This window comes from Rattus rattus, chromosome 14 (assembly GCF_011064425.1).
Source record: "Rattus rattus isolate New Zealand chromosome 14, Rrattus_CSIRO_v1, whole genome shotgun sequence".
NCBI lineage: Eukaryota > Metazoa > Chordata > Mammalia > Rodentia > Muridae > Rattus > Rattus rattus.
In genome coordinates, this window is record NC_046167.1 from 49,827,200 (window position 1) to 50,115,557 (window position 288,358).

The 288,358-nt window shown below is 41.8% G+C and overlaps 2 protein-coding genes and 2 pseudogenes across 4 annotated transcripts; 2 read left to right on the top strand and 2 right to left on the bottom strand.

Moving 5' to 3' along the window:
* Nucleotides 1-19,336: 19,336 nt before the first annotated feature.
* On the bottom strand, nucleotides 19,337-152,974 carry Exoc2 (exocyst complex component 2). Of its 3 annotated transcripts, XM_032885095.1 has the most exons (28): nucleotides 152,482-152,966; nucleotides 149,992-150,168; nucleotides 147,305-147,431; nucleotides 138,354-138,425; nucleotides 136,127-136,240; nucleotides 134,602-134,726; nucleotides 119,170-119,250; nucleotides 114,309-114,454; nucleotides 114,099-114,180; nucleotides 113,251-113,353; nucleotides 108,422-108,540; nucleotides 93,608-93,733; nucleotides 89,112-89,236; nucleotides 80,138-80,203; nucleotides 79,828-79,985; nucleotides 79,308-79,429; nucleotides 77,834-77,895; nucleotides 73,960-74,040; nucleotides 73,070-73,129; nucleotides 72,386-72,447; nucleotides 69,960-70,026; nucleotides 66,818-66,934; nucleotides 58,951-59,092; nucleotides 30,306-30,361; nucleotides 27,835-27,957; nucleotides 24,557-24,618; nucleotides 22,254-22,313; nucleotides 19,337-19,851 (listed from the first exon to the last, which is right to left on the bottom strand). In XM_032885095.1, exons 1-28 carry the CDS (start codon nucleotides 152,597-152,599, stop codon nucleotides 19,758-19,760), a joined length of 2,847 nt encoding a protein of 948 aa, XP_032740986.1. In that variant the 5' UTR covers nucleotides 152,600-152,966; the 3' UTR covers nucleotides 19,337-19,757. The 3 variants fall into 3 exon arrangements, with proteins under 3 accessions (XP_032740986.1, XP_032740988.1, XP_032740987.1); XM_032885097.1 differs by lacking the exon at nucleotides 93,608-93,733 and having other exon boundaries at nucleotides 152,482-152,974; XM_032885096.1 differs by lacking the exon at nucleotides 138,354-138,425 and having other exon boundaries at nucleotides 152,482-152,955.
* On the top strand, nucleotides 144,603-145,127 carry LOC116883902 (annotated as a pseudogene).
* Nucleotides 152,975-158,075: 5,101 nt separating the features above from the next.
* Hus1b (HUS1 checkpoint clamp component B) lies at nucleotides 158,076-161,671 on the bottom strand. Its single transcript, XM_032885098.1, has one exon. It carries the CDS (start codon nucleotides 159,160-159,162, stop codon nucleotides 158,332-158,334), a length of 831 nt encoding a protein of 276 aa, XP_032740989.1. The 5' UTR covers nucleotides 159,163-161,671; the 3' UTR covers nucleotides 158,076-158,331.
* A 56,953-nt stretch (nucleotides 161,672-218,624) lies between these two features.
* Nucleotides 218,625-219,186, top strand: LOC116883950 (annotated as a pseudogene).
* The last annotated feature ends 69,172 nt before the right edge of the window (nucleotides 219,187-288,358 follow it).

A 288,358-nucleotide genomic window follows, 5' to 3' on the forward strand; every position in this document is an offset into this window, starting at 1 on the left:
TTAATGGATTTGGTAACATACTCATTGAGATTTTGCTGAATGGAAGTTGAATGAGTTTGAAATCAAAGAGTAAACCACAACTCGTGAGGAGGAAACAAAAGATGGTTCTAGAGAAGGCGAGGGTTGCAGAGTGGCAGACAATGGAAACGCAGCCACCCGTCCACAGGCTCTGAAACCCAACTTGTTTTTCCTTCTCAGATGACTATGATGATTGTGTTTTGATTTGGTTTCTTTTCTTCTTCCTCTGGTTTTTCAGAGTTTGAAGTAGCAAGGTTCATTAGAATCCCTCTAAATGAGCTCACCACAACTGAGCCGGCCTGCTCACTGGCCACTCCGTTCAGTTCTGCTGGTTCAGTACTGGAAGATCAGGGAAAACAAAAGCCCACAGGTGAAGGTTAGAAGAGCTACGCCTCATTTCTAGAGTTGGACCATGCCAAGATACGGCACCTGGAATAAAATATGGCACTGTAAGGTCAGACATGACAAGTGTTAGCATTCTGTCTAAGCTCCACCCCCACAGTACCTGGCAACAGCCAGGTGTGCTCCACCCCACAGTACCTGACAGTAGCCAGGTAGGCCTCACACTATAAAAGGGGCTGCTTGCCCCCTCCTCACTTTCTTGCTCCCTCTTGCTCTCTCTTGCCATCTCCTACTCTCTCACCCACCTTTGTCCCTTTTCTTTCCATTCCCCTCCCCCTTCTCTCCATGTGCTCATGGCTGGCCTCTACTCTTCTATTTCTTTACCTCTACTTCTCTCCCTCTCTCTCTCTCTCTCTCTCTCTCTCTCTCTCTCTCTCTCTCTCTCTCTCTCTCCTTATATTTTACTATTCTATTCTATACTATACTGTGTGGCTGGTCCTCCAGGGAAAGGGATGTCTCAGCAGGGCCCACTGAGGCACCCCCTTCCCCACACCTCACCACATCGCCATAGAACATAGCCCCCCTCTCTTTATCTTTTTATCAACAAACAGCAAGGCAGTGGGGTTTCAGGGATCAGAAACCCAAACATGGGGTCCTGGTGATGAGCCTTAGGGAGATATGAACCAATCAGAAATAGGACAGCTGTCTTAAAGTGCCAGGCCCCTCGCCCCAGGTCCACAGACCTTTAGGAAACGAAGGAAGCTGTGTGCTGGGCTTTGGTGGGGTCAGAGAGACCACCAGATTCAATGCTGCTGTATTTTCTTTGGAAATGTTTTGAGCCTGTCTCTTAGCCTCCTGCCCCAGGGTCTAATTCCTACAACTTCCTTAGTTTCTGGGTTAGGGCTTCCAATACCCTTTAACACAACCCTCAGGACTTGTCTTGCTTGCTTGACTCCCTACAGAAGACAGATGAAGAGTGAGAAAGCATGTCTTGGAGGGGAGACCCGGCTCAAGGCAGATGCACTTCTGAAGAGGAAGCCTAAGTAGATGCTACCCTCTATGTGCAGTGAGGGAGATGGGCAGCGGCACCGAGCAGGAGCTGGCATGGGAGCCCATTCTCCCGGAAGCAGCTGGACAGCTCACGTGTAGACAACATTCAGTATATAAAAGATGGTGGTCAAGAGGAACATGGTTGACAAGGTGCTGTGTGTATCCTGCAAGTGGTTTTCCTGTTCCTTGGCTCTATCTGCCTGTCTTGTCCAGACAGGGGTATCCATCCATCATTTCAGCTTCCCATCTTTGGTTGGAGTAGATGGTCCCAATGGTCTCCTCCTAGGTGTGTATGAGGAGCCCTCCTGGGCTGCCTTAGGCTGGGGAGAGCAGTCAGCACATCCTCCTCACCTCTTTAACCTATTTAGTGAATGACTTATGCAATTGAAAAAAAAAAACTCATACCAAACAACAACAGAAACGTAAGCCACAGCCGCAGTGATGAGTTCCACTGGGAAAGTCAACTTTTTTGGTGGAAACAGTGATACAGAGCTTAATCCTGTTTAGCTGGCACAGGCAGCTGCCACGGCCTTCGAAAAAGAGGCGCGGCTTCGCCTGACTCAGTGGAAGGAAGTGGTGTGTTTCCATCGCTGAGCTAAAAAACAAGGTGGTTTGAGGAACGGCCTGCGTGGCGTTGGCATTTCCCTGTCTTGTTTATGAAACGAGGTGGGAATGAAGTCAGGGTTATTCTAATCTCGTCTTTTACAAGAAACCAAGAAGCCCTCAGTGGAAGGCAGGCTGAAGTGGGCTGGAAGCACTGGGGAAACCCAAGGGCAGTGGGGCAAGCAGGGGCTGATGTGCTGCCTAAGTCTTCAACATTGAATTTTAAATGGCTGGAGACCTTAGCCTAATCATTGAGTCTTAGGTTGAGAAGTGATCTTATTTAAAATTGCACACACACACACACACACACACACACACACACACACACCCCTCTCAGGACACAAAAGAACATAGGCATACACTGAGGGAACTCAATCAGGTCTGCATGTGAGAGGATAAAAGGAAACATTATCTGCAAGCCAGAGAATCCTCGGAAGCAACCAGCTCTGTCTATGACATGGTCTTATATGTCAGCCTTTCAGGACTATGTGCAAATGGACTGCAGTTGTCAGAGCCAGGCAGTCTGGTGTTTTCCTCCAGCAATTCAGCATTTTTCTAGAGTCTGCCTTGTGTAAAGAAGCCTAGAACGTATTGAAGGGAATCCTCATTTACAGCTGAGGAAAATGAGCTTCCCTAAATCAAGTCCTCATACCCAACAGGAACCTGTCGTATTTCCCAAGTGTCCCATACGTGCCTGATGGGAGGAACAATCCAGAAGTTCAGGAAGGTATGTGGTCAGTGGTTCCAATGAGGGCCAGGAAAGCATGGAGCCACTTTCACTAGAGCCCAGGAAAGGGGCAGAGGCAAAGGGGGAGATCGGATGGGCTGACAGGACAGCAGCTTTGCTTGGGTGCCAAGCGTGGCTGTGGGTTGGGTCTCTGGGTGGAGAGCCAACTTCTACTCTAGAGGGTACCACATAAGGTCTACATGCAGGAGGCCATGGTAGGAGAGGGGGCAGTGACAGGCTACCACAGTGCCAGTGAGGACAGGATGAGGACTGTGGGAAAGTTCTGAGATTATCATAGCTGTGATAAGGTTAGATGTGGGTACAAGACAGAGGGGAGCATCAAGAAAGGTCCTGGGCATGTGTAACTGCTCATCAGATGATCAGAGGCTCGCTGAGAGCTGTCCCTGTGCTGAGGCATGGCTACAGAGCCCAAGGTCATGGCATTGAGACCTGAGAGCTGCCAAGAACAGGATCAGAGAGACAAGGAGAAGCTAGTGCCAGGGTAAGGAGGAGAATCACAGGTTGACCAGGAAGCTAGGGAGGGCCATATTTCATGACTCCCGAGACAGTGATCTTGGCAGCTGCAGTTTGGAGGTAACTGATGAAAGTCAGTGAGACAAGATGAATTGTCAGAATGCTGAGTCAGGTTCATCCAAGGAGTGACTAGACAGAGGAGAACTGAGGGACTCAGCAGGTGTATGGGTGCCCTGAAAGAAGAGAATGTTTCCAGAGGGAACTAGTGAGGCATGTGTGCCTATGAGAGTGATGCTGTACAGAGAGTATCTGCTAATGTGAGGGAGCAAGCAGAGCCACCGGTTACAACAGCCAGGAGGGCATGTGTTGGGCCAAGTGCCACCTCCCGCTTCTTCGCCACTAGGAAGACCCAATTCTGTTCTCCTTCCAAGAAGCCATGACACGTACGGGAGGCCCCTAAAGTGACCGAGTTCTCACCAAGCAGAGATGTGACACTTCCTGGCAGGTGGAGTGGTTTTTCCACCTTCTTGTGAACAGAGACTGCAGGAGGAATTTGTCTGTCTTTCTCCTGGGTCCGGACTTAGACACCACTTGCAGCAAGTACCTTGGGATCTTAAGGAGACAACTGTAAAACCAAAGCAAATGAGCAGACCAAGACTGTGGGTTGGTGGCTTGGTGTCACTGGCCACTGGTAACCAGACTCTAGCCTCTCGTTAGATGAGACAGTGAATGGTGCATAGGTAAGCTTACTTCTCTTTCTTGTAATGTCATTGATCTTAGAACTGGAGCATAGAGTGTCGTCTCCTATGTTCTGAGAGAGATATGACAGCCTTGCATCACATCGATAAACACCTGAGGAAACCCAGTTACCTTATAAAGAAGAACGGTTTCCCATGGATCACTTGGGAGGGCTTTATCTGCGGTGCATTGATTTCCATTGGGGTGGGCGCTATAAAAGCTTGTCACGTGGTGGAGAGACATCACTTCTTTCATGGCTGGGAATGGACACAGGGTCAAAGTCAGGCTCGAGGTGCTATAATCTATTTCAAGGACACACTCCCAATGACCTAAATTTTAACATAAGTCCTGTTTCCATTTCAGAGGTCACTCCCTGCCTGGGGACCAATTCTCTAGCACATGCATCTTTGGGATTTATATTTCAAAATAATTTAATTTTTTTTAAATACTTAAAACATGTGAAGGAAGATCTCTAGGCCTAGGGGTTTCTTTGTGAGAGGAACACTAACTATAATTACAGTTGTAACCTTTTGGGTTATCTAATTCTTCTCCTTCTTTGAGATAGGGTCTTATATGCTAGGCCATACTAGTCTCTAATGTACTATGTATCCTGGGCTGGCAGGAGAGGCTGAGGAGGGGAAGGAGATGGTGCAAGCATTCAAGGGCACTGGGAAGCATGACGGCCCTTTGTCTAACAAAGACTTTGGAGGAAAAGGAAAAGGAAAGAGAAAAGGAGAGAAATGGGACCTAGCTTGAAGGTTTTGGCTTTGACCTTCTGAAACATGATATTCTCTTTGTTAGTGGAAACAAATCACTTGTCACTAGAAGGGAGGATGCTAATTTCATGTTGCATGCATTCACTGCTTCCAGAGCAGTGGTTCTCAACCTTCCTAATGCTGCAACCCTTTAATACAGCCCTTCATGTTGTATTTCGTTGCTACTTCATAACTGTAGTTTTGCTACTGTTATGAATCATAATGTAAATATCTGATATGTAGGATATCTGATATGCCACCCCCAAAAGGGGTAGTGACCACAGGTTGAGAACCACTGCCCTAGAGGATGCTGTATCAATGAGGGGCAAAGGGCTCCCTGAGTCCCAAGGCTCTTCAAGCTCATTGGAAACCATGTGGGCACCTGTTCACCTCAGGCTCTCCCTTTCCCCGCCCCTTCTTGCTTTCAGGACTGGTCCTGGCAAGGCACCTCGTTGAAAAGCTCTGTAGGAATAGAGATGCTCAAGCATCACTTTCACTTTTAACATGCTTGAATGCCCCGAACTCTTCCTAGCAATTTACTGTGAAGCAACTCAGACAGACAGACAGAACTGGGAAGATCACAGCGGGTGGCCGCACATGTTTGATTTCCTCTAATGTTAACATTGTTTTCACAAGCGTTGTAGACTCGTGCAAACTGGACTTAGTGCTACTAAGATCTAGAATTTGTCCTCAGATCTGTATGACACGTAAGGAAGGCAATTGTGCTATTTGCAGGGGGCCAAGTTCCAGGGCAGCCATTAGCAGGAGACCTGAGGTTTTACTGTCCCCAAATTTCAATGCATTTGCTACATCTTGGATCTGTAGGTGCAGCTGAGTGGGACAGAGGGAGAAAACACGCTAGCGCTGTCACCTCTGCTCCTGATGATGGCCCTCTGAGGGTGAAAGTGCTAGTTGTGGGGAGAGACCAGCTACCTGATAGAGAGGGAGATAACGGTTGTGGGATACTTTACAGAGTTTGTCACAAAATGACTAAAGGGTGTCCAGAATCTGAGCGTGACTCACTGTAGGTGAGTCCTAGAGAGATGAAGTGCTTTTGGCAATGACCTGGTCCATCTCCCCTAGGCACAGAGACAGAACTTGGGGGTCGGTGCTGGGAGTTAATTCTCCAGCATCACAGCTGAGGAGGTAAAGCCTGCTTACATTTAACCTTCCAAAACTGTCCTGCTAAACATTTTCAGTCATATCTCCAGAGTACTGGCTTCTGTGATAAAATTCACAGCTAAGACAGAAATAAGACAGCCACCCTCCAATGTCCTTCCAATAAAGAATTAAGGCGAGAACACGTGGGGATCTCAGACATCATTCCCAGAATGATGGTAGAATAAGTTGGTACTAGCTTTGGGTAACAAACAGCACATCTCTCAACCTGACCCTCACTGTGTCCTTAAGGTGGTAGCGCTTACAGATTGGAAGCGGGTGTGTGTATGGGGTAGCAGAGACTAGGCTTGTCACAACATTGACTGTATGTTAACCAGCATAATGGCTGATGGTCAGAGTGACTTCTCTATTGCAGGGGAATACTGAAGAGAAAGACAAGTCAGATGGCTTGTACTGGGGTATAATCCCTGAGAAGAGATACTTCCCCCAACTAGAAAGTGTGCAAGTCGGTTTACAAGCTGCTGGGGCTCCCTACATGTTGTAAAGCTGCTCCCCCTGCCACAGGGGGTAACCTGATGTGCTCTTGAAAGAAGTATTTTTTTAGATTTTTACTTTTCTCTGAGCTGTATTTTCCTGAAAAGCAAAAGCAGGGAAAGCAGTGTGTCTTAGTAGCGAACGTCTCACTTTTCTTTAAAAGTGTCAGGGGAGAGGTGAGAGAAACAACAGGTAGCTTAATGCCTGTTAGCAGCCCCCACTGGGTGTCCCAGTGAAGGCCCGAGGCAGCAGAGACTGTGGCGGTCGGACATCTCTTCTTCCTCTTTGTAGGCAGCCCCTTGATATTTTACTCATTCTGATCTCTGGAAACAAGACGAGCCCTCATTTCTGATGATAGGTTGTCCTTGACACCCCACCCCCACCACTCCATTCTCTGTATCATTCTGTCACTAGGGTACCCATCATGGCCCCACACAGGAAACTCTGAGAGTGAGGTGGCTGCAGGAAAGGGGCAAAAGGAGAGGACGGAGCATCTGGCTTTTGCCTTGACCATGGGATTTAGAAAAGCAGGTTAAAGAAACTTAAAATAGTGACTCCAGCCGCCAGGACTGTGGGTCTGTCAGACACTTAAGAAGCTCTTCGCACCCAGTCTAAGGGAACGGTTTACAGGCAAAGCATGACGGTAACATGACTGTTTCTTTGTCGTTCAAATCAGTTTTCATGGAATTTCTGAAAATCAAAATAAACAAAACACAACATTCTGACATTCAGGAAGCAAAGTTGCCCTCTTCCAAGGACGTGTGATTCATCTCCACAGGTTTCATACTGCTGCACTGTCGCTGACCCAAAGTCCGGACGCCTGTCATGTCATTCAGGACGCACAGATAAGTCCACGTTCTCACACGAGGCAATAACATTATTATGACTTTCACTTCAGCTGACTTCTACATATGGTCAACACCCAGACCATGTTTAAGGCTCCTCTGATTACATCCAAAATCTCATGGTATGCTTTCGCTGGAGAGTTACTAGAATATAGAAGTAAACTACAGAAAGGCACAATACGTTCAGATTGTGAGTTCTGATATGGGTACAGTCTGTCCCCCCAGAGGCTGGATAAATGACCCAGTGGGCAAAGTGCTTGCTGCACAAGAGGACCTAAGTTCAGATCCCCAAGCCACATAAAAACTGGATGAAGCAGTGTGCATCTGTCATCTCAGTGCTCGTATGAGGACAAGATGGGAGACAGGAACAGAATTCATGGAAGCGGTGGGCAAGCTAGGCTGGTATCCACAGCAGAAAACAACAGAAAGCCTGTGTCACAAACAAGGTGGAACGCAAGGATTCACACCTAAGGCTGTCCTCTAAGCTCTGTCTTACACCCTGGCACGCTCATGCACACATACACGCGGGCACATATACATGCACAGGTACACACACAGGTACAAGCACATGTACACACACACTCCCATGCATGCACTTGCATGCACACACACCAGTCTCCCAAGGAACACTCTTCCCTCTAGATTTCAGCTTTGGGCAAGAGCTTGAAAGCAACCAGCTACTGTGCAGGAGAAAGTGAGGGGGATCTCTGTCTCTGTCTCTGTCTCTGTCTCTGTCTCTGTCTCTGTCTCTCTCTCTCTCTCTCTCTCTCTCTCTCTCTCTCTCTCTCTCTCTCTCTCTCTCATCATTTTCAGCCAAGATTTAGCCTCATAGCAAGAAAGGGGCCACAAAGAAGGGGCCATACCAGTAGGATGCCCCACAGGTCTTGGTTTTCCTCTCATCAAATGAGTTGGTGATTGTAGGTGAGTCATTAAACGCTCCCGGCCTGTTTCCTCTGTTCAAAAATGCAGATGTTAAAAATATTCTGGTGAAATCTGGTACCTGGAGGATGTTGAAGAAGTGCCACGTGCTACACGTGTGAGACACTGTCCTGGCCAGGAGCTATGGTAAATATAGGGACGCCTGTGCCGACCTGTGGCGCAGGCGTGGCTCTGGGCTGTCAGTGGTGATGGTATCTGCACTGGGACTTGCACGACTGAGTAACTAACTTCTTGCATTAGACGCGTCACTGGCGTCTTTAATTGCACACAGACTGTGATGGAGAGTGTCCCCTCTGCCGCTGCTCTGGAGCCTAGGCACCGGCTTTGTCTCGTGCTGTCTTTGTTAGGGTTTCTATTGCTGTGACGAAATAACATGACTGAAGCAAACTGGAGAGGAAAGGGCTTAAGTGTTCCTCATCAAAGAAGTCAGAACGGGAACTCAAGCAGGGCTGGCTTTCTTACACAGCTTAGGACTGCCAGTCCAGGGATTGTAGACACCTCCTGCCATAGGCTGGGCCTTCCCCCATCAGTCACTAATTAGGAGAATACGTAAGGGTTTGCCTACAGCCTGATCCTATGCAGGTTCACTCCTCTTAGATGGCTTTTGCTTCTGTCAAGTCGACCCGAGCCTCTCCAGCACAGCTGCCTCTGTGATCTGTCTCTTCAGCCTGGGCTGACTGGAGTCCTTTCCAGTCTATTTGTCTGTCTAGTCATCACGCACAAGTACAATTGGTTCCCCCAACACCTCTGAGCAATCTCTACAATTTCTTCCAACCCCAACAGTAAGTTCAGAGAGCTGGGAGCATAACTTCCGAGTTTCCATCAGCCTCATTTCCTGGTTAAATCTCTTCCTCCCATTGGAATAATAGACTTGCCAATGGCAACCGATCCAAGGACCAAGGACAGATCCCCTTGTTTCTGAGGAGGACGCGTTGGTGTGGAACACGGCAGCCTCAGTCTGTCTTTTCCTTATGGGTAGAGCAAATGTGATTGATTTGCAAACCTCTGGAGTCATGGATTCACCCACTGGCACAGGGCTGCCTCTCACTCTGACCAGGACTCCATTGAGCTGAGGAAACATGCTTTGTGCTAACCTTTTGCCATCCTGACAGACAGCTCCCTATTCAGCAAAGCTTTGCTGCCTAAGGTCACTTCAAGTCAGGGCAGGTGGCTGCAGAGCCTCAGAGGTTCCTTACTGTTCTTGTGCCTCAGGCAAGTTATTTGACCTCAGTTTACTTCAGTCTCCGTGTACAACATGAGGATGGCACTGTAGACCTGGGAAGACCTGAGTGTAAATGCTCTTACATGTCAACTTAGAACAGTGCTTGACAGATAGTAAGGGACACCCTGAAGTGACATGTCACAGGAGCTGGAAAGTATAGGTGCTGAAGTTCTCTGCTGTACGCCTATCAGAAGCCCTGGGGAATTAAAAAAAAGAGCATGAACTCACCAGACTTGATTGTGTCCGTTGGGTGATTCCAATGCTTGGTGTCCAGTTCTCAAACCATACTTCTGGAACACCCTTTTCCCCTTGAAAAATAAAGCAGGAGAAATAACCAGGTTCTCCTCTCCTCCCCTCTTTTCTTCCTCATCAGCCTATGTCTATGGAGAAGCTGCACCACAAGGAGTTTGACTGAGGGTGTGAGTTCAGCTCCATGCATCTGGGCAAGCCACCATCTGCATGCCAGGAGCAAGAACAAGTAGGGTTCTTATACAGGGCCCAATTTTTCTAAAGCTGTGGCTAGGAACCTACATTTTTCAAGAACCATTTGTCATTCAAAATGTCACCTGGATAATATCTTACCCGACAGCTCACACACAATAGAATTTTATGTTGTGACTTGGTACTGTCAAACACGGGATAATAAACTTAAAAAAAAAATTCCCACATGGCAGCTTCTCATTTTCTAAAGAATGTCTCTTTCAGTGAGGACCTGCTAAGCTCTGGGTGGCTGCTTGCACTGGGGTGGGGGCGGGGCCCACTGGTGGAACAGCTGAGTTTCCTACCCCATTAGGACGGTGAGACTACTAGGATGTGGAAGCTGGGGAGAGAGGTGGCCAACTGGTATCTACTTCCTGCCCTGGTCCAGGTCTATAGCCTGCTCTAATAAAGGTCCGTTTCCCTTGGACAGGGCCAGGGTGGGCTTGGCTGCTGGTCTACACCCACAGCAGGGACGAAACAGCTGCCGCTGCAGTAAAAGGCGTGACAGTTCCACAGCAGATCAGGAATGGCTGTGTCGGAATTACCCCTGCAGGGGCTCCACTGCAGGTAGCTTAGCTTCTGTTGCAGGGCTCAGCACCCACAGCGGAGGAGCCCCTCCCAAACTCAGCACTGGGTTTGTCATGCCAAGTTTTGTGATGAACTTTTCCTAGGAAGATGAACCTCAGATAGGTCACTAACCACAGGCCAAAGCAAGAATTTTACTCAAGTCTAGCGTTGTGAAACACTGAGTTTGATTAGGGTTATTTACGGGAACACAGGAACAAGGCTTACAGATAGCTATCCCACTGAGCCCAAAACCTTCCCAGCGACAGTGAACTGTCGGCGAGGGGTGTGCCCTCGAGTCCCCTCCCCTGGCCATAAGGGAAAGTTCACAGGCACAGTTTTATGCACGTCTTCTTTGAGTAACCACAGTTACTGACAGTTCAAAGAGAAACGACAGCCACATTATGCCCAGAGGACAGGGGTTTCACAGCCACTTAACTCCACACACACTCTTTTACATCATACTGGTTTTCGGCTTCAGACTTTTCCCGATCTTTCTACTTTCTGCAGACATTTCCTCACCGATTGGTAGAACATTTTGCTTCACTGTGGACACTTAAAACATGTGCACTAAAATCATCAGCTAAACACCAATTAGCTACCCATAAGGCTGGCCCCAAACACATCAACACGAGTGACATTAGAGAGGGTAAGTAAGCAGGTTTTATTTATAGTATTTAAGAATATGTACGCACGGGGTTGGGGATTTAGCTCAGTGATAGAGCGCTTGCCTAGCATGCGCAAGGCCCTGGGTTCAGTCCCCAGCTCTGAAAAAAAAAAAAAAAAAAAAAAGAACGCACACACATGTATGAATGTTAAGAACAACTGATGAAGAAAGAGATCACAGGCTTGAAAGAGAGAAAGAGACAAGGAGGGATACATGGAAGGTTCTGGACAGAAAGGAGAAGAAAAATGATGTAAATATAATATAATCTCAAAAAAAAATTCTTCCCATCCTCTGGGCTTGATGCTGGTACTTAGAGCCAACCACTGGCCTGGGGCCTGGGACCCCTATGGAAGAGTCAGGGGAAGGACTGAAGGAGCTGAAGGGGATGGCAACCCCATAGGAAGAATAGCAGCCTCAACTAACTCAGACCCCTCAGAGCTCCCAGAGACCAACCAAAGAGCATACATGGTCTGGTCTGTGGCTTCCAGCACATATGCAGCAGAGGACTGCTTTGTCTGGCCTCAGTGGGAGAGGATGCACCTAATCCTATAGAGACTTGATGTCCCAGGGAAGGGGGATACTGGGGAGAGTGAGATGGGAATGGGTGAAAAAATTTTAAAAATTTTAGTGTCAGTATCATTTGACTTCTGATTCTTCTGAAAATGTGTTCCAGCTTTTCTTTTGTCCTGTAAATGTCAGGTGACTTTGTAGCTTGTCCCTGACACTGTGAATGGCAGCTGATGGTTGATCTGGTTCCTGCTTCATTTGGATTTCATCTGGGATGCTTGTCATCTCAATTACAGCCCTTGTTTTCAACTAACCTTGTTCTATGTCTGCCACGTGCAGACCTTCTTTCAGGTGTCTTGTGAACCTTGGGAATCTTTTCTCTTTTCTGAAAACCATTTCCCCACTTTACTCCAGTAGCTGCTATTTTCTGGATTCAGTTTTCTGGGCCCAGAGGCCAGAAGGAGCTCCTGGCACCTTTAGCACTGGGTGAATTCCTGTGGTTGCAGGTCAAAACCATGCAAATGGAGACCTCTCTGCATATCTGGGCTATGAGCTCCCAGTGTGGCTGCTCTCTTCGTTTCTGTGCCTTTGGCTACCCATTTGCATGTGCTAAAGTTAGAGTTTATGGCTGTTGCCTCAAGAGCGCCACTCTGAGGGTATGGTGTTTGACCAGTAAAGAGAATTACAATGCAGTTCTTTCTGAACTGCTATTAAGTTGTACTCTGACTCTAATAATATTCATTAAAATGCTAATCCTGGCTTGGTGACAGAACTCACTTGACTAACACTTGACTAACATATGAGACCCTTGCACTGACTTCAGGATCACTGAATGAACGAACGAACGAACGAACGAATGAATGAATGAATACACTAATTATAGCAGTCCCTTATCTCTATACAAAACTATATCTTGTAAGGAGATCAATCTTTTCTGAAACTTTATTGTATAGGTCAGTGACAATAATATAGAAGGGAACAAATGTTTCATCTGCTAACCCGAGACCACAGAGCTGGGTAAATGATCAATGAGCATTCACTCTTAAAAACACCTTGCACTGTCACTTTTCTTGTCACTGTGGCCAAATGCCTAGTAAGAAGTGACTTCAGGGAAGAAAGGTTTACTCTGGCTCCAGTTCAAGAAGGCACACAGTTCCTCATGTCACTAGGTGAATGCAGTGGCCTGTCACCTCTGTCTACAGGTATGAGACAGAGAGACCAATGCTTGTGTTTCTTCTCCTTTTCTCTTTTTGTGCACTCCGGGTTCTCAGCCCATAGGATGGGAACATCCACATTCAAGGTGGGTCTTTTCTCCTTGACTAAGCATTTCTAGAATCACCCTCATAGATTATGTCCACAGGTGTCTCTAAGGAGATGCTAAATCCTGCTGATGTGACAACAAAGACCAACCACCATAAGCTGTTGGCCCACATCTGCTTGGCGCCTAAACAGAGTTCCGCACCCCTTTGCTTCTTGCTGGTGGCCAATACCCAGCGGCTCTCCAGTTATCTTTGCCAACTAAGAAAGGATTTGAGACTCACTACCTGCCCTTGTTTAACTGTTTAGAATAATCTAAAAGTGTAAATGGAGGTACTCAGAGTGAAGTATTGTAAGTGGTGACTTAAGGCTCCACAGTGACTGGCTTTGGGACACTCTTACCCTTCCCTATTCTGCCCACCCCTCCCTCATCTATAATCTATACTGTCTTCACATGCATATGCACAGCTGTCCCCACTTGTGGTGTTTGTTCTGGAGCCTCTGTGGATAGCCAAACGTACAGGTGTTCAAGTCTCTTATATAAAATGGCTCAGTATTTGCACACAACCTACACATATTCTGTGTTCTCGAATTGTCTACAGAGTACATGAAGTACCTAATCCTGTATAATGTCATGTAAGTAGTTGTCACCTGTATTATTTAGGGAATGAGAACAAGAAGAGTCTGTACGCACCTTGCACAGAAGTGACTATCATGGCCTAGTACGAGGAAGACCAGGTTTGGATGAAGCCCACAGAAGAGCTGTGGGGAGATAGGCTGCAGAAGCAGGGACAGGACATCAGGGAACTGATAATTCCTCTTTTGTACACTTAGCATAGGGCGTGGTGCACATCTAAGTCAAGTTTTGCTTTTGAAACCTCTTGGAGGTTTCTTTGTGAATACTTTCCATCTGCAGTTGGTTGACTCTGAGTGTGAAGCCAGGAGATGCAGAGAGCTTCCTATGTATCTTCCAGTGTTTTAGTTTTCAGAGATGTTTTAGGTTCGCATAAAAACTGAGTGTGAAATATAGAGTTCACATAGACACTGGTCTCTCAGGCCCTTTGTCGTATAACACATTTGCTATAATGATTCTCTACTGACACCTGAGTGTCCACTCAGTAGCATAGGGTTCAGACTAGGTATGCACTTCCTACAAGATTTGAGAAAAGTCCAAGGATGGTATGTGTCACTGTATGAGCACAAGAGATAGTTCCATTGCCTTAAAATCTCTGCTCCCTCCCTCCCCTCTAATGCTGGGAAATACCAGTTTGCTTGAGAATTTCACCCTGCTTCCTCTCTAGAACGGCATTGGTTATAATCGCAGCACAGAGCCTTCTCATGCTGCCTTGTCAATATATGCACTTTAGGTTATACCCTGTCTTTTCAAAGCTTGATACATGCATCTTACTGGCGAGTGTTCTTGCACTGTCTGGATGGACTGTTTGTATATCTAGCTACCCACAAGAGGTCATACAGGTTGCTTGCAAATTTGGGCAATTTTAAGTACACAGTGTCCCTAAAAAGTTATGATCCCGATGTCATCCCAAGTTTCCGTTATTTCCCAGGAGTTTTCTAGTTTTCATGTTCAATTTAGATATACAATCCACTCTGAACCCACTTTTGTGAGGGCTGAGAAAGCCGTCTGTATTCACGTTTGTGAGGGCTGAGAAAGCCGTCTTTATTCACTTTTTTTGCAGCTGGATGTTCAGTTGCTTCAGCATCATTTTTTTTTTTTGCTCACTATTTTTTTTAAACAGCTTTATTGTAATATCCTTTTTACAAGAAAAATACAAACATAGTGTTATATAAAAATTAATCAAGTTTTAGGATGCAAGGAGGTAAGATAAAAATCACTCATATTTAAATTTCAAAATGTGTTAGCAACTTTTGTCATCACCAGTAACCAACACATGCAATAGTAAAACCTGGCCCTCAAGCATACCTGAGACAGATCACGTATGCCTTGTGCTTAAATGCTAGGCAAGAGGCAAATCTGTTCTCTATTCCAAATAACTTGGTAACCTTGGTTATCTCAGTGTTCTAAAGTTTTATTAAATTGGATATTTTATTTATTTACATTTCAAATGTTATCCCCTTTCCTGGTTTCCCCTCTGCAAACCCCTATCCCTTTCCCCCTCCCCTGCTACTATGAGGATGCTCCCCCCACTCCTTAGCGATCTAGCATCCCCCCACACTGGGGTATCAAGCGTTCACAGGACCAAGAGCATCCCCTGCCACTGATACCAGATAAAGCCTCTTCAGCTCCTTCAGTCCTTCCCCTAACTCCTCCATTGGGGTCACGGTGATGAGTCTGATGTTAGCTGCAAGCATCCTTATCTGTATCAGTGAGGTTCGGGCACAGCCTCTCAAGAGACAGCTATACCAGGCTCCTGTCAGCAGGCACTTCTTGGCATCAGCAATAGTGACTGGGTTTGGTGTCTGTGTATGGAATGGATCCACAGGTGGGGCAGTCTCTGGATAGCCTTTCCTTCAGTCTCTGCTCCACACTTTGTTCTGTGTCTCCTGTATTTCTTTAAGGGAGTTATTTATGTCCTTTTTTTTTCCCCCTCCCTATTTATGTCCTTCTTAAAGTCTTCTATCATCATCGAGATGTGATTTTTAAATCAGAATCTTGCTTTTCCTGTGTTGCAATCCAGGGCTTGCTGTGGTAGGAGAACTGGGTTCTGATGATGCCATGTGGCCTTGGTTTCTGTCGATTATGTTCTTGCACTTGCTTCTTGCCATCTGGTTATCTCTGGGGTTAGCTGGTCTTGCTGTCTCTGACTGTGGCCTGTCTGCACTCCTTGGAGACCAGCTTTCTCCAGGCAGGAACTGGGTACAGAGAGCAATGCCACAGGGTCAGCTCCAGAGTCCAGATGGAAACCAGAAGGATCCTGTCCCAGACTGCTTCTCAGTTCTTGTCTCCTGAGGCTCTGGGAGGGTCCCTCAGAGCAGAAATGGCGGTCTTACCTGTGCTCTCAGGTGTGTCAGCACTCCAGGGAGACCAGTTCTTTTCCCATGGGATTTTGGTATGAAGAGCTGTGGCACAGGGTCAGCTCTGGGTGCAGATGGAAACAGGAAACAGCACCATTTGTTTTAAAGACTTCTTCACTGTGTCACTTTTGCTCCATTGTCTCAGGTCATGTGACAGAATTCATGTAGGCCTATCTCTGGGTGCAAGTCTTCTTTAATTAATTTACTTATTTTTAGCAATGACTGAAAACTCATAATCACACATCATCACACACCTAAAATATTAGCAATTCTGTACTATCAACACTGCTTAGAGATTTTATTTTTATTTTATGTGTATATGGGTGAAGAATTTCTTGGTTTTAAATAGTTAAGATCCAAACTTCCCTCACCTAGTGGTGGCTAGGTGATGGGTCTTGGAGGTATCTACTATTGTGTAGTATCTCTCTGGCCGCACGCTCTTTCACTCTTTTTTTAAAATTTGATTTAAATTAATAATTTTCTTGATTAAGGTTTGACGTGGGACTGCCCAGTTCATGACGCAAGGTGTCACTCCTGAGCAGGGGGTACTGGGTGGCTAGCAGGCTGGCAAACCAAGGGGAGTAAGCCTTAGTAAATACAACCCCTGCCTTGACTTACTACCCCGACTTTCCCTAGTGAAGGACTGTGACCTGCAAAATGAGACAAACCTTTTCCTCTCCAAGTTGCTTTTGGTCATGATATTTATCACAGCAACAGAAAGCATATTAGGACACACACAAAACACAAGTGCAAGCAATTTCATAAAAGAATACTATTAGATCTTAAATTACAAAATAACCCCCACACAGTGATAGTGGGGCTGAGGTCATCTGGACAAAAACTAAACAGGAAACCATTGCAGTTAAATGACGTTATTAAATCAAATAGATCTAAAAGCATCTATAGAATCTTCTATGCAAACACTGAGGAATATGTATTCTCCTTGGCAGTCCATGTGACTTTCTCTGAAATTGACCACATATTAGGATAAAAAGTAATTCTCAATAAATATAGGAAAATTGAAATCATATTCTGCATTTTATTTGACTATAATGGAAAAGCCAGATCTCAAAAGCAACAGAAACTACAGGAAGTACAAGAACTCATGGAAACGGAGCAACACACTACTGGATGATAATTGGGGCAAAAAGAAATCAAGGAGGACATTTAAGAATTCCTAGAATTGAATGAAAATAAAAATACAATATTCCAAAATTTATGAGCCACAATAATGGCCAGAAGAATGTTTAGAGTACTAAATGCCTACATTAAAAAAATTGGAGCTCTCAAATAGTCTAATGATGAATTTGAAGACCCTGGGAAACCTAGAACAAAGACTACACACAAAATAATATTAGGAAGAGGTATCAAAGATTTAGGGCTCAAATTATGAAGTAAAAAAGAAAATATCCACACAAATAATTAATGAAATAAAGACTTGGTTCTTTGAAAAGATTAACAAGATTGATAAAATTCTAGGCAAATGAACAAAATCAGACATGAAGAGGGAGACAGGGAGAACAGACATGGAGGAAAGAGAATCCAAAGGGCAGAGCTAAAAACCCCATATTCCATTAATCTTTATTTTAAAGCAGTTTAATTGAAAAAATTATAGCACTCTTAATTTAAAAATTAAAATACTCTACAGCACACATTCAAAATAGAAGCCCACACCACTACTAGCACTCACACCAGAATTGCAGTCACAGGGTCCTTGCATTTTCTTTAAGAACTGCAAGGCCTACAGAGATCAGAGTCAGTGAGCTACACCCCTGTCTGTGCCAGTAGGGCTTGTTTTGCAATCTGCAATGACCAAATCATTTCTAGAACATGCCAGTTTCGTGGTACACTGATATAGAAAGTCTTAGAAAAGCCAAATTATTTCTAGTAGTCCTTTAGTCCTAAAGGTGAGACCAACGTGTTAGCTTTCATGAAGCCATGCTGAGCCACACAGACAAGGCCTTGCTAAAGCAAGAAGTTCCCCAAGGAAGAGAGCCTTTGAGCACCGCCACTCTCCCTCACACCCTCTTTGTCACCTGTTCCAAGCCTGCTCTGTCTCGCAACTTCCTTCTAAATCATCGTGTTGCTGGCTCTTCTCCACCACCAGTCATACCTTTCACCTTCTTTAACTCAAGCTTTTGAAATCCCCTTCTTCCAAGAAGTCCCCCATGACTTGTTGGAAGTTGTCTCTGAACCTCCTCATTTTGGTATGGGATTTTATGCCACCACCCTCCATCTCTACGCCCTAAGTGTTTCCATGCTCTATGCTGCTGGGAGTTCATCAACCCTTGTGCATGCTTATGTGCTCTCTATGGCCCCAGAGGCAGGATGACAAAAACTGTGTTGAACTGGGAGGAAGAAGTGGGTTGTGGTGAAGTTCAGGGTCAGGAAACCAGCGATGTGAGTGCAAGAGTGTGTGTCCAGCCTTAAGGTCTCAGAAGCAACTCATCTCTCTGTTAGCCTGCCTATAAGCTGCCCAAACCACTGCATGCAGTGAAGTAATTTAGTGTTTGTGGCACACTCCTAATGAAAATAACAAGACACTTGACAAATGTCGTCTAACAATGAAGACACAAACACAAGATAAAAGAGAGAATATCACTATTTATTTTGGATTTTAAAACCAGGAATATAAACAATTACAGAGCTAATAAAAATGGTGAAATAAAGACACTTAGAGGTTTTTCAGAGAAGGAAGACTACTGGCTTTGTGTAGTGTATTTATTAGGTGTTTAAACAACCAATGGTTGTGTACTTCTGCCTTGGAATTCAGTTTGGCTATGCCAGATGTAATACCAGTGCACTGAGGAGACAATGCTGTACATACATACTTTGCAAACAAAGGATTAAATTTGTACTTCCAGTTACTGTGATAAATAAACATACTGTTATTAACCTCAAATAATCCATAGTGTGCATATGCTGTGCTCTGGAATTACCTGAACTAAAAGTGACAGGAATTTTGTCAACTGAAAGAAAGGCGCCACAGATCTGTCTGGAGTGAACCAGAGCTGAAGCTAGGGTCAGATGCAGTGAGGTAAAAGCTGCTTCAGGTCGCAGTGACCGGATTCTACCGTGCCGGCCAGCGAGCAGTGAGTCACTGCTCCATGCCTGGTCACCGAGGCACCGCTAATCTTTACAAACACAGCCTGTGCCAGGGCACCATCTTCCCAGCTATGGAGCAAGACATTTCGCAGTGTGGAAAGTAGCAGGGGGAGGAGCCTGCAGGAGGGAGGAGCCTGCCTTAATCTTTAGGTTGCATTGAAGACCACAAGCCTGCCACAGGGCTTGCGGGTGTGACAGGGCCTCCACATTCAGGTCCTTGTAAACCCTCCCCACAACACTGCACAGTGATGCATCAACTTAAGGGTGAGAACCAGAAGCTTCAGTGTTGAACGCTGGGAAAAATGAAAGCCAGACTATGAAATTCAGAGTTCATCCAGGAACTTCTGCATCACAGATTTTAACATTTTTATATGTAGACTGTATATTTTTCTTTACAGAGAGAGAGAGAGAGCGCGCCTAGAACCACTTGTTTGAAATGGTGGGTTTAAAGTTTATGACAGCTCCAAAAGCTGTGACTTCATATCCTCCCCTGGGCTGGAAACTGCCAACACTGAGGCCAGGTGGAGCGCCACTGCGAAGCACATTCACACACACCATGGGCCGCTTTGGGCCATGCTGGAGAAGCCCCCAAAACTCACACCAAGAAACATAGAGCTAAGAAAAAACATTTTGAAGAGTATGCTACACAGCCTTACAGGACCAAAGCTAGTAATAACAAAATTGTATGGTAGTCTAAATCGGCTGAAATGAAATACTCATCAACATCTTTCTGCACCACCATGCTGAGGAAAAGAGAGAAGGTAAATGCAGTGCTTGGACTGGGATGTCTGTCTGGCACAGGATCTTCTTCCACAGTCTATGTCTTCATCACTGTTGGAGACGCAGCTTGGAAGCAGGTGAGCTGCAAGTGCATACTGCTCTTGAACTTGTTGAGCAGCTCTTCCAGGAGCCTGGAGGGAGGAGAGAGCTTTACACACTGACAGCAAAGGTCTGTGCTAGCAAGCCGTATGCCAACATGATATAAACTGTCGTCAGCGGAGAGGGAACCTCAGAATCGAGCATTGTCTGATTAATGATTCATGGGGCAGGGCCCAGCCTATTGTAGATGGTGCCATCCTGGGGCTGGTGGTCCTAGGTTGAGTAAGAAAGCAGATGGAGCAAACCATGCTGAACAAACCAGTAAGCAGCACTCCTGCATGGTCTCTGCGTCGGCTCCTGCCTCCAGGTTCCTGCCCTGACTTCAATGATCAATGATGTAAAAGCAGAAGACAGACAAACCCTTTCCTGCAATCTGCTCAGGACACGGTGTTTGTCAGTGATGGAGACTCTAAGATCGGGCGGTTGTCCTCGCTTGCTTTCCTGCTGCTCTGATATACCACCATGACCAAGAGCAACGTGGACAGACTTACTTGGACTACAGGTTATAGTCCATCCGTCATCTGCGGAACCCAAGGCAGACACTTAGGGCAGGAGCCTGGAGCAGAAATCAGAGTGGTGTTGCTTACTGGCTGCCACCAGGCTCTCAGCAGGCCACCTTCTTACACAGGCCACCCTCCTCCTGTGGTACCGGGCACAGTGGACTGCTCTTTCACATCAATCAGCAATCAAGAAAATGCCCCGCAGACAGACACCCAACAGCCACAGTGATGGACCGGCACAGTGATGGGGCCATTCTTCGGCAGAGGTTCCCTTTCCCCAGGACGCCAATCTGACAGACCTAGGATTAGCTATCACAATAGCTTAGCAACTCAGCAAATATTCAGGAATCTGGTCACCCAGGTCTGACCGCCATACTGCGTTTAGAAGAAAGCCAAAAAAAAGCCAGGGCCTGTGAAATCTTAATCAGCAATAGAAACATCTCAACTGGAAGTGAAGAGACGGGGCAGAGAACACATTAATCAACAAGTCTGCATTTATCTACATTTTCTTTACACTCCTTCTCTAGAGTCCTCCCTAGAATAGAATAACACTTAGATCTAATCTTTAACATCATTCAAAAAATCAAGAAAAACTAAAATTCTTTTTGTTTTCCAGTTCTATGACTGCTGGCAAGCACACACAGTAGAAATGGTCCCAGAAGACAGGATTATCTCTCATTCATTAAATTGTTCATTTTATTTTTATTACTGTTATTAGGGTGTGTGTGTGTGTGTATGGAGGGGTGCTGGCCTGCATGCTATAATATACGTGGAGGTCTCAGTTTGTAGCCAGGCTGCTCTAGACCTGTAAATAAACTGTACTTATTACTGTTTTGAGAGGAAGAGACTGTGTGCATGACACAGAGGAGAGACAGGAGGCTGGTTCTTTACTGTCTTATACGGGTTCTGGGCACAGTGCAGGGCATCAGACTTCCACGGCTCCTGAGTATTGGCACCACAGGCAATGACAGCTCAAACAGTCCATTATTAGTTGTTTTGATGCTCAGATGCCTTTTGAAACATGTTCCATCTATTAAGAATAGTGGTGACTATTTTTACCTTTTATCTTTTATTTCAAGAAAACGGAACAGGCTCAGAATGACTTCTAAGGCACAAACAAAGCAGGGAAGGAAGGAGTGCACTCTGTGTCTCAGGACACCCTTCTGCTGCTTGCCTGACTGGGAGACACACCCAAGGGTCTGCGCTGGGGTCACACAGCAGGAAAGCTGGTCTGCTCCCCTCTCTCCCGAGCCTAGTCTCTCTTTATACCCACAGTTGGTCCAGGCACCTTCTCCATACAGCATTTTGATGGGCCTGGCCACAGTCTAGTACTGTGAGTCTTCCCCCAAGCAAAGGCAGGTAGCCTTTACCTAGGAATGGCAACAGAGAGAAGAGACACAGGGTCTCTGTGGCCTAAGCTGAAGCTAGACTGTCATTTACAAACACACCTGGCCTAGTCTCCCCTCATGCCACAATCTCCTGTTATCTGAAGAGTCAGGTTTAAATGCAGGCTGAGCTTATGAGTATGGTAATGGCGTAGCTATTCTGTGTCTTGTATGCAACAAGTCTTACTCTCCATGCTTTATAGAAGCCAGTGCACAAAAGTGGGGGTGGGGCAATGGGGATGGCTGCATCCTGCTCTCTTGTCACACAGAAGTCAGGGCTGCAGCTGAGGAAGGAAGCCCAATGCCATTCTTATGTCCTCTGCACTTGTCACTTAAAACTATAAAATGCAGCAGTTTTAAGTCAGACCTACAAGACAGAATTCCTTCTGTCACGTGACAGTAAGTGAGGCACAGGGACCCAGCACACCGCTTCCCAGGGAGCCTGTGCTCTCCTTATTTAGATGAGCCTTTCTCAGCACTTTCAGTGGGTCTCTGGCTGTTAGGCTTGTTCAGCAAGGCCAGAGGGCTGAGGAGAACAGCAGAACTTACTTTTTGTCTGCACCACTTGCAAGCTGAGGCAGGGCCTCCAGGGCCTGTTTAAAACTAGACCTGAAACACAAAAGCACATGAGCTCACAGTCTGCATTCTGAGAATTTGTAGGGGTCATTGTAGACATCCCTAAGCACATTTTAAATGTAAAGAAACCGACAAAGGCCAGTGAAGTAAGTGAAGATGCAGGAGAAAAAGTAAAAGTGAAAAACAAGAGGAAGAGGACAGGAAGAAGCAAGGCTAAGTGAGCAGAGCAGCAGGCTTTCTGAGGGCACGCCAGAGATGCGGACACGGTGACACTGCCCCTCAGGAGACGGGAGGCTGTGGTGACTGCACACGGGTGTGTGTGTGTGTGTTGGGGGCGTGGGGAGAGGAAAGGGAACTTTCTTTTGAAAAAAAAAAAAGCTATAGGTAAAGCCACCGTGCAAATGGGAGGAGGGTAAGTAGAGATGGACGGTGTGCAGAACAGTGCTCAGGACAGTCACAGCACCGACAAGGACAAGAGTGCTTTACAGCCATAGCTCCTCAGTGCACACAGGGAACAGGACCTAGTCCTGCTCAGAAGTAATGTGGACGGAGAGGAAGATATTTCCATATAATTCTGAACAATATCTTTATATGAGAAAGTTAAAATGAATGAATTGAAAAACTCCCTATTTAGTATGCTCAGTTTTTTCCAAGTAGAAAAGTGTCATGAGAGTTACTGAGAGGAATGAAGGTCACAATGGAGAACTTACTTGATAATAACGACTATTCCTAAGAGCAGTTTTGAACATTTCATGTCCTCTATTGTTCTCGTGGATTGGAAGAGACAGACGTAATCACTACTGACCACGGGGTGCTCGCCTACCTCGTATTAAAATGATACTCTCCATTGACCAGGACATGAATGTCTGAACAACGTTTCTTAAACTAAGGGCATGTTAAAAGAACGGAAAGTCCCCAGAGAGTCACAGAAACACCCCTGGGGTCCTCCCTCTCCCCGGCCGTGGCGGAGTGTGCGTGGGGACAGTGCGTGTTGGCATCTGGAGCTGCCTTCTGTTCAGTAGGCTTTCCTCTTTCCTGAGGGAGACACAAGTCCCTTCCTACTGTGTCTCACATCTCATTCCCCACAGGCCTGGGTTAACTGGATAAACATGTTGCGCCATTGTTCTTTCTTGCGCGAAGGCCATTCTACTCTGGGTGGGACACAAAGGTGACCAGACACATGCTATTGACCTTACAGTTCTGTCCTGGAGTTCACAGTTGAGCATCTCTAATCTGAAATTCAATGTGTTCCAAGATTTGAAATGTTTAGAGTGCCAATAAAATGGAAAGTTACATACCAAGTACTAATATTTTCCATGTTCATTTTATACCCATGGGTCTTTTGACTGCACGCATGTCTGTGTGCCACATGCATGACTGATGGGTGTAGAGGGCAGGAGAGAGCATTTAGTCCCCTGGGACTGAGTTGCAGATTGTGAGGCACCAAGTAAGTACTGGGCCTCAAGCCCAGGGCCTCTGGCAGATCTGCCAGTGATCTTAACTACTAAGCCATCGCTCCAGGCCTCAAGCATTAAATGATTAAGAAACTATTAAATTACCTTTAGTCATGTGTATAGGTGCAAACATAAATACATTCCTTATTTAGAAAAGTTCCATCTTCAAGATAACTATTTCACACACACACACACACACACACACACACACACACACACACACACACACAGAGAACATACTTTTGTCCAGCCTTGTTATCAAACACTAGAGATGAAATGAGAGGTCCTTGTGCTCATAGCACAGCTCACACTTCCTGGGCAATGCTGTGAGTGTGGTAGGCAGCTCTGTGCATTTGACCTACTGATGTCTCAATAGTAGGAAATCCCGACTTTCATTCAAAACAGCTAAAAGTTACCATCAACTTTCCACTACAAAACTTTGCAAAGAAACCACAGGCTTCCTCTTACTCTGATATTTACAACACTTAAACTGTCTTTCAAATCTGATAAAGATTTAATTTCCTTAGCCTTTTTAAAAAAAATAAAAAAGTATGTCATACGTGGCCATATTATTTATGAGACAAAGGTTTGTAATTATGAATGAAAAAAATTAAATTTGTAATGTGCTATAAAGAAGTGGCCTTCAGAATCACTCTTCCTGTAGGCTTGAGCTTTTTAGCAAAAAATTCTGATGAAATATCAACTATTTCAACACAAATTTATGAGCGTTTTTCTTGGTAAGTTTTCTGACAGAGGACACAATACACAAGGAAGGCAATTCTGATCACAAGAAGAAGTGCACAGGAACACTCGGCATCTTACCTGCTCTCCGGGGTCAGGTAAATGGCTACAGTGTCCCTCAGAGCACAGATTTCAAGTCTGGCCTAAAGATGAGAAAAAGGCAAGAGTGACAAGTATCAGGCAGAAATGATAGCAAGAGTGGATCCAGGTGACTGGATCTGGGCTGACAGACCGGGCTGGCTGTAACAACAAAGAATGGTTCTAAAATACCAGTGTCTCCCTTAACCCTGCTGTCAAATATGACGGCGTGACAGGGGTTGGCCATGGAGCCATGGGAATTACCACCTTTTAGTTTGGTAGTGAGAAGGACGGACGGACCTGAAACATTAGCCTGAGTGGCTGGACTTGCTTCCTAAGATTTACTGCACCATTTTATATATACTGTCTCCTCTCCAAGCTCTATGAAATCAATCCAATCTCTGTTATATTTGTGAATAAGCTTTAAAAATCAACAAAAATTGACAAGCTAATCCTAAAATTCATATGGAAATGCAAAGTTCCCAGAGAAGTTAAAATGATGTTGGAAAACAACGCACTGGGAAGCCTCACATTTTCTAATCGCAAACACTCTCACATCAGGGTGGCACCAGACATGGACAGGCACGGAGCTCAATGATGCAGAATAAGAAGCAATTGATTTCAACAAGGGCTACACACGGTTCAGGGGATAAGTACCCACTCAATGAACAGAAACAGCACAACTGGATCCACATATGCAAAGATGAAGCCCAAACTCCCCTTAATATAACTAAAAATAAATGTAAAACAGACAGACAGCATCCTAGTTTGATGGCTGGTTTGGTAGCTGAAGCTGTTTGATTCCCAGGACACATAAAAATCAAATCCAGGCAGCATGGCCACCATGACTGCCCTGCCGTCCACAGACCTGCCCTCCCCAAAGCAGGGCAGGAAGGTTGTAAACACCAGCCTGCAGGAGGACATCACCCAGGGGCTTGCCGGCTGCATGGCCCCTACAGCCTGTAGCAGGCGGCACACAATGTGTGAGTATGTGGTAGTCAGGTGGGAGAGAAAGAGGAGTGGAGCAGCTTGAATGTTATGAAGCGAGGTGGAACTGGAGACTCAGGGTGGAGAGGAGTAGCCTGCTGTGAGTGGCCAGCCCTGCTACCTGGGGCCATGGTGAGATGCCAGTCTGAGCTGTTGCTGAGAGCCATGTCTATCTAGGTCCATGGCTACACAGCCACTGGGGTCAGTGTCAGTGTATTTGGCTCTTCTTACCCCTAGAGAACCTGGTCTGGCTGGGGCAGCCACTAGGAGCATGCAGAACTGGCCTTGCTCCTCACTGGCTGCAGTGCTCTGGAGACCTGTCTGTTACCCTTGGCACCCTCTAGCAGCCACAGCGCTGGGGGAATAGGCCCTGCATCTTGAGCAGCTCAGACAGTACAGTAGAGTTAGCCATGGTCCCGCAGGCTCCATAAGCAGCACCAAAGGCGAAAGAGAAGGATAGCTGGCCCCACCAGTAGGTATGGGTGTGGGGTGACACCCTCCCACCTCATCACCTGTGGCAATCAGAAGAACTGGCCCTTGCTTGGGTCATGAGAGCAGGAGACCTAGCCCTGCCTACTCACTGGCTGTAGCCCTCTGGAGAGCAGGCCCTGTACCTTGTCTGGGCAGCAGAGTGGAGCTGACCCTGATGGCGATGGCAAGGGTGAGGCTGAGAGAGCAGGAGTTGGTCCAGCCCCTCACAGGCTGCAACACTCGGGAGTGGGCCCCACACCTTGACTGGGCAGCACAGTGGAGCTGGCTCTGGAGGCATGGGTGCAGGTGGGCTGGCTGAGAGGGCATGAGAGCAGGAGCGCAGACCCTGGCTTCTGCCAATGTCAGCATTGGGTGGCCTAGCAGGAGCAGCACTGGGGAGCTTGCCTGGTGGTACAGATAAGGGAGAGCCACTGTGACATACTACAACTTCCTGACAAGATGCAGTAACACACCATCAGGAAAGAGAGACAACAGCTGAGAGAACGAGACGCAGCCACACAGCAGGGATGGTGGCCACGGTCCACAGGCAGTTTGTAACAAGAGGCTTTGCTAGTGACTGCCAGGTGGACAGCAGTGTCCCTGCTCTGGAAGGCAGTCTGGCACTCCTCTGAGGAGATATGCACCACCACTCTCACTGGAGCCACACCAACCTTTATTCTTTTTATCTTGAGACAGTCTTGATGAATTGCCAAGCTGGCCTTAAACTCACTATATAGGCTACGGAAATTCTGAATTTTTCACTTTCCTGTCTCTCCTCTTTGAGCTGGGATTACAGCTCCATTCTTATTTCAAGTTTCCTTGTCTCAGACGGGTTGGTCAGACCCGCACACATGTTCAAGGGATGAGATGAGAATCTGGGCCTTGCATATAGGCTGTAATGCTGTGCTCTGGGATACCTGCCTGTGTTTGGGGCAGTTCTGAAATCTAACCACAAAGATGATAAGACTTGTACTGAAGTGGGATAACCTTCAGGCTAAAAACCCAGGAAAAGTGGGAAATTTACTAAAGTATCATTTTTTCTACGCCTACTACCTCAATGCCAGTTTGTATTTGGTATCATTTGGTATTTTCTTAGATATAGATGTTAAGTTTGCAAGTGTTAACTGCAGGAAGCAGGCCTGAAAGAGCTTCCTCAGCTATCAGCTGAAGAGCTGTCATGGTGTTTTGTTGTTGTGTGTGTCTGCAAACATATGTGTATCATTGAGGAGTGAACCTTCAGGGTTCCACACCAGCCCAGCACACCCTATACCACTAAGCTAGAGCCCCATCCCACCACTGCTGAATATCTCAATACACAGATAGCTTACAAGTAGGAGTCACTGTCCCCTCTACATGTGCACCTGTCATAATAGTTACCTCACCAAGGAGGAGGACACAACTATTTATACCTTTGAACTACACATCACTGAATGCTTTGGAAACACATGGAAGAGATATATGTGTCTGTGTTAAATAGTTTTATAAAACTCTTAAAGGTCTTATTCTGTTTTAATGCCTGAAACAGAACTTCGGGAAACTGCAGAGAATATACAGTATGGGTGTGTGTGTGTGTGTGTGTGTGTGTGTTTATGTGCATATGTGTGAGTGCTGTACAGTGGGTATGGCTTGTATGTATGTATGCAAGTGTTGTATGTGCTGCAGTGTGTATGCCCGTCCCCCCACTCTGTGTGTGTGTGTGTGTGTGTGTGTGTGTGTGTGTGTGTGTACCTGTGCAATTAGCATGTGCATAGAAAACATCTGCTATGCCTAACACAGTTTCCCATTTCAAAACAATTCTTCGTGAAGCTGGATGATTTTGGTACCTGCAGCGCTCCATTTCTGCTGAAGGATGAGACACACTGCATCAGCCGGCTCAGCTCTTCAGAGACTGCTTCTATCACTCTGGCCAGGACCCGGGGCACCAGTTCTTTGGAGATAGTGAACACCTGATGGGAGGTTTAGAAGAAAAAGAGACGGTGTATTAGATACTTTTCCTGGCTGTGTCTACCAATAACAAAGTAATAAGCAAAACAAGATACACTGTTATATGTAAACTTTTGTTTTTAAGATTTATTTTATTGTGTATGTGTAAGTGTTTTGCCTACACATTATGTATGCCTGGTGCCTGTGGAAATCACAAGACAGCATCAGATCCCTTGGAATTGGTGTGGTGATGAGCCAGCAGGTGATACCAGGGACCAGACCCATGTCTTCTGCTAGACAGCAAGTGCTCTTACCCACCGAGCCATCTCTGCAATCAGACATACGCTTTCCTTATATTCACCGATTAATGACAAAAACAACTTCCTTTTTAAAAGGCATTGCAGATGTTGACTAAAAATTGTTCTGAAAATTTCTAAAAGTATGTGGTTATGTATTTGCCACAGTTAAAGAAAGATGAAGTGAACGAAGGTATTGGTGTGGTGGTGTGCACCTGCTACCTTGACCACTCAAACAGATGAGCAGAAGAGTGCGTCAACCCAGGAGCTGGAGTCCAGCTTGGGTAATATAGTGAGAAGCGCTGTCATATAAATACAGAAGACGTTCACTATTCTGTATTGGATAAGCATTCCAGTTTTACTGTGCACTATGAATGCATTATTTCTTTTTATTTGACAAACAACAGTATTGCTAAATTTTATTTCTTTATTTGTGTATTTCTCTCTCTCTCTCTCTCTCTCTCTCTCTCTCTCTCTCTGTGTTTGTGTGTGTGTGTGTGTGTGTGTGTGTGTGTGTGTGTGTGTATGCTCACATGCACATATATCTTTGCATGTATGTGGAGGTCAGGGGACAACTTCTGGGAATTGGTTCTCTCTTCCACTACATGGGTTTCTGGGATCAAATTCAGTTTATCAACCTTGGCACCATGTGTTTTATCTGCTGAGCCACCCTGGTATCCTATTTCAAATTTTATCACATGACAAAGTTGTACCTGGAGGTTTAGTAAAGTATTTTACCTTGCTAATTCACAAATTAAACAATGTTTTCTTTTTAGCTTTGCCAGTTCCCACTTTGAAGTGCTAGTGTTAATTAAACATTTGTGTCAACCCAAACAAACAATTTGAATATTCAACAAATATTTTGACAGTTTAAGATTTTATCACAAAAGGTAGCCCTGGTGAAATTCTACTTTGAGTTACTGGGCTAAACTGAAAGGGGACTTGAGAGGTTGATACTTAAATAATATCACAGCTATTGATAATGGCGAACAGCCAACGTTCTGGACAGGACCAGAGCGACCCTTACAATCCTGGTATCTGCAGTTCCTCTACTCTCTGCATACAGGATGTTCCTACCCACCAATGATTTCGCTTATGCTTTAATCTCAAAAGAAACTAACACAAGAATTTTTAAATAAAATCCTTCTAGAGAGGAGCTCACACACTCCTCTGCTAAAACGTGGAAATGTAAGGAGATGACATCACCTCTGTTTTGTCCTCTGTTACACTGTTCTGATTTTATTGTCCTTATCCATATTTTCCCAGATACCACGATGCTCTCCAAACCTTCTAGACAGGAAGGCCATAGTAGCAACTGCCTGAATGCTAGAGCTAAGCAGAGGAGGCGCCTGGACAACAGTGGTAACCTTTATGGCTTTGCTTTACTTTATGGTTTCCCATTCTTCTCTGAGCCACCTTGGGAGTGCTGGCAATGGACCCATAACAGACAGTGAGATCACTGCATGACAGTGCAGGCAGCAATGGTCACTGTGGCACCAAAGGGGACAGCTTGTTTTCCAGTGTGCCTCGAACAGACTGCCACACTTAGGATGTTCAGGAGGGAAGGCAGCGTAAAACCTCAAATAATAACTGTGGGGGACAGGTGTGCAACCATGGCAGTAACATCTACACACACCAAAGCAACACAATTAACTTACTGACTTCAGTGGTAAGGATCACATAAGACATGCGTAATTTCAGAAAAAGTCTCAGTTTTACACCGCCCCTCCCCCCAACACACATACTCGGGAGTGGGTGCTCACACCCATGCACACAGACACAAACTCAAGCAGATGCACACAGAGATACACATGCACATCAACACATATAGGCATACACTTACATACATACATATAGACTCATGTAAAAAAGACACAAACGAAGACATACGCATAAACACACACACACACACACACACACACACACACAAGCTGAGCTCTATTTTACTTATATGACTAACATACATTTGAAGGGGAAAAAGAGACCCCCCCCTTGTGTGAATAATAATCCAATTTGCTTCTTTCCTTCTTCCCCTCAGTTACCTACGTCCGTAGGAACAGTGGATGACAGCTTACCTCTGCATGCACAGCAATTATATTCACCAGTGCTTCTTTTAAATAGTTTCTGACACCTGAAATCAAGATGTGAGAAGTGAAAGGCACTCAATGAAATCCTCAGCCAGCCCTCTCCCTGCAGCATCAGAATGCAACTGTCAAAGTGGTCTGAAGTGAAACTGAGAATAGCACCATTACTGCCCATTTCCTTTAGAGATCAAGAAGGTGAATGGTGAAAGGACTATCTGTCACTGTTTGTTCTGAGTTTACTATCAGTTGGTCTCAAAATCAAAACTGTTACATATCTTCATATTTCACATGTGTATCAAAGTACAGGGGATCAAAGGAGGGTGCTAAAATCTGTAAGACTCAGGTTAGACATCATAGCATTATGCAGAATGACATTTTGATTCTAAGGAATCACTTTATTTTCTCTGTGTGTGCATGCACATGTGCATGTGTGTGTTTACATGTAGCATGCATATGCAGTTGCCTGCTGAAGCAAGAGGGCATCAGATCCACTGGAACTGGAGTTATAAGCAGTTGTAATCCAAACAGCATGGATGCTGGGGACCAACACAGGGTCTACTGCAAGAACTGCCAAGCCATGTCTCCAGCCCATGAATGACTTTCAAAGTTGAAAATCTTAAGGTCTTGGAGATCACCCAGTGGATTAGAGTGCTTGCTATGCAAGCACGAAGACAATGCATGAAAAGCAAATACCTATGTACGTGCTAGGCTGGTTAAGGCTGTGGGAAGCGGCGGGTCAGGGGATGGAGAGGGAACAGGAGGGTCACTGGGCTTCCTGGCTGTCAGTCTAACTTCAGGTTCAGTGACAGACTCTGCCTCAAGGGGGTAAGGTAAACAGTGATAGAGCAGGATACATAGATGTGCACGCCACATGTGTCCAACCATATGCCCTTTACACACAAGAAAAGCTTTCCACATGATTAATTAGACTTGATTCTATAAATCAAGTTAAAGTCTGGACATAATAAAGACATCAGACTGTGGGTCTGGAATTAATGAGCATAGTTGAGTTAACAGCAGCACCCAGATTACGGGTACAGAGCACCGTCACAGCTTTTTGAACCAACTACCTCCCAGCGGGGACTTCTTGGGGGAAGGCTTTCCCACATGCCCAGTGAGTATAGATTCTGCACCTCTTTTGCCAGACTGCAGTGAGGACTGATGGTGACCACATGTGCATATCCTACAGTTCACCATTGCTGCAGTATAAGAAAAACGCAAAAGCACAGTATTGTTCTCCTATACCCAGAATGACTGCTTTCCTTTGGAGTGGAATGTTCTAGACTGTCTTCTAGAATTAACTACAAAGGCTGAAGGGCAGTATCCTCGCAGAATGTTACACATAGCTTGGACAGGCAGAGACCATTAACTACAATCCTTTTTCCCCTGGCTGTTTTGAAGCAGAATCTTTTGCAGTCTAAGCTGGTCCTGTACTCACTATGCAGCCAAGGATGACTCTGAATTAGTGATCCCTCTGAGTCCCCTTCTGAGTGCTAGTTCTGAGTGCTAGGACTACAGGTGTAACTCCCAGGGTAGCAAGCAGGGCTGAAAAGGGACCAAAGACAGTGAAATATACAAACTTGTGGAACACAGCAGCTTTTCCAGTCAAAGTAAAGCCATGGTACTGGCGTTCCCTGGACCATTACTCTGGGTGTTAGAGCAGAGCACATGAATGTGTACCACTCAGAAGTCTGGTCACCGAGGGAGCGCAGCTTGTGCATGTTCATCTCTATACACCTAACATGCACAATTACTACCTCAAGCCCAGCCGGAGAGCAGTGATGCTCTAAGGAGTCAGGGGTTAAAACTCAACAGCCTCCGTTGTGTGAAACCCGCTCCTTTAGTTCCACTGCAGTACAGCTGCTAGCAACGACTGGACACGTAAGGGTGGTTTTACAACTTAAAAACTCTAATGCAAAGTGAGACTGGGGAGTCAGTGCTGACCACTAGGCCAAAAATGGAGCTTCCACTCAAGCAAGGCAGGTACATGCCCGGTGACCACACACTATGCTTAACTCCCCCTCTGACCCCGATAGGAAAAACATTGGAGCATCTCCAACAAAGTAGCCCACAGTAGAGACAGCCCTGGATTAGTCAACACAATTCTAGAGACACAGCTGCGATAGCAGGTAGTAAGAATGCCAGGAAGAAATACTTCATCCAAAAAACATTTCCGAGAGAAACTGAAAAAAAAGAAAAAAAACAACCAAAAAACAAAAAAAGGTTTCCCTGTTAACCTAACTTCAGGATTTGCATGAATAGCAGAAACCTTAACCTTGGGAAAGGGAGCCTTGTAGTTCTTGGAGTTTTATCTTTATGAATAGGAAAAAAAAAAAAAACCCACACACAAATAAGTGTTTGTTCACAAAATAACCAATGAGTGCTTCAGGGCTATGGGGCACGCTGGGAGGGCCAGCAAGTGTGGAGGCGAAGGGGCAGGCCGAGGCTGAGCAGCTCTGCGATGGCTGAGCAGCCTGAGCTGGATGTTGCTAAGGCCAAGTGCTGCTCTCCCACAGCACTGCACACACTACAGTGCGACCCATCACAAAGCTAAGCTGCTTAGGATGGGCGTGGCAGCAATCTTAGGACCCAGGCACAGCGACTGTGAGCTCTGGCCACACAGTGACTCTGTGTCTGCTCCTGTGTCTCCTCTTGCTGAGTTTACTGCCAAGTGAACCACCACATTTCACTTAAAGGAAGTGGATGCACACTCATTCATTTGTTAACACAGAGCTCCTGAAACTCCCTATGTGTAGACTACTAGGTACGTATCTAACATTGGGCCCCTTTAAGTGGAACATGTTGATGATCCCAGAAAAAAGACCACACAGTTACTACAAGTTTGGTCACAATTTGCTGCAGTTGGTTTGTGTTTATAGTCACATATAGCAAATTCACACAAGACAGTTACATGAAAAGGTTTTAAGTGGCAAAGAAAAGCAGTATAAAATAATCTGTCAGTGTGTTAGTTGCTCTCCTCATTTGGTGAAGCTCTCAGTTGGTTAAACCCTAGTGCTGAAGCAAAGGCAGAGAAAACTTAAGGCAGAGTGATGGCCTGGGCATCATTTATGTTTGGAGATGGCTACTCTGCCCGACTCTTGGTGGCGAGCAGCTGGCAAAGGGGCTTTTTGCTGACTAGGGGAAGGAAACGTATGGTTGGGCTTCTGTATGCAGGGATGCCATGCCCACAGATTCAACCATTAGCCAGCGTAGAATGCTGAAAGCATTAACATAAACACATTTTTTCTCTGTGTCATTCTTCTCTAAAGAAAGGTTTGTGACAGTTACCCGTGTTCAGCATCACAAGGAATGAAGGAGGTGCAGAAGTCTGTGCAGCTCTGTGCCCTTTCACAGACTGGACCAAGCGTCTGGGACACTGGCACCTGTACTGAGGACTGTGGTAAGAATGGATCTAATTCCTAAGGCTGTAGGCAGATGGAGTTTGAATGGGAGGGTGGGCCTCATATTCAGCTTCAAGGACAATGACTGGCCTGTCATCTCCTCCATCAAGGAGAAGTGAGAGAGGAAGGGAAGTCAGAAGCAGCTGGGGAGACGGTCCCAGGGAAGCTGTACAGATGGGAAATATCTACAATAAAGGCTGCGCTCCAGAGCTAGAAGGGAGGAAGGATTGTAGGATTTCAAAAGTCCCTCTGGCTGGTGCCTGGGGGCGGTACCAGAATTGGATTTTTGCTGAGGAGGCTATTTCTACAGGGTAGGTGACTATGAAGGAGGAGCCACACTGTAGTCCACTCTGGTGGCTCTTGCCACATTTTATTCTATTTTAATATGATTAACATTGACAGTTGTTAATTGCTTTCTAAGTTCTGTGAGGTGACAAAGGGTACACCTAAGATACAAATTCTGGCTTGCCAATCACTAACCACAGGACCTCAGACAACTCAGTTTGCCTCTCAAGTCACTGCCAACCCTGAAAGGCAGGGATTGTAGTATGTCCTTTGTTAACAATGCCATTACAAGTGTGCTGTTTATTCTCTCATTCTTCAACAGCACCCACCTGCCCTGTGTGAACACCACCAATGTGCCGTAAGAAGTATACAAAGCAGGCACAGCCTGCAGCCCCGAGAGAGAAGAGCCCTGAGAGAGAAGAGGCTTCGGTGGAAGAAGGGAACTATTAAGTTTCAAGAAGGCCATGCATGCCAAGGGAAAAACCATCAGTTGGCTAACAGGCACTAACTATAGCTGCATTTGCTGAAAGTCCAGGCATAAACATGCGAACTAATGCACTGTGACTGCCCTCCGACTGCAGGTGAGGTTCTTTTGAGCGAACAGATCAGGAATCGATTGACTGCTGAGAATTTGTTTGGAACATACAGTAGCAACAGGCAGCTTGACATGACATCCAGTGTGGCTATGCTGGGGTCATACAGGGGCTTTGCCTGACAAAACTGCTGCTGTACAGGTTTACAGCAAGTGTGAAGGTAGTGCTCTAGTGGAATTCATTTGGCTAAAAAGAATAGCAGAGTATCACATATTAGCATGGCCTTGGGAGATGGCCATGCCTGGTTTGACCACTAGATTCTTTAGAACTGAACCATCTACATGAACTAACTGCTAAATGAACGGTGAATGAATAAGTAGTCAGAGGAAAACTGAACCATGTGTCCAATTTATAAGATCACCTTTCAGCAGGCTAGAATCATGCACGCCTATTATGAGATGTTCTCTGGCAGGGCACCTCTTACTTTTCTTAAGACACAGGAAAGCAAGGACAGTGTTTTTGATATTAAGCAGCATGATCTATTTAAAAATACAGTTAAAGAAAGTAGGACAGGATAATGTCGCTGAGGCTTTCCACACAAACTTTGTTCTTCTGGTGACAGCTTGTCCCAGTCAGCACTGTTTTGCTCAGTGCCCACAGTGTGCTAGATACTGTGTAGAGAACACAGTGGGGACAGCCTGTGTGCTAGAAAACCTGGGCTTTAGTTTGTCTCCAATGGCATAGCCATTAAGTGCTAACTGTGCAGTGCAGACCTGTGTGGGGTGGAGGGGGAGGGTAATTCAGAGGAAAACTCACTTGCTTCTTGGAGCTGCAGGGAAGTGTCAGGTTAGTATGATATGGTCGTGAGTGTTGTTTTTAAGAGCCCTACTTAGATAAACCCCCACAACTTTCCACGTTACTTAGGTGAGGGAATGAGAAGCAGTTTCTGAGCATTCAGAGTGCCAGCCTTCTCTGCTCTGAAAATGAAATTAGAATGTGTCATGATACTTGACCAGCAAAGTGTCCCCACCCACACAGTGTGATATGAACCTAGACAATCACACAGCAATTAATCTAGAAGCCTAGTCTGGAAATTCCCCCAGGAGAACACAGAGCTCGCCTCCTCTGACCGAGGTCCTGTAGGCTGCTGCTAGTACGGTGGGCTTCCGGTTACTGAGCCTGTGTGACCTGACTCCCCACAAGGAAAACAGTGTTTGTACACATCCAGTTAAAGAAAGAGGGTTCTTGGGCATCTTGTCAGGTTCTTCTCTTTTGAGCAGGAAAGTCATACAAGTTTGGGGATGGGCATACTATTAATAAAATACCCAGGAAGAGCCTAGGTGTCATTTCAGGGCCTGAAGAAAACAGAGACCTTCTCCACAGAGTTTAGAGCTGATACAAGCAACACCCAGGTTTAATGGCCTGACTATCTACATACGAGAAAAAAATGGCAAAGTCAACCATTCTTAAACAAGCAAATAGCTGTATGGTATAAAATTAATCAGGCAAACAGTAAAGCCTGGATTGGCAAAGGCAAGGCTGCAGTGTATGAGAACGGTGCCATTGTGACAATGACCCCATCCCTTGTTGGATGAACATTGGTGTTAATGTGTCCGTTTCATGAGAATGCTTCCTGGTAACAATGTGATAATGTGTCGTCGTCCCCTCCACCCCATACTAAACCCATTAGGCCTCTCTTCTTTTTTTTAATTTTGAAAATTTGAAAATTAAAAGTCTGCTGAAAAGAAATAAAAAAGAAAACAAATACGGGTTCATTTAGTCACAGCTAAACATTCAATGAATGTTGTCTTCACTCCTTTCCTGAAATGATACCTGACAATCTGGTAGATTCTTTCAGACTTTCTTCTAGAAATATATTTTTTAAAAAGAGATTACACTATAATTCTCTTCTTAAAACTTAATTATGTGACATTCTTTAAGAAACAAAGCAAACCAAACAAACCGGGCTGCTTTTCAGAGCAGAGCTGGGTCTTTAGCAATGTCAAGTAGAAAATACAGGCTCCCATGCAATCGTGCTCCTACTTGGGACAGATTCGTTCCCAGGCGGGTACAGCTTTCCCACTGCCTGCTCTCCACCCACACTAGAGGGGTACAGTTGATACGCTGATGGCCCAAGACACAGAGGCCATGGTCTCCAATAGGGCCACTGCTGGAGACGCACATTCTGTTGGTTTAGTGGAATATGCTCACCACTTCCCAGTGATGTGGACAGTCTTCCTGCCTGAAACATCACTGCTGCCTCTCATTCATGTCTCCTTCTCCATTAACCTTGAAGCAGATAGCTCCCCACCCTCATTCTGCCCTTCCCAGAATGTCATAGATTTGAGCTCACAGTACATATACAGATCAGGGGCCCTGAGCTTGCAGCAATCATCCGCCTTAGCATCCTGAGGGCTGGGACTACAGCTAATGAACTTTAAGAGGATAATCCAGAGGTGGAACTGCTGAGTTCAAAGGTTTTCAGTCTTGGTAGATTCTGCCAAGCTGCCATCAAAAAGGCCACAGGAAACAGAGGTCTTGCTTCTCCATGCTTTTAAACATGGGCTGTCTGGTTCTACAACATGACATGGTTCATTGAAAACATCAACCCAACTCAATGGTTCATTGAAAACTCTTAAACAGTAATTTGACAAAACTTTTCATTGAAAAAAAAAAATCAAGTAGAACTTTGAGCAAAATGTAAAGGTGAAAGAAGACAAGCCAAAGGCAAGCAAACCTTTCGCTTCTCTGCCTTATGAAGTCTCAAAAGGAGTTACAGAAAGCATGCTGTACCATGTGAACCTATACCAAGAATGCAGATTCCCCTTTCCCTGAAACACGTCCTGGCATAACGGACATTTCTCTGCAGACAACTCACTCAAGGTTCTCTGCTAGTGTTGTTTTCAAACGTGGTACTCCCCGGTAATACTTCAAGAAATCGAATTGGAAAGTCTGGAGACAACCTACTTTATACACCACATTTCCTGTTTTTAACCCCTGTGCCTTAAATCACTTAGTACTCCTAGTCTAGTGACAAAAATAGATCGAAAATACTATAAATATCCCACAATGTACTTTTTAAAATTGTCAAAGTGAAACATTACATGAAAGAAACCTGCGGTGTTTTTTTCAAGTAAATTATCTATTCGACTACACTCTAAAGACACATAAAGATACTGCCGGTTGTTTTTTTAAAAAAAAAAAGGTGGTCAGAAACTTCATCAATATTGGCATAACAGACACGGGAACCTAAACATCACATAACAGAATTAGCTTTTGCTGGGATGGAGAAAGCAAGTTTCTGTTGGAAGTACAGGTCTTCCCGTTTTTAGTGCACATTCCCATACTGCCTTATTTGAAGGTGTTTTAAATGTGTACTCAAGGGCAAGGTGGCCCTACTGTGAGTGTATGAATAACTTCTACCTCTGTAGTGTTGTTTTGTATACCAGGATTTTTCCTTGCATCAAAATGTGGTCCTACTGATCACTATGATAGATTTCATAAGAAAAGTCTACCCTTTAGAAAACAAATTATTACCCACAATGAAAATGCTAACGAGTCCATGATTTACTTCTATATACTTATAAATAAAATTCAGTGGAGCTTAACCTCAATAAACTGCCTTATTATTAAAAGCTGTTTAGACAGTTTTCAAGATTTAGAAACAGACAAGGGGAGCAGAAGCCCTCACCCTCTTGTCAGAAGTTTACTTGATGTGTTAAAGGGACCATGAATCACATTAACAGAGCATGTTACAAAATTCTCTGTAGAATTAGCACACAAGTCATCCAATCCTTCATAAACCTAATATCTTGAATTTCAGACTTTAAAGGAGACAGAATTAACATGAACTGAACAAATTAAAACTCCCTTGTTTCAACTAACTACACACACTACACACACTCCTCACCCCCTCACCAAGTCTTTCATTAGAAAGCAGTCTCAATTGGAAAAGTGAAAGTAACAACAAAATAAGATTCATTCTCTACATGCAAATGAGTGTTTTTATTCACACTGTGAACTATCACTCTGGACATAATAATACATAAATAGGTACTGTTCAATTTTTAAAATCTCAAGAAGACCAGTTTAAAGAAAAGATTATTTCAATAAAATTGGAAAAATGTCAGCCGTGAGGAGCAAGTCCATGGCCCGGCACCTGAACACAGAAGGTACAGAGCTGCTCTTGGGCCTAGGACGGCAGTGAGTAGTGGCGAGGCTGCTCTAGCACTGGAATAAACTGTGAGGCAGAGAAAGAACTAGTGACTCTCATCCTCAACACCTAGCCCCATACACTAACCTTTGATAAGAAGGGGTAGCCCACTCTCGTGATTTCAGTCATTAAATCAAAGGAGCGATATGGAAATTACAAAGTTGTAGTCATGTAAAAAGTCAATAGCTATGAATTATTCAAGTCCCATTTCCATGGTAAGAAATCCAGGTAGAAGAGCCTGTCTCTAAAGTCCTCTGTTTTTGCATGGGCCATTCATCTGATGAGAGAATTGAAACCACAAAGTGCTGGTCGTGCACTCTGCTGAATCCAATGGCAGAAGAAAGAGGCCGAGGAGAAGGGCAGGATGGTGGATTTGAGTGTGTGCCTCCAGCTTCCCAGGAGCTGTCTACCTGCCTGAATCTCTATTTGCAGAGCTGTGATAACACCTCAGAGATGGTTCTGAAGACAAGGCACACAGCCCAAGGGGAGCAAGAGATTTTCAAGATAGAGAAGAGATTAGCTCCTCATTTCATACATGGGGTTTTGTTTCTAACTCTTCATAATGTAATTTTCCTTCACCAGGTGAATTCAAATGGCTATTCCACTCCAGCTCCTGAGCTGCTTTTTGTCCTCACAAGAAGCTTGTTTTTCCAGTACTCTGCTAAATATATCACGAGTGTTCTGCAATAGTTCAATGCAGACTTTTAATGCCAAGGAAATGCAGTGCCTTCATTCTCCCTGAGAGTTTTACCAAAGAAAGGACTTGCTCATGGCTCCCCATGGTGATTAAACATGTTTTCTGTCAGGAGGTATAATCTAAAAAATCTATAGGATTGTTCAAATCAAAGGTAGACAAATTTTAACCCTCTCAATACAAGTATATTTACACCAAAAGCTATAACATGATCTAAATATAAAATGCTTATTTTATAAAAACGTGTCACATGATATGTCTAGCACTGCTAACGGGGTCTCATCATTGCGTTGGTCATGGTCTAGATTCAGAAAGCTCCGCTGTACATAAACTTCCATGGTCAGAGATGTAAGACGACACAGCAGAGCTCTCTTCAGGAAGGAACGGGAGTTTAGGCAACAGCAACACAATAGATGGTTTCCTACTTACACAGTATGAGAAATATGCTGGAGTTAATGTTTAAATAATATGAGCTCTAGTTCTAAGTCCACTTTATTTTGCTGACTAGATTAAGTGGCTTTCATAACTGAGAAACTGTCACACTTAGAAATAAATGGAGGTGTATTTGAAAGAGGTACCTTTACCTCTCACTAAAAACTTATCCCTGTCGAGATCTTTCAAAGGAGTTTTTCTTCTATCTCAAGATGAAATATAACTACTACATAATGAACCATATAATCCCTTTGTATACCATTTGATTTTGTAGTTGTTCACATGCACACAAACAAACAGTTCCATATGCACTGGCAGGATAAGGATGGGAAACAGGGTTTCCAGTAGACTGTAGCAGCCCTTGCCTATCTACAAGGGTGAAAGTTTCTTGATACCTGCCTCTGTGAACACACACATTCAAACATATGAATATATATGCACGTGATAATCTATAGTGGGTGATCACTGCACACCCACATGCTCATCTGTGGGACACACACACACACACACACACACACACACACACACACTGACCTGGTAGTGTGTGGTCATTATGCACATGCATGCATGTATGGTCACTGCACATACTATTCTGAAGTATGTGTGGCCAGTTGTCCAGTGAGCAGCTGGACAGCGGGGCTACAGGCTCACCCGAAGCACACCCTTGTTCAACCGTTTACGTTCAGGGCTGGTCCATGTGGGCTCTCATACATACAAGCAGCACTACCTCTAATGAAAACAAAATGGGAATTGCCAGACCTTCTTCTTTTGGTAGACCCATTTCCCAGCAAATACAAAACACAAGCCATAGCACCAAACAACAAAGAAGAGAAATAAAAGTCTAAGAATGCAAATCACTTTTCTTTACACTACCCAACAACAGAGTACCAGATATTACATTTTTCATCTCCATCATATTTTAAGTCCAAGAAGACAGTTTCTGTAATTTTATAAAACCTATTATTAAAGTTCTTTAACACATAAACTTGCTAACGTGATATGCATTTTACAGAAAATTCCTAAAAGTCCTTGTCATCATAATCACAGGCTGTCATAGCATTTGTAACCAAAAGTGACAGCAATTTCAAAACCAAGAATGGGTTTTCAAGTATATCATATTTATGAATTTACTGTGGTTGTCACTCAAACATTCTGACTATTAGTGCTCGGTATTGTCAGAAAATTGAAGTCAATTGATTAAAAAAAAGGCATATCCTGAGTACCCTGTACAATACAGGCTTTACTAACATTATTTAACTTCTCTGATAGACACAAAATGCTTCATTTTTTCCAAATACTTAAAACATAGCTACTTGCTGAGGTTTTTATTTCAAGTGTATTTTTCTCCCCCCCCCTTCACTGCTTATACAATGTAGTATTCAGACAAACTGTAAAAAGCATTTTATTCATTTATTTACTTTGGTGTGTGGTCATGAGAATGTGGAGATCAAAGGACAACTTGTAGAAATGGCTTTCTCCCTCTGCCACTTGGGCCTGGGGGACTGAACTCAGGTTGTCAGGCTAAACCACTTCCTGTCCTACTGGCACACTAATTAATTAGCTTGCTGATAATGGTATTTTTTGAGAAGCCAAGAAAGGGAAATTCCAGGTTTGTCAAGCACGTTTCACCTACAAAAGGAGGGGTGTCCAGGGCCTTCCTGTCCACCCAAGACCTTTCACTTTCTCCTTTATGGATTCTTAGGAAATGCTCAAGATCTTTTTTTCAAAGGTACAGAAGTCAACACCCTAGTATTTGGAATGAATGTGAATCACGATGGCCAACTACTGTGCTGGAGGGGGGGGGTGGCTTTTGCTGCTTAGTTGGAGAGAGCAGAAGAACACCAGCAGTGGTTACTTCATTAAGGACTTACTAAGCACCTTTATCTGTGGTGCTGGAGGACACAAACAGCGAGAGCCATTTTAACTTGAGGAGAAACAACTCCATGGAACACACAGATAGCAAGAACAATTCTAAGCTGAGTAGGGACAGCTCCATGATGGGGATCCAGTCAGTGAGGGCAATTCTAACTTGACTAGGGACTGCTTCATGGTTTAACACTCTTAAAACCTCCTGTTAGCTGCTCACTTTCACTAAGAGGACCAAGTCTCTGGGTCTCTTTATCCAAGTGCACGCCATACACTGATATGCAGCTGACAGTTTACTAGCGCTCCCTGCTCCCAGTGAAGATTTATATAGACCTCAGGTCTCTCAGGAAGCAGACGCTGAGAAAAGCTTCAGAATCCTGTGAGACCCACAGGGTCCCAGATACCAGGTGGGCTGTACAGAAAGGGCAGAGAAGACAGAAAGGATAAAAAAGTCCTTCAAAGTATTTTGAAAGGGAAGTGACAGGAACCAATAATCATATCTTATATTTAAAAAAAAAAAAGAAAATGTGCAATGAAAGCTCCATTCTTAATTAATTATCCTCAAAAGAGACCATAGGGAAAGAGAGTTCTAAAGAGGATAACTGTTACTACAAAGAAGGAAATGGGAGAAATGGGGGGCTTTAACTGGGGAGATGGGAGAGGCAATACAGGGAGAGAGAGGACAGATCAACAGTGGGTGTTTGAAAAAATAATAGGGAATCATTGTTTTATTTAGAAGTAGATACATAATGTATATGTGTAAACACACATCTATGTATTTATGTACTCGTGTGTGTGTGTGTGTGTCTGTCTGTCTGTCTGTCTGTATCTGTTTCTCTCTCTCTCTCTCTCTCTGAATCTATGCCACTTGGGATGATAATGATCCCCACAAGCCATAGACAATCCAACAAAACCCCCAGTGACAGGCATGGGGATCCTCCCTCGAGAATTGTTCGTCAGAGGAATCAAAGAGACTACTCAAACAATATAGGTTGTTGCTATAACCCTTGGTTATTCTAAAACATGAAGGTAAAATTCTGTTTATTGGCAAGATACTCACATTTCACTGACCTGGAATCCTGCTCCCTGAAGACTAACTCTCATAGTATCAGATGGTGCTGTGCAAACTGCAAAGGGAGAAAAGTAATCTAGAGTCCTACTCTGTGGTAAAGCCTCCAAACTATAATGACTAGCACAGCAAGATATTCCTAATCTTGAACTAGAAGTGTTTTCGTTTTCTAGACAGCTGTCTAATTACACATAAGGCACACTCAAAAGGAGGGACATCATGCTCAGTACTGTAAACATAGCCAACTACCAGTGGATGGAGGGGACATAGACTTTAGGAGCGAACATGCCGTTTTCTTAAACCAATACAATTTCCAATTGTTTCCTAAATACTTATACCCCAGTTGTGAGTAGTCTGTGATCACTGTATGTGTGTACACATGAACTGACAAATTAAAACCCCTTGTTTCAACAACCACACACACACACACACACACACACACACACACACACACACACACACACACACACACACACATACACACACACACACACACACACACACACGCACACACACACACACACACACACACACACACACACGCACACACACACACACACACACACACACACACACACACACACACACACATACACACATACACACACACACACACACACACACACACACACACACACACACACACACACACACACACACACACACACACACACACACACACACACACACACACACACCCCCTTTCGTTTTGCACTAGATGGATACTATTACAGAGAGCCACAACCAGTCAAAGTGTAGAGAGTGATACATCTATAATGCAACCCTACACTTAAGGTTCAGGACACAGAAATGGGGTTGGAAAACCTTTCCAAAGGCAGAGGCAGAGGGTTAAGATGCTTGTGGCTAGATGGTGTCATTTAGACATGGGAAGGAAGATGTACCATGAAATCTCAACAGTGTGGCTGCCTAAACACACCTTCACAATGGTAATACCGGCTGACATACCGGCATGGATGGGGGAAATCTCACAAGACCCCGATGAAGAGCCTCAGGAGAGTAGCAGCTGCTGGCAGAGGAGAATCAGTCTTCTCCATGGATGAGCCTCCTGATCAGTTACTCAGCCCCAAGCAGTCAGCCCTAAACACATCTGCACATGAACAACACTAGATGGAATGTATACTAAATAATAATTAAAGAGGGAGAGGTCATGAACTTGAGAGGGGGTAATCTGGACACAGGAGGAGTTGGAGGGGTAGAGGGAGGTGTAGAAATGATGTGAATACGATACACATGTAGGAAAGTCTCAAAAAAATGAAATAAAACCAAACAAAACTGTCTTTTAGTTCTAGCCATACAAAGAGCATTTGAACAATGCTGCTTTTGATCAAACCAAAAACAAATTTATAATGGTTATATATAAAAGAGAATATTTGAAATATAATTTTTTTCAACTCAGTACTCAGAATTATTTGAATTGCTCAAAATTAGTAGCTATGAACTATAATCTATTTTACCCAACATGTAAGGAACACAAAGAAAAAGAAATTTAAAAGCAACCAGAACCCACAGCGGCAGGCTAAGGCACGTGGGTGGTGAAGTGAACAAAGCAAGGCTGTATCCTCACGTTTCTTGTCTCTTCAGTATCTGTCCCCGTTGGTTGCCATCTTTTCATGCTCAGTAAACGACCTACTGCATAGGCAGAGGACCCGGGTAAAAAAGAAGCTGAAGGGGCAGCACACCTCTAAGCCCGTACTAGGGGGCACAAAACAGGTGGATCCTGAAGCTCCCTGGCCAGCCAGCATAGTGAAAACATGGCTTTCAGGTTCTGTGAGAGACCGGCGGCAGAAAGATAAAGGTTGAAAGGAATTAAGATATCTGACAGCAACTTCTGGCTACCACACTTGTGTGCGCCCATGTCCATGTGCACCTGCATACACAGTTGCACAGATCCACACTAACAAGTGTAACTTACCACCACTCCTTATGTGTGTATAGCACTGTGGTTGTAAAATTTCTGTGTTACACAATATGTCTAAAGGCCAGCAGCAGCTTTAAAGCTGACCGTAGCCCCTCAAAACCCAGCAGTGTGTCAGCTGTAAAGAGACACCTTGGTCCAATCTCTGGGTTTCTTTTCAGACCACTTGTCTGTCCTGTCCTGAGCCTCACTACTGTGACTCTGATCTCTTAGATTCTGGAAACAGGGGCTACATTATCAAGGCACCTTCGATGGTGACTTAAACCCTGTAAGTGGTCCAAATTTAACATTTGGAACTCATCTGGACTTTGGCTTTCTGCTGTGATACGTTATAAATCACAGCACTGATCCTTTTCCCAATTCAAAACTTAGCAATGTGGATCTGCTTATGTCACAGAGTGCAGGGCACCCACCCATCCAAATCTCATGGCAATCCTCAAGTGTCATCAGCCTCACTTTCAACCCCTAGTGAAGATAATGAACCTAGTAGTTTTTCCACCCAGGAAAGTGTAGTAAAACCATGCGATTTACTAAACTGGGATTCCGACTACTAAGCAAGGCTTTTGTTTTGAAGAGGTGTCAGGGCGACAGCATGGCAGCACGGAAGTTCCTAGACTGAAACCTATAATCTAAGTTTTAACATTTGCTGCAAAGCTTCAATGTTCTCAAGCATGGAGCTTGTGTCCCTATGCAGATGGCCATCAGAGCAATGGGTCTGCTTTGCCAGACAATGGTGTGTCAGACTGTGTGAGAACTGCCACAGGGTAGGTTCTCAAATGCCCTATGAATTCTTGAAGACAGAACTATCGAAGAGAAACAGTAAGCTCAGGGCTAGCATCAACCCACTGTGACAGACAAGTACTAAGTAAGACACGCGGAGAAAAGCAGTACCTTTTCTTTTACCATACTGTTTGCTGCTGTGCAAAAGGCTATAAAGCGTGGAAATTAAGTTTGGAAATTAAGTCTTAGATTTGTAGCTAGACAAACAAAATGAGGTAAAGTGTGGGGGGAAAATCCCTAACACTTTCCACAGTACTTCAGAAGCTTAAGTTCCACAGGTTCATTAGATACAAAATTACTACAAAATACACATGTATACTCTTTCACTACCTGGAAGGGACTATGCAGAGTGCAGGGACACACCCTCCATCACTGGTCAGACAGGAGCATGTATTTATAAACCTGGAACATAAGAGCATAGGAACTAACAGATTTCTGGATGAGATTCCCTGAGAGATCAGAAAGCCTGGGACTAATGAAGTGAACAGAGACACTGTGTAGGGAGAGAAAGAACTGAGAGGAAGAATTGCTTATCTCACATCCCTCCTGACTTCCACTGGTTGGTCCCTCTGGGACCACTGAATGTGGTATCCAATGCTACGCCACAACACAAGATGTCAGCAACAACAGTCTTCAAGATCAGAAGTCCATTCCAGGGGCTGATTAGTAAACACGCTCAGAGCTAGCATCAGTAAACAGTAAGAACAACTACTATAATGAAATGAAATTCATCAGGTATGTTCAAACCGAGTTCATACAACTTTACAGCTAAGACTATCTTGTTGATGACCCTTGACAAATGCTAGGAAGCCAACCTGCTTGGAAATGGCTAAAAAAAAAAAAAAAAAAGACACACTGTCCTGCCCTTTCCTATGAAGGAACCAAACAGCTGGTGAGGAAAATACTTTGTATCCCTTAATAAGAAATGGCTTAATTGGGTGAGATGGAGAGAAAGGAAGATGTTCTTATCTCAGGTGGCTATGACTAGGGAGTTAGGGTGACACTCCCTGTTACCCACAACTTCAACCAAACACATGGTTCTGCTTCTGGGCATTGTCTCACTGACTTTAAGACTGAAGTCTACGACAACCAGAAAGGTGTATGCAGAGAAGGCTTAACACTCTAGAGCAGAAAGTAAAGGTCTAGAAAGCAAGAGAAACTCTGGGAGAGAGGGTCTTCAGAAAAGGGAGATTAGCACATGGAAGGGGCCCATGAAAGGTAAAAACCCATTGGGCAGTTTTTCTAGGAGCTTCCTTTAGGACTTGGGAGAGAAACTAGACAAAGACCGAGGTGACTTCTAGTGAGATTGGCTTGTTTCTGGGTTAACTATAAGCCTAGCCAATTAGGGCAGCTCTGCCATGTATATTTCTCTGGGTCAACCACTTTCTGAACTGCTAACTCAGTCAGGGGAAGCCCTCCCAGTCTTAGCCCCACTATGGGTCTCTGACTTGCTTTACTAGCTGCTGTCCTTGATTGCCTGCTAGTCATTCATCCTGGCTGGTACTGCAGTGCTCAACCCTCCCTGTAGGTGTTGCTAGTCTTAGAGGATGTCTGGGTTTCCAGCCATTAATTACACTGTTTCCCTTTTATTCTCACATTTACATCATCAGCTTGTAGTTCATCACATTTCTTTTTCCTTAATTAACTGTTAATGGAGAGTTAACTCTTCTCATAGCTACAAGATGTAGCTGTAGTTGTTCTTGGCTGTCTCATGTTTAACTCCTTGTCTATGGGGTAGTAGTCTTCCTTGACTACGTGGGAGATAAATGTTGTAAGCCATTCTTACTTGCTGTTTACTCTACAGTAAACCATATTATTAGATGCATTAGAAGCAGGAACACATGAAGGGATACAGGACGTTGCTTATGTTGCCTGCAGGTTGGGAGTTGGGGTAGGGGTGGGGGAGCTCTGTGAGAGCTAGCCAGCACTAACTTGTCCTTTCTCTTTCACAGTCAGCTTGGCTAGCTCATACCTGGCCGCAAGGCCTCCTCATTTACCTTCCTCAGTGTTCCTGGCCTGGCTGGCTGTTTTAATCTTCACATCTCCTTTAATCTAATGTTTGTTCTCACTATAACGGTGGAGTGGAGGGGTAGCTGTATGGTGGAAAACCTACATGTGGGGCAAGTTTTCCCAGCATACATCCAGTAGAAGGGATGGAAGGGAAAGGAGGGAGAGAGACATCTTTATAGTTGAGTTATATCTTCTCAAGTATTACTAATTAAAAAACCAGGAAACAAAATGAGCAGTGGGTGAGGCAACTCAGTGGGTAAAAGGACTTGCTGATGCATTCAAGCCACAGAAGCCAAGAGAAGTTGCATGTGCTGCTACTCATCTGTAATCCTAGCACTTGTAGTGAGACGGAAGGTGAAGATGGCAGAAACTTCTGGAAGCTTTTGGGACAGAGAGCCTGGAGTATGTAGTGTGGCAGAAACAAGGAAGACCCTACTTCAGAAACCCAAAACCCTGTTGGAAGAAAGGAGTGTTGTTCTAAAAAATCTGCTGACTTCTGCATGTGTATCAGGGTACACACGCTCTCCACTCATGCAAACAGACTAAAATAGAAAATAACAGATCATGGCACAAATCAGTGGTTATAAATCATCAGATGAAACTTCACAATGAACCTTTAAAAGGATGGTCCAAAGGACACTTCAATTCAACTTTCAATCTTAATATCACAAACAGAGAGGCTAGCAATACCCTTGAATACTATGGAGCTTCCTTTGTAAATGAACTTATAAGGAAACAGAAATTAACCTGACACTCTGCTTTTTTCATTTATGGGAAACACAAAAGACATATAAAAGCATGGGGGAACCAATCCTAAAACCCAGAAGAACTTCAGAAAATCCGAACAACGAAGAACCTAACTTATCCAATAATAAACTGGAAAGGGTGACCCTAGAGAGTTAAACCAAACCAATCAACTAACCAACCATGAAACAAGAAAAGGGGATACATCAACCAAAGCAATGCAGAGATCTGGGGAACCCTGAGCAAACTTTCTGTGCAATAAGCATCCAGAATTTGAACACTGACAGGATATTTGGTGAAATTAAATTTGGTGAATTAAATTACTATTAACTTTCTTCTAAGTTTTATAATGGTATTATGATTGATCATGCTTCTTTAGGAAAAATTAGTCCTTGTGTGATTTGCATATAGATGACATGATCTGGGATTTACTTCAAAATAAGAGGTCCTAGAAGCAGTGGGAGTTCCAGGAGTGCAGACAAAATACACAGGGCCAGAACTGAAGACTGCTAGAGTTGGCCAACAGGTCAATCACGACTTGTTATTCTGTTCTACTCTGGTTAGTGTCTGAAATTTCCTATATTAAAAATGAGTTAGGTTTGCACAATAGGACATTCGTTACCCTGATGCCAAGCTGCATAGTTTACAGCTATCAATTTAAAACATAACAAATACTTCAGCAGATAAGACATGCAAAAGAGAAATATGCAAGCTACAGTCCACCTCAAGGTTAATCAATTTCACATTGAAGATGAGTAAGGCCAAAATTAAGCTTTATTGAAAAATGCTTGGCAAACAAAGAAATTATAACCAAATGTCTAAAGCCTTGTACAAGTGGTTTTATGGCATTGACTATAATATATTAAACTGTTTGTAAAAAGGAGACAAGGCCCTTTTTACAAAAGTGAAAAACAAAGCGAGCTTACATAATGAACCTGTGACTTAGAAAGATGAACAACCAGGCTTATCCTCCTTCAGAAAACTGAAAATTGCTTTTTTTCTTCTTTTTTTGCTTATGAGCAGATCAAATATAGGACCATTAAAATGTCTTTACAAAGCTGCTCAAGTGAAATCAAGAATAGTCCTAGGACTTAGGACAGCTTTTCCTCCAGAGTCCAGGACAGAAAAGGATGAGACCCACCCAGCCGGCACATCTCCATCTGAAGCAGTATTCGCACTGAGCTGAGCTGCTGACAGGAGGGGTCCAGGAGCCTAGGGGGACTGCACCTGAACCAGCACGTTCCATGTCCAGAGAAGAAACAAGTTACGAAAAGCACCCGAGCATATAACATATGATCTATATAGGCTCAAAGAATTATGAGAAGGGGTCTGGGCAGGTAATGCTGCCTTTAGGAATCCTTAGTGCTAAGTGAATTATAAACGTTCTGATCCTTCGTAACATGGAGGCTATGTTTGTCACAGCTATGTCATTAATCAACAACATTCCGTTCTTTGACATTCACTGAATCAGAGTGGTTGGTTCTATCTCATATTCTGTTCAAAGTATCTACTCATCTAAAAACTCAAGTGTAAACTGGCATTTGGTTGCTGTTTATCTTCCCATTGTACCTCGTTGGAGGAACCTTTGTCAGAGTGTTTCTCATCAACCAACCCACGAATTGCTGAAAGAGTCTGTTGGAGAATGCATACTGTGAATCAGGTTCTGGGTAGGGTAAACACAGCACAGGGTAAAACAAGTCCAGGTAGGGCAAAGAGGCAGGGAACAGCAGGAGAGAAGTCCTGAGCTAGGTTCAAGCAGCTGAAAGGGCATTCTGGACCTGTGGAGAGGCCTCAGCTGATGCTGGCAGGGCAGTGGGAAGTCCAGTGGAGAGAACACTGTTTGAGGACCTCTGGGAAAGAATGCCGTGCACAGGGACTGGTAATAACTGCACAACTGGGTGATGATTACAACAATAGCTTATATTAAGCAATGAGGCTGAAGAGCGGCACAGTCAGCTCATGATCAGTGTTGAAACTGTGTATGTCCTTGAGACAAGGGGACCCCTCTGGAAACTTCCAAATATCTCAGGCTATTACCAAAGCTATTGGTTGCTCTCCATAAACTGATAGTAAAACCCTATTGCTGGTGATATCACTTTTATATCTCACTGAACATGGAGAAGTCAAGCTGGTGTCTAACTAGAGCCATGACTCCTATAGACCAGTGTTCATGAGATGAGAAGATACTTTGCACACTACCAGAGGAAAAGGGTAAATACCAACCCATGTACAAAAACCCCTTTAATCTACAATGGTGACTGCCTGTGTGACACGCTGATAGAACAGTGGCACAAATGTGATCAGACTGATCAGATTTAAAGCCCACTCCATGAGATGGAATCCACTGCTCAGGCAGTCACAAACCTGACACTGGATGGACCATGGACACAGGGAAAAACCAAATACCACTGTTCCGTTAAAGGAACAAAGCAATAAGATGACATTCCGCTATATCCACAGATCAGTGCCTTGCTCAGCCATCATCAGAAAAGCTTCCCTTCGCAGCAGAAGGGAATAAGTACAGAGACTCACAACTGGACAATGTGCAGAGAGTAAGTCGTTTTGGAACACTCAGTCCTAAATGGGATGTTGTAATCAAACCTCTCCCCTCAGGGCTCAGGGAGCTATGTGGAAGAGGAGATGGAAAGATTGTTGGAGCCAGAGGGGATGGGTGATTCCAAGGAAACGGTGTCTTCCAGACACAACAGGACTGATGCACATGAACTCAGAGACTATGTTCTGGTGCTAAGAAGGGAAAACGGATAGGGACCCTTTTCTAAGAAATGGTCTCCAATTAACATCTGCCTGCAAAGAAAACCTCTTTTTCTCCAAAGGAGCCTCACAGGGAGAGAGGGCTGGGGCCTGGGAATGGGTATAATGAGTCTCCCCAGGTAGAAGCAGAGGGGGCTGACTGCTGGGTTCAATTGTCTAGAAAACCAGGAGGTAATAAGGGAGAAAAACTTTCAAAGTTAATTTATAGTTTAAAAGCCATCTTTACAACTGATCCATTTGTAGTATTAACAGAAGTATTTCACTTGTTTAGGAATTAACACTGAAACATTTTTCTGAAATAAATGCTTTGTTAGCACAGTTTTATTTGCTGGCATCAATCAGACCTTTTTTGTACACCCTGTAAGGATGTTAGTCACACATTCCTTATGCATGTTGACTGCAATTAATACAGCACTACAGTGTTTCAGTAATTACGAATAATATTAACTCACATGACGATCATTTGGAAAGGTAGGTTAATGAATGCCTTATAAAGGACCTTGAGTAAGTTAGCCTTTTCTCCCACTTCCTTCACTGGTGCAAGGATGCAGGCTTTGTCCTCTCTGAAGGACGCAGGTACACAGTGTGCTGCAGTCACCACACTTGATCTGAGGCTCCCAACCTTACTCTTTATAAACTACCTGATTGGAGGCATTTTCTTACAGCAGCACAGAGGAATGAGAGCACAGAGGAAAATGCAGAGCCACAAATGTTTATTTTAATGATTAATAGTTAGGGAACAATAGCAAGGTTATCTTTAGTGTTCAAGTTTTTCAAAACAAATACAAAATCCAATTTTTCCTTATTTTCATTCTTCTAGCATATTTTCTTCTCTAGACATTCAAATTGGAACCTGAGCTCCAAGAGATTCATATTACAAGATACAATAGATATCTGAATGGTGCTATGTCTCACACAGCTCAGTGAAAATATGTCAGACAGATCCCAATGGTAGAGAGCTGAAGGAACAGCTCAAGTTGCTCTTGGGAAAGCAAACACAGACATGGAAGAGCTGTGGACTTCCTATGTCACATCAATGATGCACACATGCTCTGCCTGAGACTTATGAATCACTCTCCTGCACCATCCCAGCCACAGACATCCAAGAACAGCTCGGTCACGAGTCAGGGCACTATGGGCTACGTCTGACCAGCCTGAGGAGTGCTCCAGACCACAATCATTGGCTACTTGAGACTTTCACTGACGCGTGATCTCAGAGTGGCAATAGACGTTTCACGCCATCATATCTGTGAATGCTCATCGGGAATCTACATATCATTACAAATATAAAGCACTTGAATTAAAAGTCAATTATGTGCTTAACTTGGATAAAAATGGTTGAGTTTAAATTCATTTATTAAATACTTTAAAGAAGGTTAATAACTTTAAGTTTATATACATTATAGATAAATAGCTTTAAAGAAGTACTTAAAAGAAAATTAAAGGAAGTCTTTTCTTGAGATTCGCTTCAAAGACCTGAATTTGCAGATGTTGCAAGGAGAGACATTTTCAATTTTTCTAAAATTCATAAAATGTAAATACGCAAGAAGCTTCACATAATCACAAATAACAGAACACCTAAAATCTTAAAACAGTCAGGGGTGTGATGTAGAACTAGCAAAAATAACCTTAGTAACACATGTACCAATAAAAAGGTAGATACTATCTGACAGCTTGAAAAACATAGCTCGATTTTAACAAATTTCTTCTTAAATCATAATACTAGTCAACTGTATTCCCCCCCCCCCGGGGCTGGGAACTGAACCCAGGACCTTGCGCTTCCTAGGTAAGCGCTCTACCACTGAGCCAAATCCCCAACCCCGTCAACTGTATTTTTAAAGTTACTGAACATAGTATTGGAAACAAAATTTACTGCTAACTTCTGTATGAGCCATTAGTTACCTATGTGGTTTGTACAATTCAGTTTCTAGAGATTAAAAACTCTAAAAATACTATTAAGTTGCTGACTGAAATATTTTAGAATAGTTATGTCAATTCTGCTGGATCACTTAACACGAGATCCCAGCTTATAAGAAACTAACACTCACTAAATGACTAGGCAAGATGGAGGTTCAGCTGTAATCAAGTCAAAACTGCACAAGCAACAGAATTAAATAAGGTAACAAGTAAAAAAATGCTGGGCTTCTCAGAACATTTGCAATGTGAGAAATGCAGTGTTGACAGTGCCAGTTATTTACAAAAGGAGGTTTACCTTACAGTTAAGCTCAAACTAGGTAAAGAGGTCGGATGCCACCCAGTCAGCACAGTCTTAATGTGAAAAGTCCAAGGCTACTATTATCAAGATAAATCTTACGATTTACACTCTAATCCTAACCTTGTGGGTTAGGTTTAGACTTGGGTGTCATGGTTGAAAGAATCTGAAGGTAACAGAGAACTCAGACTTTCATTGCCTGAGCTAAAGGGAGAGGGTATGGACCTGTGAAGTCCTGCTGTCTGAATGAACTGAAGAGACTCTCACCTGGCACCACCATTCCCACACCTCTTCCACTCTGGCTAAGTACACTTCAGTGTTGTCAGAGGATCCCTGCCACATGGAAGTGGCCAGCTGACACTGCACCCAAGACACTAGGACCTCACAGTTCTTTCTGGGGAGGTAGACTTTACAGGTGCTTGTGCCAGTCTCAAAGATGGCCCTAGAGAGGGAAGTGCAGCAAGAAGCTCTACTGTTTGCCCTGAGAAGCAACCGTGGTCAGAAAGCCCAGGAAAAGTAAGCCCTCCTCTGCAGCACTGAAAATTGCTACTGTTCTATAGGGACAATGGCTCTCTCCATGAAAACAGACATGAACCCAACAACAGAGACTCAGTTGCACCATGAGCCATACAAACAAAGAGTCCACAAAAGCAGACACATGAAGCAAAACCACAGGACAAAGGCTAAGATATAAATTTCCAAAACTAAAATAGCTTGACTTTTAACACAGGTCTAAAAAATACTCACTGGCTAAAAAGGCAAGCCTTTCCACAAAATGATGCTGGACGGTTATATTCAGAAGAGTAAGACTAGATTCCTATTGTTATTCATTGTACATGAATCAATTCGTAATAGATTAAAAGAAAAAAACCTTCCATGTGAAACTTTGAAAACTTAGAGCATATTAGAGAGAATCACAGGAAAAACATTTCAAAATATTGACAGCAATATTTTGATGACAGGACTTTATAAGAGGAAAAAATACCAGGAGGGACTCCATCAAGTGCAAATGCTTCTGAATAGCAAAGGAGAACAATCAGGACAGTGAAGAGACAGCCCACAGAACGGGAGACATAGCTCTTTACCTAATATAGAATACACACACACACACACACACACACACACACACACACACACACCATGGCCAGCAAATATATGAAAACATATTCAAGATGCTAAGCTATTAAAGAAATGTAAATAAACACTCTATTGAGATTTCACTTAACCCCAGCCACAATGATCATCCAGAAAAGGACATCAACAAATGTTAGAGAGGATTGGGGTGTTAATTAGCTCAGTAATACAGAAATCAGGGTGGAGGTGCTGTTGTGTGATGCAGCTACTCTATTCCTGAGTGGACATCTGAGGAAATCTAATTCTACTCCCACACGTACTTGCAGAGCCACATTTACTATGGAGTTATTTTTGTACAACTCAAGCTATGGAATCAGCGTGGGTAACTGTACGTAAGACATAAAGAAAGTATTTTTTGTTGAAGATGCTTTCTTTATTCCAGTGTGTATTTCTGGCTTCTTTATCAAAAAAAAAAAAAAATCAGGTGTCCACAGTTGAATTTATATCTGGGTCTTCAATTTGACTCTATTGATCAATGAGTCTGTTTCTGTGCTACTAACATGTGGTTTTTGCTACTATAGTTCTGCTGTATTACTTGAGATCAAGGATGGTTATACCTCTAGCAGTTATTTTATTCTACAGGATTGTTTTAGCTATCCTAGGGTTTTGTTTTTCAATATGAAACTGGGTATTGTCCTTTCAAGGTCGTAAAGAATTGTGTTGGGATTTTGATGGGGATTGCATCCGTAGCTTGCTTTTGGTAAGATGACACTTTTTACTCTGCTAATCACACTGATCCATGTGCATGGGAGGTCTTTCCATCTTCTGACATAAATTTCTTTCTTCAGAGACTTTAAGTTTTTGTTATACAAGTCTTTCACTTGCTTGGTTAGAGTTAGCCAAAGATATTGTATATTATCTGTGGCTATTGTGAAAGATATTGTTTCCCTGACTTCTTCCTCAGCCCATTTGTCATTTATACACAGAAGTAGAAGTGACTCTTTTTTTTTCTTTTTTAAATTTTTGGTTAATCTTGTTACTTTGCTGAAAGAGTTTATCAGTTGTAGGAACTCCCTAGTGGAATTTTTAGGGTCATTTATGCATATTATCATATCATCTGGAAATAATGATACCTTGACTTTCCTTTCTAGTCTGTATCCTCTTGAGATCCTTCAGTTGTCTTATTGCTCTAATTAAAACTTCAAGTATACTACTGAATAGATACGGAGAAAGTGGACATTCTTGTCTTGTTCCTGATTTTCATGGAGTTGGTTTGAGTTATTCTTCATTTAGTTTGATGTTGGCTCTTGGCTTGCTATAGACTGCCTTTATTATGTTTATTCTTCATCTCTCCAGGGCTTTTTATCATGAAGGGGTAGCTTTTTCTGCATCTAATGAGATCATCATGGTATTTTTTTCTTTCAGTTTGTTTATATGGTGGATTATATTTAATGATTTTTGTAAGTTGCATCGCTGCATCTCTGGAATAAAGCCTACTTGACCATGGTGGATGATCTTTTTCGTGTCTTTTAGTTAGTTTTAATAAGAATTTGACTATCTTGATTTCCTCAGAGAATCTCATTAATTCTTTGTATTGTTCTATTTGTTCATAGCTTATTGGTTTTAGTCTCAGTTGACTATTTCTTGCCATCTACTCCTCTTGAGTATGGCTATTTCTTTTTGTTCTAGAGCATTCAGTTGCTATCCAGTTGTTTTATGCAGGCACGTAGTGCTATGGCACCACTTTCCTTTCATTGTGTTCCATATGTCTAGGGATGCTGTGCATTCATTTCCATTGGATTCTAGAAAGTTTTTAATTCTTTATTTCTGTCTTGATCCATTTTTCATTCAGCAGAAAGCTGCTCAGTTTCCACGAGTTTGTAAGTTCTGTGCTGTTTCTGTTATTGCTATCAAGCGTTAGTCTACAGTGCTCTGACAAAATACAGGGGTTATTTCATCATCTGTTGAGACTTTCTTTGTACCTGAGTATGTGGTCAGTTTTGGAGAAAGTTCTATGAGGTACCGAGAAGTATATTCTTTTGTGTTTGAGTGACATGTTAAATAAATATCTACTGAGTCCATTTTTAGCACTTCCCATAAACTCAAGTCCAAGTAGATCAGTGGCCTCACATAAAACCGACACAGTGAACCTGACACAATAAAAAGTTGAGGAACAGCCTTGAATGAACTGGCACAAGGAAACATGTTGGGGTACACTATGTGAAGGTGTGTCTTTGTACTGTCAGTTGTTGACTGCCGTATCGGCAGAGAGCAGAAGTCCAAGGTAGAGAGAGGGTCACTGGGAGAAGACGGCAGGTGCAGAAGATTTGCCAGTGGAATATGGTGGGGTACTGTCGTGGAATATGGTGGAATATGGTGGGGAACTGTCGTGGAATATGGTGGAATATGGTGGGGTACTGTCGTGGAATATGGTGGAATATGGTGGGGTACTGTCGTGAACGGGTACAGAGACGAAAACTCTGGCCATGTGGAGGGTAGTAGGCTAGTTAGTTAGGTTAAGTTTAGATAGCTGGCTAGGACATTGCCCTAGGTAAAAGCCTACACATTAATATATTAAAAAGAGTTGGTGTCATTATTTATATAGCTGGTGGTCCACGAAAATCCTACCATAGAGCAACTTTTTGAAACAGGACTAATAGCACTAAGATTAGCAATTAATAAATGGGACTTCCTGAAACTAGAAAGCCTCTGTAAGGCAAAGGACACCACCCATCAGACAAAGTGGCAGCCTACAAAATGAAAAAAAAAAAAAGTCTACCAACTCCACATCTGATAGAAATCTAACATCTGAAATATATTAAAAAACTCAAGAGACTAAATATCCAAAATTCAAATAATCCAATTAAAATATGGGGTACAGATCTACACAGAGAATTCTCAACAAAAGAATCTCAAATGGCTGAGAAACACTTAAATGTTCAACATCCTTAGCTACAAGGGAAAAGCAAATCAAAACGACTCTGAGATTCCATCTTGCTCCCCTCAAAATGGCTAAAATCAAAAGCTCAAGTGATAGCTCCTGCTGGCAAGGACGCGGAGCAATGAGAAGACCCCTCTACTGCTTGTGGAAGTGCAAGCTTGACAGACATTATGGAAATCAATATAGTGGTTCCTCAGAAAATTGGGAATCCACTTACTTCAAGACCCAGCAATAGCAGTCCTGGGGTATCTGAAGGACACTCCATCCTACTATAATGACACTTGCTCAGCTATGTTCATAGAAGCTTTATTTGTAATAGCCAGAAACTAGAAACAACCTAGATGTCCCTCGACAAAAGAATGGATAAAGAAAATGTGGTACATTTACATAAGGTAGTATCACTCAGCTGTTAAAAAAATGACATCATGAAATTTGCAGACAAATGAATGAACTAGAAAAAAAATGTCCTTAGTGAGGTAACCCAGACCCAGAAAGACAAACATGGTATGTCTCACTTGTAAGTGGACAGTAACTGTAAATAAAAGGATAATCAGACTACAATCCACAGAGGCAGAGGCTAAGCAACAAGGAGGAAGTAAGCGGTGCTGCACGGATCTCCCTGGGAAGAGGTACTAGAACAGATTTTGTGGGTGGAGTGGGTATGGGTACAGATGGGAACAAGAGGATCAGGTAGATGGGTGTGGAGGAGAGATGACTGCAACAGGAGGATATTTCTGGGGTGAGGTAGAAATCTAGTGCAATGGAAACGCCATGAAATCTATGAGGGTGACCCTAGCAAATACTCCTAGTAAAAGGGGACAAGGTACCTTGAACTGACCATCTTCTTTAACAAGCTTAGGCCTCAAGTCGAGGGGCTGGGACATGAACCCAGCCACAAATCCTTCGACATACAGTTGGTCCTGCCTACAGCATGTGCTGGGACTAGAGTCTAGCATATTTGTCATTAGAAAGACCAGAGGAATTTCATCTGGTAACTGATAGGAGCAGATGCAGAGTCCCACAGCCAAACATTAGATAGAGCTGAGGAGGAGAGGGAGGAAGGATTCTAGGAGCCAGAGGGGTGAAGGATACCACAAGAACATGGTCCACAGAATCAACTGACCAGAATGGGGGGCGGATGTCAAGGAAATCAGGGATCCTGTATGGGACTGACCCAGGCCCTCTGCATAAATGTTATGTTGTGTAGCTGGGTAATCTTGTGGGACTCCTAACAGTGGGGATAGGAACTGTCTCTGGCTCTTTAGCCTGCTTTTGGGACCCTTTTCTTCTTACAGGGTTACCATGTCCAGCCTTGATGAGAGGTCATGTGCCTGGTCTTACTGTAGCTTGTTATGCTGAGTTTGGTTGATGTTCCTGGGAGTCCTGCTTCTTTCTGAGAAGAGGTAGAGAAAGGATGGATATGAGGGAAAGGTGAGGGATGTGTGTGTGTGTGTGTTGGGGGGAAGACTAGAAGTAGGGGGAGGGGAAACTGTAATTGGGATGTAATATATGAGAAAAGAATAAATTTTTACAAAGGAAAAAATAGTTTAAAAATGATTTAAGCCAATAAGTAAAAATAACAAAGGTCCTGTCTTTGATAAGAACAGAAAAGAATGAATATAAAGAAAAATAGCTTATATACATTTTGATTTACAGAAACCTATCTAGACTTACCTGCTGGAGGCAGACAGTCTTTCCAATCAAAGTAGCCTGCATATATCCCAGTTTCCAAGGATCCAACAATAGGATCTGCTTTTAGCTCAATGTAATTTTCAAAGAGTCGTTGATCCAGTTCTTTCAGTGATGCCATACTAACCTACAACACAAGACATGGGGTTAAAATGCCAATTTAAGAGTAGAGAAAAAATAAAATAATGCAAGTATCTATTACATTTTAAAAAGAATTTTTCTACATAGTTCAGTTTTCTATATTATCTACGTCAGTAATAGAACTGTCAGTATTGCTATTTTACACAATAAGGAATAAGTCCCATCTGTGGACTATAGGTTGTCTTTCAAAAATCCTTCAAACTTCCTTTTCTGTAGAAAGATCTAACTTTCAGTATAAATATTCAATAGCCAATGAGCAACAATACAAAGGACACCAACTGCAGTTTCCACATCAGTGATGTCATTCAAAGGCATCCTGTTCTAACAGCCTGCCTCTAGCTACTCTGGCTTCTTCCAACCACATGTCTGCATGACTGAGATGTATCTTAGTGCTAAGCAGTCTAAGTTTGTCCTACAGTCACTCCGTGAAGAAAACAGCTTTTGCTCTTTCATGGTTCAAATAATACATCAAAGATGCTACTAGAGAGTCCTGGTGTGAGTACTACAGGCCCAGATCTAGGCACAGTGCAGCACAGGTCAACTGTGGCTCCTACTGGCAGTATTGACAAAACAGACAACAGAGGTTGGTATCAGCCTTATAGGAGGGGCTTTGGTCTCGGTGACACTCAAGTGGCTGCCATTTGACAACATCAGTGTGCTGCCTCAGGGTATGTGTAGTGAAACATGGTCACTCTTCTTTCACATCATTTACCTCAGGGACACAGGCTTCTTGAACACCAGAGCTGAACTTCAAGAAGCTGACAGGAAAGCGAAATGCTCGTCTAACGAGTACGCCTGCTGGGAACCAGAGCACCCACCAAGCAGTGGTGGGAGCAACAACAGAAACAGAACACAGCAAAAGGTCTTCAGAAGGGAGACAGAGTAGAGCACAGAACATGATTTTATGACGACAGGATACATAATCTCCAAAGATATTGAATTGAAAGGCAGGCTGTCTTTTAAAGCACAAAGAGACATGATAGAAATCTAAAGCTGAAGTTAGAAGTGGGAAGACAGACTAGCTCTAGGAGGCCTTATAATACAAACCGATAGAAATTTAAGTGGTATGTCCACTTAAGTTTTTCAGTCATGCAGACATGTGATTGGAAGAAGCCAGAGTAGCCATAGGATGCCTTTGGATGGCATCACTGATGTGGACACTACAGTGGTGTCCTTTGGCTGAACAATGAGAGATTATAGACACAAGTCTAGACATAACAAATGAGAAAGCTAGAGAAGTATCCCTAACAAGCATTAATGAGGATTAATGACGAAGCTCAGTGAACAAAGACTTATAAGCTGGAGTGCTGTGGGACTAAGGTGAGGAGGTTTCAAGGCTGATGAGCTAACCATGATGTACAGCCAGGCACTGTCCCGGGGTGGGAAGGAAACATCCTATGATGGAAAGGCCATGATCTGTCCTACTTGGGGAACAAGGAGAAGTCATCATGTGCAGCTAGATACAGGGTGAGATATCTACGTTTGCAATGGCTCAGAGGGCAACAAGACTAGCAAGCTGGTTGACAAGAAGGTGTTCTATAGACAGGCAAGCCACAGCAAATGTTCTTTCAACAGAGCACAGGAGGCTGGTGCTGAGTGAGTGGTTAGCAGAACAAATGAGTGGAAAAGACGGATGAATCAAATGAGTTAATAGGCAGCACTCTAAAGTCAGGGAGATGGATGACGGTCCTCCGCAAACACCAGCAAGGGGCATTTACATTTAGTTCTTCAAGCAAGGAGAGGTGCAGGAATATGGGAAGGAGGACGAACCATAGAGTCAGATTTGTTCTGGACACTCACTAGATATTCTATGAAGGATGATTTGGATATTGAAAATAATAATAATAATGATGATGATGATTGATGATAGATGAAATTATGCATCTACAAAGCAGGTTCTTGAAACACCACTGGGTCTGAAGAAATGAGGAGAAAAGCCAGAATCTGGACAGGAGCAGCAATTCAAAGGAGTGGAAGATTGTCCAGAAGGGCTTAGGAAGACAAGTATGCAACCTAAACTGTCACAGGGATGCTGTCAAGAACAAAATCCCCATTAACATCAGTTGGTAGAATGCTTACCTAACATGCATTAGGTTTAGTCCCCAGCACTGCATAAAACTAGTTATATTGATGTATGCAGTAATCCCAACACTTTGAAGGTAAAGGCAGGAGGATCAGAGAGTTCAAGGTCATCCTCAACTACATTTGAGTTGAGGACAAAAAAAGAAACGACAGCCACAAAAACAAATGAATGAATAAAGAAAAGGCTAGGTAAATGGACTCCTACAGAGCCTTATAAAATAAGTCTGCCATTTGCAATGATAGAAATGAGAAGAGAAGACACTGTATTTAGTGAAATAAGCCAGGCACAGGGAGATGAATACTGTGTGATCTCATCTATAGGTATAATAGGTATCTTTCTAACATCATTTTCACAGACACAAAGCAGATAGTAGTCTAGCTATGGAGCGAGGACGTGAAAAAAGGAGAAATTTGATAAAAGACACAAAATTTCGGACTGGAAGAATTTGTTTCAGGGAACAACTGCACGGAGTAACTAAGAATTATATGTTTTAGCTTTCAAAATTACTCAGAGAATACACTTTCAATGTTCTCACCACAAACATAGTTAATGAGCCAATGGAGATGCCAATTAACCTGACTGATGACCACATACACAGATCACAATGCCACACTATACTCTATAACTATGCATAATTAGCATTTGCCATTTAAAACAGCTACATAAATCAATAGCGAAAATTCTGGCTAGTTGACTCAATGGTGACTGTCTATGGCAGGAAAAACATCGAAGGGAAGGTGACCTTGACTTGGGGATTCAGTTCAGATGGTTTGAAATCCCATTGGAAATTTCTAGTGAAGATGTGTAGTAGGAAACGGGTATCAAGTCTAGGGATGAGGTGTAAGGTTTACGAATCTGGGCATCAAGGCATCAGTGGTAGATAAAGCTATAGGGTAGATCTGGTCACTAAAGGAAACTGTCAGGATGCTGAAGGAAAAATCACATGGTCAGAGCACACAGTGCTATGGAGACGAAGCTTTCAGGGCTCAGACCCAGAGATTCCAGCTCGAGACCCTCACACCACTATCCTGGAGAATCAGCCATTTCACTCACTGGTTTCTATTTCATCACAGCTTTCTAAGGATGCAGAAGGCAGTCCAGGCTCTCTTATCTCTGAAACCATGTCCTGGGCCTGAACCTTACATCTTCTTTTCTGAAGTCTGTACCAGAGAACATGCTGTCAATCACAAATTCCTGACTTGACTAACTTGACTAATGTATATTCTCCTATCCCACCACCACCTTCTCTCTGTCTGTCTCTCTGTCTGTGTCTCTGTCTGTCTGTCTGTCTGTCTGTCTGTCTGTCTGTCTCTCTCTCTCTCTCCCTCTCTCTCTTTTCTCTCTTTCTGTCTCAGTACTGCTGAGCTAGTCTCAGCCCCCACTGTGTAGTTATTCATGTATCTTTTTGCCTTTCCCATTGATAAAAGGTATATGAGGCCAACTACATAGGGTCAAATTTTTAGCTCAGTATTTAATAAGAGGGAACACATTTACTCAACTTATTTGTCTATAGAGCCTTAAACTCTAAAATGAATTAATTTACAAGTAATTTGTTGCACAAAAATAATTTAAGAAAGAGCCCCAAGCACCTGCCCTGGCCCTGCCAGCCAAGGGTGGCCAGGAAAGAGACCCAGGCAAGTATCCACCATGGGTGCCACTACAATGAGTGAGTATGTGATAGAGGTAAGAAAGATGGAGTATGCAGTGGAGACAGGAGAAAAAGTGAAACCAAGGGAGAGGTCTGAACACTGTGGAGAAAGGTGGAATTAGCAAAGGGGTGAATGTGAAGACCTCATGCAACCATCTGAGGCTATGCCCCTCACCTGGTCAGCCTGGGAGAGCTGGCTCTGGAGGTATGGGTTTGGGAGAGCTAGCCCTGCCCCTCACTGGCTGTAGCACTCAGGGTTAGGGTTAGCCTGTGGCAGGTGGGAGAGCTGGCCCTGGGGTTATGAGAACAGGAGAGCTGGCATTGGCCCTCGCCAGCTGTAGCACTCAGGAGAGCAAGGACCTGCACTTCACCTGGGCAGGACAGCAGAGCTCACCCTGGTGGCATGTGGGAGAGCTGGCCCTGTCCCTTGCCGGCTGTGGGATTGGGCGAGCTAGCTAGGGCAGAATTGAAGAGCTCGCCCTGGTGGTGTGGGTGCAGGAGAGCTGGTGTGTTGACCAACTTAGTTACACTCAAGCCCAGATTTACTCCATCTATGAACTGCTAGAGCTCATGAAGGAGCCTGTCCAGCAGATCCAAACCTCCAGGATCTCCACAACACAGGGCAACAAAAGAATATCAGAGAGGAGTCCTGGTGAGGATCCAAGATTGACAGGGTAGAAGAAGCCAGAGGCCTCAAACCAGGCCTTTCACGGATTCCAACAAACATTTGCAAGTAAAAATGTATGGACAAAAGGGTGTACCATGCGACACACCACAGCTTCCACAACAAGATGTTTTGTTGTTGTTTTAGTTTGGTTTGGTTTTCTTTGGGGTGGGGGGAGGAGTTGCAAGAGTGGAGAGATGATATGAAGAGATGGGGAGATGAGTGGGATTGGGGTGCATGATATAAAATGCACAAAGAATCAATAAAACATTAAAAATATCTTCTAGGCAAAATTTAATGTAGTCTGATAAAAATGAGGAAGACGAAACAAGCAGAGCCTCGGTTAACACAGCAGGAAGGAAACATGAATGCAGTCATTCCCATCAATAAACTCACATGGCTTCAAGGTCTAAGAAGTATACTTGGTTAAGCTAAAAAGAATTAACTATATTCCATCTAATACCTATGGTTCAAGCAATAAGAAATACTTTAAATTGGTTGCTGGATATAAAGGATTTGCTTGCATTTGTGAAGAAAAGAAACTGTCCCCTTACCCTCATGAGTGAAATTTCTGGTTAGGAATAGTTCAATAATGCATTTAATACTTAATCAATGTCTGTATTCTCCAGTCAGGGAGAGTTTTTAATTATACAAGTTGCATAACTTTGTTCCCTTAGATTGATTGCATCTAACATATGCTAAAAAAAGAAGTGCCTGGAATTACATTATTATAGCTGCCACAATAAAATAGCATGCTAAGGCTTATCCACCACACAGATCTGACACTCTCAACAAATGTCCTGAGGGATTTGAACTGTGCCATATCTAGACTCCATCCTCAGAACATCCTCTGTGTCTCCCTTGGTCTCTAAATGTTTCCTAGCTCTCTCTTCTACAACTCAGGCAATAAAAATGTAAAAGCAGTCATTTTCTAAAGGAAAAGGCATGCAAATTAAAGCACACAAATGCATATTTTACAATTAAAAATTAGTTGGGAAATGATGATCAAAACACCATGTGATCATGTTCCCCAAAGCAACATGGTTATTTATCTCCAGGAGCTTTCACATCTGGGGTCCCATGTGAAGTCAATTAGGGGAAGCTAATCAGTGTGGGGTAGTGATGTGATATGGGTCCACTGTGTGTGTATTAGGGGTGATCAGGAACACATCTTGATTTACTGTGGGAGTAAGGGGACAAGTCAGGAACAATCTGTCTTAATAAATACTTTGTCTAGGACATTAAAGATGATTTTGATTTCTCCTTTTCAAAAATATCATTAGGTCATTGAAGTGAACATTGTGGACAGAAGCAATATGCTGTGGGACACATTGTGACATTTTCATCCTTCCACGAAGAGGTATTTTCTATGCTTTGTTTTTGGTTTTGTGTTTTTTTATTTTTATTATTTTGGGAGGTAGGTTACAAGAGTAAAGGGCAGATATGCTGGGATGGGGAGATAAGTGGGACTGGAGAGTGTGATCTGAAACTCACAAAGAATCAATTAAAAGTCTGTGTGTGTGTGTGTGTGTGTGTGTGTGTGTGCAAGCACGCGCACACACATGTAATTAAGTCTTTTATAAATACAACAAGAAAATGGATGAGTAGGTGGAACGTTCTAGGCACACAGCACTTACTGCCTGTGACCCAGAAGCTACTGAGGCCTGTGAGTCCCTCAAGGGGCCTGCTTGAAGGTGGAATCTTACAGGGTAAGAGCACGTGGATATTCTTATCTAATGAATCACCATCAATGTCCCACGAGGTTAAAATGACACACATTAATCAATTAGTTTCATTTCCTTGGGTATATTATGAACTGTGAAAACTAAAGGCTATGAGTGACCTAATTTTTCTTCAGAGCAAGTGGTTTTTACTTGCTTGACACCATGAAAACACGCTTTGGCACATGGCACATAAGACAGCAGGCAGGTACGGCTGCGGTGCAAGTCTTTACTCCACTCCTTCCAGCCACAACTGAATCATCTCTAGACATTCAAGAAATAATTTTTTAAAACTCATAATGTTAAGTGGTCAAAAAGTCAACTGCTTATTCTGAGCTGTCCCCAAGTCTTCATATTATCTTTCTCTGTGATTCAGACAAAGACTGGAAAAGAAATCAAAAACCTTCCTTTATATTAGTTTAATTTTGCTTCTTAATAGCATAAAGTGAAGCAACATAATTTCTGCCTATTAGTTCACAAAACTCAAACACTGCTTCTTTCACACGCAGTTCTCAATGACATCACACATTTAATGATAAAGTTCTTCATATGGACATATAGTCACGTTACTATTTTATTGAATAAAAACAAAGCACTCCCCTCCCCGCACAGATCTTGTAATTATGAACATGAAAACTTTCTGGAAATAAACCAGACATTTGACCTCAAAGCCTCAAGTCACAACATTTATCAGCAGGATGATTAATCTTTACGAACGGCAGGAAAACAAGACAGAGCCACCCACTCTGACATTTTCATTTAAAAAAAAAAAAAAAACCCATGTTAGTTTATGAACTGGAAGCATCATTTATAAAAAGTAGATCGTCCACTGAGAGTAAACTCTGATTCTATGATTAACAAGATGATTATCGTTCTTCTTTCTTCACTGAGAAAAGTGTGCTGGCATTAGACGGCGGCTCAGTTTTACCTAGAAATCTGATAAACTTTGTTCAGGAACTAGCCAACCTTTAGCAACAAGGCACTTCATTTTTTTTTCCTTTTCTGCTTATTTGAAAAACTATAAACAAGACATCGAACATTCTAAAGCATGAAACTGGCTCCACTGATCTGCATGCACATGCACATTTTTGCCTACATCCAGCAGGCGGAGCGCAAAGCAAACAAAAGTTCTAGTTAAGTCAGGCGGAAGGGCCAGTAGGTAGAGAACAGGATGTGTTTACGAAAACTAGCAAAGGCAGGGCTGCAGTCAGGAAGAGAAGATAAGAGGAAGAGGTTGGATCAGCAGGAAGTGATCCCTTGCAGTTAGGATCAGAGTTGCTCTTAGCAGCGTCTCAAAGCTTAGTATATCAGGAGTCAAATGGGGAAAGATTTAGGTTCCACTTTTTTCTCCTGATTATCTTGACTAATATTTTAACAGTTCAGACAGGATTAAGCAAACCAGTTCAACCATGAGACAGCTTTACTCCTGAGAAAATCAGTGTTACATTAACAATTTAAAGTGAGGAAGGAAATCATTCTTAGGGTGAAGAGAGTGGGTCTAGGACCTGGGGAACTGGAATGCAGGGGAGCCAAGGGGTTCTGAGACAATAATGTGGCAAAGTGCTGGACTTGCCTACTGACCACAAAGCACTTACCTGTGTTATTTTTTCTATTCCCTGGAAGTTGTGCTTTTCAAAATGTTCTGCTATGTTTAGGAAGGTGTGACGTTCTAAATAGCAGCAATTACTCAGGACTATCAAAAGCCTCTGCTCCTATAATTCAAACAGACCATAACGAGCTTAGATAGTATTAGTGAGTTTGAGATAACCCTGATCTTGTATTCAGTATAGTGATAGGCTTCTGCCCTTTAACATCAATATCCAATGTCTTGTTTTTCTTGGCTGTTTATTTCCTAAAATTAACACACAGAGAAACATAATACAATTTCACTAATTATTACTACATTTACACTAAGGATTTAAACAGGGATTTGGAGTAGAAGCTCAACAGTGAATTCTTCTTGAGCATTCCACTCAAGGTTCTGGGTTCTACATCTAATATCCTCCAAAGAAAAGAGTCAAATGTTTTATTTAACATTTTTGTACGCAAAGGCCACATAAGTTGATATTATGAATAACTACATAAAGCGTTGAAGCTATTAGAAAATGGTTTACTAATCTTCCACAACTTGAATAACATTTGAATCCAGTGTGGATTAAATCTATCTATTAGTATCTATCTGAAGGGCTCCTTGTTCCTTCCTTGGCCCAGAGTCCTGAGGCCAAGTCCCATCCCATGTTCACCCCAGCCTCCCCACAAGACGGGGGAGGGGAGAATGCCTCCTGCTGTTACAGTCTTCAAGCCTCTGTCCACCTAAACAATTCCTTACAAAGTTATTAGGTTGTCACCACAGTCTAATGAATACAGTGGCTTTTAACAGTTCAACAGAACTCTATCTGTAAATAAAATTCTAGGAATGGCCCCTGATCTGCTGCTGCTGTGGTTCACTTCAGGTCGGCCTGGGCCTGTGCTCTTATAGGTGGGAGGCATTCTCTGGAATGGTGACTCATCCAGGCCTTCAGTGGAGATCCCTGACTAAAATTAAGGCCAAACCACTTTCCAGGAACGGCTCTCACCCACACTTGGTTACTCTTTCTGTGTAGAATCAGAATAATTTACAGTTAAGTACTCCAGGGAAGAAAATGCAGAAAAACAGAGGTTCCTCACTTTGAGGCATGAGGACTAAAGGATGAATTAGAGCCTCAGAGTGAATAGCCAGGCAAATCTATCTTCTAGTAAGTATACTGAGCTCAGCCGATGCCCAGCATCTTCTCCCTTCTTCACTACAATTTTGTATCATTATTTCCAGTACAATGCAGTCTACTTACTGTCAGTTTTGGTCATCAACAGACATAAATAAAAGTCTAGAGTACCATTAAAATAACCCAGAAAAACAAAAGGCTGCTGCTGGTGGCCCTGAAATAACTTTTAGATAGGAAATGGAATATTAAAAAGGCCAGAGGAAGTCATACTCTATATGACATTATTTTTCCAAAGTGAATACATGGCAGAATGAGAGAGAAAATAAGCTAGTTGGGCATAGTGAGGCCGTCTTCCTTTCTGCTACCTTCTGCTATATCATGACACATTCCTCGTATAATGCATGAAGTAAATGGCTTTGCAGCAGCCACTCCAAACATGCTGAACACTTTAAATGTCTCAACTGGCTTCAAGCCCGTCCTTTACCACTCTTTCATTTAGGGTTAAAACTTCCATTCTAGTTGATTGAGTGTGCAAGTCTTTCCTGCCCTGTTCCCCAGCTCTCTTGACTTGGTTTTCTCCATTACAACATTTATGGAACCTCTTCAAAGGGGGAGCTACACCGTAATCTAAAGACTAACTCTTAGCAAGTACATTTTGTTCATATATGTTATATGAAACATCGTATGAAATGAAAGTAGGAAGAAAACAGAATAACAATTAAATCTTAAGCTTGGATGGTTAACCTGAAGTTTGTTTATACCTGGTATAAAGACGTATATTTGACATAATAGTCACTGTATATGAAGGAACGAGTCTTACGTAGTACCGCTCTTGTCCTCCTAGACAGCACCAGCAATGACCACTCTTGCCCTCAAAGCCCCCGAGGCTGTGAATAAAAAGTCTTCTGACTAAAAATCTAGATCTTTTTCTTGCCAAATCAGTGAGGAATGCTATCCAATGTTATTCATTTCCTTCTGGATAGTCCTCTCAGATGACAAGTCAGATCTGATGATATCCCTCCACTAAGAATGGATTTTGGAAACCAATGAATGCATCTTGCGAAGTGAGTGGACAGGTAAGATGCTAAGAGGAGCAAAGGTAAAAATCCTGGGAGACAGCTCATAAACTGGGATAGCTCTGGTCACATGAAACCATCTTGCTCTTCTCTCTAACCCTAGAGACAGATGGGAGGCTTGGACTAGCACTCCAAGTCAGGGTGCACACAGATCAGCTGGACATAGCTAATCGGCTACACAGTGTTTGCTGGGAGTTGGGAAGGGAACAAAGACCAGAAAGGTCACTGTGCATCCTTCCGAGAGACCAAGAAAACACAGCATAGTTGGGGGCAGGTGGCTGGCACCGTCTTAGTTTCAAAGGCTCCTTCCTTTAGCTCCATCTCGTCTACCCCACTTTCTTTCTAGATTCACATGGAACAGCTGTTTTAATCCACTTCATGGCTTCCCTTAGCTCTTGCCACTTGTTCTTGCTGGGTTTTTGATTGTTTGTTTGTTTATTTGTTTTGTTTTGTTTTTGTTGAATATAGGCTAGAGTTATCTGGGAAGAAGAACCTCCATTGAGAAAATGCCTTTATCAGACTACTTGTAGAGATTTGGTTTTGGCTTTATCATATAACCTATGTTCAAATAAAAGAGGGCACTTGTAGGCAAAAAGCAGAGAAAAGTGAGTCTGCCAGGCTGAAGAGACAAATGACAGGAAGGAAATGTCATGCCTTCTGCTTTCCCCCAGTCCATCCAGGAAACTCTGCAACACTAGGAAACAACCAAGGCACCTTTGAACATTCAAGATGCAGGCGGAATAGCGGGTCTGTTTGTGTAACTCCTGCTAAAGTTTTTTTCAGTGTTAAATACACAGAAATCTTTATACATGCTAATATAGTCTGAAAGTCGACTGTAATGGCCACAGTGGCCATCTTAACATGGGCTGATGCTTCCGGCCCAAGTGACTTAGGCTGATTACCACAGCCGCTCCCTTTGACAGGGTGCACTTTACTCTGTGCGCTTGCAGTTTACTTACTGAAGTCAAACCGAAGTCTTCATGGATGCTTCCAAACAAATCAGGAGAAGAAACATCAACAGAAAGACTAAATGCAGAGGGGGCAGAGAACAGTCACAATTAAAACTGACTCAAAACTACAATGACTCCAAAGGTTTTGATGAAAATGGCTGTACAACTCTCTGTATTTTCTTTGTATTTAATTATTAGCATCATAAAGAAGCAGGAAGGACTACCTTTTATACTGAGTCATATAAAACACGTTTGGGGACATTCTCAATACTCAACTGACTGTATTATATTTAAAAATAAATTACTAAATGACAAAATATCAAATAATACTCATAATTAAAATATTTTTGCCTATCAGAATGTCCAGGGGAAGATTTGAAACCCACTTTCAGAGCGACCTACTTATAGGTGAGCTAAGTAGTTAGTTTACAACTCAAAAACAATCATAACATAAAAAGATCAAAACAAAGAGCAGACTGACTAACTGATTAATTAATTTACTGAGTTAACGGAATCAGAAGTAACACCTTAACAATTTTTTGTTAACTTGACTGATTTGAATTCATATGTAAGTCTAACAAGATAAAATAATAATATGTTAAATAGAAATAAATAGAATTAAGATAAAAAGATACCAATCTGGAAAGAGTTGAAATATAAACAAATGGTAATTAAAATAGCACTAGCTGATGTAAAGTATATTTGAATAAACACTGCAGAAGATAAATTTCGGAAATGTTGCAATACACCTTGGAGTCCAGCAATGGGAAACAGGAATTTTAACAAAATAACAAGAAAAGGCTGATTTAACCAATGAGATCAAGGCTGTGAACAATAACACAGCATTCTGCTGGGATAATGAGTCTTATACAAAAAGTCAAGTCAAAGAAGCCCAGGAAAGGGTGAAAAAGATCAGACAGGGGTGGGCAGGAGAGAAGCCCAGGGGTGGGGGCAAGAGAATGGAAATAAGCAGCATTGGGGGTAGGGAAACCCTCTAGAAAGTACCAGAGACTCAGGAGGGAGAAACTCTAAGGACTCAACGGGGGTGACCTTAGCCAAAATGCCCAACACTGGGAAGCAGGAACTGGAAGAGTCCACCTTCAGTAGATAAACAGGGCCTCAATACACAGGGTTACTAACACACAGTCAAAATTTCTGAACTACAACTGTTCCTTGTCTAAAAGAACTGCAGGGACAAAAATAGAGAAGAGACTGAAGGAAAGGCGGTCCAAAGACGGCCCAACTTGGGATCCATCTCAAGCGGGGACACCAAGACCTGATATTATTACTGATGCTATAATGTGTTTACAGATAGAAGCCTGGCATGGCTGTCCTCTGAGAACCCTACCAGCTACTGACTGAGACAGAAGCAGATACTTATATCCAACCAATCAATGGTCTGAAGTCAGGGACCCCTATGGTTGAATTAGGGGAAGGATTGTTCAAGAAGCTGCAGTGGAGAGCAATACCATAGGAAGGTCAGCAGTCTCACTTATCCAGAACTCAGGGAGCTCCCAGACACTGAGCCACTAACCAGGAGCATACACGGGCCCTAATGAGGTCTGCCTGGTCAGGCCTCAGTGGGAGAGATGTGCTTAATCCTCTAGAGACTTGAGGCTCCAGGGAAGGAGGAGGTTAGCAGTGGGAGCACCCTCTCAGAGACAAAGGGGAGGAGGAATGGGATGAGGATGTGTGTGTGGGGGGGGACATAGTTGGGGGCAATGACTGGAATGTAAATAAATAACATAATAAAAAGAAAGAAAAAGACCTATAAGCATTAAAAATTGTGGAGTTTGGGAGATAAGTGTCAGGTCAATGCTTGTACCCAATTATGAGGAGCAGTGGCAGGTCTCTAGCACCCATGTAAATACTAGGTAGGTAGGATCACTCACCTGGACTCTAAGTACACACAGACACACACACACACACACACACACACACACACACACACACACAAATGCATGCAAGCATACAGGGCATGAGCATACACATACAACTTAAAAAAACATAATTGGTCACTGGAGGTGGTAGTTTTATATTGTGAAGAGCAAAAGTTAATATCAGAAAACAGAAAAATTCTCAAATCACCAAGTAGATTCAAACCCTTTAGTCTGATATTGTGTTGAAGCAGGATCTCAGGCACACAGGGAAAGATTCACAGGCCAAGTGTCAACCAGACAGCGGCATGTCATGAAAATGAGTACAACAACACTAAGTGTTACTACTGTACCCAACAGTGTTGGGAGGGAACTGTAAGTGCCTGTCAAGAGTCAGGAGGACTCAGAAGGAGGGGACCACAGAGACACGGGGCAGCCAAGCATATAATGAGTCACAACAACCTAGGCTTCCTGTGAGACCCTACCTCAGTATGGAATGTAGGTTTACATTTTATTACTCTCAAATGCATTCGTGAGATTAATTCCATTCTTACTTACTGAGTAGTATCTATGTCTGCATCAGGCTTGGTGCTCAGTTGTTCCAGGCAGTATATAAAAACCTGGATCAAAAACAGCAAATTTCAGTGATATAAATTTTCAGATATCAATATATTTGAATATTAAAACAATTTTGTATAAATTAAAGCAGAGCTGTGGGTGGGGAGAGGTGTGTATAATAAAAATGTGTGTACGTGTGCAGGTACGCAGGTGAGCGGTAGAAATATATACCCCATCAACGTCTAACTACAGAAGTGACAAAATATTAACAACACCTTGCTTGAATCATCACTATGTTCATGAATATATTTTAGGAGACATTTTTTTTTTTATTTACTCACAAAAATGCTCAACTTCGCTTATGTACCTACTGTAAAAGAACCTGTATTTAGTAGTGATGTGGACATTACCACGGTGAGTGACAAATCAACGCACGACTCCGGAGCCTGCATCACTGTCTGCACTTACCTACATCACTGTCTGCACTTACCTGCATCTCTGTCTGCACTTACCTGCATCTCTGTCTGCACTTACCTGCATCTCTGTCTGCACTTACCTACATCACTGTCTGCACTTACCTGCATCTCTGTCTGCACTTACCTGCATCTCTGTCTGCACTTACCTGCATCTCTGTCTGCACTTAGCTGTATCACTGTCTGCACTTACTTGCATCTCTGCACTTACCTGCATGATACTGATGCACAACTGGCAAACCTCCTCCTGGGTTTTAGGCTGCTGAAAGACCTATGAAGAAGAATGCAGAAAAAAACATGTTTTGATTTTGCTGAGAAAACAAAACATTTTACTTGACAAGTTAAATATAAAAGCTAAAACATGGAAAACTACTCTGGCATCCTTACTCTGAAGGGCTAGCCTTAGGTGGCTGTCTACCTATGGTGGTTCTGATCCCCAGTTGGCTGACCATATCCAAGTCAGTCCACAAGGACCCTGGTCTGCTTCTAGCTGCTGGACTCATGTTGTACCTGCTCAGTCTGCCCTCAGACATGAACTCAACATGTCCATGTAGGTAACTAAATGAAAGCTGTAAGTAAGAGAGAACAGCTCTTGGACAGCGATGACTCTATTGCTATTTCCAATACGGAATTCTCTTTTTTTTTTTTAATTTTTTATTATATATTTCTTTACTTATATTTCAAAGGTTTTTCCCCTTCCTGGTTTCCTGTCCATAAGCCCCCATTCCATCCCCTCCCCTCCTCCCTATATATTCCCCTTATTGCCCTCCCATATTCCCCTGCACTGGAGGTCCAACATTGGCAAGACCAAGGGCTTCCCCTTCCCCTGGTGCCCCAACAAGGCTATTCTCTGCTACATATGCAGTTGGAGCCCTGGGTCAGTCCATGTGTAGTCTTTCGGTAGTGGTTTAGTCCCTGGAAGCTCTGGTTGGTTGGCATTATTGTTTTTATGGGGTTGCAAGCTCCTTCAACTCTTTCAAACTTCCTCTAATTCCCCCCAAGGGGGTCTTATTCTCAGTTTGGTGATTTGCTGCTAGCATTGACCTCCAACAGGGATTTCTTAAGATCTTATAAAGCAAGTGGAAGGGAACAGAAACTTACACTGGCTTCTCCAGGTTTGCAATCCACAACACCCTTCAATGACTGCAGGGAGTGAACAATGCTCTGTTCAAACTGACATGGCTGAAAAAAAAAGAACATACCCTCAAACACAGACAGCATGGGCTAAATAGATGTTATTTATGGAGCTGAATACAGTGAAAGGTCAAGGACCCAGATGGACAGAAAAGAGCAAAGATACAATCTGACCAGAAGTCTATGCTTACTGAGGTTAAGAATGGCATGTTTTAAACAGATAAAGTTTGGACTAAGGCTTCTCTAATTCATCTAGAACTGGGTAACCTTTTCCATCAAAATTCTTTTCATAGGAAACTGACAAGGAGCAAATGTAAGGTGTTCGATCACACTTGAGGACTATATTATATGTGGATTATTCTTCTAGGTGGGTCACCCCTTGTACTGTTACAACAACCATCTAGAGGAGGTACAAGATCGGTAAAGTCAATTAAGTCATGTTACTCATTTCTACCTATACTAAGTCAAAAAAAAAAAATACAACTCATGAATACATCTAAGCAAAGATACCCCAAGGAAAGTGGGAATAGAGCCCAACATCCTAGTCTGATAGGCAGAAAGAATTCTTATCATATGCTTTCCCAAGTTGAGAGACACAATATGACAGTCACAGATCTTTCTTTCCTTCTTTCCTTCCTTCCTTCCTTCATTGTATATACATGTAACAGTAATTTAAACAATAAACATCATAGAATGGTGCTAGAGGCACTTCTCTGGTCAGAGTCCCTGAGAACAGGAGGAGAGGTATAAGCATAGCACATGTGGGACAAGAAACCACAGGAACCATAGGAAGGACTGTAAATTGCCAGCATGGTTTCTGTGTAGGGAGGAGCAGTTTCTGGGAAAGGGGGGAGGGGCTTTGGTAACCGTTGAGGGCATGAAAATTATTCTGTCCCCTTCAGAGGCCCAGAGTGCACATGCACAGTGGGCTGAAGTGCGCAGAGCTGGGATGCAGACTTGTGCTCTAAGTCTTGATCCTGCTTTCCTCTTGAGAAAGTTCTATGATGAACAGCAACAAGGGTTCTCCACATCAAGCCCACCATGATAGCTTCCTTCGTCAACCACATTTGACTCGAGAGGTCTTGGCTGACTCCAGACACAGCACTTTAGCTGTCCGTTCACCCACTGGGTTTAGTTCTTTAACCCTATGCACACACATGTGGCTTGTGTGTGGGGGGGTGAGGTGTCAAAAACAAAATACATATCTTTTGACTGTAACTGCATTACGGAAATGCAATTTTATAAACAGACTAGGACCATGCTTTCCTACTAATGAGCCTCGTTATTGTCCAGGGTTCCTCTACAATAATAAGCAAGCTGCCCAGCAGAACTCTGCTCTATGGGGTGGGCCATAGGAGGAAGGATCTAAGCCAACATCTGCTTTGTGCTAGAAGACTGAGTATTGGTCAGTTTTTTGTTTTTAATGAAATGAGAACTTCAACTTTCTTAAACTGAACATACAGCTTTTTTTCCTTTGCACAGAACTGAATTTGGGACAGATACATGCAGGCATTAAGCTGACGTCTAGCTTCCTACACCCATTTCACCAGTACTTAATATCCAATCATCTCTTTTAGCATACTCTTTAAGCTTGCTATGATTACTAAATAGTTGTCTGGATGAGATTTTAAGATACAGTAAGAAATAATTCAAACAAGTAATTAGCATGGTGGTCCCAGTTACTATAAGCATTAAAAAATAAAATCCTTTGTCCAAAACTTTGTAGTGAACAGTGTGCTATAGCACACAGACTCATATTTACTTCTAAGCCCACACTATGAAGGCACATCCTGCTCCTTCTATATAAAGGGGAACTAAGGCCAAATAGATCCCTGGTCTACCTTAGGACAGATTCTGATTCTCAGTGGATTGCAGTGCACTTGTCTCACCAGCGTTCAGAAGAGCGGTGTGTGCCAGGAGAATAAGCCCCACAGGAAATGTGGGCTACTCCAGTAATCATGTCAGACAGCTTCAGAGGAACACAGCGTCTCTGAGCTGGCTAGTGCTGGCTAGTGCTGGCTAGTGCTGGCTAGTGCTGGCTAGTGCTGGCTAGTGCTGGCTAGTGCTGGCTAGTGCTGGCTAGTGCTGGCTAGTGCTGGCTAGTGCTGGCTAGTGCTAGCTAGTGCTGGCTAGCTTTAACAGTCCCCTGGACGCAGCAGAGCACGATTTGAGAGGAGAGTCTCAGATCAACAGATGCCTAGATCAGATCAGCCTCTGGGTGTCTGTGGAGGATTGCCTTGTTAGTTGACAGAGGAGGTCACTGCCCACTGTGGACAGCACCATCCTAGACAAGCTGATCTGAACTACAGTAGAAAGCTAATGGGAACAAAAGTCTGCTTCCAGTCATCAAGGACCTTTCCATGGTTCCTACTTGACTTCACTGGCTGGGAAGTGAGTTCCCTGACTGAAGGCAATATTGTGTGCAACAGCCGGGAGCCCTTTCCCTGACTTCCCTCAGTGGTGGACTGTGGCCTGGACCTCGGTTAAAAACAAAAACCCCTTTCCCTACACTACTTTTGGTCAGAGTATTTTAACACAGCAACAAAAATGAAACTAGAATATTTAATTGACTTCAACATATAATCAATATGAAAAATTTATAGTCTTCTATATATCTCAGAGAGTGATAAGCTAAATATTTATATACCTCTCTCTATACATAGACTCACATGATTTATGAAAAATAATGAACTTTCCCAGCCCACTTCTTGTATGACACTGGAAGTAGGAATGTCTTTTCTAAGTGTAAACTACACTTGAATACATTTACTTGATTGGAGCAGAGTCTTGACCTTCAGACGACAACCAGCTATGGCTTTCAAAATAAGTCTACCCAGAGCCTCTGCAGGGATGCCAGGAAAAGACAGTGTGGTCTCTTGCCCTGGCTTACCAATGGCTTCTAACTTGTGGGGCAAAGCCACTCTATTCTTGGTAGAAACTGGAAGTTCCAACCCCTACAACTTATTATCTCTCCCATGCAAAGAAGGACATGAAGGAAACTGGCAGTTGCCATAAAGGCTGCTGAGCAGCTTTTCCTGGGGCATGGGGACACCTTCTGGCCAGCAGCCTCTTAAGACAGTGCCTATGGCAGCTCAGGAGAGCCACACAGAGACTGGAGCAGAGAGTCACAAAGGCAAAGAGTGACCCTGGCTGGTTGCATGACAAGCTGTCTGGCCAGAGTGAGGGGAAAAGGCAACCCCTGTCCTGTGTCCTCCATGCCTCAGCAGTGACTCAGTCCCCATCAGTCTGTTAGGAGCACCCCTCAAACAGGCAAGAAAACATGAAAAATTATAAGAAATATTTTCTTTTCTTTTTTTTTTTTTTTTTTCTTTTTTTCGGAGCTGGGGACCGAACCCAGGGCCTTGCGCTTGCTAGGCAAGTGCTCTACCGCTGAGCTAAATCCCCAACCCCAAGAAATATTTTCAAGAAATTCTAAATCCACTTGGAAAGAGGATGTTTCTAGACTAAACATATTAGCCTATGCTTCTTGTCTTGCTTGGTTTTAGCTTTGGGAACAAAAACATCGTTCTACTGTCTTGATTCTTCTGAAGGCTCTTAAGTTGCTAAGTGGCATGGAAATAAGCACGATCTAATTGAAAAGCGATGCAAACTGAAGTAATGCTGCAGGCCCATGACTCCAGAGTAAGCCACTGCTTTCGCGCGTTTCAATGCTTGTGATCAGCAGTCAGGAAAACTGACTCTGGGAAAGGATATTTTAAGATTACTTCATAATTTCTAGAAACTAGAATATAATACAAAACAAATATGATCCTTATTAACATACAATCATTTATTCTATATAATAAATGCGAATGACTAATAAAAAAGAATTCCAACTTACTAGGGAAGTCAGTCCTTCGTTATCAACAATCCAATCTTCTTTTTCAGCTAATCTCTTTATCTCTACATGGAAAACAAGGACACAAATACTTCCCATTATAATTATCTCACTGAACTGCAGCAGAGACAAAAACATTTACAGCTGTTTAAATGATTTTACATATGTTTGAGGATTTAGTTATTTTTTTCATACTTTCTAACAAAATGTTTATGGAATATATTTTGTTTGTTTTTAACAGCCTACTTCAGAGCCTCTAGACTAGGAGAAAAGCTTCCTCACAACAGTGATGCCTTACTCAGTACTCTTTGCAGTGGTTACTTAGTGTTCTTTGCAACAGTGCTAGACGTGTGCAAAAAAAGCCCTGGACTCCAGGACGTCTGCTGTCAGCTTGGTGTGGCTTGGAGTCAGTGTTGAGTCCTCCCTCTCTCGTTCCTGAGTGGCGGCTGCCTCTCACTTGGAGTGACACTTGCCCAAACTTTGAGCAGGGCAAGCTTAGGCGCATGTGAGAGGAATGTTTAGCTTTTTACCTGGATTCCATTCTCTCTCCTTTGACACAAAATTACTTCCAATTCTAAGTGCAAGGCCCTCCCCGCTTAGAGTCCTAGTGGCAGATGATAGCGGCCTATGCTGTTTATAACAACATTTTGGGTTTTTTTTTTTAAATACTTAATACTTTAAAGGTCACTTAAAAAATAATTCTGAAGGATGTAGTGGTTTGAAAGAAAATGACCCCCATAGGCTCACAGGGAGTGGAGTGGTACTATTAGGAGGTGCGGCCTTGCTGGAGTAGGTGTGGTTCTGTTGGAGGAAGTGAGTTCCTGGGTGCCAGCTTTGAGTTCTCACAATCTCAAGCTAAGCCTGGCAGCTCAGCTCATCTCCTGCTGCCTACAGATCAAGATGTATCTCTGCTCCTTCTCCAGCACCGTGTCTGCCTGCACGCTGCCATGCTTCCCACAGTGATGATAACGGACTACACCTCTGAAACTGTAAGCCAGATCCAACTAAATGTTTTCCTTTGTAAGAGGTGCTACAGTCACAGTGTTTCTTTACAACAATAACACCCTAAGATAGTGGCTCTTTAAAGAAAATTCTGGAAATATAAAGAAAAGCATGTATAATTTCTAATACCCATATAAACACTGCTAATAGTGTTCTGATTTCACGTGAATTTTAAAATTAACTTAGAAAATATCCACATGTTTTTCAACTGGGATCATATTTTACATATACTTTTATATTCAGCAGTTTCTATTTAATTTTACTATAAAGGTATTCTTATATTCTTAGTTTTAACTACATCTATTTTCATTTTTGCAAAAAAATCTTAATTAAATTATTTATTCTACAGCTAGAAATGAATAAATAGATATAAGTCCCTCTAACATTAGTTCTCTCTTAGTTTCAAGGCTTTGGAAGTTGGAAGGAAGCCAGCTCAGGTAACTTTGTCTAGTAAAAGTTATTTTTCCTAAGATACCTTCAGCTGTATGTTGCAACGTCACCATTATGCAACGTATACGGAGATCCAAAATCAGGTCCTGGATAATCTGTAACATGTCATTGGGAATCTCCAGAGCGGTCAGTGATTCATATGTCAGCCTGGCAAACAAATGAAACACAACACAAGTGAGAAAACGGGATCCAAGCAGCCCTGCCATGCCCGGACTATCCTGGACTTAGGCCTTGTGGAGCTTATGAGGGGCAGCATCGGGTGGAAAGTGGAGAGCCCAGCAGGGACTGTACAGGTCTCTGCAACAGACGGGTGCTCATACAGTATACACTCTCACCCGGCAGATGCTTAAGAACGCCTGGCTACATTCTAAGTGAGAAATGGAAGTATCAGGAAAGAGAGACAGAAAATAAATTCTTCACTGACATGTTAAAGCAGCATATCTTACTCTGTGGTGTTGACTGTTTCAAAAATCACTAAAACAAACAAACATCCGTAAACCCAGGAGTCCTTTCAATGAGCGTGGCTCCCGTGTGTCCACACTTGCCTTATGGTCTGGATAACGTGTGCAAGCCACTGCCCCGAGAGCTCTGCCTGCACCTCCCAGCCGCCATACTGTCTCCCATCCCCTTCTCGGAGGCTGAATGGGAGCAGGGCTCCCCGGATCAACTTCACCAGGGAGTGCATTACTTCTTGAATCATTTTCTAGAAAATGAAGAACAAAATTGCATTATGATCATCAACCTGGTAAAGAGTGTCCTAAATGCTAAGAAAGTATCTTGACTGTAAAGTCTTCAATAATGCCGGGAGAGAAAGCCCAGTGCTCTGAGAAGTCTCCATTCTCACCCCTCACTTACCTTGAAATCATTTTGTCTTTGCCTCACATTCTTTGATCTTTCATTCTGGCCTGACTTCTCAGCTGTCTAAGAAATTGAAAAATAAAAATAAAAAATTAACTGTCTTTTATAAATAACTTAGAAAAGTTAAGAAATGCTTTAATATCCATACATGAAGACACGAGACTTAACCTGATTAACGAAATGCCTTAAGTCATAACCAGAAAACAAAACAAAACAAAACAAAAACTTTCTTATTCCAAAAGAAGCTAGCCTTCAAAGAAAGGAAGGAAGGAAGGAAGGAAGGAAGGAAGGAAGGAAGGAAGGAAGGAAGGAAGGAAGGAAGAAAAAGAAAGAAAGAAAAGTTATTCTTTGTCTTTCTAAGTTCTGGTACAAATCTATGCACACGCCCAAGAATCAAGTTGAGCCTGCAAACTTTGGAAGAGAATTAGGCGTGCCATTTCCCGTCAACACTCCATGCAACTAACCCACACAGTGAGTGCATCATGCCCAGGACAGGACTCTTCCCATCATATCTCCATGTCTGGCACAGGAACAAAGGGAGAGTAACCTCTGAGTTAATGGAGCAAGCCCCACATCTGTGGGGGAATCTGGTGACTGTCATAAACACAAGCCCCACATCTGTCCCTTCATTCTTATAAACCATTGTCTTCTTCACAGCGTACCTCAGCAGTGAGTACATTCTATCATTCTGGAATTACTTATTCATGTTTACTCACAAAGCCTATGTTTTTCTTTTCTTAATGTAATGTGCAGGAGACTATTTTCAGAGTTAAGAGAAATTTATTTAACTGGACTTCTGCTAGTTTCTTATAAAGAAGTGTTCTGACAACCAAAGACTACTACATAAAAATGTCCTAAAAGGACAAGCTTATGACCTTTCCAAATAAAGAATCAAAACAAAATAAAGCACTGTGGAACAAACTCTAATACTTCACTAACATAATACAAAACTTATCTGTTACGTTTAAAATTTTCATGTACTGTGGACTAAGTTTAAAGACAGGTCAAAGGACCTTCTGGGTTAAGAGGAGACACATCATAAATAATTACAATAGTCCCTTGAAGTCAATGTGAGAATATAGTCATGCTTTCTATATGTGCACATATAGCACACATGCTAGAGCTATGGACTGGGTGATCCAACGAACAGCACTGTATGAATGAGTACAAGAAGGGTTAGGCTGCTGATTAAGAACCAGATTAAGAACCAAGTATGTCTTAAAATTTCACATACATAGCACTTAAAATTTCACCCTTCATCATTCTTCTCTATAAAAATATACTTTGTAGTGTCTGTCTTTGTCTCTGAGGTGTGTTTCCTGTAAAAATGCAGGGTCCTAAAAGTTGTTAATCTATGTCTTTTTTTTGGGAGTTGGGGCCATATGTTGAGAGATATTAAGGAATAGTGATTATTGCTTCCTGTTGTTTCATATTTGGATGTGTTCTCTTTGTTTTGTTACAAGGCAATTAGTTTCTTGCTTCTTCTGACTTGCCTCCTTATGACCATTTATTATCCTTTGAAAAAAGATTTCATGGAATATCTTGGTTTCTCCATCTATGTTGATTGAAATACAGTAACCTTTGGCATCATTCTTCTTCATAGTTTCTGGCGAAAGTCTGGTGTGATTCTGATAGGTCTGCCTTTATAAAAAAATATTCTTTCTTTATTTTGTGCGTTTGGTGTTTTGACTATTATGTGGCGGGGACTTTTCTGAAAATCTTTTGGAAAATATCTCTTTTTTAAAAGTTTCTTCAAGAGTTTACATCATAATTTGATCTTCTCACTGAAACCAGTCTTTCAAATTATCTGAGTTCATTGCCTTATGCCAGTCCATCTCTTTTCTGTTGGTGATGCTTGTATCTAAGATCCTTGTCTCTCTTTTTTTATATCGTTTTTCCACACTTGATTGCAAGAAATAACTTTTATATACTATTATTTAAAAAGACCTGTGTTTCTCTAAAATGTCTTTCTTGTCCTCAACATTATCAAATATGATTTTGTAGTATAGCTTTGGTGGGAGGGAAAAGGTCTTGGTTTCTGGAGATTATCTCTAGTGTTACTTTGTTCTGAATGGCTAGACTGTCTTATAAGCCTGATTATCCTGTTTTCTTTCAGCCAGTTATTTTCTGCTTTTGGTACTTCTCTACCAACTTTGTTCCTGTTGTGTCTTGGGTTCACCAGTTTTGTAGCAAAAATTTGTCTTACTTTCCCCAGGCTCAAGTTTACTCATGGGGTGTTGCCTGTAGCTCTCCATCAGGGGAAGTTCATTCCGTGCACCAGGTTCAGTACTGTGTGCAAATCCTCTCTGAGGTTTACTCTCCCCTCCCACATTTGGGTGCAGAGGTTTATCTTCCCTTCAAATGTCTCAGGCATAACTGCACTCCTCCCTTAAGGCAATACAGTTTCCTCCTGGGCCAGGATGCAGCACAAAAATATAAACTAAAACATAATCACTGAAAATCTGTCTTGAGGTTTTTACTCAGTCAATTCTTTTGAAAGATGGGTCATCTTTTTTTTTTTAACAACACCTGCCAAAGTTTGCCAGAAGCCTGTTTCATTGTCATATTCTGAATAATTTGCCTTTATTTCTCTCCCTTATGATTCACAAATCCTCTGCTCAAGGGATCTGCACACCACCTCTTAAGAATTCATAAACTAAAACAGCCACAAAGAGACTCTGTGAACAGTACCCTTTGCCACCTCCACTGACAACACCTCTCCCACTCTTATTCTTCCTGGACACACAGACCCATGGTTTCTTCCCATGATTCTCTCCAAAAGGCACTGTGCCTCCAGCTTCACCTCAATCCACTGACACCCAGGCCTCCTAGGACCTGTGCACGACATGGCTCTCCTTGGAACCTCCCCTTGGTGATGTTTATTGTGTGAGCTTCTCTGTCCACTTCTTGTGTGCTAAGACTCTTCTTCCTACCCCATTGCTAACCACTCTCATTAGAAGCCTAGTTTTGTTCCTCTGATACACATTCACAAAATTAGGATGAGTTTTTAAGAATTAACTTTTATTTGACCTCTTCAAGAGGGGAAGATATTAAAGCCTATCTCAGTAATTTTTTTATTTACATGGTATCTGTGTGTGTGTATCAGTGCTTCACACAGTGTGGTTAGGATACTGTTCTGAACATGCTTTCAAAAGCATCTGTACCTTCAATCTGTGCTGATCTAAATGCCTTCCCAAATTACCTAGATGTCAAGTGCTCTTGTGACAGACTGGCCAGCCGCCAGGGTGGAACATGTTATGCTAACAGATGTTTATGCATGAATGCCATGCCATGCCATGTCATGCTATTCTAAAAAACCTGGTGGAGCTCTTTTATGGAGACTCAGTGTCAGTAAAATGGAGAGCAGATGGTTGAGAGTTTTGTGTGATGGCAACAGTTTCTGATGGTTTTGATATTACAGTACTGAGCAACCCCAATACAGAATACAGAGGATTCATAAGGTCTGCCCTATTTAAAAGCACATCAAACTTTTTAAACTTTTACTAACATTTAAATGTGCTTTAAGCTCTGGAACTTTTAAAATGCTGATTCTTAATGTATAAGAATTATTTGATACTTTAAAATATACTATGTTTGAAGCACACCCACAGGTGAGACAGTATTATTAACCTTTGTTAACTAAAGCCTCTGTTCTTTCCTGCACAATCAGACCAAAACCAGTTTGTGGTGAGCCCAACGGCAGATCTCACTGGTCTGATCCACATGGGTCCAAATAGTTTAAAAGTGACTATTGTTTAAACTGTTAGAAACTTGTAACGAATGAGCTCTTAATAAGACAGTTCTACAATTTAAAACAGGACATTTAAAGTGGACAGTGTTTAAAGCTCTCTGATATCAACTGTCTGAAGTGCCAGGCCTCCTGCCAATGCTCACTTAATGAACTTTCTTGTTTCACTCACAGACTGGCTGAATGGGGACATTTTCTAAACTCTTCTGCTTTGTGCAACTTTCCAGTGGTGGCTTTTAAGCTTTTCAATAGAATAAATGCTCTAAAGGCATGCAGAGTTTTTTCTATAACCAAATATTTATGTATTTACTCTAGGTAGGATCTATAAAGAAGTATATTCTCTTTTAACTGAGATAAGGAAAGATCAAAAGCATTTGTCAACTTTATGATCTAGAAAGAAACGAAGCAAATACTCGGCATTTGGGATTTGCCAACTATAAGAAATGATCCAGCCATGTGGTGGTGGTGTACACCTTTAATCCCAGCACTCAGGCAGGTGGATCTCTCTGAGTTCAAGGCCAGCCTGGTCTACACAGCACTACACAGAGAAATCTTGTGTAGACAAACAAAGGCAGGCAAGAAGGTAGGCAGGCAGGCTGGCTGGCTCAAACGACCAGAAAAAGTACTTGAGTGGAAATAACTGACGCGGCGCTTAGAGCCCATTCTCTAGGGGTCTAGTTTTTCACATGCATTCATCTGCCTTAACATCCTTTTGTGTGACTGTAGATGTTCATCAGTCTACTACTTTCCAATGCTACTAAGTCTTGTTTATACTTATATGTGCCAAGCCAATGTCATTTCAAATACGGCAATAGCTTTAATGGAGGATAGGACAGTAGGGATCAAAGTCTGTGTCTACTGCATATTAGACCAGACTCTACCACTGGGGTGCATATTAACTTACAAAGTGGCTACCACCAAGTATCAGTTGTTTCTTCTCAAGATCTACACATGAAGAGATGAAAATGCCATTTTCACCAGCCCATAAAGTGATCAAAATTTAAAGTGCATTTCTTTTGGAAGCATGTACTTTTCACATCCTCATAATTGGGGATAGATGCATACTGTGATTAAGGTACTTGGTAAATGTGAAAAACTGCAAGGGAAGTACTACACCTCACATACACAAGACCTATAGGACCAGAAGAGGCCAAGGTGGAGTGCAGAGGTTGAAAGGAACTACAAAACAGGACTTACAGCCTCCCCTCCCTGACACACCAGAATCCTAAGACTGCTGAGTCTGCAGAGACCAGAAGCTCAGAAACCTGCTAGAGCCTGAGAACTGAGAACTTCACCTTTTAACTCACAGCAGCTGTGCCAGCAACCCACTCCACAGTTCTCTTTTTATTGTGTACTTTCTAGTGCACTCTTGACTGCATATGTCTTGAGGGCTTTGCTTTGGTTTGTGTGTTGCTCAGTTAGGTCTTAGGGCTGGTTTATTTTCCCTGCTTAGCTTACTCAGGCATTCATTAGAGTCTTCGACCACATCTCACATAATTCACTTATCCCTCTATCTTTTCTTCTTTCTCTCATACTTAGCCTCCCAGCTTACTTTTTACTTGCTACTGATTGTACCACTACGATCTGAGGACCCAACAGCATACCAACTTTCCCCTCCCAGCTACAGTACCCAAAGTTGATCTAATCATCAATTCTTATCCTTATCAACCCTACTTCTCTCCAACTCCTAATCCTATTAACTAAAATCCAAGTCTACTCCATACCATGCTTGGTTGTTTATCCTCCAGAAGCAATTGGAGTTAAAAGGTGTCACTGGCTAATATGACTTTTGCACAGTGGTAATGGTAAACAGATGTGGCTGCTCTCCCAGTTAATAATATTATTTAAGGAATAATATAGAGTTTACATCAGACACCATGAACTGCTAGACTAAGGAATTATCTTCTAAACTACACACTCAATTCTACTGTAATCAAGTGCCACTTGAACATTACAAATATTTCAATATCTGATAAAATTACATATACAAAATACCACAAGATACATGAATCCCAATGGAATAACAAAGTAATAGAAGAAAAGATAATATATCGCCTCCAAAAATTATGCCCTACAGTAATGCCTTCTAGTGAGAGGAAGTTAAATGAAATCCCAGACAAAGAACTCAAAATAATGAGTTCAGGTATGTTAAAAACAAAAACAAAAAACAAAAAATACAAGCAAATAGCTGACAAATAAATATAGAAGGTGAAACATGACATGAAGGAGGAATTCAATAAAGAGAAAAGCTACTTAAATGTTGAAAGAGAAACAGAAAAGTTAGTAAGTTCAATTTAAAGCATCTACAGAGTATCAGTAATAGAGTCAATCAGGGAAGGAGAGAACAGAGTATCTGGGGTTGAGAGCAAAGTGGAGGAGCTTGACCAATCCAACGAGGACAAAGACAAGTAAGAAGGTACTAATGGGCATCTGAATATACACTTGACACTCTACACAAAACCAACCTCAAAGATAATGGGCATAGAAGGAGGAAAATCTTGTCCTAAAGGCAAAAAAATCATTGTAGAAAACTCCCAGAGTTAGGAAAAGAGATGCCACTCTGTACACAGGAGGCATTAGGATACCAGATAGACAAGACCAGGACAGAACCTCAGCACATCAGATCATAATAAAAATACACACTGAGGACACAGAACAGAAACAAAGTATACTGAAAGCAACAAGAAACACCAGATCATATGGAAGATCAGCCCATCAGAATAACAGTAGACTATTGGTTTGAAACCTTAAAAGTCAAGATGGCTTAGATAACAACTATCTACCCAGACTACGATATACAATAAAGAAACCTGTCATAACTTATACTAAGCTCTAGAGAAGAAACTTGGAAGGATACTTGAGTCCAAAGAGAAAAGTGAGTTCACTCACAGGGCCACAAGAAGGAATAAGCCACACTAAAACTACAGTTAAACAAGAGAAGGGAAGAAGTAAAACATTACAAGACCAACAAGCTGGCAGAAATCAGTACACATCTTCAATCAAAATTCAGAATGCTGATGGTCTCAATTCCTCATCAAAAAAAGCACAAGCTAGTATACTGAATCAAGAAGTAAGGATTGTCTATTTGTTGCCTCCAAGAAATGCATCTCCCTTCAAAAGACAGATAGTGCCCTCAGATAAAGGATGGAGACACATAGTCCAAGCAAATGAACCTAGGAAATAAGCAGTTATCACTCAACTGATACCTGCAATTTAGTATTGTTTTTCAATTAGTATTGATTTTCTGAATTTTAGTAGTATCTGTAGCATTACCTAAAAATAAACAAAAATTCCAAAATTAAACCAAGATGAAATAATTTAAAATATCTATACCACACTATGAGGGCAATAACCAATGCTTCTCACACTACCCCATAAATAGAAAAGGACATTACTATATTCTTCTAACCAACCTAATATTACCCTGATATTCAAACCAGACAAAGATTAAAAAAAAAAAAACAAAATAAAATTATAGATCCATTTCCCTGATGAACATAAATCTACAATCAATTCAAGGACACATTTAAAAGATTATTTATCATGAATAAGTTGGCTTTACTCCAGAGGTCTAGGATTATGAAATATGCATAAATCAACCAATTCTACAAATTACATAATAGACAAATTACATAATAAGGACAGAAATCACATGACCCAGAAAAGGCTTGACAAAATCCAGCATCCCTTTTGTTAAAAGTCATAAAAACTCCAGTGACATTCTTCAATAGAAAAATAAAATCTTAAAATTCATATGGAAGTAAAAAAATTCCCAGAGCCAAAGCAATCCTGGGAAAAACAATCCTGCTGGGGACATCACCATATCTGATTTCCAACTATACTGCAGAGCCATATAAAAACATCACGATGTTAGCACAAAAACAGACACATAGGTTCAGATCTACACCTACATACCTATAGCACCTGATTTTTGACAAATATAACAAAATACACATTGGAGAAAGGATAGCGTTTCAAAAAAACAGCACTGAGAAAATCCAGTGTCTACACAAAGATGAAACTAGATCTTTATATCTTACGTGCACAACACTCAACACCAATGGCTCAAACACTTCAACAGAACTGCCTGAGGAGGTAGGGAGCACACAGGATAAAGGCACAGGTAACATCTTTCTGTACGAATTAAAATGCTCAGGAAGACAGGCCAGAAACTGCGCTGCTCTCAACAGTAGCATAAAGTCCAGCCCTAAGCGGGATGCCTACAGAGGATGATGGTGCAGAATGAGTTAGGAGTCAGAGGACAGGAGGAGCAGGAGGAGTCTGTGAAATGTTGTCTTACGGACGTGCCATGTCTGCTATCCTAGTGGTCCAAGTAACCAGCAGCTGTGGTTACTCGACTAAGACGTACACAAAATCAAGCCCATGAAATTCAATCAAGAGAGGACATGACTCAAAAGGCCTTAACCCTAGCTGAGGAGCTACTGGCAGATGTTGGCTGTGAGGAAGAGAATCTAGTTTCTTTGGGGACATGTCCCTGGAGGGTGGCAACTGACCCTAGAGGATGCGCTACCTCCATGTGCATAGGCATCACTCACTGGGCTCTGTGGGTAATGCAAGGAGACAATCGGCACTACGTGATGAGGCTGGGAGGGGGCTGTTAGTGGAGGAAAAGGTGTGGACATGACCAAAATACAATGTAGCATATGTGACATTCTCAAAGAATAAATTGAAAATATTATATTAAAAATACACTCAATAATGCTGACTCTGAAAGTATAATGACTTATAAAATATACATTAAAAGCACCAGTGTTCCTCCTTGTCTAGCATTGCTTGGTCATGCATTAAACATGCACACAATTTGGACCGGTCGCTATTCCACTAGATTCTGAATCTCTAAATCGACTTCCTTGACCTCTCTTTAGATATGTATCTCATTTAGCCCTTAGAGCCCCCGTGGAGCAAGAGAATCTTGCTATTCCATGTTTACAGATAAGAAAACTAAGTCTCAACCATCTAACAAACGCAAGGTCACAGGGATTTATAATGCTTTTCATGAATCTTAAAAAATATGAAAATGGCTAATTTTGGTGTGTGATGTATTTATTTACTTGCCAGTTTCTTTAATAATAAAGTTGATTATTTTTTAAATATGCAAAAATGGGTAAAGATGTTAGACATCTATGACTTTTACAAAGAACCCCAAAACCTTAGTTTTAAGCCCAGAAATTCAGTGGCCTGTAGTCAGAAGTGTATACATACCTCACTGAACAGACTTCCATTAACATATGAAATCCAGAGTTTCCAGAAGTTAGGCAGCTGACTTAACACAAGCTTCGTTAATTTTTCAACAAATGCCACTCTGTGGGGAGTCTTGTACCTCCATGCTAAAAAGAATAAAACACTATGAATACATTTTTGAATCAAGAAGAAAAATCTACTGGCACAGTGGCCCTGCCCCTTTCACTTCTTTCTGATGAGGCACTTCTCTCAGACTGGCGATGCCAGGCTACGGGAAGGGGAGAGCAGCAGCTAATGCCTCAGAGGACAGAGATTCACCCTTGTCCCAAGGATTGCTAGTGTGGTGGTTTGAATATCCTTGGCCCATGGGAAATGGCACTATTAAGAGGTGTGGCATTGTTAGAGGAAGTGTGTGTGTGTCACTGAGTGTGTGGGCTTGGAGGTCTCCTAGTGCTCAAGCTCCTCCCAATACAGAAGAGAGTCACCTCCTAGCTGCCTACAAAAGACAGTCTCCTCCTGGGTGACTACACCAAAAAGATGCCCCACCAACTATACCAACCAGAAGGACACTTGCTCAACTAGGTTCACAGCAGCTTTATTCATAATACCCAGAAACTGGACACAATCTAGATGTCCCTCAACTGAAGAACAGATAGAGAATATCTACACAATGGTATACTATTCAGCTAAAACAAGCAAATAGATGGAACTAGAAAATATCATCTCAAGCAAGTTAATTCAGACCCAGAAACACAAGCATGGTTTGTACTCACTATTAGGTGGACATTAGCCACAATGTACAGGACAACCATGCTACAATCTGCAGACCCAAAGAAACTAATAAGGAGGGCCCAAGGGAAGATGTGTGGATCTTAATCAGAAGGGGAAACAAAACAGTTATCATAGGGGAATGGAGAGAGGGAACTGGATGGGAGGGGGGTAAGAAGGAGAACAGGGGTAGAGAAAGATGGGGGTGCAGAGAGGGTTTGGAGTGAGAATGAAAATTGGTGGGGATCATCTCTGGTGACTACCTGGTGACCTGGGACAGGGGAGACTCCAAGAAGTCTATGGGGGCAACCCTAGCTGAGATTTCCACCAACTATGAATATGGAGACTAGAGTGGCCACCTCCTGTAGCCAGGTGCGACTTCCAGTGAAAGGAGGGGGACACAGATCCACTTACAAAACATTCAACCCAAAATTTGTCCTGCCTACAAGATGTGTAGGAATAAAGATGGAGCAGTGACTGAGGGAACAGCTATCCAATGACTGCCCAAACATGAGACCCATACTCTGCTTGCAGACAGAAACTTAGCCTAACTCTTTCCTGAGCAGTTTCATCCAGCAGCGGATGGAAACAGAGGCAGACCCACAGCCAAACATCAGGTGTAGCTTAGGAAGTCTTGTGGAAGAGTGGAATGTTAAGTTGAGAGAGCCAGAGGGGTAAAAAAAAACACCACAAAAAGACTTACAGAGTCAACTAACCTAGGCACATAGGGGCTCAGAGACTTGAATCACCAAGGAGCATGCAGGGCTAGACCTAGACCCCCTACACGTTTGTAACAGATTTGCAGCTTGGTCCACACGAGTCTCCTAACAACTGAAGCGTGGGCTGTCTCTGACTCTGTTCCCTGACACTGGATCCTGCTAGTTAGCTGGACTAACTAGCAGGTTGGGCCTTAGTGAGAGAGGATGTGCTTGGTCCTGCTGGGACTAGATATCCCAGGTACACAAAAGGGGGTTTCTTCTTCTTCAGGGCAGTGGGGGGAATTTATAAAGGTGGGTGCAAATCCAGTCAAGAATCCATGAACACACTCAAGTGCAATCACATCAAGACTAGCACTCCACGGCACAGAAACATAGGTGAAAAGTATACTAACTCCTTACCTAAGAGAAGAAGACAACTGGAGAAACTGAACAATGTTATCCATTGCCTGGTTCTTCTACCTTTAGCTACACCCCCTGGCTATGGTTTCCTCTCTAACCTCCTGCTGTTGCTAGATGCTCCCCCTCCCCCCAGCCACACTCAGGCTAGAACACAGCAGGCACCAGCTCTGGGGTCTAGTCCTAACCCTCACTCTATAAACAAACCCAGGCTTCTTTGCAAGGTATCCCTAGGCAGGGTTGCCTTTCAACCCAGTGTCTGAAACTTAGGTAGCACACACGATACCATGAGTTCTATCCTAAGCACAGAGAGTCCAGGAAGACGGAAGTAAAGAAAAATAGACAAGAAGTGTTGGCACTGTATTCCAGTGAGGGAGGGGTGCAGCAGATTTACTTTACAATGCCCTTCCCCCATTTGCCTGTTGATAAAGAGCAGGTTTCTTGTAAATCTTTCTCAAGTGCTTTTATATATGGAAGCAAATAGAAATATGCTCTCTTCACTGTCAAAAGTCCAGCAACTGCTATGTTTTTTACACAGCTTGGCTCTGTGCATTTCTCTTCACTGGTTCCTGGACTTTCACATTCATCATAATCATCCCGAGAGCATTTCTGCAGACTATTTCATTTGAGATTATTCAAACTAACAAGCTTCCTCCTAACGAGTAAGATTGCCTTCTGTGTTTTAGTTAAATCTGATGTTTTCAGTAAATGAAACCCTTCTCATTTAGCACTTGTGCAATAAGGATAAATCCCACAAGAATCACTGGGTCCAAGAGTGCAGCTATAGGTAATGTTGAGAAGGACCTCATTACATGCAAAGGGCTTCTGTCCACTCTCAGAAGAAACATGAAAGCAGAGGCTCTGTTATATTCCCACCAACAAACAAGCCCCAAAACCCAAGACCAAGCAGAACAAAACCCTGGGGTCTTTGTGGGACTGAAGTATTATCGCCTTTTACAATTGCCATTGTCAGGAACGAGAGTGAGGACTTCATGTGCTTAAGAAGCATAAAAACTTCCTTTTGCCAGCTCAGGGCCTCTTCATGCTACGGCACATTAGCATTTCTATATTGTAGGGAAAAGTTTCAAACTCGTTTTCATAAGTCAAAGGCATGGTTCTTTTTTGTTTACTTGGTGTACGTGAGTACACTGTAGCCATCTTCAGACACACCAGAAGACAGCATTGGATCCCATTACAGATGGTTGTGAGCCACCATGTGGTTGCTGGGATTTGAACTCAGGACCTCTGGAAGAGCAGTCAGTGCTCCTAACCACTGAGCCATCTCTCCAGCCCCAAAGGCATGGTTCTTTATCTCTAAGGGTGTTGTAAACTTTTATTAGTTCCCCTGGTGAAAGCCTGAAGATTATCTGTGTGCTTATCATACACCTCTGACCTGATCCATATGGACTGTTGACTGCTTGGGCAAGCTCTGCCTTCACAGTTCAACAGAAGGCAAGTCTACCAAGAAGCAGATTTCATCTGTCGACATGGCTATTTTCCCCCAAAGTAACCAATAACAGCGAACTCTACTAAGGCAGACACTGTGCTATGTGGAATGCGCATGCCAGGGTCAACCTGATGCTCACAGAAACAAGACAAGGGCATTGGATCCCCTAGAACTGAGTTCCATACAGATGTTGTGAACCATCACTTGGGTTCAGGTAACCACATAGGTGCCTTCTGCAAGAGCACCAAGGGCTCTTAACTACTGTGCACTCTCTCCAGCTCCCAAATTAAACTCTTTAAAGCACTGAAAGGGTTGCCTGTCTGTAGCAGTTACATGACATTTTCTCAAAGATGATTTCAAAGCAACATTATTCCACCACTCAGCTCTCTGACCACTGCTCTGCATTTCTGCTGTGGAATACTCACCTGTGGTCATGCATTCTTTGTTGGGAAATCAGTGAAAGTGGCATGGACAGAAGCCACATTCCTGAGAAGCTCGCAGAGCTCTGAATGGTCTGACTGTGCACTCTACCCATGCAGATAGGAATCACTCGCAGAGCTCTGAATGGTCTGACTGTGCACTCTATCCATGCAGATAGGAATCACTCAGATTCATACCCACTCTACACAACTAGTCTCAAAGCAGCTGATCATGAAGATGATCCTAACTTCTTGCTGACTTAAAAACAAAACATTATTTGAAAAACCAGGAACAAAAAGTAAACTTAGGTCCTTTCTTAAGTCCAATAAGCTTTAAGCTGAAATCATTTTATGAGAAAATCACTGAACAATTATTTTTAAAAAATAGCAAACTGATTCCAAAAGCTTAGTTCAGCAGATCTTTTACAGCAGATTAGTGGGTAAGTAACTGTGCCCCAGTTCACAGCAGTGGAGAAGACTGACACAGTTCTGAGCAGTGCTGCCAGACAGACACTGTAGTGCTGTAAGTACTTAGTATACTGTTGCTCAGGTACTTCACACACTTTTGCTTGGTCATCCAGGCCTGAGCAAAGTGGTGTGGTTCCAGGGCTTGCCCCATGCAGCATGGGGGGAACTCAAGAGTACTGTATTCTCTTTCATCTTTTTACTACCTGCCAATTTTCTTAAGTATGAAATGGATCTTTTTACCGCATCCCTTCAAAGTATATAAGTTTGAAAGATCACATGGAAGTAGGGGTGATAACTTACTGTCATCTCGACCAGACTGGAAGCTGCTGCCCCTCTTCAGTGATGCTGTCTGACTGAGATGGCCCAACACAGAGGGGCGGACATCATTATCTAGGTCAAGCATGGGGCTGTGTGGGCCTGGGTTACCTGGAAGAGAGATGGTATTTCTGTGTAGTTTAATCTAATGTAGTGCTTCTTTAAGGCTCTTTCCTGTTCAACCATTCCACTCTTTCAAATAAAGAAATCTAAGTAAACATTTCTACAAATAGCTTTTGTTCTTTTATTTCTTGTGGTGCTGAGGATTGAAGTCCAAGCCCTCATGTAAAAGTTCTGCCACCAAGTTACTTGTAGCCCTAAATAGGTTTACTAAGTCAGTTCCATTATATGACACGCAGATAACTCATTCTGGCTTAATCCCAAGTTCTCAGAGACAACATGATGGAAATAGTGTGTAATTTGAGAAAGCATGCAGCTTCTCAGATGTAGAAGCTTTCAAAAGTAGACATTAAGAATTCAATGGCGGGCTGGAGAGATGGCTCAGCGGTTAAGAGCACCTGACTGCTCTTCCAGAGGTCCTGAGTTCAATTCCCAGCAACCACATGGTGGCTCACAACCATCTGTAAAGAGATCCGATGCCCTCTTCTGGTGTGTCTGAAGACAGCTACAGTGTACTTATATATAATAAATGAATAAATAAATGTTTAAAAAAAAAGAATTCAATGGCTACAAAACAAGACCCATGCATAGACAGAAAACCACGGGCTTCTCATTCTTCTGCACATGTAAATGCCACCGCTCACACATGCTCACTTGCTTTCACCACTGTCCCTTTGGAATATGGGTTTTGATTCCCTAATTTCACAGCCACCAAATTTGAATCCTTCTAACCTAACACAGTTAATATTATAGAAGCTGAACTTTCTACTTCTGTCAAGGAACTCCACCCCTGTCTGTCAGTGAAGCCCTTAAGAGATCGCCGCAGGAGGATACCTAGTTTAATGGCAGCCTTAGCTACATAAGCAAGTTCAGGCTAGCCTAGGCTACATGAGATCTTGTCTCAAAATGTGGAACTTTTTGTTGTTTGCTGAGGGGAAGAGGAGAAAGAAGGCCTCGTCTGCTTTCTCGCCTCGTTTCCCACTTTCTCCACCAGTAGGCCTCACTCACCACGTCTCTTCATCCGATTAAACTCATATCCTTAAAGAAGCAACTACCACAGCTACTCCCTGGCCAGTCCCCCACCCCCAACTCTAACTGCTTTCCATCTCCGCCACCTCCAGCATCATTAGGATGTGCTCCATTCTGCCAACTTCATCAACAGTCTGCACTGTTCGCTTTCAATCCAGCCCACTGTCTCCTTGGGGAACAAGAACTGAGTATTTTATCTCTCTTCCCCACATCACTGGGCCTTCCACAGACAACTCCCTCAAGATACAGGTGACTGATTTCAAGTTACTTACTAAAAACTGTTTGTAATTCAAGTTTAAAAGCATATGGAATTTTCAAGTTCTAAAGAAAAGTACTATTTATAAATTAAAATAATATTTTGAGGAGAATAAGGTAACTTATTCCTATGGCAAGACAGATAACAGCTATTCAGTAACATCTAACAAGTATGTACTAAGCAATCCTTTGTGCATTTTCCTGGAGGTCTTTAGATTGTGGTCGACTCAGGACAGAAAATGAGTCAATAAATAGTTCAATATAAGTTAAGTTGCTATTCAGAGAATGCGGTGAGAAAGAACCGGACCTTTTTTCCTGAGTCCTGTCACTGTGTGTCACTAAGCATGGTATAGTACTGGCTATATTCAACAGTGGGTTTTACAGAATGAAACTGATGTCACTTGGATAGATTTCTTTCCTTCCTTCCTTCCTTCCTTCCTCCCTCCCTCCCTCCCTCCCTCCCTCCCTCCCTTCCTTCCTTCCTAAGGGGAATACAATTATTTGTAGACCATGTTCTGATGACTGTGCTAACTATTGCTCATCTATGACTACTTTAGAACATACTACATGTAGCATTAGACTTCTATAACCCAGAATGCAAAGTAAAATAAGTGGTATATGATGTAAAGTTTAAAACTGCAAACAGTGTGACGTTGGTATTAATGGACTTGGACGTGTCCTCCACACCATGAGGGATTATGTTGACTGTGCTGAGGTGGGAAGGCGCACGCTAAAGTAGGCAGTACTGCTCTCTGTGTTAGATACTAGCTTGCACAGGACGGGGGAGGATGCTAGCTGAACACGAGCCCTCCTTGCTCTCTGCTTCCTGACTGTGGACAGAATCTGCTGCCTGGACCTTACCGCCATGACTAACTTTAAATTTCAACTGAGCAAGTGTAAAGCCTCTTCCCTGACAGCTGCCTCTGCACAGCGGCTATGACAGTGATGGCAAGAGGACTTCAGACAGACAGGATAAAGCTATCTACAACTGATCTCCTTCCGTATTACATGGAAATCTGTGTGGAAATTTTCATGATTTATGACATTTTACACACTGTAGTTTATACAATCTTTACTGTTACTAACCATAGAAGAAATTAATATCAAAATACTAGTTTTATGATGTACTAGAAAGATAAAGGGGCTTAAACGTAATAACATGTTAAAAATACCTGAAAATTCATAATGTGTATAAATATGGGCATTTAGAACTTCACAAAATGCCTTTATTTTATGAATATATGGCCCACATTATTTTCATTGGCTCTAAAGCTGTACATTTATGACTAAGTAGGAAAGATTCTCTAGCCTCATGAAAATATATCACCTGCATTACAAAGATTGGAATTAGCACTGCTTAAGTGAATCCTCAAAGAATGTTTTTCTCCATAACTGGCGCTTTAAGTTAAATGGTTTGATGTTATTCCTAGTTTAAGAAGGCTTGAATTTTGAAACTTAAAGATTGGCTCATTGCTTTCTTTAACAATGATATTGATAATACGTTCTGTTCTGTCAGAAAGCACCACATTAGTGCTCTGCTAGCTACACAAGAAAGAATTCTTACCTGATAATTAGCATTACTAGCAAAAACTCACAGTAGGTAGCTGAAACAGCATGTGTCCAGCAGGTCCAACTGGCACTTGAAATAGCTTTGTAAACAGTACATGAGCTGAATGACCAGAAGGTGGTGCTGCAGGGCTACATGCAAGAGTTTAAACAACTGGTCTCAAATTGTGGGTCCTGACTCCTGCAACTAGCTCTCAAAAACATTTATATTACAGTTCATAACAGTAGCAAAATTACAGTTATAAAGTAACAACAATAATAATTTTATGGTTGGGGTCACCACAATGTGAGGAACTAACTGTATTTAAAGGTCACCACACTATTAGGAAGACTGAGAATCTCTTTTTAAACCCTTCAGCTAAGGGGTGGGCACTAACCTAGAGCTTCTCTTTCCAAGGTTTAGTTTCTTTCCTCTGGCCAAGGGTCTCACAGTGTGTCACAGAACGCCGGAGGAGGTGTAAGTTTAGGAGGAAATTTACTCAGACATTTATTTTAAACAAACCATATATCACATAGCATTGCCATGTCAAAAATCAAAAGGTCTTGTGGATTCTGACATTCCTTTAAAGCTTAAATTATGCGACTCGATACTTTTATTTTTGAAGATGATTACAGATAAGTTGTTTTGATAGTGAGTATTTCTATAGGACAATGAAGAACAAGAGAAACACATTTTTTGTAAACTACAGAATCAGCATAAGACTTTAAAATTCTCTACAAAAGCCAACCTTTTCTTCATCGATACCTTATAATATGATACACAAAGCATACACAACCAGGACTGAAGAGACGACTGGGTGGAAGCTCTTACAGGACACTCATGTAGGGCCAGCTCCAAGGCAATTGATTCTGTGCTTCTCTGGCCTCCTGGACACTGGTACCCATGTGCTCACACACCCCCTGCCCCATGCACATAATTTAAAATAGAACCATCTTTTTGTAAAGGCATACACAATTGAAGACCATCTTTTTACAAAGAGCATACAACTGAAGATGGTGTCACTTAGTTTATTTCCTTTGGAAGCTCACAGGCCCGGCCACTAGGAACCAGCCGAGGACAGTGTTCTTCATCACCACAGTTTAGGCTTTACTGTCTGCATTGGGCCTTTTTCTGTAGGTGACAGACAACAAAATTTGGCCCCATCTTTTTCAAACTAATACTAAGTTAACATGAATTTTAACAAATCAACTGTTTTCTTCAACATAAAATTTCTCAAAAAAGGAAACTCAAGATTTTTGGTGAGTAGAACTTTGGGGAAGGAAGCTACTGGCAGCACCAAGGATCAGGACTGGCTCCACTTTACCTTTGAGCTACATCTGCAGCACATGGAAAACTTTAAAAACTTCATTGTCAGATATGAGGCTGCTACATTTACTAATAGCAGTAGGAATTCATATGCAGAGGAAGTTGCATGGCTATGGGTAGCAGCTCACTATGTTGCAAAATAAAGCTATGAAGATTAATGCTTTAAACAATGCAACTGTGAAACCCTTGTAGAACAAAGTGGAATGCATACTTTTTGATTGGCAGTTGTTATTTGTCACTTCACATTGAACACAATTAAAACTGTGCCTCAAATGAATGAATGAACGACTCATAAGATTAAACCCCCTTCATTATGGATCTATGAAAGCTATCTGCTGTATAACTGCCATGCAGAGAGGCCTCTGGAAGTTTCCTTCAGGAGGTCCATGCAGGAGCAGAAACCATATCAACACAGTTCCGGAAGTAAAGCTTCACATACAGCTGCACCCTTCAGTTTCCAAACTAGCATCAAGTTATAAGTTTGCCCAATGTCTGAAGGAAAGGCCTTGTAAGACACTTAGCATTAAACTCATACACAATCAAAGTCTTACTTTTCCAATTAAATTTTCTATAACCTCAAGAAGCAACAGTCCTTTTAAGTTTCTTCTAATGTGCAATATGCAGAACAAATTAAAACAAAGATCAAATATGGAAATTATTTTTGAAATAACATAAACACTGAACAGAAGTCTTGTTTTACTAAGAGAAAACCAGTTGGAAGTTTGGTTTAGAAGTAGCAGGTGTGCTCCTAGGACCTAAAGGAGACCAGTCCTAGTAATGTCACCATTTGCTATGAATTTGAAACATTTCTAACTTCCTACTTCTAACTTGCTACCAACTATGGAATTTCTACTAGATAAAAGCTCTTCAACTTTTAATTGTTTCAGAAAGGGCTCTTGTGAAGCCCACAAACTTAATGTGTGAACTCGAAACGCTCAGTTTCAAATAACAATAAGGACTTTTAGAAGATTCTATAAAAAAAGAAAGGAAATCTTAGCTTGTGTCATATATCTTGATTATCATGTATCACATTTTAAAAAGCAAGGATTTTCTAATTTAAATGCAAATATTTGTTAAATTTTGTTTAGCAGGCTTCATACATAAAGCCTGCAGATGTGCAGCCAGGGGAACACCTTCCCTGTGTTTTCATGCCTCCCGTAGCAAGTTTCTCACAGTCTACAATAGTGGTGGTGTGGGGGTGGGGGTCAGGGGGACACTGATCCACGGCCCCAGACTTAGGAGGGCAGCCTACTTCCTCGCCACCCTTAAACACCTTTGAACACACTTTCCTGTGCACAGCGGGCCCTTGTCCTGTGCTGCAGCCCGACCACCCACTGTTGCTTGTTGACCAAACATGTAGGCCCAGGAGCCTCCAGGCAGAGGCAGGATAGGATTCCTTTCAAGCACTACACAGAGGAATTTCAATGCCAAGGCTGGGGTGGGGGTGGGTGTATCAAGGCAGAATTACAAATTCCTCACGAATTAGACCTGTGTCAACAGATAAAAATGCTCTTTGATCTTCTGATTCTATATATTAGAAGCTCCAACAGAGTGATTTCCTCAATTTCAAGGGAATAATTTAATCCAAACTAACCCAAGGACTCAGTCACCTCTCAGTTTGCCTCCTCACATTTGAGCTTCCCGACTGGGTTCTAGGCCACACTTTTGGTGTGTACTTCAACATCAAAACAACAGCTTAGAAAAGGAAATGAATTTTGAAAACAAAATTAAAGACGTGAACTTTCAAGATGCTAGAACAGCAACTGGCCGGTGAAACAGTTTGTAATAAAGTGGGTGTAAGACTAACCAAAAAGGGTAGCCCCTGTTTTTATTACGGTCTTACAGTTCACAGCAGGTATAAATAGAAGACATTCAGGAAAATATGTCTATATTATGCAAGTCAAAGAATGATAAAAATCAGAGAATACAGAATAAAAATACTTGCAAATGTCACCATTTTACTACTACTTTGTAAATGTTCTGAACTGAGTTGAGTGCACCTGACATTTAGGGTTAAACCTTAATTCCTACTAGAAAGGACAGGATTAGTTAGGCATGAAGTGGAAGTGGCTCTCACTACAAGAAGTCTTCAAGCTGTACAGGAAGCCACAGAGAATCGGTTTGGGGGGGGTGGTGCACAGAAGAGGTCCTCTGACAAAGCATTTGTGATCTATCTGTATAAAACAGGAAGGTGAACAGATCACTTAATGAGAGAACAAGACCCAGCTCCTCCATACGGCACACAGAACAGTTCTTATTTTACTGTGCAGACCCAAAATGCCACTGAAAAGGCAAGCTGAATTCATAAAGTCTTAACTGCTTTTTTAAAAAAAGTGTCTAAGTTATTGCTACCAATTATTGGTCTTTATTTTTATTTGAAAGGTAAAATTGTCATTGTGCTCGTTAGCTTTTTGTGAACCTGACACAAGTCCAAGAGTTATCTGGGAAGAACTTCAATTGCAAAAACGCCTCCATCGCACTGGCCTGTAGGAAGTCTGTGGAACACTTTCTTGATTAATGGATCACATGGGAGATGCCAGCCCTGGGCAGAGGGGCTTGGCTTGTATAAGAAACCAAGCTGAGCGAGAGTAACAGCTTCCTCCAGGGCTTCTGCTTTAGTTCTTGCCTCAAGGCTCCTGACACCGTCCTGCTGAGTTCCTGTCTGGCTTCTCAGTGATGGGACTACACTTTATCAGCTGAAGTGAAACTCTCCCTCTACTGCAATCGGCTGTGGGCATGCTTTACCACAGCAAAGGAAGGTAAACTAAGTCAGTCATCACATTACATACATGTTTTAAAATCTACAATCAATCATGTTTTAAAAAAACTGTCAATTTGTATTCTGGCAAATACAACTGTTAAATACACATGCCATTTTCAGACACCAGCAGCAATTTCTAATGTGGGCACTCTGAATCTAACTCATGATGTTCTTCCTGCTTCTGAAAAACAGAACGCACACGCACGCACGCACGCACGCACGCACGCACGACAGAGAATGGAAACTCTTGCCGTCCCCCACCCGGGGAGAAGACTGCTTTGGGCTCAGCACTTCTCCGATGCTTCCCTCTTCTGCATCCACTGTATCCTGTGCATCCCTATAGAGCTCCCAGACTTACGGTAGGTACCCAATCCTGCCGAATTCCCTCTTCTAAAGCCAGTTCAAAACACTGTCATTACAGCATTCAAAAGACAACAGTCCAGGTGGAGGACTCCCTCCCAGGAGTCTGCAACTAGACACTGCCACACTGCTCAGGGGTTATGCGCCCAGTAACAGAGGAGACTTAGCTGCAGGAAGAAGATGTGGATCTCTTTCCTTCTAAGTGTTCTCATTCAGGGTATGCTACGGCAAACACTGAGATTCACTCATTCAGTCTCAGTGTTTCAATCTCCAGGAAATGAACTCCATGATGAACCCTTCCTAATGTACAAACTACACTATAACTTTAAAGAAAAAGTTATAATTTTAAAAAAAAATATTTAATATGTCTATAACCTATGTCTACTGTCTTAACTGTGGAAATATATTTTTTTATAATTCTAAAGAAAATTCAATGAAGCCAACAGTTTCCTAATAGGGACTGAAATTTACTCTAATACATGGAAACTACCCTACTCTTCTATTAAGAAAACATCAAAATTGTATTAGTAACCCTATTATTCAAAATGCTTATGTAGAAAATGTGTACATAAAGATAAATGCTATAGTTTAGATAAATATCAATGGAAACATAGCTTACTTTTGCTGTATAAAATGTAACCAAACTGTAGATCCCTACCACTGAAGAGCTCCAGCTGAAAATCAAACCTTATGTATCTTAGGCTCTTGGGCAAACAAATATTTTTAGTTTTACAGTGGTGTTTAACAGTCTACCACACGTTTGAAATCATTAAAGTCTATTCTGTTTGCTGCTTGGTTTACAGTGCATCAAACCCAGGGGTTTGAGCATGCGGAGCTGTCAGCCTCTTCTGAGCAGCTCACTGCCTGCAGCCCACGCGCCACTGTGGATACTGAGGAAAGGCCATTCAGGAGTGACCTGTCCCCTCCAAGTCTTCAAAGACACCCTGAGCCATGGATGACTGTTCCTTCCTTCTGCTGAGTGTCTATTTTAAGAACCCGTTGCTTACATAAGCTCTGGCTCCTCTTCTAAACGCCCCTCACTGAGCTCTGATTCTAGGAAGTCCCTCTGGAAGTCCTACCTAGAGCCCAGATCCAAAGATGCCGAGCAAGCTGATGGCCTTTAACCCAGTTTACCAGACAGCCAGCTGGCCTGAGAGGTAAACTCAGGCCACTTCAGGAACAAAGAAGAAGACACCTTTGAAGGCCACCTTTTAAAGTTCTGTTTGAGAATCCCAGCAGGGGTTAACCAAAGGCTTTTCCTGACAGGAAACCTCAAGACGTACACTAATTTTGGATCTATTTCATAGGAATTCCTAGAGACCAATCCTTAGGCAGTAAAAAACTTTGACTTGTGTAATGGTTCAGAGTACTAGGTGCTTTGCACTCAGGGCACCAGAAACTCAGTTCAGGCTAGAAAACCACAGTACTCAAATCCTGAGTCTGTATTTAAACTTTCAAATTCAGGTCTTATAATGTACATAAATCATGAAATTTAGAAAAAACTAAAAATACTTATATTTTTCCAATATAAAACATTAGTTTTATCTCCTGACACTTTTCCTTAATGTAAAAAATCCCAAACGTCATATCTGGGTTTCAGGGTCAGGATCCAGGGACCAGGGAGGGAATCTGGGAATGCCAGCTCTCTGAGGAAGGTAGTGAGCCTTCCCATTGACTCATTTGATGAGCAGCATCTGCCAGGGTGGCTGTACACTAATATAGTAACAACTGAAGTCCAAAGGAGGTCCTACCAGTCCTCAGTATAGACCATAGTGATGTATAAAGGCCAATTTTTTTTTAAAAGACACCAAGAATTATTTCCCTGCTTTTAATATTTATAGTCTATCCATTTAAACTGGGTTTTATTTCACTAGCTGTCTCAGGTCTTAGCCACTGTTTTGTCTGGGTTTAAACAATTGCATCCATTTCTCTTCTCCAAAGTTAGTAGTCTAAGTGCAGTGACTAGAATAGAAAGCCTTCAGACCCACTGCTTATGAACTGAAAGGACAGCCAGCTTTTGTTGTGAAACAAGGGTCCTGAGGATACCCACTGAGAACCATGGCACCTTGACAACAGAGTTCTAGATGCAATGCAGGTCTCATCATTCGAGAGCACACACACATCACCTCTAAACAGCACCTGACAGCTGGAAGGTCAGTCACCTTCTCATATGCAGCAGCCTTCAACAGAGCTGCAATCACACCATCAAGCTTGCACCTGACAGGCAATCAGGGGCTCGGTCTGTCTCTGAACACAGGGGTCGGTCCAATCAAGCCACAGGTACCATCGGGCAGGCCAATGGCAATGACTTCTCTAACCCTGCCAAGCAAGTCCTGACGCTCTAGAGGGAAAGCTCAAGTATCCTGCTCAGATGCAACCGTAATTTCTGGGCCCTTCTAGTAGTTACCTTCATCTTTTCAGTGTCAACTCAGATCACATACTTAAGCTGAGGGTATCAATTCAACTGATTACTAATTAGAACTCTGCAACCTTTCCCTAATAAAATCCACCTATGACAGAAAATGAGCATCAAAAAACACAAAAAGTAGACGTGGCTCATCTAGCTTGGGAAGTTTCAGTACAGATCTTCCTCAGTAGCCCAGGGCTAGCTTGCCTTCCTGCCAGAGAAATCCCAGTTGGGTGGAGCACTTGTACAACAGTGCAGCACAGGGACAAGTGGAGGGGTATGCTGTCAGTCACAGGCCTGGAGAGAACAGGATGGTGCAACACTCCTACACTCCTTCTTCCCATCGTCAGTGGTTCCTGTGACACCTTCTCACCAGAGAAATCCAACATGGCATTAGGAAAGTCTGACTGACGGAGGACCCACACACTTAGTGGCAATTCTTCCACAGACTTAAGAAAATTCTAAGTATCTGTTACGAGTTCACCAACAACTATAGATTACATGAAAGAACAACTGTTTATTCCCTGTAAACTTCTACTTAAGGCATGTGTTTTAGCTAAAGATTCCCCCTTGCACACAGACCTGTACCACCATTACACTGCCTGTCACACTGTGTATGTGAAAGGGGTAGCATATCCAATGGCATATACACATATAATGCTGACATGAAAACATCGTGCTGCAGAACAGGTCAAAGCAAATGTATTTTCCCGAGTACCTGGCTCTTCTGCGCTAGGAAACAAGTGCTGCTTGTGCACCAGGCACATCTGCCAATTCATCTACAAAAGAGCCAGCTAAAGAGATGGGAGCAATGCTTCCTGGCTTTTGGCTAAGATCGGGTGTAAAGGGGATAGCATGAACACCTAGGAATGGCTCTGGATAAAGTTAAATTGAACTTGAAAATTAACAAACATTTGTTATAAATGTTATTAATATCAGGCATGGTAGTATGTGTCTGCAATGCCAGTATTCAGAAGTTGAGACCAGAGGACCTGTAAGTTCTAGGCCAGCCTAGGCCAGCTTCATAAAAAGATCCTGTCTCAAAAGAAACAAACAAATAAGACACCCCCAAATAAAAATAAATTACTGATATTTCAAGTACTAATATTGGTACTTCAATTTAAAAATTTTAAATCACCTTGCCTCTAAAAAATACATAATTATGTAGTCTACTTCAAACAATATAGAATGAGGGGGAGGGAGTAATAGGTGAACGATTAGCTATTTGCTAACAACTGATTAAACTAAGCTAGGTATATAAGAAATTGTGTATGCAGACATATCTGGTGTGTGTGTGTGTGTATGTGTGTGTGTCTTCGTGACCCTGCTTTGTGATTGAGGCCCTGAATTCAGTTCCCAGCACTGTGTGTATATGTGTATGCATGTGATTTTCTAAAATGATATAATAAAACTGCTTCAAAGATTGCATCAGTCTTTTAAAAATGTTATATGTTAAAATTATTTACATTCAGCACTTAATTAGACTTGGGGTTATTAAAAACAAAAAGAAAAAAAGACAAAGTTGTAAGGGAGATGGTTATGGGTACTAGGAGAAACTAGAGGAAGACAAGACTGGTTAAATGGTCAATATACACTGTATAAATGTGAGGAACTTTTAAAGAATAAAAACTAATGTTTAAAAATTATTTAAATAATTCATATTAGCATTTATTATAACAAAACAAAGGCAAATTTAAGCCTATTCAGAAAATAAAGGAAAAATTAAATTTGGTAATTACCTATTTAAATTGCCTAATGAGTTTAGCAAATCACATGGTATGGCCATGAAGTCTGCAGAGTGGTTCAAAATGCTATAAGGTACTGTGTTTTACTTTCAATTAAGAAAAACAACCTATGAAATAAACTACGTAAAGCTTTTAACTAACATTCTTTTAATTAATGAGGAAGTTCTACATAAGTTTTCAGGAAAAAAACCAAGGGGGATCGAATTACATGTAATGCTTTTTCACTTTCTCTTTGAAATGTTCATTTTAAGTACATACATACATACATACATACATACATACATACATACATACATACATACATATGAATACATAACATGAAGTTGAGAAGGGGCTGGGCCTGCAGTTGGGTGATAGAACAGTTGCTTAACACACACAAGGGCCATGCTCCCACCCCAGCATGGAGGAAGGAGATTCGAATCTTTCAGTGATGGCATACTGCTCATCAGTTCTCTCAGGCAAAGGTGGCATGAAAGTTTGTGGGATGTTGTCTTCGAGCGAGCATGCCGAAAGATCTCAGAAATACTGTATATTGTGTGCTTTCACACTGCATTATCTCTTTAGACAAGCACGGGTAAGAAAACCCAGTGTCAGAAGTGCATCCTGCTGTGTAGCAAACAGACAATGGCAGTGTTGCTCCATTGTCATGCTGTCTGACTAGCTACCCTGCAGTATGACTTCATCAGAATCCACATTCTGCACTTCCCAGATTTCCACACTTACAATCGAACATGCACTTATGGCATTGGAAAAAATTATATGTTCCATAGATCCAAAGCTCCAAGAGGTCTGCTCACCATTGTCTTGTGACTCTAGCACAACAACCAGCATACCGACCATGCAGCCTGTACATGTGACTGGTACTCTGTGTCAGAGAACCTAGCAGGCAGAGCCATCTTTAATCTGTGGACTGCGTGAGTCACACTGATAACCATGAATGCAGCATAGCATATTACAATACATTTACATAAAACAAATAATTTCTAGGTTTTGTCTATCTGTGAGTGAGCTAGTTTGTTTTGTAAACTCTCAAGCTTGAAAACTTGAACTTTGTAGACCACAACTTTCTGTCACAATGTCGAAAGGCAGAATATGCCTATTAGAGGCTAGTAAATGACAAATGTTAAAACACCCCAGGAATCTGCTGGTCAGTCAACAGAACAGAGAAGACTCAAAAATGACTAGCTGACACGTGTATGTAAAAGGACTCTTAAGATTTCCAAAGATGTTCCTTATCATATACTGTCATCTTCCCTTGCAACAAATACAAAACAATTACTGACAATTGAGACTGTGACATCAGTTCACGAAACACAGGTTTCCAAAGTATCCAACTCAGAAACAGAATTGGAACTGAAAAGTTACATACACTAAATACATACAGCTCACTAATGACAAAACACTACAAACGAAGGCTCCATTTTCCCAGCAACCACTCCACGGTGCCACAACACTGCCCTCGTTGTTTGTTCCTCCACATTCCCGGGCCCTGGCTGGCATCCCTACTCCCTTCCCGGCGTCTCAGGCACTAAAGCTGCTCTCACCAAGGACACAAGCACCACTGTTGGTGCTCAACCCGCGATGCTCTTGCTCTTCTTTCTCTCTTAATTTTAAAACCAGTGCACTTTGGTGTCGTGTGGCCATGCTGTCCCTGTGACCTCTTCACTGTTACCACTCCAGGCTCCTCTTCTCCCAGTCACTTAATGAGGCCCTCCAGAATCTGTTCTTGGTTTTCTTTTCTGTTTTTCCCATCTCCATGAAAAATGCATGAACTTCAAGGGACAATCTGGGTACAAACCCCCTCCAAGTCTCTGAATCTTTACTCCAACTACCTCTTGGATAGATCTGTCTTCTTTCATGACAGACAATTCCAAACTCACCTGTCAAATGTGAGTTGGGAGCAAACTCTATGTTCCCTAATTCTGAAGAGCACCACCATGATAATGAACTACTGCAGGCAGTTATTCCCCTGCTCCTCCTTCCTGCCCAAGTCCTATCCATTCTACTAAACAGCCTTGACTCCACCCCATACTTCACACTGGCATCACTCTGCCAACCTCACACCCCTGTTATAGACTCCCTCCTCCTTATCCATTCTCCACACGGGTGCAAGGATGTTTCTCTGCCTGTACTAATCGGTAATTCCCTATTTCCCTCACTGCTCTTCAGACAACCTCCAAAGTCCTCCAAGCAGCTAACAAGGTTTGTTATTTCATCATTTTTATGACAGCCTGAACTCCTGTAGCTTTCATCACATTCTTTGCTCCAGCCACAGAGAACACAAAGCTGCCTCTGGCTCCCTGATATTTTTTCTAGAACAGTTTTCCAAGTCTAGATGTTTCTTTTTTCCAGTACAGATTTCATAACACCCCTTCCCTGACCCTCAGAGCCTAGATCACAATTGCTCCTGTGAGCTACCGTGCCACTCAGAACTTCTCTTGTCTAAGGAAGTGACACATTACACAGCGGAATGCTGTGGTCAGTTACATGCTGCCTCCTTCACCACGCTGGAAGCAGGGACAAGTCAGACCCTTGGGACTGCACTACAACTGAAGCAGAGTCACTAATACGTATTTGCTGAGTGGCAGAATTCAACAAAGAAAAGTCAATAAACATACACGCAAACATTGCTTCAATTTCTTTTTTATAACTTTACCCCAGAGTACTAGTCAGTAGTTCCTTACCTGAGCTAGAGGCTGCCTGGTAGCTACTTCCAGTTCCTAGGTAACAGGGAGCCTCTGTAAGCTATCTTCTCCAACTGACTGTGTGAAACATTCTTCTGTTACCTTCCTTGAATCTTTGACATTTCTCTTTTTATTACTGGTCTCAACATTTTAATTGCGTGGCTGCATGCTTAATATAGTTCCTCTCCCAGTAGCTCAAGGAGGCAAGGCCTGCCTCTCCTTCACTCCCCATTATCCATTAGCACTTGGTACTTGCCTAAATCACAAGGGATTCTGGATATGTCTGATGAGGAGTGGAACTATCAAGGACAGTTTCTACAGAATCATGTCCACCCCTTGTAAAAATTAACTCCTCTATAAAATGAATTTTTGTCAGTATCACTAGTCAACAAACCCCACAGATTTCTGAAAAAGTGCTCTCTTTACTTTTGGCACTGTGAGGTGCAGTACTACAGTAGGTAGGGGCCGACAACAATGAAGACAGGTACCAAGACCAAGAAACTCTGTCATCGTCCCCTTAACTACTTGGCATTAACAAGCAAGAAAGCTGGAAGAGAATCTCTTGCCTTTCAGGCTCTTCATGTGGCCTTCTTTGCAGTCTTGCATGAGTTTGAGGGTCCACTTGTGCTGAGCTCCGATACACTGCCAAGCAGGGTCACCAGGAGCATGGAGGTCAGAAAGATACCTGAAAAGGCCAAGCAAAGGCTCCTGTTACAACAGCAAAGGTGAAGGCTGATATATTGTAACATTATTACTGTTTCTTTAAAGAAAAACTAAAATTTAAACAACTAGTGAGGCCCTTGCCAATATTTGTCTTTAATGCTTAGTTTATATTGAAATATACTACATTATTTTCATTCAATAGCAAATGACAAAGCTATTTTTCTTTTTAAAATTGAATGTGTATGTATATTTTGCCTTCATTATGTAAGAGTATCTATCATGTGCGTTCATGGAGCTTGTAGAGGTCAGAAGATGGTACTGCATTTCCTGAAACTGGAGTTACAGGCAGTTCTGAGCTGCCATGTGGGCACTAGAATTGAATGTAGGTCGTCTAGAAGAGCAGCTAGTGCTTTTAACCCAGCTGGAGAGTTTTAATTTACCTCTTGCCTAACAGTCAGCAAAAAAGACAAAGCCAATTCGACAAAGGCCAAAGACTGTAAGGATCTGGTGAGAATATTTCTTTACATTTAAACTTACTTTTTATTTTATTTAAAGAAAAATATGACAGAAGAAAACCAAAGGGGTAGACAGAGTGAAAAGAAAAGAAGAGGGGGAACCAAGACAGAGAGACAGATGAAGAGAATGGGGAAGGAAGAAACTAGCTGGCCAATAGTCATCAGAAGAATTCCATCTCCCATCTGCCAATCACACTAGGTTTACTGGACCCTCCTATCCTCCTCTACTCCTACACATACAAACGTAGCAAACAAACCACATTACAGTAGGCATTAACTATAGCCATGCAGTGTTAAACTGTTCGACCTAACCTTGGGGTAGGGGTTCTTTTTGTTTGGGGAAGAGGAAGAAACTAACCTTAACAGTCCCTTCTCTCAAGCTTTTTCTATTGAGATTCATTTCTTCAAACCTAGGTGGGAGCCAGCAGAGGAAACTGGGCGAATTCGCCACCACATCCCCACTCCCCAATCTCTTCTGGTATAAAATACGGCCACTGGATGGCAATGTGACACTATTCTACAATGACTTAAGTATGAGGCCACTAAAATTTAAGGTTTCTTTGAGGGCATGCACTTACTTCTAGGGAGTAAATTAATTTACAATTGAGAAACTAATTCTCTATAAAATGTAATGCAGATGGATGCTTTTCAATAGTTCTTAAAATATTTAAAGTTTTCTTTGTACAAGAAATACTCAAATCCATATAGACAATTTAAATATATTTTCTGTCAAACATTCCTCGTTTGGCCCTGAGCCCTTATATAATGCACACATATCAACTCTAGAAGGAAGTTCAAATGAACTTACTGCACTAAAATACTTTTTAACCCTCAGCTATCATTTGCCTTGAGGTTAAAAACTTGTGGTCTATGAAAATGTTCATTGATGGTTACAAGCTGTGACCTTAGCCGTGTCCTAATCACTGTGGGGCATACCCACATCTCCTCAGTAGTGGTTACTCATTACTCAGACATCTCAATTAGCAGCTAATTAGAGGAGAAACAAATCCATTTTGTAATAAGTTCACAACAAACAAAACGCTGAATAGAAACCTGTCATGCATTTAGGAATCCACCACACAACCCTGACCTTCATGAGCTAATAGCTCAGAGACCTGACTCCCCAGAGAGCAGCAACTCTGCCCCCTCAGCACCATGACTGTCTGCCCTCCCTGTGACTGTCCACAAGCTGCATACATCTATGTTTATCTGATGAAAGTGGAAAGCCAACTTAAAAAAAGGGAGGAAGGGGGAGGGGGAATGGGAGAGGAGGTAAGGGGTAGTAACATTTGAAATGTAAATACATAAAATATCCAAGAAAAATAATTTTTTAAAAAAGGATTTTTGCCCATATAAAGAAGGCACCTATAAGCCGTCCTCATTTATGAGAGCACAACCCTCAGAAGAAAACACATTCCAACAAATTACACTTAGCTTAGTATGAGGAATTCAATGCAAACAAACTTCCCCAAATCCACTCCGATATATTCCTCTCCCAAGAGCTGTTCTCTTTTCTTATTTGGGATATAAATGCAGCAAGTCAGAGCTTATGTCTTCCCTTCCCTAAGAACATACGTTCTGTTCTTTCCTGCTGAGGATAATCCACTGCAACACCTCCCGACATGGCTGCTTTGCATCTGGATATTTCAGAACTCCTAACACTTTCATTCAGGCCCAATTTACTATCTACACAAAGCATAGCACTATTCTTGTACAGAAGATGCATCCTTTCCCTTGTGATGTTCCTGGCTAGGGCTGCAGGCAGTACACCACTTGGGCTCTTTAGCAGTAGCCCAGCATAAAATTGTAAATCTCTTAGGATCTACACTATGTCCCTAAAAGTGTTGATAATCCTATACCATCTTAATAGAAAATTGAAGAAGCTGAGAAACATTTTATATAGAAAGATAAAGTTACTGTCTCAAAAAAATCTAGAAAATGTTTCGGTTGGAAAGTACAATGTTAGTTCTAGACCTCAATAAGTTTCTTTTCTTTTTAGCATCAAGCTTAAAACTAGCAGTTTCAATAAAAGAATCTATGTTTAGAGGTACAAGTTACTGCTTTTCTTTTTAAATTATATACTAGAGAACATTTTGAAGAAGGCTTTTTGGAAAGGTAGGGAGGTGGGGTAAAGGATCTTAATTCTGATGAGCACAGATTCAGAGTTTTAGAATTTAAGGAGGAACATTTTCAGTGAAACTCTGGGCTCAATTCTCAGGAAACAAAACAAAGGAAATCTGAAAGCCTTTCCAGCCACCTTCTTTGGGATTCTCAACAGCTCCAGGAGTAGGGACACACTGTGTGTGTGTGTGGGAGGAGAGAGAGAGAGAGAGAGAGAGAGAGAGAGAGAGAGAGAGAGAGAGAGAGAGAGAGAGAGAGAGAGAGAGACAGAGAGAGAGAGAGAGACAGAGAGAGACAGAGAGAGACAGAGACAGAGACAGAGAGACAGAGACAGAGAGACAGCTGAGCACTGCTTCTGGCTAAGCTGCATGGAAGAGGATACCTTCAGTTATGCCCAGGAGAGCAGGCAGAGCAGCAGTGAACTATCACTCCTACTGTGCATGGCAGAGTCAAACACACACAGCTGTGCACAGGCTGTCTCTGGCTTTACTTGGTGCACATAGGACCTATCGCCATAGATGTTAAAGTCAAACAGACTTGACCTGGTTCTGAGCTCAGTTTTAATCCACTAATAGCTAGAAATGTAATTTTAAAGGTTAATCATCAGATTGCTCAATGCCTTCTCAAAGTTGTAGCCACAAGTTAATGCACTTCTTGAATCACGTTTCACTCACTCACGCAGGAGGAAGCAAGCTAACCTCCTAACACACAAGCAGCAAAGCTTCAAGGCGCTTAGCTAACTCACACCGAGTTTATTTCAACTTTAAATTGTGCAGTTTTGCAAGCCAGGGAAGTTCCTCAACTATAACATTTCCTCAAGGCAGAGAAGAAAGGAAAGGGTGGGCTCTGACACCAGATAAGCAATTGTTGGGGCTGTGTATGCTGGACCCTTTGGCCAGAAATGAAACACAGTTAGCACCCAGCCCAGTGTGGGCACATAGCCTGCATTTCCTAGGAGCAGCAATCAGTTCACTGTTCTCTGGATCCACTGCTAAATCCTCTGTCCTGCATCTGCTCCACTGTTAGCCTAGAAGATAGCTTAGCCCTTCCTTCAATGCACAGACAGCAGTGTCCGGGACAGGCTGTCTTTCCAGGCCTACACACAGTATTTTCAATGTCCATAAGATGACCACAGGCAATACATATACACGCATATATGAAGTCATTTTAGAGCTACTGAAATTTTAGTATTTCATTAAAGAAGTCACTGAATTTGGGAAAGAGTCCTTTATTCTGAGTTCAGACCCCACTTAAGATAGCATAGCAGAAAATCAAGTCAGTATTTTTAAATCTCAGTTACAAAACTCTTGTAATTTATGTTTCATCTGCAAATGAAGTGTAGGCTCTGCACAGCTACAACTCACTGCCTGCTCCTTATGTGCTAGGTTCTGAGCCGACTCCCTAAGAGGACCAGCTCAACAGCCCTGAGCCAGTCGTGCTGCTTGCTCTGTTCACTCTGCAGATGAAGAAACTGAAGAGCAGGACTCCAGAGTAGCGAGAATGAAAGGCTCATTCCTCTCGGCGTCTCCACTGCCCTGTGAATCCAGCTCCTCTAATACTGCTGAGTATTTCTGAATGTATTGCCAACTGAAAACTATTCCCACAGTTACTTCTCTCGATGATCACTACAGACATGTAAGTCTGTATATTTTCTAGGGAAAACCTTCCTATCCTTCACTACTGTCCAGCCATGGTACACTTCTGAGCTATAATTTCCCACTTTATGGAGTTTGGCATTTGCAGGTGCAGAACCCAGTCAACCAGGGAAGTCAGGTGGTAACCATTACTGAGCAGGAAAAACAGGTCTGAGCGATGAGACTGCTTTTCCTTCAGCCAACCTAGCAGGCTGTCTGTCCTGCGGGGGCGGGGCGGGGCGGGGTGGGGGGGTGGTGGTTGAGGGTAGGGTGGCTCTATAATGGCTCCCAACTTATTTATATTCCAGGAATATTCATGTCCTAACCAAATACCCCCAAATTTCTATTGTCTTCCCTTTTACCATTTCATCAGTCCTTTGATTCGCCCAAATTAGTTTTGTGGGTTTTACAATATACTCAGTACAGATATGCAATTTACCAGAGTTCTTGCACATGGTTTACCTTATGTAACGCTTCTGGTCATGTAAGGTTGATGGAGTCTCGAGCAGTTTCTTTAGAAGTAACTCTCTTAGGTCTTCAATTCCTGCCTCTACTTCAGCATAATCTATTTTTAAAAGATGCAAGATTTACAGAACTGAATTTAAAATCAACTTTCAGAAAGCAGAATACTGGTTGCTTTTTGACTCAGAGGAGACACAAGGGACCTTTGTGGAGGGATCAAAACACAAGTGTACAGGAGGCCATGAGCATTCGTCAGAGTTCAGTGACCTGTAACATGTAAGGTCTGTGCATTTCACTGCATGTAAACTTCACCACAGTAAAGAAATAAATTCTGCTTTCTGAGGCCTTATGGATTTCATTCTTTTAAATTTAATAAGACCTATGGTATTTCTCCTAGTTAATAAGTTTTTAACCATAAGATATTTAAGCTTTTATTTTCTGTAACACAGTATAGAGAGTAATTTTGAAAAGTATTGAGTTTGCGTTAGAGTAAGAGTAGAACTCATAAATACATGGTTTTAGCTTGAAAAGGGAGGACTGAAATGCAGATTTCCACATCTGTGAAAAACTTGCTGCTGCCTCTCTCTAGTACAAAAGCTTTTAATGCACTGTGGTTAAAACAACAGCAGAGCATCTGAGACCGGCCCTCGCCTCGCCATGAACACTCACTCCCACCACACAGCAGCAAGAAAACCCGTGAGGTTATATTGCACTCACTGCTTTACGTTTTAAAGAAAGCGCCATATAAACAAGACTCAGGACGGAAGGACCACTCTTTACAGAATATACACTGCACATTCCTCCTGCAAAAGGAAAAGACGGGTCTAAAAGTAGTAAATAAGTCTTACATTTCTTGAAAACTTGCACCTCCGTTTTCCCAAAGAGCGATTTGGCTTTTTCATAATCATTAATAACCACATCATAATCCCCCTTGAAAATAAGAAACACGTTGTGAGATCATTAGGGAAGAACAGCGAGCACAGGGTTAATATAAAATATACCATATACCTTAACCATCTTTAAGATCAGCAGCATCTGCACACATACATATGCTGTACCTTTTGAATGTTCCGTTTGATATTGAGAGGAAGGTTGAAGAGAAATTTAAACCGCTGAAGCACGTTGAGTGCATTCCTAGTGGAATCTGCCTTGTCTTTCCGACCTAACACTTCTTGAAACAATGTGTCAGCAGTATTACTTGCTCCTGATGTAAACAGAAAGAAAGGACGATGGGTGACAATGACCTAAATCTGAGCACTAAAAGCAAATGGTAACGTTACACTGCACTGAAATTCAGTAGACTTTTTGAAAATTACCAATATAGAGATCTTTTACAGTTTGCTAAAATAAAATGTCTAGTTTTTAAGTCCTTTCATATGTTAAGGATGGTATCTAATTAAAGCAGCAACATTTACTAAATAAGCTCAAATCATTTTCTCCAATATGCATATATACTTATTTTAACTCTCTAAATTTTATAATAATTCTGGGTATTTAAAGAACATGCACGCGTACACACACACACACACACACACACACACGCACACGCACACACACACACACACGCACCACTTAAATTTTATTAATTCTGCATCATATTACAGGTAATAAATGGGATATGGGAAACTGTTTTCAGAAAAGTATTTTTTAAAAGTCATTACAACTAACTCTCCTTCTTGATAAAATTATCCCTCAATGTTGCAACATAGAAAATTATATAAACTTTAAATAACAAAATTTTAACACAACATCACTACTGTTTCTTAAATCAGCTAAAAAAAATCATGTATGACCACGTATGATTCTTTCTTTTAAAAAGTACAAATTACACATATCACTTTAAATAAAAGCTGTTTTTCTAAGGCAAAATTTGCTATATACAAAAATAGTTAAAATTTTGCAACATGTGAATTAATTTTAATTAGCTACAAGGAAAAGAGAGCAAGAATAAAGTGCTTTCAGCTGTTTGACCTGCTTGTAAAGTTTCTACATTATCTGGTCTAGTGACTATACTTTAAGCAAAGATGAAAAACTCACCTCGCCTTGCTGGGTGGCTTGCACACCACAGCCACACTGTGGGTGGCCTGATCCTGTTAAAAGTCGTCTTTGTAACATGATTGTTTTATCTAAATAATGTTTAAATTCTGTTGAAATTTTAAAGGCCTGATATAAAAACTTCGTTTGGTCAAGAGAACTGTTTTTCCCACATGTTATTTAATGTGGATACTAAACCTCTATTGTGGGATGAGAAATACATTTCCTTCTTGTCACCAAGCCACGTAATGAAGGCTTGAGTGAGTACTGAAATCTGATTAGAATTTTAAAACTTCTTCAGAAAAAAGTATCTTAAAGCATTTGCTTATCATTTTAAAAGTATAAACACCATTGAGTTTAAGCTTTGTAACTTAAACTTCACACAGAACAGAATCTTTTCTGTTTATTTATTTATTTACATGTAAAGTATGGGCCGAATTCCAGCAAATTCCTTTTTCTATGCACTGAAAGAATTCAGAGCAAACAGTCTAAATTCAAATTCTTCTCATCATTTTAAAGTAATAAAAAAATTCCAGCTAATAATTTAAACTCTAAAAATATGAAAAGAACAGGTAGAAAATATACTTACTCTTGAATAAAATATATACTTTTTCTAGAGATAATTTTATAGGAAGAAACATAAACTGAAATTAAACTTTATGCTAAAATTTGTGAACTGAGAACCTGAATTTATACAAGGTTGAAAATTATACAGACAATTTCTGCAAATAAACTATGATTTGCTGTGATTTGTACTGCACTCATAATAAAAATTCAGTTCCTAATTCTGACAACTGGGAAAGATATTGAATGATACAATGTTTCAGAGCAATGTAACTAAGATCTATCTACACGTCACATATAATCACCAGCAGTCACAAATGTTCGGGGGTCTCTTCTAGGACTGCAAAGAGATAGAAACCTTGTGCAGAGGAATGGGGGTGCTCACCGTATGTGGGCTAATAATGCAGACAAAAGTATCAGCTGGGTGCCCACAAAACCATCCCACCAAAATCCTCCATGTGTTAATCCACATACACATTGCTCTTTCCCTCACACCAAGAATGCCCAATTGTAAGGCAACTGACAAGGTTTTGGATGTTCACTGTTGAACACAGAATAAAAGTATGGAGATTGGATGGATATGCATGCATGCCTTTGCCCTAAGACACACGATTTAGTAGACTATGGTGCTGGGCCTCAAATATCCTTTACCCTTGTCTGAGAATGGCCTCCTCATCAGTTCATTTGGATAATGATTATCACTGTCTCACACATGGGCCCCAGGAACAAACTAACTGTAAGCCATTATGTCCACCACAGTGGCCACTACAGTGGCCACTACAGTGGCTGGGCCCACAGAGCAGTAAAATGTACCCTAGGGAAGCAAGGGAAGAAGTTGCTTTCACACTAGACACTAATCCATTACACTCATACCTGTCTCTTACAGACGCCTAGAAGACCGACATGCCATTCTAATGGTGTCTTATAATTTCAGGCATGTTTATTTAGAGTAGACATTATGCTGTCTTCTATTTCAAGGTGAAAACACTGGTCTCTTTCTTTGTAAGGGCAACTTGAAATGGGAGATCACAGAAGTAGGATGTGTGTATGTGTGTCTGCGTGTGTGTTGTGCCTCATAGGAATCTAGGGCCTGGAACACTGCCGGATGGTTCCCAACCATCACACAGTTTGCCCCAGGGAAAGACAAAGTATTGAGAGGAAAAGCAAATGTGAAAGCAACTGGAGAATTAAAGTACCTCAAAAATGCACACTGATACTTGGCAAAGGCAGGGCCTCCCAAAGACCAAACCTATTCTGAGTGCCTCTGTTTCAACAGGCGCCAGGATGACTAGATAGTTGCTTTCTGTAACTGAGTGACAGAACACAGTAGCTGAGATAGTGTACACTACTTATTCACACAACCATGTCACATCCCACAGCCCTACAGATCCACATGGTACACACACACACACACACTTATTTATTTGGAAGGCTGCTTGACAACAGAACCATTTAACAAAACAAGAATAGGTTTCTCACTAGGGTTTAAAACGCTTCCCAACAAAGGTTTCAGACCAAGTTTATAGCAGCAGGCATGAATCTAAGGCTCACGAAGGTGTCAGCTACCCTCATGTTAGTCACACCCTATTGCACTGGTGCATGTACCATGCCTGGCAGTTCAATTCAATAGCATGCTGGGTCCATGCTATTGGGTAAGACTGTATTGATATACAAAGCTCATTTGCCCGATTTAATACAAAAAGGATGTAGTTAAAGCCAGGAAGATACTTGGTGGTCAACTCTGAGGAATTCCTGATTCAGGTTACACAATTATATGTAAAACTCAATTATATTGTATAAACTCAACAAAATTTTCTCCTCTATTCTCTCCTTGTGTCCTAAACTGGCTCCTTTACCTGAGACTAGAAATGTAAATGCCTCACAAACCATGTTCCTTTTTTTAATTGCACTTATGCAGCCAATGTTCCAATGCTCCCATCTTTATTCTGCCCTGCCATGGGCTCCTTGTCTGAGCTGTTGAGCTCACCACAACTGTGCCCTTTCTCTGGTCTCCTATGGAATCGAATCTATGCTGATCCCATGGCGCCTACTCTTCGAAGCACGCCATCACATAGCTTCCTTACTGAGCTCTTTAAGTGCTCGCCATCTTCAGGACTAATTCTACTCTAAGAACTCTGTTGGGCACAGCAGGCATTCATATCGTTCCCTCACTACCTTGCAGCCTGTCTCCTCCCTTTAGTGCTGCTGAAGCCCTGTCAAGAGCCACACCCGATCTACCTACCCCACTGCCTCCCTGCCCTCTCTGCTTATCTGTGCAGTTGTATCCTGTGTCTCTCTTAAGATGCAAAAATGGCTTTGGTAAAATTCAGAACATATTCATTTTAACGAGGTTTATGATTTGATGCTCAGAGGCAAAAGCCCAACAAACCCAACACAAGCAACAATCACAGGAGTAATAAACAAAGGGAAGGGTTTTAAGTCCTGTTAAATCCAGAAGCTTGGATGGAATGTCCAAGGATTCAAATACTCACACCAAGGAAAGCCTACACCAATCTTTCTACAAAATATTTTCTTACTGACATCACTGGACCTATGAAGAAATGGTTACATAAGGGCCCAGGATGTTCTACTCATGGGACTAAACTATGAGACATAAAAATAAAATTCACTTTGTTTCATAACCCTGAATTCACACAATCTCTAAACATCTACATGAGGTTGCTTTGATTTTTTTAACCCTTCTCTATAAGGGAATTGTATATTCAAGGATTATCTTATGAACATAATTATTTCATAGTACACATTGACTACATGTGTGAAACATAACTTACATTTAAAACATGTAATAGTTTTAATAATAGTACTAAGTTATTAGGGTAAGTACCTTGGAATGTTAGAAAAAGAACAAAAGGGGAAATGGAGGAAACACAGAACTTGGGGTCTGTTGGGCCTACAACTTTTACAGTAGGTTCTAGAGTGTGTCCCTTGGGGGAAATGCAAAGTGTAAATAAACAGACACCACCTGGGCTTCTGCTGTGCAGGAGCTGAGGCTCTCTGCCCTCCACACTTGCAGATCTGACGACGGAGACTCAGGTGTCCACTCAGTAGTAACCCCGGCTGCTATCATAGTGCCTGTCTGTTTTCAGGTAACAAATTACAGTTCTTGAGAAATGTAACTTCAGACTATGGTTTCCAATAAGTAAAATGCAAACAGACTCATTCCTTCAGGTTTTTAAGTCATTATTTAGAAGTAAATGCTGAAACACAACTCAAGCCTTGCCTGGGAAATCCCTCAGAACTAACTGCACTATACTTGGCTATAAAGGCCATTCATAGTCTCGGGGAGTAGAGCAAACTTACTGTTGAGGACATTCTCCAATTTCTGTGTCATGGATCCTTCTACTTTTTCTGTTCCGTCTGCTTCTAGTTTTTGATGGATAGCTAAGAAAAAGCAAACAAACCTAGTTACCATGTGGGCCACTTTAATGAACAGAAAGATACAAAAGCCTTTTAAAGCCATTAAGAAATAATTTTACAAATTGTTCTATTATTTTCATCATTCAAGAGTAACATAAATATGCAATTTTCTGGGAAACAAAACAAGGTGTACTACTTACATTGTTCGCGGCTTAACATTTTCCAAGTAGCATATAATACACACACTCATTTGGTCCTCGATACAGAGTCAGAAAAGAAAAAGAGAAAGTGGAACTTCGGGCACTGTGGGGCTTCGGCAGGATCTTCACATGTGGCCATAGGAAATCGTTCTTCTACCTCAGCTTTATTTTTCAAAATAGAAAGTACTGCTATTTGAGTTCTACCAACCTCAAAAAATTTAATTTCAGATCTGGACTATCACATGGGGAATATATATTAGTCCTCCTATATTCCCAATAATTTCCTGGAGGTTCCATGGAAACATTTCAGAACACAAGTCAATGCACCAACACTGAATAAAGAAAGTATGTACAGGGGTGTTTACATTCCTTAACTCTGATAAAGAATACTGGAGAAGGAAGTCACTTAGTGATATATTTAGAGCTGTTCCCCAGTGAAGAAGGAAGGTTTAAAACAGCTAGGTTAGGAATTCCTTTGGTTAGGAATCAAGACTATGATTTCCAAGGTTAAAACTGTGACGTAATGAAGCCAGCACAGCAAACACTAGTTGAACTGTGACTATGCATGAAGGCTGCACGAACTTCAGAGGTGCATGTGTCATCTCTGACACTGATGTGCATCTGGATTTATATCTGAAGGACGAGAAGACGGTGGCAAATAAACATGTCTGAGGAGGTCACAAAGCCAAACTTGGAATGTGAATTCAGGCAGCCAGGTTCTAGTCCTCAAAACCTCATCCCATGCTGCCCACACAGCACAGATCAGTAACTCACACTACCTAGGCTTCTGTTTTCGTGTCTGTAAACCGAGCGCAGTAAACTTTCTGTGCCTTTAGGGAACTGTATTCACTTGTAATAAAGAAGTTTCTCCTCACAACACTGGCAGAAGCAGCCTGGATTTCTACTTTCTGACATAATTTGCTCAAGTAAACCCAAATGCAAGATGTTTCACTCTGTTGTCTTTCAGTGAACTAAGCATCACTTTTGAATATTAAGTGGGTACTCACTAACATTCAAATGGTGAGTCTGTTACAGATTCTGACTGGTTACCTAGACACAGGTGCCAGCTTTATGTTTTACAAATAAACAAGCCTGCTTTATGTAAATGTGGATGTGTTTATTTCTTTTATGAGACTTATATAACTCAATCTGACACACTGGTCTTTTAAAAACCTCAGAAAGTTCTTAGAATTTAAGTTCATTGTTCAAACATTCATGAATATGTTCTCGACTCCAGAGAATATTTATTTTCTGTTAGTGTAATTAGCCTTTAATCCTAATTTTGTTCTTAATACTATATTTTCCTGTAATGTTACCTCAATTTTGTTTTACATCCTAAAACACACAAACTGTTCCTGTACTGAATTGAATCAACACATTCATAAAAAGGAAAACAAATAGACAGAGAAGGAATAGTCACTACATTTTTTAAATTGTCTGTGTTGATTCAGAGTGAAGAAAATGTGAGTCTTTACTGGCTTAAACTTAAATTACACAGTAGAAATGACCCAGCATATTTCCACACATCAAAGCTTAAACTTATATTCACCTTGTAAAGTTAAATGGAAGAGAATGTCCCTGCGCCTAGGCATTAAAAGGTGAACTAGGAGACTGCTGCAGGGAAGCAGATCTGTCCCAGCACACTTAACACAGCCGCGATGCTCTGACAGTCTTGGTTGCAAAAGCAGAGCTGGCCCACGTGAATGCAGCTCACCGTCCTGAGTGGGAAGGCAGCACAAGTTCCACAGCCTCACTGCAAATGTCATTCTCTAAGTGAAAAGTGACAATACAGGAAACTGTGCGGTCACATTTTCTGATGCTGACATAAGCCATCACTGATCAGCAGGTCAAGGCGGGGTGACCTGGTTCCCTGAGCTCAGTTTACAGTCCTTTCTGCTGACAGAGCAACTTCCTCCAACCCATCTCTACCACAGCAGAGCCACTGTCAAGCTGTCAGCCAAGCATGAGGACTAAGAGACACTGGGATCTGATAAAAGCAATCCTATTTTCCAGAAAATTAAACCAAATAACCCAATGTCTGGTTCATTTGGCCTTTTATTTTCTCTGAAAACATTTTTAAATAGAATAACTCAATAAGCAACTGGGTACATGATCACAGGTTTGTTATTGTTTCTAATCTATTAAAAACTTAAATATGTGCAGTAGTTGAACATCATAAGCTTAAAGTTAAGAAACAAAAAGGTATTATAAGAGCGCTAGTCAAAGAAAAATTGAAGTTCTAAAAAAGTGTCTGTTCTTTCTTTTGAACTACATCATTGTTTCATTTAACTTGAGTAAAATCCACACTGAGTAAAATATGAAACTGCAACTTCAGTCAAAAAATTCAATATGCTTAAGCATGCACTTACATAGATGCCACTGTTAAATAAGCCACTGAGAGAGAGAGAGAGAGAGAGAGAGAGAGAACACGGAGGCACTTTATCTGTAAGAATGCATTGCTATGCAAGGCTCTATTACATGCTCTAACCACTGTGCTTGCTGCTAGCCTATATGAGACAGAACATTAAAGCCAGAGCAGAGACTATTTCCATAAACAACCAGAGTAAAAATGTTATAGTCTCTGTCATGCAGTCATTATCTTCATTTTTTTTTCCTTACAGCTACCCTTAAAAGCATGGCCATGGTTAGTTCCAGATCTATATAGATAGACTGCAGCTTAGTCATGTTAATGTCCCAGCCTCTGAAGGTTATACAGTTTGTAAACAAGAGATGGACAGGATGAAATATGTATTTTGCTAATTCAAATTCATTAAAATGCCCATTAAACATTTGGTTTCTATTAAATATCATAGAAAACTTCTGTCAGTGCTATAGTTTAGGTGATGACTGTCCTCCAGGATCTGGCATGTGGAAGGCATGATTACATGTGACAGTACTGAAGGTGGGTCATTTGGGCACGCCCTCAACGGGAGTACTGTTGTTTTGGGCCCTGCCTCTGCTTCCTTTTTGCTTTCTTTTGAGTGTGTTCTGCCATACGCTCCACCATGATAAGATGCCTCCTTAGAGAACCAAAGCAACACTTCCCCCAACCCCCACAAACCTAGGCAAATTAGAACAAAATCCCGGAAGCCAAGAGCCAAAATAACCCCTTTTTCCTTGTAAGTCAATTACCACAAATGTTCAGTTATAGTAACAGAAAGCTAACACAGTGGTTAAATCATGTTACATTTGAATTGGGCAAGCAACCTATGATTCCTTTTCTTCCCTAATTGTACTACAAATAAAAACTAATAAAAACAATCTCAGCTGTCACATAAAGCCACATAAGAAGGACTCACGTAGGTAACTGAGTCCTAGCACACTGCCTATACTACATCAGACACCAGCAAACACTTGCCAGACAGAAAAGGCCAAACCCCAGCTCAGCTTTAGGATTCCTGGAGTAGCTGCAACATGCAAACAGGTACTGAGTTGCTTGTGTATGATTCTGCTTTGGTCTCTTTATGTACTGCCGAGAACATTCACTTTGGCAAAGCAAAACAGACACAATTTTGGGGTTGCCACCAAAAACAAGTGACTACTCGGATTTAAATACATGAGCTCCAAGGGCATTCAGGGAAATGGTAAAGGAACAGAGGGGTCGAACCAACAGTGCCACTGAGCTCAGAAGGGCCTCTTGCATCTGCTGCATAGTATTAAGCAGCAGAAACATTTCTCAAGCTAAAGGCTCGCTAGGGGCTTGCCTGAACAGCAGCTCGAGGTCCTCAGGAGCATCGAAGCCACCAAAGAGTGGGAGAAAACTGCAAAGTGTAAGTCAGGGAAAGACGCCTCTTGCTGGAAATGACATGATGCTTGACACATTCTGACTAAAATACCAGTGTTTTATGGGAAAAAAAATGAATGCAAAAAAAAAAACCAAACAGAATAAAGATTTCAAATTTCATATTTGGTTGAGATCAACTGAGAAAGTAAACTTGGGCTGGCTCTCAAACATTTTGTACAATGACAACCACCCATGGAGGATATCCTGAAGAGGACTGGGCTTTGGTTTCATCACTCTGCCCCTTTACCTATTCCTACAATCACAGGACATCAAAGACTAGCAGCATCAAAACCTGTCTTTGAGAACTGAAGGCATTGGTTGGCTCCCTCCAAAGTCTATCAAGCACAGAAATAAGCAAATGGAAACAAGACATTTTAGTACGCTCTGAGGACATGTGTCTTCCTGTCTCTCACTTATGCCCTCATCCTTTTTAATTCAAGGCTAAGCAAATATATCTTTTAATCATTTTTGTGGAGATGAACAACTAATTTATATACAAATAAAAGAACCATGTTGGCTTAGGATTTCTTCTCAATAACACCATCACTAGAATCAATGTCTACAGGGATAATCGTCTTACAGCCCAGCGGCAGACAAAAGCTCTCAGAATAGTGTTTTGTTTTTTTTTTTTTTTTAAACAAACATAACTCCTATCATACACTGCTTATAAGGTACATAATAAAAACAAAACTTCCCAAGGTTCACAAAAGGTATTATGGATAGGACTAAGATATAGATCAGCAGTAGAGTACTTGACTAGCATGTGTAAGGCCTTGCATTTAATTCCCAGAACCAAACATTTTGTTTCATTTTGTGTTATTCAATTTATTTTCTGGGCACGTATGGCTGTGCACCACATGCACTCTGTGGACCACATGTCCTGGAGGCCAGAAGAAGGTGTTGGACCCCTTGGAAATGGAGTTATAGCCAGGGATCTACGGTGAATGCAACAATACTATTGTACTAAAAGAATGTAGCAATAAGGTGACTCCTAATGATATTCTGCTATACTCAGATCAGTGCCTTATTCAGTCATCACTGCAGCAGACAGGAACAATTGCAGAGACCCACAGCCAGATATGAAGAGAGAGTCCTTGGAAAACACAGGTCTAAATGGGATGTCTCCGTCAAATTCCTCTCAGCCCTAAGCCCGAGCTCAGACAACCGCTCAAAAGGAGAGGCAGTGCCTTATTTATAACAGCCAGAAGCTGGAAAGAACCCAGATGCCCTTCAACAGAGGAATGGATACAGAAAATGTGGTATATCTACACAATGGAGTATTACTCAGCTATCAAAAACAATGACTTTATGAAATTCATAGGCAAATGGATGGAACTGGAAAATATCATCCTGAGTGAGGTAACCCAATCACAGAAAAACACACATGGTATGCACTCATTGATAAGTGGCTATTAGCCCAAATGCTCGAATTACCCAAGATGCACAGAACACATGAAACTCAAGAAGGATGACCAAAATGTGAATGTTTCACTCCTTCTTTAAAAGGGATACCCTTTTAAAAAACAAGAATTCTTGAAAACAAGAATACTCTTGGGAGGGAATAGGGAGGCAAAGTTTAGAACAGAGGCAGAAGGAACAACCATTCAGAGCCTGCCCCACATGTGGCCCATACATATACAGCCACCAAACTAGATAAGATGTTGAAGCCAAGAAGTGCAGGCCAACAGGAACCAGATGTGGATCTTTCCTGAGAGACGCAGGCACAATACGGCAAATACATAGCCGAATGCCAGCAGCAAACCACTGAACTGAGAATAGGACCCCTGTTGAAGGAATCAGAGAAAGAACTTGAAGAGCTTGAAGGGGCTCGAGACCCCGTATGAACAACAATGCCAAGCAACCAGAGCTTCCAGGGACTAAGCCACTACCTAAAGACTATACATGGACTGACCCTGGACTCTGACCTCATAGGTAGCAATGAATAGCCTCGTAAGAGCACCAGTGGAAGGGGAAGCCCTGGGTCCTGCCAAGATTGAACCCCCAGTGAACATGATTGTTGTGGGGGAGGGTGGTAATGGGGGGAGGATGGGGAGAGGAACACCCATAAAGAAGGGGAGGGGGAGGGGCTAGGGGGATGTTGGCCTGGAAACCGGGAAAGGTAATAACACTCTAAATGTAAATAAGAAATACCCAAGTTAATAAAGATGGAGGGGGGAAAAAAAAAAGAAGAGGCAGAAAGAATGTCAGAGTCAGAGGGTACAGAGAAGAACAAGGCCCTCTGAATCAACCAAGCAAGGATGTAAGAACCACAGAGACCCAAGTCTGCACCAGGTCCTCTATGCATATGTTACAGCTGTCCACTTAGTATTTTTATGGACTCCTGAGTATGTGAACTAGTGGATCTCTGATTCTTGTGCCTGCTCTTGGAGATCTTTTCCTTCTTCTGTTGGGTTGCCTTGCCAGAATTCAATGTGATGGTTTTGTTTTATCTTAGTATATTCTATTTTGTCATGTTTGGTTGTTACCTCTTAGAAGCCTGTTCTTTTCTAATGAGAAATAGAAAGGGACTAGATTGGGGGTGAGAGGGGTGAAGGGGAAGGTATAGAGGGAGAGGAAACTATAATCAGGAAAAACTATAATCAGGTTATATTTATGAGAAAATGAATCTTACTTTCAATAAAAGAAAACAAATTAAAATAAACTTCACAGATAAAGTAAAAACACCATGACAAGGACTATAGCCCAGATATTAATTTGAAAACTATAATGCAATACTAAATATAAAGAATATTTTTTCTAGTAAATTCAGTAGTCCCCAAACTAAAATAAAAAAAGAGAGACAACAGAAAATGTGTGTGTGTGTGTGTGTGTGTGTGTGTGTGTGTGTGTGTGTGTGTGTGTGTGTGTGGTGTGTGTGTGTGTGTGTGTGTGTGTGTGTGTGTGTGTGTGTGTGTGTGTGGTGTGTGGTGTGTGTGTGTGTGTCTGATGAAGCCTAACCATCACCACCACCAGCCCTGCCACACATTAAAAGACTTCTGGTGTAACAAGAACAACATGATCTCAGATCAAAATACTGAAATTGAATCCAGAAATGCAATGTTGTGCAACGACTCCATGGGGTGGAAGTCAGTGAACTTCCCGTTATAGAACACCATATAAGGTTAGCAAGTTGTTTCTTCAATGACATAAAAAATTAAAAGGGTAAAAATAAAAGGATCCATGCTAGTTTAAAAGATGATTAAGAGAGTCAAAATAAAATGAAATTCTATTGATTTATATCTTGATTTGAATACATGAATAATAGGAAAGTTTGGAGATGACTGGAAACATTTGAATACAACTTGTGATTGAATTGAAAATGAAGAGTTCTTACTAATTTTCTGAGTTGTTCTAGTAGCATTATAGTTATACATATAAATATTCTTATGAAAGGGATTTATATTAAGGCATGAGAAAAAATGCTACTTGAGATTTGCTTTTAAAATGTATCATAAAATGCAAACTAACTGGTCTCAAAATAAATCTAATATAGTGATAAATCAAGTATTAAAAAAATTTCTCATAACTGTGAAATTCTGGTATACTGGAGATGGCTATACTAACAATGAATATATTGAGAAATCAGAGAAAAATGCACACACACAATTATAAAACTAAATCTTGCAATAAATCCAATGATATGAAAAATTTATAAAATAAAGCTTTTAAGACACTGAAAAAATAAATTGAAGAAGATTCCAAAAGCTGGGAAGACCAATAAACATGGTCATCCTATCAAAAAGCAACCTACAGATTCAATGCAATTTCTATCAAGATTCTAATTCAATTCTTCACAGAAATTGAAAAAAATATCTTAAATTTTACTTGCAAAGAAAGAAACAATTCAGAGCAGTCAAAATGATCTTGAACAATAAAGGACTGAGGGAGCTATCACCATCCTCATTTTAAGCTCTACTCAAGATCTGGAGTATTAATTTAAAAAAAAAAACAACCTGCATGGTATTGACAGAAAATAAACACATGAATCCATAGACTAGAACTGAGGACCTGAATATGTTTATGTACCTATACTTGACTTTTGACACAGTCAACAACACACACTGGAGAAAATATAGCAGTTTCAATAAATGGTCAAACAAGAGGAGCTACATGTAGAAGTAGGCCCTGATCTTTCACCCGGAATAAAACCGATTCCAGTGATCAAAGACTTCCCAAGACACGATTCCTTAAATTCCTCTATTAAGAGTAGAAAGAAGAAAACATGCTTCAATGTTTTCTTCATTCAGGAAGGACTTTCTGAATGGTATCCAGGTAGCACGGGCATTAAGATCAAGCAATAGCTGATACACAGGACCTCGTGAAACTAAGAAACTTTAGTGTAGCAAAGGGCATCTTCATTCAAGGGAAGAGGAAGTCTAAAGAATGGGAAATAAATCTTTACCAGGCATACACTTGACAGGGTTTGTGTCTAGAATACTCAAGGAACTGAGTAAAAATCTAAAATAACAATCAGATTAAAAATGTACGGCATGGAACTAAAAGGAGTTCTCAAAAGAAGACCTATGAATGAGAAATACTTTTTTAAAAACACTTATTCATTTTTCGTGGGAATGCAAAATGATTTCACAACAAAAATCAGTGTGAAAGTTCCTCAAAAAGGTACAAAGAGATCTACCATATGATCTGGCTATGTAATTCTTGGGCATATACCCAAAGGACTCTATACCCCACTACAGAAACACTTGTTCATTGATATTCATGGCTGCTCTTCACAACAACAAGATAATAAAGTAGCCTAGAGGGATATAGAAAAGGTGGCACATGTATACATTGGAATATTATCTAGCTGTAAAGAAAAATGGAATTCACAGGTACATGGATAGAGTCAGAACTAATCTTTCTGAATGAGGTAGCCCAGATCCAGAAAGATAACACACTGCCTGGTTCCTTGCATATGTGGATGTTATATCTGGAATATATATAGTGAGCAGGAAGTGTGTCCGAGACCATGGTAGGGAGGTGACATTTAATAGGAAGTGGGATAGAACACAAGTAGTATCAAAGGGTAAAGCAGATAATGAAACAGGAAGGTTAAATGGGGTATGACTAGAAGAGCAGGGAAGAAGAGGGAGCATGGAAAGAGATAACTAACACAAGAACTTTGAAAATGCAATATGGAAACCTACTATTGCAGAACCTTCACAAGATATATAAATCCACATATATACATATATACGTGTGCACACACATGCATACATATACAGGTAATGCAGTAGAGTTACCTTATAATGAAGGCTAGGAGGGGACACAATGCATGAGCCATAGACTAGCAAAATAAAAGCTGAGAGATGGGTGTGGTGTACTGCTTTCAAGTTGCTGGTCAGTGGGATCCCATAGACCCCCTCCATTTTCATCATTATCATTGTGACCTACTGTCCTTGTTCTTATTTCCCTCCAGAACCTGATGGCAAGACATGTAAAAATCCAGCTGGTCCTAACCTAGAAACCTCATCTCTACTATCTAGCTTTCATAGTGCTGGAAGATGCTATACATACTACAGAGAAGAAAGCTCACCAACATTTCTTGGCTGTGAGCTCTGTGAGCCATAATAACTAGAAGACATGCTCACTGGTACAATAGTGGCAGGAATGTCATGGGAGTAACCGACCCACCTTCTGACAGGATTCAAAAACTCTTCCATAAGACAGAACTTATATCTGACTGATGAGTGGCACAAAAACCCATGGATGGCAAGATCCTACAGGAGAACTATCATAATAACCTCACTCAAAGTTCTTATCTTTATATACATAGGTTACTGCATTTCTCAATCTTCATTAGAGATGTTTCTTTATGTATGGAGATCAATATAGGGACTTACAAATGATCGATGTGTAAAGAAACTTGAATGCTCAGCTCTAAATTTAACTTCTACATCAGAGCTCCCTCCACCAAAGTTCAAGAATCACGGTACAGAAGAGGGCACCAAAAGACTGTAGAGCCCAGGGGAGTAGATGTCTGTAGTGAATCAGTATTTGTCAGATACGACAACTCTGCTGTACACATGAATTCACAGGGGCTGGGACTGTATGTGTAAGACCTATACAGTATCAAGCCAACACAGAAGTGGAGAGATGTCTATAATGGTCCACCTCTATGTGAGGAGCTACTGAGAACTGCTGGGTGTTGAGGAGTGAAGTGTGTATGAGTGACTATTCAATTGCTGTGAAAAAGCACCATGACAAAGGCAAGTTATAAAACACAGGGCTTATTCAGGCTTATTGTTCCAAGGGTTAGGAGTCCATGATGACAGTAAACACATATTTGCTTAAGAATGAAGATAAGAGCTGACATCTTGAACCAAAAGCACAAAACAGAAAGTGCACTGGGAATAGTGTTGAGGTCTGAAACTCCAAAGCCTGTCTTCACTGGCATGCTTCTATAAGATCCCATCTTCTAAGCATACCTAATTTGCACCTCCAACTGGGTACCAAGTAATCACATGACTAAGACTTTGGGAAAAACTCCCTCAAACCACCACAGCAGGTCAGTGTTGATCTAGGATGCAGGTCCAGAAGTGTTAACCTATTCTCCATTAGATGCTCCCCACATGCCCAGGCACATACAGACACAACTAAATAAACCCACTGATTTAAAAGAGCACACCATGTTTAAAGACAAAGAGTGATAGGAAAATAGGAGGAACATTGGAAGGGAGAGAATGTGCATAGATTAGATCAAAACATATTACACACTCTCAACAATGATCCCAAAGCAAATGTAATACAGCCCATAAAGAGACTCAAGAAAGAAAATCACATGCTCATCGAAATAAATGTACAAAGGCTTCTGACAAAGTTCAGCATCAGAAAATAGGAACAGAAGAAACGTTTCCTAGAATAAAGACTACATCCAATAAATCTGTACTAACATTATACTAATGATAGAAAAGTAGAAAGCAATTCCCCTAGGTTCTCAACCTGTGGGTCATGACCTCTTTGAAGGTCAAATGACCCTTTTACAAGGGTGCCCTAAGGCTATCAGAATGCACAGATACTTATGTCATAACTCGTAACAATAGCAAAATTACAATTATGAAGTAGCGATGAAAATTCTTTTATGGTTGAGGGTCACCACAACATGAAGAATTACATGAAACCGTGGCACTGTCAGGAAGGTTGAGAACCACTGCTGTAGAGGCAGGACTGAGGTGGGTGGGGTGCTTTGCTCTCTCCACTCCTATTCAATAAAGCGCTTGAAATCTTGGCCAGAAGGGGTAGGGAAAACAAGAGAAATTAAAGGAAAAGAAATAGGAATGGAAGGAGTTAAATTATCACCATTTGTAGTTGTTGTAGGAATGTTTTCTCCAAAACAGAAAGGAGGCTCATGAGACTCAGGATTTAAAAAAAAAAATCAAGTCACATCTGGGAAGTGAGAAATTGTATCTCAAAAGACCCTGCCCAGCTTAAAAAGAGGGTTTCTCTGACCTGTAGAGCCACATGTGAGCTCAGCCCAGAGCTCCAGGAAGGCACTTGTGTGAGTTTTCGCCCATATTGAGATTGACTTTTTGGTGATACAGCTGAATTTTTGAGTTATTCCTGCTCTTCTAAGTAACCCTCACCCATACTTTTTTTTTTTTTTTTTTTTTTTTTTTTGAGACTGGGGACCGAACCCAGGGCCTTAAACACTACAAGCGCTCTACCACTGAGCTAAAATCCTCAACCCCACCCATACTTCTTTAGTAAACTCATGGTTCATCAAGTTGGACTTAGTTGCAATCATTACGTTGGTCTGTCATGGGTACCTTCTCTGTGGTAAATAGACATAGATATGTGTGTTGCATCACCCTAGGAAAGATCTGTGACACAATAGCAGTCGACATGATCCTGTATTTAAAAGAAGGGATTTTACCAGAAAACTCTTAGACCAATAAATACTTTCAGCGAAATAGCAAGATATAAATATCACCATCAAAAACAGTAGCGTTATTATACATATACCAATAATGAATGTAGAAAACTAGAAATCAGGAAAAGAGAACTTCAATTATAGTGCCCCACTCTCCAAAAGAACAAAATGAAACAAATCCAAGGAATACTTTTAAGAAAGTAAAAGGTCTCTACAGTGAAAACCTTAAAACACTGGGAGGAAAAAACGAGATTACAAACTAGAAGAATCTCCATGGTAGGATTAGTATTGTGAAAGTGGCTATGTTTCTGAAAAATTCTTTACACATTCAATGCAATCTCTATCAAATTCCAGTATCGTTCTCTATGTAAAAAATAATTCATAGGGAAGCATAAAACACAGAATCCTGAGCAAAAGAATAGCACAGTACACACACACACACACACACACACACACACACACACACACACACACACACACACACACACACACACATATGAAGACTAACATAATAAAAGAGAAGCCCCAAAACTTTTGACAAAGGTGTCAAAGACAGGCTCTTTAACAAACAGTGCTGGGGAAATGGTATCCCCATTTTGGATATCCATAGAATGAAACTAATCTCTATTTCTCACCTGGTTTTAAAAAACACAAGCAAATAAGTAAGAACAACAAAAATCTCCAACCATCCTGTACAAAACTGAATCCTGAAATTGTGAAAGTGTTCAAAGAAAACAGAAAAACCTTCCAAAATACAGGATCAAGCAAGGACTTTCTAAAATGACTACCAGGATTTGACAAATGGGATTGCATGAAATTACAATCCTTGGCACAGTAAATAAAATAATCCCCAAAGGCAGTCTACAGGATGGAGAAAAACTCTGCTGATGAAACATCTGACAGGGGGTTGATATCTAGAATATGGATTGAACTAAAAAATGTATATCAAACCTCATAATAATTCTAACACACGGAGAAGGAAACGAGAGGGTACTTCTCAAAAGACGATGCTTGGAAACCTAACACAGATCATGTGAGAAAATGATCATCATCTTTAGTCATTAGAGAGTCACATGCAAATGCACTGTGATTCCACCTCACTCATCAGAGTGCAATCATCTAGAAAGACAGACAACAAACAGTGCTGGCAAGGGAGAAAGAACCGCTCTACACTGCTGGGTATAGTGCTGTTAGTGCAGCCACCATGAAGACCCCTCAAAAGATGAAAAGTAGAGCTCTTATATGATCCAGATACACCATTCCTGAAAATATACTCAGAAGCATCTAAGTCAGCACTGCCAGAGAGATGACCGCAAATCCATGCTGACTGCAGTGTTACACACAATAGGCAAGTTATCAAGTTAGCATAGGTGTCCATCAACAGATGCATGAATAAGGGAAATGTGACAGATTACAGATGATAGGAAGATAGATAATTTAAATAAACAAGTTTTATTCAGCCACAATTATGAATGAAATTTTGTCTTTACATGAAAAAAGATGTACTGGAGTTCTTAATAAGTGAAGTAAGGAATCCAAACGCCACATCTTCTCTGCATACAGAGGGAAATGAAAGGGGAACTATCTGAGAGAGAGGAATAGGAGGGACTGGGCAGGAATAGAACATAACATAGTTGAAGAAAAATCACTTTGCACAATGAGTTTAACCAGGTAAAATAAGTTAATGACAGAAAAGAAAGAAGATTTCTAGTATACACAACTCTACATATGATATGATCTCATTGTAACCTATACTCATATTAGCAAAGAAAAACAGACTAAAAGAAAATATATCTCAATGTTAATATGATTACCTCCACCAACAAATGACTTGTTTATTATTTCTGGTTTTCAACAATATCTTTTCTCTTTCTATAAAAGACAAAGGAGCCAGATTTATGGAATGTTGCTAATGTTTTCAAATTGACTAGGTCAAATTGACTATGATAATTATCTTGTATATACTATAAATTAATTAGATTACTACATACTAATGTCAGTATGATCTCTGTTCAATCTGAAGCCCCCCACATACTTTTAGATCAGTGGTTCTCAACCTTTCTAACACTCCCACACTTTAATATAGTTCTTTGTGCTATAATGATCCCCAAACATAAAATTATTTTCATTGCTACTTCATAACTGTAAATTTACTACTGTCATAAGTCATAATTGTGTTTTACAATGGTATTAGGCATCCCTTGTGAAAGGGGTCATGATCCACAAGTTAAAAACCCCTGTTCTAGAGTAACTGTCTGGTAAATACTGTATTTACATTACAACATAAAAGTGTTCATACAAACTCAGGTCTCTCTGATTGCCATAGAAACAAAATCTGGTAATTCAAAGCAACATCAGTAACGATTGGCAACCACGAGGCATCATGGGTCACCAAAGAAGAGACTCTCCTTGCTCCAGTCCCTGCCATGTGTACATTCCACATAACCAAAGTCCTAACTTCCACCTACAAGGAAAGGAAAATATGAGATGCACACTTAGGAAAAAGAAAAGAGGAATTTTTTTTTAAAAAGTGAGTTAAATATCAAATATTTAAACCTGTTAAATATTAAAAATATGTCTTTCTGAAGGTGTAGCCCTTTAATATGTAGTTAAGTAAGATGAATAGTTATGGATGGGTAAGAAGGCTCAGTAGACAAAAATGTTGCCACCAAGCCTGAAAGCCTGAGTTCCATCCCTGGCACCATGTAATGGAAAAAAGGACTACTTCTCCCACAAGTGTTCCTCTGACCTCCACACTAGTGCTATGGTACACACACACACACACACACACACACACATTCACTCTTTCTCTCTAAACAAACAAACAAACAAACAAATGTCATACAAGTACTTAGTTATAGAAACTTTAATTTTCAAAAGTTTGTGAATAATTGTGGTAAATTTTATTAATGTATATTTATATATGCTATATATAAATACATATTATGTATTTTCACACATAAAAATAAACTAAAGGCAGTTTATAAAACTACTCATTATCTTTCACTGAGTATCTAAAGCTCTGATAACACAATTTTCCTTTTTTTTTTTTTTTTTATAGGATATCAGAGTGAGCAGTTGTGTCAGGGCCCTCTGGGGTAATGGCTAAGAACAATGCCACATTTTCATCAGCCCTTTCTAAATAAAACACATAATAGGGAGCATTTTTAGAATTAGGCACATGAGTAAAATGTGATATCTGTAAAGTGACTTTAAGAATTCTAGAACTTTGTCCATTGGGATTGAATTTCTTATCAGTCCCAAAGACTGAGCATCATAGAGGGGTATAGATGTCTCCTGTTTCACATGTAAGATGGGTCAGCAGAGCCTTAGAGACAAATATTTACAGTACTAGGCCTTCAAAGAGATTCCAGCCTAGTCTGCAACAAATATTTATGGTACGTTTTAAACCTCTACTTTTATAAATACAGACCAAATGTCACACCCCATAAACATGAGGGAGCACAGTGTCAGGTTTCCACAGTGGAAGCCCTAGCAGATGGTTCTCAGGGCTGCCTTACCTGAGAGAGCATCTTGAGCTTCAAAGAAGGTACTGAGGCCGCCCTTCACGTACGCTAGACTACCCTCGCTCTTCTTGTTGGCCTGCCTTTTGAGGTTGGTAACTGCCATCTTGAGCTGCTCAAAACTGAAACAAATTAAAAGAATCAACTGAGACTCCTAACAAGGTAATGCATTCTGTGTACCACACTAGACGTGCTAAAGTTCCTGTGAAGCATATACATTAATTCAGTAACTACACAAACACAAAAACCTTTTAAATTCTTATCTAGATCTAAACCTTTTATTTATTGTGATGGCTGGCAAATATGAAACTGGTCCTTTATCTACAAGATGATAATTCCAAACATGTCAGGTCCCTAAGAAGTAAGTACAAATGTAGATTTAATATACATGATTAAACATGAAGTTCTGAGTATCTTCTACTGGCCTAGTTAAGGTGCGGTAGTTCAAAAGCAGATTCCCACTCCCTCATGCAAGCGTCCTGGAACCCGAGCAGTCTGCTCGTCTCACCACTCAATACACGGTCTTCTGTCCTTAATGACAAAGTTACACAAAGCCTGCGGGTGGCTCAGAATTTAAACAAGAATCGAGAAGCAAAGCACAGGAGTTGCGTGTGTGAAGCACAATGATAAAACCCACTACTATGTATGCTAGCTTAGTATTTTGCAATAAAGTAACAAAAAATAAGACCATTCCATTGTATCTCCCTCTAAAGCTGAGGGAGAAAAGGTATTTTGGAAATTTTATTTCCACTTGATCTGACGAAAATCTGTTGTATAATCTTCAGCATTGCTTTAAGTACCATAGTAACTCCATATACAAAATACATTATTTCTCAGTTATAAAAGAAAAAAACGGGTCCACAATGAAAAATTAAAGCTCTCTTCTACAATTATAAACTGACTCTTAAAGTACTTGCTTTAAAATATTATCTGATCAAATTTATATACTAAAATACCAACTTTTCTCCATATTTTCTAATAATGATTTTCACTTCTGCAAGTGAACAGATTATGTTAATATAACTTTAACTCCCCTGACTTACAGAGAATATACATCTTAAGTAACAACCAACTATCTAAATGTTTTCTAATATTGCTGTTTTAAATCAATCTGGCAAAAAGTTACACGTGGGATCTTTATAGTATGGGGGCATGTCAATGGAACACATGCCCTTGGAGAGCCGGCCACCTCCCTATCATTACAACAAGAAGTCAACTCGGTTTCTGTGCTCTGACGTCAGGGAAGGCGGGTGCTCTACATTTCCCACAGAATGACCGTTTTCATGTGACTGAGGAGGACAGTCCTCTACTAGTTAGTCCTCTATTAAGATGACAGGTAGGATCAGGAATAAGTCTTCTAAGAATGACATTTTACAAACACGGAAGCAGACAAACTGACAGGGACTCAGCCAACTCATAGACCTACAGCTATGTTACATCTGCGAGGCCACACTTAAGTGATGTCACTGCATAAGCCTACTGTCTGAAACCCCTCAGCACTCAGGATCTGACGCCCACTGACCTGGTGTTGGAGTGGTTCTCTATGAGATACCAGGCTGCTGAAAAATTCTCACTCGTAAAATCAGCACTCATGCCATGGAATAACACTTCTAAGTTCTTCTGAGGAAGTTTACACCTAAAGAGAGAAAGAGTTAAAAAACATTAGAACTGCTCTGATACTAGTCCTAAGAACTACACAATAAATTAATATACAAGTCTGCATGTTTACATACAATAAGCTATCAAGAACATATCTGAATATATGTATGGAATATACTTTCTATATTATTACTGATTTCCTACCATGTAAACTTTGTTGTGGCAATTTGACATTCAAAATTAACCAGCGCAAGGCGGAATCATTTCTTTACCCTGTCATTGTCCTATCTAAGGTGAACACTGGCCTGTCATTGTCCCATCTGAGGTAAACACTGGCCTATCATTGTTCCATCTGAGGTGAACACTGACCTGTCACTGGCCTGAGTTGAACAGATGTTTGCTATTCCTCAGGAAAAGTTCACACCGTGTCTATCCTGGCCAGACCCTGACCCTGACCCTAGGCATACAACCCTGCAGGCTTTGCAGCTAACCCACATCCCTGTTTGTAATATGAAATCCAAGTTCTCAATTCCACATTCAAGAGTTTCTCTGTACTAAACCTGCTCATCTCTTAGGACTCCTTTCTGCAACTCCAGTTCTCACACTAAAAGCTTCAGAACCTCAAACAGATTATACCCTCTGGTACATGTCATATTTGTAAGTACTTTATTCCTCCAACTTGCTGATCCCTTTATCAAAAATGTTTTCCTAGCCCTGATAGAGTGCTCAAGCCACATTATACAGTATACACAGAACATCCCTTCATAAACTGATACCTTTACATTTTACTCAATGAGAAACACCCCTATACTATACTAAAAGAAACATGGCAGTTCAAGTGTGTGTCTAGAGCCTTAGTATCTAAGTATTACATACATAGCTTCCACACATTCTAAGGAGCCTACCATGACCAAGGCTTCATCTTCACCCCAAGGTAATTATTTTTCTTTCTTTTCCTAGCCATGATTGACAGTTCATAGGCTGACTGTTACAGAGGGGTAGATGGTGACAGGCTTTTTATCCTTCCCCTGTTAGTTACTGTATCTCCCTGTGGACTATTACAGGCACTTAAAACTGGTTTTGCATTGACACAGTACTTGGGACCACAAGATAACAGAAGGCACAAGAGTCCTTACCCCAAATTTTTAGTTACCTTGGACAGACTACCACAGACAATACAGTTCTCCATGACAGCAAGACTGCATACTGATACAAAAGTCATCACCTTATAAGAACCAGAGTGGCCCACTCACAGGATGTCTTATTTAGGGTTTTATTGCTGTGAAGAGATACCATGACCACTGCAACTGTTATGAAGAGAAACATTTAATTGGGGCTATAGGTTTAGTCCATTATCATCATGCAGGGTAATATGGCAGCACACAGGCAGACATGATACTGGAGAAGGAGCTGACAGACCTACATCTTGATCCATCGGCAGCAGAAGGAAACTGCCACACAAGGCCTAGCTTGAGCATATGAGACCTCAAAGCCGGCCTCCACAGTGACACAATTCCTCCAACAAGGCCACAGCTCCTATTAGTGCCATTCCCCATGTAAGGACCTAACATTCAAACCCATGAGTCTATGGGGTCATTCCTATTCAAACCACCATACAAAACAAAAACTTCTTCAAAAAACTTGCAGAATCTAAACTGAGCGGGTGACCACTGAAAGCATACCTTGACAAGGCCTAATAAATCATACACACCTACTGCTCCTTACCCCTCCTGCCTTCCTTTCATCCTCAAGTATATGCCAGTTATCTGAAAATGGGCTTGAGATCAATATCGTATCTGTCCTTCCTAATGTGGTCATGTCAGAGGTAACAGAAACAGAGGCCTGCAGCAGCCTACAGGGCTCCCTTACATTTCTAAAAATCTTAACCCAGATAACGCTGGATCTTAGATTCAACACAGAGAAGAATTTCAGGAGGGACCACTATGAAGCAGAGCTGGGTTTATTAAAAGACATCTTCACCACAGATTCCAAGCACATGGCTAACAAAGGAAAAGGGACCAGGAAGAGCGGAAAGCATGAGAGGGAGTATGAAATGGACTTTTCTAAGAGTGGCACTCCACCCTCTTTCCAACAGTCACAGGTGACATTCTGGTGGCTTCTGAAGCTATTATCTTTAAAGAGTTACTTACTGGTGTTGGTAGCTGAGGTTACCTGCTGGTTGCAGGTCCTGGCACTTTTGCTCTAAAACTCCAGGTCCAGGGCTAGGGCAGGATGAGAGGAAACAGGGTCATTCGAGAGCCCTCACCAGTACTGACACTGGAGGCCTGAACTCTACTCAGTGGGAACTAAAGCCTCTTTGAGCCACATGTACATTTTCACAGGCTGCCTAAGGGTGTCTTTCAGGACCCTCCACCCAGGGTCTTCAGACTCATCCTCTTCCTCCTTATGTTTATTTACACTGGGTGGTCACTCCTGGGATGCTCCACACAGCACTAGCATCTGCACTGGGGCAATGACAGCTCCAAGTCAAACATGCGCTGCTCTCCTCTTACCCTTTATTCAGTGACTCTGCTCAGATCAGTGATGTCTGAGAAAGCCTAAAGGGAGTCTTCCTGGAAAAGGTCTCACCTTCTAAAGAAAACTCAGAAAAATAGCCATTCTGTTACCCCTGGACATCATTATGTCAAGTTTCAACACCAGCAATTATGAAAAACTTTTGTAATTATGAAGGAAACTGGTTTATCAGAAAGCAAAGCTGAGTTCCACAAACCTCGTGATGAAGAGGGTGTCACCTCTGAATTTTGTACATTGTGGAAAAAAAATGCCCCTTTTATTTAAGACTAATTAATTGGCATTTACCATCATCTATAGCTGAAGGCATTTCATTTAATATTCTAGCCTTTAAAATAAGCTAAAACAGACTGATTTTTTGAACTGTGTATCTGCAAAATGTGAAGTAGAAACCAGGGCTACAACATGCAGCTGTCTCGTGCCAGGCCTCCCAGGGGATCCCAGAGATGAGGTACCTGTAAGAGCGCAGCCCCCAAATCCTTCCACCTGTATGTACAGCCTGGGGAAACAACTAAGCTCTCCAGGTTCCATCTGCTCCTGAGGATCACAGCTGCTTAGTATGTGAGAGAGCAAGATGAGTGTTCAGACCCCACCTGCACTTTCCCCAGCTAGCTGGCAGGGAGGCACCAGGGAAACTCACAAGACACTCTCATGAGGGAATGAAAGCAGTTTAGTCACTAATCACACTCGATGCCCTTCAAATGTTTCCGTTAGACGGCAGTGTAAACTCAGACTTCATCCTTTTGGAAAGGGTACCTGAGCAGACAGACACACAACAGGAACGTCTGTAAAGCACACAGTAGAAAGCACGCTGTGGGCTTGCGCGCCTCCTTGGTGCAGCACTGAAGAGCAAGAGGGCTGCTGGCCGTTAATGAGCTGACGCTGTTCTTTGAAGGCATGTGCCGTCAGCTTTAAACTCCAACAACATAATTTACAATGCTACATTAAACATTAGGGGAAATTTTTGATTTTAAAATATGGCATAGTTTCTGAAATTATGCACCATACCATAGCCCACAAATCTACTTTCTATAAAATTCTACGTTAAATTCGAGACACATCTATGATCTTCAGAATGACCCTGCTGTCATCCTGTCTTTTCTGTAAAGGCAGACTTCTAAAAGTACTGGGAAAACTGGTCACTGTTTCTTTCTGTTGGAAATGTGAGTCAATAAGACCAGAGCCAGATGTACACTGCCCAAAATCCACGTAGAAATAAAACAGATAATATCTTTGCGCCAATTGAATACTCAAGACACCAACCCCCAGGAACGGCTCACTCAGAAAGTGGGAGGTGATTGAAAACAGAAGCCACGCTCCGTTCCTCTGCCCTCACTGCACACCAGTACACTGCCAAGACTTTCCTGATAAACATTCTTCTTAGGCGAACAGGACTTTCAAGAAACAAAATCTAGTGAGGACTTTCACTTAATATAGGCCTATTTTTATCTTCTTTTACAGCTTAAATAGTTTGTATCCATTATAACTGGAACCAGGCAAGAACATATGTATTTGTGACACTCAGCACAGTAAATCAGAAATACAGACCTTTTACAAGCGTAGCCTAGTCTCCGTTAAAGTGAAGTTACCTTTTCAGAGCAATTAGTAACGTTTTTATAAGTACCATGGCACCATGTGTGCAAAAACATCAGTTAAAAATTTAGGAACATGAAGGACTTTAACAGTCAAAGGCACCAATAAATGCCAGTTGTTAAAAACTTGTGGGACTGAAAGATGACGGCATGCATGCTGAGTACACCAATAAAATATATTAAAACCTGACTCATACCAAAAGCATCAAGAAGCCTATATTATGCTATTCTCACTTGCTTTTTCATAGTGAAAAAACCCAGGCATAGCACCACAGGACTCCTCACTCTTCTGCTGTACACCTAAGACAGCTGTCGTGAATGTCACACTCACAGGGCAATTACTGAGTGCTGACTCATCTTCCAAAGGCTGCCTCCCACTAGTCTCAAAAGTCACCAGGACCAAAGTGATTATTTCATGATATGCATTTATATTTCTTCAAACCTTGTTAATTACTACTTTTCTACTGGCAAATAATATTAAAATCTCCACGTCTTTTACCCAATGATTTTTTAAATGATTCAAGAAACTCATACAGGTCATTAGTAAAAAAAAAGGGCAGTAAAAATTCTAATCCGAATGCAACATTATTATGGGAACAAAAGAATTTCACTAAAAAATATGAATTGTGTTAGGAAAATAGACTCTCACTAGACTCTGACACTCTACCTCTCCTTTCCCTCACTCTTTCTGTACCTGGGCCTGGGTGCAACTCAGTATAGAGCCTCGGGCACAACAAAGGGATAAACAAATCATCCTGTAACAGAGTTCAGGAAAATCCAGGTAGCTTTCTTAGATGGGAGGGAGAGAGCAGTAGAGGAAGACAGGGAAGGGGAGAACGTCTTGGGAAAGGCTCTGACAAGCTCGGGTTGGCCTGTAGGCATGTCTGTTGAGAACTGTCTTCCTGGTTAATGAGGGTGCGAGGAACCCCTTGAACATGGGTGGCACCATGTCCTGGCCTGGGGCCTGGACTGCTGAAGAGAGAGAGCACGTGAGTCCTGAGCAGCAAGTCTTACCTCACACATGACCGTGATACGATGCTTTCCGCTCCTGCCTTGACCTCCCCTACAAGAATATATCGTAACCTAGAATTTTAAGTCAAATAAACTTTTTCCCCTAAGTTGCTTTTGGTCAGGACATTTTATCACAGCAACAGAATGAAATTACAATATTTATGTAAAAGGGTTCTGTTCTGAGTCAGGGAGAAGCAATGTATCACTAGGCACGTAAGTCACTATGACTGCAGTACTCACCAGTCCTCATGCACAGCCCTCACAACAGCCCCAGGAAGGCCTGAGAAGCCCAGGCTAGACCTCAAGTGGTCAGCAATGTGCCCTGCATGCCAAATTCAAAGCAGAGTTTGGCTCCAAGTCACAGGAGCTCTTAAGAGAAATGTGAAGAAATTCTGAAGCAAGCTGAGTCCTTTTGTCATGCCGTTTTTTCTGTCTGCCTCCCTGACTTTCCTACACCACTAGAGATGGCTCACATCAACCTGTGCTGTGGTTAGCAGCAGCAGGCCAAAAGGTAAGAAGAGGACGAGACAGCAAGAATTATGGAAAGAACAATCTGTCGGAATGAAAGTGAGGGTGGCAACCATAACAATGAGCATGGCTGCTGCACTGGTCAGCTTTGTGCACACAGGCTGGACAACAGGGACTCTCAAAAGAGAAAACGCCTTTATCAAACTGGCCTGTGAGCAAGCCATAGAGCATTTTCTTAATTAGTGACTGATGTGTGAGAGCCCTGCCTATTATGGGTGGCACTGAGTTGGGCTGGTGTCATATAACAGTTTCCTCTAAGATTAAAACATTCCACCCTCAAGTTCCTGAAGCAGGAAGGTAAACAATGCAAAATAGCTTTGGGAAGTCTCTAAAATTGACCAGATTCTCTAGGCCCCTGTGAGTAAGCATAAAAGCTGAGAATCTCTCACAAGGTGAGGCTGAGCTGCAAAGAAGACTCTGAAAGCAGAAGAGCTGCCTGGAAGAAGGAGACACACTTACCACTTAGAAAGATTACTTTCCAAACTGTTGAGCGGCCCACAGGCTGTGCAGTGCTCCACGTTCCCAGCCTGGTGAGCTGGCACCCATGGGTGGGCTTTAGTGAAGCAGCTGTCTTTGAGTCACTCCTGCTCCTAAAGTAATCCCTTTGGCCATACTTCTGTGAGTAGCTCCATTAAAACTCACTGGTCCACCAACTGGACTCTGGTGGTACCCACATTTTGGCCTGTCATGGGACTCCTATCTGGGATGAGTAGACATGTGAGTTGTGTCTCTCCTAAAATGTTCTGTCATACAACAGTTGGAGGTCCTAGGTGCTCTAAGAAAACAGGCTGAGCAAACTGCAGAGCGAGCTGGGAAGCAGCACTCCTCCATGTATGTCAGCTCCTGCCTCTAGGTTCCTGCCCTGACTCCTCCAGTGACGGACTGTGGACTAAGAGAGGTAAGAGGAAACAGACCCTGTCCCCGAGAGTAGTCTGCCTCATCTTCTACAGACTATGTGCATCCCCTTGGTCTGCTTCATCTGCAAAGGCTAAGGAAGAGCAGTCAGAATGAACCCCCACCCCACACTTCACAGCACCCTGGGAGGAAAGCTAACTTTCAGGAGTTATGATGCAGGCCCTTCATGGGTTTTCTATCAACTGCAAGTCTATGCACGCATACTTGACAATGTGCTCAAACATACCTGCTGCCCTTACCCTTCTTCTATTTTGAACTGTCTCAATCTTAATTTACAGGATATCAAAAACCTTTGAAACAGTTTTAGAATGTCCCCTGTTTTAAAAATGCTACCTAGACATCCAAGTTCACTAAAAGCTGCTACACTCTAGGCCTTTCAATAAATAATTCCTGCTCAAAATGGGCCCCTTCATCCACTTGAGCAGGGATTCCACAGCAGTGAAAATGGAGTTTGCTCTCAAAAGTATTAATGATCTTTAAGTGTAGACATGAAGGTTCAGTATTTAAAAGTTAGTGGAAAAAAATGTTCCTCAGTCTTAGAAAACCTAAAATGCAGATTTGTTTAAGACATTAATAGAATTAACTTGCGTTAATTTTATACCCAGCCACTTTGCTGAAGGTGTTTATCAGGTTTAGTAGTTCTCTGGTGGAACTTTTGGTATCACTGAAGGATACAATCATATCATCTGCAAGTAGTGATATTTTGACTACTTTCTTTCCAATCTGTATCCCTTTGATCTTTTGTTGTCTGACCTTCAGCAAAGTGGCTGGGTATAAAATTAACTCAAATAAATCAGTTGCCTTCCTCTACACAAAAAAGAAACAAGCCGAGAAAGAAATTAGAGAAATGACACCCTTCATAATAGTACCAAATAATATAAAGTACCTCGGTGTGACTTTAACCAAGCAAGTGAAAGATCTGTATGATAAGAACTTTAAGCCTCCAAAGAAAGAAATTGAAGATCTCAGAAGATGGAAAGATCTCCCATGCTCATGGATTGGCAGGATTAATATAGTAAAAATGGCCATTTTACCAAAAGCGATCTACAGATTCAATGCAATCCCCATCAAAATTCCAACCCAATTCTTAAGAGAGTTAGACAGAACAATTTGCAAATTCATCTGGAATAACAAAAAACCCAGGATAGCTAAAACTATCCTCAACAATAAAAGGACTTCCGGGGGAATCACTATCCCTGAACTCAAGCAGTATTACAGAGCAATAGTGATAAAAACTGCATGGTATTGGTACAGAGACAGGCAGATAGACCAGTGGAATAGAATTGAAGACCCAGAAATGAACCCACACACCTATGGTCACTGATTTTTGACAAAGGAGCCAAAACCATCCAATGGAAAAAAAGATAGCATTTTCAGCAAATGGTGCTGGTTCAACTGGAGGTCAGCATGTACAAGAATGCAGATCAATCCATGCTTATCAACCTGTACAAAGCTTAAGTCCAAGTGGATCAAGGACCTCCACATCAAACCAGATACACTCAAACTAATAGAAGAAAAAGTGGGGAAGCATCTCGAATACATGGGCACTGGAGAAAATTTCCTGAACAAAACACCAATGGCTTATGCTCTAAGATCAAGAATCGACAAATGGGATCTCATAAAACCGCAAAGCTTCTGTAAGGCAAAGGACACTGTTGTTAGGACAAAACGGCAGCCAACAGATTGGGAAAAGATCTTTACCAATCCTACAACTGATAGAGGGCTAATATCCAAAATATACAAAGAACTCAAGAAGTTAGACTGCAGGGAGACAAATAACCCTATTAAAAATGGGGTTCAGGTAATGAATAAGGCAGCTGGATGTATTCCTACCTCTCCTTTTCTCAGGCTGCCAGGAAGGTGGCAGACATTCAGACAGAGCGTGCTTACCAAAAGCAGCCTACAATCTTTCAAAACAAGAAGCGTGTTTTGCTGGGAGAAACTGGCAAGGAAAAACTCCCTCAATACTACAAAAACATCAGTCTAGGCTTCAAGACGCCCAAGGAGGCCATCGAGGGCACCTACATAGACAAGAAATGCCCCTTCACTGGTAATGTCTCCATCCCAGGTTGGATCCTGTCTGGTGTTGTGACAAAGAGGAAGATGCAGAGGACCACTGTCATCCGCCAGGACTATCTCTGAAAGTACAACCACTTTGAGAAGCGTCACAAGAACATGTCTGTGTACCTGTCCCCGTTTCAGGGATGTCCAGATTGGCGACATTGTCACCTGGAGAGTGAAGGCCTCTAAGCAAGACTGCTCGATTCAATGTGCTCAAGGTCACCAAGGCTGCTGGCACCAAGAAGCAGTTTCAGAAGTTCTGAGGGGACTCTAGCCAATGCCCTAGAACAAATAAAGGTTATTTTCCAACTTACAGAACAGAAAAAAAAAAATGGGGTTCAGAGTTAAACAAAGAATTCACAGCTGAGGAATGCCGAATGGCTGAGAAACACCTAAAGAAATGTTCAACATCTTTAGTCATAAGGGAAATGCAAATCAAAACAACCCTGAGATTCTACCTCACACCAGTGAGAATGGCTAAGATCAAAAACTCAGGTGACAGCAGATGCTGGCAAGGATGTGGAGAAAGAGGAACACTCCTCCTTTGTTGGTGGGATTGCAGACTCGTACAAACATTCTGGAAATCAGTCTGGAGGTTCCTCAGAAAATTGGACATTGAACTACCTGAGGACCAAGCTATTCCTCTCTTGGGCATATACCCAAAAGATGCCTCAACATATAACAAAGACATATGCTCCACTATGTTCATAGCAGCCTTATTTATAGCCAAAAGCTGGAAAGAACCTAGATGCCCTTCAACAGAGGAATGGATACAGAAAATGTGGTACATCTACATAATGGAATACTACTCAGCTATCAAAAACAATGACTTTATGAAATTCATAGGCAAATGGATGGAACTGGAAAATATCATCCTGAGTGAGGTAACCCAATCACAGAAACACACACATGGTACACACTCATTGATAAGTGGATATTAGTCCAAATGCTTGAATTACCCTAGATGCACAGAACACATGAAACTCAAGAAGGATGACCAAAATGCGAATGCTTCACTCCTTATTTAAAGGGGGAACAAGAATACCCTTGGCAGGGAAGAGAGAGGCAAAGATTAAAACAGACACAGAAGAAACACCCATTCAGAGCCTGCCCCACATGTGGCCCATACATTTACAGCCACCAAACTAGATAAGATGGATGAAGCAAAGAAGTGTAGGCAGACAGGAACCGGATGTAGATCGCTCCTGAGAGACACAGCCAGAATACAGCAAATACAGAGGCGAATGCCAGCAGCAAACCACCCAACTGAGAACTGGACCCCACTGAAGGAATTAGAGAAAGGAACTGGAAAGAGCTTGAAGGGGTTTGAGACCCCCATATGAACAACAATGCCAACCAACCAGAGCTTCCAGGGACTAAGCCACTACCTAAAGACTATACATGGACTGACCCTGGACTCTGACCTCATAGGTAGCAATGAACAGCCTAGTAAGAGCACCAGTGGAAGGGGAAGCCCTTGATCCTGCCAAGACTGAACCCCCTGTGAACGTGATTGTTGGGGAGAGGGTGGTAATTGGGGGAGGATGGGGAGAGGAACACCCATACAGAAGAGGAGGGGCAGGGGTTGGGGGATGTTGGTCTGGAAACCGGGAAAGGGAATAACAATTGAAATGTAAATAAGAAATACCCAAGTTAATAAAGATGGAGGAAAAAAAATAGAACTTGCTACCTACTATGACTGTTCATGAGGCAACATCCATCACCTAACTGTAATCAGAATTACTAAGGCCAGAAAATAAATTAGATTAAATTAATATAGTAGATGAATTGCTTAAGATATATGAAAAATGCTAGTCATACTTGGGAATATAAAAACAAAACATTAAATTCACTTATGAAACAATGTACCTTAACTGGCACAATTCTGATAAGTAAAGCTAAAGAAGACGGGGTTAAGAAGGATTCAGGCAGGACATCAAAGACAAACGATCCCTTTGACTAAGTTATTTTAAAATATTTCTAGGAAACTGAAGCAAATGAATAGATAATTCTACTGATTTCAAATACTATCTAAACATATTAAAATGTACCAATGCTCATATCATTGATCATGAGTATGTCCCGGAATGGGGGACAGCTCTGTAGTAGAATGCTTGCCTATCATGTAAGAGTACACATTCCACAACCAACCCCCATAACCAAAAAATAGTAGATACTAAAATTTCAATACATTCTTAATCATAAAATGTAAACTCCTCCAAAAATCTAAAATAAATCTGTCAAAGATTTTTATCTATGAAACCATTGACCAAATCAAAACTTGTCAAGCTTCATACATATTACCATAAAAATAAGTTGATAATCGAAATAAATAACACTAGAAGATGACCCATGTGGGTGAGTTACCTTCACCTGTGCTCTCCAGGATATCCCTGAATATGAATCTCTCTACTTCATAAGAACATAAAACTCTTAGACTCTAAGAACCAGATGATACTTACTTCTCAATTTCAATGCCGAGAGGATTCGCAGGACGGAGTGACAAGGGGGGAATCCCCTTATTCCTGTCAGTCCGCATATCATAATAATTCATCTCATCCACCCACACTGCAGACTGATCCAAAATGCCTGTAAGTGTTAGGAATGTGCACTCAGTAAGACAGGGACTCTCCAAGGGCCTTTACATCTCACCACAGTGCTTTAGTGGGCACTACAGCTCAAGTTCTTTTCATGCTGGTGGCTTTATAACAAATACTGAGAATCTATAAAATAGCGAAAGTAACATTTCTCGGTTTATGATTTCACTATACATTATTCAATGGAGGTGATTTTAAGCCATTCACAAAACATCCTGAAAAAAACATGTTTTATGAATAACATAAAAAATTATCTGTACATTGTTAAATATTAATAAAGTTGATAATATCACTTGGAAAGTAAAATGTAAGATACAATGATATGACTTACAATATCTCTTTATTCAAGAAAATACTCTGAACTCATGCCAACTTTTCGGCAGAAATGTCTGAGAAATCTCAAGTCATAAAAGACTCAGGTTAAACATTAATTCCATAGCAAACTTCTTGTATGTGACTGCTGAGAGGCCATCACACATGTATGACTTGTATTTAACATCAAGGCTCTTTTCCTTCCATAATCTAAAGTAATTTTATTACAAGTGCAATGCAAATGTTTTAAAATTGTATTTGAAACTCTTTTTATCTCTCTAAACACTAACACGTATTCATGAATAGTTACACAAAATTAGCATAGTCTTTGTTTTTTCTTTTCTCTTCATTATGCTGAATGCTGAAAATGTCCTACATGATTAGATAAAAAAGCATCTTAGGCTGATATCAATCTGGCAAATCCAATAAAATATCGAACAATTAAATTGGTTAAAGAATTCATAGCTTTGGGGTTGGGGATTTAGCTCAGTGGTAGAGCGCTTGCCTAGCAAGCGCAAGGCCCTGGGTTCGGTCCCCAGCTCCGAAAAAAAAGAAAAGGGAAAAAAAAAAAAGAGAGAGAATTCATAGCTTGCACAATTGAAATAAATTATTCAGGAAAAATAGACTAGGTGCACATCTGCATCAAGATACAAACTCTAAAGATAGCGTTCTCTCTCCTGGGACCAAGCTCTGTCCTGCCCTACTCAATACAGCACAGCCTGTATACTACTGCAGGGACTCTGGGCTGCAACAAGGCAGGACTGAAGAATCAGTAGCTCAGAGGAAGTGTGCCCTGCTGGCTAGACTAGCAGTGGCAGACACTGAGGCTTCCCAGAAGAAGGTTGTCTGAACACCAGACAGCAACAGGACCCTGTGGAACGACTACTTCAGCAGCCATTGTGGACATTAACGAGGGCTGAGTAGAAGTCCCACATTCTGAGGCTGTCATTAAATCTGGCCCTCATCTTCTATGAGCCATTCTAAATACCCTGAACTAGGTATTCAAACTAAAATTACACTTTCACCTAAGTTTTCTTCATGTGTTATATAAACAAATATTATAAAATGATGAATTTAAGAAATGTTTACACCTCCTCCAGAAAGCTGTAAAATAGGCTCATGCTTTGATTTCAGAGTTCACTTTCTAAAGATTACACATAAATATATACATACATATATATTTAAATGGCATTATACTTTTGTACACAAATGTATAATAATACACACATACACACACACACACACACACACACACACTAATTCTGACTTTAGTTTTCCTCAATTCCTTTCATTTTTTTACTTCAAAAGTACATATAAGGATTTATAGAGGCCAGCACTATAGAATAAACCTCTATGAGCTGAGATAGAAAACGAAATTTTTTCACTATAGAGAGAAATAATGACTGAATTTAATTAGGATTGATGGTCTTATACAAAAATATGTTTGTATGTTATTGCAAGATCTTACAGAATTACAATGAGGAATCTTAGCAATATTTTATTAAGAGACATAAAGTATCCATGGGAATAATCTAAAAATTGATAATTTGTTCTTTTAAGTGTTAACACTTCACAGTTATCTTCTAGTTTATCCAACCCTTTGAGGTAGATAATGGAATCATTCTTCTTCAACTCCCAGAAAACAGGCATGGGAGCTACCCAGCTGCTGGAGGTCAAAGTCTGGTCCCTCAGACTACTAAGTGCTTCCCAAATACAAAGTACTGCCAAGCAGCAGGGGAGTACCTAAGAAAGAGGAAGTGTGACTCTAGAGGACAAAGCAGGGCTGCACTTCATCTGGCCCTGGGAGGATGTGACCACCACAAATGTGGCCAAAGTAGAAACTATTTCACTTAGAATCTTAACTGTAAAACGGCACTAAAGTAACGTTCACAATCAAGGATCCAAAACCATTATCCCAAACCGCCGTGGGGACAGATCTCACCAGTAACGTGGAACGACAGTAACTTCTAGAACTGTCTTCACACTGACAGTCAGCTTAGGGAGCTGCCTCTCAAAGAGAACGGCTGCACAGGAGGTTCAGAGTCAGCTCCAGACTCTACCTTAGGAGCCAGGCACCAACAAAGGGAGTAGCGCAAACACTGAGACATATCTCAGTACTGTCAAAATGAACCCACTCCACCAAGTAAGACATGAGAGCTAAGGGTGTTTTAACGAGTTTTACCAGTTTTAACATCTTAAGGTCAATACTTTTTCTTTAGGATAAAGTCACTAAATCTTACCTATTTTTTCAGGTTTGAGTAGCTTAAAAGAGACAGTTGAGGTTCCTCTGCCCCCTGACTTGGTTGTGACAATAATGTCTCCTTTGTCATTTTTGGCTTGTCCCACTCGACAGACAATTTTACTTGCAGACATCCATTCTGCCGTGAGGAGGCAATTATGTCCACAAATTGTCAAGCCTGAAAGTAAAAGCATATATACAACAAATTAAAAAGAAAAAGACATAATAATGTTTCCTGTTTGAATAGATGTCAAGAGTGCCTGACATAGGCCATGGAATCTGGTTTTCTCTGATACCTAAAACCTCCTTCCCTTCCTCCACCATCATCAGAATTAGAACAATAATGGACTACAGCTAAGACGAGGCAGTCAGATTACTTAGACTATGAGACAATTGTTTTCAGAAAGCACTGTTACTATTAGAAGTTTAAGTGTTAAAAATGAATACATTTACTGATCATTTCTAAAAACATTCTAAACTTACCCATCTTCTAAAAAGAATCTGTGTGTGCTTCTTCTGGTGTTCAGTTGCACACAGCCTACTGAATGGACTAAGCTGGGCATTTCACACACAGGCTAGAGCACAGTGATTCACACACTCTTGGCCACTACTGAGTTACTCCCAGTTCTCACATTTCCACAGGAGCCTCTCAGTGCTGGTCTAGTGGTTTCCTAATAAAACTGACACTATACTTGCCTTCCATCATTCAGCTTCCAGTAAACCAGCACCACAACTCAGGCCCATCACCACACCCTACCAAGGAGTGACTGAAAGAAATACCCAGTCAGAGCGTTGTGTAAAACCACAGTATTATAAATCACTCATGAGTTAATTACCCTGTCAGGTAACAATGCTATAATTCAAACTGAGGAACAGGGGCAGAGTCCAGTTATTTTGAATATCACAAAATGGAAATAGATCATGTGAGCTATTTATTTCTTAAGCTTTTTATTTTTTGCTTACTTACTAAAGACTAACAAATCTAACTTCATGAAATATAATAGCATCGTTTTATATTGTTTTGGAGCACTGAATTTTTTTTTTATTTCTACTGTTTGTTTGTTGACAGAGTCTCACTACATTGTGCTGACTGGCCTGTCAACCAGGCTAGGCTCAACCAAACAGAGAAAACTCTGCCTCCTCTGATTCCCAAGTGCTGCAGTTAAAGGAGTACACTACCTGGTTTAGCCTCAGTTTTTAAAAAATAAGAGAACTCTAGGTAAAGTAGTATTTATAGTATTTTTACTTGACTAATATAGGCGCCTTTTAGTTAAAAACACACATTATTTAACAAGGTGGGTTTGCTTTTTTAAAAAGTGAGCTATTGGCAACAGATGCGGCAGGTTGAAAGCTACACTAGCAAGGTTATACAAGTAATATACACTTTGTCAAAAAAAAATAGCACCATTCAAAACTAAAGCAAAATCAAAATGTACAGAGACTGCTAATTGTTGCATCTTGATACTATGTAGGTTATAGTTTTATATATGAATTCCATCTATGTGCTATGTTTTCATGCATGCCAAGAACTATTTTCCAGCATGAATAGAGAAACAACTGGACTGAACTATGTCCAAAGTCAAGACACTGGATTAACCCCACAGTCTTCGGGATGGAATGCAGCTCCTCGGGTAGAATGCTTGCCTAGCACACACAAAGCCCTGCCTGGTCCTGGTCCCCAGAACAGATACATCAAGCGTGGTTGTGCATGGCTACAATTCCAACAATTGGTAGGAAGAGGCAAAAAGATCAGAAGTTCAAGGTCATCCTCTTCACACACCTATCTTTGAAAGAATAAATTTAAGAGATGTTTACTAAACTATCAAAAATTACAGCTACCGATAAAAACAGAAAATTACACATAATATGATTAGGTAACTCTAGGAAAGATGATTATCTGGGAAGCTCAAACATCAATTATAAACTACAGTGCTAAACTTCAATTTACTTCCTCTAAAAAGAAAACATTTTCTGGATGGTCAAAACTAGTCAACCAGCCATTGAACAGGGAAGGCACTTCCAGCTCAGAATCTAGAACTCAGCACTGGTCTCTGTCAATTATGAAACTAATTGCTAGAATGTCAAGTCTAGAATGAACTCATGTGAGAGATTAGAACGACACCCAACAACATGTCCTGGGAATTCACCTCTACAACCTCATTTGTAGTTCATATAATCTATTATAAAGTTATATTTAAAATCTGCATTCTAGACCAACTACCTAACATTCATTTCTATTTTTAAAAACAGTATTAAGGTTTCATCATAGCAAAATAAGCAGGACTCTCCAAGTTGAAGAAACAAGAATAAACCTAACTATAACAAATTTTCTAAAGGATTTATAGAAATACAGTATAGAGTTAAATTGATAATGACCTTCGTAAAAAAGAAAATTAGAAAAAAACTCCTTTTATTCAACTCATTTTATAGAGATCGCTACTTCAATAATAAAGCCCAGCCTCTCACAATGCATCAGAGGTCATGCCCTTACCTATAAGGTCAGTGGGACCAGTACCCAGATTCTCCCCTCTAATTGTGACTTTGGTCCAAGGAATCCCTTCATTTGGAGAGATGCCTGTCACAAGGGGGGGCTGCCGGGATCGAGACATTGTACTTTGTGCAGCAAACTCGTGTTCCACTTATAAAAGCAACCTGTTAAAAGAAAGGATTGGTGCCAATTGAGATAACAGAAACTACAAGCATAGGAAAGTCTGACATTTGGTACCAATACATAAAACGTCTTCATTCACTACAGTTCTGGAGTCTTAATTGGTTTGGTCATTCATCATATCCATCAACATTTGCCAAAGATGAAGTTTATAATGGACATTTGTTAGCACTGTGAGAAATATTCCAAAGATGCAAAAAGTAAGTCCCAGATTCCAAATGTTTTTATCATATTGTTATTGCACAGCTCTAGGCCTACACAGTTCAGTCACAAATTATCTTATTGTTTTACTCTCCAAGTTTTCTAAGAAATATACTACAGTTGTAATAAAATATATTTATATTCCTGTAAGTGTAGAATTCACTTTATTTGAATTATAGTGTAGTTTATATTTTCTACCATATAGTACATACATATGCAACCACTAACTCATAATGTGAATGTCCTCATGAATTATAGATGCTTTCTGAACACCTATGGCATAGATGTATAGGTAGAAACACATATTTGCTTCCTGCTAAGAACTGCATGGATAAAAATGCACACTGGGAAGTTAAAATAGCGCTGTGTTCTCTGTACTCTTGCTAATTCTCCACTCTCAGCAATTAGCTGTTAGTTCTCAAAAATAAGCATCTAGTCAATTTCATCCTTGCTTTTAGAAGCCTTTGTAGGATACCCACAGTTCACGAAATACTTAGGGATGTGTTTAAATCTTGTTAAAACTAGACTTCTACCTCCCCTCCTTCATCTTCAGCCATTTCATTAATATACAAAATCAGAGTATCAATCACCTCTGAAAATTCTGAAGATACTCCACATCCTACAGCATCAGGTAGTTTACCAGGATTGAATCCCTCATGTAAATATTAACAAACACATCCACTACATTAACATGCAAGTCTGCATTCATCCTTAATAACTGGCAAAATTCTCTATCAAAAGACTGATTCAGAAGGTATTTATGCTTTAATATCAGCAAATATTTTTATATCAACTTCATGCACCTACAGGTATCTCAGTAAAGAGGTCACCAGTAGAAAAAGTACAAAAACCATCTGATCTAATCAACTCAGCACCAACAAGGGAGTTTAGCTGTATTAGGACTCACATTTGTATATAAAATCAGTTGTTTAGGGCTGCAGATATGGCTTGGCAGTTAAGAGAGCATACTGCTCTTGCAGAGGACCCAAGGTTGATTTTAAATACCATGTTGAACAGCTCACAACCATCTGTAATTCCAGCTCCAGGATGATTTGATTTGATATCTCTACTCTCTGTGGGTACCTGTACTCACAAATATGTATACCTAATTAAAAATAAAGCAATGAATCTTTATAAATTTAGCTATTTAAAATATTTTAAAAAGAAACAATTAGAAAAAAAATTTCAAATTCTATTTGCAAGTTACAGATGTAGCTGTAATGCTTGCCCTAGCATGCATGAAGACTTGGGTTGGATCCTCAACACTACATAACTGAGGGTGGTAGCCCCTGTCTGTAAGTCCAGACCTTGGGAGATACAGGCAAGATGTTCAGAAGTTCAAGGTCATCCTTCGTGGTTACATAGTGACTTCGAGAATAGGGTACTATGAATGAGTCTTTGTCTCAAAAAAAAAATATATATATATATATATATATAAATGTTTTAATTGAAAATATCACTATGAGAAATGAAATGTATAAGAACTCATACAAAACACTACAAACAGGGATAATAAAGACAAGTAAGTGAAGATCCACACCACATTCATGGATTACAAGGCTGGATGCTATTAAAATATCAGCTACTCAACTGATCTATAAATTCATGCAAGTTTATATAGTGATTTTGGCAAAGTAACTAAAAAATTTCTAAAGACAGCCAAGGAACTTAGAATAGTGAAAACAATTTTAAAATGAAAAAAGTGCATAAATTCAAGATATATTACAAGTCTACAGTAATGAAGACAATGTGTTATTGCCTTTAAGGCACATTGACGGGTGGTGGAATATACTAGAACCCAGAAGTGAACAAGCTCATGCATGCCCACTTGACTTCTAACAAAGGTTCCAAAGCATTATCAATGGAGAAAACAGATATTTACCAGACAGTGTGCAAACAACTGGTTATGTATACAGGAAAATAAAGAAACGCTTGTTACTATAACCATATATCTTACAAAAGTCACTTCAAAGTAGATTATGGACTCAAGACATGAAAACTAAAATTATAAACTACAAAGATGATGCCATAAAAAACTATCAACATTGGCTAGAAGTACAACTTTAGCTGTTTTTAATTAAACAAAGAGTAACCATACTTTTTTTAAACTTTTTTTTTAACTTCACCAAATTAAGTCTCTGTCATCCAGAGAAGTATCCCAGAAAAAATTCTAATAATTATATATGAAAAGTAGCTTGTATAAAAAATGAATGCAACTTAATAGCAAAATATTAAATAAGCAAAAGATTTGAAAAGATTTAAAAACACTTCACAGAAGATAAATAACTTCAGTTTAGCAATATGATGGCACACATCTGTAATCTCGGTATTCAGGAAGCTGAGAATGAGCAAGTCTAAAATAATCTGGACTATACAGTGAGTCTCAAAATGTTTTCTATGAATAAAGCATACATGCATATATAATATATATATATGCACATCTAAGATGCATATATTATGTAAATAAGTATTTCTGTAATACATACAATTGGTAGAAGTACTTAGGCACTTGTCATAGTGAGTACCTCAAGCTGAAATCACCAACGGAACAATATCTTCAGAAAGGCCATCTGCACTGAATCTTCTTGTGTGCAACAAACTATTTCGAGAAAGATGGCACTCACATATAAAAGAGGACATATATAAGAAAAGCTCTGACACAGTGGCATGCTCCAGTAAAGAAGGGGTCAAGGAACAATGGAGACATGTCAAGGTTGTAGGGACCTAACAGAAGACAACTAGTATTCAAATTTAGGAAAATATAGCATCCAAAGAAAACTGTCCAGGTGGCTTTCCTGTTCTGTGCCCCCAGTGTCACAATACTAGCCCAAATACAAAGGAGATCTCTCATGTGTGTCCCTGCACCCCTTGCCTGCTTTTAATAGTGCATACTGAGAAAAAATAAAACAAAACTGATAGCAGTAAGTTGTGTATATGTTTTTTAAAATATTCAGCTCTATTCCAACAAAATAAACAGGTAAATGGAAAGGATAAAGAAAATGGGTCAAAAAATAAATATTTGATGATCTGGCTAAGGCACTTGCAGAAATTGTTACTTTTAATATTCTTAAGACTTATTTTTTAAATTTTGAAGTTATTTCAAAATAAAGTTAAAAAAACAATGTTCTGATATAATTTTGAATTAAAACATAAATACAACAGATTAACATCCCATTCAATTCACATCAACTAAAAACTCATGAGGAATATATTTATATCTAACATTGACAAAATACACAAACAAGTGGCCAATAAACTGATTTTAAATAGAGAATAATCAATAGGCTAACAGTTAATAGTTAATTTTATATAAAATGGCATTTTACAAATAATTATTCTTTTAAAGGGATAACTATTGCTCTCTTTTACTAGTCCTCTAAAAGAAGACATAATAGTATTTCAAATACTTAAGCATATTCCCGAAACTATAATGTAGAATTTAGCCTGGTAATGGATTAATAAAAATTTAAGGACATACATGGGGGTTTAACAACTCTTTTAGTGAATAATTATGTTGTTCCAAAGATACTATAACACTTACTGTACAGAAAATAGACAAGGAAAGATTAGACAAATAACTTGTCTCATGGATTAACATCCACAAACCAATTCTTGACAAAGGTAAACTCTCCTTTAATTGGCATGGAAAATTGAGTTCTCTGAGTGAATAATTAGCTTACTGACACTGTTGAAATTACAGCCCAAATTGGATAAGCATGTGGCTTCTTTGGACTACTTTGAGAATCTAGTCTAGTTCACATAGAACTTGGAACCAAGTTTCTAAGTACAAATGTTCTGCTTTCCCTGTTGCCAAAAAACAGTAGCATGACATCTTAATGAAAGTGAGGAATTACCACTGCCATTATAGAGAAAAATTGTCTAACAGAAATGTTACTGCTGGTAATCATTGAGAATGGTGACTTTGATTAGCAGAAAGGAATGTGCTGGTATTCACAAAGTTGAGAAAGAAGAGATCTGATCAATCCAACAAGTACCATGAAGTCCCTCATCTGAATAAACTAAACTCCAGAGATGTGCAATGAATTATAGGACAGCAAACCCTGAAGTGCTTACTGCTCAAGCATAAGGATCCAAATTCAATCCCCAAAAGCCATGATGAAAACCAACAAATCAAAACAAACAGAAAAGTGTAGTGGCATACATTTGTATTTGGGGAGGCAAAGACAAGCAGATTCTTCGAGACCACTGGCTGGCCAGCCTACCCTACTTGGAAAGCTCCAGGACAATAAGAAACCATGGCTCTAAAGACAAGATCCTGAAAGGCTTGTTCTCTGGTCTCAATACACTCTATGTAGAAACACACACACACACACACACACACACACACACACACACACACACACACACCATATATGTGTATATATTATACATACACATATTCTTTATTATAGCTTGAAATTTCTTTCTCGTTTATATGAAATACAATGGAAAAGGCTAGAAGACATGGCTCAAATGAGTATGCAGTGATTTGAATGAAATTCCTCACAGTCTCCATCATCGGAATACTTGGTTTCCTGTTAGTAGTGCTATTTGGGCAAGGTTTAGGAGGTACAGCTTTTTTAGAGGAAGTATGTCATAGGACTTTGGGGTTTTAAAACCACATGCCATTCCCAGTTAAAGCTCTGCTTCATACATAAAATCTAGGGTTTGAGCTCTTAGCTATTCCTGTACCATAACTGTCATATGCTGCCAAGATTCCCTACCATGATGGATTCTTATTGCTCTAAATACCGTAAGCCAGAAAACCCTTCTTTCTGTAAGTTGCATTTGTCATTGTGTTTAAGCTTACTAACAGAATCACAAAGCATGCCTGTGTTACACCACAGACACACACACATACACATAGCCTGAAGATGCTGAAGCTTTCCCAAAACAGCGTTTACATATAGTCCTCACACTTAAATACTCACCAAACCAAACAATCCTATGCTTCTAACTCAGAAGTGAGAAAGTAAATTGTTTGAGAGTTTAAACTCTCTAAAGTGGCTATTCCCCAGTAATGTTAAGACTTCCACTGAGAACCTTCAGAAAACAGTTATCTCTGAATATATGATATACATACAAAAATCCATCTTATACCTTTAGAGACTGAGATCATTAAGTCTCTCAAAATAATTTATGATTATTTTAAAAGGAGAAATTTCTCATTCTTCACAATATTTTTCATAAAAAATAATATAATAATTGTTTCAGGATTCAGTTAATTATTTTATTACAATCCTTTATTCCCAAACAACTAAGTTGAATGTAAGGTAATGGTCAAAGCCAAAAAGCAATCACATGAACTTCCAATTATTTCTTAACATTTTACAAAGGAAGCACTCAACAAAATCAACACCCTACAAAATCCACAGGGTTGCAGGTTTTTAACGAAAGTAACTCAAAGTCTCAGTTCTGGAAAGAACTTAAATTAAGATTTCTTTTAAAAAGAAAATTAAGGCTGCTTGAAATTCATGAGGCAGGAATAAAATACTGAAGAGAAATATCTTCGTGAACCAAAACAAGATGAAGTAGGGTATTGCTCAAAATATTACATAAGGCCATTGTGGGGTTTATCTGCTGTCCGTCAAAAAACCGTAGAAGCTTCCTATTATCCACCCGCACTTGTACCATGTTCTCTGGGTCTTTGCCTTCAGACATACCCAGAACGGCATTTGGAGGATTTCCAAGATTTCTAAAATAGCTTTTAATAGTCACTCCATCAGTTTCTACACTCAAGTTCAGTTTGCCTTTTAGATTTGCTTCCACCAGCACGTGACTGCCCACATTTGCCATCCTTTCCACCATGTTCTTCAAGGTCTTCATAGCAGGCAGATAAACACTCACGTCAGAGCCCCGAGCATGGGGCTCTGTGCATTCTTTCCACCACCTTCTGGGAAGTACCCTCACGGGCAGATCGTGGACCATAGCGCGGGTGTGGCCGGGGCACGATGCCAGCTCCACCACCACAGTAAGGCAGGGGCGCAGCTTGTTGGTGAGCTGCAGCTTCAGGGATGAAGCGTTGCTTGCATTTCTCACGGCTCTGGCCAGATGCTCAGACGTCAGCTCTAGATAGATTTCATTGAACTCCTGCGAAACACCCTCCATGCAGAAGTGGTGGAAGACATTCCGCCTCACCTCACCCCACAGCTTGGCCTCACTCAGCAGCCCCATTGGACAGAAGCACAGCCTGTCAGGGCACACGCGGAGCACACAGACCTTCGTCAGCTTTGCTATGGTGCTGTTGACCTGTATGAAGAGCTCTATAAAACGCTTGCTGGTGATCCTGGCCCGAAACTTCATGGGGCCTAGGTGGTAGAGGGAGCGCTGTGAGGAAACCGCTGGCAGAGTAGTCAGCTGGTTCACTCTTCCGGCCCGGAGTGTAACATGCTTAACCTTCCGGCCTGGGGCGCAACCGCCTCACCTACCATGCCTGGGGTGCGTTCTACTGCCCCTCCCTCCTGCCCCAGCACTGCCTATACTTGGGTTCCACATCCCTGCAGGTCCACTTCCACCTGAGGACACCTAGGGCAAACACTATAGGGTGATGCTTAGGGCGGTCTCTGGACCCATCTTTACCTTCCCACATACCTGCCCTATTTGAATACGTCACTGCTTCTGATCTGCTCATAAGAAGGTCACTCTATATAGTGTGACCACAATTAAAAGTACCATTGAAATAACCAATCCTTTTAAAACATTTGTTATATATATACCTAATATACATTATAGTTTTGTTCAGAACAGATATTACTTGCAGATGTTAGTTACTACATGCCTTATAAACAATGTGATACATTAGACATATTTTATTTGCACCTAAAATACATACATAATGGATATCATTCCATACCATTAAACACTAACAAGTCTATCATTTTCATGGCTAGTTTCCCAGTATATTGATAAAAATAATTATTTCACAAGAGGAATTCACATGATTCAATTTTGACCTATTACTGGAATAATAAACATCTGTTACACAAAATACATTTACTTTTGTCAGTATTTACTTGTGTTAAATTTAAAGGGGAACTCTTGGTCATAGCATGTACATATAAAACTCTTCTGTTACCAAACTGTCCCAGAGAAAATTCTATCAACATACCTTCTGTCAGTAGCATCATATAACAATCTATTTTGTATGTAGTGATATGATAAGTAGAATAACATGGCTTCAACTTGCAATGTATGTATGTCAACTTTACATTCATTGTATGGAGTTTGTTGCTTGCTTTTTAAGATCTCTGATAGGACCAGGCTGGTGACACGTGCCAATAATTCCAACACTGGGGCCAAAGGCAAGAAGGAAGGATCACAAGTTTAAGGAAAGTTAGAGTTACATTCTGGGCCAGTCTGAGCTATACAGTGAGATTTTTATCTCAAATAAATAAATTAATAACAAAAGAATAAAATCTCTGGCAAGAACATTAACCCTCTGTCCCTGTAAATATGGCCCAGATAAGTCTTTGGCTTTCATATTATTTATGATGTTCTTTGCCCTTAAGAAAATACTACATCTGTGTATGTGAAATGTATTTGTCTTTTCTCTGGTGCTCCTGGAGTCCTGACCCATGTGAAATACAGAGGATGCAGCTGGAACTGCTATATTTATTCTATTACAGCAGGATGTCTGCTCGGCTCCTTCTTCAACTAGGCAGGGCCTCCATGATGATGGCCCAAGTCTCTGACTAAGGTGTCTTAGAGACCAGGATCTGACTGGTTTCTTCATCTTACTCCTGGCCCAAAGCAAGTCCTCAATCTCACCCCAATCTTAGCTTGAAGGCAGCAGCATCTCAGCTAGGAAGTCAGAACAATCAGTTGCTTCTGTAAACTTTCAGTTCCTCTTTGTCTTATTTACTGTTCCATTGCCGTGAAGATACATTATGACCAAGGCAAGTCTTTTTAAAAAAGCATTTAATTGGGTGCTTGCTAACAGGTTCAGAATTAGTTCACATGGTGGTAAGGCAGTAGCTAAGAACTTTATATCCTTGACCCACAAAGGGAGGGAGGGAGGGAGGGAGGGAGACAGAGACAGACTAAGAGACAGACTAAGAAACAGACTAAGAGATAGACTAAGAGACACAGACTAAGAGAAACAGACAGAGACAGAGACACTGGGCCTGGTGTGGACGTTTCAAACTTCAAAGCCTACCGGCAACAACACACCTCCTCCAACAAAGCCATATCTCCTACCCTTCTCAAACAATTAATCAACCAAAAATCAAGCACACACATATGAGCCACTGGGGGCCATTCTCATTCAAACCATCATACTCTTCATGACCACCATTTGCTCATGGGTACCCTCAGGATTTCCTCTAATAAACTTCTCTCTCTGATGATGGCATTATAGAGGGTCAGGTATTTCAAGCTTTCAAGCTTTCATACACCACAGACACAAGGGAATGTGTGACAATCCTGTCTGCTTCTGCACTTATGCTATGTTCTATCCATTAAGAGGCAGGGACCCAGTGATCACCATATAGAGGATGAATCCCAGACTTACTGTTACCTCCCACTGGGCCCTTACACTTTTTGGTCCCTGTTTCTCCAATGCTAGGATTACAGGACATCCACGGCTGAGCTTCTTCTAGTTCTTTTGCAAGTCAACGATCAATTAAGATGCTGTCTGTATTGTTCCATAAGATGAGTTCTGGATGCAAGCATGCCAGTTCCTTAGAAAGGAAGTAGGAGCCAGTCACCTGCACCTTTCCATAACCCAAGGACAACAAAGTAACAACAAACTGCAACATAGCACACCAAGTCATGTAGTGGTTTGCCTTGAAGTTATCTGTATTTTGATGCTAATTCCACTGCCCCAAGGACAGCTGCCTAGTCACTACTCAGGAATCAGGTGACTTCACCAGAACCTTCTCCCCATTGAATCTGTAAAGTACAGGTGAGGGGCAGGTACAGGATAGAAGGAGGCCTGTCTTTGGAGGAGAAGGAAGGATGGGCGGGAGAGAAGTTTGAAGGAATAGGAGGAACTAGGAGAGAGAAAAGAGACGAGACAGAGGAGAGGGTGAGGAGCCATGGCAGGTGATGTTAAGATTCTGCTCTGTGTATTTACAGGCTGTTATTAATGTTCCTAAGGGATGGATGGTACCGGGCTTTGTGTAAGTGGGCAATTATAGCTTATCAATTGGATCTAAGATTATTGTGTTGTGTGTTCTTTTATGTGAGGGTTTGAGTGTAGGAAAGTGTGCGGCTGGGATGTGTTTCTGTCAAGATGATATCTTGGGGCACTAAGGTGCTGAACCTAGTGGGGTAAAAGACCACAATATACTTTTTTTATTTTTATATTTTTACAACAACAGTCACTCATCAATACTTTTTTTCCATCTAAAGAAACTGTAACCTTGGTAAATTTTAACATTTAAAATGCATCTATTACCAGCAAATTCTCTGTTAACCTAAGAAATAATTTCTTCTTTACATTTCAAGAGATAGAATAGATGACATGAAAAGGCACAGGCTGAACCTCTCAACAGCAGAGAGCCAAGAATCCCAACACAACGGACGGCATTTGCTTCAGGTTCCTCTCCCTTCCTAGCTATAAATCTGCAAGTCAGAAACCACATAAAACCCCTTACAGTGACTGGATCTGTCTTAACTCCCTTGTGCAGCACCACTTTTATCAAATCACACTGTAAACCCACCCAAGGCTCCTGCACTGTCTTGTAATCCCAATTAACAAAACAAAATTATCACAAATGTGGTAAAAGGTGTTTGAATGAGAATGGCCCCACAGGGTCACATACTTGAATACTGGCCCCAGTTGGTAGAACTGTTTGGGAAGGATTGGGTGTGGCCTTGTTAGATGCAATCTGTCACTGGAAGTTTCAAAGGCCATGCATGCCATTCCCAGTCAGTTCTCTGTGCCTGGTGTTTGTGGAGATGTAAACCCTCTGCCACTGCTCCAGCCCCACATGTGCCTTCCTGCTGCCAAGCTCTCCACCATCACAGTCATAAACTAACCTCTAAAACTGTAAGCAGGCTCCAGTTCAGAGGTCTGGTTGCTGTCTTTTAAATAGAAAGGTAATTGAGACGGTAGTGACAGAGGAGGGAGGGTGCCTTGGAAGGTGGCTGAACAAAATTCCAAAACTTTCCAAATTCCTATAGTCACCACTAGGACAATAAAATGTCCTGCTCTTGGTGTGGGCCAACTCTGCTTTATACTGGCTTTTTAAAAGAATTCTACTCTGTGGCACAGCAAACCATTCTATTTAACCAGAGAGAAGAACCTCAAGGGTTAAAGGAACTCTTCAAACTGCTGCAGACGAGTGTGGAGGAGCCTCTGTCCGGCAATAAGTCACACTTCCACTGGGGAATTCCGTATTGGTAGGTTTTCCCTACCCAGGTAACTGTTAAATGGTTTCTTTCTTTCTTTTTTTTTTTTTACAAAAAGCGACTTTGTATTACTTTCGTTCTTATTCCTCATTTCCAGTCAGTTTCTCTTCTTGCTCTTGCCAGTGACTTTGGCCGGTGTTAAATGGTTTCTAAAGGAAGGTCCTTCCTTCTAAAGGAAGTATTCCTTCCTGCAAGATGTTCCCTGGCCCTCTCGGTCACTCTCTAGATTGTCCCTGCTTTTGGTTTTCCTGCAGTTTGAATGTTACTTCTGTGTAGTTTAGGGGTACGCCTGTTACTATTATCCAAGCTTCTCAGTCTGGGGTTTGACATCTATTACCGGTGTTCCTTTGCCTTCTCCCTCTAAAATCCCATCATGCATACATTACAGTTTTTTCACAATTCTTGGATATTCTATTCCATTTTCTGTGGTGCTTTTTACTCTTTTCTTTATACTTTAAATTTCAATAGAGGGCTGGAGAGATGGCTCAGCGGTTAAGAGCACTGACGGCTCTTCCAGAGGGTCTGAGTTCAAATCCCAGCAACCACATGGCGGCTCACAACCACCTGTAATGGGATCTGATGCCCTCTTCTGGTGGGTCTGAAGATAGCTATAGTATACTTATAAATAAATAAATCTTTAAAAAAAAATTCAATAGAGACTTCTAGTTCATGGATTCTTTTCTCCATAGAAATCAATCTACTGATAAGCCCATCAAAGTCAAGATTCATTTGTTGGTGTTTTATCTCTACTTTTTCTTAAATGTCCCATCTGCCTTTTTACATTACTTATCTGTTATTACATCTGGTATTCTTTTCATTCGAGCCTCTGATACATAACTGTAGTGGTGAGCTGTTAACCCTCATATCCATGCCATACCTAAGCACGGTTAGTAATGTTTGTTGCACATGGCATGCTGATTAACCCAACACTGTGTCTATTTGTCTCTGTATGTGTAGGGCAGCAATCTGCCCTATGATAAATATTTAAACGAAATAAGTTGGGGATTTCCATACTAAAAAAGAATTTTTTTGATCTAGTTTTTCTTTATTGGAGGAATGCAAGGGAGTGGTATCTAAGTTTCTCGAATTCCAAACCAGAAACTACAAAGTGTTTTATCTATATCTATATTACAAAACTTCAGGAACAACCTTTACAACATACTCAAACTCTAGTATATAAAGCTTACCTAGAAAAATAAGGTATTTTAGTGGAAACATATGTATTGAATTAAAGGTGAAAATCAGGATGTGTGTTATGTTCTAAAATTTATATTTACCAAAGAAAGACTGACAGTTGTATGTGTTTTCATTGGTAAGGTCCATTTAAAGCAGTACTACCAAATAAAGCTTTTTTTTTTTCCAATATAGCAAGTAAGCTATAAATTACATCAGTGTGTTGTAATATTTTCAGCTATTTAAAAATTAAAGATGAGTTGTGGTGGTTTGAATGAGAATGGCCTTTATAGACTCATGTATCTGAATGCTTTGTCCCCAGTTGGTGAATGTATTTGGGAAGGATTAGGAGGTGTGACCTTATTGAAGGGAGAGGGCTTTGAGGTTTCAAAAGCCTATATCACTCCTAGTTAGTGTGTGATCTTCCTCCCTTCCGCCCTTCCTCCCTCTCTCTGTTTTTCTCTCTCTGCCTCAAGGCTGTGTCTCAGGATGTAAGCTCTCAGTTACTGTTCCAGTGCTACACCGGCCTGCTTCCTCACATGTTCTCTGCCATGATGGCTATTACTCACCCTCTAAACTGTAAGCACCAATAAACTCTTTCTCCTATAAGTTGCTTTGGTCATGGTATCTCTTCACAACTGAAAAGCAAATAAGAGATGAAGGCCGGAAGATGGCTCACCTGAGTCCGAATTCCCTAAGGTGAAAGCTGGGTAGAGTGGTGTGCTTGGCCTGCCAGTCCTGAGGTGAGGCTGCCTCGAAAAGTAAAGGTGGAGACCAAAGAAAGACATGATATCCTCGGGCATCAGTACACACATGCGTCAACACCAGAGACACTGTTATCAAACATACAGCATGATTTAGCAATGCTTTGCTTACTGGAGGCCAATAATGAGGTTTTTTGAAAATGTTGTTTGCAAAAATATAGCAAGGTTTAACTTACTAGAGGTCACTAATAATTATATTCTCCATAAAGAAAATGTCTAAGTAAGACCCTTTATACTTTAAAAATGCCTTTCAGATATTTGACCAGGATGTTTCTAATCTGCATTTACTTTTCCAGTATTACATGAGACAAAATTTACCTTTAGTAAGGGCTGAAAGTATGGCTCAGTGGTAGAATGTTTGCCTACCATAGGCAAAGCCCTGGTTTTAATCTCTAGCACAGCAAGGAATAAAAACTCATCACAGAAGTTACCATAAATTTCTTTTCTTTTCCTTTTTTTTTTTTTTTTTTTAGTTACATGAACATTAATGACTGTTCTGGGCATGTTCTTGAGATCACTGCTTCAGACAGCAGTGTTTAATAAGCTTGTTTTTTATAGTCTTACTTAATGTCTGTCAGACTCTTGCTGATTATTAAAAGCAGGGTGCCAGCCACCCACTTCCAAATCTCTTCTGCACTGTTCCTGTCTGATGGCCACTCTCATCAGTTCTCCTGCTGTCTAAACCTTCTCATAACTCCATGCTGGAATCCTTCTCAGGAGGAGACCTCTGACAATGTTCCTGATGCTCACATGCCTCTTAGGCCTCTCTCAAGTCGGGAAGAACCAGAGTATCTTGTGCTTCTCATCCCAAACTGTAGTTTGAACAGGACCAATGCTTGTAGTAAAGACTGCCCTCTGTATAGTATGGGTAAATAACATAGTTGGTCTCTGTGCACTACACCAGCAGCTCAGGGGCGTGAACTGTGTGAGAGTGCTGAAATCAAACTGAACACAAAAGCAAACAGCATGTTCGAATTCATTTCTCTCTGCTCTTGGCTATAGTTGTTATATGACTAGATGCTTCAAGTCCCTGCTGCCTTAACTTTTCCATAACAATGGACTTAAAAGAAATGGTGAACTAAAATAAACCTTTCTCCTCTATATTGTTTTCTATGGAGGTATTTTTATCACAGAAACAAAAATGACAGTAAGTCATAGCTGAACACCAAGCATCCAGACACAGCCATAAAACATCAGATTCTCAACACTGCACCTCAAATCCACAACCTTATAGCAATGCTGGGATCTTTCTGAAATGATGCCTTCTTTATGTTTGCTTTGGTCACAGTAGGAACCTACTCTCTGGTCATCCTCCTGTCCTGACTCTAACTAAGCTCTGCATAGATACCTTCAGATCCCTGTCTAAAAAGGTACAAGCAGACAATGGGAGAGTGCTATGGCTCTGATGACATCTAGTCTGTATCAGTTTTAGCCAGTAGGCTCCAGACAGGTAGACATGATGTCAAACAATGACCAAAGTATTGTTTGTGACTACATAATTAAACAGGAAGCTGAATACTTCCCATGATCCAAAAAATGCAAACCAAAAACTAGCAGAATCTATTTTTAATTAAGATTTATTTATACTGCTACTCCAGGACCTAAGAGAAGTAATAAATTCTAAATAAGATATTACTAAAAATGTTAAATTAATCATAATACAATCATTACAGGGAAATCAAGGTTCATACTTTAAGTCTTAGTCTTATTAATGAAAGAATTCATTAGAAACAGATTTGGAAGCAAGCCCAAGGCCAATTTTATTAAGAGCTTGAGAAAGGAAAAAAAAAACAAAAAAAAACCCCAGCAGGTTCAGCAAGCTGAAAACCTCAGCAGTCCCCAGGAGGAGGAGGATGGAGAAGAGGAAGTCAGGCCCTTAAGAAATCAGGCAGCTTAGGTAATGGAGATAGCAAACAGCTAAGGCACAGGGGCGTGGGTGAGAAAACACAGTGTGCAGGAAGAAGCCCAAGCTTTGGCAAATATCCAAAACAAAGGAGCTAAAGAAGAAAAGAGAAGAAACACTTTTGTGGGCAACCAAAAAAGCCAACAGGCATAGAACTAGAGGACGGAAGCTATGCAAATGCCTACACAAAAACGAAAGGTCTCACGGAAGGATAAATAAATTACCCCATGGTGGGGGTATTATTCCTACCTGCCTGCCTTGGTTTTAGGTGAACCAGGCTTCTTGAATGGTGGTCTTCTGACCAGGTGACTGACAGGCCCAACTCTCAAGGGAGGAGACAATAGTATGAAATATTCTAATCTTTAGAGCAGATCAGAATGTCCTGTCTCCACCCAGGGTCAGATGTAGATGGCATTCTTTTGACCAGGAGGAAACAGTTTGCTTTTAATGACCCTCAACAGAGCCCTTACATCCTTAATGGCCACTAATGCTAATGTAACACAACTAGCCAAATTTGAACTATTAAAACTAACTAAATGGAGCCAAACATCAAAACTGTGAGTGGCCCTGCTGCCTGAAACAAGAGTAAACACCAAAAGTTGAATCTCTAAGCTGTGTTTTATCGAGGGAGTCAGAAACCTGAAAAGACCGTGCATCGGCACCATTTAGCTCTTCCACTCATCTTTAGTCAGCAGTTTCAACAGAAAGGGCAAACAAAGTCACTTCCAATTTACTTTTGTTCCTTTGGTCATGAGGTCAGACTTATCCCTGAGATCTGTGAGGTTGGTACTTTTCTCCTCATCTCCTTTCTGCAGCAGGAGATGTTCTCAATGCCAAGGCCATTACGGCCCTCCCAAACCAATCCTCTGAATAACATCTCAAATGAAGGTCAGTCAGCTCAGAGCCAGCAAAGCTTTAGCACTCTGTGCTCCTTTCTTTTTTCTTCTTTTTCTTTTTTTTTTCGGAGCTGGGGACCGAACCCAGGGCCTTGCGCTTGCTAGGCAAGCGCTCTACCACTGAGCTAAATCCCCAACCTCTGCTCCTTTCTGAATGAAGGGCAAACACCTCACAGTACACACAGTGGTTCTGACACTGGGTTCTAACAGAGCCAGCTTATGGACAGCAGTTCAAAATAAGTAATCTAGATTTCTACACATTCCCTCCATAATTCTATAACAACAACAACCCCCCCCCAAAACAAAAACAAACGAACCTTCCCAACAGCATTTGCTTAGCCTTGGAAAAAGCCTACTACAAACTCTGAGAAGATGGCCACATGAGCAAAAAAGTTCCTGCAAAGAACCACAGCTTGCACAGAACCTCCTGCAAGGTCTAGTGCGTGACTGAAAGCTGGACACTCATGGAGAGGCCAGGATGCCGCAGGCCAAGAGCCCATTCACAAGTTACCATGAGAGTCCTTGCCAACTCAACGTCCTTGTAACTAACAGGTAAAACTTTTAGGAATCTATTAATACAAGAGACCACTAACTTCTCCTGACCAAAAGGGAGATGTCTTCAATACAGTGTGGTGGCCTGCTTTGCCTCAACCCTCATACCTAGTGTATTTGGAAGGTGCCTTGACGTAGCACTTTGTTCTGTCACTATAAGACTTCATGAGACTAGTAACACACTGGAGCGCTCCATCTCTGCCCAGGCTCTGGCCACTCACGTTTGGCTCAGCATCTCTCCTATTCTCTTTAAGGTGAGAGTTGTGTTTTGCTTTGATAAAAACTTGGATTTAGGTCATGTTTCCTTGGAAGTATTTACAAAACACTCTGCTTTTTAAAAAACACCTTACATAATATTTAAACTGTGAACACTTCTTAAAGAATCTGGCCCACTTCTTAGTCAGGTACACATGTGGTCAGACATATACATGCAAGCAAAACACACACAAAATCAATCTTTTATTTTTTTAAAAAAGTCCTTCTGGTATGAGGACATGTTTTCTTTTCAGTAATTTTTTTCAAGTTTCTTTTCAGTGATAGTTAAACAAAAAGCTAGGGACAGAAAACATCAGGACTGAAAACATACCTTTGATATACAAAGTAAACAAAGTTAAAATTCTATCTGTCTTTAATTCAGGAGCCCATGTTCAGGACACTAGAAGGTTCCTGCAACTTCCTATGTTCTAGCTAACAAGGCCATACAAGAATAATGCGAACGATGCAATCCGAACCTTGCTTATATACCTACCCTTGCTTGCCCCCTTCTCTCCATAAAGACCATAACAGAGGCTTTGGCCCAGGCTTCTTCTGGCTCCATGACCTCCTGATTTACATGGTGCTTCCTGGATGGACTGGCTACCTCTCAGGAATTACTAGCAACCGACAACTCCCTTTGCAATAGTTACCCTCTCCTGTTCCACTAGACTCACATGCAACACCTGCATAATAAGACCTCCACTGAAAAGTCTCTTTAAGCAGACTGTAGCAAATGACTTAGAGACACAAGCCCAGAACCCAGCACTATAGAAGCCAATCAGCTACAGAAAGAGCCCATCTAAAAGGTAAGGTGAACAGGACCTGGAATGAGAAAAAGGACACAGGAGAGTAGAGAGAGAAGCAGATATGGTGAAAGTATTTTATTTGCATGTATGAATGTGCTAAAGGCATCAATAAAAATGTTAAGAGAAAAATAACTTTAATGCTCTGATTTGTCACTGATCACATTCATCTATGATCACTTAAATTTATAAAATTGATTTTCCATTTAATTTTAGAATAAATGTATTTCATTTAATAAATGAAAATAAAACTTTTCCCTTTCCAATCTTTCCCTGGACCGCTGCGTCATAGATCAATGTAACTCCTTCTTCACCAATAAAAGAGAGAATCAATGTCCCTCCCTCTACACCAAAGAAAGAGGGTCTCAAAATCGGAAATGGGGGACAGAGGGGAGGGAGTCCGCTCATAGGAACTGAGATTCCCAGAAACAAGGCGCTTTACTCTTACAAGGCTCACTGGTAAGAACTTCCTGATTGTGCTGAGATGGGCTGTTATAAAACCAAGGCAAAATTTAATGACTATCCTTAGTCCATCATTGTCTACCTTCTAGACCTAACCTAACAAACGCCTTGCTCATCAGTAAGTCAAGCCGTTAGTGTCAAGCAACGAAAAGCTAAGAAAGAGTAAAGGCAAGGAGTGCAGGGATTACCATGTGAAAGAAGACTCAGTGGTAGGGGTTGGGGGAGACACTAAAACCCAGGGCTGTGGGCTCCCTATAAGAAACAGCAGAAAACTGAACATGAACAATATTCAAATAAATTTAAAAGGTCACAATGGCCCCTGCCTCTTCCTCTCTTGGAGCTAAATCACCCGGGTTCAGGTCAGGCACGCAATTCCAAGCTCGCCTGTCTCTCTACTAAACTATCTGCTTCCCATAACTAATCATGAATCTCTGCACAACCTTAGAGGCATCAGAGTGAGCTCTCCTGCACAAATCAGACAGCACCTGAGGCCTACCACACAGCTGTCCCTGCTTCACTACCACACCCTACCTGCAGTCCCTGTCACCACATTTAGTGCAGGCCTCTATTCGGGATTTCGTTGTCATTGTTCTGTCCCTAGATAAAGTCACGTGACACCTTCCACAGTGGAACATGTCATTCCTGAGCCAAGAGCATTCATATTTGGCTGTGTTGTCTGGATAATATATTTTAAAATTCTTCAAAAGTAATAACAGCAGACAGAAAGATCCAGAATGCCTTATACCTGACTTTTCCAGATTACATACAGGAGAAAGTACTACCTCCATTTTAAGAGAAATGGGTACCTGAGACAGAGCAGATTTGAAAGACCCCGACTCCTTAATTAGTAGGGTGAAATCTTCATGCATACTACACAGTTGGTCCCTAAGATGTGTATTTAGGAATAAACGTGAGGCTAGGTTTTATTTAAAATACTTCCCGGGCTAAGGGGTATATCTCAGTGACAGGCCTTCCAGAAATGAAGATATTCTAAAGAGATACTTGTGTCTCTCTCAATCCGACTATCAGACTATAAAAACAAGGGACCCCATAGAAATGGGTAATCTCATGCTGGAAGAAGGAAAAGGGAGCAGTCAGGGAGGGAGCTTGTGTCCAGAGAGAGAAGTCAACAGTTCTAACAGGAAGAGACTAAAGCCCTGACAGTGATGGTATGTGGAACCACACCTTGACAGGGACGGTTTAAATGAGCATGCCCTTGGCCTGTATCGTCTGCATATTAACTTCAACTCAGAGATACTTCAATTTCAGTGTGCATCATAATTTTCTTGATTATATTAAATATCTATACAGTTTTTAAAAAACATGGTTATTTAAATGCCAAACATAAACATAATTTTATCTTATTTTTTATTGAATTTTTTATTTACATTTCAAATCTTATCCCCTTTCCCAGTTTCCCTACAATAAACCCCCATCCCATCCCTCCTCCCCCTGCTTCTATGAGGGTGTTCCCCGACCCACTCCTTCCCACCTCCCCACCCTGACATTCCCCTACACTTGGGCGTGGGGGGGGGGCATCAAATCAAGCCTTGGCAGAACCAAGGGCTTCTCCTCCCATTGATGCCCAACATCCTTTGCTACACATATGCAGCTGGAGCCATGGGTCTGTCCATGTGTACTCTTTGGATGGTGGTTTAGTTCCTTGGAGCTCTGGTTTTTGTTCTTATGGAGTTGCAAACTCCTTCAGTTCCTTCAATTCTTTCTCTAACTCCTCCATTGGGGAACCCATTCTCAGTTCATTGGTTGGCTTCGAGCATCCATCTCTGTATTTGTCAGGCTCCGGCAGAGCCTCTCAGGAGACAGCTATATCAGGCTCCTGTCAGCATGCACTTCTTGGCATCAGCAATACTATCTGGGTTTAGATTCCACCTCATGCCACCCAGAATGGCTAAGATCAAAAACTCAGGTGACAACAGATGCTGGAAAGGATGTGGGATTGCAAGCTGGTACAACCACTCTGGAAATCAGTCTGGAGAATCCTCAGAAAATTGGACATCGTTCTACCTGAGGACCTGAGCTATACCACTCCTGGGCATATATCCAAAAGATGCTCCAACATACAACATGCTCCACTATGTTCACAGCAGCCTTATTTATAATAGCCAGAAGCTGGAAAGAACCCAGATGTCCTTCAACAGAGGAATGGATACAGAAAATGTGGTACATCTACACAATGGAGTACTATTCAGCTATTAAAAACAATGACTTCATGAAATTCATAGGCAAATGGAAATATCATCCTGAGTAAGGTAATCCAGTCACAAAAAAACACACATGGTATGTACTCACTGCTAAGTGGATATTAGCCCAAAAGTTCGATTACCCAAGATACAATCCACAGACCACATGAAGCTCAAGAAGAATGACCAAAGTGTGGATGCTTTAGGCCTTCTTAGAAGGGGGAACAAAATACTCACAGGAGGAAATATGGAGACAAAGTTTGGAGCAGACACTGAAGGAGACTGCCCTACCTGGGAATCCAGCCCATATACAGCCACCAAACCCAGACAATAAGCATAATTTTAATTCAAGCAAAATCAACTAGAAGACCCTAAAGTGAAGAGTATATGCTAGAGTGACAGGAGGGACACCACTGGACTTGAGGGACAAGTCCCAACAGGGGCACACAACTGCAAAAATGGTCAAAATAACTGAGCATGGATAGCTTAATGTTTATAAACAACTCACCACAATCAATGAACACAAAATCCTCAAAAAGGGAGGAAGGGGGGCAGGGCAGGCAATTCACAAATGGGGAATTGAAAGCAAATAATATAAAACCGAATTCAGCCTCAGAGAAGCACAGAGCTGGGGTGGCAAAGTTGGCTCTCACCTGAGGTCTGGAAACTCCTGGCCTCCCAGTGACTCTGAAGAGAACTCGTATTGCACTGGCAGCAAGATAAGGCCTTCCGATGCTGCAGAGAACGTAAGTCAGCTGAGATTACCAAAGCCTTAGCTATGCTGCCACACTGGCTCAGAGCATTCTCGGGAGGTAAACATGCTAGAAATAATCTACACTGAGAGGAACACTAGGCATGATTCCTGCGGTCCATTCATGTTCCAGCCGGGGCAACATGAAGGTCCAGACAAGGAAATGCTCCACACTAAGTGAGATGTGAAAACTATGCAAGAGCAGAGAGGACTTGAGTCAAATTAGTAACAAAGACATACATTTAGACTGTGACAGACAGGATTAGCTGGATGACAGGTTGATCTCCAAAGTATTCTAAAATGCTGACTGTCTCACTAGCAGGGGAGTGGCAGGGACTAAACCACTGCCTGGAGTTGTGCTCAGCAGCATATATACTCAATCCCTATGCCTCAGAAGCAAGAGGCAAGAGGACACCTCTAGCCTAGGAGTTCGGGGCTACCCTGGACAAAGAAAGCAAAACTTGTCTCAAGGCCATGACCATTAAATAGCTGTGGTGGTTTAAAAAGAAATGGCCCCCCATAGGCTCATAGATTTTGAAGGTTTGGTCATTAGGGGAAGTGGTGCGTCACTGAGTTTCAAATGCCCAAGCCAAGCCCAATCAGTCTCTCTCCCTCCCCCTCCCCCTCCCCTCTCCACCCTCTCCTTCCCCCTACGGCCCCCATCTCCATCTCTCTGCTGCCAGCCAACCTAGATGTAGACCTCTAGGCTCCTTCTCCAGCACCATGCCTGCTGAATGCTGCCAGGCTTCCTGCCACAACAATAATGAACTGAACCTGTGAAACGGTAAGTCGGCCCCTATTAAATGTCCCTTATAAGAACTGCACTGGTCATAGTGTCTCTTCACAGCAGTAGAACACTGAGTAAGACAACAGGACAACTGGAATTTTAATTATTCTACTCTGATTCTCTACTGACTGGTTTATGTTCTACTATGGAAATCTTAAACATACATAATAACCTCTATGTCTCATCATCCAGCATCTTGTCTTCTGATTGAAACATCCCTCCATCTTGACAAACTTTTATGTTGCTTTCTGAATGAGCACTTTAAAACAAACATATTGCCTCATCTACAAAGGACTGTATACACAGCTCAAATTTAAAGCTTTGATATGTTATCCCCTAAACTGTCAAAATTTGTGACTCAGAATCAGGATTATATTAATACTATCTAATTTTTTTCAAGAGCAAAACAAAAGCTACCTTATTGCAAATATGAATATGCTAAATGAACACAGAAAGGATGAGAAAGACTCACACCTCAAGTTAACTCCAGGGAGGAGGAGACGAGAGGCATGGAGAGGGTCAGGGAAATGATGGCTTAAATAGATTTCTATATGCTCCCCTGCAGCTATGAGTATGAATATGCATTTTTAGAAAAATAGGTGGGTTTGGACAACGCAGAGTAGAGCACACCCTGAGGCCTCACTCTGGATGAAGAGCCAAGGCAGAGAGAGAGCAAAGGAACACAGACTACGTGAGGCTGTCCCCTTGCCATTCTGCCCTACACTTGTTCATCTCTCCCAGGAGGTGTAACTCTGACGTTACCTAGTTCAGCGGCATAACCAGAACTTTTATAAGCTTTCAACCAGCGCGGCAGGGACCTCAAAGACCACATGAAATTCCAGCTATGCAAAATGTGAGTGCAACAGCAGCTAAATGCTCTCATGCAGAGGAGACGGCCTTCTTTGCCTCTGTACCGTGCCCCACATGCTGTGGAGGTTGTACTTTGGGTTGCTGGCTTTATTTGTGTATAAGGGCACATGATCAGTATGCAGATATGCATGTGGAGGTCAGAGGTCAACTCTGCAGAGTCATTTCTCGACACTTTAATGTGGGTCCTGGAGATTAAACCCAACTCGTCATGTTTGCACAGCTACTTTACCCAGTGAGTCACCTTGCTACTCCCCTGCCAACACTATCACCAGCACCCCCAGTGTGTGTATGCGTGTGTGTATGCGTGTGTCACATGTGAGTGCCATGTAAATCAGTGAATAACTCTGTGGAGTCAGCTTCCCTTCTACTTTTCTGTACGTTAGGTTCTGGGGAGTGTACTCTGATTGTCAGGCCTGCATGGTATAAGTGGCTTTTCCCACCGAACCATCTTGCCAATGCTAAACTAATAAATCTTTGCATAACAGCAATCACCAATAACTACCATAGAAACTGAATTTGCTAACTACATCCTACACTGGCAATCAATCATGACCACTACTCTTAATCACCAATACAGAAACAAGCCACAGGGGAAAATGAGATGGATTCCACTTAGTCACCAAGATCTAAGCCAAGCAGTTCCTTTTCCAGGGCATAAAAGGTACAAATATCAACATCCTACTGTTTCTATAAAAAAAAAAATTACCTAAAGAATTAAAAATTAAAATTTGTAGGTCTAACACTTTATTATTTAACTGAAATGAATTTTACCCCTTCAGCAATCTTGACATCAAAAAATTGTCTTTCTCCAACCTGTTGTGCAGCAGGAAGTACTGAAAAAGCAATCCACATCCACGTGATCGGCAGTAAGGCACGGCCTGTTCTCATCCCAGGACACCGTGACACCAGCCTATAAACACAGCCACTCAGGAGGCTGAAACCAGAGGACCACTCTACAGGCCTACCTGGCTACATAAAAAGAGGGCTGGGGACATAGCCCAGAGCTAGCCCAGATCAGACCCTAGGTTCAACTACCAGCATCACAAAAAGGAAAACTATGGTTCATCTTTCAACTTAAAACAGCCATACCTGGAAGAGGAAGGAGCAGTACTGACAATATATAAAATGAAAAACCTTACAGTTCTAACTCAGAAAAAATCCAAAGAAAAGAAGTGTATTTTCTTAGGTTCAGAAATGAACTTGTCTTCCACAGAAATGTGGAACACTGCTACACTGCCAAGGTTTATGCTCTGCAGACACTTCTGCAAGGACCTCGCTCAGACGGGCCTGCTCTGAGAGCAGCTCCCAGTGGCCCTCTACCTGCACAGTTCATTCCTGAAGGAGCAGCCCAGAAACAGTTAAACTAGAAACAGTGGGATTCAGTTCATCAGGAGGCCCCTTTTAGAGTTCCTTGTCTGCAATTAATGAGTGATGGAAATGGCAAAGTCCAAGGGAGGTTTTAAAAGGTGCCTCACGCTAACTGCTGTGGGGAATGGGAAACCAAGACACAGAGCATCCCCACAGCATTTCTGTCATACATAAGCCTGAGGCCATCGTGTTCCCAAACTACAAGTTCATTTCTAGTTATCATTATTTGACTTGGCCATCATTTGTAGGTATTTTTTCTTTCTATATAAAGAAAACTTTCACTTCTTAGATAAATGTCTCAGGTCGTGACTAATTGTCTCAAGTCATGACTAATACTATTCATCTACTCTGCCTTAATTAACACAAACAGCCAAATTACCAGAAAGTTCAAAACAAGTGAACTCAAAAACACAAAACAAATAGAATGGTGGGGCCCACGAGATGGCTCAGCATGTAAGGGTGCTTGCAGCCAAGCCTGAGTACCACAGCTTGCTCCCTGAACCCCATGCAGTAGAAGGAGGTAACTACATCCCTTTCATCACTTTGCCCTATACTTGTTGTTTCTCCTCTGACTATGAAGTTATCTTAGCAGCATGGCTAGGATGCTCATATGAATGCCTACTCCTCCATCCAGCCAGACCCCAGGTAAGAGTACCTGGGCTGTGTAACTCCAAGACACAGAGCTCTCCAACTGGCTCTGTCCAGTCACAGCAGCAGAAGCCGCATATGGTGGAAGGAAAAGATTCCCTCCAAAGTATCCTCCGATCCCTAAATAGGGACTGTGGCACATGAGCCCCTCCTCACACACACACACACACACACACACACAGACAGATAGATAGACAGACAGACAGACAAATGTGAAGGATACATTTTGAAAGGAAACGTGATTAGTAGTAGTTACAGAAACAAAGACTGTTAAAGAACTGATGATGAGCTAAGGGATTTCTTCTGGAGTAAAAAACAATGTTCTACAGCCAGTGCTGATGGCAACCTAACTCTGAGAACATATTGACTGTGCTTATAATCCTTGTATTAGAGTAACACCATGACCACAACAAATACGCAAGTCCAGGAAGGTTGAACACCAGGAGAAATATCAAGATGGTAGTATTAAAAATTTTAACATACCTAACAATACTACATACTTGAAGTCTAAGGAGAACCGTCCCTCACTGAAGAGACACAGGAGCAGAAAGGGTAGACTTTCCCCTCTCATGGATACAAAATGAGCTTAAGTGCTTCAACTCAGGGCTAATGGTAGGTGTGGGGGAAAGACCAAGTACAGATCCAGGGCCTCTCTAAAGACAGACGCCATTGGCCTAGACATCCTTGTTTTCACTGGACAACTCATTAACAAAGCATTTCCACCCCACAAGACTGACAGAAGACAAGAAAGAAAAACAATGTACAAATCCCAAGGAATGTTAGAAGTCTACAGCCATTTATTCAAATAACAGCACACTTGAACACCTCAACAGAAATGTTCAGAAATAAAACCAAGGAAATATTATTGAGATATTCATCACCCACACATTAGTGAAAAGGGCACTGCCCTAGCATACAGTCTGATATAAAAACGTTTTATTTGTTTCAACTTGTCAGGAATTTAAGCTGAAATAAGGCACTATTCCCGCTGACACAACAACAGTAAACAGGCGTGCCAAAATCAGTGGGCGTTTCCCCAGAAGGTCAAGGAATCGCCCGTCGGCTTAAATTGGTTTATGTTATTAAAATGGTTAAACATGGCAGATGTCACCTAACTCCCAGATCCTTTTATATAACCATAGTTGGATTAATTCAATCCAAATTCTGATTAATAGCTTTCCCAAATTCTAAAAATACATCAACTTTGTCGCTATCTTACAATTTCTGTTTTATTTGTCTAGCTCCATCTCAAAAGAAATTTCAAGGCCATACATCTTGACATAGTGAAAGGCAATAATCACAGCACTCAGCAGCGCTGTTAACATTTCTGAGCCACAGGGGATTACACAGGCAGATGCTGAGGAGAGCGCCTGCCTGCCGGCCGGCGGGACTACTCAGCCTGCACTGCAGCTGTGAGAGACTGAAGCTGCTAGCGGTGCAGTCAAACTCAGGAAAAACCCTGAGCACAATTCCAGCATCCGAAATAAATTAAAGTAAACAGTATTGCTCTCTCTCATCCACCCTGTTAGCAGCCTCTCCGCAGAGCTGGAGACCACACACTCGGACCACACAGCGCCAGTCCAGCTCACTCGCACGCAACATCTACAAGCTGTCACTCTGCAGACAGGGGTGGGGGGGGTTGGGGTGAGGGGGGAGTAGGGGGGTGGAGATCTAGAAGGATGAGGGAAAGGAGGGGAAAGGAGGGGAGGGGAGCAGGAAAGGAGACGGAAGAGGTCCCTGCACAGACAGCTGGAGATTGGAGTGGGCTGTGGGGAAGTTGGAAAGGGTGGATTCCATAGCCCTCCTTGAGAAAACAAGGCCCTGTGCAGTCCTGACTGACTCCCCCACACCCATTTAGTAGCTGATGAAGGATTAACAAAGCATCCATTTAACATCAATTAACCTCCTATCCATCACAGGTCAAAAGAGAAAATCACTACTAAAAGCATTTCATTAAAATAAAGCCAACAGGCCATATTTTCTTAGAATTTATAATGTATAATTATATTTTCTTTACAGATTTGTATTAGACAAGTTATACAGTCTCTCTCTTGGCTATTAATAGTATACATTAAAGGATTTTTGGAATAGAGATTGTGGGGGTGTGTGTGTGTGTGTGTGTGTGTGTGTGTATGTGTGTGTGTAGGTGTCCTTGCCCATGCATGTGTGTGGAAAGCAGGTCAGTCAGATATCTTCTCTTGCTCTCTACCTTTTTGGTTTTCAGTCTCTCTCTCCTGCACTCCAGGTGGAGACACCATTCGGCTGGGCTGGCTGCTAGCTCCCGGGATCTGCCTGTCTCCAGCCCTCTGTCCTGAAATAAGAGATGCCAGACATGGGCAATGGAGATCCAAACGCAGGTCCATCTGATAACAAGGCAAAGCAAGCACCTGACCCACTAAGCCCATTTCCCAGCCTTGAAATCAGAAACTTCATTCATAATTTTCCCTCATTGCATTGAGACATAAACTTAATTTTCTGAAATATTTATTAATACAATAAAATAAAGTAAGTTGCCTTTTATAGAATTTCAGGTTAAAAGTACATTTTAAAATTAACTGATAGAAATAATATTAGGAAAAAGTCAGAAAATGAAATTATAATCAAGAAGGAATTCCAAGATCAAATAAATAAATAAATAAATAAATAAATAACCCTCAGAGAATAATCTTTTTCCCTCAGGCCTCAATGCGAAGCCATAATTAGCAAAACCAAAACAAATCTCAAACCTGAACGAAGTTAAGAGAGCCCAAATTTGACTGCAGCGGCGCCTGCTCAAAGACAGGGCCTCAAACAATGTGCAGGAAAGCAGGCTGTGTGAGTAGAGCTTCCTCCCTGGCCTTCTTCACCTCTCTTCAGAATTCATTTCCTTCTTTACCTCTAAAAATGAAAAGTAGCTGAAATATGTTATCTCTGTTTTTAATGAAAATAGGAGTGTTTACATCAGTCCGTTATGAGAGAAAATATAGTAGTTACATGACATAATTGGAAATTATGCTTAGTAATAACATAATAAATGAATGACACATAATTTCTATTTATTTTTCTACTTTATCTCATGTCTATTTGTTTATAGATGAGGAAAACACTATTACCTCCTGCTATACTTGGACATGAGAGATTAAGGGGAAGAGAATGTGCCTGAGGTCACCAGGAAGCAATACTGACCAGAACAAAAAAAACACACAGGCAAAGTCTGCGAAGGCCTTCACTATTCCTCCGTAACCCATCTATTACCTAAATCCTGCCTTATCAGCTACTCTCATAAAACAACATGGACTCACTGAGACGAGCCCCTCAGAATGCTCCTCGTTCCCCAGAGAAGCTAAGCACCTTCTCACACTGCACAGCCAGCTGGAGTCTAACGCTGGCTGGTCCTCAGCCCACTGGATGCTGACAAACTGTCAGCAATGAAACCATACCACTTAGGGAGAGGAACACGGAAAGGCAGCTTCACATAAAAACACACTGTCACTCAAAACTCCCTGCTTAGATCCATATGGGACAACAAAACTTAAGTCCTTGTATATCAGAAGTTGTATTTTTCAGAAGAAAACAGTTCAGGTGTCATTCCTAAAAGTCAAACCACCTATAAGAGATTGAAGAGGTCATCAGCAAATACAGCACTGATTAGGCCATTAAGATAACTTGGGCTACAAAGAAAAGGATCTCCTGGAACCTGAGCAGGTTGACTCCCCATATCCCGGGAACGGGGAGGGTGGTAAAGAAAAGTCGGAATGTAAAGAGATTTGTTCAATCAAAGCACTCATTAAGGGATTGCTGTGTCCCCGGGTATAACAGTGGACAGGAATAATAGTAAAAGATCAGGAGGCTGAGACTGACCACGGCCTTCAGCAGAGTCATGGCAGTGGGACAGCTCAACAGAAAATGAATATCAGCAAATTTATTTTTTTAAATATGACTAGGAAGGGAAGAAGTACAAAAAATAAAAATAAGATTCTGAGATCAAGAGAGGACTGTATTTCTTCCTGCAGGTGCCTTTCTTGTTGCTCCTCTAAGCATACACAAAGGAAGAGCCACATGTTATCGAGATAAGAAAGACGGTCAAAGGCAGAAGCGGATGGGCTGGCTCCCTAGCCAGGTACAGAGAGAGATGCATCTCTGACCATAACTGGAAAAGGAACTATCTTGGTACAAGGACCAGGGTTTTACTCAGACAGTTCTATTTTTCTAAAGCAGGTGGCAGGGTCATCTACTAAGCATAGATGTGAATGGATGAGCGGCTTGAAAAGTATGAAAAATGCTCAAATAGATTTTGATAGGATGTGTGTGATCATCTAGAAGATTCCTTGAGGCCCCATTGAAAGGTATTACTCCCTGCCTCCAGTCCTTGAGAGCATCTAATTTCCCCTCCGTACCTTCCAGCTTTTGGTTTCTCTTTAAGCCTCACCATCTTTCAGATAACCACACCTCCTCAAATAGTCCCTTCATTAAAGTCTCATTTGAACCATCTGGCATGAATTCCGATTGCTGCAGAGCCCCTAGCTTACATACACATACATCATGTCACTCATGTGGGGCTTTCATTATGATGAAACCACAGCCAAATAACTGAGGCTATTTGTCTTGCTTTCTCAGTAAAATTATAACGAATGCAATCATTCCAGAGTCACAGAATTTAAAACTGAAAATGACCTTTAAAGAGAAAGGAAGGAAGGAAGGAAGGAAGGAAGGAAGGAAGGAAGGAAGGAAGGAAGAAGAAAGGAGGGAGGGAAGGAAGACAGGCAGACAGACAGGCAGGAGGCAGGGAGGCAGGGAGGAAAGAAGGAAGGAAAGGAAAGATGGAAGGAAAGAAGGAAGGAAGGAAACTATTAAAGCTTCCAGAAGAACCTGCTTACAGAGCAAGGGAGCGCCTTCAACACTACAATTCTGAGTACTAGGATCTACCCTAAGCAGTCAATTTTCTCTTCAATTAAAATTTAGACTCCTTAGTTCCAGGAGAACAAAGTACTCTATAAATAAATAAATAAATAAATAAATAAATAAATAAATAAATAAATAAATAAATAAATAAATAAATATTCACTCCAGTTGTAATTGCCACCAACAGTATTGAGTTTAAGAATATTCAAGAAGGGGGTTGGGGATTGGGGATTTAGCTCAGTTGTAGAGCGCTTGCCTAGCAAGCGGAAGACCCTGGGTTAGGTCCTCAGCTCCGGAACAAAAAAAAAAAAAAAGAATGTTCAAGAAGCTTTTCTGATGACCAAGTGTTATTAGGGGAAGGCAGCTGTCAAACAAGTTGGTTCCAAATGCCATGCTTGACCGAAGGCTCTCAAATAACCAGAGAGCATTTACCCATGCTCGCTCACTGCCACTCAGAGGCAGCCCAGATTACGCTTATGCTGATCATAGTGAATAGTCACTACCAATCCAGTTCTACAGGGAGTCAAGGGGGTACACACCTACATGCCCCAGAGTTCATCACTCAATGCTTCCTCGTACCACTTAGTAACCAAAGTTATTTCCCACCCGATCAATCTCAAAATCGCCTACTTTAACGTAAGCCTAAAACTCATCTACTAGATAAACGCTAAAAACATAATCTGTGTACTATGCAGTAGGCGCTACTAGGAGCTGGGGCCTGACAAAGGTGAGTACAGAAAAGCCAGGCATAGATAGTGGTATGTGTCTTAGCACTGAGGAAATTGTGCCATGAGGATCACTTCAGCCAAGCTGAGCACCTGAGCAGAGTGAGACCAGAAAGTGTGTGAAAAGGTTAACTAAGAGACAAGTTTATCCCTAGCGTTTCCTACGTGGTAAGATCCTGCTGTTGCTATACACTTAGAGATTCTATTCAATACCAAGTCTTTTACCAGAATGCAGATTCTTAAACTGTGGGTGGCAATCCTGTAGGTTATACTGAATGTAGGTAACGGAATGTGGAGGTAGAGGGGAAAAAAAAAAAAAAAGTTAAGTCTTCTGAACACATGGGGTCAAAAATGAATTTAAAAATCATATAGTGAATCAAAAGTGTTACTAGGAGTACTCAATCCAACTTTATCACAGCATTGGTTCTGAACTCTCTCTCTCTCCCTGTCCATGGTCCCATGTCATGAGAGTATTAAACCCAAACTTACAAACATACAATTCAGAATCAAATCACTTTATGTTACAAAAAGCAGTCGTTTTCACTGTATGTTACTAGTTGAACAGAAAATATCTCCTATAGGCTCCAAACCTCCTAACACTGTTTTAGGTAGTTTTGAAAGCTTTAGGATGAAGAGCCTTGTTGTGAAAGTGAGTCGCCAGGGGGCGGGGACTTGAGGTTTTTGAGGCCAGCCCTATAGCCTGACTTCTACCTGCTTCCAGTTCCTGAGGTGTCCCAGGGCACAGTCCTGCCACCATGGAGCTGCCTCACCAGCATGGGTGATATAACTCCAATCTATAAACCAGACTAAGCCCTTCTTCCCTTATGCTGCTTGGCAGGTACTTGGTTACACCAATGGAAAACGAACACACACTATATATATACAAAGTGTTCTGTTCTTAAAGAAGAAGAATGGTTTGATTACAGAAAGCAAAGACTATATACATTTCCCTACCTGGCCTTCCTCAGCATGCAATCATCAGATGAATGGGTCTTTGACTCGTGTTGTGTCAGGATTTTAATTTGAAGAACTGCTGTTTAAAGTTGCTGATTTGAAGTTCTAGAAAGATCATCAATGAATTTTGCTTGGGAGTAAGGACAAATTTGCAACAATTTCCAAAATGTTCCTAACTGCACTCCTACCATTTTGTACTATGTATTTATATGGAGCAATGTTCCCAGTACTGATGATTAGAAAATTAAAATAATCAGTTCTGAAAAGCATTGAAGATGCTCAGTGTCCTGTGGTTACAAATATTAAACCAAGACTTAACTCTTTATGTAAAGAGAATTGAGTTATCCAACTCTACGCTTTCATCTTTAAAAAATGATAAGTTTACATGTATACAAAAATAAAATGCTTTGTGATTTACGGTTAGTGAATGGCTACATTGCCTACCTATTTTATAAAATCATGGAAATTCTTTACAAGTTTTAAGTGGCAAAAGTTGAAGAAGCCCCGTACAGCCTTTACAAATGTTTTGAATGTAACCTTCAAGGTGTCACCTTTGGAGGATAATAGTTCAAAACGTCTGGAACAGTAAATTAAATAATTGACAAGGGAAAAAAAAAGACCACTTTTTAATGTCTCCAAAAATTCTTTCCAACAAACGGAGTAAACAATCTGTTCCCTTGCTTAAAAATACTTTTACTGAGTCAAACAAAAGAGAAGATGTAAGAAGCAAGCTCGCATCAGCGTCTTTCTATCATCTTTCGAATCACAAATTTTTCACATTTAGATCTTCTTGTTTTGACTGTCAGTTTCTTGCCACTGGCAGAATCTGTTACCAAGCCTGGGCCATCACATGCTAAGCTTTATAAACAAAGTCTTACTATGCATTAGTAGGGAGATAACCAGTAGCCATTAGTTTTTTAGGTTTTTTTTTTTTTTTTTTTAGTATAAGGCATCCAAATGGTCTAATGGAGGTGTGGCTGAACACGCACTTGCTACTCCCAGAGTAGTAAAGAAACCACTCAAGCTTCCCATCCGCATTAGTATGGGGGTCTTACGCGGATTAAAAACCAACCCTCCATATCTGCCGCTCCTCCCGGGTCCAGCCCGGAGGCCAGCGCGGAGGCGGGTGGGGAGACTCGGCCCGCGGCTCCCAAACGCGCCCGGGTTCCTCACGGCGCCGTCCCAGGTCGCCCAGCCGGGACGGTTCGGTGCCGTGCGGTTCCACTCCGGGCCCCGGACGCGACACTTACCTGCAGCTTGCAGGCGGCGTCAGGTCCGGGCCAACCCGCTCCGGGCCGCAGCAGTCAGCCGTAGGGCCGCACTTCCGCACGCCGCGAGCGCCGAGCACGTCGATCCGCCGCCTAGCCGAGCGCCGATTCCTGGATGGGGGGGGGGGGACTAGACTATGGAGAAGGGAAATTAGATGGAGATGACAGACAGGATGAAAGTGGAGAGGGAGGGAAGAACGGGAAAAGGAGGGGAAGGGGAAGAGGAAGGTAGAGAGGTGGAAAGAAGAAGAGGAATTGGTGGGAAAGGGAGAAAAGGAGGGAAGCAGAAAGGAAGAGAGGGAGAAAGTGAAAGGGTGGAATTACGAGAAGAAAAAGAGGGGAGAGGGAAAGAGGTACAGTGGTTAGGGTCACAGTAGATATTGCTAAAGAGTTCACAATGGGTCAGGGTCAGCTCCAGGGCTGAGGCAAACCTCAATCAAAGGACTGCATCTAGCCAGGAGTACCCTGCCTTAAGGGATCTCACAGGTCAGAGCTTTGGAGTCCAAGGGTCTGAGGGGCAAATTGATTTGCAAACTCACAAGAACCCCAAATTATAGAAATGACTTCCATCTACAATCCCAAAGCCCTAAGCTTTGAGTGTACCCTCCTGTGGGCTGGGCTCTAGAGAAGGCCGGCTGAACAGAAGCAGGAGTTCCCCTGTAACTTCCTCCATAGCAGTCCAAGCAACAAAGGACAGTGGCAGAAGCATAGAACACAGGTCTACTTGTGGTTGTGTTGCCATGACTGTGGAGAGAAATAGCTACAGGGTTCCCATTACCTAAGACCATAACAGCCTAACCTTTCTAACTCTGAGACCCTTTCATACAGTGCTCCGTATTGTGCTGACCCCCCCCACACACACACAACCATAAAATTATTTTGTTGTTACTTCATAACTGTAATTTTACTACTGTTATGAATGCAATGTAAATATCTGTTTTCCCCTGTGAAATGATCATTTCCCCCAGAGAAGCTGAGAGCCACTGGCCTAAGCTCTCTTTTCTTTCTCAAGTATCTTTATGTGCAGCGTTATGCATTCACTCAGTACATACACTGAGGAGGGTGCTGTTCAGGTACTACGAATTAAGAGATATCATATGGCTTCATTTTGCTCTCCTATTTGTGAGAAGATATGTCAAAATGTTTCCAGAACCATCCATTCTGAAGAGCAAGGGAACACTCCATACGTGAGGGAGAGGCTTGGCAGCAGAGGTCCTAAGGAAATTCGGTAAGAAATCTCTGGCAGTCTCGTAGTCTTTCACAGTGAAACAAAACTCTTCGGGTCTCAGTGACTTGCTGTTTATCAGGTAAGGCTACCCTGCCAGCAAAGCCAGAATGGTGGCTCTTGAGAACTCACGGAGTTTTCCTGGATCAAAAAATAGTAATAAATATGCTATGCTAGCAAAACAGAAACACCCAGAAGAGGAAAGAGACTCTTTTGTTACTATAAAGAACACTGGAACAATTTTCTTTCTTTTTTTTCCCCCCTCCTCAAGTTTCTGGTCCTAACCCTGAAGCCAACGAGCAAACACTGGTGCAGAAGTTGCCAGAAAATAAAATTGTTAAACCTAAAATTGCTGTGGTAGCTGCTGAGGCAATTACAAATCATTGTATAGGTTTATGTTTTCAACACTTTCAGATTTCATTAGAACTAAACAGAGAGATTTTGACGCCGTACTCCCTGGTCAATCCAAAACACTCTTCGGCAACACTAGGAGATGTCACTACACTCCTTGGATAATTTATGTGTGTGTTTTGCCTTATATCAATATCTTAAGTACTCAGTACTGCATGGCATGTCAGTTTGAAAGGGGCCATACATAGTTAGTGTGCGACCTACCCCTCTGCACAACTGTAAAGAGGCCATCTCTTAAGGCCCCCATCTTAGCAGAGGCTAAGTATTAGTCATCCTTGCTGGGGTACTCCTGCCGTGTTCCTTCTCATAGTATATTCCTATGACAGAGACCCACTATGACAGTGATTCAGTCCGTCAGGCTGGCCACCCATAAGACCAATAGCCACAGCCTGTCAGCAGAATACCTGTCTTTTTGTTTACTCTCTTGTCCTACTCCTGAGCTTGCTGGGAGAGTGGACTTTGTGTGTTCCACAAAATGGATATTGGATGAAAAGCTGAGATTCAAGTGACACCGGAGCTAGGGACAGAGAGAGACCTGTTTCTAGTCATCTTCTTCGAAGTCTGCTAAATGGCCAAGTGAAAGGGGAGGGGGCAATATTTGATAAACAAATTTTGGCAGTACAGCGATGGCTGGCATGCTTTAAGCAAATACTGCCGGCTTTGACATCCTTCATGTTTAAAGCTATAGAGACGATTTGAAAGTCCGCATGGTTGTCACACAACTGAGCTCCTACAGCAATTTCTTAGCCATGGTTCTTGGTTTAGGAAACTCTTCGACTCAGATTCTTTCTACCTTCGCTTTAACTATCCTGTGCTCCTAGCAACTGCCTGGATAGGAACTTAGCAATCTTCATTTCTCACTGAAAAGTCTTCAACATAGTCATATGTCTCTGATCAACTCTACAGTGAAATGGAGCCCTGTGGGCTTTTTATTTACTTGAAATTTGCATATTTCAATTTGAAAGTCGTAAATAAACTTGGCTATAAAGAAGGGGCATGGTGTTACTGTTACCCCAACCATATGGTTATTACTGCCATCCAGTGCAATAGTGCAGATGTGCTGAACACCTGTGTTTATATCTGGGCGTCTCTGGTGGTAGGTTATGTCCGTAGGTGGTCCATGAGGGAGTGAAGAAATTGAGGAAAGGCTCTCTCTGCCAAAGATATATGAGAGCCACATAGCCTGGAAAAAAGGAACTGGGTCAGAATGTGGAAGGGCTCAGTTAGCATCCTGGGATGCTCTAATTCCTGCTCAGTCCCCAGAGGGCAGAAATAATCAAACGCTATGATTATATGTGAATAGGAATTAAGATTCCTTTGGGATCTAAATAGGGGATTTCTAACTAAATGTATGGTTTCATCTTAATTACTTTTAGTTTTTCTTATTTTGTTGTTTTTGCTGTCATTGTTTTAAAAGAGTCTTACTGTATTGCCCAGACTGGCTTTGAAATTCCCTGCCTCTGTCTCAAAAGTGCTGGAATTGCAGGGGTGTCCTCTCGCACGCAGCTTTTAATTTAGTTTAGATTGCCAGCTAGGAGTAGGTGACTCTGTGTGTGTGTGTGTGTGTGTGTGTGTGTGTGTGTGTGTGTGTGTCTGTCTGTCTGTCTGTCTGTGTGTGTGAGAGAGTGTGTGTGTGTGTGTGAGTGTGTCTAAGTGAGTGTGAGAGTGTGTGTGAGTGTGTTGTCTGTGTGTCTGTGTGTGTGAGAGAGTGTGTGTGTGTCTGTGAGTGTGAATCTAAGTGTGTGTGTGTCTGTCTGTCTGTATGAGTGTGTCTCTGTGTGTGAGAGTCTGGGTGTGTGTCTGTGAGTGTGTGAACCTGTGTATGTGTCTGTGTGTGTGAGTCTGTGTATATGTGTGTGTATGTGTATGAGTGTATCTCTGTGTGTAAGAGACTGTGTGTATGTCTGTGAGTGTGAATCTAAGAGTGTGAGTGAGTGAGTGTCCGTGTGTGTGTGTGTGTGTGTGTGTGTGATATTGGATAGTTTGGATATTTTAAACTTCTGTTTAATTTAAAATTCTGTTCAATTTGAACAGAAATAAATTGCACGTCAGTGGACATAGAACTGACATAGGAAACGTCATCATTCTCCAGTTTGTCCATGGGGGTGGTAACATGTGAAGACAAGGATGCCAGCCAGTGTTACTGGCTTCCATTTTGTAGTTCAGCTGCCAAGGTCTGTTCTCCCAATGGGACCAGGAGTATCGACTGTGGTGTCATGCTGTGTACAAGACTTGAATCTTGCTACCCTCCTTCAGGAAGGTGTCCCTCTGTCCAGGGTGTCAGCTTGCATACAGTTTGCCCATTTGTCTTCAGATCTCATTTTTTAAAAAATCTAATTTGACAAAAATTTTATCCCAGTCCTGTCAGTCCACGATGGCAAGTTTCCCTATGTCCAGCAGGACGCCCCTAAATTGTAAGGCTCAGAAGCATGTCTCTCACAGGGACTGACCTCGGGTTCTCGGGGCAATGACAGGCCACCAGCACTGTTGCTCAGCATGTGAGAAGCTGTGTAAAAAGGTAGCTGTGCCTTACCCACACAGGATGCCTTCATCGTCAACTCTCTATCCTGTGGATCAGGAAGCAGCCATTGCCAGAATGTTTTTCCATTTCTGGGACCCTAAGACATAAGGAGCACAGGCACACATGGTCGCTGGGAAGCATTTCCATGCCACACAGACTTTCCACCGTCACCAAGTGAAACCTTTTTATTCTCGGCTGCACCCTTTTAACAAAGACTCTTAGCCAGGAGAATTGAGAAATACCTCATTTTTCACTGCTACTGAAAAAAAAGAAGAAAAAGAGAAAGAGAAAAAAAAAAAAAAACCACTCAAAGTGTTCAACAGCAAATTACTACAGGAAAGAAACAAAAATATCCACAGTCCTGAAAGAATCAAGAATTAACTACAGCACTATTGGTTAAAAGAAAAATTGCATTGAAAATCCAAAACCTACTTTCTGGTCCTTAGGTGATGTAACTCCTGAGTCTTTGACCTTTGGAAAATTCCAGTTAATCTCAGTTTTAAAATCGGTTGGATAGGAGAAAGCCTGAAGTGCTTTAAGCCCCCAAACTCTCACAAGTAGGTTTCGGCAAGGACTCTCTGAAGGAGTTTTGGCAGAGCCTCAAGACTCTCTCATCTGGCACCTCTGTCTGGCCATCTGGGCAGAATGGGGCATATGGGTGGTGTTAGTGCAGTTTTTCCAAATAATTCTGTATACCATGGTAGTGCATCACTAATTACTCTGCTGTTCAATTGAAAGGTGGGGTTTCCCCCAGAGGCTTTCTTCTGTGACTAGGTTACCTATAACACATCCATTTGAAGCAGAACTTTGAGGTGGCTCCCTCCACCTCTCTGTTTCTATAATCCTTAGCTGCCTGGTCCTCAATCACTTCCCCACCTCCCTGTTAGCCTCCTACCCTGGAAATAATTACTGTGCTAAGTAAGGTACAATCATCGAAAGGCATTTTGCAGGTTAACCATGAAGTAAAGTAATAAAAGAAAATAATATAATGATAAATATTTGAGCTGTGTTTTCAATTTTTCATTTTTATTGAATTTCTCCTTTTTCCATTAAGTAATTCTCCCCATGCTTGACCGTACTTTTCAGACCTTGGCTGTTTGGATTATGTTTCGGTGTTTTCTTTCTAGTCAGTGTGATGCATACCCATGCCACTATCAGTTAGAAATTCAGATGAGTGCACACGCATGGATGTTATGCTCCCTTCAGATAAACAATAGCTTCCCCAGGCCCTATGGACATGTGAGCATTCTCATAAAGTTTCATTTAAAGACAAATATAAGTAAAACTATACATCTGCAAAAGATATACTCTTGGTAGCTGATAAACTTTATGGAAACTTCATTTTAAGAAAAAATAAATGACAGCAATTGCTATTCATCCCATCATGTCATTTTGCATCTTAGATCTGTTTAACTCTAATTGTTACTGCTGCTAAGTGGCTCCGATTTTCGAGCGTGCATTTGTTTAAAACACATTCAGAAGGAAGTTTGCTTTTCTTTTTCTTTTTTTTGAGAATCGGTTTTGAACGGAAATTGCTAGACCTTGGTTACAGTTTCAGCTTGCTGTAAAGTTCAATGCTCTTCATCTGCCTGATGGAAAAATGACCAGCCATGGTGGGACAAGTCCCCATGTTGATAAATATCCAGGAAAAAAAAATAGTAAGCACCAGGCAGCTTCCTAGGCACTTGCTATACATTAATAGGCTGATAACCACCGGCCCTTCAGTTGGCAGCATCCTTCCCAGTAAGTATCTCAAGCCAGATACTCTGTCAGTCAAGCAGAACATGAGTCAAAGGCAAAAAGACACCAAGTGCAGTGCTCTATCTGCCCTGCCCTCCACATGGGTCTGGGCCTGTTTTAAGAGAAATCAAATACCAATTAATTCGTAGAATATTCTGGGATTTTTCTTTGGCCTGAGATGAGTCAGCTTCCCACATCACAGAGACAGGGGACCTATGACATATTAGTTGATGGTCTATAGTTTCAGAATTTCCACATTGTTTTCCTTAATGACTCATAACCCAATAACCTTTCCCTTGAAAGGTGTCTGCTTCTAGCTGGTTCTACAGTCAATTCCGGGAAGCACTTTACCACACCCCTACAAAACAAAATTAAAAAAAAAAAAAAAAACCTAAACCAAACAAACAAACAACCAAACAAATTTTTGTCTGTAAAAAAAAAAAAATGTAAACTTTTCAGTCACCAATTCAGAGAGATCTTCAGTATGTGCATGCACATGGCCATGATTCAAATCAAACTCTTTTCACTTCCAAGAATATAGACAGAGACGTTTTGTTTCGTTTTGTTTTGTTTTGTTTTGTTTTGTTTTTCAAAGCAGGGTTTCTTTGTGTGCCCTGGCTGTCCTGGAACTCACTCTGAAGAACAGGCTGGCCTCAAACTCAGAGAGATCCTCCTGTCTCTCCTCATGAGTGATGGGATTAAAGGAGTGTGCCACCAAATCTTGTTTGGTTTGTTTGTTTGTTTATAATCAAATTTTGTTGTTTGCTCACTGTTTACTATTCAGGCTAGCTGACACAAATCAGTTTGCCTTATGAAAAAATTTAGAGGAAAATCTTTAACAACTCAGATGATAGCCTCCGAAACACTGAAGAATCTGCTTGTTTTTGAGGTGTGTTTAAATTAGCAAATTTCGCGTGGGACCAAATAAAGGACTACACTGTTGGCTTAAGTTCATGTGAAAACATAGTTACGTCTGAAGGATTGGAAGATGGAAACCACTTCATGCACAAGGCTACTGTCAAAACTAATCTCTTCACAATGGATTCATTACTTTAAGACGTTGACTGTCCCATAGTCATCACTCTTCAGGATTTTTAACAAGAATTTATTCACAGTGGAAAATGTAATGACTTGCATGATTGGCATATTCCTTGTGGTGGCTTGTTGAAACAGAAAAAGAGAAACATTCGGAGTAGATTTAGATGTTGCTCTGTATTAGAATTGCCTTAGCGCCATCGGTGCTTGTTGATTCCATTCACTACAAAAAACAGAGTAATTTCCCTTTTTAAAGAAAGGAAAGCAAGATGGATGCATGTAACATCACAGGAAACCATGTAACACACTCTAATGACGAATTTTGTAAAATGGCAAAAGTTACTCAAATATATTTTAAAACCGCATGTAGATGCTAAGAATCCAGTTACTGTCAAGGGTGTGGGTCACACTTGCAATCCCAGGACTTGAAAGATGGAAGAACTGAGGCAGAAGAATTACCACGAGTTCAAGGCCAGCTTAGGATTCAGAGTTCCGGATCAGTCTAGACTGAAGAGTGAGGCTGTGTGTCAAAAATAAAACAAAAAGACTACTAATTTCATATTAATTGGCTTACACTAACCAGAAATGTTCCGCACTTTGTGACATTTAAAGAACCTAAGTCATTTAGGATCCTCACATATTTTTAGAGAATTTTTTTTCACAGAATCAAAGCCTTCTACTTTTACCCAGTATTCTCTTGGCATATAAACTATTGGAAACTTAACTTGTATAAGCCCAGGAGCTCTTAATCTTCTTAAATAGAAATAAATGTTTCTAAATAGAAGCAGGTTATTGAGCTATTTATTCAACAAAATCTTCACAGTTTGCTTACTTCGCTGTGAAACAGCTATGTAGAAAGACACTGAGTAACTCTGATCAATGAACTTAGGTTGCCACAGTCTTAGCATATCTTTAATATTGCTGCTAGTGGTAACATTGCTTCTGATCATTGTGATTGATAAGGGCTTTCAATTTCCGAGAAACAGAGCTGGACACCTTCTCAATGTACACCAGAGTGTGGAGTCCCAAATGTTAAACTCTCCATGTAGTTTGGTTAGGGCCTCCTTGTGTGTTTCAGGCCGGGGTAAACATACTGCACACCCTAGTGGCCAGTCCAGGAATGAGCCCTCTGCATGGGGCTATCTTCCATGGTGGCCACCAGAACACTCTACAAAGCCATAGCAACCATTTCGACCTTTTGTGAAGGTGGGAAACATCAACATGCTATTCTTACCGCGTAAAGAATTCATCTCCAGTTCATAAAGACTGAGAATCATCTTTGCACCCTCTATTTCCAAAAGTTATCATTTCAGTATTAAGGAGGGGAAAGCTATTATACACTCAAAACTAGCTGACACTATACAAGCTTGAATTATTGGTTAACAAGAGAAAAGGATGGAGGGAGAGAAGGGAAGCGAACACAGAAGTAAGTTTCAAGTTTCTCCTCCCATTCCCTCCCCTTCTCTCTCCCACTTCCTCTCCTCCACCCTTCCCTTCCCTCCCCTCCCCTCCTCTCCTCTCCTTGCTCTTTCCTGTCTTCCTTCCTTCCATTTCTCATTTTAAACAGAACCCATTTTCCTGAAACCAGAAATTCTTTCTTTTTAAAACACTAACAGGTGTCTGTGACTGCTCATATCGTGCATGTGATACACATACGCTCACAGGCTCATACAAAAATCACATGTACACACACACATATACACACTCACATGCACATACACACACAAACACACCCATGTGCCCTGTATGTGTGCACACCCCACATGCATATATGTTCAAGTGCACATGTGTACTTTCATGTGTGCACTTGTTATCAACATACATATATACATATATATGAACATATACTCAGTCATGCATACCCAGGATATCTCTCTCTCTCTCTCTCTCTCTCTCTCTCTCTCTCTCTCTCTCTCCCTCTCCAAAAGAAGAATTTGGAAGTAGAAGCTCCTACAAAGAGTTCAATGGGTAAACAGAGGCAAATTCCAAATTCCACTGGAAATAAACCTGGGTGTTGGGTGTCAAGGGCTCTGTGATCTCAGGTCCTTTTGAGTGTTTAGATTCTATTTTATTTGACCACGTTTTAGCCTTCTTTGCATCCTCCTGTCATAATTTCAATATTTATTCCCTACAGTTCTTGGGCCTTCAGCACAACCCCATGTGAAAAGAACCCCGACGGTGGGTTCCAACTTTTATTTTTACTTAACTTTATTTCTAATTAACATATTTCATTTTGCGACTCATCTCAGGAAGATTGTTCAATGGTTCTTTGCTTTCAACGGCTGTTGAGATCAAAGGAATATGTAACTGGAGAACTGTGTTTGGGAAGGTTTGGGCTTCCTGGCCACAGCTTCAATCCGAAAGTGAGCTGACAGCTTGCACTGGCCAGTCTGTAGGCTCACCGGTCTGCTGCTCTCTTAGCTGTATTGCTTCTTGCTGCTCCTCCTATGAGAAAAGGGTTCTGAAGGAGCCCTGGTTTATTCCACCTTGTGCTTGGGATAAACTAATCCGACTCAGGTGAGTTATGAGTGGTTTACAGTTGGAAGTCAGATGTAGAAAGCTGACTCTAAGATCCAATATTTGTATAATCCACCACTGCATGGATGCTCCAGTTTTCTATGTCACCGAGTTTCAAGAGAGAGCTAAGGAAAGGATGGCTCATATTTACTCTATTCTGTGGATTTGTTTCATGGCCGCCGTGAGGAGCTCTGACTGTCCCAGGCACACTGCAGATGATGCCCTGTCCTCTGTCCTGTAAGTCCCCCTTGCATTTGTAGGATGTACTCACCATTTTGAAATTCTAGAATTAATTTCTTTAGGACAGTGAGTCGAGTCTGCAAATCATAAAATATACCGTGAAGCAACACATCTCTGTTAAAAGTGAAATGGCAGCTCTGAGCCTCACCCTGGAGAGCGTAAGTCACAAAAGGTGCTTCTGTTTTTATTTGTGGTATGAAATACATTCCTTTAAAAAACATTTTAGATTTATTATTTGACACCGAGAGAACCCCCTCAGACATTCTAAAATTTATGAGTCACAGGAAAGTGGATATGATAATAGAAAATATTTTTTAAAATTAATTTTATTTTTTGGTATTTTGTAAAATAGTAAACACTGTAAAAAGTCTTATTTATTTAGACTTATTTATAAGAGCCTAGGCTTCTAAATAGACTATAACCTTGGAGTTATTTATTTTATAAAATACAATATTACATAATAATATAGATGAACCAGAGCTTAGCAAACTACTGCAAGAGAGAGGGGTAAAAAGACAATAATAATTATAATAATAATAAAATTAAATTAAAAAATTAAAAAGAAAGATGCTGTATTTGCAACAGTGTGGTTTACTTTTTTGACATTTTCTTTTTTAAAGATCACATGGAGAGTCTCATAAATTAGACAATTCACATTTACACAATTAATGGGTTTTTCCTACCATTTGCTAAAGGGGGAAAGATTTAATAATTTTATTCTTCGCTAGGTTGGCTATTCTTTTTTTTTTTTTTTTTTCTTTTTTTTTTTTTTATTTATTTTTTTTATTATAGGTTGGCTATTCTTAAATGCCATTCAAGGTTAAATATATACATTTCCTTGCTTCATGCTGATTCCACTTTGAAAATATTTACCTTAAAGAAATAATAGACTCATTTTCCTTTATTTAAGCAGGTTAGCCTCTGAGAATTATGAATCTCAACAAGGTATGTTGGAAAATGCTTTTGATAGTCTCTGAAAAGTGATATAAAAAGTATTATGATTATTATATGTAGGACATATCTTAGATATTGAGTTTCAAATTTATAACCAATATTGTGTGAAAACTGATTAGCATTCAGCCTACATATGTGTATTTGAAGTAAGAACTTTTTTTGCTAGGCAATAACCAAGTCTCCCCCTTCCTATGAACTTCTTTAACTACAATACAAGACATAGGAGGTAAGAAAAACAAGGTTCACGCTCAGCCCAAAAGAAGAAAAAAGAGAAGAAAAGTTTATTTTGAAAGCAGAGCGTATTTATGGATTACAGTAAGCCTTTTTCTCCAGAATCCAAATATCTTTATATTTTCATTTATTTTTATCTAAAGGCATGGTTTTTGACAGCTTAGGGCTATTTCTATAAGAAATAACTCACCTCATACCACTATTTTTTATTAAAATGTGCAGATGAAGTTTTTTTTTTTTTCAAATCTCACCTAAAAAGAGCCAACATTTTTCAAGAAGTTACTTTTAGCTCCCCGAGAGACCGTTGTTTCTTATAATGATGGTATTTTATCCTTTTGGAGGTGACGCCACATGCACTGTAAACCTGTCAACTAACTGGTGGCAGACACTGGTCTGAGTCAAGGGATGGACTCTGGAGGTTAAGATCCAGCTCACTTAGAAGACACAGTGGGATCGGATTTGCCCTTGAGTAAGCGCTCCTTTGGAGAGTCTAAAGTAGTCCTCTCCAGTAGCCAAATCTATTAAACACCAAACCACTCTAAAATGCTTTTAATAGATATATGCAAAAAAAGTTTACCCTCTCTTCACAGTTTTAATTGAGCAGCAATCAAAGACGCACATCCACACAGGGTGAAATCGAAAGTCAACTGCGACGTCTAAAGTCTCTAAGCTACATGTGTCAATTTAATTTTGCCAAAATTGTGTTTTTATACAATTCCACGGAGACATTTTGACTGTCAGACAATGCACGATCCACAAAATGGTAGGTTATTAGAACAACGTGGCTTGGCAGCTCGAGAAAATTAAAGTTTCGCGAGCAGTGCCATGACCCTGTACCAACCTCCTCGGCGGGACAGGATGCTGAAATAAACCCTGCTTTTTAATATTAAATGAACAGAAATCGGGGCCGGTGCGTTTTATGAAGAGCTGTTAAGTGGTGGCAGCTCCTTCTTTGGCTGGCATTTAGCAGGGCGACGAGCCTGTCACTGAGTCCCAGGCGGAGAGTGCAGTCTAAGGGAACAGCAGGCGTCTCCACCGCCAGCAGAAGCCAGACTAACGCGGAGCCTGTCTCCTGCGCCTGCAGCTGAAGGGGCACTGGCTTTTCTTCTTGCTGGAGTTTGAAACCGAACCGCTGCACTGCTGAGAAAATGCCATGAAAATATAACCCGCCGCATTCCAGGAAAATAAATAAGCAAGGCCACCCAAATTTTCAATTAGTGCCGCAGCCCCATGCAGGAAATGGCATGTGATCCGTCCAAGGCGCCCTAGGCCGTGGAGGGGCAGTGGGGACGGGAGGGGCAGGAGGCTGTGACAGCTTCTCTCACCCTGGCCCCACACTGCTTGGCTTCCTGGGAAGAAGCACCTGAACTTCCTATTTCCTAGCGTAAACTCGGTGCCAGCATGGCCTATGAGCCTCCCAAAACAGAGCAACGTTCCGGGCAGTTGATAAAAATTATAAAAGCTTTTGATTTCAGGTGTCAGCCTTTAAATCTGGTTGTTTTCCTCCTGGCTGGCTACTGCTTGCCCAATGACACAGACAGCCTGGGAGGCCACTGTTTTTAGACCACAGGGTGCAGGACTGGTCTTGCGCTCAGGGTCTGCCAGATCTCTGCAGTCAGCAGGGGACGAACGGTATCTGGCATCCCTGAAAGACTGAGAAGTCAGCTTTGGAAAGTCCTCTCCTTGCTGGCATTTGTCTGAAGTGGCAAATCTCTGCTTTGAAGGCACAGATTCTTCCCAGACCCTCCAGGGTTTTACTTCTTTATCCGTCCCTGCTTTCTGTTTCACTTCTCAGATGTTCACCGCAGTTTACAGTTTTCCAGCTCATCTTGCTAGAGTCGGTCAGGAGAGGATGACTTTTCAATGGCGCGATGCCGCTTCCTCCACGAGGCAGCTATTTTTCTGGACATATCCTACCAGTGATGTGGGGGTAATGGGTTTTAAACCTAGAACCAGACTAAGAGTTTTTGATCCTCATCCTTCGTGAAATGATAAACAAAAAGCAAATCGACAGAGTCTGGAATTTTGTTGGTTTTGTTTTTTCCTTTAAATCAAGAAATGAACTAATTGAGTCCCTCTTGTGGTTAAGGAAAATCTGCTTGTAATCTTGTATCCGTTATTGTGGGGCAGAAAAGAAGCACACGGAAGATAAATAAGCCCCACTTCAGCTGAACTCAAGTATGACATCGCAATGTGCTTCGGACTTGTGCGACTTGGGATTCTCAGAATCTGTGGTAATGGCAGGAGTGCTTTAAAACGATTTATGTGTCCCCTCACCAAGACTGCATGAGAACAAGCCCTCGATGTGCGTTTCTTCTTAGCTGGCTTCTTTGAGTTCATAACATTTTCTTGGCAAATCAACTGCTTTGTTGGGTCAGAAGGGCGACCGTTTCCTTTTCGCAGTAAAATCCAGGATTTCATCTTTGTACAGTGCAGCAGCGCTTCCTCTAATTGAATTCTAGTGGTTTTTAAGTTTTCTTTACAAAATGAGGAAGCCTTCCGCGTTTACAAAGCTTCATTTCAAAACACCCATGCCTTTAGATGTAGCAGGTTGTAGAGTCTGGAGTCACAGGCAGATCAAGATTAGCATTCTGCTGTAAGTGAGGGGCTCAGGCCCAGAGCTGACGGAGACAGCCTGCCAGGGGCAGCCTTCTTAGCCTTGGCTCTCTGGTCTGCCCCTCCAACTGCCTCTCTTTATGTGTCTCGTTGTCTCCTTTTCCTTGACTGTCACGGCACATCATTGAAACTGTTTCTAGGAAGTCCTCTAGCAAACAAGCTCCTGGTGGACACTTTATCCATAGTATTTAACTCATTTATCCAGAAAATATGTCTAAGCATCGGGCTTGGTGAGCTCTCAGAATATAGACACTACAAGGGCGCATTTCATGAATAACAACCACCTCACACACACACACACACACACACACACACACACACACACACACACACACACACGTAACTATTAGGCAAAAGTTTGATCTCCATGTCAGAGCTGGAAGAGACCTTGATACTCTGAAAGCCAAACCTCTGATTGTGCATGAGAAAGTTAAGACTGAGAACAAGCCAACTGACACGGTCCGCTGGTCCACCTAGCGCTCTTTCTGGATGATGTCACCATCCAAATCACCCGTATATACCACAATGGGTAAAATTGTTCAAAAATGTCCCTTCCAGGAGTCTTCTCCCTCTGAGACAATTATACCTTCATTCTACTCAAGGCCGCTCATCTATGGCTTGTTTCGATAATGGAATAGGAACAGAAATGGTCTGGTCCATCTGTTATCATTTCCCCTCCTTCAGGACACTCCAATGACTCAGGAAGAGGCTGCTTTCTCTGCCTAGCTAGGTTATGTGATGAAGAACACAGGAGGGGAAGTCATGAAGTAAGAAATGTAATTTGAATGAGAGAGAGAGAGAGAGAGAGAGATTGCTTTTATAGCCCCTGGGATTTTACAGTGGTCATTGCAACAGGACACAGCTCAACAGATCACCGTTTTGCTCAATGGGAGCAGCTACTTATTCTGTAAATTTTACCTGAGGAGAAGTCACGATGGGCAAAGTGACCCTTTATTATTATTATTATTATTATTATTATTATTATTATTATTATTATTTTTAACTTTGCATTGCTAAGGATACACTCAGGACCTTGCACATGTTAAGCTTACTGAGCTATCATGATTCTAGGTTTTTATACTAGTCTCTCAAGGAGAGGGGACATTTCGACTGCTCCGTTCTGGCGCCATAGGTTTCTAGAGGGTGAACCCAGGTGTCCAGGACCCCAACTGGAAGGCTGTGGATTCCTCTGCCCAGAAAACATGCCTTTAAGTACTTTTGTTTGTCAGAATTTTAGCAGATTGGCTGTCTAGGAGGGAAATATTCTCCAGAAAGAATGGAAGGAAGATATGCTTTCTCTCCTGGGACATTCTTGGATCTTAGAAAATGGTCCTTTGCAGTAAATGTGTGGAGACACTGTCTGGAAAGACTCTGACGGTAGCCAAGGAAGTAACTCAATGCTAGAAGCATTGTTTGCTATGTGCAAGGCCCTGGGTTCAGTCCCCAGTGCTATTTTTAAAAAGCTCCCCAAATGGTTGCAGTTCACTTCGTTCTTATTGCTCCTTCCAGGAGCATGGGCCCTTTAATAAAGAACAAAGCTGTGACCCAAAGAACTTAATCACTATGTATGCAATTATACCTACTAGATTGGGCCAAGTGTCTTTCTGTGTCTTCCAAGCAGGAGCAAGCAGCTCTGAATTGCATACAAGTGCCTCCTGTTGGATTTCACACAGAGTTGCCGCTGATTGGAACTGGTCACCTGTTCAGAGAGTTTCTCCACTCTGAGCACCAGACAGTCAAGGGGGGACCTAGGGGGTTGGTGAGCACTTACGTATCCTGAAACCTACCACGTTCCTAACACAAACAAGCATGTAGCAAAGAGTAAATTAATAATATCATCTGCTTTTCCTGTTCTTCACGTTGAAAAAATGTGACCACTTCATATTGTGAACGGATTATAATTTTTTGTTTTTTAACAGGCAGGAAAAAGTAAGAATTCTTGTCAAAATTTCCCCAACAATAATGAGGGCCGTTCCTGACAAGCAAGTCAGATGCCTCTTTTGAAAGTCGTAGCTCTCAGCTGGACTATCCATCTTCCAGTCATACACGTAACCAAATGTGCCATTCAGAATGCACTGATGGCTAAATATTTCAAAAATTGGATAAAATGGTGGACCATATGAAATTGCTTTATAAATTACTCGTTACTTCAGCTCCATGCTCTACAATGATATTTATAGCAATTCACATTTTATCTTTCCCATGGGCGCCTTTGGAAGCTCAACCATCACACACCACGCCCCTCATACACCCGGGACAATTCTCTGAGTAGTTCTCTCCACAAGGTAAGACCAGAAACAACACCATTCAGGATGATACATCTGGGTAGCCCAATATAATGACATTAGGAGATTAACTGATGTATCAGCTTAAATGTAGCCAAAATGGCATGTGTACAACGGGTATCTCTTGCTCTCTTCACTAAAGGCAGTGCTGATATGCCAGGCAAACGGGCTGGGGGATCCCCCAATGGCATATTGGTTTATTCTGCTCAGTCAGCATCGCTCTGGGTAGAGGAACAGTATCAGTTTGTTGGGCCGAACCAATGTAACACGTTCTAGTCGCTGGCACTGTGGGGCTCGACTCAGCACATGCTCCTTGTGCACTTGTTTCCTGTTTTCCCCATGGTAAATGCGTCTCCGCCGTGCTCTCCAATGTGGTCATCACTGCTGGTTTTCATTATTGCCGGATTTGGCAAATGAAGGTATCTGCTGCCCCTTCTGTGCACAAGGCAGAGGGCTCAGTGCTAATTGTCCAGAGGCTCGGGGGCCCATCCAGCACTTTCTTTTTTCCTTCCACTTCTGGATATCTTCCCACCTACCACCCTCCCGATGAAATACACACCAAACCATAACCTATTTAGAGGTTGTGGCACATGGCCATCTTCAATATAGCCGTCCACTCTGAATTTAAATTTGTCACCATTCTCCTTAGAGGGAATGAGAGGGAAAATGAATTTAATTTAGTATAAAAAATAAACATCTCTGGGCGCTGGAAACGTCTGCGGTGTTTTAAGAGCTGTTATCATTAATCAGTCAGGCATGTTTACCCAGCCCCAGGATTGCTTATGCAACGGAACCGCAGGCCCGGCTCTTCGGCGAGCAATGGCCACCAGCATCCTCTGCGAAAGAGAATGTTCACAGTAACACAGCGCTCCTGACCGCTCAGACATGTGGCCTCTTTCAGAGTGAGCTTTCTGTGGCTGAGAAACAGTGACATGAGATTTAGAGGGGAGTCCTGTAGAGCCTGCTTGGACCATTGCTACCTTAGGATGTTTGCTATGGTTTGGCTAACACACTTTCTTGTGGTTGCATTTACTTCACACTAATTTATCCTGTTATAATTTCGAAAGGCAATGCCTTCAGCATGAATTGTCTTTGGCCTAGCTATAAAATAGTCACGGTATTATCATCAGTCAATCCTCACCACACACAGGAGAGTATACATCAAAGGAAGATAAATAGGTTGCCAGCAAGGTCCAGAGACAGCACTCTAGCTTCCATAAGTTTAACCCAGAGCAACTGTAGTTGGGGGCAGCAGGGCTCATGGGCATGGTAACTTGAACACACTCCCTCACTATATACAGGGAACCTTCCGAAGAAAAAGGGCAGAAAAGAAAGCCCACAAAGAAACCATGAGATCTCTCAAGGGTAAGCCATTTATCTGAATGCAAATTTTCATTCATTCATTCATTCATTCATTCATTCATTCATTCATTCATTCAATATGCATTTGATTTCCAGTTAGGTGTTGGACCTGTGTCTAGACCACTGATAAACCCACAAACGAAGCAAAATTCTTTCCTTTCCATGTGGTATAAACATCTGAGTGATGCAGCCACAACCATCAGGCACATGTTTAACATAATACCCACGTCTGATCCATTTAACTTAGAAAACTGGAAACAAGGCAGGAAGATGAAAAAAGGAAGGGGACCAGAACCCCGCCTCATGCAGAGGGTTAAGGGAGACCTCTTCAAGAGCTTACACTCCAGAGAAGACTTGAGTGAAACGAGTGAACTGTAAGGGTTTTAAGAGAGCGGTCTGAGCGGAAAGGAGCGGGAAGTACAGAGGCCCTCAAATACAACCATTCTTGGCCAAAGAGGAGCAACACAGCCCATAACCACAAGAGAATTGTCAGGCTGTGTGTGAAGCTCAGGGAGGCCAGGCTGAGCTGTGTTGAGGGGACGGAGGAAGGAATTCTGGGAACCGGAAGGTGGTAGGGACAGAGAGGGGCATCATGAATCATGCTTATCAATACTAATGATTGTGTCACAGCGTCCAACGATCCCTAGGGATGATGATTTGAAAGCTTTATGACAGCTTAGGAAGGCACTGGTCCTGCTCAGAAGAGTGGAGGCAGGATATCTGGGAGAGTTGGCTTTATTACAAGGAGAACTGGGGCACTTGTTGGTGAAGGGCTCATAGGGATGGAGGGCAAAAGATGAGATGTTACAGTATGGTGCTCTGCGGCGGGCTACAGGGGCTCTGCGGCGGGCTACTGTGCTCTGCGGTGGGTGATGGTGCTTGGCAGTGGGTTTGGGACCAGTACGCATGCATGCCATTCCCACTGCTGTTTCTTACGTGGTGTGGCAATCTGGTTGTGCTTCTTAACTTGTCTGAACTTGTTTGGGAAATGAAGACGGCAACAGGGTATCTTTCACCTGGACATTGTAAGGATTAGCTATGTGTGTTCATCCCACGAAGAGCCTGAGTCAGGGCCTCAGGTCTTTGACGTCTCACACAGCTCTCCTGTTACATTCTCCTCCACAAGGACAGATCTTCCCCAAGGCCTTCACTGAGTAGAGCTGTTGCCAACATTTTGGGTTCGAATCTCCAAACTTCTGAGATATATAAACCTCTTTAAAAAAAAAATAAAATACTTAGCTTCAGGTAATTTATTCTATTAATATTTGATGTACCAATATATAACATGCATATAATATGTTTAGAACAGAACTGACCTCCATGAAACATTTTGCATATTAGTAATTATTGCCAATGAATAAAAAGTGATGGATAATTTGGTGTCATTTATTTGAGATGAGAAAGATTAGAGGAGTGAGTTTAAGGAAGATATCGGGGAATTATTTGGCAGATTTTTAAGACTTCTAAGATGAGATACTGAACTGGGCCTAGAAAGCTGGGGGTCCTGGGAGAAATCTAGGATATAAATGTTGCTTCAGAGCTGAAGTCCTAGAAGATAATTTAGTGCCATGGAACCAGAGAAAGGAGGAAGAGCGGGCACAGGAAGTGGTGCTTTGAGGAAGTTCCTCTGCCCCATCCTTCTGAGAAGTCTTCAGGGGGCTTGGATGTTGGACAGCGAAAGGTAATGAGGGAGGATCAGCCGCGCTGTGAACTGTGGAATGGGGTGTTTCAGCATTGAGATCAGAGCCTGCGTGGTGAGCCATGAAGTGTGTGGAGGACCCTGAAAGGGTATCGCCAGCCTGGGCTCCAGTTTCTTGCATCTGCGTAGTATGGCAAATTCAGGCTCCACTCACCCTAATTACAGGTCAGTGCTGCAGTCTCTCAGAGTCCCCAACCCTCCCAGGTCTTCCAGGGAAGAGCAGGAATCGGATGTACAGACACTGATGGACACACTCCTGTATGTGCACACATGGGCACGAAGCATCTGTGAGTGTACCTTGAAAGTCAAGGGATTCTGTGTCTATAACCAAAAATAAATGATACTCTTTGAGGGATGGAAAGATTTCCTGCCTTCCTCGATGATCATAATGTGCTTAATATAGTAAGTAAACTAAGACAGCTTGGAATATGTGAGACTTTATTTCAAAAAATTTATTTTGCCTATACATGTAAGATATTAAACATTATATTAAGTGATAACATATTTGCAATTTATATCGTAGCTGTTATCCTAATTATAATATTAAAGAATAAGTTAATGGCTGCAAAGATTATACTAGGAATTTACTACAAAGTGACAACCCATTTGGTCTCTTTCTGGTACCCTGAATGGAAAGGTCCTAGTACACATTTGTAGCTCAGCTACTGTGAAGACCGAGACAGAAGGACAGTTTAAGTCTAGGAACTTGAAACCAATTTGAGCAATGAAGCCAGACCTAGCTTAATTAAGAGAGATGAGAAAAGAGTAAAGAAACAAAGGAAGGAGAGAGAACGAAAGGAAGAGAAAAAGGGAAACGTATGGTTTTTTTGTTTTTTTTTTTTTTTTGGAGGCACTAACAAAAGACCGATTTCAATGCTTGAAATTTAGCACTATGCTAGGCTACCTTTAAACTCCAGACTCTCTTGCCACCGTCTTTCTGGGCTGAGATTACAAGCACATGCCCACTTAAGCCTGGAGTTTACTCTTTCCTGTTGCTCAGCTCTTGGGCACAAAGCGGCAGATCCTGGCATTGCTAGGTAACCAGCTCTACCCATCAAGTCCTCTCCAGCTCTCGAGCAGGGGGTTTTTGGAACACCTCATTTCTCTTGCGCTTCAAGCTTTTGCCAGTAGAGGGAGCTTGCAAAGACTTTTACATAAAGGCGAAGAAACTTTGAAGCTTTCCTTAGAAGAAACTTGCTAAAACAAAACAAAACAAAACAAAACAAAACAACAACAACAACAAAAACAAACAAACCAAAAAGCATTTTTTAAAAATCAAACTTTGTTCCACAGTAATTATTAGTTTTTGTAGCTACCAATCTCCTGGGGAGAAAATTTATAGCAATAATAAAACAAAACTAAAGTTAATATTTTTTTCTTTCTTTGAATATTTCTCTTGTAAAAGCATGTGGATTAAAAAGTAATGGATATTTTTAAACGTTTGCAAAGATATAAGTTTATGAAATCTGTGGAGGTCAAAAGATGAGATGAAAATTTCAAATGAATCAAATATTATGAAATCAACCCCTCTGTTCCCTTCTGTAATTAGCTAATCATAATAGGAAGTGCGTATGTAGTCTCTTCCGTTTCTATGAAGAAACAAGTCTGAGGAGGTCGCCTTCTCTCTCACACCAGTCTGTTCCCTGACTTTAAACACTCAGTAAGCTCCCAGCTATGGAATGTGTTTTCCTTCCCTCCATGGCTTTCTGTGGTCCTTCATGATCATTGCAGAATACACTGTGGTTCTGTTTGCTTCTGCCTGCAGCTTCCAGACCTCTGTGGTTTCCTCTGCAGCTGTGGGTATTTCTCATGTGAAACCACAGGTCACTTCAGAACCACAAGACCGATCCTGACAATTAGAATTTTAGCCAGGGTCCCCTGGGATATTCTGAAACCCACTGGGCTCCATACGTCAAGTCCTGATCCTTAAATTACTACCATCCGGTATGTCGCATATTCTTGCCTGGAGCGTCCTGGGTCTGTCTTTATCAATGCTCTTGGATGTTCATATCTCTCTGGCTAATAAGTATTCTTAACAAATGTCCACTGGAAAGGAAGATTATGGAAATGAGGATTTGACCTTCTTTGAGTTTTTATGCCTACTGCTTTTGCCTAGGGTGATTCTCTCTTGCCTTCGCAGACACATCCCAAGACATCCAGTAGATGGCTTAGTTCATGGGTGGTGTTGTTTCTAGAGATACTATGATTTCATATACCTGTTATAACATTCATAAACTAGGTATAGTCAAAGGTTGTCAATAGCATGTGGTAGAGTTTAGTAACCCTAACATATGTTTCTTCCCTTCCTCACTAAATCACGAACTTTTGCTTACAAAAAAGTTTTCAATAAAGTACTTCACTGTTTCTCTTTAGCACATCTGAATCGTCAGTCTCACTGTTGTACTTTGGGGGCCATCCTTATAATTGTAGTTATTTATTTTGTGTTGTGGGTTTGGTCTCTCTATATAGATTAGGCTGGCCCCGCACTAAGAACTTAGCCCAGGTTATCACTGAGGACCGTGGCTCAGTCGTGTTGGCTCCTGAGTGCTGTGCTATTGAGGTCAGACTAGGTAAAGAGAAGACACAGGAGGATAAGCGGGAAGGCTCAGCGGGTGGCACTTGCCATCAGACCTGACAACCCTAGTTCCACCCAGGAACCCAGATGGTAGAAGGAGAGAGTACACATAATCAATAGTGCCTATGGATGTACACATACACACACACAGACACACACACACACACACACACACACACACACACACACACACACACACACACACACACACACACACACACACACACACACACACACACACACACACACACACACACACACACACACACACACACACACACACACACACACACACACACACACACACACACACACACACACACACACACACACACAAACACACACACACACACACACAACACACACACACACAAACACACACAAACACACACACATACACACACAAACACACACACACACACACACACACAACACACACATACACACACATACACACACACACAGAGACACACACACACACACTCACACACAAACAACCAGAATTGAAAAAAAGAGTTGTTCTAACACTATCACTGTAGTACCACAGGCCAGATGAGGGAGCCAGCTAGTCACACATAGCAGGTGACAGCAAGGCTCTTGGTCTCTAGGAAGCACACTCCTATCCTCATTCTCTTCCACTCTTTAACTTTTTGCCAGAGCCCACAGAGGTTTGGCTGTTCACTTTGTCTATAAATGCTATTTTTTCCACGTCCTGCTAATCTGGGCTATTTATCTAAAGTTGCCTTGCTTTAAAATAAACGTTAAGAGACAAAGCATCTTAAAGTGGGAGTCCCTAACCCACCCTGTTTCCATTTGTTTCAGGGCAGAGGCAGGATCTGGGACACCTGGTACATTTGTTTGTTCGTCCCTGTGACAAAAATACCTGCTGGAAGCAACTTAAAGGAGGAAAGAATAATTTTGTCCATGGATAGAGGGGCTTGAGTCTACTGTGGCAGGAAAGAACTGGCCGAGGCAGAGGCTTTGGCCTTCGTGGTGGGAGCATAACCCACGATAGCATCATGTCCCGTCCATGTGGGTCAGCAGGAATAGGGCTTGGGCTGACTAAAAGTGCTTATGGTCTTTATAACCCACCTCAGTTATGCTAGCTAGACACATCTAAAAGTTCCCAAACGATGCCACCAGATGGGGACCAAATGTTCCAATACATGAGCTTTCACAGAGGGTCTTTTGGACTTAAACCATACCCCCTAGGAAACTAACGAACCCCAAACTCGATACGTGCTCCATAGTTCTTGACAACCCTCAGAGTGGAGTCTGTGGTCAAGGTGTCAGCCAGTGTCATTTGTCATTTTGGACCACATACAAGTTGATCCACTTGACCTTTAGCCAATTGCTGGGAAGATGATCACAGGGCATGATCCTGGAAATGATAACAAAGTCCATTAAGTCATGAGAAGCATGTTAGAACATGTGACGCTTCAGACGTAAGTCTTCGAGTATTAATGCAGTCATAAGTAATATTGTTCTGCATTTTATTTGATAGTACAGACGCATCTTTAACGTTATTTCTTTTTTTTTTTTTTTTTTTTCTTTTTTTTCGGAGCTGGGGACCAAACCCGGGCCTTTCGCTTGCTAGGCAAGCGCTCTACCACTGAGCTAAATCCCCAACCCCTTTAACGTTATTTCTATATAAGAATATTTAAACTCTATTTTAGCATATTACTGCCAAGTGGGCTATATTTTTTATGCCAGAAATACCTAAAAATCAAAATACAGATGTTTTTTAAAGCTAAGAGGAAATAACTCCAACCTAGAGCCAAAGAAAGAACATTGCTCTTGCTTTCATTTTTAAATTTATTAGGTTGAGCTGTTTTAAGTTTTTAGACTATAACATTTCCCTGGAGGTATCTATCTTAAAACTCATCTAAGGCAAGTATAATAATCAGAAATCTCTCGGTTTCCAAGTCTGACATTCACCTGCCGTAGGCAAGGCAGCCTTTGCTTTTCTGAAATGCAGTCTCTACTGAATAGATTACCCTCTCACTCGTACTGTAGGTTCGATTCCTTATCTGTCTTCCTCCTTTCTCCTGCTCCCTCTCCCTTCCCCTTCCTTTCTAACTCCTACCTTCCCTGGCCCTCTCCTCTTCTCTCCATGATGCCCACGTGTTCAAATGCTTGTAGCAGTCGACTGTTTGGACTCCTCTCTCTTATAAACATCGTGCTTTTCTCTTTCGCTCCTGATGAAGTTCCTTGTCAAAATGTGTTATGGAAGTGCAGGGAATACAAATGTCCCATAAAAAACGGAACATGCTGCAAAAGCAGGCCGCTCTCACCTCCTCCAAGACAGACGGATCTTTTAATGACCTCCCTGAGAGCAGGGAGCCAAGGCTATGTTCAGATTTTACAGCACCAGAGCTCAGGATATTGAATGAAATACAACTATTTCATCTTTGAGCATGAAATGCATTTCAGAAAATATTTAACTGTCCACTGTGCAAAGATAAATGTTACTGTATTCATGACCATTCATATTTCTGTTTCTAGTCACTAATCACAGATGCATGTGGCAGAATGAAACTAAGTACATTTGAACTTTCAAAATAGTGCAGCTAATACATTCAAAGGTATTGTCATTTCCCCTGTCAAAGATGGCATTGTTAGAGCGAGCCTCTATAAACTCTCTTTCCCGCTGTGTAGACCACGTGGGAAAATGCTTATTTTGTTTTCTCTTACAAGAATAAAATCGCAATCTTTCAACAGAACATGTTGATCATGCCATCTGGCACATAATTTCTATGCTTAAATTAAGCTGAGAAATCAATGCAGTGTTGAAGGATATTATCCGTTTAACTTTTTTTTTTAACCTCCGAGCAATTTGAGAAAGTGGGGTAAAAAATAAGTTGTTTTCATTTCTGAGGATGTGAATTACATAAGTCTGGAATATTCTTTTGCACACACATAGGGAGAAATTATAATTTATAAGTAGATGTCCATGGCTCCCTTGGAATGTTGTGTCTTGAAGTTGTGCCATACTGCATTGATCGTGGGGAGCTGTGGGGAAGACTAGTGTTTGGGAATGAGCAGCTATGAGTGGACGGTGTGACAAAATGAGTGTAAAACTTTTGTCGTAAGGGCTTATCAAGTTGTCTGCATTGTTTTCACGCCTCTCTCTCTCTCTCTCTCTCTCTCTCTCTCTCTCTCTCTCTCTCTCTCTCTCTCTCAGTACTGAGGGTGGATCCAGGGGTTTCCAGCCATTGGGTAAGCACCCTGCCACTGAGATGCTGCCCACCTTGTAGACTTTTCTTTGGTAAGTAATTTATGAATTTGGGTTAATGGTCATAGTTAAGGCACAGATAGGTAAATTGAATACATACAAATCAAATCACAACTACCCAGCAAGGTCAAGTAACTCAGAAGAATAGAACAGTGTGGAAGTGAGGTGTGTGTGTGTGTGTGTGTGTGTGTGTGTGTGTGTGTGTGTGTGTATGTATGTGTGTGTGTTTGCATGTTATGGCTGGTGTGTAGATGTCAGAGGACAACTGTGTGTGTCAGTCTTCTGTGTTTGAGGCAGGGATGAACGGTGAGATTACAAGTGCTCGCCACTGTGAGCTTTACAAGGATTCTGGGGACATAGGACTCTGGTCTCTACAGTACGCATCCAGTGAGCTCAGTGAGTTCCTTCTGTGCTTCAGAAAGGAAAGAGGCTTCAGCAAGTTCTAGTCCACACTTGTTCAGGCATCTAGAATCTTCCAGCCGGGAAGTGTGGGGCAGGAAAAGACTTTGACCAGTTCACAGCTGCTAAAACACAGTGGCTTGATTCATGAGAAAGCTGGTTCTAGGGAGCTCAAACAGATGCCAAGGAGTGTGCCAGAAAGAAAGAAAAAGAAGGAAGGAAAGGCTTTGAGCAAAGGCTCATGGGATAGAAAGTGGAGAAAAGATGAAAGCAAGGCAGGCTTTCCACTTTCATTTCTTTTACTAGTTTTTATGAGTCACCTGAACGCTTAAACTTGAAGTTTTTCTACTTAACTAGTAATGTGTTTAAAGCAAGAAATAAAGAATGAGAGATTCATATTTGAAGGGAAGGATTTCATCTTGAAGTCAGCCAGCTGGAGGCTCATGAAGAACGCAGCTATCTGACTCTCTGCTGGCCACCTGCCTACTGATGTCACGACACACCTGCGGATCTCCAGGGTGCCAGGGGATGGAAACTCAAGTGTTTTTCCACAAGGGAAGTTTGTGAGGTACATGCGAGCATCCGAGATACAAGTCACGGATTTGAAATATATGTGAAAGAAAAGGCTATTGTAACTTTTACCTCAAGAATTTTTCGTATTGATGATACTATTTTTGTGGCACTCTGGAGTCTTGAAAACTCACATGAATTACATGCTACTCTCCTCACTAACCTTCTAGATATAGGTAGAGAGACCCAGGGAACCAGAGTGGCAGATGAATCTGAGTCCTTTTGGAAAGGACATGTTGACTGGCATGCATGCTTAGGAGACACCCTCCCACTGTGGCAGCAAGGTAGAACTCTTAAGGAACTGGGCGCATTTATTAAATGGAGGCAGTGTACCCTGGAGTGTGGCAGCAATAGTTTTCTTGGGTGCAGCCCCTTATGTCATAAAGTCTGAGGCACACAACTCAAGAGCAGCTGGACAGACATTGCCTGGCTAAAATGTGCGCTCCTGGACCCACGAGAGCCACATGGACTTCTTGACTCAATCAGTCAAGGCACTGGCTGCCAAACCTGGTGATCCCCCAAAACCATGAAGTAGGAGAGAACCAACTTCCACATGTAGTCTTATGACCTCCATATATGGATTGCATAAACACACAGACACATAACAATAAATAAACATAAAATAAAACAATGTAAAGTTATGTGCTCTGGTACCAAGAGCTCTAGGCTACCACCACGTGCTCTGCTGCTCTGTCCACTACCCGCTCTACAGAGGACCTCTGACTATCCCTCTTTGAAGGACCCTTCATCTGCTCACATGCCAATCAAACTGAGGGGGAGGAACAGAAGCAGAGAGGCAGATATAGGGAGGGAGGCAGACACAGAGATAGAAAGGGAGGAAAAGATCCCGAAAGTAGAAAAGGCCATAGGTGCATGTGTCAGAAGAGCTGCCACTGGCAGCCATGATTTCCTTTAAAAATGTTTTCAGTGTATATATTGATCACACATGGTATAGCGTTTCACATACGTGTGTGTCTATATTGTGTGTATATACATACAAATGTATGTCTACAAAGTGTGCACATGCGTGCACGCACGCGCGTGCGCACACACACACACACACACACACGTGTGTCTATATGTATATCTTCTGTTCTCTCCCACTCCATTTTCTCACCTCTCCTCTTCCCTTTACTCCCCACTTGTCCCCCCTAGACAGTTTTCCTTCCATTCTCATGTCATATGAAGCCATATTTTTATGGAGCCATATAAAACCTAGGAAGCACATATGAGAGATAACACACAGCCTTTGCCTTTCGGAGAGACTGGCTTAATTCACTTAATATCTTCGGCTGCATCTGCTTTCCTGAAAATGACACAAACTCATTTTTCATGACTGAAAAACTCTGCTGGGCATACGCACCGTGTTTTCTTTATCTACTCTCTGTCAGCGGACATTTAGTCTGGCTCCCTCATTTAGAGACCGTGAATGGCGCTGCAATAAACTTCACTATGCAAGTATTTCTGCAACCGAGCAGTCATCAGGTAAATACCCAGGGGTGTAACTTCATAGTGCAAGCTTACTCCTGTAGGAAAAGAAGTTCCTGAAACCTTTCAGGATTTGCATGTAAGAGCATAGTCGCATGTGTAAGGGTATGGGGGAGGGGTGTTGTTCATACGTGCATGCATGTGTAATATCTCTGAGTGGACTCTTAGCTTTCAGAGTCTTTCGGAGTGAATCAGCAAGCCTCACTGGTGGAAAGAAGAGAGCTAATGTGGGGAGTCACAGGAAAAAAGTTTCAGAGCATAACCTCCCCATACTTCTGAGCCCAGCTTGTCCTCAATACCAAGTCAGCCACTGCCCCAGGGGTCTGAGTCACCAGCATGGTCTGCTCTGCTTTTCCCATTTGTCTAAAAGAACTATTGGAGAAATCTTTAGTGGGAGAAATTAAAGAACTTAAATCAGAATACCAATCTAATCTAATTCTACCCATCTTGTTGCCAGCTCGATCCAGCTGATGTCCCTGGGTTCTCTGACTGACTCCATTGACGACTACAAATATTGCAAGCAAGAAACAAAAAGACCCCAATAGGATTTCAAGGTGCGAGCTGAATAATTTATAATAAAATGCCGAGTCTCACTTAGAGCAAGCTTCCTAGTTTTTCAATATGAAAGGTACATTTTATGTACAGTTTCCATGACAGTTTACAGGTGTTAAATTAGGAACAGGAGTAGACTTCAGACGGGGGAGTGATCGAATGCAACACTACAGAGTTCAAACAAAGTGTGTTTCCTTTTTTATAAAAAGTATATTGTGTTGGTGTCTGCAAAGTTTCATGCAAATTAATCTTAATTTACTGTGTCTTTTGGCTCTTTCATAAAATGGTCTGGATATGCTATTTCTACATTCTGGCTATAAATTTCTTCATAAATTGGGCCATATTATATTTTTTAATATGTAGAATGATTTGCTGAGTATGAGAGTCTGTATGCAGCATTTCTGCAGGCAGAGGAGTCTAGCTTTTACCAGTCCCCAAAGGAGTCCTGAGTTCCTGGCATGCTCTTGTCACAGAGGCGTAGAGGACTGGTAGGTGGGGGGCTAATGGGCACCCTCCCTTGTAGTTCCCTTGGGTTTTCACCATCAGGAGTCTCAGCTAGCCTTGTTTCAACTCTGCAGGGCTAAGCATTGTCAAACTAAACACTCACTTTGCGCTAAGACGAAGGAATTGGATTAGAGGTGGTCGTTGGTCAGTAAGCACAGCAACTCAGTTGTATGCTTTGCTGTGTGGCTTAGCTCTTTCTTGAAATCCACCTTTGCCTTTTTTTTTTTAAAGACTTATTTTTTTATTGGATTTTTTTTATTTACATTTCAAATGTTATCCCCTTTCCTGGTTTCCCAGCCATAAACCCCCACCCCATCCCCCAACCCCCCCCTTCCCCCCTCCCTGCCCTGACGTTCCCCTACACTGGGAGTCCAGCCTTGGCAGGACCAAGGACTTCTCCTCCCATTGGTGCCCAACAAGGCCATCCTCTTCTACATATGCAGCTGGAGCCATGGGTCTGTCCATGTGTACTCTCTGGGTAGTGGTTTAGTCCCTGGGAGCTCTGGTTGGTTGGTATTGTTGTTCTTATGGGGTTGCGAGCCCTTTCAGCTCCTTCAGTCCTTTCTCTAATTCCTCCACTGGGAACCCTGTTCTCAGGAGGCTCCCTTCTTTTAAAGGTTGGAGGACAGTCGAATAGGAATCATGGGAGATGATTTTCAGATAGCTGATGGATTAGTGTCCAGGTAGGAGAGCTCAGGGCAGCCTATATTTGTTACGACTGGATGAAACCCTGGGAAAGCAGAATCTTCTATGAAGTCTGGAACTGTGGTGGTGATGGTGATGGTGATGGTGGTGGTGGAGGTGGAGGTGGAGGTGGTGGTGGCAGTGGTAGTGGTAGTGGTGATGGTGGTGGAGGTGATGGTGGAGGTGGTGGTGGTGGTGGTAGCATGGCGTGGGGTGGAATGCTGGGGAGTACTACACAGGCCTCCTCTGAGAAGCTCATCTAAGAGTCTATGTTTGTGCTCGTATCTCCCCCTTTCAGGACAGCCACATTCCCCAGGCTACCCCTGTGTCTCTTAGCACAAGCTTAAGAAATTTTTAAGCTTTTGTTATTGGGCTGATGTGCAGCTGAGGAAGAACAGCCTTGTGGCATTTGGAATTAGCATCTTCAAACTCACTTTTCCCCTCACATTCTTAGAAGATTTTTTCCCCCTTAGCTGGGGGAAGGGGGAACCAACGAGGAATAGGAAAACAAGTTCCTGTTTTTATTCCAACATAATCCCTAATATCCTTTCTGGGCGCCCTGATCCAGGCAAGTTGTTTTTAGAAGGAAAATATCAGCGAAGACAGAGCATGTCGCTAGAGGAACTTTTAAAACTCGTTTGGTCTCCTGGTGGGACCACACTCTGAGCAGAGATCACAATCTGCCCCTTTCTTTCAACCCCGTGAAGTGTTTTTGAAGCAGTTAATAATAATAAACGAGATAAAGGAATCCAGGTGCAAGGGGGCTTGGGCTCCAGCAGCCTCTTCCCCTCCTTAGGTGTTAGGCAGTTTGCAGAACAAAGCTGGGCAGGTTTCATAGTCACAGCCGGGGAGGCAGTCTTATGCACCTTGCCCAACATATGCTTCTGTTTACCTCTGTCAGCATGCCGGGACACCTGGGCTAGCCTGACCACATTGCATGCAAACTTTCACTTGCAAACTCTGCGAGTTCCCACTGTTGTTTCACCTGTGGGAGCCCATGGAAAAATGGGGGTCCTCAAACCTGAGTCTGAAATCTAACACCACATTCATCCTGATCTTTGAGTAACCAAAGGCAAAGAGAAGATGGGAGAATAGTAATGGAGACTGAAAGTTGGTAGACGGAGTTAGGAGTACAGCTCAGCAGTATGTCCCTTAAATATCTTGCAGGAGGCTGCCATGGGCTCCACCCATGGCCCCAAATCAAGGAAATGAATTTCAAAAAATAAGCAAATGCTTATGTGGTAAACACAGTGCTGACTGTGGCTCCTGTGAAAAATTGGGGCAGGAGCTGGGCCATCCAATTAATTTTGTTGTTCCAGATATTCCGTGTGTCTCAGGATCGCTGTCCTGATGATAAAGCACTCTGACCAAAAGCAACATGGGAAGGAAGGGGCTAATTTGCCTTACACTTCCAGGTCTCGGGCCATCGCTGGGGAAAACCAGGCAGGTACTCAAGGCAAGAATCTGAAACTACTGAGGCACTACTGTGCTGGTTGTCACATTCTGTGTCACCTATTCATGCTTAGCCAGCCTTCTGATACAACCCAGGGCCAACTGCCTGGGTTGGCATTGCCCTCCTGCAGCCATTAGCTGTCAAGACAATCCGCCCAACATGTGCCCATGGGCCAATCTGATCTAGGCCATCCTTCAATCGAGGCTTTCCTCTCAGGTGACCCTAGGTTGGGTCAAGTTGTCAATTAAAGCTAACTAGGAAAGTTGTAACTATTTGTTATCTACCAGGCACTTGGCTGAGTCATGTGCCTCTGTCATTCTGAGGGAGGACAGTCAGATACCATGCTCATTATCTGGAAAGAGAACCAGAAACTTCAAAAGATGGGGTGACCTGTAAAAGGTCGCCAGTCAATGAGTTAAGTAGACTGGACTTAACTCCAGGCCTCTAAAGTCCAAGTTGGAAGCACCAAGCCAGTGTCTGGACATGGACAGACCCATCACACTGTATGCCAAGCTATCTTTTCATTAACATTTTAATTAAAGCATAATGGTTGCACATATCAGTTATATCTTGATGTATATTGTGTGCTGAGGAGTCAAGAGTGTTTGGTACATTTATCTGCTCAAACATTTGTCACTTGTCTGTGAAATGATCCCAGCATTTCTCTTCTATCTCAAAATTCACAGCACATTGTCGTTATATTACCTTAGGCACAATAAAACACCAGAATGTGTTCCTCCTGTGAAGTTACACTGTTCTATGTGATGACTAGCCTGTCCCCAGCCTAACTCCATGTAGCCTCTAGCAAGCACCATTCTACTCTGTGCTTTTATGAAACCAGAGTTGTTCCATGTCTGAGCAATGGCCCACAATGTCTGTTTTTCTATGACTTGCGTGGTTCGGTGAGCACAGTGCCTTCATGTTCATCCATGTTGTTACAAATGGCATGATTTTATCCTGCTTATGTCTAAACACTGTTCTACCATACATATGCACACTTCTTTAGCTTTTTGATAGACCATGAGGGGACTTCACAAGTTTTAACTATTTATCTTTATTTTAAAATGATGGTGTGTGTGTGTGTGTGTGTGTGTGTGTGTGTGTGTGTGTGTGTGTGTGTGTGTGTAGGTACTCCAGGAGGCCAGAAGCATAGGAGACCTCTGGAGCTAGAGTTACAGGCAGTTGTCAGGCATATAAAGTGCTTACTTGAAACTAACCGCCTCCCGCCCTGAGTGCCCAGAGCAGCACTCAGTCTTAACTGCGGAGTCATCTTTCCTGACCCATGAATCTACTTTGATTTTTTAAAAAAAGTTATTTATTTATTTATTTATTTATTTATTTATTTATTTATTTATTTAGTATATGAGTTCACTGTAGCTGTTTTCAGGCACACCAGAAGAGGGCATAGGTTTCCATTACAGATGGTTGTGAGCCACCGTGTAGTTGTGGGAATTGAACTCAGGACCTCCAGAAAAGCAGCCAGTGCTCTAACAGCTGAGCCATCTCTCCAGCCCTACTTTGAATTTTATTAGGAAAGTAATCAGCCAGTTGTCTACTTCCTCTCAGTTGGCTTTGCTACCACTTGCCTTCCAGAGGCACGAGCTTCCTTTGTGCTTTCAGAACTGCTCCTCCAAGCCAGCCCTTCTGACTGAGGCCTGAGTGATGACTGTGATTAGGGGAAGGCAGGAAGATGCTAGCTGCTCTCTGCCTACAACTTCTCCACTGGTCCCTTCTCATCAAGCCTTTGGTGACCCTCAAGTCTCATCCTCAGGTCTCTTTGTCCCCTTCACATTTTCCCAGCCACACAAGTTTCTTAAACCTTAGGATTGGTCGCCTTCACACAGCGCCCTCCCAGGGGCTGCCTCTACAACTTCCTCTCCAGCTTCCTCTCAGGCCCTTAGGTTTCCTTGTAATACTGAGCTGAAACGTGTTCGTGTTATGAAATGCCATGTGTTTATTTGTTGGCTGACATTCTTATCCATTAAAACAAAAACTTTTGCGAGATGATGACTTTGTCTATTTTAGTCACAACCATTATTTCTGATTTCCCAAAATGAATGACCAAGTCCATGCCCAAAAAAGAAAAAGAGTATAAATGAATGGCTCTAAAGAACAATGGTTTGCTTGGAATAGAATGAAAGTAGTTTGGAAATAAAAAGGAGACATTGTGAGCATGCGCGCATGCGCGCGCGCACACACACACGCAGAGAGAGAGAGAGAGAGAGAGAGAGAGAGAGAGAGAGAGAGAGAGAGAGAGAGAGGTGCATGTAACTACGACTAAAGAAAAAGAGGCCACACCAGCTATGGTATATGGGAGAATTTGGAAAGAGAAGTGGGGAAATGATATAATTATATTATAATAGCAAATTTTATTTTAAAAGAAATGAGAGTACAGTTAATGTTCTAAAAATAAGAGAAATCAAAAGCAGCATCTGAGAATGAAAAAGTACATTGTATACTATGTCCCCTTTCTATACATGGTTATAAGCAAAGGGATGAATGGCATTCTCTGCGCACTTCACATAATGAAAGATTTGTATGCAAAATGATCCTGGTCCATTAAAGACAAGCCCTACCCTTGTTGACGCTGAGCTTTCCTTGGGTTGGGTTTGTGAGTTTGTTCCCACACTTTACTACATCCTTAGATGTATTATGCTCTCTTCTGTGCTCTACAGGACAAATGACACTGACCGTCACATGCGGATACTCTTGCTCTCTGCTTCTGTCTGACTGGGCAGAGGAGCATAGCTAACCAGTACCACTACCTTCCTTTCCTTCCATGATGTGTGTCTGTCATCCAAAACCTGCGCTGACACGACACGAATTCAAGGCATTGTGTTGGAGTGGCAGCTAGAGAGGCACTACTGTGACGCCAGTGTGCTCACAGAGAAGGTACGTCCTTCTGTGTTCTTTCTTCTCATTGTTAAGTCAGCCATAGAGACTGAGGTATGATTGAAGTCAGAGCTAAGGGAAGTCACTTCAGTCTGAAATAGCCACACACCTTTCTTTAAAAGTTGTGCAAGCAGGGAGAATATATGAATAATAGTTTTTTTTAACTTTTAACATTGTGCCCCTGTGGGGTTAAGATCTGACAGTACATGTTCAGTGATTTGCTTTGTTATTATTCTGCCTATCTATCTATCTATCTATCTATCTATCTATCTATCTATCTATCTATCTATCTATCTATCTACCTATCTATCTGTTAGGTTTTTTGAGACAGAGTTTCTGTGGGTGGCTCTAGTTGTCCTGGAACTCACCCTGTAGACCAGGATGACCTAGATCCAGGCTGGCATTAAAGATATGGGTCACCACAGCCTGGCAGGGTCATATTGCATAATCCAGGGTAGGCCTGGAATGGAAGATGCTCCTGCCTCAATCACCCAGTGCTGGGATCACTAGTGTGGTTTTCACTGGGTAAAAAAATGTAACGTTTTCATCGTTTATTTTAGTTTAAAAGTTTTCATTATTTATTGGTGTCTATGGAGAGGTGGTGGTGTCCTAGTTGGGGTTATGGTTGCTATGATGAGACACTGTGATTAAAACAACTTGGGGAAGAAAGAGTTTATTTGGCTTATGCTTCTGCAACACGGTCCATCATTGGGAGAATTCAGGACAGGAACTCAAGCAGAGCAGGAACTTGGAGGCAGGAACTGATGTAGGAGTCATGGAGGGATGGTGCTTACTGGCTTGCTTCCTCTGGCTTGCTCACACAGTGGTTGGATTAGAACCCCAAACCAGCAGTCCAGGGATGGCTCCACCCACAGGGGCTGGGTCCCCTGTCATCAACCACTAATTAAAAAATGTCCAATCACAGGCATGAGTTTGTAGGTAAAGCCAGCCTAGAGAAGTCACATGCCTATTTCCAGAAGCTGGATTTGTCATAAAACCCATAGGGACCCTTGGAGAAACTGTGCCTTGACCAGGACCTGAAGTTGAGCAGAGAATATGGGCTCTGGAAAAATGTGAGGTGTGGAAGATCAATTTTACCTTGGGCAAGATCCTCGAGGCCACCTGGGAGCTGTTTACACTGGATAAAAACGCCCCGCGTAGTGGTTCTGAAGGCAATGCTCTACTGAAGCAACTTGTTTGCACTGGGATGCTGGATGAGGGTGAGGTGAAGCTGGATTACATCCTCGGCCTGAAGATGGAGGGTTTTCTGGAGAGGCAGCTGCAGTCCTAGATCTTTAAACTGGGCCTGGTCAAACCTATTGACCATGCTGGTGTGCTCAGCCATCATCATCGGATTGATGGCAAGCAGGTGATGGACGTTGTTGTCCCTCTGGACTCCCAGAAGCACAGTGTCTTCTCCCTCCCTTTACCTTATGGTGGTGGCTGGCCAGGTTCTGTGAAGGGAAAGAACGCCAAGAAGGGCAAGGGTGGTGCTAGAGCCAGTGATGATGAGGAAGAGGATTAAGTGAACACCTTCCTGGACTAAGGATGTCCTAGTTATTCAGTTGACTAACAGATCAAAAGTAACATTTAAAAAAATAAAAGGAAAAGAAAATGCCCTGTAGGGTTGCCTCTACAGCCCGATCTAATGGAGGCATTTTCCCAATGGAGGTTCTTTCTTCCCAGATGACTTCCCCTTGTGCTAAGTTGACATAAAGCTACCCAGCACAGGCGGCAGGGTGGGATGCAGGGAATTCAGAAGACACTTAGTGTGAGTTGTTTCTCTCCGTCCACCTTGTGGGTCTTGCTTAGGTCGTCAGGTTGGTCGGACATCACTTTTACCTGCTGGGACATCTTGAACAGGCCCTAAGGTTGGCTTTATCCAGGAGGATTGTGCTAAACGTCAAACCATGTGCACTTTCAGGGGGATTCTGAGCTAATTCATAGCCGTGGGTCTGATCAGTCTGTTCCAGGTCATGGGGTGTAGGCACACTTTTTTGTTACCAGTGACACATTCCTGGTCCACTGCATTAGGATTCCAGCCTCTGTTTGTCGTTCTTACAGTGAATATGGATCCTTCGAAAATACCGCAATTCAGTTTCTCATCAGGCTGAGACTCTTCTGGAACTGGGGTTGCATTATTTATCTTTTCAGGAGGTCTATCTATTCAGAGGTAAGACCCACTGATTGTTAAGGTCACCTATACAGCTTGTTTGATGGAGAACACCTTACAGTCAGGGAGGCTGGGAGTCATGGTATTCTTGTAACACTGACACCACACAACAGTTGTAGCTTTTGAATACGGGGCTTACAAAGTCAGAACATATGTTTCTTTCAGTTGTTTCCATAGATGAATGTAGCAGTAGTATTGTTAGTCTGCTCTTAACTCCCCAGACTTTGCGCCCATTCTTCTGGCTACTACCCTGGTGTTGTGGATGCTCGAATGAAAGACAGACAGACAGACAGACACAGAGGGGGGAGAGAGAGAGAGAGAGAGAGAGAGAGAGAGAGAGAGAGAGAGAGAGAGAGAGAGAGAGAGAGGTTGATTTAATATGCCCTAAGCAGCTCAATGGCTAGGCCACTCCCAAGCGTCCACATTGCCAATGCCTCCCTACAACACTCCTGAATTATTACTGAAATCCATATCTCATCTTTGCTTCCCGAGACCCAATCAGGGGATTGGCTGCTGGGGCCGCTCTTCCTGGGCTCTTACATGGCTGCATGCTTTCGATTCTCCAGCTCTCAGGCCTGATCTTTCTGTTTCTCTGGCATAGTTATTCTAAAAACTTCTTCTTCCATTGGTTCCCTTTGCCTGGGAAATCTCAAGTTCTGCCTCTGTGGCCCTGCCCGGCCATCAGGCTGTACATCAGGCTCCAGTGTGTCAACGCAAAAGGAACAATAGGTGGTAAGGGTCTGAGGTAGAAATACGCTTGAAGGGGTTTAGGAAAATGATGAAAAAGCTATGAAAATAAAGCAGGGGTAATTGCTTTAATAATACTCAAAGTGGGGTTCCTCATTTGTTGGCTAGTGTGTGTTTGGTGTTGGAAATCGATTTGTGGGAGTCTGTTTTCTCCTACCATGTAAGTCCCAGGGATGGTGGCCAGGACCTTAGGAGTGATGGCAAGCGCTGAGCCATCTGGCTGGCCACAGATCGCATTTTAAATGAAGAGAGTTAGTACTGTAAATTGCAACATCTATGTCACGTTCTCTACTCGAAACAGAAAGTTCTGACTCTCATATTTCAAAGCTGTTACTCTCTGTAGCAGTGTGTGGGTTGTCAGAAAGAATTCTTCACTAACTAAGCACAATTTGGGCATTATACAAACTGAAAACAACTTTTAAAAAAATGTCAAAGATTCCAATGTTTGAATAGCCATTGATCTTTTCAGGGTTGTTGGGGAAGTAAAACACATCCTTTGGCAAAGAATCATTGGTGGGAATATTTTGAATTTCCTAGCTTGGAATTGTAAAGATTGAGAAATTAAAAGTTTTGCACCTTTCTCTTGCAAGTATATGAATCTGAGTTTTGGATGTTCGTGAGCTGTTCCAGCTGGCCCAGTCGTGATGGAGAGCCATTGACATTGGGCAGGGGTGCAGCGACAGAGCGGAGCATCTTATCTATTCCGACGAGCTGTGGCTAAGCATTTTCTCTGATTTTTACCCTCAAAGGTGATGAGAGGAAGGAGGGAGGTCATTTAAGCGGCACTAAAGCATGTCCTTCTTGATAACTTTATATGTGCAGATATGCTTTCTTTAGGGCTACTATTGATGTGATGAAACACCACTGACTAAAACACACTGGGGAGGAAAGGGGTTAGTTGGCTTATATTTCCACACACTTCCATACTGCTGATCATCATTGGAGGAAGTTAGGGCAGGAACCTGGAAAGAGGAGCTGGTGCAGAGGCCATGGAGGGGTGCTGCTTACTGGCTTGCTCTTCATGGCTTGCTCAGCATGTTTCTTATAGAAGCCAGGACCAGCAGCCCAGGGATGGCAACACTCATAAGGGGCTACTCCCCCATCAACTAAGAAAATGCCCCAGCGACTTGCCTACTGCCCAACCTTAGGGGTCCATTATCTTAATTGAGGTTCCCTCTTCTCAGATGCCTTTAGTTTGTGTCAAGTTGACATAAACTATCCAGCACAGCATTTTAACTGTTCTTCTTATGGGAAATAAAGATTGTTTTCTACACTGGGATTATTCTTGATATTTCAACATGGATTTGACATCAGTAGTCATTTGATATTAAAACAAAGGATTTATTAAATATTTTTATGCACAATTTAAATAATAAAATTAGTGAACTCCTGTGTACTCACTGCCCAGCTCATGATTGGGTGTAAATATTACCTCTGTGGCTTCCTGTGCATTTCTTTTCACAGGAAGCAACCCCTGTTTCCCACCTTGTGTTTCCAGACTCTGATCTGAAAGTTTTGCCTTCTCTCCATTATAATCCAGGATCCAGCCTTCAGGATGGGCATATAGTGCCCGGCAGACTCAGCTTCAGAGCCTGGTTCCTTTCTTGTTCTGGCTCCTGGGGAATTCAGCTGTTTGGGCCGGCTCAGTCATATACGGTACTTTGTTTCCCTCCCCTTCTGCAGACTCCTTTGTGATCCCAGGAACAGTTTCCCCGAACGTCTAGTTTACTTTACTTTACATTGGCTTTTCAGATCACATGCTTTAAGAATAATAACCAGTTCTGAAAGAAAACCTTGTAACAGCTTTGGCTTCTTGTTCCGCGGGACTTTCTTAGACTACAGGACTCCGATAGTTTCAGGAGAGAGGAAGGCCAACAAGCCGCAGAGCATCCGGGTCAGCCCTCTGCTCTTGATCTGTAATGAGGAGGAAAAATGAGGTTTCTAATAACGTTAGGGTGTGACAAACAGAAAGAGCGCTTGAGCATACTAAGAGAAAACCGTTTGAAAGTAACACGTGCTTTTCTGGTGCCAATTTATGGCAACATCAAAGCAGAATACTCAGTTATTGGCTGTTTTTGACATAACGAACAGAGTCTAGGAACTTTTCTAGTACCACTTTTTCCTTTGTTTATGCCAATTTTCCACCTCCTGTTAGCACTCTAGTAAATCTAACCCAGAGTTACAGTGCTATCAGGGATCTTAGTCAGTCAGTGGGCAGAGGCAGGAGGATCCTTTGAGGCCACAAGTTCAAGGCTAGCCTGGTACTGTGGTTCAACTGCCTCTGAAAACAAATAAGCAAACAAACCAATTCAATAACTGTATTGCTTTAAAATAGATCTGTAGCTTATAAAACAGTGCAGCTCTCAGTCTTTCTCCAGTCTTCTCTTTTTTCTCCATCCCTCAGCTGGACAAGAGCTTCTCCACAGGGCTGTTTTCCTCCAGCCTGAGATTCAACGTCATGCTGGAGTGACTGTCACAAGCGACCTAAATACTGCATTCAGTTAGGATCCATTTGGTGAGCCCAATTCTTAATTTTATTTAGTAAAGGAGTTCTTTGGGATTTCCTTTCTACATAATCATTATTATATTTCTATGAATTTATCCTGCCATGTATAATTAATTTGATTTGAATTGTTGTACAATAGCCCATTCTATAAGGAGAAAAACATCAACCCATATTTTTCTATTATTGATTTTCTTGGCTGTTTCTAAGTTTTATTTATTTATTTTTTAAAATGTGTGTGTGTGCACACGCTGCATGTGCATATAAGCACGTGTACCTGTGTGTGTGTGTGTGTGTGTGTGTGTGTGTATACACTCCATGGGTGTCATCCTCAATAATGCTGCCCACTTCCTTTAGACAGGGTCTGCCATTGGCCTGAAGCTTATCAGTTAGGCTAGACCACTGATCAGTGTGCCCCAGAGATTGTTCTGTCTCATCTCCTGGGATTACAAGTACGCACCACCGTGTGTGCAGCCTTAGGGGAACTAAACCTAGGTCCTCACACAAGGCGTGCTTTACCAGCTGCACACTTTACCCCAGCCTAGGGCTTCACTCTCATGAACGGTGCTCACTGGGACACTTCTGTGACTCCTGTAGGCACCCCCCGCTTTACATCGTCAGATTTCTTCATTCTTGCCATCCCTTTTGTTTGCTTAATTCACACTTCCACAATCTCTGAGGCTGAGCGCGTCATTCCGAGTGTGTTTCTTCTGTGTTTTTGTTATCATTTCTGTGGTGCTGTTTATTTTTTAAAATTTGTTTCCTATTTAGACTTTATAGATTCTGTATATGAGAAATTTGCCAGTTATATTTGTCATAAAATAATTCTCCTAGAATCCAGACATATTCCTTTTTGAAAAGTTTGTATTTGAATGGCTGGAAAGGCAGTGGACACTTTCTGCCAAGCCTGACAATATAATGAGTTTGATGTCTTAGATCCATGTGGTGGAAGGTGAGAACCAGGTCCTGCCAGCTGTTCTCTGAGTATCACAGGTTTGCCCCAGCAAAAGGATGTGTGTGCGCACACACACACACACACACACACACACACGCACACGCACACGCACATACACATACAGAGACGTGCATATACACACACATATACACATGCATACACAAAGACACAGACACACACATGCACATACACAGACACACACACATGTACAACACATACACACACAAGAAACACACACAGAGACATAAACATGCACACAGACACATAGACATATATACACACAGACACACACACATACATTATATATAGAGAGAGACACACACATGCACACACACACACACAGACATATATATAGAGAGAGACACACACATATATATAGAGAGAGACACACACACACACACACACACATATATATATATAGAGAGACACACACACATGAACACACACACACACACACACACATATATATATATATATATATAGATATATATATATATAGAGAGAGAGACACACACACACACCCACACACACACACAGACATATATACACACAGACACACACACAAAGAAACAAAATGACATTATGTAGAGCATGAGATAGAGACATCTGTTTCTATTTATTTCCTTACTGATGGCTAATTGTCCCATAACCATATATTGATTAGCTTCTACTTTTTCCACTGACAAATCTTCAATGTCACCTTTATAACAAATGCATAGGTCCCTTCCAGGTTCCAGCTTCTGTCATTTTTGTCTGTTTTTATATCTCTATGTAAAAATTGTGCCTTCTTAGTGTCAGTAGCTCTATATGAATTTCGATGTATGGTGTGTCGATTTCCTTTAGTTCCCTTTCTGCTTCTTCCTCAGGGGTAATTTATTTGTTCTTAGCCTTTTATTATTCCATATAAATTTAAGAATCATCTTATCCTATTGAGATTTCGGCAGGAATTATTTAGAATGTATACATCAAACTATGAAACATTTCAATTTCTTCTTTAATTTTTCATCACTTGTTTACTTAGTGAGCATTCACTGTTATTGTAAAAGGTCCTCGGAGTAGGAAGTGAGGGAACATGACCTCCAAACACACTGTGGTAAGAGGTAGCAAATCAGACATGATCAAGACATAGCCATAATAGCAAACTTTTTAGACATTTATCACATGCTATATACTTTCTATGAATATATATATATCTAATATATATCTATACATCTAATATATATATATTCCACGGGAATCTATTTAAACTAGACATTATTGCAAATAAGAATTTTGAGGTTCACAATAATAAACAGCCTAAATATTCATTCTAGAAAGATGGATGAATATATTCTTAAAAACTACTGATACAACAACAACAACACACAACAGAAACATCCAGAGAAGTGTAATGGGTTTGTATAGGTAGCAAATGAGACCAAAGAGCAGATCATAGTACAATTTTTAATAAGAATTAGTGAATAGATTCATTACTGAAGGGAAGTGCTGGCATGGTGTTGTTACCTACAAATGTGTTGGGCTACATTTGCAGTAATGCTGGGATGCATGCCATCTGGGTCACAGGCTGAACACACTTGAAAGAATGGTCTAGACTTTCCGATATTCACTAGGGTGAATACATATATATATATATATATATATATATATATATGTATATATATATATATACTAGTGATGAAGTTTAATTTATAGACTAGACAGTCCAAGAGATTAACATTAATAACTAATAATAAAATAAAAATTTGGAGCTGGATAGATGGCTTAGTGGTTAAGAGCACTGACTGCTCTTCCAGAGGTCCTGAGTTCAATTCCCAGCAACCCAGCAACCATCTGTAATGGGATCCGATGCCCACTTCTGGTGTGTCTGAAGCCAGCTACAGTGTATGCATGTACATAAAATAAATAAAATAAATCTAAAATAAAATAAAAAACTTAAAAATATATTGCAGTCGAATTACTAGCATTCCCATTCATATGCTTTGGGGCACTCACAATGGATGACTTTCATACAAGCATTTTAGTGTTGTGACAACTGACAGTGCGTCTGTAAGTGAGGTGGCTGCTAAGAGTAACGGGAGGGTAGTGCATACAGCACGGATTCACTGACACAGTATAGTTTATGTCGTGGGTGGGATGGAACAAGACAGTGAGAGCTCATCAAACTATTTAGAACCATGTGCAGCTTAAACATTGGAGAGTGTTTATTTCTGGATATTTCTTTCATTTAGTATCTTCAGACTACAGACCAGGTAACAGAAAAATGGCATAAAGAAAAACTGTCGCTAAAGTGAGGGGTCTGCTATATATTTTATTTCCCAATTTCCCCCACCTTCTACCTCTATCATTCCATTTACATGTTCAAGCCTGTCATGTTCCAGCTACACTTGTAGTAGTCGAGGGAATTGGATGGTCTTCTTTCTACCTAGGGAAATCCTCTAGTGGCGTGGATGAGCAGCAGAGTCAAGATCTTTCAGTTCTGTTTTGTTATACTATGGCTAACCTATATAATGGGATAATGGGAGCATACAGGAGGCTGAGGAGTGTGGTAGCCTGGGGATTCTTGACAGATATGTGGCTGTATCAGGCCTTCAGACATGGATGCAAATTAGGGACATCAGTTTGTCCATTAGGAGTTGCTGTTTGTCCATTAGGAGTTTGCTATGTATTTCTGACCTTGGCATTTGAATTTGATTATATAAGATTTACTTGGATATCCAAATCTGCTTTTTGACGGGGAAACCTAAAAGAAAAAAATAAGTCTGCCTCAAAGATTCTTTGGAGGAACACTCAGGGATATATGCTATTTTTTCTTTTGTGCATACATCAAAATATTGCCTTTAAAGCAATGCAGGCTTGTCAGTGTGCTGAGTGCCAACTGTCTCTTATCCCCTGTTCCCCAGTGGGGAACTGGGAAGGAGAAGAAAGAATTACACTGGGGGTGTAGCAAGCCCGCCCCGCGGGGATGGCTTCTGAAGGTTAACTGCAGCTGCTTTGCTGACCTTTCAACCACAGAGCAGATAGAATTAAGTGACTCTGAAAACGGAAACATTCTGTGCAGAGGGGAAACACACACAGAAAACTGACATTGCTGTCTAGAAATGAACTTATTTGTGCCGTACTGTAGTTCCCCCAAACTTACCATTCAAAAATTCCAGCTTGTGTAATGTAATAGAAAATGATTTTTTTTTTAAATCTTTCCCCCTTGTGCTATCACAATAATTTGAAATGGATCAGCAGCTGGCTCAGTCTTGAGAAGTGGTTGTTTCATGGGTAAGTTGACTTCAAATTCAGCAGCCACCGGCTTTGCCAAGGATTTACTTTGAACATTTCAATGACAAGTGACGGAGTCCTCATGTTTGAGTGTTTTCTGATGTTAAGTCACATCCAGAGAACTTGGGAAGGAGGAAAAGAAAAAGAAAGCCCGCCAGCCATGCTTGCTGTTTGTTTCCATGTTGCACGTAAGGTTTCTGCCAGATGTTCACATTTCATCTTGTCTGAATAAAAGTCTTTCTTACTTGGGAATGTCAATATCATTTAACAGCAAAAGCAATATAATTACGCTATTCAATAAATGTTTAACCAGAGACAGACATTTTCAACTCACAGAGAACTTACCAGAGTGTACCTTTTAGCAATTTAGTAGTTAAATTAGTTTTTAAAAAATTCCAACATCTGGTGAGCAGTCTCTAATTTCTAAGGTTTGGAACGAAAAGCCACTGCACAAATTCATCGCTATGAACAATTTGCCGGCTGTTTACCTTAATGCCAATCTTGCCCCTGTAACCAGACAAATATATTTCAAATGTGTTTTCAAATTCAGATTTCTGGGCATGAAATTAATGCCATTCCACTTGCCAACCGTCGCCTGTGTTTTGAGATGTCATCATTCTCTTGGGGGAGTAGAACCAGTCATGTTACAGAAAGATGACTTAATAGATAGCCATGCCTTAACTGTTTGATGCCAATAGGTAGACACTGGAGGTGGGAAGGAAGAAGGGTGGGGTGGGTTATCAGCTTTGCCTCAGGTGATAGCTTCAATTTTCTCTTCTCTGTGCTTGGGAAGTTTGAGAGAATAATGAGCGATCTTATGCATAGGTCTCTTGTACGGCTTCTAAACCCACAAGAGAGTGCCCAGCCCTTCCCAGGCCTGTCAGCAGTCAGCAGCACCAACAGACTGAAGTACTTAGGTTGTTCCTTATTTTAATCAAGTCACCAAAGCCCTCCTCCTTTTCACTTTCTTTAAAAAAAAAAAAAAAACACAAAAAGTTTTTTTTTTTTTTTTATGGCTCAGTTAATTCACATGCCTGATTTACCCTGACAATGTCGAGCCTCAGTTCGCTTTGAAATAATATGACATCAGACATTGACATATATCAGGGGTCAAAACTCAAATCGTCATTGGAGTAGCACCTTGCACTGATTAGGTGTATTTCTTCCAAGGATCTCGGGGTGTGCACATGTTCATAGCATGTGTCCTTGAAGAAGTCACTTGGATTTTCAAAGATAAGGCTAAGCTTCATTTTATGGATAAGACAATAAAGATGGAGGACCGTGTGTAAGCCTTCCTGGAAGGCTGGATTTTACTCATCCTTCCTGGAAGGCTGGGCGAGCTTCACTAGCATTTGCTATTCCACATGGATCACTGCTACTACAGTTCACTTTCCTTTACTCCCAGAAGTGCAGGGAAAGTTGGAGATTCACAGATACAATTAATGTATGTGGTTTCTAGCAAATTCTTTTTGAAACAAGTACCATTGCACACACAGAATGGAAAAAATTTACTTTCTTTGAAGCAGAACTAGGCTTGTTGTTTTACTGGAAGACTTTACTGGAAGTGTGCTCTGATAGGCCACTGTCCTGAAAGAGGAGATAGCCAAGGACAGTTACAGATTCTCACAGCATCCCTAGTGGGGCTTTGTTCTGTGAACTGGGTCATGTTTGATAGATAGATTTGTTGGAAGGAATTTTTATACATCATAGTCAAGAGGGGACTTGAAGTAGTTTTGGGAAAGACAAACTTTGAGAATAATAACATGATTTAAATGGGACCCCAAATGAGCTCAGGCTATAGCACAGCACTCACTCTGTGTGTACTGGGTCCTGGGTCCACTCCTAACACTGAAAATGTGGGGAGGGGCGTTACTATCCTTCTGAGAACTGTGCAACCTTTTACTCACAAGTCCTGAGAGAACAATCTGGTTTTCATTCTTGGCTGCTGCAAGTGGGTTTGTTTTGAGGATAAGAAGCCTGAGTGTGATTTAAAGATGGCATAGAAGTTTGACTAATGTGCCCAGTGCGGATGTCCTTACATACAGATTATGGGGAGGGTTATAGTTTGGATCTGGAGTATTGGCCCACAGCTTGTGAATTTAAGTCTTGGTCTCCAGCCTGTGACATTAGTGGGAGGTGGGGCAGTGTTTAGGATTTGGGCCTTACAGAGAGGAAGTTAAATCTCTGGGAAGCTAGGGGTTGGGGATTTAGCTCAGTGGTAGAGCGCTTGTCTAGGAAGCGCAAGGCCCTGGGTTCGGTCCCCAGCTCCGGAAAAAAAGAACCAAAAAAAAAAAAAATCTCTGGGAAGCTGGCAGCCATGGAAAGGGTGCTGTTGTATTGGTCATCTCCTTGCTGTCTTCTTCCCCTCCTGGTACCCCACATTCAGCGACATTGTTCACTCTCCTCTCCCCATAAAAAGTAGAAAAGCTGCATGGTCTGAAACCATGAAATCAATAAGTCTTCTCTCATTCTCTTTTTAAAAATTATTTCACAGGTGTATATCAATATAGGTATATACAATATATCAATATAGTTGTACATAATATATCAATATAGCTGTATACAATATATCAATATAGGTGTATATAATGTATCAATATAAGTGCATATGATATATTTATATAAGTGAATAGAACATACCAATATAGGTGCATATAATATATCAATATAGGTGCATATAATATATCAATATATCTGTATACAATATATTAATATAAGTTTATACAATATATCAATATAGGTGTATACAATGTATCAATATAGATGTATAAAACACATCCACCACTACTCCTTTCTCTTTTAAATAAACTTATCTGTGGTATTTTGTCACAATGACAGAATTCAAGTAATATAAGGAGAAAACAGCAGGTAATCTAATGACACAGCAAGATTGACTGCCAGGTGTTGTCCTGCTACTGCGTTGAAACGGACGACGTCTCATGGCATACATATTACAGTAAGGGTGGGCTGGGGAAAGGGAGATGCGCATCAAAGGTTTAAGGTTGCAGCTACATTGAAAGGTTGCATTCACTAAGCTGCACGGTGAACATATTACATAATAATATATTGTATATTTCAAAACAACCAAAAAGACAGATTTTAGTATTCTAGCCACATCTAAAAATGATAAACTGGTGATACTGAGAGGAATTCAATCCTCAGAACTGGAAATTTAAAAAAAAAAAAAAAAGACAAGTTGGTGAAGTGATGGACAGGTTCATCAGATCGAGTGACTTTCCGTGTTACTCACCTGTAATTGGTCAAAACACCACTGCACCCCATGAACATAGTCATGGGTGTTTGTTAATTAAAACTGAGCAAAATAAAGCACATATCCCCTTTGTGTGTTGAGGCGCTTCCTGATTTAGGTTTCAGGCCACTGGTAACAAACCCACAATGGCAGCCTTCCAGCTGACTGCAGCTTCTTTCCTGTGTGGATAAAGCCACAGCTTTAACATTGTCCTTGGAATTAAACATTATGTACTGAGTAGATGTCATCAGACCAACAAGTGAGAAGACAATTATACATGAAAATGCTATTTGAAGAAGCCAATGATATCTCCCGGCATATGCAGTAGTTAGCATTCTTATGATGGTCTCCATTGCATCAGACAGAGCCTTGTCAAAAGCATGAGGCAAGAGAGACACATCTGCCAGTTACAGTTACCCTCAGAAGTGAACTGGCCTACAGGTCCTCCGATGAGGCTGATTTTATTGGCTGGGCATTTTCAGAGCTCTTGGGTGATTTAAGGTGCAGCTGAGGAGGACTTCAAAAAAAATCCCCATCAGAGTTTGTGTCAAAAACAAAGAGCAGGAAAGAGAAGAATGTAAGGACTCAAACAACTGTTGCGTGCGTAGGACGTTTTTCATTGTGATGATCTTTGAAGAAAGCGTTGCGAATGTTTAACAGAAGCACAGCAATTACAAACAGGCATGGGTGCCTCATCGTACTTCCTATTTGATCCTCAGTGGCTTTTCCCTTCTGTTGCCACTGGTCTGACCTGATAGCTTGTCTTTCCAGTCTTATCATTTCTTCTTCCTATCTGATTAAGCCATGCGCTACCCCCTCTTCCTCTCCTCTCTCACCCCTCTAGCCCCATTCAGTCCTTTTTAACCATCAGTATTTCCCCTCTTCCCCACATTGCATATATTCTAATCTCTCCAATCGTATACTTTTAATTGGTCATGAGATTATGTTTCCATATGACTTTTTCATTTACCTTTCCTTTGGGTTAACCCACCCCATGCCCCTTTTTCTCTCCCATACTTGTGAGCCCCTTTCTGCATAAGCCATTTGGCCCCATATCTCACCTTGGCTTCTGTTATAATTTACTTCCTCCCCTCTTTTGATGGACGCTCCCCAAGAGTTCTTCGTGGTTTCCTGGCTTCTCCTTGTGCTCTAAGCTGAACAGCCAAAACTAAAATTTGATGTTAGAACCCACATATGAGGAAGACCATGTGACTCTGTCTTTCAGGGTGTTAGTAGCCTCATTTTAAAATTTCCCATTCTATCTCTTCACCTGCAAACTTAAGGACTAAATTTTTTCTTACTCCTCAGCAGTATTTCATTAATGCATTTTTCATATCTATTTATTTACTGATAAACATCCAGGTTGATTTTATTTCTTAGTTATTGTGAACAGAGCAGCAGTGAACATCTGTAGGTATCCTTGTAGCAGGACATAATCCTTTGGGTGTTTAACTGGGTCACATGGCAATTCTATCTCTAGTGTTTTGAAAAGACTGATTTCCAAGATGGGACTAGTTTACACTTTTTTGCCTACAGTGTATAAGATTCCCCATTGCTACATTCACGCCAGCATTTGTTATCTGTATGCCGGAGGATGGCTGTCTATTGGGATCAGATGGAGTACTAAGGTAATTTAAATCTACATCTCTCTGATGCCGTGGGATCACTTTAAAAAGTGTTAATATCCATTTGTGTTTCTTCTTTTGAGAGTTTTCTGTTCATTTCCACAGCCCATCTTTTAAAATTATGCTGTTCATTTTCATAATGTTCATGTTTTTCAATCCTTTATGTATTAGTTTTTTGTTAACTCAATACAAACCTACATGTGTCTGAGACGAGGAAATCTCAACCAAGGAACTAACTCCAGCACATTGGCCTGTGGGAAAGTCTGTGGAGCATTTTCTTGATTGGTGATTGATATGGGAGGGCCCAGCTCACAGTGGGTGGTCCCACCCTTGAGGTCCTGGGAGATGTAAGAAAGGTAGCAGACCCTGAGTGGGTTCTTTATTCATATACTTTCTGTTGTCCTTTGCTGTGAAAAAAATTTTTCATACTCTTTAAAGCTTCTTTAATCTGTCTTAGATGCTCATTCTGTGTCAGATACAGATCTAGACATTCCTTAACTGCACCTATAAGAATACTCTTTATTTTTTTCTTCCAGCAGTTTCAGGATAACAATCTTTTTTTTTTTTTTTTGGTTCTTTTTTTCGGAGCTGGGGACCAAACCCAGGGCCTTGAGCTTCCTAGACAAGCGCTCTACCACTGAGCTAAATCCCCAACCCCTCAGGATAACAATCTTACGTTGAGGTCCTCCACCCATTTGGAGTTGAGTTTAGGGTGAGAGATAAGGACTTGGTTTTATTTATCTGCATGTAGACATCCAGTTTTCCCAGCACCATTTTCTGAAGATGTTGTCTTTTCTCCAATGTATATATTTTTTGCATCTTTGTCAGAGATGAAGTAATTGTAGTTGTTCGGACTTCTACCAGGGTCTTCTATTCTATACCGTTTTTTTCTGTGTGTTTGCTCCTTGCCAGTACCATGCTGTTTTGATTACTATGGCTCTGTAGTCCCATTGAACCCAGGCTGGTGATACCTGCAGCACAGTATTCCTTTCTCATCGTTTTGACTATGGTGAGACAGAATATCAAGGTACTTTTGATTTATATTTGAATTTGTTAGAATGTCAAACATCTTTAAAAATAATTACTGACACTTAAACTTATTCTTTGGTTTTTTAAAAAGGATTTAATTGATTAATTGATTGATCGATTGATTGATTGATTATGTATAGAGTTCTGCTTACATGTATGCCTGAAGACCAGAAGAGGCCACCAGATCCCATAACAGATGGTTGTGAGCCACCATGTGGTTGCTGGGATTTGAACTCAGGACCTCTGGAAGAGCAGACTGTACTCTTAACCTTTGAGCCATCTCTCCAGCCCCAAACTTATTCTTTTGAGAACTCTCTGCTGAGTTCTATAGCTGGTTTTGGATAGATTGCTTATTTTCCCATAGTTGCTGAGTTCTGTGTATATTCTAGTTCTATTTTCTCAGTCTTCCTAACACTCTGACCCTTTAATACAATTTCTCATGTTGTGGTGACTTCCCAATCATAAAAATTTTGTTGCTACTTCATAACTAATTTGCCACTGTTGTGAATTGTAGTGTAATTAGTTTTTGGATATAAAGGTTTGCCAAAAGCATCACGCCCCACAGGTTGAAGACTCATATGATTTAATGTAGATCTGACCTGAAAGCTTCTTTAATCTGTCCTAGATGCTCACCCTGTGTCAGATACAGATCTAGTAAACATTTTCTCTGTTCTGCATGTTGTTCTTCACCCGGATACCTGCTTCCTTGGCTGCATGGAAGCCTTTCAATTTCTCAAGGCCCAGATTGTTGACTGTTGGCCCTATTTCCTGAGCAACTGGAGTCCTATTCAGAAAATTCTTACCTCTGCCTGTAACTTGACGTGTTTTCCCTCTAACAGCTTCAGAATTTCTACACAATAAGATCTTTGCTCTATTTGGAGTTGATGGTTTGGACACGATGAGAGATATGAGTCTACTTTCATTCTTCAACACATAGATAACCATCTAGTTTCCCCAGTAGAAGTCATTAAAAAGGCTGAAGCCATATGGGTTTGCATGTGGATCTGCTACCCTGATTCATAGATATACATGTCTGCTTTGGTGGGGTACCATGCTTTCGCTATGGCTCTGTAAGATAATTTGATATCTGTGAGATAATTTGATATCTGTGAGATAATTTGATATCTGTGATTTCTGCAGCTTGTTCTCTCCCCTTCTATTCTTCCTTCCTTTCTTCGTTTTTCTGTCTTCCCTGTCTTCTCTCCCTCCCTCCTTCCTTCTTTCCTTCTTCCTCTTCCTCTACTATATTTTTCAGAATTATAAGGGCTACTTTAGGCCTTCTGTGTCTTAAAATTAATTTTAAGATTGTTCTCCCATTTCTGTGATGACTGGCCCTAGAATTTTGGTGAAGATTGCATCAAATCTGTAGACTACTTTTGGTAAAACACCTGTTTCACAATATCAATTCTTCCATCATTGAGCATGGAGGAGTATGTCTTTCCATTTTCTAGTATCTTCAGTTTTTCTTGAGTACCTTACAGTTTCATGGTAGGAGTCCTTTACTTCCTTTATTAGGCTTATTTGAAGGCATTTAACATTTAACATTTTTGAAGTAATTGTTGGGATTATTGTTGTGAATTTTGTGACCCCCTGGGAAATGAGAATAGACTCACTCCAGTTAGCTGCTAGCAGGATGAACAATCTCTGAGCCAAATTTGAGATTGCCATGAAGGAGGGGTATGGAGAAGGACTTTAAAAGGGGAAGACCACATGAATACTTTCTATATCTATAGCAAGTAAACACTCTTCTGCCAAGTTAAGTGATTAAGGGAAGTCAGAACAAGCTTCAAACAATTGTGTAAGCAAGTTACAGAAGCAAAAAAAGTCATATCATAACAAGTAGATTGTCTTGACTGAACATTTTTGAGTGGGGATCACTGAGTTAGGGTTACTGGTACCTTATCTTCCACGGACTAGAGTTAGAGACAAACAGCTGTTGTGTACTAGCATAAAATGAAGCATCTTTATAACATTATTTTCCTTTTTTTTTTTTTTTTTTTGCTCAGTGCATTTTTCCCTTAGTACATAGAAAGTCTGGTTTTTGTATGTTAATTTTATATCCAGCCACTCTGATGAAAGTGTTTATCAGTTATAAGAATTTTCTGATAGAGTTTGAAAAAATTATTATTTTTTTTACTTGTGTGTATGTGGGGGGTGGGGAGGGGAGTGATATATGCATATGAGTGTAGGTGCCCATGGAGGCCAGAGATGCTAGATTTCTTAGAAGACAGAGTTAGAGCAGCTGTGAGGTGTGTGGCATGGATTCTGGGAACCACATTCAGGTCCTCTGCCAGAGCAGTTTGTGCTGTTAATTGCAAAGGCATCTCTCCATGTGCTCTGGTGGGACCCTTAGAGTTATTTACATATAGAATCAAAGCATCTTCAAATAAGGGCATTTTGATTTTTCCTTTCTTATTTGTATCCCTTTATTTGGCTCCCTTTTCTTATTTCTCAACCTATGATTTCAATTAAGAGTGGAGCATGGGATGATAGTCACTTGTAAAGAAAATGAAATCATGAAAATTGTCGACAAATGGATGGACCTAGAAAAGACTATATGAGTGAGGTGACCCAGCTTCAGAAAAAGATACCCAATGAATGTACTCTTTCATTTGACATATCAATCCTTACTCTACAACACAGAGTAACCACAGAAAACAGGAAAGAGTAAAGAGGCCGTAGGTGGGAGGAGTTTATGCTTGCACAAGTTAGGGCAGGATACAGGTGATACGATGTGGAAAATGAGAAAATGAGATTGGGCTCCAACTGAAGAATAGAGAGGAAGGTGAATATAACAGGACGAATACACCAAAGTTGTTTGTAAAGATATTATTTTAAAATTACCTAAAACTATTCACGATGCATACAAGTGTATATATCTTAAAGGGAGCTAAACTACTCAAGTTGACAATACTTCCCATATGAACTATCGACTAGCAAAAAACCTCCACAATCAGAAAACCCCTTTCAAATGATCAGTTCTTGTATTCAAATGACTCCCAAAACAATATACGTATCAATGCAGCCCTTAGTTGCGTCTCGGGGATTGTGGGTAGGCCCCTTTCATTAAGGATGACACACATTTAGTGCACAAGGCTCCGATGATTTAATCTGGACCTGACTCAAAAGCTTTCCTGCAGTCTTCTTTCCACCATTCCACAGAATACTATGAATGATTGTAAGGGAAGAAAGCAGTTAAACAGCCCTACCCAGATGTAACACCTAGGAATCATGACAGTGACTTGCAACAGTGGCACTCACACATCAGCGGCAACCAACACAGCATCCTATGTGGCCTTAAGATCTACTTCTCAGGAGGGAAATCATGCCCGGTACTGAAAATGTAAACTGTTTCCTAAGTTCTATACTTTCTCATGCTTTTGTTTTATTGTTCTATTCCCTTGTGACGAGACAGACTACCAGGAATTATCTCAACTTTTCTATAGTTTTAACAAACATATTTTGCATCCCCATATATAATTTATTTTAGGGAAGGTACCATAAGATGCTAAAAAAATGTGCATTTTGTAGTGTTTGATGGAATGTTCTATATGTCTCTGTTAAATACCTTTGATCAATGATGTCATTCAATCTGTTTACCTGTATTATTATTATTATTATTATTAGATTGCTAAGATAATCTGTCAGTTGGTGAGAGTGGCTATAGAAGTCACATAGTACTGCTGTACTTAATCTGTGATTTTGTGTCATTATCTATGAAATGCTAACAATTCCTAAAGCTGTAACAAGCTAACACTAATTAGTCAATTTTATCTTCAGTATCAATTAATTGCTGAGATATTTTCATGAGTTTTGAACTTCAATGTTTAATGAAGTAGAGAAGGGCAGCATAAGGGGATAGGGAGAAAGTGAGGAATGTGTAGTCAAGAAGGATTTGCTAATGATTAGTGTCGGATACCCCTGGAAGGTCTTCAAATATCAACTCTTTTCTTCTCACAACTTTTTAAAAGCATTGATCCTAACAGTCTACAGCATTGATTTCTTACTGGGAAATGGCATGGCAAGTATTCTTCTTAGAATGTTGCTGTTCAGCCATTTTCTATTTACAAACTCCCTGCCTCTTTTTCTAGTTTATTAAACTCCCTAAAATTCTGTGTTTCAGGACAATTAAGCATTCTCTACTGTTCTATTTCATTAGAAGTGGACTATTTAACTTGCCAGATTTTCAAAATATGCTTGTACCCGCAGTTTACCAAGGCTTATGATTACAAAATGTCTGCTTCAAAAGTTAAACTATTACACTTCACAATGGATTTCTACCTTCAGTTCAAAGCATTTTAAAAGGAGCATACTGTAGATTTATTTTTTTTTTAATGTTTAGGCAGTGTAGCCCACACTGGTCTGGAACTCCTGGTGTCCCTACCACCCCAACATTTTAGGCTTGTCAGGGCTGGGGTGACATGCTTGTGCCATCATCCTTGATTTAGTGAAAAATGTAAGGATGTGCTTCCTGCTGAAAAAACTTTTGTCTTCGCTTTATTGAGTCATATTTTCCTATGAAGCTCCTGTTTTCTAAAACAAAGTGCAAGACAAGACAACTCAGTGGAGGTGACATGGTCAAGTGTCTCCCATTGTCTCATAAGTAAGCCCATTCAGCTGTTCTCTATTGGGAGGGTTTGGGCCAATCACAGCCTTGTCTCTTAGCACCAATCACAGCCATTGGGCTAATCTCTGCCTTGCTTTTGGCACTATTCTTTCCACTCTAGTGCTTCCCTTCCGGCCAAGGTGGAAATGGTTCATCAAGACTGGTGATCACTGAAAGACTGATACAAAAGGTTTCAAACAGCTTCGACCTTGACAATCAGCCGAGGTCTCTGTAGAGCTCCATGTGTGGCGTGTTGGCACAGTGCTTGCCTATAGGTGCAATGCAGGCGATGGCAGTGTTGGCATATAGTCTTTTGTTGGAGGTAGCTTGGGCAGCAAGAGTTAAATTGCTATTAATTAGGTAGTCAACTAGCCCCTTTCCTTGTGTCTTTGTTTTTGTTTTTTTTTGTTTTTGTTTTTGTTTTTTTTTTTTTTACAGGAAAATGAACATCAGAAGGAGTGCTTACAATTTAACCTGGAAGAATTTATTATTAACATCAGTAGTGTTTTTAACAATGGAGTAACAGCACCACTACAAACTAACATTTACTCAATTGGTAAATTAGCCGTGCTCATCTACCTCACACCCACCCACCTACCTACCTATTACTTCTTTACATTTATTCACCACATTTGCATTATCTGTCCACTTGGCTACCATCTATCTATCATCCTCTCATTTAACATTTATTTGTCTATTTGTCTACTTACCTAACCATTGTTCACTTATCAGCTGCCTATTGACTCTTCTCTCACACTGTATCTACTATCTATCAATGGTCTATCTATCATATAATTACCATATTTTGTCATATATATATTACTTATATATTTATTGTTTAGAAAGAGTCATATCCCTCTCTTTTTATGACTTCTCTCTTAGGGTTTTATTGCTGAGAAGAGACCCCATGACTAAGGTAAATCTTACAAAAGAAAACATTTCATTGGGGTTGTCTTACAGACAATCATTATGGCAGGAGGCACAACACAGTCCAGGCAGACATGGTGCTGGAAGAGCCAAGAGTTCTATATCTTGAGCCAAAGGCAGCAGCAGGAGATCGTCTTCTGCTGACAGCCAGGAGTAGGGTCTCTTCCACATGTGGTGGAGCCTGAGCACGGGAGACATCAAAGCCCACCCACACAGTGACACACTTCCTCCAACAAGGCCACTCCTCCTTCAGTAAGGCCTCACCTCCTAATGCGACACTTCCTATGGGCCAAGCATATTCAAACTGCCACATCATCGATCTTGTTTGTTATCTGGTTATCATTCATTTGTTTTCTATCATCTATTACTATCTAGGTACACTTATCAATTACCCATCAACTTGTCACTTGTCTATTTATCATCTATTAGCTATTTATTATCTATCTTCCAGCTATCTAATATCATATATCTACACTTTTCTATATATCATTTATCTGTTTATCTATCTACTTATCTATTTATTTATCTTTATTTAAAAGCTTAAAAATTATTTACTTTTTGTCTCAATTTCTTCACTTGGGTGTGGCTTTATATTAACACAGAAATGGATTAAAAAAAAAACAGTGCAAGAAAGAAGCTGTTGCTATGGCATTCTGGCTGTGGGCTGCTCGGGTGCTGGAATATTCTACAGGTGGCTTTGTCAGGAGGTGCTGCACATGGTAAAATGAGTCACCGCTGAAGAGTGAAGTTTAGAAATGGGGAATTAGGGCCTCTTTGAAAACCGGATGTGGTAATAAGGGCTGTGTAATCTGTTGGCTGTCTCTGTTTCACTAGATAAGACATACTCAGGAAAGGAGAAGCTATAAGCTGGAATATATACTCGAACATGAAGCAAAAAAGCCAGAACTCTAGAAAAGGCTCTCTCTTCCTGAAGTTCTTGCATTTCAGATGTGAGTGGAGGCACAGGGCTACCTGTGGATGGTAGAGTTCTAGCCCCAATGAAAACACAACTTTGCTTTGAGGTGCAGGGCAGAGGGTGAAAGAGCGGGAGACTATTACAAAGTGAAGCTATTTGGGGAAACATACAAGAAGCCAAGATGCTCAGCCCTCTGGATAAACCCTGCAATCCTTGCTCCCTGGTAACTTCTTCCCTAGCCAGTATAAACACTCTCTGAAGAGTATATCCAAAGAATTCTCCATCTCACATGCAAAAGCTCTTCAGTGCATCTACCCAGGACAGTTGCCCAGAGAAGGGTACTGACTCTCCTCAGCTGTAAGCCCTAGCCAACCCTAATTACTTCCAGGCCCATAATAAGAAACATGACAGCAGAACTCAGATGGACGAACGCAAGGTTCATTCTGAAGGAAATGATCTTTCTGCAAGGATGACATAGTCTCACCAATTTGGTCTGGCAGAAGCTGGAGAGCATTATGGGGTATGCTGGCTAGTCTTACATCAGCTTGACATAACATTAGAGTAATCTGAATGGGAGGAAACCTCAAATGAGAAAATGCCTCCATAATATCTGACTGTAATACATTTTCTTAATTAGTGACTGATGGGGGAGGGCCCAGCCCATTGTGCATGGTACCATCCCTGGGTAGGTGGTCCTAATTTCTATAAGAAAACATGCCGAGTAAGCCATGGGCATTAAGCTAAAAATCAGCCCTCCTCCATGGCTTTTACATCAGCTTCTGTGTTCAGTACCCTGCCTTGTTTGAATTCCTGTCTTGACTTCCCTCAATGATGAACAGTGCTGTGGAAATGTAAGCTGAACAAATTATTTCCTCCACAAGTTTCTTTCGTGGTGTCTCATCACAGCAACAGTAACCCCAACTAAGAGGCAGGGTACATTCTAAAGGTGTGGTACCAGTAAAAATGAAATAGAAAGAGAAGTTGGACTATAGGTACTTGCATGAGGGCATGTAGTCAAGATACAGAATTTGTTGTGTTTGGCATTAGTATATTGGGGCAGCTTGTGAAGTCCAGACTCATGTGACTCATCCTCAGAGTTTAAATACTGGAACTTCCAGACCTAACTTTCCAGGAAATAGGAGGGTTGTGCTGGACCTGTTAGGGACAGCATCCTCAGCTGCCTTCTTGTATCTGCTCCCTTTGTTCTGCATGCCTGGAAGATAGCAGCATCCTCCCCGCCCTGCAAGACTGATGTGAGGCCCTCTCTGCAGTTGAGTTCTGGGTGATTGATGTAATTCAGGAAAACAAATTTTCTTGCCCATTCATCTAACACTGTGGAATTATTATTATGAATAACCCGTCATGGGTTCACAGGGCCTCTTTGAAAAGTGGACCGAATAATAATGACTGTGTGGTCAGTTGGCTGTGTCTGCTTCCCTAGACAGCAAATACAGGGAAAAGGAAAAGCTAGAGATAGTATTAGATTGTATATTCGAATGTTCAGATTGTTCATAATGTTCCCATATTGCTCTTCTTTCTACACTGGATACGAGTCTCTATTTCCAAAGCTAGCCCCTCATGGATCCTCTCTTGATCAGTTTGGCTCAGAGCTAACCCATTTTGCTGAGCCTCCCAATCCACCTTATTTTCATTGTTGTTTTTAACCTGCTCTATGATTTCTTTGTGGCATTTATTTTCTCTGCTGACCTGGAGCAACTGGGGAGCCTCATGATCACTGATGGGCAATGAGGAGGGCCACAGTCCTTCTTCCCACAGCTCCCAGGAGACATCCTTTGTGTTCTAGTAAGTTATTCTCCTTTGAGCCATATTCCTCTAGAGTGTGGTTCTCTAGAGGAATGAATGAATGAATGAATGAATATATATATATATATACATATATATGTAATAAAATGAAGAGAATGAGTATATATTATAAAAGGAAATATATTAGACTGGTTTACATGATAAGAACTGGGTAGTCCAATAAACAGATAGGCCTTACAGTTGCAGGAAGAGGACGTAAAGACTTTGCTAGTGAGTTACTAGGGATAATGGTGGGTGAGACAATTTCTATTTCTACCACTGATTCTTGAATTATGAATCCTGACTGTAATGGCTATTCCTGGTTGTCAACTTGACTGTATCTGGAATGAACTACAATCAAGATTTGGAGGGCACACCTGTGATCCAGATCTTGAGGGTGGAAGACATAAGTTTCTGATCGGGATTTTAATATGGAGGAGATCTTTTCATAGTGGCTATGAAAAGCTCAGGCTCAGGAGCCAAAGCAAGGAGATCTCTGAGTTCAAGGTCACCTGGGACAAAACGAGTCCCAGTTCCAGGCATGGTGGTATACACTTTTAATCTGTTGGAGACCTGTATAAGGACATTGGAGGAAGGAAGATTCACTCTTCTTCATCTGCTTGCATTTACTTTGCCAGCGCCTCTGTTAGAATCTACTTGTACAGAAGACCAGCTTCTAGAATGAGCAGCTACTGGATCCTTGGACTTTCAATTAATAGCTGTCCATTGTTGGGGAGTTGGACTACAGGCTGTAAGTCATCATAACAAATTCCCTTAATACGTAGAGACATCCTGTAAGTTCTGTGACTACAGAAACCTGACTAATACACTGACTAAGGGAGAAAGAGAAACGCATATTGAATGGTGGTCGAGAAGACATACACCTTCTGGACAACTCTGCCTTGGGCTTCCAAGATTTTGCCACCTTGTCACTTTGAGTTCATCTTTAAATGGCCACAATTCTATCAAGCCAGCTGTTCAGAGTGACCAATGACTTCTTTGAGGAGGAGCCCACCGCCATACTTTGGCTGTGAGATGAATTCCTAGATCAGAGGCAATGCTGTATGTAACACTAGGACAGTGGATAAAACATCTTGTAAGTCCATAGTTTTGGCAGAAGCACCACATATAAGAAAAGCAAATCCAAATCAAGAAAAAGTACTTGCTGTAATAAAGCCCTTTCCACTATGGAAGTGGTTCAGTTCAGTGAACTTGCCACCAGCTTGTTGGCTGGTCACCAGGAGAATGCTGCTGTATTGGGGACATAACATTTTTTCTGCTGCTGGTAGATTTGACATATTTAGGTTATATTCAGGTTATCCTTAGAGTAAAATATCATGCTGTTGAGCCCATGTATGAGCTCTGTATTTGGCATCATGAAAACTTTGTTAGTGACCACATTGAGCAATGATGGCATGGAAACTGGTGAACTACTACAGAATGGCTCATCTCTGTATTTGACAATTGAAGTTCTTTTTCTGGATCTTTTTTTTGGTGAATATTTACATGAAACGCAATTATCTTCACATTCATTTCCCATTCTCAAAACACCAGAATTATTAATTTTCCAATTGTGCCCTTCCAAGTCTATGACCATTGGATAAACCTTGGGCTAGAGCTCATGAATGACAAATCTGTCCATTTTTCCTTATAAGAAAAAACACATAGCAATGTGTACTACCCAAGACTTTTGCCCCAAGTTCTGATCACTATGAAGGTCTCCCATTACCACCACCCTTCAGAATGGCCCCTAAAAGGGTCTTCAGTGTGTTAACTGTCCACTTCATGTGGCGTCAACATAGTATGTAGCACTATTTGTAAATGAGCTGCAAAATACTTAAGTGCATCTATCTCCATCTCTTGTCGTGCATTCTAGAGCTTCACAATGAGATTTGTAACTCACTGGCCCCACCATGAGTCGGACTTTGAATAGAACGCCACTGATCATGACCTCTATACATTTCTACTTTGATTGGAAGGCTTTGATGGTCTTTAGGCAGCTCCTGAAATCAGTGTCAATTCAGAGCCAGCTGGTTAGTAGGTTCTAAAAGGTCTGACTATTTCCTTTCTCCCAGGGTACAGCTAACCTAGTTAAAGAGCATGGGTCCCTTTGGGGAAGATGAGCAAAAGAGTAATACATTTCTGATACTGTAGCAAAGTCCTTTCTCAAAAAGACCTGCCATTTCTCTTTTTATTCAAGGTGTTCTGGATCTGTAAGCTGGCTTTTGCCTTCTCTACTATCAGGGACTTCTTGTTGTTGTTGTTGTTGTTGATGATGATGATCATGATGATGATGATGAATACCAGACTTTGCCTGGGTCTGCTGAGTCCTGAGCTGCCAAACTTTTGGCCTCAGTCACCATGGTGGCCTGAGCATACTTCTAAGAGGAACCTGAAGCATGAGAGTACTTATTTTCTTCTCTCTTTTTTCCCATTCGAATTACCAGAGTTCCAAATGGCTTCTACTCTGTCTTTTGCACCTGAAGATTCCCCCTTGCTTGCCTTCTTCATATCCTTATATTGTTTAATTTGAGGATAAACCAAAAATGTTAATTTTGATGGGGCTGGAGAGATGGCTCAGCTGTCAGAGCACTTTCCGCTCTTGCAGAGGCTTCAGTTGACTCTCAGCACCCATGTAACTTGTAACTTGGCCTCCGGGGGATCTGATGCTCTCTTTTTGGCCTCTGACAACATGTGACTGGTTCTAACGGGAGTGCCATTATTCATCAGCCTTGGAGGGGGAAAAAGAAGACAGTAACAAGCTCTTGTCTTGAGAAATTTAAAAAGAAGTAGGGATAAATGTGTGAAAAAATAATAATGTAAATCAGCGTGTGGCAAAGAACATGATGGATGCAAAACAAAAGGACATGGTGACTTCAAAAGTAGCATGTCCTCTACCAAAGATTCCACATTCATCTCTGAATGGAGATATGCTCTTTCACAAGACAAAGAGGAACTAGGGCTGCAGATGGAATTCGCTCTGCTAATCAACGGACACTGATGTAGGGAGAGTATCATGAGTTATTTGGATCGGTCAAGTAATTACAGTGTCCTTAAAAACATAAGAGAAAAGAATAAGAAAAATCAGAAGTTAGGGGAGCTTTCAAGATTAATTAACAGCAGCATTTTTGGTTTTGACCCAAAGAAGTGAATGGCTCCTAAAACTGGAAAAGCTGGTAAAATGAGGTCTTTACCAGAATCCTCAGAAAAGCTACTGTGTTAACACCTTGACTTTAACCAATGAGACCTTGGTCAGATCTCTTTCTCAATAGTATAAGAAAATAGAACGGTATCTTTATAAGTTGTTATGCCTGAGATTATCTGTGTGTAACAATGAAAACCATCATACTTAATTACTTTATTCAGGAAGGAGAGAGAAGGGCATTGTGGGTGAGGAATGGCAAAGGAGAGAGGCTCTGGACAGTAGTCAGTATGCCAGGATACAGCTTTAAGGTCAGCTTTGGAACCGTCTTAGTCCCGTGCTAATCTTGCTTTGAACCCAAGAAGCCTGTTCTTCAGAACAGAAAGAGTCAATGTCTGAGCACAGTTGCAATTGACTTGGTTCTCTCCTAAGAGACACACATGATTAGGGCATGCAGTCCTTTTAAACGTTCAGTGGTCCAGTGCTTTGCAGACCATGGCTTCCATCCCCAGTAGGAAAAACATAACTAAAAGAATGATGTTACTAAATCTAGAGTAAATGTTAAGGAGTATCTCAGAAATGAGGGAATACTTTCCTGTTTTGCCTGAATGATGCCTTCATAACAAGGCTTTGTTATTCAGCTTGAGTTCCCAAAATAAAGGGTCCTGGTTGATTTGCATTTGAAGCCACAAAATGATGAGACATGTTCCATCTCCCATGCTTGCTTCAAGCCTTTAGATTGCATGGATGTGTGTGTTATTTTGTGCTCCATTCTGGCACATTTTATTATATGATAATGTGAGTTAAGCTCCCTCCAAAGCCAGTTCTCTATTAGTGGCTCACAGTCTCCTGTTTTGGATTTTCTGTGTCTAGTTTCTGTCACTAATATAAGTCAGTACTAGCTGCATGACTAACCAAGTTGGTTGTGAGGAATTGGCCTTTAAAATAGTGAAATATAAAAAAAAAAAGAGAGATTAAACTAAATCTCTATCCTGCCCTTCTTTCACTGTGCACAAAGCAAAACCAGCTCTTTGCCCTAAATGTTCACGCTGTAAGGCTCTTGGTTCTGGGATTGCACATGATTGGAAAATGCTGGCTAAAGTAAAGTCATTTAACTATGAATCTCTCTGAGGCAAGATGCAAACAGTTCAGCATTCAGCTGGCCTTATTCCCAATGGAATCTTCTACCTGGAGCTTAGTGTTTCTCCTAATGTAATCCAGGAAAGGAAGGGAGGAAAGAACATTCCTGAAGTTGTGCTGAGCTCAGTGGTAGAATGCCAGCCCAGCATGCATGAGCCCTAGCCCCTTTCCTAGTATAGCAAGATGAAGAAACTAGCATTGAATGAGCTGGAAAATTCTTATCTTGTTTATATTGCCAAAGATACCCACGGATGCTCTGAAACAGGGTCTGAGGTGATGCTAGGCTCCCATTTGTTGAGGAGATGAACATGTAACTCACAAAACCACTCTCTAGGCCAAGGTAAGAATACAGCAGAATTGCTATATCTGCTTTACTGGCTCCTCCAATGGACAATAAAGTTTTCAAAAAGAATATTGTATCAGCTTAAACATGGCCTGCTCAACTTGGAGGGGAAGCAAGGGTGAAGAGAAGCAAAGCCGCCAGCCTTCTGGAATCCCACAAGAAGAAAACAGGTGTCTAGATTGTAATGCTGACAAGAGTTCCGCTAAGACAACCACAGACCAAAGTTAGTCACAACAGAATCACACAGTTCATTCCTCAGGCCATGAAACCGAGTCAAACTACCCGAGTTTGAACTTGCTCGGTGTAGTGGGGGATGGGTAGGCAGTAAAAGAAATCACACATCGGACTAGAGTAGACAATTGCATTGATTGAGTACACTGAAGGAACACACCCAACAGGGCTGTGACGGGGCTACCTGTCCTGAAAGATGGACAGTGATGGCTTTTACTCAGGATCTGTCATTCTCTTTTAGTTAGAATAGTCCAGCATGCAATTCCAGAAAAATACGTGAAGGTAGTCGTCAATGGTCAGTATTTGATTCTGCATGGTGGCCAGGTTGACAAGAGTGCATCACTGTGGTACTCAGTTGCAATTAAATCTTGATTGGTGACACCCATGCCATGTCATTTCAGCCAGTGTAGTTTGGTTGAGTTAAGTTTTATAGAAAGCTGTATGAAACAGGCACAACTCAAGTGAGAACATTGATTTAGATGTGGTCAATTACTCTGGTGATGACCAGGAGGTCTGCCACAGTCAGAAGCATAAGAAGTTAGGGACGCTTTCTGAAGTATAGATAGTGTAGTTCTAGTCGGAGCATCCATACAACAGACCCAGCTCAGATGAAGATTTCCTCCACTCATAATAAAGGATTTAGCAAACGGTTGTCCTTGTATTTACTTGGAGTTAGACAAAGACTGAAACATCTTAAAAGAACTTTAATGGTAGTCAGGAAAGGAGTTGTGTGGTGGAGCACGGGGAAGCGAGGCTATGAATAGCATCAGATCATTTCCCATAAGAAAAATTCCAGAAGAAGCAGGGCCTATGGGTCTTGGGTTTATGGATTTGCTGATCTGAGATGGGCTTTGAGACCCCCTTTCCAGAGAAAGTCTAAGTCTAGTTGAGTCTCTTGTACTTTTTATCTTGAAGCCTTTTAGAAAGTAGTTTGATCAGGGGAGGTGAAGCCAGTTAATAATTCCTGGAGTTTGACAGCCATTGGGGTACTTAATAAGACTGGGGAGAGTCCTTTTTAACTGGTTGAAGCTGTTATCTTTGTATGTCTATAGAGTACCAGGTCTCTGAGTTGAGCTGAGCTGGGTCAGGATGAGAGTACTGCCTGGGGCTGGCAGAAACTCCTTTTGTAATAATACTAATTATTTTACTTCTAAATAATTCTTGTCCACTGGGTATTTCAGATCATGCAGGTGGTCAGTTTGAGGATTTCAGGGACTATTTTCAGACACTTAAGAGTCCCCTGGGCTTTTTTAATCTCCATTTTCTTTTACTTATGTCATCTATTTGATAGTCAAGAGAAACTATGTGGTTTCTCTGTGGAAACACCAAAGACATTTTTCTTATGTGAAAGGACTCTGCTCTTTTTAAAATGTAAGATGGCTAGCTTCTAATCTCTGGGGTTTCTAAAGCCTTTCAGATAAAGAGGGACCAGAGACATACTAGAGTTGAAGAATCCTGCTAGAGTTGTCCATTGTCCCCTAGTACCTGGTCCTAACTGGGGGAGAGGACAAAGTACTGGCCGTCCTCTTAATTTTTTTGGTTTTATTGGCTTTGTCCTCTAAACACGGCTGCTGAGTATTCAGGGGCCAGTTACTTGAGTCTGGAAGCATAGTGGTTTACTAGTTATCTCTTATAAAATGCTTAGATACAGCTTAACAGAACATCTTTAAATACATCTTGATTCTCTTATGACTCAGTTTCTAAAAGCCAAACAGCAGAAAACAAGAAATTATCTTGATCAACTGCAAGGTCTTTATTTTTTAAAATCAATTTTTAGTTTAATTTTTTTATTGGATATATTTCTTTATTTATAATTCAAATGTTATAAAGTCAATTTTTATAACTATCACTATAAGTGAAGCAATAACTTGGTATTCAATGAAAACCCAAGAAGCTGTATTCTCAACACAGAAATCTTGGACATTATCTTAAATATCTAACAATAGTAATAAAGGGAAATTATGTTAAATATTACAGATGTTTTAATTATTTATTTTTTACTAATAAACTTTAAATGATTAATTTATTAGGTTTAAGTCTTGGTAATTAAAGTGTTTTTGAAGGAAATTTACATGTGTACTTACAAGGCAACTTGAATCCTACTTGGAGGGCAATTTTATCATATAAACATTCTGAAACCTTCTATTGTTCCAGTTGTTGTAAGTAAAATCACTATTTAAAATTTTAAAATAGTTCTCTTTTGCATTATCCCTCAGTCCCAATCCAGGTAGAGAATTAATTCTTATTGTTTGTATGCTAGGGACTAGTGTCTTAGGAGCAGAAAGATAAATAGTTAATTTGAGAAATAATAATCTCTATAGTAGCCCCACATATTAAAAAAATACACAGAAGAGATGTTAGATCATAGCCATAGGCTAACAGCTGGACCTGCAGTCAAAACGACATGTTTTATGCAGACATTTATGAACACTTTAATGAAAGTCAAAGAACACAAGAATAATTACATTAGAGTGTCCCTCTTGCATTCTTAGTAGAAAATGTGCATTCTATATAACTTTTTAACATCTATCTATCTATCTATCTATCTATCTATCTATCTATCTATCATCTATCTATGTATCTATCTATCTATCTACCTACCCATCTATCCATCTATCATTTATAGACAATCTCATGAGCTCAGGCTGGCCTTGAACTCATGTATCTGAAGTTGACCTTGAGTTCTGAATCTTCCCGATTCCACCCTCCAAGAGCTGGGATTACTAGCATGTGTCTAAAGGCTTGAAAATGTATCTTTAAATACATAGTGCTGGACCTAGATGTAATGAAGGGCTAGTGTAACACAAAGAAATCAAGGGTAACGTTTGTCAGGCAGTTAGGAGTGTGTCGGTGCTGGGGAAGCTGGGTGGATAAGTTTATATCGAATGTCTGATAAATGTGCTTAGTGGGGGACAGCAGGAGGGGTTTTGAAAACCCCTCCGTTTTGGTTGACCAGTGGAGATTCCAGAGACCACAGCATGTGGCTTCTAAAAGTGACCCGTTCCTCTAGAGTCTTGCTCTTGTTCCCTAGGAGCGCCCAAAGGTGGCTGGGGGAGGTGCTGAAAGGCCACCTGACATCCTTTTATTCCTCACCTCCGGTTCCCCAGCAGCAGTTAAATGTAGACCCTATGGGAAGCCTTTCAATCTCCTTCCCTCTCCTCCCTTTGTTCTCTTCCCCCCCAGGATCATCCTTGCCTGAAAGCGACAGCAAGCTCTGATTTCTTGACCCGACTCCCCAACGCCTTACCATTAAGTCTATACTGTTTCAGAGTCACTTGGTTCTTTGACCATTTTCCCCCTCTGACCTTACACAGTCCAGTATGGAAACAGATCCCTTCCTGATTCATGTCTGTTGGAATCTTGTAACACAAGCTTTTTTGTTTTTTGTTTTTTATTTTTTGTTTTTGTTTTTGTTTTTTTGTTTTGGAAATACGGTGTCTGCTGTTGTAATTAGTAGTGATGTCAGATTAGAGTGGGACACTAAACTTAGCATGGCTGGTGTCCCCCATAAAAGGATAGAGTCACAGGGAGAAGATACCCATGTTGATAATAAAGACAGAGTTGGAAGTAATGAACTTGCTAGCTTGAAAACAGCAAAAGCTGTTGGTAAACGGTACCAAGCGATGATGCAGGGCAGGATTCTTCCAACGGGAATCGGGGCACAGCCGAAATCCTAGTTTTCGATTCTAGCTTTTGGAAACGGGGGTGGGTAACAGAGTCGTTCAGTGCATGCGTTTGAGACGTATCGCCTTTGTGAAATCCAAAGAGTAAGAAAGTCACGTGTTAGGTGACGGCTCTGTGCTATGTGACTTCTTTCCTAAATGCTTGAGCTCGGGCAACCGGATAACTATGACAACTGTTTTTGGAATATGACCATACTTCAGATTTTGAGAACACACGTCCTCTATAGTCACCTATAGTCTCGGACTCAGAGGAAACCTTAGTTCCTGGCTGGGCTCCTAGACCTCCATTGTTTTACACAAGGCTTCCCCTCCTGAGGTCACTGCAGCGCCCTGGCTGTCCCCAGAGCCCGTCTGACATCTCAGCTTAGAGTGTGTTTACCCTTGGCAAAAGAAACTTCCTGTTTCAGAGGGAAAAAAAAGATTTAAGAAGGGTTGTAAATGGGCTCGGGAGACCCCTCGAATGGCAAATAGCTTTTAAAAGACAACACTTTAATGGGCCATGAGTAACTGAGGCAAAAACAAAAGTATTGAATATCCTTTTAAAGGTATATGAGTTTAAAGAGCACGAGGGGAATAGATTTGGCAAAGTTTCCCCTGGATTTTATAGAATTCAAGATGCTTGGAAATTTTCTACCTACACACCCACACACAACTGCAAAATTTTATAAATTTTATAAATGACCTGAGGAGACAACAAAAATGATACAGTGCAAATCCAAACAGCATGCAGCTTCTACATCACTGCCCGATGGAAACATTTATCTCTTTTATAAGCTGCTCTCTCTGGATGGGGGATGCAGAACCCAGGCAGGCAGGCAAAGAAAGAAGGCAGGGGATGGAGTTCCAGCTACCATGGCTGCTTTAAATGCAAGCTCCCATAGAGCTGAACCGGAGCCATGAATGGTACAGTGGAGGCGAGATCTTCGTGTTCCCTGTGAATTTTATGGCAGCAAATTAGCAAGTTCATTTAACAGAAAAGTAAACAGAGCTTAGTGCAAAATCGGCTAAGTGTTTAACCCAACTCTTCTGTCCCTTTAATGGCCCCGTGGTGATAACAAAAACAATAGCTTCATATTTGTCAAACAGAGAAACCTCTCCTGTACTGCACTGCCACAGGTAAGCTGGCACCTGCCTGGATACACCTTACACGTTTCTCAGCTGTTTGAGTGTGGAAACAAATGACTGCACTGACTGTAGACTAGAAGGCAGATACCAGACTCAGTCCTGAGAAGCCCCAACCTTTGGTACGTGCCTGCTCTGTACCAGGTACTGGGGCTATGCCTCACGAGCTGAAGGGATCCACGTGGTTTAGAGGTGGGGAGGATGGATATTGATGTTTGAGAGGAGGGATGGCTGGTTTCAGGTCTGCTTCACTAGACCATAGGGGTTCACCCATTTGGGCAAGTCTTCCTTAGATAGTTTTCTGAGGATGTTTATGGATGAATTTAATATTTATATTGGTAGAAGGGATCCAGCCATTTTCCTCCCAAGGTAGTGGGCATCATCGGACTTCCTACAGGGCCTGAACAAACTGAAAAGCTAAAGAAGGGGCAGCGTGCCCTCTGTGCAGTCACTGTTGATCCCAGAAATGGCTCATCTTGGGCTTGTACACTCTAGAACGTATTCCTCCAGCTCTTCTGGGCTGTAAGCCTTCTGACTCTCACCATGACAAACAACACTTTGGCTCTCCTGAGCATCCAGCCTGCTGATAACAGGGAGGCCCTTGTAGCTTCTATAACCACAAGAGTCATTTCCTTACAGCTCATCCCACCCTACTCCGTCCCTTCGTCCTTCTGCCCTATTCTGCTTCTCTGCAGAACCCCGAGTTCAGTTTCCCTATGAAAAAGACACCAAGTCAGGGGTTCGCGGGCAGCTAGTCTAACAGGCTGATTCTAGGAACCAGGATGGAGAATGAAAAACGTGAGATGGGGAAAGGAAATGAGAGTGACTAACGTTGGCTTCCACTGCAGGGTTCAGATGTGCTGCAGACAGTATGGGTCACAGTCGGTGTGTCACTTTGCCCAAGGCTGAGGGACATGGGTGTTACCGTGCTACCGGATGCCATTATTAACCCCCCAGCCCTTTGGATCTTCACAAGAACTCTCTTCCTACCTCCCTCAACCCCTCATTCCTTCCTTCTCAGTGACGTGAATCCAGGCACGGAAGAAGTGTCCTGTGAAGAATGCACATCTTCGGGAAGAATAGAAGTCTACACAGAAATAACCTGAGCCCAAGTGTCTACTTTATGTCCTAAAACTGCAGACCACTCTTTCCGGTCTTTGTCCACATTGCTACATCCATATTCTATGATCAGCATAGGGAGAATTAGTTGGGCTATAACATTCAAACATGAAGCTGCAAAGAGATAGACCTTTGTGTGTTATACAGGGGATTCCATGACTGGTGGCCTTTTGTTATGATGAAAATGTCCATGATTCTGCTTAATCCTCAGACTAAGGTTCATAAAAACCTAGTTTGGTGTTTACAAACGAACGCTGGAGTTCCTGTGAGGAAAGGAAAGGGCATAGCAAGTGAGCTGTGATTGCAGTGAAGGGAATGGGGTGCAGGGTCTGGGATAAGCATAAGCCATGGGAAAACACTTGAAACAAATTGCCAGGAAAATATAGAAAAACGATGAGGCTAGAGGTGACCTTGAGTTAGTACAACCCAAGATTTGTGTATTCATATTTGAATGTTAATTTTAATGCTTTGGAAAGATACATGATTTAGAAAAAAAATCGAACCAGAATACCTTGGTAAGATTCCAGAAGAAATGATATTAAGTTGAATAAGCCGACATTCGTCAATTTGTAAATTGACAAAGTCTATTTACAGTCTGAGGGTAAAAGGTGCAGATTTATACAATACAGCCAATCAGAAATTAAACTCCAAGGAAAATGTACTCTGGGTAACGCTGTGATGCTGACTGCCTTATTCGAGTTTACAGTAAAAGGGACATGGGGGTGGCTTCCCTGAAGGCTTGCTCCTTGGCCAGAGACGACAGCGCCGTGTCTCAAAAGGACTAGGGGCTGTGCTCTGCAGAGGAGCCCATGTTCCCCTGTCCTATGGGCACACTTTCCTACAGTATTCAGTGCAAGGTGGAGAGATAAAGCAACAAGTTCAGCTCCAGTCAATCAAGGGCTAAGCTACTCAGAAGCCGGTGCCTAACACAAACTGACTTTCTCCCGGGGGAAAATCGGCAAGGTGCCTGCGAGCAGGACGAGCGCTCAGAAGTTCGGCAGGTACGCAGCGGCAGTGTAGATGCTCCGTGTGAGGACACGCAATCAGTACAGGGTAAGCACCCAGCAGCAGAGTACTTACTCAGCCCTAGGGCAGGCCCCTGGCAAGAGGTTTATAAGCCCAGAGCACGGGGGAAAGCCCTTGGTGACAGGGTAGGCAGACACTCATCTGCAGGATCAGCGCTCAGTAGGTGTGTGTGGAATAGATGAAATACCTGACATGGGTCCAACCATGAGTGTGTGAAGCCGGACAGTAGTGAACACCCCAACTTCAGTAAGTGCGAGCTTACTAGAAGCGCAGTGTGCCTGTAAGTTTTGTTTAAAGTTTTGCTCTGTTTGTTTGTTTATATGCGAAGGTTTAGAGAGATTCTATTCCTCACCCTAATCCACCTCTCCCTGGATCAAGGTGGGACCTTCATGTGCTCTGCTTCCTGGGTTCAGCCTCTTTTGGGCAGTGACCTTGCAACCCATATGTAATTCATTAGTATGTAAAAACGCTCGCTGAGCCAAAATAATATACACACTGTCCAAAAAGTCTGGAAACGGGATAAACTTATTTCGAATAGTTTGTTAGTTAAATTTTCATCTAATATACTTAATATATTTTTCTTCAACTTATAGACTCTTTTCTAGGCAAAGTAAATTTAAAGCAATGGGATCAATCTTTATTGAAAAATGTACACTAAATATTCTATTCCCCGCATAGCCAGCAACTTTAGATGCTTTGCGGCGTACTCATTTCAAATTTGGTTCATATTAAAAGTAGGATCTTAGCTCTAAATTCAAATATACTTCATCTGAAAAGCTCGAATGTTGAACAATACACTGAATGTTTTGTTTGGCCGTGTAAATAATCTGCTGCTTAATGTGAGATTTTATTTGTTTAAACAAAAGTTTTTGCACATCTTGAAATTGATAAGTGTTTCAGCAAGTTTATTTCAAATTCCTTGTATGGATTAAAAGAGAACAAGTGCCTTTGACATTTATTTTCAAATGTCTACTCACAATATGTTCTTGAGTAAAATCCATAAAGATTGAGGTTTTGGCTTGATCCACATTTACTTTCTGAAAGAAAAAGTTTTAAAAGGAGAAAATAATAAATTTGAGGTAGGAAATAGGGAAAAAGTGCAGAGTATTCCCCATCAACCAGAAGTCTTTGCAATATCCTCAGAAGCCAGACAACCCCATATGCTCCATAAACCCTCTTTACAGGGGAACTTAATGGGCTGGATTTGCAGCAAGTTAAATGAGATTTTTTTTCTTTTTAAAAGATGAAGTTTTCACAGACTGATGCCCTTCATTGCTTGAACAAAACCACGCTGGTTCCAAATATTTCCCTGTCAGTCTTCTGTCAAGTGACTCTGAATTGAAAATGAAGGTTGCCCCCAGAGCTTAGCCTTAGGGTGGTGTCATAGACGAATCCCAGTTTTCTTCTCACAGCCTATCAGGAGCCCTTCTAACCTTTGATATATTCATGTCCAAGCTCTAGGATGACGGAAAAAGTCTTCATTGTTCACTTCATATCATGGTGAGGGTGGCAGGCTGCCCTCCAGCTGTCATGCAGAATACACAGCTGACCATGGACAAGGTTAGGGTTAGGGTTGTGGGTATGATTAGAGCTAGGGGTGGGGTTGTGTTAGCGATGGGGTGGGGTTTGAAGTAGGGTTGGGGTTACCAGTTAGATGTAGGGCGAGGATTAAGTTTGGTGTTAGCACATGATAGGGCTAGCATCTTCCTCTTACAGTTCCTCAGACTCACCTTGCATTAGGCTGTGACATCCTTCTGAGCCCTGGACAGACCCTTTCCCTCCTTTTTTCCCAACATAATATTTCTATTGATTTTTTGGAGGGAGGAATTACAGGTTATGCACCCCATCAGACTTGCTTACCAGTTCCTCCATGTCCACTCTCTACCCCTGTGACCTCCCATGAAAATAAAAATAAAAATAAAAGTACAATTTGTGTTATTTATACAATCACTGGAGCACCATCAAACTCTCAGTGGTTTGCCTGCCCCTTAAATAGAACTGAGTCCTTCCCCTCCCGCACCCCAGCCAGACAGCAGCAAATGTGGAGAGCTAAGCCCAGCATCCTTATCACACATTTTAGGAGTTCTCTTTGATGGCTCCCTGTTCAGGCTGCTACTCTTTGGGAAGGGTTGAAAAAGAGATCATCTCAGAAGCCTTCCACATCCCTCTTACTATATGCCTGCAATCATAAACATCACTGCGAAAGTAGCTTCTTTGCTTTTTACTGTCAGCCGGACTGAGCATGGACTGCGGGCTTCCACATGATTTCTGGCACCAGCGTAGACCACGAACACAGCCTCTGACGGCAGTGGGCCCACGGAGATCAGCATGTCTTCGGGTGGGACATCTGAATGGTCTTCGGCGGTACCATAGGCCACCGACATCGACATTGACTCCGGCTGCAGTAGGACCTTGGCCCCAGACATGCCCCTCCGTGACAACTCAGATCTGGACATCACGTGGACTCAGGTGGCAGTGCAGGCATCACAGCAGCCTGGTCCTCACTGCTGTTGCATCGTGTCCCCTGTTCTGTTCTTCCCCACAGCATACATATCTATCTTCCCCACCTCTCCATTACGCTTTTTTTTCATTGCAGTGGTGAACACTGCCAGCACCATAAAGGTGGAGCAGCCTGGCTGGCTTCCCTAACCTTTCCATCTCTGTCAGCTGCTACCTTCTGGATCCTTTTGTGTGGGATTGGAGGTACTACCATAGGCTATGTCCCTGGTCCCCTGCTTTGCTCTCCCCCTACCTCAGCTTTCTGTCCTGGCTGATGATTTGAAAACTTTTGTGCAGTTCCCTAAAAACTTGTTCTCAGTAGACATCTGAGAACATCAAAACCAAAACAAACCAAAACAAAAAACAACAGAACAAGACAAAAAACCCACAAAACCAAAAAACATGGACAAAATCACCAAACTCCGTTGTGCTTGCTTCTCAGCTTAGACACTTCCCCTTACCTTCCACAGTGGTGCTGGGCTGAGACCCTGATACAGCAGATGTTTCTGGATGGTATCCAGGCTAAAAGGATTAGGTCTGATGAGAATTATGGAAAATCAGTTAAAATGGCAACAAATAAGTAAACAAACCAATCAAAGAAACGTTTGGAGAAATTTGCTTCTAAAACTAAGTAAGTTTGTTAAAGAAAAGCCTTCCAGTTCCATTGTCTGGCTTCCTTTAACACACCTTTCCATTTGGGGTGCTCATAGCGGGGTGCTGTTTCTCTTCAAGGCAGACGCCCTGTTGAGGTTAAATTGTGCAGCGAGCATCTTCTAGTCTAGGAACAAAACTTAACTGGCTCAAAAGGTAATATATTTTGACCTTTCCCTTTGCTCTGGCTTTCTTCACTAACTCCACAGGACGAACATGTTTATATGCCCTCCTGAACAATTATTGCTGGGCTTAGAGACACTTCTCAGTAACTAATACTCCAACCCTGTGAATTGAGATCACCATGTGGGTGCTGGAACCGAACCCAGATCTTCTGAAGTGCAGTCAACGGTCTTAACCGCTGAACTATCTCTCTAGACCAGGCTAATCAATGTATAGAGAGAAAAGTCTGCCTTGGCTTTTATGATCTGCTGGGACCATTGCTTCGGGCCTGAAGTAGATTTTCATGGTGTGGTGTCCCATATCCATAATCATAGCTGTGATTTTGTTACTGTTATGAATAGTAATATACATATCTGATATGCAGAATATCTGATTTGTGGCCTCCAAAGGCATCATGACCCACAGATTGAGAACCACTGCATTAGATCAAAATTGTAGCAGACACTATTAACATCTCATGCACAAGCCGATGATATAATAGATAAGGGGTCAAAGAATCTGATGCCTAAGTACTTGGAGGAAAGGCCAGATGATTTTGATTTCCTTCTAACTTGTGCTGTTTTGTAATAATTGAAAAAGTTTGCATCGGTGGGTAGCCCTGCCTGAGGTGAAGGCACGGCAGCCTGAAGTCACGCCATAAAGAAGCCAGATCCGAGATTCTGGGTCTAAGGTGTTCTGCAGAATTAGGACACTCCCTATGCTAATGATTATTTAAGTCAATGAGTAGACATGCTCTACAGACAGTCCCCTGCCTTGAGGCTCTGACTTAGCATGGAGGAAAAGTGATATGCATTCAGCAGAAACAAGATCTGGAAATTTGCATTTGGATAATGTTTTGGCTAACAGAATGGCCATGCTGTCTGATTCTCTCTCATGATGATGGGCAGGGCTCCTTGTGGACCTTTCACTCATAAGGATCACACCTCACCCTGACTTACACTGCACTGGGCATCAGGGATGACTGGTAGGGCCAGGATATTTTCAGTTACTATGGTTTTGTCAAGAGATGTGACCGCATCCGGTGTAGCTGCCTATCTGTGTGTATTAAAAATAACTTTACCCAAGGCTGGGAAGTGGCTCAGCGGCAGAAAAATCACCAAGTAGCTTAAGGCTCTGGATTCAATCCCAGCACTGAAAAGAAACAACAGAAATAACTTTTCCTATGCTGTGAATGTATTTCTTGATTAATATCATTCCCAGGTTATAGTTAAAATTTTGAGGAGTTGGGGACCTTACATTATTCCATGGACATGAGGATTTGTGTATCTGTGTAATCCTACTTCATGGCAACCCTGCTATACACAAATAATGAGATAATCATTTCTGTGTTTTTCCTTATTTCTTTCTTCCCCTACTCCTTCCTCCAATTAAATGCCTCTGTTTGGCCCGGCTTTTCTGCACTCACTTAGAGTGGCTTTTCTTGGTGTGTGTCCTCTTTTGTTTAACCACCCGGAAATTGAAGTGCTTCAGGCACTTCTCATTCTTGCACAAATCCTTGGCTGCTTTTCTTTCCAATATTTGGAAAGTCAAAGTATCATGGGAGCTGCCAAGAGTACTGGGGTGAGAAGTGGAAAACACCCTTGGCGGCACACTTCCTCCCGCCCTTTCCCAGCTCCCCGTGAACACCTTGAAGCAACCTCTCCAGGCTTGTCATTCTTCATTGGGCTTTTTCTTTGTGTCATCTCACCCCCAAATAGTTTAATTCCACAATCGCCCACTAAAGTGGCTTTGGATTATCAAACCACTGGGTTGGCTGCCTGGCAAGGAAGCACACCATTTCCCAGGATGTGGCATGGATGCAGAGAAACTTATCCAAATCTTTGTCATACCCTGATTGGCTGTTAGGTGAAGGCTGAGACCTTCTTCCCCCTTTTGATTTAATGGGAACGGGTCAAAGGGCTGCCGAAAAGTACACAACACTTCCAGTTTAAAATAGATCTTGGAAGACATTGAAAGAAGAGGAGGAATGTGGGACTCTGATGGATCAGGGTTCTTTGATCCTAAACCCAGTCAGAATTTTAATTAGCTGTACATGAACCACCAGAAAGAGGGATCTCTCATAGGATATGCCTCTTCACATGAGACAGAAGTTATCCCCTTCCAAGAAACGGCATAATTGTCCCACATTCTAAGAATCTACAGTGAAGCTCAGGGAGATAGTGAATGGACAGTGTTCCTAATTTCCATGCATTTTGAACTTGTAAAACCACTGACAGTTCAGAAAGTGCCTGTAGTAGAAAGAAATGACTAATTTCAGTTTACACATCGTATATACTATGCATATACTAAGATGAGAAAGCTGGCAACCCCCCCCCCCCATCACTCTCCTTCTGGTTCTGGACAAAGTCACTGGTGAGAATTGTGTAGGATCAGCAGACTCAGAGAATCCGATATGTAGAGGCTGAACCAAGATAAAGAGCTAGCCAAGGAGATAAACACAGAACTCATAGGGGAAGGGGACAGTGGAGACCCTGTGTGGCCCAATTCAAGCCATCTCCAGTGGAACAGGTATCAAATCCATGGAGAAATGCAATGAGATAGAACCAGGAAGGTCAGCACAGTGTAAAAGCAGAGGGAGGTTTTGTTGAACTTGACCAGAAGGATCTCTTTGAAGTAGGAGAGAGTGCCACTTCCCATAAGAAACTGAGCCGTTTAAGAAATAGGTATATTTGTTGTCACCAACACAAGAAAGAGGAAATGAAATTGATGTGTCTGGCTATCAAAAGCAGATTCCAGGCCATGGGACACTGAGTCTCACTTGAAGTCCCATCTCTTTCCTACCATAAGACGTAGACATCTCAGAGCAGTGTTCGACTCCAGGTAGAAAACCTGAGACATGGAGGAGACTCGGGACAAGAAGATGCCTGCAGTGGAGTAAGAGACTCTTCTATTCATGAAGCCAAATGGGAAGAATGAGGGAAGGGACTCATTAATATGTTTTCTTTCATCTAAGAAAAACTCTTGGAGAGCCTGCCATCGACTACTCTTATAGACACTGGAAATAAGAACATAATAAACCTTCTAAAAACCTTGCTTCAGTAAGTCACAGTAAGCAAAAAGCATTGTCATTTATGTAGGTCCTGATGCTGATGGAGATGCTGGCTGATGATGGTAAGGGAAGATCTATAGAGGCACTGGAATGGTAGCTTCTAACAGCAGTGTACATTGGAATAGCTCAGCACTAAACCCGTCCTCTGGTAGATTAATCCATTATGTGCTGGAGATGAGACCCAGGATTCAATGATAATCTCCCAAAGAGAATTCAGCATTCAGCCACATTTGAGCATTGTGGTAACAGAGCAGATTTTTCCAAGTGTGCTCTCTGAGCACAGCATCAGTCAGCATGTGGGAATTCTGGACCCATTGTAGAACTCTGAATTGGGAACTCAGGGGGTGGGCCTTGTGTTTCTGTTAACAATTCCTCTGGTCACCTCTGAGGTACACTAAAATTTGTGAACCACAGTCGGCAAAACTAGGCATGGTGGTATAAAGAGAGGATATCTATTTTTAGCACTACTACAGTCCACTGCCAAAAAGAGCAGCTAGCATATTTGTTTCCAAGGAACATACAGTTCAGGTTGGGAAATGGCTATAGAAAGTGGTACAGCGCAGAAAGGGTTAATGCAATGGTGCTTTGGTAACTAAAGCGGTGTTGCAGAGACTTTGCCATTTTTGTTTTTATTTTTGAGAAAGGATCTTACCACATAGACCAGACTGGCTCTAATTCTTAGAAATCCTCTTGCCTTAGGGCCCTTAGGAATCAATGTATAGGCCTTAGCCTCCATTCTTCATTTCATTGTAGCTTTTAAACTTCAGTGACAAGGGGACTCTGTGTGTGTGTGTGTGTGTGTGTGTGTGTGTGTGTGTGTGTGTGTGTGTGTGTGTGTGTGTGTGTGTTGGGGAGGGCATGGTGGACCACAGATGGTTCCAGGAAGCTAAGAAGGGGAAAAGGAGGTCAGATTTATTCTTTATAACAATCTACTGCCCAGAGAACTAACTCGATTGCCAAACTATCATTGGATTCTTCTGAAAGCAGTGTTCTCACGGTTTAATTGTGTTTTTCCTAAGCCACTTAAAAGCCACATTAGCAAGGCCACACTGAGGACCAAGCTATAAACAATACACTTTCGGGGAACTCATTCAAAGTCTATTCAATGCGTAGGTGAACCTAAAGGGAATTTTCCCTTTGGAAGGTTTTCTTCATTCTGCTGGGATATTGGAAGAAACTGTTCATGATTCTTACAACTTAATAAAAGATCAATAATCAAACCAGAACATGTCTCCGTGATACATTCCACTTTCTTCTTGTATGTGCTGTTTTCACATGCAGATTGAATACTTCAGCCATTTTACAGGCTTTTCTTTTAGGTTGTGCTACATCTCTGCCTTTTAAAAATGGAGCCCCAAACTGTCATGTGAGTCCATCCTAACCTCTTAAAGTAGTTTGTTGGAGGTGTGCAACATTGGTGTAGTTGATGCCCACAAGACTAAAAGCATAGAAGACTAAACCAAAAAATAGTTAATCTGGACTTCCTAAGATGTAAAGAAAACAGACTTTTTTTTTCTTTTCTTTTTTTTTTTGGAGCTGGGGACTGAACCCAGGGCCTTGCGGTTGCTAGGCAAGCGCTCTACCACTGAGCCAAATCCCCAACCTGAAAACAGACTTTTTGAAGAACATTATCAAGCAAGTGAAAACTGGCCATGGTGGTGCTGGTGCATGCCTATACTACCAGCACTTGGGTGGCTGGAGTAGGCAAATTGTGAGTTCAAGACCAGCCTGGAAACATCATGGGATCCTGTCTGAATAAGGAACTCAAAATTCAAGGGAAAAAAGGCTAGGCAATTGATAGTGAGCAAAGAGTTTGGATAGAAATGTTTTCCAAGAAGATATAAAATAACCATGTTGCATGGAAAGGTACCTAACATCATAGTAAAAAATGAAAATACAAAAATACAAAACTAAAAAAATAAACAGAAGGCCTGGAATCTAAGATTTGGGAGGGTGAGATAGGCGGATTGCAAGTTTGAGGCCAGCCTCAGCAACCTAGGTAGACTTCGTCTCAAGATAAATGAAAAGGACTGGAATGTAGCTCAGTGATAGAACAACTGCATACACAGAGCCCTGGATTACATGCCTGCCATCACTACATAACGCGTTCAAAGCCAATCAGAGTTACGTGAGACAGTATTTCAAAACTCCTCAAACTTAAAAACTAAACTCCATAACAAGATACCATTTCACACTCACCAGGATGGTCCTAATAAAATAGTATGGCCAATATGATTGTACCATTTGTCTCTGAGGTCCATATGTTGCTATAGAAACATTTATATATAAGCACACACGCATATGAATATTATTTGGTTGTAAAGAAATCAATCATAAAAATTTTGGAAAATGTGTGAACTTAGAATGTATATTAAGGCAGGCCACACAATCTCAGATAGAAAAGAGCTACACATTCTCCTTCACATGCAGAATCTATGCAATAATAAATGTGTGTGTGTGTATGTGTGTGTGTGTGTGTGTGTAAACAAATACACACGTGAGTACAGCATAATGTGTAGAAAAGAGAACAAGAAGTGCCAAGCATTGGGGGGGCGGGTGAGAAGGACTGCATGGTAACAGATATGAGTTAAGGAGGAGGAAATAAAGCTAATCATTTTTCTAATTCTACCTCTGTCATGGCTATTTGGGTTTTGGTGATGGGCAAATTTATAAAACTACATCAACAGGGAAACTAAGAAACCCAATGTTAACCTGTTCAGCTTCCGTTCTGAATGGTGGCTCTAAATGTTCATTGAATTGTATAGTCATTGGGTCTATTTTGGTGTACGATCTTTTTTTTTTTTTTTTTGCAACTTTTTTTAACAATAATGTTTTAAAAACCTATGGCCAAAAATAAGTGTTGGTGAGGATGTGGAAAACTGGAGACTCTCAGAATTGAAGTTGGAATGTAAATGATGTGTGAAAAGTGCCCCACATTTTTTCAAGGCTAAACACAGAATTACATACAACCCAGCAATTCTATCCCTTACATATACCCAGGAAACAGAAAGAAGTTATCTATAGAAAAACTTGCAAATGGGCTGGCAAGATGGTTCAGCAGGTAAGGGTGCTTGCTGTCAAGACTAGTACCTGAGTTCGATCTCCAGGACCTACATGGCAGAAAGAGAAAGCCCACTCCACAAGTTGTCTTCTGACTTTCCTATATGTGTCCTGGTACATGCTTGTGTGTGTGTATGCATGCATGTGTGTATGTGCATTCATGTAATTAAGCTATACAATGATATGTTACCAGCCACGAAGAGAAATAAATTGCTGATAAATTACATGGATGAATTTGGCAACGTTGTGACAGAAAGACTACATAAGTGTCTCATCCTCTGCACCAGGACTTTCCTGTAAGGATATGTGTTGTGTTCTGAGTAACAGCACTTTAGTATCCTGGTCAGCAGGCACTGCCCTGAGAATTTATCCGAGTGCATTCTTCACCTCACTCTTTACCTCCTGGTTGTACTTCCAGCTTTGCATTTGCCATGAGAGGAACTGAGGACATTAATTATAGTCACCAAGTCTTGCAGTGCATGCCTGCCTCAGGGGGTTCTTCACACTGCCTTACAAGAAGCCCAAGACTCTTGGGTCAGACTGCCACACCTCATGTGGTTTTGTAATCATCTTTTCTGACTCTGTGTCCACGTGACTTCAATTCTAGAAACGAGAGTGGTTTCACCATTTCAGTAAGGAAGTGAGGCTTCAGTGTGCTTGGTGCTCATTTATCCTTCCTAGTCTGGGCTTTTCTCCCAGGAAGGAAAAGTCTTGCGGTGAGTACCCCATGATGGGGAGCCTGTGGAGAGTACCTCATGATGGGGAGCCTGTGGAAAGTACCTCAGCCTGTGGAGAGTACCCCATGATGGGGAGCCTTGGAGAGTACCTCATGATGAGGAGCCTGTGGAGAGTACCCCATGATGGGGAGCCTTGGAGAGTACCTCATGATGAGGAGCCTGTGGAGAGTACCCCATGATGGGGAGCCTTGGAGAGTACCTCATGATGAGGAGCCTGTGGAGAGTACCTCATGATGGGGAGCCTGTGGAAAGTACCGCATGATGAGGAGCCTTGGAGAGTACCTCATGATGAGGAGCCTGTGGAGAGTACCTCATGATGGGGAGCCTGTGGAAAGTACCTCATGATGAGGAGCCTTGGAGAGTACCTCATGATGAGGAGCCTGTGGAGAGTACCCCATGATGGGGAGCCTGTGGAGAGTACCCCATGATGGGGAGCCTTGGAGAGTACCTCATGATGGGGAGCCTTGGAGAGTACCTCATGATGGGGAGCCTGTGGAGAGTACCTCATGATGAGGAGCCTGTGGAGAGTACCCCATGATGGGGATCCTTGGAGAGTACCTCATGATGGGGAGCCTGTGGAGAGTAGCCCTCATGATGGGGAGCCTTGGAGAGTACCTTGGAGAGTACATGATGGGGAGCCTGTGGAGAGTACCTCATGATGAGGAGCCTGTGGAGAGTACCCCATGATGGGGAGCCCGTGGAGAGTACCTCATGATGGGGAGAGTACCCCATGATGGGGAGCCTTGGAGAGTACCTCAGGATGAGGAGCCTGTGGAGAGTACCCATGATGGGGAGCCGTGGAGAGTACCTCATGATGGGGAGCCTGTGGAGAGTACCTCATGATGAGGAGCCTTGGAGAGTACCCCATGATGGGGAGCCTTGGAGAGTACCTCATGAGGGGAGCCTGTGGAGAGTACCCCATGATGGGGAGCCTGTGGAGAGTACCCCATGATGGGGAGCCCGTGGAGAGTACCTCATGATGGGGAGCCTTGGAGAGTACCTCATGATGGGGAGCCTGAGAGTACCTCCTCATGATGGGGAGCCTGGAGAGTACCTCATGATGGGGAGCCTGTGGAGAGTACCCCATGATGGGGAGCCTGTGGAGAGGACCTCATGATGGGGGAGCCCTTGGGGAGGAACCCAAGGATGGGGGGCCTGTGGAGCGTACCTCATGATGGGGGGCCTGTGGAGAGTACCTCATGATGGGGAGCCTGTGGAGAGTACCTCATGATGGGGAGCCTTGGAGAGTACCGCATGATGGGGAGCCTTGGGGAGGACCTCATGATGGGGAGCCTGTGGAGAGTACCCCATGATGGGGAGCCTGTGGAGAGTACCTCATGATGGGGAGCCTGTGGAGAGTACCCCATGATGGGGAGCCTTGGAGAGTACCTCATGATGGGGGACCTGTGGAGAGTACCTCATGATGGGGAGCCTGTGGAGAGTACCTCATGATGGGGAGCCTGTGGAGAGTACCCCATGATGGGGAGCCTGTGGAGAGTACCTCATGATGGGGAGCCTGTGGAGAGTACCCCATGATGGGGAGCCTTGGAGAGTACCTCATGATGGGGGACCTGTGGAGAGTACCTCATGATGGGGAGCCTGTGGAGAGTACCTCATGATGGGGAGCCTGTGGAGAGTACCCCATGATGAGGAGCCTGTGGAGAGTACCCCATGATGGGGAGCCTTGGAGAGTACCTTATGATGGGGAGCCTGTGGAGAGTACCTCATGATGGGGGGCCTGTGGAGAGAACCTCATGATGAGGAGCCCGTGGAGAGTACCTCATGATGGGGAGCCTGTGGAGAGTACCTCATGATGGGGAGCCTGTGGAGAGTACCTCATGATGGGGAGCCTGTGGAGAGTACCTCATGACAGGGAGCCTGTGATTGACACAAAGTCTGTGCCACTCACCCGTTCCCTCCGCTCACCCTGTCATTCTTCAGTCAACGTTACCTGGTTAGAGCACCTCCAGCTGACTGTGCACCTTTTAGCTCACAATAGCGGGACAGCACTCAGTTAGGTGGATGAGTCTCATTTGAATGTACGGCTGCTGCTCTCAAGTGGACCACAGGCTGCCCAGTAGTTCCTCTAATGTCCTGGTCTACTCACGCTCGCTTTCCCCAACTTTTCCCTATCCCTATCCCTTTCCCTTTCCTCTAGCCTCTGCATGTTGGCTTCAGTGGATTCCTAGTTCTTAAAATGCAGCCAATACTTACATAAATCCCTTCTACACTTTCCTCCTAGCAATTCATCCACAGACCTGCACCCATTCCTTCTTGTCAGCTCTCCTTTACTGGCACATAATGAATTTGCTAATAACAACCCCAAAACCGTGTCTTGACACAGGAAATTATACAAATGACCCAGTAGACCAATCCCTTCAAAGTGGCTCTCATATTTGTTCAGAATGACACCAACTTGTCAATGATGATGTCAAAGGGGTGTAACTCAGAATAGAACACTTGCCTCGCATGTGAGAGGTTGCAATGAGCAAACAGATAGACAAAAACGATGGTTCACATGGGAAAATGCTCAGAGTACAGCAACAATGACATGGTTCTGATTGAGGTTAGCAGGTCTGTTATTTATTGTACCCAAGGTATTATTCCAGCTTCCAGATGTCAGTCTTAGAACAAAAACATACTGTTGGAGATCTAAACACAGTTGTGGATACTGCTACAAGTCACCCCCACTGTCACAGTGAACAGATGCCCGACACTTGGCTTGGCTATGACTTGTAGCATCATGGAAGGCTCAGAATGGAGTTAGTGTTGTTGAAGTATAGTCATATTCACCATTATGGCAGTTTCGGTTCACTCAGAGCCACAGGATCACAACACGGCAAAACACAGATACAACAACACAGATACAACAACACAGATACAACAAGCTCACTCCCTCTCCAGCAGCAGCCTCAGCCTCTCTTCTCTGCAGAAGACTGTCTGCCGAAGCATAGTTTTTCATCCCTCCTCCCCTTTTCTTAGTTTCTTCAATTCATTTCAACCAGGCTTTTTATAATGATACAAATGCATGGGTACTTCTGTCCCAGAAATGCAGAAATGAAAAAAAGACAGAATAAACTCTTAGGCAAAATCTTTAGAGGAGTCTTTTTTTCTCCTGAAGAAGTGGGGAGGGGGTTGGAAGGAACAGGAGGACAGCACTGGCAGTGGTCCATCTACCCACAACCAAAGGATGAAGACACTTGTCTGGGTTGCTGTCATAGTACAGGTTGGAAGTCATGAAGATGGCATTTTCTAAGAGTTTATATGTGTTAGATAAGAGGTGGCCAGTGTCCTTTCTGGAACCATGATACCTCCCTGTTCCTGATGAACTTGGTCTTTGCTGAGCACTGTGGGGACTGGGTCTGAGAAACCGATGGGCTTACTATACAAAATCACTAAGAAGGGCCTTTGTGCAGTGGGTGGCAGGTTGTGAGTTAAAGTGTCCAGAGCTGTGTGTTCCTATCAAGGTCCCTTTTCTGCTTCAACATTGTTTTCAAGGTCATTAAAAAGCAGAGCTTGGATGAGCCATGGGCTACATCCAAGCCTTACAGTGCTTTGCAGTTAGCAATATTTAACACCTCCACTCCCCTCCTTGGAAAGACTTAATTTGCTCAGCTTCTGGGGGACGGGGAGAGCTTCTCCTAAGCCTCTTCTCATCACCAGCTGGTGTTCCTTAAACCTCTGCAGATGCAAAAACACAAATGTCACCTTAAAGGGAAGGAGAGAGTTTATTCTGAAGCTATTAAGATTGGTCAGAGCCTGGAAGCAGATTTGGGTTTTCCAAAATACCATATTTCAACCTGGTGACAATTTTATGAGGCTTTATAGTATTAGAGCAGAGAAAATCATGAATCAAGGGACTTTTAAAAATAAAATGATGGGACTGTTATGTAGGTGGGATATATAGCATAGTGGGGGGTTCTCTGTTACAGGTCACAGACACTATTTGATGACATCCTTGGACTTTTCGATGGTAAAGGTAAGGGTCTGCATATACATCTCAAAAGGTTTTATAAGAATAAATAAGTATTAGGTCAAGCACAGAGATAGGCAATGGTAGCTATTAAGAGGGTTAAAGATAGTCCATGATATGAATGAGCTGAGAGGATAGGACATAGTCCTCAGGGAGAGAGCTATTTGGTGAGACCACCAAGGAAGAAATCTGAGGTTCACTTAAAATTTTTATGTTATGAGTGCACTGTTGCTGTCTTCAGACACACCAGAAGAGGGCATCAGATCCCATTACAGATGGTTGGGAGCCACCATGTGGTTGCTGGGAATTGAACTCAGGACCTCTGGAAGAGCAGTCAGTGCTCTTAACCACTGAGCCATCTCTCCAGCCCACTTAAAATTTAACAGCCACATTTGATCACCCCTCTGTATCTGTTATCACACCTACATGTGATATATCAATATACTATGAATATTATATATAAAGTTAAAACAATCTAGAAATGCATCATATAAAGAAGAAAAAGCAGCAAATAAGAGAAACAGGCAATTTAACCAACTAACCAACTAAAAATTACATTCTTAAAAATGATTCGTATTTATTTTATTTATGTGTATCTTAGTCACTGTTCTACTGCTGGGAAAAGACAGCACAACAAAGGCAATTCTGACAAGGGAAAGCATTTAATTCAGGGCTAACATAGAGTTTCAGAGGTTTAGTCCATCACCATAGCAACAGGGAGCATGGCAGCATGCAGACAAGTGTAGTACTGGAGAAGTAGCTCCGAGTTCTCTGTCCTGATCCACAGGCAGAGAAAGGCTAGACCTGGCATGCTTTTGGAACCTCATAGATCACTCTCCACAGTGACACACGGTCTCCAACAAGGCCACACATCCTAATCCTTTCAAACAATCCCACTGCCTGATGACTAAGCATTCAAATACTGTGCGGGTGTCAGATCCCTTGGAGTTGGAGTTACAGACAGTTGTGAGCTGCCATGTTGGTACTGGGATTTGAACCTGTGTCCTTTGAAGCAGCCAATGCTCTTTACTGAGCCATTTTCCCAGTCCAGAATATTCTTATTCAAACCAACACATTGTTTGCGGGAATGTATGCCTGTGGAGGCAAGAAGAGGGCAGATCCTCTGTAGATAGTATGACAAGCAGTTGTAAGCCCTTGTCATGGCTGCTGAGAGCTGACCTTGGGCCTTGTGGAGCAGCAAGTGCTTCCAACCACTGGGCCATCTCTTAAGCCCCTAACCATTGTAGTCTTTAGTTAGAATGATTACACGTTTCTCCTGTGTTTAGAGGTAATGTTCTCTACGAAATATTTTATTTGATATTTAGAATATTTGAAATTATCTTTTTTTGTCTTTTATCATGTTTGACTTTCTAGCTATAACTTCATGACCAGTGGCAAGTTATACATGTACAAAAGGCTAATCCTTTAAATTTTTTATTTTTAAATTTAAATAGCTTAATATGTAAACATATTTAACATTTTTAAGTTAATATTAAAAATTAAATATTTAAAAATTTATTCTTTGAAAATTTCGTTCACTTATGCAAAGAATTAGAGGAAATATATATCTGAAACTTCTTCCTTTCAGGTCCTTGTGGTATATCTTTTCTGTTTCCCTCTAACCATAAGAAAGGCCCTTTAAAAGCTTTTTAGATTTGTTTTATGTGTATAAGTGTTTTGCTTGCATGTTTACACGTACACTAGAGAAGTAGCTGGTACTTCAGAAGAGGGTATCAGATCCCCTGGAACTGGGGTTGTGAGCTACCATTTGGGTTCCTAGGAACAAAACTAAGTGTTCTTAACTGCTGAGCAGCCCCTTCAGCCTTCACAGTCCTCTTTTTGTTATTGTCATTAATAACTTCTTAAGTCTAATCATGCTGCTTGTATGCACATGCATGTGGGCTGTTCCACTAAGGCATGGATAACCTTTCAGAAGCCACAGCCCTGGAGGAGTATGACTTTGCCACCCTCAGCAGCCAGTTCCTCAATTTGGGGTGAGATCTTAGGTGTTCCTCCCCCATCCATGGTGTGATTTCAGTTGGCTTAATCTTGGGCAGGTCTTGTGCAGATAGCCGTAGCTGCTGTGAGCTGATGTGTGTGTGGCAGCTATGTCATGTCCAGAAGAAAACATTTTACCTTCCCTTTGTATTAGCTCTTATCGTCTTTCCATCTCACCTTGTGTGATGTTTCCCAAGTCTTGCTAAGGAGTGCCTGATAAAGACGGCCACATAGCTGAGCGCTCATAGAGTTGAGAGCGGTCTAGCTCTGTGGTTATAAACAGAAGTATTTAGAAGAGAACTTAACAGCGTGGCCATTTAGAAAAACAACAGCATATTCTCCACTAGGGTCTATAGCCTCTCTGTCCATGAGCTCTTCACCAGGTTTATAGTACCAGGTTTTGAAATCCCTTCTGTGGAAGAGGTCTCACATCCAATCAGAAAGTGGTTGCTTACCTCCATAACTGTCATACCACTGTTACAACAGTATGTACGAATTTCCCACAGGCCAGTATTGTAGCCTATAATATCCAGTGCTGAGTAAGACCATTGGTATTTTCCCCCCTGAAGCCTGTGGAGTACTTTCTAGTATTGTGTAAACTAATCAACAGGGGAAGGCTTCCTGGTCAGTTTGAGACTGACTTTATGTGTGTTGTATCTTCTGCTAGGGTCTTGCTGTGTAATTATTGTGAGTGATCAAGGACAATGGCAATTCTTGTGCTCTTCTGGGTGCCTTTGCTGTATTACTCATCAATAATTCATAGGGAGGTTTTCTATGCCTTGCACTGGTATTTTCATTCAATAGTCCATGTCTTCTGGAATAGACATTGTCCATCCAATGCAGGGCACTTCTGTTCAAATTTACACATGCATGCATATACATGTGCATATACACAAACACACATATCTTATAAACTGATAGATTTCTATAAACTTTCTTCATATATCTGAAGAGGAAACTTAAGGTTTCTTTGGAAAGTAGGTTTGACTGGTGTTTTGCTGGAGCAAGCATATGAAGGAATGTTTGACTGAAACAGACACGGGTGAAAGGATGTTCTGCTAAAGCAAGCAGGTAAAAGGACACATGATGAATTATTCCTTAACACCCATGTATTGATCTGTCTTACACGAGCTCCATTTGTTGGGACTTCATTGAGAGAAATGCACTAAAAACTTCCTGGTGGTGTGCTGCACTTTCTTGCTGCTTTTGCAGACTCTGGCTGATGGGCAGAACAATGTTAGCTGAACCATACACTTGTGCTGAGGCAAGTCCCATGGAGGACATGTGATGTTTGGAGGGAGTAGTCATGGAGGCCGAGCTTGGCTTGCTTATAGAGCTAGCCGTGCAATGCTTGTTGGTTTGGAGTTTCAACTGATCTTCACTTTGCCTTTTTTTTTTTTTTTTTTGACATTCCTTCTGGTCTCTCTTGCCAAGGCTGAAGCCTGACTGTCTCTGCTAGGTAGTGCCATCATTGCTAATTTTTGTTTGCTATCCCAGTTCTACTGAACTGGACTGCTGATATATCCACGAAGTGTTTGTGAGTGGATCGACCTGCCACCGCTAACCTGTGAACTGAACTGCCAATTTCCAGACAGCATAGGTGGGAGTTGCTCCAAAGAACCTTTCTTTTTTTTTTTTTTTTATTTTTTTTTATTAACTTGAGTATTTCTTATGTACATTTCGAGTGTTATTCCCTTTCCCGGTTTCCGGGCAAACATCCCCCTCCCCCCTCCCCTGCCTTATGGGTGTTCCCCTCCCCATCCTCCCCCATTGCCCCCCTCCCCCCAACAGTCTAGTTCACTGGGGGTTCAGTCTTGGCAGGACCAAGGGCTTCCCCTTCCACTGGTGCTCTTACTAGGATATTCATTGCTACCTATGAGGTCAGAGTCCAGGGTCAGTCCATGTATAGTCTTTAGGTAGTGGTTTAGTCCCTGGAAGCTCTGGTTGCTTGGCATTGTTGTACATATGGGGTCTCAAGCCCCTTCAAGCTCTTCCAGTTCTTTCTCTGATTCCTTCAACGGGGGTCCCGTTCTCAGTTCAGTGGTTTGCTGCTGGCATTCGCCTCTGTATTTGCTGTATTCTGGCTGTGTCTCTCAGGATTGATCTACATCCGGCTCCTGTCGGTCTGCATTCTTTTTGCTTCATCCATCTTGTCTAATTGGGTGGCTGTATATGTATGGGCCACATGTGGGGCAGGCTCTGAATGGTGTTCCTTCAGTCTCTGTTTTAATCTTTGCCTCTCTCTTCCGTGCCAAGGGTATTCTTGTTCCCCTTTTAAAGAAGGAGTGAAACCTTCACATTTTGATCATCCGTCTTGAGTTTCATTTGTTCTAGGCATCTAGGGTAATTCAAGCATTTGGGCTAATAGCCACTTATCAGTGAGTGCATGCCATGTATGTCTTTCTGTGATTGGGTTAGCTCACTCAGGATGATATTTTCCAGTTCCAACCATTTGCCTATGAATTTCATAAAGTCGTTGTTTTTGATAGCTGAGTAATATTCCATTGTGTAGATGTACCACATTTTCTGTATCCATTCCTCTGTTGAAGGGCATCTGGGTTCTTTCCAGCTTCTGGGTATTATAAATAAGGCTGCTATGAGCATAGTGGAGCACTTTTTTATATGTTGGAGCATCTTTTGGGTATATGCCCAAGAGAGGTATAGCTGATCCTCAGGCAGTTCAATGTCCAATTTTCTGAGGAACCTCCAGACTGATTTCCAGAATGGTTGTACCAGTCTGCAATCCACCAACAATGGAGGAGTGTTCCTCTTTCTCCACATCCTCGCCAGCATTTGCTGTCACCTGAGTTTTTGATCTTAGCCATTCTCACTGGTGTGAGGTGAAATCTCAGGGTTGTTTTGATTTGCATTTCCCTGATGACTAAAGATGTTGAACATTTCTTTAGGTGTTTCTCAGCCATTCGGCATTCTCAGCTGTGAATTCTTTGTTTAGCTCTGAACCCCATTTTTTTAATAGGGTTATTTGTCTCCCTCTTGGTCTAACTTTTGAGTTCTTTGTATATTTTGGATATAAGGCCTCTATCTGTTGTAGGATTGGTAAAGATCTTTTCCCAATCTGTTGGTTGCCGTTTTGTCCTAACCACAGTGTCCTTTGCCTTACAGAAGCTTTGTAGTTTTATGAGATCCCATTTGTTGATTTTTGATCTTAGAGCATAAGCCATTGGTGTTTTGTTCAGGAAATTTTTCCAGTGCCCATGTGTTCCAGATGCTTCCTAGTTTTTCTTCTATTAGTTTGAGTGTGTCTGGTTTGATGTGGAGGTCCTTGATCCACTTGGACTTAAGCTTTGTACAGGGTGATAAGCATGGATCGATCTGCATTCTTCTACATGTTGACCTCAGTTGAACCAGCACCATTTGCTGAAAATGCTATCTTTTTCCATTGGATGGTTTTGGCTCCTTTGTCAAAAATCAAGTGACCATAGGTGTGTGGGTTCATTTCTGGGTCTTCAATTCTATTCCATTGGTCTATCTGTCTGTCTCTGTACCAATACCATGCAGTTTTTATCACTATTGCTCCAAAGAACCTTTCTAAATAGGTCCACTCCCCCTCCCTTGCCCCTAATCCCACTACCCCAGATCCTTTCTTTTCCACTACCTCTGGTGGGTGGTGGGCTACAAGGAAGGTTAAAGAGTTTAAGAACCATCATTAAAAATAGGATTTGAAAAAATTTTAAGTTATATCTATCCTTAGGTTTTATTAGCTCACTTTCTTCTCTCCCCTCCCCACTTAAATGTGTAACCTGAATACTCTCCCGCATCTCGTATCACCTGTGTTCCCCTTGGGTTGGAAGATCATAGGTCTCTATTTTGCTTCCACACACCCTTCGTTTTAGTTCAGCCTTCCACCACACCCTCGTGATTCCACTTCCCACTTTTTCACACCCCACCTGGTTTCTTCCTTTTTAGAGTCCCCACCCTAGCCCTAGACTCCATTTTCCACCCTAGCCCCCGATTTCCTACCCCAGCCCCACATTTCCCACCCTGCCCTGCATTCCCATTCTTTGCTTTTATTTTATCCATACTTTACTTTCTCCCTTTCCTTAATGAACCCATTCCCAGCAACTCATCGCTAGTTTCCTGTCTTCCACATGAACTCTAGTTTAAATATACAAAGCAAACAATCTAGAGTTAGAATCTACATGAGACAAAACATGTAACTGTTTGTGCTTCTGTACTTGGGAGACTTCACTCAATATAATTTGTTTAGTTCCACTTATTTGCCCGAAATTGTCAGGAAAGACATCTCTGATATCTTATTTGTGACTGATACCTTTACTTGTCCTTCTACTTTCTTAGATGGACAGATGGATCTTCATGCTTAGCACAGAGGCAGTTTACTGCAATGCACAACACCAGACTGACTGAATGAGCAGGTAGAGCATAACAGCCACAATGCATAACAAAACCAGAAGGAACGTTACAGCAAATTAAAGGGATTATGAACACATCAAGGATGTGCTGACAGTATGAGAAACCAATCACAAGCCTTTGTTTTTGTACGATGCAGTGATATAATTGGGCTATATCCATGCTATCACTATTGTGGGCTCAAACACCGTGGAGGTGGGTCCCGATTAATTACAAGTTATTCTTTTAATGTGGGTGCTGGGATTTTAACTCCAGTTCTCATGCTTGCAAAGCAAGTGCTCTCATTGACAGAACCACCTTCCCAGCTCTGTCCTTAAGAGTTTTTAAAATAACCTTTAATTTTAGTCAACTTACTGAGATCTATGTCATTGTTCCTTAAGTTTTAACTATAACAGTCTTTTTATGACATTCTTTAGTCTTCTGTTAACTTTTCTAAGGAGAGACAAGCAAATGTCTTATCACCCTAGAGGGATACCATCAATAGACAAATGTGAGGTGTCCCCAAAGTTCAATTTGGTGGGACCAATGAGTTTATTTGGTTTCACGCAGAGCACACACGATGGGTACTTACAGGAGTGTAACTGATCTACAAACAGCTGCATCATTGAAAAATTCCACTGTGGCAGTTGGTAGGGATTTCTGAAGAATTGGCGGGGAACAGGGAGAACAACAACAACAACAACAGCAACAGCAATATGGTCTAGCCAGTGTCAGCAATGTGGTCTAGCCAGTGTCAGCAATGTGGTCTAGCCAATGTCAGCATACACGTGCAGCCTTGACACACTGCCAGAGAACTTCCACTCTTCTCATTCTGGACATTCTTACTGTCACAACCCAATAATTTAGGACACTCAGTCAGATTATATGTCACCATATATGGGAGACAAAGAAACCAAAGCTTTTGGAAAGGCTCAGCCCTGCTATATTTAGGGATCAGCCTTTGGGAAAATGCTTGCTAAGTCTTTGTCAGCATATAATAAAACTGCTTCTTGCAGAACAGCCTTGGTGTTCCATCTCTCTGTACGGAAAGCCTAAAACAGCCATGGATGGTGGCCTCATAGGAGCTGCCTTATACAGTCCCATCTTTAACTAACCTTTCATCTACGCATATAGTATAACATCCCCCTAGACATTTGCAGTTGGGAGAGGTAATAGCTAAAATACCAGTGGAGGGTCCTGAGAGGCTCTGTGGAGCTTCATTGCTGTCACCATAGACCTGCTCATCACCACATTGTTCTGCTCTGGTTGCCATGTTATGAGACAAAGTCCGAGAATGGCATGTTGTTATGAATGGAAAAAATCTTTTATTTTCCACTTTAGAAAAGTCTTTAATCATAGGACAAAATCTTACTTTTTAGTACAAAACTCCTTCCTTAACTAAAAAAAAAAAAAAAAAGAAAAAGAAAGAAAGAAAAAAAATCCCCTCCCTTTTTTTGTACTCTCTTACTCCCAACCCCAAACCCATTTTATACTATGTTTATATGTTTTTTACTTCATTTTTTGGTCTCATTTTGCTTTATAAAATTTAGGAAACTTAATTTTTCTATGTATTTTAAATATCCGATAGTTATAAATACAAGCAAATGGTGTTATCTGTCTCATGGTCTCATAACAAATTTAAATTAACAAGATGATAAAGTCTTACTATTACAGGTTCTGAGAACCAGTCCTTGTCCATGTATTCACTTGTATTCATACACAAACATACACTTACACACACACACACACACACACACACACACACACCCTTTTAAGGATGGATCTTCTTATTTACTACATGTGTCAAACAAAAGCAGTATAAAGTGTGCAATTTCTGCCACTAGCCTGTTGTCATCAACTTTATTTTAGGGTGAGCTCTTGGTTTTTCCAGTAAAGATGTTAATCACTTGTGAGTCTCTAATGATATTATTTTTTAGCATTCTTTACAGTGAAGGCATAGAGATGTTGTTATCCCAAATACACTGTAAGAAAGTTATTTACGATGTCATTGTTGGAAACGAATACTCTTAGTGTAGCACAAAGAAACATGGTAACCTGGAAAGATGATTTCTTTTTGCACAAAACAGGTGCTGTGAGACAAAGTAGCCTCTGTCATTTATCCCTAAAGCAGGAGGGAACTTGGCTGGCCCTCTGAGCTTACTCCTGATTGGCTAATTTGCAAAGTGGAGGAGGGGGAGGGTGGGATAGAAGGAAAAGCAGGAACATAGCCATTGAACTTGTTTATAAGAAAACACTGAATTTCTCATGCATTTGAGTAAAATGCATTAGAATAATTGTTCTCTACATGGTATCTTAAAATAAGCAGGCCAAACAAACAAACGAACGGATAAAGCAGCATACACTGGAAATGCTCTAGGTTATTGTTGTTTGGTTTCCTGTTAGACTTCAACCTTTAAGGTTGTGTCCAATCTAGGCTTGGCCAAGATACAAGCTTGTTAACACTTCTTTATTTTTTTTCCCTTCAAAAAAAGCAAAAGTAGGGGGTGGGAATGGAAGAGAGAACATAGGCAGATAGGCAATGGTCCCTACACATTAGCTGAAGAGTCGTAAAGAAATTACCTTAAAAGATTTATATTCACACACACACACACAAATGCACCTTAACTTATGAATGCCAAGAATAATAATTTTAGTGTTCAACAAGCTTAAAAATTGTGAAATGAAGTGGTTGCTTGTTTAAAAACTCACTTATTTTTAGATTAGGAACAGATTGAGTTTTATGCCACATAAAATCAAGTACATGAAATCAAGAGTGAAGGGCAGATATGAGAGGATGGGGAGATGAGGGGGACTGGGTGCCTGATGTAAATCTCACAAAGAACCAATAAAAATATATATGGTACATACATATATACATATACATCATACACACACACACACACACACACACACATATATATATCTTTGCTTAGCATGATCTTGGGATCTTGGCTTTGGGTCCAATCACTGACATTATCAAAAGAGAAGAACAAATACAACAGAGGGAAGAAAGAATAAAGTAGTTCATAGACTATGACAATATGAAGTGTTTGCCAGTATAACCCATGGCTCGGTACCACTGGAGGTAAGTGAGCATTGATCTTAGTTACTGACCCATCACTGTGGCAAAGCACCATGACCGAAGCCACTTGTTAAAGAGAGCATTTAATGGGGGGCTTGCTTACAGTTTTAGAGGGTGAGTCGTGGCTTGTGTCATGGCAGCAGACAGCAAGGCATGATGCTGGAGAATTGGCTGAGAGCTTACATCTGATCCACAGGCAGTCGGCAGAGGGAGAGGGAGAGAGAAAGAAAGAGAGAGAGAGAGAGAGAGAGAGAGAGAGAGAGAGCAAACTCACTGGCCCTGGCTTTTGAAAGTTCTAAGACTACCTCCAGTGACACACCTACTCGAATAAGGGCATGCCTGTGGTTCTTTCCCTAAAACAGTTCCACCAACTAGAGACCAAGTATTCAAATATATGTATTTGAATACATATATTCTCATTGAAACCATCACATCACGGTGGTACTTCAGAGCCTGAGATAGAGGATCAGAAATTCAAAGTCAGTTTGGCCGGCTGCATGCCACAACCACGTCTCCAAGAGCCAAGAGTCAAAGCAAGTGAAAAACACAAGCAAAAACCAAAACCAACCAAACAAAAAACAACCAACAAAACAAAACAAAACAGCCCACAAAGAAACAAAGCACAGGAAAAATCAGAATAAAGAAGAACGGGATGGTGAATGGGGACAATCCTGTAAGACTCCAACACTGGAGAATTATGCTTGACGATGATTCAGCAACAGTGTAACATTGTGGAATTTTATCTACTGAATACACAATAAAAATTCCAAAAATAACTCAGGGAAGCAAAATGCCACAGGTAACACAAGAACACATTGGGACTGCCATAGTGCCCACAGCTGGGACATTGGACAAAGGGATATTTGATAAGAGACATTGGGAGAATTTCTTAACCATTGAAATTGAGGCAACAAAAACACTGGCAGCAATTTACAGGTGGATTGACTCAGCTGTTGGTAAGATTGGCAAGGAGAATGGAATTTCACCGAGAACCAGGGCCATGCATTTCTCCTTAGCAGCAAGCACTGGCTACAGGGCCCCGAGATTCCAAAGCCTGAGGATGCCCATGAGTTGCCAGATGTGAGGTAGACCACCCTCACCCTTTCATGTACTTTGAGGTATCACCCAACATGACGTTAGTGCTATGTAAATAGTGGTTGTACTGTATTTGCTTGGGATGAACCTGTACAGGCTGGGTATGGATGCAAATTCCCTAGTATTTAAAATTGGTGATTAGTTGAATTCATGGGTACAGGACCTGTGCCTGCCAAGTGCTGACTGTGTTAAGTGAAAAATCTGGATTAAGACCATGGCAAAAATGATGCTAAGGACAAGCTCAGGTGGGATTTCAAAGACAGCAACTACACCAAATCCTCTCTGTACTTATTTTACACCATGAAAGAAAAGAGAAATTCTCAACAGAAAAAAAAGAGCAAAACAGAACAAAAGATTGGATGTGGATTTTTGCAAAGCCCAATTGGTGTCAGCTTAAACTCATGAACTGCAGCCACCAGCCATGAGGTAGGACATAGCGGTGTGTGGCAAGGCAAGATGATTCCTTTTCTGGGCATCTTTGCCAAAGAAAAAGTCAGTAAGGAAGTCTCCATGAATGTTGACCAAAGGGTGAATGGAGGAGAATGGGGTGCCAATGTCAGTAGACAAAGAGGGGCCCAGGCCACCTGCAGGTCTTCTCTCTTTCTTTGTCTGGGGACACCCAGTGACTTGGGCAGGCTGATGGAGGACAGTTGTGGGCTTCAGGCACAATTCTTCAAAGGTGGCTAAGCAGGTGGATGCAATGTGTTTGCTGGAACGGCCTGGTGAGGAGTGTCCTTCTTCCTCAGGCTGAGTGGATGACCCTTCATGGCTTGGCACCTGTGACAGTGCCTCCAGATGCAGATGGAATTCAGTAGGGAACAGCTTGTGACCATGGAAGAATCCTTTGGGTCTCAACAGCAGGACTGAATCCCTGAGGAGCTTGGAGGTCACCCCTGGGGCTGGGGCGTTGTGAGGGGAGCTTCCTGGGTTTGGGTTTTCTTTTTATTATAGAGAACACAGAGAACTAGACCCTCCGGCTCGAACATGCTAGCCAATAGCTCATCCTGAGCCTCACAGCTTTTGAAGATGAGTGGTTTCTAGTTATTCAGGGTAAAGACAAAGTTTAACATATTTAAAAACGTTCTGCAAATTTAAGAATGAAGCGATGATAGTTACTAAAATAATCTTTACTGGAATATAGTATTTTATTCTCTTTTTCCATCTGTAATAATAACAGCGTTCTATTAGCTTTTACTTATGCCAAAACATAGTATCATATTTCTTTCAAAATTACTTTTTTTCTATCCCTATTCTGCCACTTTTGTGTGTTAGTGTTTTCATACACAGTGAGGGTTCATCGATCAATCCATTCATAGTTCTACTTTGCTATTTGTAACAGTTTTATGGCTAGATTTACCGTGATATTTGCTTTTCAGTGTTCACTTTAAAAGGCATGGTTGTTTTCTAGCTGCTTTGTTCCCATCCTTCACTAGAATACAGTAATGTCATTTGCCCTTGCACTGCCTCAGCCTTAGCCCTAACTCTCTGGCAGATGTTACCTGCTCTTTTGAGTTACCTGCTTATCAGCCGCTGTTTGGAGTGTTACCCACCAAGTCTCTTCCTTGTTCCCTGGTTATACATTTTCCTTTTAGGAAAGATAAGCAGTATTGTATATCCAGAGCTATAAAGCTCTCTCCTTCCTTGCTGACTACCTACTTGCCTTAGCTTTGCTCCCTTTTTTCCATCCATCCATTTTTTCTTCCCCTTCTCTTTTGCTTTCTGAAGACATGGTCATGGTAATGTAGTCCACACTGGCCTTGAGTTTGTGATCCTCCGACCTCAACCTCTTCCCCAAATCTCTTTCAGTGCAGATTAAATTGTTTTTTTCTTGTAAAACTAGGGGACATTTGCACATTTGGCCTGAAAGCCAGCGGCACATAACCAGCAGTGAGCTTCGTGTCAGAGCACTGGTGTCTCTGCACATTGGGGTTGTCTCACAATGCAGACACAAATACATGGGGCTCTATTCATATTAATAAGATTTCCATCTTGACGTAGTTCGTTTGACAACGAAGAGACTGACAACAGAAGATTTGAGGAGTTATAGATGTTTTGTGTCTATTATACCTGATATACATATATATGCATATATAAAATATATATTCCATACAGTTATCATATCCTCTTAGCAGCAAGCTCTACTGTTTGCTTTCTGGATTCTTTTCTTCCTGAAAAAGAAATGTGTGATTAATAAATCCAAGAGAAGAAGAAATAAAATAAATACTTGATTTAAATTTTTCTAAGTCTGTTAAAGTTTCTCAGGAAATCTCCGATTCCTCACTTTAATACTTAGTGTTTAATATTTCTTGCTGGGATTTCAATTGGAAAGTTTAAAAAAAAAATACAAGTACTGAAAGTGATACAACCAAAACTCAAGCGTTCGGTCTTCGAGACTCACCACTGTTAATGTGTTAAAATATCTTCCTCAGATCATCTTTTCTGTGAAATAAATAAAGGATTACTGCTAGAGCAGAGTCTCCTCTGTGTCCTTCCCTGCTAACCTGTCATGTGGGAGAAGAAACGATGGGGGTGGGGCTTATGGCCTGGCTGCTGCAGAGGGAGCCATAGAAGACTCTACAATACGTTCCTCATGCTAGACAAAAAATGTAAGAATGGAGGTATGAGATCTGGACCATTGGAAGTTCTGAGGAGATTAAAATTTGATCTAATCAGGTAGATCCAGATTGTTCCCTTCTGGGGTGACTCGGGGTACCCTGTTTCTTCCATGTGGATGTCAGTGAGGGGAGGACCCATCATAATCATGGTGTTTAGAAATTTAAGCCTTGGGGTTATTTTTACACTTGAAGAAACTGAGAACTAGAGATGGAAGAAATATATATTCTCAGGACACATGAGAAATTAATAAACAAAGGAAGCCTAGTTCATCTTCCTTGCTTCCTTCTTTTCCTTATTAATTCTTCCACTTCCTAAGCAGCTTGAACTGGAGCCAGTACTTTTAATATTTGAGAAGTTTCAAAATCGTGTTCTGTGACTTTAAAAGGTGAAAGATTTTATACACTCTGAAGAGAAACCAGAGTATTGGATGCTAGGTTTAAAATGGGACAAAAACCAAACAAACAAACATTAATTAGCCTGCTGCTGTTGAATAGGTTTGGATTCTAAAAGGAGAAGTCGCCTAAGAAAACTAAGAGAGATCCTGTTGGGTACAAAAATCTTCTTTCCCAAGGCAATGTTATGGAATTAAACGGTTAACAGGACAAAGCTTCCCGGATGCCATGGATTGTCTGCAAACTTCTCATGGGATGGAAACAGTCATTTGTATAGAAATTGGTTGAATACCCCATGGTAGAAAACAGTCTTGTTGCTTACTAATTCTAGAATGAACCCAGGCCCAAGGAAGAATCTTTTTATATCTTCTGAAGGAAACTTGTATATCCTCAGCTTTTCTTATTAACATGGCTGCAGACTACACCTCTTGAGGGCGGGAGAGCTATGCCATTCTCTAGACGCCCACTCTGTGCAGATGCCCACTGCAGAGGCCTGCGTGTCTTCTCATGGCCCTCACACGGCACGGTGGAGACTCTGGAGAAGCAGGCTTGTAAGCGGCAGAGAAAACTGGCTCCTTCCCAACAGGACAGGCTGCCCGTGAAGTTCGGCAGTCTGTCCTTTACTGGTTTGGCTTCTGTAGTGTGGTTTTGAAGATGCATTCTTAAGCCAATGAACACTTGGAGGGAGCCATGCCTAATTCTATCATTGGATGATGTGACACACTTAGAAACGGTGGGTCAGGGCCAAGACTGAACTTGCACAGTCACAAGCTGAGCAGTGGCATCTATAAAATGGGGACGATGGCTGCTTTTGTTTTGCAAACTGATTCTTACAGGCCTGGGCTACCACAAACTCCTTGGCTCAGCCTTTTCCGAGAGGAGATTAAAGGCATGTGTTTCTGGGCCCATGGGATGACAACATTTTGATTGTTGTGAAAATTAGAGTTAATAGAGGAAAAACATCTAGTTTGAGAGGCTGGGGAACTAACTGCCTACCAATAGTGGTCGCTGGTCCTGTTTCGAAGCCCCAGAGCATTAGGAAACAGACGTGGAGATGGGGTTGCAGTTAATGAGGATCACATCCAGGGCATCAGTCCCAGGTCTAGATCACTTTACCCCATTTTTTCAGTCAACTCCTCGCCCCCCCCCCAACCCTGCCTCTCTTCAGTTTTCAGACCTGAGGAGAAGATGCATTTTTCTTCAGTTTTCGCGCCGTTTCTTTGAGAATTATGCTGTTGTCAAAAAGGCCACAGGTCCTGCTCCTGCCTGTGGTGTGTGTTGTCCTTTCCCGGGGCTCATAGTGGGAGCACTGACTTGCTAGCACTGGGGCTGGCAGGGAAATGCCAGCTCATGCAGTTTTTTGCCCCCAGCATGTTAGCTGTATTAGACAGACTTGAGGCTCAGAGGGAAAGGCCACTAAAGCCTCAGAGGGGCCAGAATTACTGTAGTGCTTGGAATAACGGAACAGGCTTTCTTTGGAAGTGAAACTAATCCTTAAAATTCCGACCCATAGTGGTTTAGCCTGCCGAGGAGACTTCGTGGGGACAGGAAGAGGAGTGTTGTGGTAAACGAGCAGCGTGCCTGCTACAGGATTTTATTTTCTTGCTACAGAACTATTTAAATCACGTTAGGAAAAAAAATGTCTTTCAAGCTGCAGCGTTAACCTTTAGGTTCTATGATGTAAGAAAACTTCATTGTTAAGTGACTGAATTTTTAAATAAAATACAGGGGAAAAAAAGACTAAAGGGAGGAAAGAAAGAATTACAGTCATAAAGATGTTTCCACTCATTGTAACCAATTTCTTTGTTTCTCAGCCAAGTGGAGGGGACGAAATCATTGTAAGAATCTGAAATGATGACGATCCGATCCGAATACTGTTTGTATTTGGGATATTTTTGTGCTTACATGTTAACGTCTACCCAAAGTTCTGTGCGAAACGTCCCCAGCTACCCAGTGATGAAACCTTCCCACAAAGGCAGGGAAGAACACGGCAGGCTAAAACACCAATTCACGTTTCTCTGGCCTTTCTCAGAACACTCCCTGGTCAACAACCAGCAGACAACGTTTTCTTTTAGAGGAGACTAAGCAATCGGAACAGCTGATCTCACTCTTCTCTCTTTCCACCTCTTCAGAGGCAAAGGAGTCAACGGACTGGGAGAAGCCAACAGGAAAATAACGCAACAGGGAGGGAGAACGCCGAGAGTAAAGGCGTAAACGCAAGATTCGCTCCAGGTATTTCGTGACACAGTGGATGCGTCACAGGATACTGACGAGTGGAACGGCGAATTTCATTTCCAGACATCCGCGTCTCTCCTCCAGCATCCCCGTGGGCCACTTTCATGCTCAACACAGACTTTAACGAGCAAGAACACGTGTACAACAAACCTTAGCTGTTTGACATTCAATTTCAACTTGGCTTTTAAAATGGCATTAATGGTAACCAACCCATTCCCCCACTCCACCCCACCCCCCTTCTCTTCGGTTCCTTTTGGATTTCATTTGTAAGTTTTACCACTTAAAAATGAGGAATTCTTTGATTATAGAATCTGCGAGCTAGCATGCAATTTCAAAAAGATTACTGTGGCTGACATTTAAATATCTTGCTCATTTCAATTCTCATTTACATACTTATCCATTATAATAGAAAGAATTTATAATGTTTTCCTTTAGAGATTAGAATATCCCGAGGCCCCAGCGTCTGATCATACGCCACTTCTTTCCTTCTAAGCAGCCGCTTATAAATGACTTTGTTATTTTCACTGAAGCTGCAATGAGGTTCCATATGATTCGTAATTGTGTAAGCATAACCTTCAATGTGTGAGAAATCTTCACAAGCTTCTGAGGGACAATGAAGAAAGGGAGGGGATCTGTGGCTAGGAACTGCGGTTTCAGATATGGTACCTATGTGCGAACCCACCGAGCTATTCCTTCAAGCTCCCAAGCCTGAACTTCCCCAGTAACTGGCAACAGATTTTCTATACTCTGTTGCTAACTGTGATGGTGACTGTATCTCTCTGCTGGGGGCTGGGCGGGGGGGATGGGTGTGTGTGTGTGTGTGTGTGTGTCCGGGTGCGGGCGCGGGCGCAGGGGTGGGGCTGGGGGTGGGGTTGGGGGACAGTGGTGTGGGGGGTGTTGTGATGGCTCCACGAGGCCAGTATGTCTCCAAAGCTAGAGTCCATGATCCAATCTAACGGAAGATGACATTTTAAAGAACCAGCTTGGTAACATGTTCTCTCTCTCTCTCTCTCTCTCTCTCTCTCTCTCTCTCTCTGTGCGTGTGTATGTGTGTGTGTGTGATCCTCCAGTAAATGCCTTTCTTCTTCTTTGGGACTTACATATGTGTTGAGGGAGAAGCAGGTCTCCAGGGTCCCCCAGTGCATCTAGTGTCCTGGGTATTGTCACTGCCCCTTATACCCCCACAGAGAAGAGAAAGAGAATTAATCTACAAGGAAGGGCTGTGAAACTTGTCAGGAAACTAAAACAAACAATCAAACAAACAAACCACCCACATAAAACAAAACAAACCAGGCTTCTTACCAAGTCGTGGTAAATAAGGCTTTCAGTCCTCATGAAAAGAAGACTTCACTCGCTCATAGGCAGAGAGAGGATTTCTACATAACATGTCTGCACATTCTACAGCAAAATGCACAAGTATCTAGGAGGTGAAACAGGAGATTTAACCAAGAACCTCCTGCTACCCATGGGACATGGCCGTCTGTAACTGCCAGCTGTTTCAATGTCCTGGTTTGGATGCTTTTGAGGTTGGGCTCTGTCCCGGACTGTGCAGACCATCGGTAAATGAAAGCGGTAACCATAAACCCACTACGGATCCGGGAGACCCGCTGCCTCTAGCAGCGCCTCATTACTATGTCAGTTGTCAGGACCTGGCTCCAAATTCTCTGCAGTCATGAAATTATATTGGGGCTATCACTTGAGCACAGGGCCAGTCGCGGAGGGGGCGGGACACATCTCAGCCAAATGGTACCAACATAAAGTTTCTCCTCTGAAGTGTTTCACCACAAGGCTCTCCACTACCAACGTCTAACATCTCCACGGCTTTAAGAAATGTGCTTGGAGATTGTCCTTAATGGCAGCTTTTGTCAGTCAACAGCTTTTTGTCTTGTCTTGCTAATCTCTGTAGTGTGTGCTCGGGACGGAGGGTCAAGTTTCAGGAGAACATGTGTTTCACTGTATGGAAATGTGCCCTGGTCCCGGGAGTAAACAGCAGTATCCAGGAGAGAGACCCAAGCCGCTGATTACTATCAAAGAGTGCTGGAGCTGTAAACAGTAATTGACCATCTTTTGAGAAAAGGTAGAAGGGCTTTAAGGCAAGGTCTTTTGTTGTCTCTAGCCCCGGTCTATCTACATTCACCAGGCCAGGATCATATATCAGTCTCTCTAGTTCAAAAGGGGTTTTTATTTCTTGATCTGTTATTTGCCACGCTGGGGATGGATCCCAGGTTTGCGCTGCCAGGGCAGAGTGCTACCACGGAGCTACATCTCAGGCCATGTTCTTTCAATTTCCTATCTTTTTTTTTTGGGGGGGGGGGTGGGAAAAGAAAATGAGTCAAATTATCCTCTTACAGTTGTAGTAAACAAACAATAATAAAACAATAAGTTTCTTTTTAACCTTTGGGCAACGCAAAAAGCAAAGGGGTCCAAGCATCGCAGACGTCAAATTTACCTCTAATTAGATGATCCTTACAAAACCGAAGTCATGGCAAGAGAATACTCTGTGGTGGTCTGCCATACAGAAGGAGTTCGGAAGCAAGGCTGGGTCAGTCCATTCTTCCTGCAGTAGTAGACATCCAGGCAGGCAGCATGAATTTCAACACGGCAGTATAAATCCAGGCTCCTGCAGACTCCTGCACCCCATTCCTTTCGTTACAAAGCTCTGCTGATTTTTTTCTTTCTCTAATGGAGTTAAGGACTAGTTCCCAACCCCATTCTTACCTGCAGTCAGTGATGGCTCTGGTCTTGAGGATGCAGTCGGTCTCCAGATAACTACAGCCGGTTCAACTAGAGCCTGCAGACTCTGTGAGCTCCATTATGCTTTATGCGTGTAGACAGGTGTGCGTACATTTTGTGCTTTCCCAAGGAATGAATTATTTTCCATAACTTACCCCATACATAGGTCTGATGTTTTTATTAAAAATCTACAAATCCAATGATCTAATTTGCAATCTTTAGCTCAAAAAGTATATTTATTTATAGATGAATAAATGATATCGAAAAGTTCTCTGTCTTGGTTGGTAGAAGCATATTTAAATCTCCACAAAATAGAATAAAGAGAAATTCAGAGTAATAATGTCTGTTAAATTATACATTCACTTCTAAAGAGTTTTCAAACTTTGAGCAAAATTTAAAGTGCTTCTGAAGACAGTTAAAAAAATCTGTTATTCTCTATAAGTATATGTGTGTGTATCCTTTAAATATTTTTTTAATATGTACTCATTGTGCAAAGTGATGGATTTCCTTATGATATTTTTGTGACTGTGTATCATGAGCTTTGATTTCATTTACTGTGGTCCTCTCTTGCCCCTGCCCTGCTCTGATTTGCCCGCTTCTGATTTCTTCTTGAGTCTAGATGCCATATGTTCTTGTTCTTGGATACATTTTGTAAATGAATGAGACTCTAAGACAATAAAATTTTATTAATAAATCAGAAATACATCTGCATTAGAAATAGTGTTTATGTGGCCATAGTGGTAATTTATTATATTTATGGGCATATAGAAAGTTATTTATATAAGTATATTATCTCATTGTCCCTTCTCTTTCAAAGTCTACAAAAGGAATTTAGAATTAGGAAAAAGTCAGTAAGCATTAAAGTTTCAATTTTAAATCCAGTTAAAAGCGGAGTGACGCTGAAAAAGCGATAGGTGTGACAAACATCTGCTGAAGGAAGCTTTCACCGGGCCCAGACCGTAGAGGATTTTGTTGTTACTAATACATCGTTTATGTTTTCTACTTTAATTTCTGTTTTATTTGGTTTTAGTTCTACAAGTTTTAGTAAAATTTTGATCCCTTGTTTATTTTATTTTTAAAGACGTTAATGAAGTCATGAAAGGGCCGTCAGAATTTTGTGTTTTTTTGTACAGGAATAAAACGAAAGGCTTTTTAAGGTTTCCTTGTGAAAAATGCAAAGTATTAAGAAAGTATTTGGACAGGGTTCTAATAGGAGCTTTGGGACCAGACTTAAAGTCTATAATTTCTAGAAAAATAGTAGGACACTTAAACGTAGTAACATAATTTAAATTTTAGTTACATTTGATATTAATTAGTAGTCATGGCGCTGTTTTGAGATTAAAGCGCTCCAAGGGATACATTTAAAAAAACACTCTCTCAATCAACCACCAGGGGTCGCAAGAGGACACACAATTGCCTAGGTTGTGGCCTTTTCTGAGCCAGCTGTCTCTTGGGCACCTACCGCAGCCAAACAGTCTTCACGGTCCTGGAGATAAGAGAAAAGTCTCACTGTCAAGGTTGGAAACATGAAGCTTGAATTTGGATTGCAAAAATTTCTAGATTACTGAAATAAAAAGGGATCGAGATTTGGAAAAATGCTTTTGAAAATGGATTTTTAAGGAAGTTTTGTTGTTGTTTTAAAGGTTGTTAATTAGTAACAAGCAGCCAGATAGTTTAACATTCTGTGTATATGAATGTCTTGTCTCTTTGGCAGTAAATAAATTAGTGATTGCCTTGGGCTTGGGGGAGCATTGCGTGGGAGTTGGGGTGACTGTAGTGTCTCGTGAGGATACAAGACTATTGTTAAATTGATTATGATGATGGCTGTATCATTGTGGACATACTAAAAGCCATCGAATCGCACACTTCAAATGAATGAACCTTCTTATACAAATCATAGGGATATAAAACCGTTCAAACAAAAGCTTAAACTCTAGCATTGGATGAATATGGATGTAGAAATTCCCAGATCTATCTTCTTAGTCATGGGTTTTGGATAATCAGTTATGATGTATTTTATGATTTAAACTTCACTGAAGTAGATATGGATTGATTTTTTCGTGAGAGTTGGTAGGTGTTCAGGTAAGGCAGCTTCTGGAGATATGGAGAAAGGACACAGTGCCAGGGACCCTGGAGCCTAGTTCCTGAGACTTCCCTTCCCCCACACCTTGTCTTCCTCATGGACAGAACTTGATCACCTCTGTGGCGTTGTATAGCCCTTCTGGAATCTTCCCTGTCTGCTGGCATCTGTGTGACCTCCTGCAAGCTTAGGAACCTTCTCGAGCGCTCCCAGCCAGCCCCGGTCCATATTTGCCCATTACTTGAGTGAGGCAGAGTCAGCCTTACGGTCTGAGGTTGTTAAGTCTGTTCTGGAAGCAGATGTTGGAACCTTCTGCTAAATTAGTTGCATTTGGAA

What these genes read in the sequence shown, in the direction of transcription:
- Hus1b (XM_032885098.1), bottom strand. Translation starts at nt 159,162, where the DNA reads ATGAAGTTTCGGGCCAGGATCACCAGCAAGCGTTTTATAGAGCTCTTC.
- Exoc2 (XM_032885095.1), bottom strand. Translation starts at nt 152,599, where the DNA reads ATGTCTCGATCCCGGCAGCCCCCCCTTGTGACAGGCATCTCTCCAAAT. An exon ending in GACCAGAAGCGTTACATAAG is followed by an intron (nt 108,541 to 113,250) that starts GTAAACCATGTG and finishes TGGCCTTTTCAG; the next exon opens with GTATCTTTCTGACCTCCATG. An exon ending in GCAAACCTGGAGAAGCCAGT is followed by an intron (nt 73,130 to 73,959) that starts GTAAGTTTCTGT and finishes TCTTCTTCATAG; the next exon opens with GTCTTTCAGCAGCCTAAAAC.